The following is a 288,358-nucleotide window of genomic DNA, read 5'->3' on the forward strand; positions in this document are numbered from 1 at the left end:
CATTCAAAGACCTCTGGCTCTGCCACTCTGTCCGGTAACACAAGCAGGCGCCCACTTCCGGGGCGCTTGGAGGAAACTCTCACTCACTGGCTGCGCGCGCAGACCAGGATATCTGGCCAGCAGTCTCACGCTCTGAGTGAAACCCCCAACCGCAGGGAAAAGTTGCAGCGTTGGAATTGAGTCTCGCTCCGTCCCCGTGCGTGGCTTTTGCAAGGCGCTGGGGCGGCCCGAGATTCCGCTTTGGCCCACACAAAGGCCCCTGACTCTGCCCCTCTGTGTGATAACACGGGTGCGCACTGCCGAGGCACTCGGAGGAATCGCTCACTCCTTATCTGCGTGCGCAAACCCGGATATGAGGCCGGCCGCGTTTCCCTCTGAGTGAAACTCCCTCCAGCACGGAAAATCTCCACCGTTGGAATTAGTTCTCACTCCCTCCCGTGCGTGGCTTTCCCAGGGCGCTGGGGCTGCCCAGAGACTCTGCCCTCGGCCCACAGAAAGGCCTCTGACCCTGCCTCTCCGTGGGGCAACACGGGCACCCACTTCCGGGGCCTAGGAAGAAATTCTCGCCCACTAACTGCGCACCAACCAGGAGACCGGGTAAAATGTCCGCGCCGCTTGTCTTTCTTTGTTTGGGGTTGGCGCGAGTGTTAGCTTGTATTGCCCGGGTTGCCACAGGATCAGATTTTCCTTGGCTTGGATCTCCGTGCCACAGCCTGGTTCGGCCGTTTGTGTCGCGGCCTGGATGTATTCACCCCCTTTGCCCGCCTCAGTTTCTATATTCACAGTTACCAGAGAAAGCCGCCCTGTTTAGGTTAGTGAGGAAGGCGGAGCATTTCTTACTCCCTATTTCCTTCAGGGTTTGGTTATATATTTAGCCAATTTTTCACTCAATCATACCTTTGGGTGTATTGCAAAGCATCTGGAAGCTCCAAGTATAGGTTTTTCTGTTTCTGGTTGAAGATCTTGTTGAGTTTTGGGGGAGATTTATCGGTATCGCTTCCTACCCCGCCATTACTCTGACGTCATCTCTGCCTTCACTTTTATTGCCTATCTAATGTAATAGTTTCTAAAGCAGGTTGCATAAGAAATACCAGGGGAAGAAGTATAAATATGCAAATTCCCAGGTACCATTCCTCAGATTCTTATTCATTCATCCATTGGGCTTAATAACCTATTTTTTACCTTAAAATTTTTTTATTGTTGTAAAATATGCACAACATAAAATTGACAATTTTAATCATTTTTTAAGTGTACAGTACAATGAAGTACATTCACATGGTTGTTCAACCATCACTGTTATCCATCTCCGGAATTTCAAAACCTACTTTATAAACAACACCCATGGTGATTCTGAGGCAAAGAAATCCCACAGTATTTTGTGACACATTGATATAAAGCATACAAAGCAATAATAGTGCACAAAAGATTTTTTACACGATCAGGCCCAATGTTTAGAAAACAAATCAATTCTAAGCCTTGAAACCAGTGATCTCAGGCAAAATTAGGTCCTAGAACCCAGGTTGCTATTGCCAGAAAGTATACCAATGATGCAGGCAGATCTTTGTTTCAGCTTCATCAGGATGCTGATCATTGGGTACCAACTTTTAAAATACTTGGTTGGGATAAATCTAGCAATTCTGGCCCTACCGCATTATGTAGACATATAGCTTATCTCAGGCCTGGTGTTTGAGGCATCGCTGCTTTCTTACAAAATACAAAATAAAGACATTTGCCATGGTGGCTGTCACAATCTCCTGATATTGTTGGAGTGACCCTTCTTTTCTTGCTTTGAATTCAGCAAATTTAAATATTTATTTCCTGTGTCGACCACTCCAGTACTAAATTGTGTGCAGAATCTACCTAGTGAGGAGGGATCTTTAGCTTTACACTACAGAATTTCTTAGGCCTAAAGAAACTTGTCTACTAAGAAGTGTTTTCTTGTGTAAGTGAATTAAGTCAGTAGGGCCAAATTAGAGGCCATGTGGTGGCAAAATGACTCTTCTTCTTGGACTAACATGAATTGGTAGGTTATCCCCCAGAATGAAGTTTTGTGTAGGTGAACGAGTACTGCTGACTCAGTGTCGGCACTAATAATGCACAGTTTGGACCCTCTCGGTTCTCTGCAGTGCGGGCTTGCTCAGCCTGGGGATGACCGACATTTTGGACTGGATGGTTCTCTGTTGTGGGAGCTGTCCTGTAACTTGTAGCATAGTTTGCAGCATCCCTGGCTCTACATCCTAGATTCTAGTAGCACTCTCGCACTCTGCTTGTGACAACCCAGAATGTCTCCAGACATTGCCAGATGTCCCTAGGCAGGCAAAACCATCCCCAGTGTTAGGACCATGGCTATAGGACATTCAGAACTCTGCTGCCTTTCACTTGTAAAAACAGAAAACTTGTTTTTTCCATCTAAATCTGAAAAGATCTAACCTCACTTTTGCTAATGACCTGCAATGCCGGGCCAACCTATTGTCACATTGTTCTTTTTTCTTCTTCTTCTTTTTTAGATGAGAGGAGGGAAGATAGTGAGGCAGACTTCCACATGCACCCTGAGTAGGATTCACCCAGCAACCTCATCTAGGGCCAATGCTCGAGTACCAAGCTATTTTTAGTGCCTGAGGCTGATGCACTTTAATTGAACCATTCTCTGCCTGAGGCCACACTTGAAGCAATTGAGGCACTGGCTGCAGGAGAAGAGGGAGAGAGGGGGAAGAGGGAGGGCGGGTAGAAGCATATGGTCACTTCTACTGTGTGCCCTGACCAGGAATCAAACCTGGGACATCCATACACTAGGCTAATGTCCTATCCACTGAGCCACAATCCAGGGCCAATGTCACCTTATTCTATGTAAAGCCACAGTGGCCTCCAGCTGTGAACAGTTGACACCATGTTTTTCCAAATAGCCTGTATGGAAGCAGCCCTTCTATGCACCGTCACCTGCAAATTAAAAATATCTTTGTGTCAAACATTTGAAGCACCTTTCCTGTCCAGGACACTAGTCACAGCAGTTCAAGGCTGCTTACGACAGATTTTTTACAGATAGATTTCCACACGACTATCCCCAGGGAAACCTGATGTCTGGTACAGAAATCCCCTGCTTTTCAAAAGTTCATGTTATGCCACTTTGCTTTTGTGAAAGACCACATTACAAACTGTTTTTACTATTGGAATTCCAAAGAAGGATTTCACTTTTATGGAAAAAATATGAAAAGGGAAAATAGCGTTCGGCATTGTGCAGGCAGCACGCCCTGAGCAGGAAGAGGGCGCGGCTCCTTTCCAGAAACTACACTCAGCGTCTCAGCATCAAGCGGCCAGAGCTCTGAACTGTGTCTGTGGCATCATGCTTTATCTCGATTTATTTTGTGCGTCTGTTAGCGACATGTGTCCAAAGGTATCAAGAAAGCCTAAGAGAGCTTATGAGGGTGTTACACTTAGTGTTAAACTGGATATAATTAAGCATATTTGATATGATTTGTTAGGTTATTTTTTGGGTTTTGGAATGCTCATTTTCTCCTAAGGATGAATGGTAATTGCTTCTTTGCTTTATGCCATTTTGGAGAACAAAACTTCGTAGGAACGCTCTACTTTTGGATAATGGTAGAAACTGACTCTTGGTCGAGTTAAGGACAGGTGGGCCAGTTAGTAATCTGTAACGCACCAGCACTAACTTGTTTAGGTTGGCTAGAGATGTGTAGATCGATGGGCTTGCATATGGAGTGGTTGCTTCAACAGCCTGGCTGGATTACGTGACTAGTGGGGCATGAAGGACTCTCCTGGAAACCGAAGCCAGCTCTTCCGGACCCAGGAGTCCTCTCTGATAACCTGGAGGACCACAATCCGGAGAGAGTGAAGAAAAGGATCCCCGGGAGCTGGACTGGCAACCTCGCGGCCCTCAGTGCTTGCCCGTACTCCCTCCATCTTCTTTGCCCCAGTAGAGCCTTGTATGAGTCTGCTCTGCAGTCTTGTGCGCCCCTTTCATCACCAGACTTCTGTAATCTTTGCAACAAGCATCCGCACAACTGTTAGTACGCGTGTGGCCTAATGTAGGTGTCCTAAAAACGGAACTCTATGCCTCGCTAAGTGTTCATTTTCTTCCCTTGGATTCTTTAAAACACATTTTCCTTTTTATAACTGCTTTAATGAGATGTAATTTATATATCATAAAAATCTTTTTTAAAGTGCACAATTCAGTGGTTTTTAGTATATTTACAAAGTTGTGCAGTAGACCCCACTATTCCCAGAGCATTCTCATTACTTGCCCCTCCCCTCCCCAGTCTCTATATCCACTGCAGTCATTCCCCATTCTCTTCTTCCCAACCCCGGGAACGACTTTCTGTGTCTCTGAATATGCCTGTTCCAGACATTTCATATAAATGCAATCATGCAATGTGGGGACTTTTGTAATTGGCTTCTCTCGGTTAGCATAATGTTTTCAAGTCCCATCTATTCATAGTATAAGCCTACCTCATTCCTTTTTATGGCTGAAAACTATTCAATTATATAACTATACAAAATTTTATTTACTCATTCATCAAGTGGAGGACTTTTGGATTGTTTATACTTTTTGGCTATTATTTGACATTTTTTCCCCCTGACTAGACTGGATTGACAGGTTCTTTTTCTTTTTCTAATATGCCAGGGAGGTGAAGTCCTTTCTCACATTGTGTCAGGAGATGCATGATATTCACATGAAATCACCAGGAGTGATAACCTTGGTTGGTTAGGGTGACATTTGTCAGATTTCTCCACTGTGAAGTTGCTATTTTTCCCTTTCCACATTCTGCTCTCTGAGAGTGAATCACAAGGCCCAGTCCACACTCAAGCCTGGGGTCTCTGCTCGAATTATTGGGAATTCCTGTGTAGGGAAGATTTTCCACTTCTCCCCCATTTATTTATTTATTTATTTATTTATTTATTTATTTATTTATCCATTCATTTATTCATATCAGTATGAACTCATATCTTCGTTTCATACTTTGCATTACAAACCAGTACTGTGTTATTTATTTCATTCCTCAGATTGTTCCAGCTTTGTCTGTTGGGAGATCTTTCTGGTTAGCTCTGTGTCCCTTTGCCATAACACCGATCTTTTTGGTCTTCATTTGAGCACTTTTTTGATTTCTCACTACAAGATTTTCTAGGATCATTTTATATGTTCACTGTCCCAGCCCTGGAAACAGCCGTTTCTCCAAGAAAGTGGTTTACTTTTTTTTTTTTTTTTTTTTTTTAGAGAATGACATTTAGAAGCTCAGATCCAGGTGGATTCATTGCTCCCGGGGTGTTATTACCTCTAGGCTGTTTCCCCAGATAACCAGCTAAGATTGTCAGCTAATGACTGGTCATAATGATGTCAGTCAGAGGACTTCTATTTTACTTGAAAACAGCTATTTCCTAAATCCTTAAAATAGGGTTAATGTTCTTTCCTTCATATAAATGATTTGAGTATTAAGGGGAATAATGTTCATGTAGTGGGACATCTACTGATTATTGTTTGTTTATTTGTTTGTTTTCCTGGAAACATGGCAATGGTGTGAAAGGAGAGTAAAAGCTGTTAGTTAGCCTGCGTCCTCAATTCAGGGAGGACTCGGCGCCGGGATCGGCCCTTCTTCACAGAGCTTATGGGGGGGCTTCACCTGGCGCCCCCCTAAAGGTCAGATCTGGGGGTGTGAGGGAAGGAGTGGAAGACCAGAGGGTGCCCTGTAGGTGGTGAAGCCTTTGGACATGTGACAAACAGCATCCCCCAGAGAGTAGGGACAGAGGGAGGGCATGCCACCACACTGTGTGGCCACCAGAGGGAGACCTGCCTCCTTTTTCCCTCCTCCCCACCACACCCCACTCCACCCCACGGGGCAAAGCACAGGGAAGAGGGAAGAGCAAGAGTAGGTTGTGGGGGGGGGGGGGGCGGGGATGACAGGCCAGGCCCCCCACCTTCAGCTGTGGAAACTTCATATCCAGCCTGCAGAGCAGGGAGCTTTGGTTTTAAAGTGAGTCTACAATTTTAAAATGAAAAGGATTCGGTCTTTGAGAACCAGCATGAGACTGATTTCTGTTAAGAAGGTTTGTGATCATGGTAAGATTCTTTACCACCCCATAGAACATAATGGGAACAGTTATAACAGAAAAATCAAATACGTTCCCCTGGCCCCAAACAGAACAGAACAAAACAAAATACAACAAGCATGGATTCTTCAAAAATCTCTTTTTTATATAGAGCATCTAGCATGGGACCTGGTGCATGTTGAATACACAACAGATATTAGCTTTTATTACTATTGATGCTATGAATTTGTTGAGTTTGGGTTTCTGATCATTTTGTATATCTAAGCAACACCAGAATTCTTTCTTCCAGCTTGCCTGTCAGTTATCTATTATATGCAAAAGAAAACAATGTAATGGCTTTTCCCCCTTCAATGCGTGGATTGGTGTGTTGGAGGTAGGACAACCAGCCCCAGATAGGTGTGTTCTGGGAGACCTCCCGACGGGGCCGCTCCCTCTTGTGTTAGGGGAGATTTTCCTGGAGAGAGATGAGCTCCTAACTTGAGTGGCAAACTTACTGCCTCATATTACACCAAGTCTGAAGGGTGGTAAAGCTTGAAGCTGGCTTCCCATTTTAAGCAGAATGCTGATGTAAGTAAAAAAAAAAAAAAGACAGAAACTACAAAAGTTCAGCACATGCATTTGGTTAACATGTTGTAATAAGCTGGTGTTCAGTTCAGTAGGCCGTCAGTCCTGAGCGATACAGGGAATGAATGTTATCAGCCAACAGCTAAACAGAATAGAAACAAAAAAATGTTAGAACCTGTTTATCCTTGTCCGAGAGGGGACCATGATAGGGCTTTAGCCTCCCAGAATAGTTTTTGGTCTCACTGCATTTTTCCCAGCTTCTTAAAATGTTAATAGTTTCTGGGAATGCTGACAAGAAATAAAACAAAACAATTCTCAGAAAGAATAAGCTAAAATATAAATCCAAATTGCCTGAGACAATGCCGAATTCAACTCCACGGATTAAGAACATGAGAATTGGTGGTACTTCCAATATTGCAAGTCTGACTCCTCAGAAGAACATTTTAGAGTATCCTTCCCCTCCTCTGGTAATTAACCCCTTCAGCGTGTACATACAAGTATCCACGGACCACAAGTCCTGCCCTGGGTTGGTTGCTGTGGGACATATGGTCCCTACACTCAAAAGGCTTCTTGGGAAGGAAAGAAGCTAAAGATTGAGTTAGAGCTGGAGTTTTGGGTATTAGCTATAAGAATGTCTAGTAATTCAGAGGTGGACAATATCAGCATAACAGGTAAAAGCAAAGTGAAAAATACATGTATTGAATGGACAGCTAGCAAGCAGATTTTTCTGAATGCAAGGAACAAGATATATTAGTTAATTAGATATTTTGTATAATGGAGGTATCGGAAAAATTGGGCCTTGGAATAGTAAGAAGAGAATTCTTTATTGCTGAGCAAGTGTCTTATAATAGATGTTGAGAATGGAGAGGAAATGCCTCCCCTTTACCAGGCTGTGTCTCTCTCTTCTGGGTCCTCTCCTCTAAATGCACATTCCCTTCTGCCATTTCAGTCATTAACGTTTTAGCTGAAATCACTCTCAATCACGTAACGGCTTCCTTGGGGGATAATCCGAGTTTGCCTCTAACTTGGAACTAGGTGGGCCTGTTCTCATGTCGAGGCTCTCAGACTGTGTTTGCATTATTGTTCTAACAGTGGTCTCATCTGAACTGCAGCCATTACTTCTCACGGCCCCTCAGTCCCTCAGATCACTGTACTTCCAACAAAGCTCCAAGAACTTCACTGTATACCATTTAAATGAGAGCATGGGTAAAGGTACATGCTCAACCGATTTGAGGTTCATGACTTCTTTTTGCTTTCTGGAGTGTTTGCTGTTTTATTATTACTGTTTTTTAGATGGCTATTACAGCTCTGTTATGAGTTGGGGGCTTAGTCGGTGGTTCCTGGCGGCTGGGTGCGGAGATTACCTGCGGTTGACCAAGACAAGCCTTGTAAATGCCTTTGCTTATTAAACTGCTGCCTCCCAAGCTGGAGTGGTTTGCCTGTTTCATCAGTGTCCTTGCCCCCCATGTGTGGGGTCTACTGGATAACTCAACGCAAGTCCCTAGACACTGCAGATCCTGGAGGTGGAAGATGGTGCCAGGGACCCAGGCAGATGGAAGTTAGATAGAGCTTTCCTCCCTTGCTTCCCAGGCACACGAGGGCTCTAAATCTCTGAGGGAACCATGTATCAGGCAGAGATTTGGGGATCATTTCTAATGGACCTGGGGGTCTGGCTCCCCTGGGCTCAGGACCCAGATATGATGGAGTCTGAAGGTGGCTGGTTCTTTTTGGGTAGCTTTGTTTGAGCCACATAACATATTATCAACTAGACATTAGAACAAGTGATAGCAAGACTTTAGAATGAGGCACCAGGGTTAGTGTTTGGAGTCAGAGAAGCGTTAGGAGTAAAGCTCTAAAAGGGAAGATGGTGGTGATGATAGGGCAGGAATAGGACAGGGTAGACCAGTTGTTCTCCAGGTGCAGGTCCCGGATCAGCCACGGTAGGATCACCTGGGAACCTGTAAGATTTTCAGGCACACCCATACTTGCTAAGCCAGGAACTCTGGGAAGAGGGCCCAGCAATGTGTGTTTTATAACACTCTTCAGGTGATTCTGATGAACATCCAGGTTTGAGGATCTCTGCTGTAGATGAACTATCTACCTGTTAATTAACCTGAAATTACTTTGGTGGCATTTATGTAAGAACAAGTGAAATCGGAGTAAAAAGAAACCTAGACAAATTATTTCTAAATTTCTTCCAAACTTCTGCTGTTGAAGAAAAGCTTACATTTTCCTCTATTACTTAAAAAATAACATTAGTTGAGAAGTGCCTACATGCTTGGCAATGTGCTTAGTATTTCAACCAAATTATTTCCCCATCCTTGAATTTTCCCATCTTTTCTATTAATTAGGTGCTGTTTTTATTTTCATTTTACAGAAGAATAATGGAAAAGAATGGGAATCTCATTAAAGGTTTTGGAGGTAATGAATGACAGCGCTGAAATTTGAACCCAGGGAATTTCACACACACACAGAAAAAATGAGCTTGGCCTTCTTAACTGCTAAACTGCTCCAAGATATAGATTCTTCATTTCCCATCATACTCTCCCTGTGTGAAGAACTGTGGACCATGCACAGTTTGGTAATGTGTATTGATTACTGTTTTCTTGCTATGGGTGTGATGTGGAAATGCCATCTTGCCTGTCATTGCTAACTCATTGCTCTTGAACCTCTATAGAGTCAACAATTCTAACATATTTGTGTGTCATTGAGCTCAGAGTTTAATGCTAAGTGGACTTCATAATACTGTTTTAATCTAGCACTTGCTAAATTTATGTTTTTCATTACACCTGTAAATCTTTTGTTGTCCTAATATGAATGATTTACCATTTTCCTCTCAAGGACTTTCTTGTCTTTTATTGGCACCTTCTATTATATTTTAGGTCAAGGGTAAAAATATTGTTTTGGGATAAACATTCAATTATTCTTTTTTTTTCTTGTGATAAGTTTCCTGTAATTGGAAAAGCTGAGATAATGCTATTTTAAATTCCAAGTGTGAAAATATTCCAGAGCATGAAAGTCTTCTCTTTTGTGTGTATGAGTGATGGGGTGTGGGTCGAAGAGACTTGTCACATTAATTTTAATTCAGAGGTGGTTCAGGAGAGACAAGTTAATTTTCTAAATCAGCCTGGTGAGAGTGGGAGCTGGGAAAGTGCATTCAAGGAAAAATGTCTTACTCTGCTAGAACAATGATGAGATAATAGGCTCAGGAGTAAACTGGCCACCAAGGTTTAGTGATATTTCTGAAGTTATGGCTGTTGTGCCTGAAAATCTCAAATACTACAGCTTGCTCATTCTAAGACAAATCACTTTTTCACTTTTGAATATTTATGAAATTAGAATATACCTTGTAGTTGATGAATATATGGTAGGATATGAACATGAAGGTTTTGGCTGAGGTTAAAATAGAAATTATATTTTTAAAGTAGATGGTAGTAGAAGGAATCAGGATGGTTTTTATTTTTAAATTGTCATTGTGGCAATATATATATATATATATAATTTACCATTCAAACCATTTTAAGTGTACAATTCAGTGAAATTAAGTACATTCTCATTGTTGTGCAACCACTACCACCATCCATCTCCAGAATTTTTCATCTTCTCAAAGAGAAAATCTGTACTCACTATCCACTAACTCCCAGTAATTCCCTCCCTCTACCCCTGGCAACAATTCTATTTTCCATCTCTGAAGTTGTCTATTCTGGGTAACTCGTATAAGTGGACTCATACAATATTTGTCTTCTTGTGCTGGCTTATTTAATTTTATATAATGTCCTTAGGATTCCTCTATGTTGCAGCATGTGCCAGAATTTCCTTCCTTTTTCAGGCTGATACTCCTTTGTGTGTATAGACAATGGACTCCGCATTTATTTATCCTTTCATCTGTTGATGGACACTTGTGTTGCTTCTACTTTTTGGCTATTGTGAATAATGCTGCTATGAACATGGGTGTATAAAAATGTTTAGGGACTTGCTTTTGATTCTTTTGGGTATACACCCAGAAGTGGAATCACTACTTCTGTCTTTAATTTTTTGACAAAGCATCACACTGTTTTCCATAATGGTTTCACCATTTTGCACTCTCACTAACTGTGCACAGGGTTCTAATTTCTCCACATCCTCACCAACACTTGTTATTTTCTTGGTATTTTGATAGTAGGCATAAAAATGGGTGTGAGGTGAAGGAATCATGACTCTTAATGACTTTACTCGCATAGAGGGATATAATAAATGGGAAGGGATTAGATATTTGGGGATGGCTTTGGGAGATAGAATTTGATTCCATGGGAAGAACAAGTCAAAGTAAAACCTATGGAGAGGTATAAGGTGTGCTTTCTGTAGTCAAAGAAGATCCCCCCCCTTTTGTCTAGGGAGAGCACTTGGAGATCTAAAGAGAGCATGTGGAGATCTAACACATGTATATGCCAGTTGGCCTTGGATACTGTTGATAACAGCTCATGATGTCATTAGGCAAGTTGGAACTTTCCTGATCCGTTTTCTCCCCTCGCTCTCCTCCCTGTAACTCTGGAGGGAGTTGTGTGCATGAGTGGAAGCCTAGGTTGGAAAAGAAAGAAGCAGCTGCCCACACCCCATTGCCTGCTCACTTTCCACTGCAGCAGACACAGATTAAAGAGGCAGGAAGCTTTAACTTTATATCAAGACCAAGTTTTGATTATGATATAGCACTTAACATTCTAGTTACCAAGTTGAAACTGCCTTTGTCACTTAAAGTGATAGTTGGACTTTTTAAATGACCTAAGAGAAACCAGAGAATTAACGGAGTCAACTTCCATTTTCATCCAGGGTAAAAAGTAGTCCCATGGAGCACACTTTAAGAACAGAGAAAGAAAAAAATAAAATTGCTTGATAATTATATACTGTGGATTGGGCATATTTAGTGGAATGGTTATGTGCATATCTTAATGTGGTAGTGTCTTTCCCAGCCCAGACCTTTGCTCAGTTGTAATTAAAATGATGATGACTTTTTTTCTTGGAAGATTGAGAGGGTGGAAAGACTTTACCTGAGAATTGTTAAGACATTTAAAAAGAGAGAACAGTCCAAAGTTATGATGTTCAGCTGTGGCATGTTCAGTCTTGGGGAAAAGTGAGCTCTTTTAGTGGGAGACATCTACGTAGGAGAAATGGGATAATCCATTATGGTATGATCATGGCAGAGGGTCAGACATTGCGAATTGAAGAAGAGATTGGACAGGGATCTGCTCATGATCTCTTCAAGACAATGGGATTCTTTGGTTCTGAAATGTCTGGCTTTTGAGTTTGACCTCAAGGACTCTACTGTTTCTTAGCCACATGTTAACAATTTCTCTCTCTCTCTCTCTCTTTTGCTTGGTCTTAGTTTTGAAATGAGGATTTTTCTCTTGTTCTGTATCGAGGATTTAAATGTAAGGAAATGTAAGCTTTGCCATTTATTCAAGACTTAGAGACTATTATATTATATATGTTTGTCATGTTAAAATAGCTACTGACAAGAACATTTTTTTTTTTGTAACAGAGAGACAGAGAGAGCGACAGATATACAGGAAGGGAGAGAAATGAGAAGCATCAACTCTTTGTTGCAGCACCTCAGTTGTTCATTGATTGCTTTCTCATATGTACCTTGACCGGGGGGTTACAGCAGACTGAGTGACCCCTTGCTCAAGCCAGTAACCTTGGGCTCAAGCTGGTGAGCCTTGCTCAAACCAGATGAGCCACACTTGAGCTGGAAACCTCGGGGTTTCAAACCTGGGTCCTCCGCGTCCCAGTCTGACACTCTATCCACTGCGCCACTGCCTGGTCAAGCTTTTTGTTTGTTTGTTTCTGTTGTAATAAAAGAATATTCCCAAATTATTTTTGAGTGAAATTGTCAAATCAGTCAGCATCCACTAGATAGCAGTAGTCATGTTGTACTGGGAGAGAAGTTTATTTTTGGAAAACAGAACTCTCCTGTTTGGTTACTATTAATTTTGGAAGTAATCTCTCCATAATCCCAGTTATCCTTAACCCACCAGACCTGCATTTAGCTCAACTCCATATTCCACCAGTATATCAGTTGGATTTTCTGAGTAGTTAATGAGAATAAATAAAATTGGCCTCAAGAGAAACAATAAGTTTCCTTTAAATTAAGAAAAAAACACCAAAACTTAGAGGCAAGGTCAGCTTCAGAGCCAGGCCTCCGCACTGCCCTTCTCCTGGGCTGGCGTCACCCTCAGGCTATTGGCGAGGTGACAGCGGGAGTTCGAACAATTGTTCAGTAATGACAGCTGCTAGAAACAGAAGCGAGTTCCGGTTTCTTCTTTTAAATTAAGCAAACTTTTCTTGAAGTGCTTCCTTCCTTCCTCTGCCACAGCAAACTTCCTCATCCATCTCATTGGCTGGAATTTGTGACGTATCCTAAATTGGTAACTGGCAAAGGGCCAGGAATTGCCATGATTGACTTGGAAAGTCAGGGTCCACTCCGCTGATGGGTCCGATTTCCTGAAGCGCAGGCCCAGTGGAAGGAAGGGCCAGCACCAGCCAGGGCTCTGTTATGAAGGAGGGTGAGTGGATGGATTCCAAAAAACGGCTTGCAATAAAGTCCTGTGACCGTCAGTGGTTTTATTGAATACATTTCATTCAATGATAAAAAATTTTTTTAGTTGGATCACAAAAAGCTAAGCAGAGTAAAGCTGGAAGCAACCTTAGACAGTGTCTAGCCTTAACTCTTTATTGGGAACTGAGGCGCAGAGAAGGCAGGTGACTTTCCCCAAATCCCAGTTAGTAGATACTATGTCACAAAGTCATGGACAGTTCTAGTACAATAATAAAGCAATGACTACTACATCATTACTCAAAAGTCACCCTTCTCTTGATCATGGCAGAGGGTCAGACATTGTGAATTGAAGTTCATGGACAGACCAGGAGAGTTTCAGAGGCAACTATGTCTCCATTGGGCTGCTGCCAGCTTTTTCTCTGAAGGATCAGACAGTAAATATTTTAGGCCTTGCTGGCCAGACAGTTTCTGCTGCAATTATACTGCTCACAAAAATTAGGGGATATTGCAAAATGAATATGAAGCGATAAAATATCCCCTAACTTATGTGAACAGCGTATTTAACACGGGCGTTGCAGTGGGAAAGCAGCTGTAAACCTTATGTAATAAGTGGGTGTGGTGGTCTCAATAAAATTTTACACAAGAAGTGTGGAATTTGATCTTCTGTTACATTAGTTTGCCCATCCCTAGATACTTGCTTCCAAAAGATTGACCTCCTCGTTGCAATTCCAGTAGAAAAATGGTTTTGAGGTGGCCCAAAATGAATTTTTGACCAGTCTCAAGGATTTGTCCTCCCCCAAACCCGAAATCAAAGTCATGGCCTTCCATTTTGCATACCTGACCAGCCAGGGCAAATACTCTATCTCCAGTCAATTTAGCGTGACAATGGGCACATTCAGTATACTAAGCAGAGTCAGTTAATTTCACTGAATGGAATAGGTCACGCAGTCAAAATAGTGTGCTTTTGCCAAGGCATAACCTTGATGTAATTTAGACAGCTAACCCTCCGGGAACTAATCTACCTGAAAGTTAGTTTATCGGAAATCTACATTTCTCACTGGGCCTAGAATGAGAACAGCTAATTAAATTACACCCCGAATGAGGGCACAGCTTGCCTTGGAATTAATTTAACCAAATAATTAGGAAACTTCTAAAGGTGTTTTGAAAATTGGTAGCAGGAAGTCATTTGCAAATTGCCTAAACCTTTCTATTCTAGAAGACACAGGTCAACTATTTTTGGCTGGGAAGTCACCTGATAGGTGCCTGGCAGTGAGGTCGCAAGGAGAGGGGTGGCGATTTGTATTCAGGGGGACTGCTTTTTAAAACTCAAAAGTGAAAGCCAGATCTCTGTGCCATTTTTTGGAGCAAGTGCTTAATCATTTTGATTGATCGGTTTCAACTTGTCAGATGCGACGACTTTTATCTTTCCAACCTCGGATTTGTGTCAGTTGAGCTTCTCCTTCTTGCTGGGAAGCTGACATACTTAATGACAATTTGGGCTGATTCCCTAATTTTTCAGTCACCGTTTGGAAATTAAAATAGTCTCACTCCAGTTCTTAAAAAACGTTTCTTGTTCTCTCAAAAATCCGCAAGCACATACTCATTTCAGGGCTCCCCCCCACTTCCCCCCAAGTCTAGCAAAGACTGCATGTCCGTCTGGAAATGAGTATGTGTGAGGATGTATCTGTTTTCTCACCACCCCCTTCCCCAGGCTTCTCCCTCTGGTGTCTGGGTGATGAGGCGTTGCAAGGAAGAGCACCATGTTCTCATATAACTGCTGGTGGAGAATTGGTTGTCCTCAACATGGCGTTTGTAATTACTGCTCCATGATAGGAACAATTTCGTATGGAAGGTGACATGGTTACTTCCCCCATCTGGTTCCTGTAGCTCCATCTCTGGTATCTGCCTGACTCTGGCTTCCCTGGGTGAGCACCCACAGGCTGGCTCTTCCAGGGGGACGTCCTTCGGCTCTTAGGGCTCTCAAGGCAGTCTTCCCCGGGGAAGCCACCTGGTGTGACAGGTCTTCCTTCCTTTCTCCCAGTCTCCGTTCCTGCTGTGGACACCCGCCTTGCCACCTGTTGCTGCCGGGTTCCGGTTCCTCTTGCCCAGCAGGAAGGACCTGCTTCATGGACATGTGACCAGTGCAGCTGGACAGGGCCTGTGCTCAGACCTGCCCTACAAGTGGAGTTTAATGCTCTGAGGGCACCATCTTGAAATTCTTAATGATTTTATCTCGGAATTTGTGTTTTGGAAGTGAAATCAGATGCATGGAGCATGTGCTTGGAGCCTTGGCCCCTGATGGACTGACATCTTGCTGCTTCCTCACCTCCCTAAGATGACCTTTGTCACTCGCACCCCGGGCCCTGCCAGGCCCTTCATCCCCATCCTTGTCCTGCAACTTCTGTTACACCCTGACTCTGTGTGTGTGCGTGGTCGGGAGGGGCCTGCGTGAAACCCAGGCATGGCAGGCTTGGGTTGGTGCATGTCCCGGGGCAGAGGGCACAGAGGCATCTGTCTCTTCCCAGAGCTGGTGGGGCCGCAATGTACTCAGTGGGCAGCTTGGTGGGGCCCCTTCCCCACCCTCCGTGCAAGTGCTCTGCTCACCCTGGCAGGAAGACTGCGATGCTTTGGGACTCACCCCTCTATCATGACTTGGTGTGGTGATAGGTTTCAATCTCTGCCCCGGAAAGCAGGGATTTTCCATCTCTGGCACCAGTTATTTAGCTAGAGCTCCCAGTAGGTGGTCCTCGTGGGGAGTGTTGGCCAAACAGCTTAGGTTACTTCAGTAGTGACCACTTCCCACATAGCCAGAGCATACCTTGTCCTGGTGAGACTGAAGGTGTCCCCTGGTTTCCTTTCCCAGTTCTTCCACATTGTCCCTGGAACCTTCCTCTCTACTCGGGTTGCTCAGTGACTCACCAACCTCCAAGTAACCACCAGCCCTAACTCAATGGGGAGGTCTTTAGAGGACCCCACCCCCATAATCTTATAAGAGGGGTAGGGAGGCATTCGGAAGCCCACTCACTTCTTAGGTGGGAGGTTGTCCCACAATGCTTCCCTCCTAGACCCTTTTTCCTTTCTCAGTGACGAAGGCTGGGAAGCCATGCCAGCCATTTTGGATTCTGAGGGAACCTCATGACTCATCTTACCCTTGGGCCCTCTTTTAACTCCTCCCTGGAGAACTTTGAGATTTTCTTTTCATCCATGCACTGACTGCCTCTGTTTTAATTTCTGTCCTTTTCAGACACCCCCTGGAGCAGAAAAACTTCTTCATCAGGGCCTCTCCCTGTTCTGTTAACAAGTGTCCACATGGACCCTCAATGTTAAAGGAAGTCATCATGGCCCGAGTTGACAGGCCATCTGCTGAAATGATGGCCTCACCGAACAACCGCTGTGTACACTCTTGCACGCGAGGTCACCCTTCCTGCTGGGGAACTTCCTCCCCCTCCACTGTGTTTGGCTTAAATTTTCTTCTCATTTTCTCTTGATATTTTGTGTGCTGGCAACAGCCATAACGATTTTTTTCTATGAGTTTCTAAAACTTTCACTAATGCTTAAACTAAGCCTCCAGGTTTCTTGTTGGTAAGTTGAAAATAATAAAAACCAGACCCATTTCCTTTACGTGGTGGCTGTGAGAAATCAATAGGATAATTTGAAACCTCCTTGTAAAACTCTCAGAGCTCTGTACATTTGAAATATCCATAAGCTAAATTGAGGTAAAGGCAAGCCCTACGTGATTATGGCTTTTCTCTGGGCAACAGCTGTTTGATGATGGGGTGTGTGTGTTGGGGGGGAGGGGAGGCAAGCAAAACAGAACCCAGAAAACCCATTCGGTGCAAGTTTCTAAAGTGGAGTTTGATTAAAATGATCAGGTCTTGGTGACACGGTAGTTGGCGGGAGAGCTGAGTTTGGTGTTACATGCTTTGCGGCTGGCTGCCCGTGAGGTTGGGATAACTTACCAGGAAGTGATGAATCTGGCTTATGCTTCTAAGGGAAATAAATGTGTTTGAGAAAATAGAATTGGGTGCTTTTATGTTCTGAGCAACTTGGTGCGATATAAATTTGGCACTTTTGAAGTCTACCTGATGTTTCCACCGCTTTGATCTCCCGCGGGTCGCTTCTCTAAGGGGTTCACTCATGCTCCTTTCTTCTCTAATTATTCTTCTGTTTTATTTCTCCATGTGTAAAAATAAAAAGAAAACATCCTTCTCTAGATCTAAACTATCTCCCCGCCCCCCACGAGTGCGGTTGTTCCTGGACTCGGGATGTCCGTGGCTTGGACGACTGCCCAGTCTTCGGCTGTCCAGTGTCTGGATGGCACACGATGACAGCACGGGCTGACTTCTAGGGACCCCGCTCCCCTGCTGTTGTTTACTGGCCTGGAAGTCCAGCTGGTCTTGTGACGGGAACCTTGACACGATCTGCAAACTGAGAAGGAAGCCATCTGAATTTGAAGGAAAGGAAAACAGCCCGTTGAAGCCCATTTGGGAAACGTCATGAGCACTGTTTCAAAAGGAGAAAATGGACGGAGACGTGTTAATAGAGGCTCATGTATTTGGGGAGCATCCCGGGGGGACCCAGCTGTGGGTACCACCTTTGAGCGGACTGACTCTTTTTCTTCAGTTGCATTAACAGACAAGAGGGAATCCACACGGTGTGACTGGTATGCCCGCACTCCGGGATGGGCATGATGGTGAACCAACACAAGGTTGTGGTTGAGGCCACCTGCCCCCATTGCACAACAGGGGTGTCTGAGGTTTGCTTGTGTGTGTATGTGGCATGCAAACATTAGGGTTGTGTGCTTTTCTTCTTACTCAGAGGATTCTCTTATGTGTGATGTAAACTTCTACAAATTCTGATAATGCCACCCTGGTACAAGGAATAATAATAATGTAATAATGGCAGCTAAAATTCATACACCCGAGTGCCCACACTGCTCTGACTACTCAAATGTTCCCTCACTTACCATGGCAGCCTGAGAGGGTGAGCCGTTGTCCCAGTGTTCCGGATGAGGAGACTGTAGCACAGAGAAGATAAACAGCGTCAAGGGCGCCCAGCCAGTAAGTGGCAGGGCAGGATTTGAAAGGAGGCGTTTTCTTCAGTCAGTAGGGTTAGAACGAGTCACTATGCTATAGGCAGTGGCTATGAAATATGTTTTCTGTTCAGCCCTCATTTAGGACCATGTGCTGGCTATTCTCCATTTGCTACACCAGGTATAGTCTCCTCCCTTCTGGGTCCTGCGCGAGCTCAGAAGGGCTTACCTCTCCCGATCTGCATCCTTGCCTCCAATTTCCATTCGGGTCTGGCCAATGGGAGGCTCCAGAAAGCGCTGGGAGGCTGACATGTAGAGTTGTGGGTCCGCTTTATCCCTGGTGGCTGTGTCCGTGGTGGGTGGGCTCACTGTTCCAGGTCTGGTAACACCCCTCTCTACACCTTTATCTAGACTGAGGGGGAAAAGCCTTCCAGTCCGTGCCAGTCCTAGTGCCCTGCCAACTCTGGGGGTTCGCTGAGCCCTGCCCACACCTTTGTAAGAAGCCCTGCATGAAAATGTGACATTTTGAGTGCGTTGCCGATTCCAGCAGGAACTCTGACAGATACTGGCTTCTTCTGAGAGTTGACCTACTCCAGTCTGTTGTGCTCAGAAACACCTGATATTTTTAAAATGAGTTAGAGAAAGCTAACTGAAAATGAAAAATGTTAAAATTTAAGGTAAGATCAGGCAGGACCTATCATCTTGGCTTAGACAATAGTAACAATCCCATACTTGCAAAAAGTCTTCTTTCCCAGGTGCTTGCAGACGCATTTGTTACTCACCACTGTAGCGAACACTTGTAAGTACTGTGTTCCACACACCCTGCTGAGGACTTTACCTCAATTATCTTATTTAGTCCTCAGAACAATCCTAGGAGGTCGGACACTTGTCAGGTTTCTGTATAACAGCAGATGAGGAAATGGACATCTAGAGAGCGAACCACCTGTTCAGGCTGGGGCAGATGAGAAGTCGTGCACGTGGGCTCGCTCCCCTCGGGCTGCTGATGCCGGAGGCTGCGCTCCGAAGTCTCCAGTAATCTGATTTTGCTCTTAGAGTGCTTGTAAAGTAGACCAGACAGGCATCATTTTCTCCCTTTATCACAGCTGAGTAAACGGAAGCACGGTGGCTGAGGTGACTTCTCTTAAGCTCACAGAGCCAATCAGCCTGCTCTGTACATGGCCGACTGGTGATGATCGGGAAATTGCGCTGTGAAAATCGAGCTGCCTTCAAGGCGCTTTGGTGTGTGCTCAAAGCAATGGGTTTATTTATTCATTTTTTTTTATAGAGGAGAAAGAAAGAGAGAGAGAGAGAGAGAGAGAGAGAGAGAGAGAGAGAAGGAAGGGAGGAGCAGGAAGCATCAACTCCACTATGTGCCTTGACCAGGTAAGTGCAGGGTTTTAAACCAACTACCTCAATGTTCCAGGTTGACGCTTTATCCACTGTGCCACCACAGATCAGGCGCAGCAATGGGTTTAAATGCTGACTTAGGCATTGGTTATCCCTTTGTAACATGGGAGAAACATGAGGATGATGCAATCCTATTACATAAAAGTCCTCATCACAGTAGTGGTTATATGTTACATATGTGTATGTATGTTATATCTATATATGTGCATATATGCTATATGTGTGCATGCATGTAACATGTGTATACAGTATATGCTACACACATGTCTGTTATATGTGTTATATATGTGTACATATGGCATATATGTTAGTATGTGTGTTTAAAAAATATTTTTTTCCAAGTGGAAGGAGAGATAGAGAGACAGACTCCCTCATGTGCCCTGACTGGCATCCACCGGCAACCTTGTCTGTGGTTGATGCTCTGCCCATCTGTGACCATGCCCACAATCGAGCTATTTTTAGCACTTGAGGCAGAGGCTCCAGGGAGCCATCCTCAAGCGCCTGGGCCAGTGAGCTCGAATCTTTAGAGCCATGGCTGCAGGAGGGGGAAGAAAGAAAGAGAGAAAGAGACCAAGAGAGAGGGAAGGGGAAGGGGGAGAGGTGAAGAAGCAGATGGTCACTTCTCCTGTGTGCCCTGACCAGGAATCAAACCTGGGACTTTCACATGCCAGTCAACGCTCTACCACTGAGCCAACTGCCAGGGTGACATTTGCTTTTAAAAATTTTTTTATATAAACTAGCAAAGGGAAGAGTCATAAATTGAGGAATACACACGGAAACAAAGGATGTTTGGCTCCTGACAACTTACCTGGCTCGAGGAGACGGATCCCACAGGGTGTAATAACTTCCAGGGAGTCTGCAGTAGGCATGGGAGGAGACGGATCCCACAGGGTGTAATAACTTCCAGGGAGTCTGCAGTAGGCATGGGAGGAGATGGATCCCACAGGGTGTAATAACTTCCAGGGAGTCTGCAGTAGGCATGGGAGGAGATGGATCCCACAGGGTGTAACAACTTCCAGGAAGTCTGCAGTAGGCATGGGAGGAGATGGATCCCACAGGGTGTAATAACTTCCAGGGAAGTCTGCAGTAGGCATGGGAGGAGATGGATCCCACAGGGTGTAATAACTTCCAGGGAGTCTGCAGTAGGCATGGGAGGAGATGGATCCCACAGGTGTAATAACTTCCAGGGAGTCTGCAGTAGGCATGGGAGGAGATGGATCCCACAGGGTGTAATAACTTCCAGGGAGTCTGCAGTAGGCATGGGAGGAGACGGATCCCACAGGGTGTAATAACTTCCAGGGAGTCTGCAGTAGGCATGGGAGGAGATGGATCCCACAGGTGTAATAACTTCCAGGGAGTCTGCAGTAGGCATGGGAGGAGACGGATCCCACAGGGTGTAACAACTTCCAGGGAGTCTGCAGTAGGCATGGGAGGAGACGGATCCCACAGGGTGTAATAACTTCCAGGGAGTCTGCAGTAGGCATGGGAGGAGACGGATCCCACAGGGTGTAATAACTTCCAGGGAGTCTGCAGTAGGCATGGGAGGAGATGGATCCCACAGGGGTGTAATAACTTCCAGGGAGTCTGCAGTAGGCATGGCACGGCTTCCTCGATCCCTGAGCGTGGACTGAACTCCTGTGTTATGTGACTGAGGAATTTGAACTTGGTATCAATGTGAGGTCTTTATTTTTATGACGTGCTTTATAGTAGACTCTACCCATTTTAACAATACATGGCCGAGGTACAGCTTGAGGCTCAGCGTTCTGTGGTCGTATGTATGGTACGTTTATGTGAGGACAGTAATTTTATAAACTGAATAATTGCATCTGTTACAGTGATGCCTGGCTCACTGTGGTTTTAGAGTCTATTCTTAAGTAAATTTGAAAGGTGAGGCCTTCTTTAGTCATCCCAGCAGGAAGTAATTTCTCACCGCTCTGAACCGTGGCAGAATTTATCATCTGTACAATTTCTCTGAATGCAAATTTCCAGATGGGGAGCTTAAATATTTTAAAAAGTACTGTATTCTTTACTACTGGATAAGAATGTCTTATGAGTAAGTTCAGTGAATTTCTGGTCCATGTTATGCCATGGGGCATCTGCCATGCTTTCAAAACATCACTTCACTTATCACCTGCGTGTCAGGGACTCAGCTGGGCTTCAGTACCCGACACAGGGGCACTTAATTACAACGTGATGTACTAAGTCCTAGAGAGTTAGGTACAATCAGTTCTTTGGCAGTGACATTAAAAACAAATGTGTTGTTCAAAGAACGTTTTGGTAAATGATCCACACAGGTTATCTTCCTTGTGAAAACCCAGAATAAATGAATACAGTAAAGACTCCCACGGCCAGAACTCTTGGGGAATGGAGTGTTTCGGTTCCTGGGATTTTGCAGCCAAATGAAAAGTTAACTCACACGGTGTCTGTGGTTGTGAAAATGCAACGTAAATGTTGTCATCTCTGAAAATACTCCAAAGCTCCAGTAGATGGCGATCTGTCTCCAGGAAAGCAGAGCTTTCACATCCAGTCCAATTTGAGTTCAGGGCATTCTTGCAATCAAGAAATTTCCCTCACTTTTTAGGGAAGGAATTGTCTGGAACGTATTAGTCACTCAATTCACATTAATTGAATAAATGTCAAATGAAAAGTTTTGTTTTTAAGGGTTCAGTTGAAAATGAGAGATCACCAGAAATTCAACCAGAATACAAAGGAGGATTTTTACAATGCTTAACTTGTTTTCAGGAAAACAAATAAAGAAAAGCAAAAAATAATAGGAGGCTTAGCGACTAAGTATACTGTTTTGTCAAATGAATTTTGGGGACATCAGAGGAGGCAATGTGACTTGCAAACACTGTCTTCTTGATTGTACACTTTGTTTTAATTTTTCTAAATTAAAAGCAATAAAAGCTTATTATAAAATATAGACCCTATATATATTTAGAATAAAAGGGAGTTCCTCTTCACCTCTTACCTCCAGGTATTGTCCATTCATCCAGTTATTTGCTATGCTTTTACCAGCAAATTTCCTTTTATAGTAAAAGACTGAATATACAAATAGACAATGGCCAATAGCTTCAAACAGCCAGGACAGTTTCCCTAATTTATATCTCAGCTTCCAATTTAGGACCAACCACAGAAAGCCAAATCTGCTCTGCTAACCCATCACGTGGGATGCCTCACTGCCTAGTTGGTCCACCTCCCACTTCTCCATGCTAACATTCTCTAACCAGGGCATTCCTGAAGCTTCCTTTCTTTTCCTTTTTTTCCCACTCTGTAAAGATTTCCCACTCCTCTGCCTACCTCTGCGTCTTCGCCACACATCTGTGATGGAGCCCGACTCTTTTGCTATGACAACTCTGAAAAATAAAACCCCACACAAAAAAGAGCCTTTGCTTGTTTTCATTTGGTTGTTCTGCATTTATTTTCACACTAGCTATAGATTCATTTATTTAACAACATATATTTGAATGCCTACTGTTCAACAGGCTAGAGATACTCAGTTTCTGTCCACATGATCCTTACATTTTGTTGGAAGAGAAAAAATTGTTTTAAAATAATGTAATTAATCTTCAGCAATAATGCCAAATTCAATGGAGAAAAGGTCTTTTCAATAATTGAATATTTATAAACAAAAATTAGACTCATATGTATTCAAAAGTTAACTCTGAATGCATCACAGACTAAAAGTAAAACCTAAAATTACAAAATGTTTAGAAGAAATTATAGGAGAAAAACCTTTTTGACTTCAAGGTTAGGGGAAGATTTCTTAGATATGACAACAGAAATATGATCCATATAAGAAAGAGTTGGTAAATTATGTTTCTCAAAATTAAAAATTTTTGCTGTTTAAGAGAATGTATAACCAATTCATAAAGTGGAAGAAAGCATTTGTAAATTACATATCTGATAAAAGAGTTGTATCCTGGACAGATGATGAACTCTCAAAACTTAAGAAAAACTACCTAATTTGAAAAATGGATACAAGATTAGAACAGATACTTTACTACCAAAGAAGTTATATAATGGCAACAAAGCACAAGAAGAGATATTATTGTATGTACTAGGGAAGTGAAATATAAAACCACATTGAGTTACCACCAAACACCTATTAAAATGTTTGACATTTAAAAGACTGACAAGACCATGTGTTTTTTAAGGAGGGGAGCCACTGGAAACTCTTCTACATTGCTGGCAGAGATGTAAAATGATACTATCACTTTGGAAAAAGTTTTGAGATTTTTTCCCCTTTTTTTATTTTGGGATTTTTTGAAAAGTAAAAACATACGTCTGCCATATGTCCCAGACATTTCACTCCTAGATATTTTCCCAAGAGTTTTGAAAGCATGGTATTTACAAAGACTTGTAGATGAATGTTTGAAACAGCTCAATTTGTAATATCCTCCAATCTGGAGACAACTCAACTGTCCATCAGCAGGTGTGTAGATAAACAAATTGTGGTATGTCCAAAGTGAAATACCACTCCGCAATAAAAAGGAATGAATGGATCTTAAATGGATGGATCTTAAAATAATTATGCTGAGTGATGTGATAGAAAAATAAGAGTACATATCATAGGACTCCTTTGACATAAAACTCTGAAAATGCAAATTAATCCAAAGCAATAGAAAATAAACAGCTGGCTGTTCTGGTTGAGAGGAAGAAATTACTATGAGACAGAAGAATAGTTTTGTGAGTACTGGATATGTTCATTATCTTGCTCATGGTGATAGTTTCAGGGGGTGTATACCTATATTAAAACTTACCAAATTGCACATTTTATACATATGAAATTGATTGCATGTCAATTATGTTTTAATAAACTTGTTAAAATAAATGTGTCAAAAATGCTATGATATCTGAGATCTGCTCTAAATTATTTCTTGGTGGAGAGAGAAAGTAGGTGGGATGAGAGAAAAATTGATTGGCCATTAGTTGATACTAGCTAAGGGATGGGTAAAGAAGGATTCGTTATTCTATTCTGCCCACTTTAATATTTAAAATTCTTCATAGTAGGCAAAATGTTGTAACTAATGCTTTGTACCTAATATATTTGTGCCTCTTTGCAGATATGTCTTCTAGAACAAGGACTGAAACTGGAATATTGGCTGTCAGATTTTGCATACCTTATTTTCATGAGAACTATCAACTTGTGTTTTTAAAAGTTTCTTTGTCTTTTGAGAAGAAAGGAATGTGATCTCTTGGGATTTGCTGTTTTCTTTTCTAGTATTTTTTTTTAGTTGGAATTGAGATAAAATTCAAGTGAATTTGATGCTGAAAAAGCTCTAGTTCTTCAAAGTAATGACCTTAATATCTGATTAACTGAAACGAGTCAAAGAGCATTCTGAAACTTTTCATTCCTTTTGTTAGAAGTCTTGATGCAGCTTTGGAAGGCAGAATTTATGTCTTTTGCTCATTGTTCCTTCCATTTGTGCTTTTCTATTGGAAAAATCAGATCACTCAAGTTTTGATAGTCTTGAGTTGTGTTTCTAAATAAGAACTAACATTTATCGAACAGTGTTTCAAACTCTTGACATGGATATAGTTAATTTCTCTGAATATTTTGGTATATATTATTCTATTTACCATTGATTAAAATAAGACGATTAGAATTTAAACTAAGTTGCCCAAAGTAATGCATCCAGGAAAAGTGAGAGGTGGAATGCAGACTCAGCGTCTCCGGCTTCGAGCCCATGCCTTCAATCACTGGCTTTTACTTCTTCAGTACTTCATTCTTATTGAGTAAAACCAAAGATAGAAAACTTTTGAATTGCCTCTTAATGCTTTGTTACTGTGTAAACGTATGTAGTATGTTTTCCCCAGTGAAACATTTTTTTCTTATTATTTTACACACAACAAGCATTATTAAGGAAAAAGTTACCAGTGAAATGAAATGGACTCTTTTTCGATCCACATTATTGTTTAGAAGTGGGTTTATCAGTACAATGCCTTTTCATGAATTAGGAAAAGATTAGTTGGGGTCAATGAATTAGGAAAAGGCATCATCTTTGGATGGATACAACCTAATGGGCACACAATGGTTTGCAGTCTTTTTGGGTCTTTGTCCTGCAGAGGGTGGCAGAGAAGTGAGCTTTTGCTGGGACTTAGCACTTGGACAGGACAACACATTGGCCAACAGATTGCTGGCTGCATTTCAATCTCTACTTTTCCTCTTGGCAAGGGACTTTTATGGAATCATTAGGCTTCTCTAAGGAGCTTTTCACAAGTGTTCTAGCTAAATGACAACCTTAATTGTAATTTTTTGTGTGGCAGAAATGCCAATTGTCCCTTGATATACAATTTTCCCTTTCTTTGTGTTGAAAGAGGCTCTTCTTTTTGACCAGACACATAAATAGAATGAAGATCTGAGCATCTCTTGCAGCTAGGTGTGGCCATGCAACTAATGGGGTCATATAGCATTGTTTTGTGAAAGTGTTGAATAAATTTCTTAAAACATTGCTGGTATATGTCCTTTGACTCCCCACTCCCCGCTTTTTGATTCTATTGCTTGCAACATGATATGGGACTAAATCACGAATAAGAGCCATATTCTAGGAAGTAGCATCCTGGTGTTTGATGCTTCTCAGGCCACCATACAAGCAAGTGCTGGGTTCCCTATATTTATTCAAGAGAGACAAGGTTCTGTTTAGTTTAAACCATTTTTCTGAACTTTATTATAATATTTTATAGTTTTAAAAACAAATTTATGTCAGTTATTTTTGTTCTTTAGAACTGATCTCGTTTTTCTTTCCTAAGTCTCATGGAATTTCTGTGATGTGGTCAAGGTGATCTTATTGCGCTCTTAGTTAGGTGATTACAGGGCTGAGGTGTGTTGCTACACATTCACTCATATTGCTGGCTGTTCTGTTATTTAAGTTGCTCTGTAGAAATCTGTGGCAGCTGGTTATTTCAACTGCAAAATTACTAAGTCAACTTTTTAATGATGGTTGATTGGTATTGTTTATTCATTCATTCATTCATTCATTCATTCATTTAATAAACACGTCAATCTGAATTCTAAAAACAAATCTATTGCAGAATATATTATAACTTTACTTAATTGTGCTTTTACTTTATTCTTTCAGTTCTTGTCTTTCTTCCAGTTAGCTTTTCACATGTATTTATGATCCGAGCTTATAAGCAGCCACGTCATAAAAACTTACAGTATCTGTTCTTCCCTAGCTTTATTTAGCTCTGAAGTCTCCAACATCTATCTCAACTGCAAGGAGAAATATTATAGATTTTGGTGAATAATACTTTCAGAGTGGAAGGGAAAATGCCTTAGAAGGCAGGAAATAGTGTGGACAGAGAAATTCTATGGGCGAGACCGATTTTCTTATGTCCATCTGCTTCTCTCCTCCAAAGCCATCATCCTTCCTAAACTGCTATAATGGTATAGCCTCCTTACTTACTTCTCTTCTGATTCTCTCTAGTCCAGTTTATATTGAACAATTGCGGAATCCTGGTATCCTAGGCAGCATTTTTTACTTGGGTCTTAAAGAGGCTGATTAAAAAAATAGCTAAAACCCAAACTAAAAATGCTAGATAACATTATTGTTGAACTGATGGTCTGAGACTTCTCTTGCTGACCAGAGAGTATTCTAATGTCTACTTTCCTCCACATGCATGGCTGCAGCTTGCACTGTGCAGTTTTTGCCATTCACAAAGGCACCACCTCTAAGGCCGTGAGTATCCTAGATATTACCTGTACATAATAAATTAAAACAGGCTGATGTCCTAACAACATCAATTGGCTATAATTTTCCTATAGCTGGAGATAAAGTCATGTGTGAGGGACTTGTTTTTTCTTAATTGCACAAAGTCACCATGTGGTTAGGTGGTGGCCATGTGATCAACGAATGTTGCATTTTATGCATATGAGTGTAATTCACATTCTCAGGGTTGTACTCAATGATCTTGGAATGCGCCAAACCACCATATGATCACCATGTCGAAAAAAGAGAAGTCTACCAATCTACATTATTCTAAAAAACAAACAAAACAAACAAACAAACAACCTCCCATCAGATTAGCATAGGGTTAGGACTAAGGTTAGGTGTTTGTAACTACCAATTTAAATTTCTAATTGATTCCAAATATAAATTTACAATTTTCCTTTTATTTATTCCTCTTATAGCCTGAGTTTTCTAGTCGGAAAATTCAGACATTAAGTAGTGTAGTGTTTGCTTCATTTCCCTTATGTTTCCCCCACAGGATTCCTCTGTATTTCAAAGGGCTGGTTCCCAGTTGACCTTTTAGGATCAGTGTGCTTCTCTTGAGTTTGGGATCTGTCTGTGCACCTGCTTTTCCCTGCCATATTGCAGAATTCTTGATGGCATATCTATGATGAAAACTTTATACATCCGAGTGGAACCTAGCAGAGTGCCTTACACATAACCTTCAGATATGTGTCAAGTTGTATTAGATTCTTCTATTGCTCAGGATTTGAAAGGTCATTGTTAAGTAGGAGAGTCAATGATTTTTTTTTGCCCTTCTTTAGAAAAGCGACTTTTTCAGTTAAAAGTTCTAATTGTTTTTTCCCCCTATTCATTGTTTCTTCCCTTTCTGGTATTTATTTTTTATTTATTTTTATTTTTTTTTATTAATAATTTTATTTTTTTAAATGGGGTGGCATCAATAAATCAGGATACATATATTCAAAGATAACATGTCTAGGTTATCTTGTCGTTCAATTATGTTGCATACCCATCACCCAAAGTCAGATTGTCCTCTGTCACCTTCTATCTAGTTTTCTTTGTGCCCCTCCCCCTCCCCCTTTCCCTCTCCCTCTCTCCCCTCCCCCCGTAACCACCACACTCTATTAATGTCTCTTAGTCTCACTTTTATGTCCCACCTACGTATGGAATAATGCAGTTCCTGTTTTTTTCTGATTTACTTATTTCACTTCGTATAATGTTATCAAGATCCCACCATTTTGCTGTAAATGATCCGATGTCATTATTTCTTATGGCTGAGTAGTATTCCATAGTGTATATGTGCCAAATCTTCTTTATCCAGTCATCTATTGACGGGATTTTTGGTTGTTTCCATGTCCTGGCCACTGTGAACAATGCTGCAATAAACATGGGGCTGCATGTGTCTTTACGTATTAATGTTTCTGAGTTTTTGGGGTATATACCCAGTAGAGGGATTGCTGGTCATAAGGTAGTTCTATTTTCAGTTTTTTGAGGAACCACCATACTTTCTTCCCTAATGGTTTTACTACTTTACATTCCCACCAACAGTGTATCCTCTCTGGTATTTATTTACAGGTACTGAGCACATTCACATTTTCTATCATGCTTCTTCCTTTTCCACATATGCACATTTATCCCCCAGTTTCTATTTAAAAGTTTCCTCCCTGAAACCTCCAATGTTAATATCGGAACCGGTCAGTCACCGAGGCTGCCATTTTATCAGAGTAATATCTGCCCAGCGGAAGCCCACAGGCCTGACGGCAGCCCCCTTCAGCTACTGCATTTTCTTGGATTAATTTGGTATTAATTAACAGGGTGGTTTAGATAACACAGGATGACTTAGGAAAAGTCACCAAAGGCGAATAAAGTTCTTTCTGTTCCTACTTTCAGTTTTGTCACCTTGCAATTATTCCCCCACCCCCACTGAGGTTTATTAATAGTTTGAACATTCAGCTAGGTTGCTATAACCTACCCAAATCTGAGGTTTTCCAAATATTAGGTAGAGGGTTTTCTGGCCGACTCCCACCCTTTTTCTGCTGCGGCGCCCCCTGGGCCATAATCTTCCCTTTCTGCAAGTGGCTGTTGTTCTTTCTCGTAGAGAACACATCTGTTTGTCAATGCAGCCTCTTACTAGGATCTGTTAAAGTCTGTTAGTCAGACTTTCCCACGTTATTTCACTCCTCTTCCTCCTGTTCACTGTCTCCCAAATGTATGAGTGTGCTGGCTGGCATGCACACAGACACACAGACACACAGACATGCAGACACAGCCCCCCACCCACCCTCTCATACTCCCTGATGATTTTAGGCCTTTGAGGAAATGTATTCTTCTGGTTTCCAGTTAACTGGAGACTATACACAAGAATGCATGCAGACGAATGAAAGAGACCAGAGGTCAGCAAATATGGGTAGACAGCTGCTAATAGAATTGGTGATTCTCTTCCTCATGTGTGTTTAATTTATGTATATATAATTCCCTTTGGAAGTTCCCACCTCTGATCCAGGTGTTATAAACACCTAGTTTTCCTTTGAGACTTCAGTCTGTGACGTGTAGGGCGAGTGTAGTGTCCGAGCAGGTTTTACGATGTGGCTCTACTCCATGTACCTTCTTGTGTCGGTGCATACGTCAGACATTTGTCCTGGCTCATTCAGTAAGGTTAGTGGCAACTCCCCAAAAGCCATTGCCTCAGAGCCTGTTTTCTGTGTTTTTATTTTAGAAGGATTTGCGCATTCAGATTTTGCTATTTGGGTTTTTCACCTAATTTAAAGGTATCTGTTATGAGTAATTTTATCCCTGTGCCTGAAATTGTGAATTAATGTCAACCAATAGACTAATTTATTGGAAATAGCCCAGTAATGTCACTCCTTTGGTTTTACTGAAGTCAATTTGTTAAGCTCCACTAGGCTCCCAGAGTCCCTCTGGGGCATAATATTAGCCTAAGTGTAAATTCAGAAGTATACCCACTGAGCCGTAGTGCACTAGCTTATCATTCTGGTGTAGGAACAATGGTGAAAATGAGTGTTTCTTCAACTATCTGACATTTAACAGAGATTTCTATTGTCAAGGAGCAAAATACCATGCCTAAGTTTTGGGTAAGCCCTTTGTTTCTTTGAGGCTTCAATATAGCATCCTATATAATGTTATTATATGAAGTTACATTGATGGGTATTAATTTTTCATCCATTGTGATGTCTACTAAGAAGCATGTAAGTAAACTCCATCAAGATGGGGATTGTCTTTCTCTAGTGTCCGGAACATGCTGGATACATACCAGGCTCTCAATAACAAATAGTGTTGAATAAATGGATGAAGTATATTATTTTGGTTCAGCAAGGTTATGGAGTGCTCCTGACCTGAATGTTTAAAGGAATTTTACCACCGTTCTGCAGGAGCTGAGATGAGAGCAGGCAGCAGGGTCGGAGTGGAGGAAGCTGGGGGCTGTTGCTTCCGGTAATCATGGGTGCAGGATTTACGGACATGGTTCTGGGGTGTCCTGGGAGCTGGGAGTAGATTGAGAGTGAGGTTGAGAGTTGGGACGATGTCTAGGATGGAGCTTTAGCCCTGCAGGTCAAAGAGAGCTTCAGAATGCAGATGCCAGAATTTCAGAACTGAAGAACTGCCTCAGGCGCTGAGCGCCCTCTACAGTCTGACAGCAGACTGGGCGCTGCTCTTGGAACCGGCGCAGAGGGGAATTTATTTCTTCATAGGCAGATAATTCCATTTTTGTTTCAGTTGGTTGGCTCAGTGGTAGAGCGTTGGCCTGGCGTGTAGGAGTCCCGGGTTCAATTCCCTGCCAGGGCACACAGGAGAAGCGCCCATCTGCTTCTCCACCTCTCCCCCTCTCCTTTCTCTCTGTCTCTCTCTTCCCTTCCCGCAGCCAAGGCTCCATTGGAGCAAGGATGGCCCGGGCGCTGGGGATGGCTCCATGGCCTCTGCCTCAGGCGCTAGAATGGCTCTGGTTGCAACAGAGCAACGCCCCAGATGGGCAGAGCATCGCTCCCTGGTGGGCATGCCAGGTGTATCCCGGTCGGGCACATGTGGGAGTCTGTTTGACTGCCTCCCCATTTCCAACTTCAGAAAAATAAAAAAAAAAAATTTTTTTTTCTTTTTAGTCCTAATTGTACTCCCTAAAAAGTACTCTTTTTCTATTGTGGAATGGTATCATTTTTAACATAAATGTTTCATTCTATTTCCCTTTGCCTGGACTTCTTGCTGCTAAAATAAAGGTTTATAAATAGTATTTTCTGGATCGAATGTTTTAAATAGGTCATGACTTTTGGATCCTTTACTGTATATTTGCTTATTCAGTCTTTAGTTTGTATGCATTATTTTTTCTTTGAATTAAGATATTATTTCCTTATTATAAAGTGCCTCGATCTTAAGCATACAGTGAGCTTTGGTATGCACATCTCTGTAACCACTATTCTAATCAGGATATACTGGCATTTTCTTTATTTCTTTTCTTTTTTTATTAAGTGAGAGGCAGAAGGCAGGAGGCAGAGAGACAGACTCCCGCATGCATCTGATCCACTTGGCAAGCCCTCTACCAGGCTATGTTCTGCCCATCTGGGGATGCTGCTTTATTGCTTGGCAACCAAGCTATTTAAGCGCTTGAGGCAAGCCATGGTGCCATCCTCAGTGTCTGGGGCCAATTTGCTCGAACCATTTGAGTCATGGCTGCAGGAGGGGAAGAGAGAGAGAGAGAGAGAGAAGGGAGAAGGGGAGAGGTGGAGAAGCAAATGGTCGCTTCTCTTGTATGCCCTGACCAGGAATTGAATATGGGACTTCCACTTGCAGGGTGGATGCTCTACTGCTGAGCCAACTGGCCAGGGCCTAAAGCACTTTCTTGAACTTCATATTAGTATGCACTCTGTTCCTTTACTAAGGTTTGGCTTCCTTTACTCAATATGATGCCTTTTGCAATTCACCAATGTTGTTACATATAGCAATAGTTTATCAATGCCCTGTAGTATTCCATTGTGTGAATACACCCCTTTTATTTTTATCTTCTTTTGATGGATGTTGAGTGTGTACATTACTCTTTACTTGAGATTTCCATCAATGATCGGGCCAGTGCATACTAGGACTACTACTTCCTTTGCTCTGACATTGTACTTTTGTTAATCTAATGTAAGCTTGTATTAGTTATTGCAGTGTATTTATGGTACTGTGGACACTGTGATGAGTGGGCAAAAGCAAGGCTTTGCCACAAGATGGCTATCGACCCAAGCCCCAGATCTGCTTTTTGTAGTGTATAGGGCATAGGGTAAAGGATGTTATGTCTCTATACCTCTGTAAAATGTGAATAATAATAATAATAATGCCTATGTCTCTTTGATGTCCATGGTTAGGACCTTAAATCACTCAATAATCATTAGCTCATATTCATTCTGTCCACCTGCTTTCGTACTGAAATTATAATCTATGAGGGCATATATAGCTTTGTCACACAATCTTCCTACTATGCTCATGAATTTTCATAAACTCATGTGCCAGACTTTCATATTTATCCTATTTATTTTCATGTAAATCCAATCCATCATTCCATTCCATTGAGAACAACTGGCTCTTTCCATGCTCAACCAGAAGAGTTGCTGTCTGCCTCAACACTGTCATCTATGGATTTGATAAGCAGATCATCCATGTCCTCATCCAAGTCCCTCTTAATATTTGAACAGAACAGAAACAAGGACAGACTCTCCTGGCATAAAATTAACAACCGTTCTTTAGTTTGAAATTGATCTACTAGATCAATACTCTGTGGTCCCTGTTGTGCAGGCAGTTTCAACTCCAGTGAACTCTATTATTTTCCAGTTATCTTTTCACAGGATGTCAAGAAATATAATCCTACAAGTTGATAAGATTCAAAGGCCTTGATAATTCTACAAATATAGAAAGTAAGATATAATAACTTTCTTTGAATATGTCTTTAATTAATTAAAAGTTCCTGGAATAATTCTTTAATAGTTGACTTTGTAATTTCAAAAAAAAATTATTCTTGATCTACTGTACAAAGAAAGTTACATATATCTTTCAAAATGCTTTTTCAAGAAAAAGTAGAAATATAATATTTAATATTCTATAATTTAACCATATTTTACATTTTGTGTGCTTTTTGTCTTTTATTTGTAATATTAATAGCATTCTTAAGATTCATTTAGTGAATAAAATTGCATCAGATTCTTTTTTTGCATAACAACCTTTAGAATAATTTAATAATACTTTTCAGATCTAACCAAGAGTAAACAAAATCATAATTTCTTCAAAGTATATTAATCTGGCTTGATTTTTAAAAGAATCAATTTAGTTGATCTAGATCTCACACACAGGTATAAATTTACCTAAGAAAATTGTGGTTTGTTTTTAATGGTTAACACTTTCTCATTCTTGAACATGAGAACTGATTGTGTTTGAGAGTTGAACAAAGCCTGAATATACAAAGTAGTGTTAAAAATTTCTTTCAACTTCGAAAATTAAAGACCATTTAGTTTATGTAAAAAAAAAAAAGGTAAGTTGATTTGGACAATTCTTGAGCATGGGGGACATGTCATATATTTTTTTTTACCTTTTTATGATGTAGCATGTGCTTTTTACAATATAGGTACACAAAAAAGCTTTACTAAGTTGTATTTAAGGAGAATTAAATTATTCATATTGGCTGTCCACACATATAACATGAATTTCATATCTGGAAATATATTTTCAGCAGTTATAATCAGTCTTTTTCTTTCTTTCTGGCTGTTTTGAAAATAAAGGTTTACTGAAAAACAGTCACACCCATTTATTTATTTCCATATTGACAGTGGCTGCTTTCAAATCCCTCTGTTGAATATTGGCAACAGATGCCAGGAAGCCTAAAATATTTACTTTCTAGCCCTTTCTAGAAAAAAAGCTTTCTGACCACTGCACTACATAATATGTAAAGAAAAGAACCACCATCAGTGGCTTTTCTCATGTATTTGTCTATTGAATTTCTTTCATAATCAGTTCAATGACTATAGACTTCTTTTTTAAAAAAAATTTCAATTTTTAAAAAAAATTAATTTATTGGGGTGACACCGGTTAACAAAATTAAATAGGTTTCAGGTACTCAATTCAACAACACATCTCTGTACACTGTATTGGGTGTTCACCCCCAAGTCAAGTCTTTATCCATCACCGTTTATTGTCCCATACCTTTCTCTGTCTCCACCATCTGCAATCACCACACTGACTATAGACTTTCTGATTTTTTGGGTATATGGTGTCATCAAATAGTAGGTACTTGTGTGGAACTCTGTCCACAGTCTTAAATATGATGTCATTTGTCCAACTGAAAATCAAACTAAAACAAGAAATATGTTCTAAATCTTCCTCCTCTGCTGGGGATTGTTATTTCACTTATCTTCTCCAAATATTTGTTTCTAACAGTGCACTGTGTCATCTTGATTCTCCCATGATCCACTGCTCATTGGGAAGCTCCATGATCCACTGCTCTAGTCTTTCTTAAAACCTTTAGTCACTGTTGAGTGCTACCAATGATCTGTGGTTTTTAATAATTTTCTTATCCTAATACTTATAAAAGACTATGATCAGCTAGTAAGTCAGTCTATTTTTTTTTGTAGTAAAATGTGTCTCAAATTTTATTAGCAACTTGATTAGTCACATTTTAAAAAAAATTATATTTATTGGGGTAACATTGGTTAATAAAATGAAAGTGTACAATTTTATGATACATCTATATATTACATTGCATGCCCACCACCCAAAGTAAAATCTTCTTCCATTACCATATATTCGATACCACCTGCTTAAGTATTTTAGTATTTAGAAAATGTTGGAGGAGGAAAATGTTACTTCTGTAACTTTTTAGTTGGCAAGATTTTGGTACACAAGAGCACAAGGAGAACAACTATAAGCTGACACCTTTGAAAAAGTTTGGAATAACATTCATCCTCTCAAAAGATAACTGAATGATTAAAATAAAAATTTTCTCTATACTAATTCCTACCAGAACAATTCTATGTAGTATTTAAAAAAATCATAACAAACTCATATAGAAATTTTAAAATGTTTGTAGTTTTTGGAGAGGTAAGAACTTATAAGCAAGAACGTCTTTGGGATGAGTCTTTTATCTGCATGCATCAGATAACCGTTTTTTACCTCCTTGTTTATTGGATGTCATAGTCATTTCATGTTATTTTAGTCTTTCATTTAAAGATTCCTGTAGTCACTAGAAAATTCACACTTGTCTTTGAAAGGCTCCAAAGTTGCAATTTTATGATCTCTATCTTTGTTTCATTTTTGTGTAATGGAAAGTCAACACAATGAGGAAAGAACTAAACAAAAACATCCTCATCATCCTCATCATCTTTATCTTTACCATTGTCAATAATATAATTGCAACGAACCTGAAGGCTAGAACTTTAGCATGAATTTCTTTTTTTTAGATTTTATTTATTGATGATTTTGGAGAGGGGGGAGGGGAACAGAGAGAGAGAAAGAGAGGGAGAATGAGAAAGAGGGGGGAGAAGCAGGAAGCATCTACTCATAATAGTTGCTTCCTGTATGTACCTTGACCGGGCAAGCCCAGGGATTTGAACCAGTGACCTCAGCTTTCCAGGTCTATGCTTTATCCACTGCGCCACCACAGGTCAAAGCAACATGAATTAATATTATCTTTCGAAGTGTTTGAATTAGAAGTAGAGAGTTTTAAGAGAGATGGCAGCTTACATGTGAGTCAGCCTGTCAGATAAATCAGAGATCCCAATACCAGATTTAATATCTAGGAGTATTATAGGGATTTGTGATGCTTTCTAGAGGACCAGGGTCTATAATCCAGTGAATACTACACAATGAGAGGTAAATATAGCACATAAAACATTCAGCCTTCCCATAGTGGAAAATCTTGATGTGTTTGAAGTTTGGCAGTGATGAAAGAAAAAATATTGTTTTTACAAATTTTATATGAAGATGGCTTTATTTTTCAAATGTGTATAAGCAAAACATTTACAACCTCAACTGAGCCAAAGGTATTACCTAGAAGGGAGGCAGCAAATGAGGACCACCGAGACTCCTTGAAAGGAAAACCTTGTGGATTCCTGCTTAAGATCTACCTCCTTCCCTGGAAATTGTCTGTGTTTGGAAATGATGGGACCAGGGAGAAATTCACTTAAGAAACGACCAGGAGAGTGTTCTGAAATAAAATGGAAACACCCCCAAATGTATAATGTATGACTGAATCTCATCCTGCATGCTCATTTTCTTAAGGAACATGTGAGTCACCTGTCAGGGACCAGCCACTCTTCTGCAGGTGTCAATCTCAGCGTGTGTTGACATGACAGAAGCATTTGTAAGCCCAATGCATTTTTCAAGCTCCACTTTATTCATTCATTTTCGTGAAGATCTGCGTAACAAGCCATAGCTGATTTGCTCAGCAAGAGAAATGCTTTACACATGCCCTTCTCTCCCAAGAGCCTTGACCTGAGCTGAGCCACCTCAATGACAGCTTCTTACCTGACCTGTGGTGGCACAGTGGATAAAGTATCCACCATCAAATGCTGAGGTCACCGGTTCAAAACCACGGGCTTCCCCAGTCAAGGCACATGCGAGAAGCAAGAAGCAACTGCTATGAGTTAATGCTTCCCACTCCCCCTTTTTCTCCCTTAAAAAAAAAGATAGCTTCTTCACAAGGCCTCCGAATCTCAGTATGTGCCTGTGATTGCCACAGATTGTAGTCCACTACCTGTGAGCTCTCCTCCAAGTTCGTCACTGGAGTTCATATTGGTGGAAATGCCTGGCCGCGACTGTCCCCTTCCTGAGGTTCTGAAGCTTCATCTAGGTGAGTGCGAGGGGGTGCTGGGCAACAGAGGCCGTGCCATGCTTTTTGCTAGAATCAGGAAATCACTCTCTAGTTGAAAGAATCGCCAACTAGCAGGTGTTAGTCTAAGTCTGGCTTTTTGCGCTGATGTTTCTGGGTTGCCTTAAAAATGCAGAGAAGTGATGGAATGATCCCAGGGCACAGCGCTGGTTTCTCTGGGTCGCCTCCCACTGAAAGTAGGGACAAGGGACAGGTGAGGGGTCTCTACACCTGTGCAGCTGAGGACAGAGTGGTTATGAGTTATATTTTTTCTGATCTACCAGAATACAACAAATACCTCCGCCTTAGGCTCTAGTCAGACGCTTTGTGACCATAGTTACTTTCCAGATAGCTTTTTGTTCTCCACAATGAGACGTATGTGCAGTGGTTAGCTGGAAATTTTGTGAGAAGTTGGGCAAAATAACATGAAAGAATGCACATACTATGAGAAATTTCAGCTTAAAAACCCAGCACTTTGAAACTCACTTCTTTCCTGTAACATTTCTAGGGAGCCACAGCAGCCCCGCCGAGGCGCTCTCCTCTTACTTTTTCGATCCTAAACAACATTCCTCGTTTCACTGCGTGCAGGTGTGAGAACCGTATTCTCAAAATCACCTGGACTCATGCTGGGAACTCTGCCCTGCATGAGGTCAAGAACAATGAGCAACGTTATGCTTTGTTACCAGGGATGCAAAGTAGAGAAAGCTATTAATTCTCCGTTAAAACTTAATTCCACTCACTTCCTCTCTCTTACCCCCTTATTCTCCACTCCCTGCCCCAGCCTGTCCCTAATTACCTCAAACAGGACATGTCTCAGCCTATCCTGAGTGAGAACTCTTTGCAGACAAATTTCCAGTTTTCTTTTATATTCATCTGGGGGTCTAGTTTCTAATAAAACATGTGCACATAGTGGGTTTACTAAATGTTGAAATTTAAAAAAATAAAATGAAAAACATGTAAGTAGATATGCCCAAGGATGTTTATTGCAGCATTGTTTGTAATGACATATAACCTGAAATAACCTGATTGTTAACCAACAGAAGACTGATACATACAAGATTGAATATTACACAGGCATTTAAAGAGAGAGAGAGCTATCCATATTGATCTGGAAGGACACTAGTGATATATTGCTAGTTGAAATAAAAAAGTATGTTGTAGTATTGTATCATATCATTCCATTAAAGAATCCTCTGTGTGTGTGAAGGCATGAGGATGGAAAATGTAGGAAAAGACATGCCCCTAAATGCTACCATCATTACCCAAAAGGCATGAGATTGCGGAGACAAAAGGCAAAGTGTTAGTTAACTGTTTCTGTTACTAAAACCAGAAGAGTGAAATCAACCATGGCCGTCTGCTATTCTGGCTTGGCTGTTCCTTTCTTGTGAAATGCCACATTTTACTGTATTCTCAGTTCTGGTCCAATAAAGTGGCTCAGGGGTCGTTTAAATTGATGGGCCAATATCTCCCTTCTGGGCTGCGAAAGTCATTTCATATGATTCCTGGCTACATCAGTGTCTAGGAGGTGACAGTGTTGTTTTCTTTACCCAACAACTCAAGCCCTTGCAAGTCTTTGGATAAAGAGGGTCATTTTAAACAAGACAAAGGAAGAGTCTTCAAATGAAACACAGGATTTTTCTAACTGTTCCTTCTAATAGTGTTTATCACAACAGTTTTGACATGCAGGTGGTCCCAGTTCTAATTTACAGCAGAGGCACGGGGAAACAAATAGTTTTAATGGATTACTGCTGAGCTAGCCTCCAGTACAGGCGTACCTTGGGCATTGCCCTGCACCTTACTGCACGGCACAGTGTGGTGGGTTTTACAAATAGAAAGCAAGACTCTCCACCACACAGAGTGCTGCCTGCTTTATTGCACCACTCGCTTTACCACGGTGGTCTGGAACAGAACCCGCAGTATCTCCGAGGTATGTCTGTACGGTTGTGTGGCTTTGCTTTCAATAGACTTTAAATCAGGGAATAGAGAATGGATGTGACAGTTTGAAAGGTGTGCTGAAACGCATAGGTGGGTAGATCGTGAAAATGAGTATAACTATATGTTGGGAAAACAGCTGTGTTAGGCTTGTTTGTACTTTGCATGATTAGTGCATGAGCACATGGCAGAACCATATGTGTACAGTCTATGTAAGGCTACGGTGCTTGCCCTCTGCAGGGTTTGTGGATCGTGGGGCCGTCTCTGTGAGGAACTGTTTATTTGCTTGGGGCCCTGAGAGCACTGAATCCTAACCACTAGACCGGTGGTCCCCAACCTCCAGGCCGTGGACCGGTACCGGTCCGTGGGCCATTTGGTACTGGTCCGCAGAGAAAGAATAAATAACTTACATTATTTCCGTTTTATTTCTATTTAAGTCTGAATGATGTTTTATTTTTTAAAAATGACCAGATTTCCTCTGTTCCATCCATCTAAGACTCACTCTTGGTCACATGATACATTTATCCGTCCCACCCTAAAGGCCAGTCCCTGAAAATATTTTGACACTAAACTGGTCCGTGGCCCAAAAAAGGTTGGGGACCACTGCAGTAGACCACCAGGGAACTCTGACCTGGGGCCCTGGGAAGTGGTTTCCCCTGCCGGTTGGCTCGCCCACCCTTGGGGGACTTGATTAAACAGGAATGGCCCAACTCTTCCAGGCTGCAGTTACCCTACCGTCTGCCCGAATTCAGTGTGGACCTGCCTGGCCACGGCCACTGGCATTACACTATATTTCGCATGTCTAACAATATTATGTTTATGGTGTTTTTTTCTGAGGACAACTTTAATTTGTTTTTATTATTTTTACTTCCAGGCACTTCTGAACTGTTTGAATTGAGTAGGCATTGAGAGTACAGAGTTTAATTTTCTCTTAAATCCTGGAGTTAGGGCATTTTTGATTCCCAGTGATCAATTTGCAGCTTGTATTTTGTGGCTGATTAACTCCAAATGGGTGAAGTATTAGAGCCAAGATGAACACCTCAGGAGGATTTGGGCAACTGTTGAAGACTCTCACTGCAGGAGGGAAAAGATAAAGACTGCCTGTTTAGGATTATGGTTGATTTATCTAGTGGAGTAGCTAACCTGTCCTTAAGATCACAGTCTTGCTAATTAGGTCCTTACCTTATTACTACGAGGAGTCAGGCCCTGACCTAGGGTATGATACTTGGGTTATAGTGCTCTCGCATCTCACATGAGGTTTAGATGGATAAACAATCTTTTTATTGGTTGCAGTGTGGGATTAGAAAAAGCTTCACTGTTTCTTCTGTTTCAGCTCTCACTGTACAGATGGATAATCTGTGTCAAGTCTTCAGCTGGTATTTGAATGGTAATGGGGTGTGGCCCTGACCCCTTGGCTCAGTGGTAGAGCCTTGGCCTAGCATGTGGAATTCCTGGGTTTGATTCCCGGCCAGGGCACACAGGAGAAGTGCCCATCTGCTTCTCCACCTTTCCCCTTCTCCTTTCTCTCTGTCTCTCTCTTCCCCTCCTGCAGCCAAGGCTCCACTGGAGCAAAGTTGACCCCGGGCGCTGAGGATGGCTCCATGGCCTCTGCCTCAGGTGCTAGAATGGCTCCGGTTGCAGTGGAGCATCGCCCCCTGGTGGGCATGCCCGGTGGATCCCAGTTAGGTGCATGTGGGAGTCTGTCTGTCTGCCTCTTCTTCTACTCTCACTTTGGAAAAATACAAAAAGAGAAAAAAGAAAAAAAATGGTAATGGGGCACATACTTATATTGTTCCTATTGAGGACATGCATAAAATGGCAAACTACATGTAAATGTATGCCATAAAGAAGCTGCTGTTGTAGAGCTGAGTGGAAAGTTCACTATAGCTTAATACTTGTCATTTTCCTGACTTTTGTAGGTTTTGTAAGTTTTAAAAATTTTTAAAGAAAATTTTTATATATTGATTTTAGAGAGAGAGGAAGGAAGAGAGAGAGGAGAGAAACATTGATTTGTAGTTCCCCTTATTGATGTGTACTTATGAAATCAATGAATTCAGGCAAATAAGTGATTATTTTCAAGACAAACTTAGTTATTTTTAGAAATAATAGAGTTAAACTTTTCCATCAAAAGGTTTTTGTGTTGTAATGCAAACTTTATCCTGATGACAGGCAAAATGTTTCTTTAGATGGGTCACTGGGAAGACTGAAAACATCAGTCTCAGTAAGAAGAGATTTACTTTTGGTTTCTCTCCATTGACTAATCTCCCATACATTAGCATAGATATTAACAAACGTACAAACAATCTGAGAATTTATCCTACGCTAAACATTTCAGCTTAGGGACATTCCCCAGTAAAATCTCCTCTGCCTCTCTTTCAGCTTAGGGACATTCCCCAGTAAAATCTCCTCTGCCTCTCTTTCAGCTTAGGGACATTCCCCAGTAAAATCTCCTCTGCCTCTCTTTCAGTTTAGGGACATTCCCCAGTAAAATCTCCTCTGCCTCTCCTCTGCCTCTCGAGAGTGCCATGTTCTTTTAGTTTCCTACCTTGTGCTTTTTTTTTTTCCAGAAAGATTTATAGTTCTATTAAAGATTAATAATACAGAGAAAAAATACTTTAGTCTAACAAAATAGTATGCAAAGAACATGACTCTTTTAGTACAATAATGTATAAGCGACAAAGACCCAAGAGAAATAGTTACTCTGATTGTATAGTGGAAAAGGACTTTGTTGCCTTGTCTGAATGAAAACTAGAGTGTATCTCTCACAAAAGCTGGGCTCCAGAGAGCCAGCATTCTGTCTGTTTCACTCATTACTTTGTTCTATAACTTACAACAGGGAACTAGTAGCCTCTTAAGAAATGTTTGCTGAGCGATTGAGTGAACGAATGAATAACAATAATGTGATAGAATTCTAATACCTAAGTTACGTATCAAGTGAAGAAAGATGTTGTGGACTCACATTTAGAAAATAGCCACAAGCATCCTTACTGTCTTGCTTTGGAAGTCAGCCCATACTTTATAGTGGAATGCAAAAGACAGTTATAATATTTAATCTACTAGAAGGCAGATCCTTTTAAAAAGATGTCTCATTTTTTGTTTAAATCTCTCCCTTTTAAATGACATTTTTATTTTGAGGTAATTGTAGATTACATGCAGTTCTAAGAAATGATACAGAGATGCCATGTACCCTTCATCCAGTTTTCCCCAGTGGAAAACTTTTGCTAAAAATAAAGTACAGTATTCCAATCAAGATATTGATATTGAAACAGTCAAGACACAGAGCATTTCCAAAACCACAAGGATCCCTCATGTTGCTTATTGATGGCCACAGCTGCATTCTACTCCCCAGCCCTTCTCCCCAATCCCTCAACTTTGGCTGGTGTGTTCTCCATTTGGATAATTTTGTCATTATAATTATGTTACATAAATAGAATTACACAGGTGGTAACCTTTTGTGGTATACTTTTTTCACTCAGCATCATTTCCTGACAATTCATCAAGGTTGTGCTGCCTGGCAGAGGTGGAGGCTCAGCTCTGGCGGAGGATATCAGAGCCTCACTGCCTCCCGCTGGCAGAGATGGAGGGTCAGCTCCCTGCTCAGCCCCACCGCCACTACCCTGGCAGGGGAATCAACCACCACCCAGTTTTGGTGGATGCGGAATGAAAGACTAGCTCTCTGCTTAGTCATGCCAAGACCATCCATAGAGGGACTGGGGGATTGGATTACTTCTGCCGGAATCTGTGGAAAGGGCTGGAGTGTGTGTGGGTGTGCGTGCATGCGTGTGTTGTGTTGAAAGTCAATTGGTCAATTGCTTGGCCCTGCTTAAACTGCCGCCTCCTGGCCAGCATAGATAGGGCACCATACAGAAACCCAGGGAACTCACTACCCCGAATCACAGGCAGTCCACCTTTTTCTTTCTGCTTTTCAGAGTCTTTCTATGCTTGTTGGGATATTTCCAGGGTTTTTTAGTTATAAGAGGGAACACCTGAAAGAAATGGAGCTCCTGCATCTTAGTAGATCCAGAAGTCTCTGAATCTTCTTTGTCAAGAGAATTCTATACATTTTTTCAGTGCACTTCTAAATTGTTAACTTTGACATTTTTATACTGTCTCTTAGAATGTCTAATTTTTATTGTCATTCAGTATATTCTATATTCAAGACTAGTATTTGCATTACAATCTTTAAGGTAAGACTTTTATCAGAGTAAGTATTTGAGGATGACTTGATAGGTCAACTTAGGGGAAAAAAGATTAAGTATATAGTTCTTTCTGAAATTGTGTCATAATTCACAAGTTTTTCTTTACATTTAGTTTTCAAAATATCACTCTCAGACAGTTTGTTACAAATTATGCATTACTTTGACATTCTGGAAGACTTGGAAGAGAATTACTTATGATTGTAGACTGATTTTCTGATACGTCTATGTGGAAGGCGCTAAGAAATTTTATGATCTAAAATAATTCATCTAAACATGTTTCTGGTATTCAGGCTGTGTATTATTGACCATGCATTATTTTACTTCTTGTTCTTATTCATTGACTTTCTTCTTTCTCCTGGTATTGTCTTCTTCCCATCAGGGCACAGTAACTGTCCTACTTATTTGTAGAATTTGAGTAAGTTCCAGTGCATTTGCCTATTAGAGACAGAGATTAGGTAAGGAGCCAATACAATTATATTAAGGAACTTAATTAGCTTCAGTCATAAAACTTTTCAAGTGGAGCTGTAGATCAAATGACCTCTCCCAAGACAAATCTTTCTAAGGACAATATCTAATGGTCCAAAGTCCTAGAGACAACGAAAGCATGTCCTTGTTAATTCAAAGCAAAGAATTCTAAGGAAGCATTTAGGTAGTGACTGTAGAAGAACTGAAATTGTCCAGTGGTTCTGATATATTTTGGGCAGTCAATTTAAATCAAATTTATAGTTTTAGTCTCTAACATTCAAATGGTCTTGGTAATTATTTGCACATATGAACATTAATCACAAATATAAGACCCAGAGTTGTGCAATTATTACTAAAATTAATTTTAGAACATTGCCATCATCTTAAAAAGAAACCTTGTATCTATTAGTTATTGCTCCCCAATTCCTACCAATTTTCCAGTCTCTGTTTCTATAGAGTTGCCTCTTCTGTAAAGTTCATATATGTATAAATAGGACCATACAGTATGTGGGCTTTTGTGACTGGCCTCTTTCACTTAGCATATTTTTAAGGTTTACCCACGTTGTATTATGGATTAGTGCTTCTGTACTTTTTTATGGACAAATAACATTCCATTGTATGGCTATACCACATTTTATTTGTCCACTTATCACTTAATATATCTTTGTTTTTTCCCCAATATTTTGGCTATTACGAAAAATGCTGCTAGAAATGTTTATGTTTAAGTTTTTGTGGAAATATATTTTCATGTCTCTTGTGTGTATACCTAGGAGTGAAATCGCTGGGTCATGTGGCAACTCTATGTTTAACTTTTTTTTTTTTATTTCATTATTTAAATTTATTCATTTTAGAGAAGAGAGAGAGAGAAAGAAAGGGTGGGGGAGGAGCAGGAAGCATCAACTCCCACATGTGCCTTGACTAGACAAGTGCAGAATTTCGAACTGGTGACCTCAGTGTTCCAGGTTGACGCTTTATCCACTGTGCCACCACAGGTCAGGCTATGTTTAACTTTTTAAGGAACTGCACTTATTTTACATTCCTGTCAGCAGTGTACTACATCTCCAATTTTCTACATCCTCACTGACATTTATCATTGTCTGTCTTTTTGAATTTTAGCCATCTTAGTGGTTGTGGAGTAGTATCTCACTGTAGTTTTGATTTGTATTTCTCTGATGGCTGATGATGAACATTTTTTTTTTCATTTTTCATTTTTCTGAAGCTGGAAACAGGGAGACAGTCAGACAGACTCCCGCATGCGCCCGACCGGGATCCACCCGGCACGCCCACCATGGGGGCACGCCCACCATGGGGCGACGCTCTGCCCATCCTGGGCGTCGCCATGTTGCGACCAGAGCCACTCTAGCGCCTGAGGCAGAGGCCACAGAGCCATCCCCAGCGCCCGGGCCATCTTTGCTCCAATGGAGCCTTGGCTGCGGGAGGGGAAGAGAGAGACAGAGAGGAAGGCACGGCGGAGGGATGGAGAAGCAAATGGGCGCTTCTCCTGTGTGCCCTGGCCGGGAATCGAACCCAGGTCCTCTGCACGCTAGGCCGATGCTCTACCGCTGAGCCAACTGGCCAGGGCCTGATGAACATTTTTTCATGTGCTTATTAGCCATTTGTAGATATTCTTTGGATAAATGTCTATTTGAAGTTTTTGTCCATATTTTAATTGGGTTGAGGACTTTGGCTTTTACCTAAGAAGAACTGAGAGCCACCAAAGTTTTGAACACATGAAAGGAATAGTCTGATTTTTTATTTTAAACAGGATCACTATATGGTGTTGAGACTAGACTGCTGGGAAGTAAGTATGTCATGTCACCAGTTAAGAACATATTGCAACAATCCAGTAGAGATACTGTTATGAATGGGATTGGGATAGTAATGGCAGAACTAGGAAGAAATATTTGAATTCTAAAAATATTATGAAGGTAGAGCCGGCAGGATTCATTGACAAATTTGATGTAAAGAAAAGAAAAAGAGATGGGTCAAGGATGACTCCACAACTGTGGCCAAAGAATCTGAAAATAGAGATTTGCCAATATAGAAGGGTTTAGGTGGGACAGATCTGGAGAGAAATTTAATATCTACATTTTTTTAATTTTAATTTTTTTATTACTAGCATTTCAAGCTCTGCACTTCAAGGTACTTGAGGTTGGGGATCATATTAGTCATATCTTCATGGCATCCCCAGCTTGGAGAAGGCTCCTGATATGTATACATACATACATACATACATGGTGACTATATAATGACAAGCACCATGCAGCCTTTAATAATTGAATTCAGTATATTTTTTTTTGGCAAACTAATACAATAATTTTATACATTTCCCATTTTCTTCTAGCTCCTGTTTTAAATTATTTTATCCATTATAACATCATGCTCAAGAGCGTGAACTTTTTAGCCAGACAGTCCTGGGTTTTTACTTTTATATTACTACTGTGACATTGGGCACATTACCTAACTGCCTTGAATCCCAGTTTTCTTTGTACATTAGAGGTATTGATACACATCTCAAAAGAGTTCTCTGAGTATTAAATTAGAATAATTGCAAAGCTCATAACATATGGAAAGAGCTCTCCAAATGACTTCATTCTCTCATCTATATATACACATGTAGAGTTGTATGCACATCTATACATCCACACACACATTTAAAATGAATATTAAATGCAATGTACACTTAACATTTGAGATAATGTGTCAAAGCTGTACATTTCACATAATGCTAAAATTCTTTGTTGCATCATACACTATTTTATTGTATTTTTACATCAAATGAAGAGGAAAACTATGAGATTTGGAGCCGGAAGCCTGGAGTTTGAACCCCAGAGCTATTATTTTATTACTGATGAGGCTATTCTCTTTGAGATTTCATTTTCTCATCTGAAAAATGATGGTGATGATAATGTCACCCTATATACCCAACAGGGTTAAGGGGAGGATAAAAATGGGATGTGCATAATAGTGCTGTTAATGTTATATGAGTCTTTATCAGCCTAATGTTATATACTCAAATATTTAAGTGGGTTTTATTACTCTTCACAACCTATCTATTTTTTCTTTCTGGGAGATGGTATCATTAAAGAAGATATTTCTCAAGTGAATCCAGAAATAAATAGGAAAAGCACAAAGAAAACTTTTACTGGAAACACAATGTTCAGTAATCTGTTAAAATGTCTATAGCGACAAAATAATAAAACTCCATGAAATGATGTTAATGGAGGCAGTAGCGTGAAGCCCACAGCATTTTTCCTGGGCTTCATTCAGTGACATGTCAGACTCATTAGGTTTGATTCATTGGGTTTCTGTGTCTTAAGCTGAGGACTGCACTTTCTACAACCAGTTGTGACAGAACAAATGATGCTACAAACAGACAGCTCAGCATCTTCACTGCATTGAAGTGCAGGTCACTGAGGACATGTTAGTGTTGGAAAATATTGGGGACTGAGTGTTCTGGCTTTGAATCTCATCTGTTTGTATATGAGATGTATAGCACATAGTAGGTATTCAGCAATAGACATTTGTTGATAGACGTCAATCATTACTTCCTTGATATTTGACCTGGGCCGTTGTTTATCATGTAGGAAGTGTGAGAATGAGAAAATAATGAAGCAGACTTAATACACTAATATCGGCAACTTACTTTGAAGTGAATCAAAAAGTAAAAGACAAATTGATAGAAGGAGAGAGGGATGGATAGATGAATAGAAGATATGTAGTAGAGAATGATTACAAAATGTTAATATGGAATCTAAGTGGTGGGTATATGTGTGTTAACTGTACAATTTTGTAAACTTTTCTTCTTGTTTGACTATCTTTGTAATAAAAATGTTTAAAGAAGTGAAGCTGGAGCTTGAATTCTGTCACTGAGCAGGTTGATACTGAACAGGAAGAGGGGTTGGACAGAGTCCCTCAGGGAAAGGGAAGTGTACGCATAAAGTTACAGAGACCTGAACAAGCAAATGATGTGGAAGGACAGGAAGGAGACTGATCTCAATACAGCTTGAGGTCTGGGAGGGAAAGGGGTTGGATAAGTCAGGTATGACCAGATAGGGGAGACCTTGAAAATCATGGAAAGACTCCGTTTTTCTGGGTTTTGTTTTGTTTTTTAATTTTTGAAAGCTTTTCGGTTTGTCCATGAAAATGACAAGGGCCCAGATTGAAATATAACGTAAAACATGATAATATCGTAAATTGGGTCTGCAACAAGAGAAAAGACAGAAGGACAGATGGAGAACAATGAAGCAGTGGTGTAAAGAGACTCCACCCTTGCTGGACTTTTATTAAGCATGGGAGGCAAACAGTAGTAAACACAGTCAAACTGTGCCTTTGTATGAGGAATTTAGGCCAACTACGAAGTTTACAAGGCCCAATCCCAAAGATTGCCCTCATTTCTGACACCAAGTGTTATATTTGAGAGGTTTACAAACCAACCTTCAATTCAATAATTTGGCAGAAAGAATCACAGAGCTCACTGAAAGCTGTTCTAGTTGTGGTTATGGTTTATTAAAGAGAACGATAGACTAAGATCAACCAAAGGAAGGGTGTAGGGCAGAGCCCAGATTTGGAACTTCTGTTGTCCTCTACACATGGAGTCAGGACAGTTACTCTCCAAGAATTAACCTGTGACAATACATGTGGAGTTTACCAACCAGGAGCGCCCCATGCCTCAGGGTTCAGACTTTTTATTGAACTCTATTATATATGCATTATTGGTTGATTGCCCATGTGATTGACCTCAGCCTCTAAGTTGATACTATGTGATACAGAGCCCCCACCCGAGGTTACATTTTTGTTTTTTGTGGCATAGCCAGAGCATGGCCAGTCTCCTGTCCCCACCTTCACTCCTCCACCATATGCTCGTGGTGGTTCCGTGGTTGCCTTGGGTCTGCACAGAGGGTGATGGTGAATGACGTTGACAGGGTTTTTGAGGTGCAGATGTGGCCAGAGTGACACTTGTAAGGCAGGACATGAACAGACACAGGCTGCCACTGGGACTTTGACTGCAGCTGGAGATCAGCACTAGGTTGCCTGGAATAGGGATGTCCAGTGGTGCCTGTAATTCAGGTTTGGATATGGAACAGTATAGAAGAGCTGGCACCTATTGAGTTATCGGGAGCCAGGGCCAGAGCAGCAAAGGAGGCACATCTCACACTGAGTTGCAGGGAGCATTGGTGGCTCAGTAGTGCACAGTGGCACGTTGCTGCTTTCCTGCCCCACTGAGAACTTGCTCGTCTATTTATTTATTTATTTATTTATTTATTTATTTATTTATTTATTTATTTTAAATAAATTTTTATTAATGGTAATGGGATGACATTAATAAATCAGGGTACATATATTCAAAGAAAACATGTCTAGGTTATTTTGTCATTAAATTATGTTGCATACCCCTCACCCAAAGTCAGATTGTCCTTCGCCACCCTCTATCTAGTTCTCTGTGCCCCTCCCCCTCCCCCTAACTCTCCCCCTGTCCTCCCTCCCCCCACCCCTGGTAACCACCACACTCTTGTCCATGTCTCTTAGTCTCATTTTTATGTTCCACCAATGTATGGAATCATGTAGTTCTTGTTTTTTTCTGATTTACTTATTTCACTCCTTATAATGTTATCAAGATCCCACCATTTTGCTGTAAATGATCTGATGTCATCATTTCTTATGGCTGAGTAGTATTCCATAGTGTATATGTGCCACATCTTCTTTATCCAGTCTTCTATTGAAGGGCTTTTTGGTTGTTTCCATGTCTTGGCCACTGTGAACAGTGCTGCAATGAACATGGGGCTACATGTGTCTTCACGTATCAATGTTTCTGAGGTTTTGGGGTATATACCCAGTAGAGGGATTGCTGGGTCATAAGGTAGTTCTATTTGCAGTTTTTTGAGGAACCACCATACTTTCCTCCATAATGGTTGTACTACTTTACAGTCCCACCAACAGTGAATGAGGGTTCCTTTTTCTCCACAGCCTCTCCAACATTTGCTATTACCCGTCTTGTTGATCATAGCTAATCTAACAGGGGTGAGGTGGTATCTCATTGTAGTTTTGATTTGCATTTCTCTAATAACTAATGAAGCTGAGCATTTTTTCATATATCTGTTGGCCATTTGTATCTCTTCCTGGGAGAAGTGTCTATTCATGTCTTCTTCCCATTTTTTTATTGGATTGTTTGTTTGTTTGTTGTTGAGTTTTATGAGTTCTTTGTAAATTTTGGAAATTAGGCCCTTATCTGAGCTGTTGTTTGAAAATATCATTTCCCATTTAGTTGGCTGTCTGTTTATTTTGATATCAGTTTCTCTTGCTGAGCAAAAACTTTTTATTCTGATGTAGTCCCATTCATTTATCTTTGCCTTCACTTCTCTTGCCATTGGAGTCAAGTTCATAAAATGTTCTTTAAAACCCAGGTCCATGAGTTTAGTACCTATGTCTTCTTCTATGTACTTTATTGTTTCAGGTCTTATATTTAGGTCTTTGATCCATTTTGAATTAATTTTAGTACACGGGGACAGGCTGTAGTCGAGTTTCATTCTTTTGCATGTGGCTTTCCAGTTTTCCCAACACCATTTGTTGAAGAGGCTTTCTTTTCTCCATTGTGTGTTGTTGGCCCCTTTATCAAAGATTATTTGACCATATATATGTGGTTTTATTTCTGGGCTTTCTATTCTGTTCCATTGGTCTGAGTGTCTATTTTTCTGCCAATACCATGCTGTTTTGATTATTGTGGCCCTATAATATAGTTTAAAGTCAGGTATTGTAATGCCCCCAGCTTCATTCTTTTTCTTTAGGATTGTTTTGGCTATTCGGGGTTTTTTATAGTTCCATATAAATCTGATGATTTTTTGTTCCATTTCTTTAAAAAATCTCATAGGAATTTTGATGGGAATTGCATTAAATTTGTATATTGCTTTGGGTAATATGGCCATTTTGATTATATTTATTCTTCCTATCCAAGAACAAGGAATATTTTTCCATCTCATTGTATCTTTTTCGATTTCCCTTAACAATGCTTTGTAATTTTCATTATATAGGTCCTTTACATTCTTTGTTATGTTTATTCCTAGGTATTTTATTTTTTTTGTTGCAATCGTGAAGGGGATTATTTTTTTGAGTTCGTTTTCTAATATTTCATTGTTGGCATAGAGAAAGGCTATGGACTTCTGTATGTTAATTTTGTATCCTGCGACCTTACTGTATTGGTTTATTGTTTCTAATAATCTTTTTGTGGAGTCCTTCGGGTTTTCGATGTATAGGATCATATCATCAGCAAAAAGTGATACCTTTACTTCTTCTTTTCCAATATGGATGCCTTTTATTTCTTTGTCTTGTCTGATTGCTCTGGCCAGAACTTCTAGCACCACGTTAAATAAGAGTGGAGAGAGTGGACAACCCTGTCTTGTTCCTGATTTAAGGGGGAAAGCCTTCAGTTTAGTGCCATTTAATATGATGTTAGCTGATGGTTTATCATATATGGCCTTTATCATGTTGAGATATTTTCCTTCTATACCCATTTTGTTGAGAGTCTTAAACATAAAATTGTGTTGTATTTTATCAAAAGCCTTTTCTGCATCTATTGATAAGATCATGTGGTTTTTGTTCTTTGTTTTGTTGATATGGTGTATTATGTTAACCGTTTTGCGTATGTTGAACCATCCTTGAGATTCTGGGATGAATCCCACTTGATCATGATGTATTATTTTTTTAATATGTTGTTGTATTCGGTTTGCCAGTATTTTGTTTAGAATTTTAGCATCTGTATTCATTAGAGATATTGGTCTGTAGTTTTCTTTCTTTGTGCCATCCTTGCCAGGTTTTGGTATGAGGGTTATGTTGGCCTCATAAAATGTGTTCGGAAGTATTGCTTCTTCTTCAATTTTTTGGAAGACTTTGAGTAGAATAGGAACCAAGTCTTCTTTGAATGTTTGATAGAATTCACTAGTATAACCGTCTGGGCCTGGACTTTTATTTTTGGGTAGGTTTTTAATAGTTTTTTCTATTTCCTCCCTGCTGATTGGTCTGTTTAGGCTTTCTGCTTCTTCATGACTCAGTCTAGGAAGGTTGTATTGTTCTAGGAATTTATCCATTTCTTCTAGATTGTTGTATTTGGTGGCATATAATTTTTCATAGTATTCTACAATAATTCTTTGTATATCTATGATGTCTGTGGTGATCTCTCCTCTTTCATTTTGGATTTTATTTATTTGAGTCCTGTGCCTTTTTTCCTTGGTGAGTCTTGCCAAGGGTTTGTCAATTTTGTTGACCTTTTCAAAGAACCAGCTCCTTGTTTTATTGATTTTTTCTATAGTTTTTCTGTTCTCTATTTCATTTATTTCTGCTCTGATTTTTATTATCTCCTTTCTTCGGCTGGTTTTGGGTTGTCTTTGTTCTTCTTTTTCTAGTTCCTTAAGGTGTGAAGTTAAGTGGTTTACTTCAGCTCTCTCTTGTTTGTTCATATAGGCCTGAAGTGATATGAACTTTCCTCTTATTACTGCTTTTGCTGCATCCCAGAGATTCTGATATGTCGTATTTTCATTTTCATTTGTCTGTATGTATCTTTTGATCTCTGCGCTTATTTCTTCTTTGACCCATTCATTTTTTAGAAGTATGTTGTTTAGTTTCCACATTTTTGTGGGTTTTTCCCCCTCTTTTTTGCAGTTGAATTCTAGTTTCAAGGCTTTATGATCAGAAAATATGCTTGGTACAATTTCAATTTTTCTAAATTTGCTGATATTGTCTTTGTGGCCCAACATATGGTCAATTCTTGAGAATGTTCCATGTACACTAGAGAAAAATGTATACTCTGTCGCTTTGGGATGAAGTGTCCTGTAGATGTCTATCATATCCAGGTGTTCTAGTATTTCGTTCAAGTCCACTATATCTTTATTGATTCTCTGTTTGGATGACCGATCTAGAGCCGTCAGCGGAGTATTGAGGTCTCCAAGTATGATTGTATTTCTGTTAGTTTTTGTTTTAAGGTCAATAAGTAGCTGTCTTATATATTTTGGTGCTCCTTGGTTTGGTGCATATATATTAAGGATTGTTATGTCTTCTTGATTCAGTGTCCCCTTAATCATTATGAAGTGACCATTTTTGTCTCTGAGTACTTTTTCTGTCTTGTAGTCAGCATTATCAGATATGAGTATTGCTACACCTGCTTTTTTTTGGGTGTTGTTTGCTTGGAGTATTGTTTTCCAGCCTTTCACTTTGAATTTGTTTTTATCCTTGTTGCTTAGATGTGTTTCTTGTAGGCAGCATATAGTTGGATTTTCTTTTTTAATCCATTCTGCTACTCTGTGTCTTTTTATTGGTAAGTTTAATCCATTTACATTTAGTGTAATTATTGACACTTGTGGGTTCCCTACTGCCATTTTATAAATTGCTTTCTGTTAGTTTTGTATCTAGTTTGATTCTTCTCTTTTGTTTTTCTATCATTTGTTTCTGTTTGTTTGTGTTCCATACTTCTTTCCTCTGTTGCTACCTTTTTTAAGTCATGTGTTTTTGTGGTGGTTTTTTCTAGGGTGGTTACCATTAAGTAATGAAAAGGGTACCTACCATATTCATTGTAGTACCCTATCTTATAAGTATTTCTGCACTTCATCGTCTTTTGCTACTGTTAATCTCCATTCTCTCCCCCCCTTTTTTTTTTCCTTTGTTGTCACAGTTTAAGTTTGGTTTTATTGTGTTCTTGGTGGAGCTGTTACTTGTGGTGTTGTTTTCTTTTGTTCTTTGAATCTGGTTGGAAAACCCCCTTTAGTATTTCCTGGAGTGGGGGCTTTCTCGTGATAAATTCTCTCATCTTTTCTGTATTTGTGAATGTTTTTATATCTCCTTCATACTTGAAGGATAGCTTTGATGGGTATAGTATTCTTGGCTGAAAGTTCCTCTCTTTCAGGGCTTTAAATATTGGGGTCCACTCTCTTCTAGCTTGTAGAGTTTCTGCTGAGAAATCTGATGATAATCTAATAGGCCTTCCTTTATATGTTGTACTCTTCTTTTCCCTGGCTGCCTTGAGAATTTTTTCTTTGTCATTGGTTTGTGTCATCTTTATTATGATGTGCCTTGGAGTGGGTTTGTTGGGGTTAAGAAAACTCGGTGTTCTGTTTGCTTCTTGAATTTGAGGCTTTAGTTCTTTCCACAGGCTTGGGAAGTTCTCGTCTATTATTTGTTTGAGTATATTCTCCATTCCATTTTCTTTCTCTTCTCCCTCTGATATACCTATTATTCTTATGTTATTCTTTCTGATGGAGTCAGATAATTCCTGTAGGGCTTTCTCGTTTTTTATTATTTTTGAGTCTCTTTCTTCTTCTCTCTGTTGTGCCTCAAGTTGTTTGTCTTCTATTTCACTAATCCTATCTTCAATCTGGGTTGTTCTGCTAGCTAAGCTTGTTACCTCGTTTTTCAGTTCGTGAATTGAGTTTTTCATTTCTGTTTGATTTGTTTTTATAGTTTCAATTTCCTTGGTAATATATTCTTTGTGTTCATTGAGTTGTTTTCTGATCTCCCTATATTGCCTTTCCGTGTTTTCTTGTATATCTCTGAGTATTTTTAAGATTTCTATTTTAAATTCTCTGTCATTTAGCTCCAAGGCTTCCAATATGTTAAGTCTTTTCTCCATAGATTTTTCCACATCTATTTGTGTTACCTCTCTTTCTTTTGTATCCATAATATTCGATTTCCTCTTTCTTATTGGCATCTGAGGGTGGTCTTGTTGATAGCACTAATTAGAATTAATAAAGAGTAAAAAGTAAAAAACAAAAAAAACAAAAACAAAAAAAAACAACAAAAAAAAAAACAAAAAAAACAACAACAACAACAACAACAAAAAAAAACAAAGGGTAAAACACTCCACAAAAAAAAGCAGTAATAATTTATTATTTCCCCCTTTTTTTTTTCTTTGTTCTCCTTCCCTCCTCTCCCCTCCTCAGGGAAATATCGTGCCTATAATGGAGGGCCTGGTTTGTGGTGAAGAGTTCAAGGGGGCAAAAAATAAAAAAATAAATAAAAAATAAATAAATAAAAAAAAAAAAGGAAGAAAATCTTAGACAAGCATAAGTTGATCTGCCTGCGGGTGACGGTCAATCAAGAGATATAATGAGAGGGACAAGAGGGAACCAGAAAAAAGGACAAAAAAAGGAATAATCAAGAAGAAAAAATAAAAATAATAAGTAAAAATACGTTGTATTAAGTGGAGCAAAGACCAAATACAATGGAGACCTTGGGTTGGGAGGACCCAAAATGCCACAAAAACAAACCAACCAGAAAAAAACAAAAACAAAACCGAAAAAGAAAAACAAAGCCAAAAAAAACCTTGAGTCCCAAATTAACTAATTTGTTCGTGATTGAGGATTAAATGGGAGGAAAGTAAAACGAGAAAAGAAAAAACGAATAGAAAGGAAAAAATAAGAAAAAGAGAAAAACGAAGGAAGAAATAAAAAAGGAAGAGAAAAAGACAAAATAAGGCAAAAAAAAAACAAAAGAGGAGAGAGTGAGAATTAAGTGTCCTGGAGTATAACCCCAAAGGAGGGTGAGGATGAAGAAGAGAAATAAAATGTAACACTTATGGGTAGTGTAGTTCAAGAAAAGGGAAGCATAAGATGGGCAGAGAATAGAAGGACTGAGGTGGAGGAAATAAAGGCAATAAGATAGAAGGAACAAACAACAACAACAACAAAAAAACAAACAAACAAACAAAAAAAACCAACAAACAGTGGAACAAGCTGCAAAGTCTGTGGATTTTTCCTGATTTTGAGATGTCAACCTCTTCCTCCTTCTCCTCTCTCCCTCTTCCCGGTTGGCGACTCTGCACCCCAGGCCCTGCCCCTGCGCCACACCCAGGCAGGGACTTGCAGTTGATGGGGTTCTATGGCAATGTCACACAATTGGCTTTAGTCTTGTTGGTAGTCAAGGCCTGCCGGCGTCTGCTGGGTCTAACGACGAGAGAGTTCGCCTTCGTGGATTCTCTCTCCCAGTCCCCCCCTCCCGAACCAGCAGCCTGGCGATCCAGCCACAAGGCTGCCACTGCTTCTGCCTGGGGAGTAAGAGACTCAAAGAGCTGGGAAATCCCCACTCTATCCCCACTCAGTGCAAGGCTCTGGGAAGGGCTCTGACAGTCAGGGCCTCCAGTGTAATCAGGCGGGGGTGGGAGTCAATTGTTGTCAAGGTGATTGTTCAGCGCCTAGCATTCCGTTGGACCTCTCAACCCAGGCTTTCCACTCTTTGTAGCCTGTTTTGGCCGGTAAGAAGAGGCACTAGTCTCTGCTTGCGACTAGTGTGGTATAGATCTTATTATCTGCCAAGTCCTTCTTGTTAGCGTTTATCCCTGAATATGGAGGCTCTATCAATCAGAAGTTGCCCCCGCCCCTTTAGCGAGAGGCACCAAAAAATATCACGCCTCTTGTCTTGGGTCGGTGAACTGAGAGAGATCTTATCAATTAGAACCGAGGGTGCGCAGATTTCACGGGTTAAGTTAATTTTAGTAATTGGGTCGCAGCTGTGCTCCCAAAGGTATTTCAGGCTGCCTGCGCGCGCCCCTCCCCCAACGCTTGATTGTTAGCTTGAATGGCTGGGTGAGGTGCCCCGCCCGCGGAGAGAATCTCCCAAGTAGGGAATACCGCCCTGGGGCCTCTCCCGCTCCCCGTGCGCGGGCCGCTGGGAACGTTAGCGGTGCTCGGTCTGCAATGCTCGGTCTGCAACCAGACCGGGAGCGCGCCAGCGGCTGCTTGCTGCTCGCCCTGCAACCGACCCGGGCGCTGCTCGCGGCGGCTGGCGGCGGCGGCGGCTTCCGAGTGCGGGATGACTTACCACAGGCGCACTTTCTTGCGGCTTGAATGAACGTCCCTGCGGTAGCTTCCTCCACACCCTTGTCTCTCAGATTCGAGTGATAACAGTCCTTTTGCTTTCAGTTTGCTCCGAAGATAAATTTTCCTGTTTCTAGTTGATAAATTTGTTGTGATTTTGGGGAGATCTGTCGGACGCGCTGCTCACGGCGCCATTTCCGTGACGTCCGTCTCGTCTATTTAGATAGCCACTCAAAGTGAGGGTTTTGGTATCAGGCTATCTGGAAGCAAGTCATGGCTCTGCCCATTGCTAATTACGTGATTTGGGCAAGTTACTTCTCCTCTCTGCGTCTCAGTTTTTATATCTGTTGAATCAAGATAATATTCATTTTCTCTAGCGTTAATTTCCATTCTTATTTTTATTGTTTTCCTTCTTTGTTTGGGTTTTATTCACTTTTTTTTCTAACTTTTTAAGATGGAAGCTTAACCTGCAAAAAAATGAAACTAGACCACCAACTTACACCATTCACAAAAATAAACTCAAAATGGATAAAAGACTTAAATGTAAGCTGTGAAACCATAAGCATCTTAGAAGAAAACTTAGGCAGTAAGCTCTCCGACATCTCTCGCAGCAATATATTTGCTGATTTATCTCCACAGGCAAGTGAAATAAAAGACAGGATAAACAAATAGGACTATACTAAACTAAAAAGCTTTTGCACAGCCAAAGACAATAAGAACAGAATAAAAAGACAAACTACACAATAGAACATATTTGACAGTACATCTGATAAGGGGTTAATAACCAAAATTTATAAAGAACTTGTAAATCTCAACACCAGAAAGACAAACAATCCAATCAAAAATAGGCAAAAGAAATGAATAGACACTTCTCCAAAGAGGACATACAAATGGCCAATAGGCATATGAAAAAATGCTCAACATCACTAATCATTAGAGAAATGCAAATTAAAACCACAATGAGATATCACCTCACACCAGTCAGAATGGCGCTCATCAACAAAACAACACAGAATAAGTGCTGGCGAGGATGTGGAGAAAAGGGAACCCTCCTGCACTGCTGATGGGAATGCAGACTGGTGCAGCCTCTGTGGAAAACAGTATGGAGATTACTCAAGAAATTAAAAATCAAACTGCCTTTTGACCCAGCTATCCCACTTTTAGGAATATACCCCAAGAACACCATAGAACTGTTCCAGAAGGAGAAATGCACCCCCATGTTTATGGCAGCATTGTTCACAATAGCAAAGATCTGGAAACAGCCCAAGTGTCCATCAGAGGACGAGTGGATTAAAAAGCTTTGGTACATATATACTATGGAATACTACTCAGCCATAAGAAATGATGACATCGGATCATTTACAATAACATGGATGGACCTTGATAACATTATACGGAGTGAAATAAGTAAATCAGAAAAACTAAGAACTATATGATTCTATACATAGGTGGGACATAAAAATGAGACTCAGAGACATGGACAAGAATGTGATGGTAACAGGGGGTAGGGTGGGGGCTGGGGGGTGGGGAGGGGGCGAGGAAGGAGAGAGAGGGGGTGGGGAGGGGAGGGGCACAAAGAAAACCAGATAGAAGGTGACGGAAGACAATTTGACTTTTGGTGAGGGGTATGCAACATAATCAAATGTCAAAATAATCTGGAGATGTTTTCTTGGATCATATGTACCCTGATCTATCAATGTCACTGCATTAAAAATAATAAAAATAAGATAAAAAAGATGGAAGCTTAGATTTTAATTTTCAGTATCCTCTATTTTTTTTTTTTTTTTTTTTTTTTTTTTTCATTTTTCTGAAGCTGGAAACAGGGAGAGACAGTCAGACAGACTCCCGCATGTGCCCGACCGGGATCCACCCGGCACGCCCACCATGGGGCGACGCTCTGCCCACCAGGGGGCAATGCTCTACCCATCCTGGGCGTCGCCATGTTGCGACCAGAGCCACTCTAGTGCCTGGGGCAGAGGCCACAGAGCCATTCCCAGCGCCCGGGCCATCTTTGCTCCAATGGAGCCTTGGCTGAGGGAGGGGAAGAGAGAGACAGAGAGGAAGGCGCGGTGGAGGGGTGGAGAAGCAAATGGGTGCTTCTCCTGTGTGCCCTGGCCGGGAATCGAACCCGGGTCCTCCGCACGCTAGGCCGACGCTCTACTGCTGAGCCAACCGGCCAGGGCCAGTATCCTCTATTTTAATATGTTTATTTAAATCTATACCTTTCCCTAGAATTAGAACTTTTGTTACAGCCCACAAATTTTTGTATCTTCATTAAGGTTCAGTTCAACATATTATACAACTTCCACTGTGATTTCCACAGATCATTTAGGAGTGTGTTATTTCATTTATAGTAGTTAGCTTTCTGTAATGTACTACTAGTGATCTGAGAACAGACTGTATGATTTCAGTCCTTTGAAATTTGTTGAGACTTGCTTTATGGACTGGCATATTGATTATTTTTGTCACAGTTCTGTAGGATCTCTAAGGAAATTATTACAGTTATTCTGTAGCTGTTGGATATAGTCTGGCATAGTTGCCAGTTATGTTGTTGCTTTATAGGTTGTTCAAGTTTTCAATGGCCTTACTGACTTTACAGTTTGCTGTTGCTTCTGGTTACTGAGTAAGGTGTGTTAAATTCTCCACCTATGACTGAAGATTTGTCTCTTTTTCCTTTAAGTTCTTTTAGAACTTGAGAATTTAAGAACTTTAGAGACCTCTTTGCTTTATATATTTTGTGGCTATATTTTCCTACTAAAATGACTTCATTCATAGTAATATTCTTGCCTTGAAGTCCACTGTGCTTGATACTAGTATTAGCATACTAGCTTTCTTTGGTTTCAGTCTGTAGAGAAAGTTTATCCTTTCAAATTATCTGTTTTCTTACATTTGAGTATGAGTGCTCTCTTGTTTTATTTTTTTTTAAATAAGCCTGAAAGCTTTTGTCTTTTAATTGAAGCCTTAGCCTATTATTATTTGTTAGATGTATGTCTATAATTTTATTATTTGTTTTATTTTTAATTCCATCTTTGCTTCTTTTTTTCTTTCTTTCCTGTCTTTAAAAAATATCTTAACCTACTTTGTTCCATTTTGTCTTCTCTATTAGCTTTTGACTTGTTCATTCTTTTTTTGTGTGTGTGACAGAGAGGCAGAGAGAAGGATAGATAGGGACAGACAGGAAGAGAGAGAGATGAGACACATCAATTCTTATTGTGGCACCTTAGTTGTTCGTTGATTGCTTTCTCTTATGTGCCTTGACTGGGGGGCTACAGCAGACTGAGTATCCCCTTGCTCAAGCCAGTGACCTTGGGCTCAAGCTGGTGAGCCTTGCTCAAACCAGATGAGCCCACGCTCAAGACAGCAACCTTGGGGTCTCGAACCTGGGTCCTCTGCATCCCACTCCAACGCTCTATCTGCTACGATAATTCCTGGTCAGGCTGTTCATTTTTTTTTAAAGTTGTTACTTTACATAGGGGTATGTCAATTTTTTTTCCTGGAAAGGGGCATATAATAAATATTTTTAGCTTTCAAGACCATATGGTCTTTGTGGAAACTGCTCACCCCTGCAGCTGTAATGTGAAAGCTGCCATAGAACAAATAACCAGGCATGGCTATGGGCCAATAAAGCTATTTACAAAAATAAATTACTAGGCAGATTTGGCCCATGGGCCATGATTGGCAGACTCCTGTTTCAGAGATTAAAGTATGTTTGACTAACAGTAGTTTACCCTGTTAGTATTTTACCACTTGTCCCCCAAAATCAAGAACCTTACAACAGTTTAACTAGAGTTACTTTTTTGTATGCTTTGTGCTGTTATTATCATATATTTTTATTATCTTTGTTAAAAACACCATCAGAAATCATTCATATTCCTGATTTGAAGAGCAATGTTCCTTATGTTTACCCACACATTTATCCTTTTTAGTATTATTAATGCTTTTCTGTGTTATTGGACTTTTCATCTGGATTCATTTTATTTTAGCATGAAAAATTTCTTTGTGTATGCATTTCAGAGTATGTCTACTGAATATGACTTCACTGCCTTTTTTTTTTTTTTGGTCTGGAAATGTCTTTATTTCATTCTGACATTTGATGGATATTTACACTGGAGATAGAATTCTAAGTTGGTGGAGTTTTCTTCCTCGCATCTTATAAGTATTGTTTCATTGTCTTCTTGTTTTCATGTTTATGTTGAAAATCAGTTGCAAAGTTATTTTGTTATTTGAGTATATACATTTTTTTAATGAGTGTTCTGAAATTTATCTTTGGTTATCTTCAATTATACTATGATGTGTCTATGTGTAAGTTTCTTTATATTATCTTACTTAGTGTTCCTAGCACATATAAAATCTATTATTTTTTTTAACCTGTTATGAATAATTTCAGCCATTATTTCTTTACATATTACTTCAGACTCATTTTCTTCTCTTCAATCACATGTCATCATTTGACTATATTCTGCATGTCTCTGTTATTCTTTTTTGTATTATTTCCTTTTTTCTGTTTGTGTTTCAATTTGAATATTGTTTGTTGACTTGTCTTTGAGTTCACTAATCCTGTTTTCTGCTTTGTCAAATCTACTTTGAGCATTTAAAAGTTTTATGTATTGTATTTCTTAGTTTTAGAATGTATATTTGGTTCTTTTTATAGATTCCAATTATCTATCACAATTATCTTTTCATTAATTTTGTCATCTTTTCTGTTTTCTTTAACATATTGCTAATATGTATTTTAAAATATTTTTCTTATAACTGATGTATGTATCACGGGGGGGGTCTGCTTGTTATGTTTATTTTTTTCTCTTGAATATAAGAGACATTCTATACCTTTTCCCATTGTCTCGTGGTTTTTTTTTTTAAATTATGTGAAAAACATTGTATATAAAAGAATAAATGCTAATATCTATGTTATATTTTTCCCCAGTGAAAGTAATGGTGAATGAATTTAATCCAATCTCATGTGTGTTAAGGGTGTTTGGAAGCTTTATTTAGACTCTGTTCTCTTTTGGTTCCAAATGTATCACGGATAAGCCCTGTTGAATGTTTGTTGTAGGTTCCTCCTAGTAAATCTTTGTCTTTTTTTTTTAACTTTTAAGTTTTATTACATTTATTGGGGTGACATTGGTTAATAGGATCATATAGGCTTTAAGTATGCATTTTATTGATACATAATCCGTATATTGCATTGTGTATCTACCACCCAAAGTCAAACCATCTCCCTCACTATATATTTGAACCCCTTTATCCCCAACATCCATACCTCCTTTCCTCTGGTAACCACCAGACTGTTTTTTGTGTCTATGAGTTTCAGTTTTATATCCCACATATGAATGAAATCATATGTTCTTTGTCTCCTAAGCATCATATATGGTAGGTGATTTTACTTTACCTTTTCTTCCCAACCCTCCTGCCTCCCATGATGCCTGAAGACTCAGCACATTTCTCATTAGGAAAAATGAAACATGGTCTTAGGAATTCTCTAGATTTCACTTCAAATGCCAGTCCATGTGATGTCATTAAAATTCCACTTCTTTTTTTTTTTTTTTTTCTTCTTCTTCTTGCCAAAAGACTCTCCTACAGCAATCCCAATCTGCAATCAATACTTAATCTCATCAGGTATCCCAAGGCAGGAAACCGCCATCAGTACCAGTTCGGCTGAGGAAGACTCTATCCTTGGGCATATTGAATTAATTTAGCCCTCTTTACTCCAATAGGTATCAATAGGATTTTTTTTCCCTGTGGGAAGGATGATCTGCTTTTATCTATTTTTTGCTTAGTTTTTGCACTGGGTCTACTTCTACCTACCACATTCTACTCAGATCAAAAAGTTGGAAAAAAAAAGTAAAGATAAAACAGGAGACTTAAAGGGTAATTTTTACCTTTCTAGAGTGCTGTGCATTTTGTTCCCAGAACCTAGGGATTCATTTTTCTTAGATATTTAGGGATTTTTTAGTCATAAAATTTTGAGAAAAATGGCCTCATTTAATCACTCAGCCTCAATTTCTTATACAGTGTATATATAAGGTCTACCGGAAAGTTCTGTTTGTTTTTGGAATAAAACAAAATACAAATCTTTCTTATCGTCAATAAACTTTATTAAATAATATAATTGCCATTATTATTAATGATTTCTTGCCAGCATGAGGGCAATTTGTATAAGCCATTTTTGAAAAATGTTTTATCTTTTGATGCAAAAAATTGAACCAGTGCTTGTTTGAATCTTCTTCATTTTTGAATTTTTTGCCCTTCAAAAAATTTTGTAAGGACAAAAACAAGTGATAGTCGGTATTATTCCTTCAACAAACACTTTCAATAAATTTCTACATGCTTCTGTAGCATTTCTTCCTTGTTGAAATTTGTAAAAATAACAGTGGCGTAAATGAACTTTATCAGTAGCCATGAGTACACTATCGCTTCACACATAAGACTAACATGAATCAACTTTGTTTTACTTAATTTGCTACGTCAGTATGTATACATTAAGTGATAAAAATAGAGAGGCACACATGCGCCAAATAAACATGTGCTTACATGTCGAAACTTGTTGTGATAGAAACGGACAGAACTTTCCGGTAGACCTTAATATTTTGGGAATAATCAGTCCCATTGTGGTGTATTGTTGTACAAAACTAGTAAATAAAAACATAATGAAAGATGAGAAATTATAATAGAAAACAATTTATAAGTTATAAAGCATTATCAAGATGTTCAGTGTAATAATTATGTTTGAACATGGAAATCAGCTACCACACTTTATATTTTCCTTTTTATAAAAACTTCTACACAAGTATAGTTCACTGGGTGAGGACTGAGATTAGATATATTTTGATTGAGACTTGTAGAAGCTTAGAAAAACCACCAGAGTTTTCCTAAATATGAGTTAAATAATCTCATAGCCTCTCTCATGCCTATTATATGTTTTCTAAGTGATCAAAGTAGAATTTGTTTTAACATTACATCTCTGGCAACAACATGACTTTACATTACTGAGAGTGATAAAGCTTTCCTAACTTTGCTAGAACATTGATTGCCTGGGGAGAGCAAACTCTGACAAAGTTTTGATTGCAATATACATACACAAGTAATTCTTGAGGACTTGTTATAATTCCACCACTGTTCTGGGCCTCTCAGGTGCCCAGATACTCTAATACACCTTAAGCCATCATTTTAGTCTATTTCTGTTTCTTTAACTGCTACCTTTCCAATTATTCTTTTTCAGTGTCTCATAGACTATCTATTCAACTTTATAAAGTTTAGCTGATCCATTTAGTCAAATATTTTAATTTTTGTTTTTTAGGTCAAATAGAAGGATCTGAGTCGTCTTTGTAACTTAACTCCAATGTCCACCTCTAGGGCTTCTTAACCCCTTTAACCTTAACTCTCTTCGTTCATTTCTGTACATTTTCTACTTTGTGTATCTCCTCTCAACAAAGTGTATGTGTGCGCACACATTTGTATGTTTCTGTTTAATAGAGGGGTTGATAAAATAGATTCTCACGAACCTTTGGCTGAATATATAATAATAATCTCTTGCATTTTAAGTAGCATATTCTAGGCTCCATAGTTCTGTCTCATATTATTATCTCAGTCCATCCTCACAGAAGTTCCCTGTACAAAATTGGTTAGAAATACAGACAAACTTTTTGATATTAATTATTTGCTTATTAATGACTAAAATGAAGAAAAATTTCAAGAAAATAATTTTCTATTTTCATTGTCCAAGTGAATTGGTTTAGACACTGTCAATATTGTCTTTTACTGATGCTAATATGCAAGAAACTATGTTGCAGAGGCTAATTTTTTTGTGCTCAGTTCAACAAATGATAGTAGCTAAGTAGATGTAAACTGCTGAAAATAAAATGATAATTAAACTAAAATAATATCTGATTGTTTCATGAATTCAAATTGTAAAATGAGCTGTTATGTTCATCAGTAGTTCCATTCCCCAATCACTCCCAAGAAACTTACACTCTAAGTTAAACAGTGTGGTGCTATGCAAATGTCAGAATTGAAATAAATTCCCATGTGTATTCTGCCACCCAGCTGTGGCCTCTAAGCTATTCCTATTTAGACATTCTTGATCCGTTTATTGCATTGTTAACTAGCATCTGCATGGTGTCCTTCATTTTTACATTGTCCTTTAGTTTATATTTCTCAGTTAATCTTTTCAGCAATTCTGTATAACATGTATTAATCTTTCCATTTCATAATAGAATCAAAGCTTATGAAAGCAAAGTGCCTTTCTTAAGATTACATGTTGGCATGGAATTTCAAATTTAAACTTGGGTAAATATTCCATAGGAACACAAAAAAATGCATATTCTGCTGCTGTTGAATGTAGTCTTCCATAATTGTCAATTAGGTCTAGTTGTTTTATGTGTTGTGGAAGTCTTTTAATATCCTTGGGGATTTGTTGTCTGCTTAGTCTCTCTCAGTTACTGAGCACAGTGTGGTAAGTTCTGTAACTATGACTGAACAAGTGTCTGCTTCTGCTTTGAGTTCAGACTTATTATTTTTTTCTTTGATTTACACATTTTGGGGTTATACTAATAGATGTAAATTTAGGAATGTTGTGTCTTTCTGTTGAAATGACTATCTCTAGTGAGACTTTAGTCTTGAAGTGTATTCTGTCCAATATTGTATCTGATTGTGTACTTGTGCAATTGACATTACAACATTGCTCTCCAGAGACTATTGAGAGAGGACAGACCTACAAATGGCAAATCAAATCAACTTTTGATAACATGTGGATGAATCATTTACAGAAAATTATTAATTCCAGGTCATATTTCTCCTGGCTGCTAGCACACCACTATCTGGCTTTCAAAACAATCAAGTTGAGAATACAAACTCATCTTGAAAAGCCAAGTCATAATTAGAAAGTGAATTTTCTCACTTTAAAAATCACATAGTAAATATCAAAGCCAAATATAAATTAACTTTGTATTATTCTTTTAAAAAGATGTTTATTAATTGAATTTATTGGGATGTCATTGGTTCACAAAACCACACTGTCTTCAAATGTACAACCCAGCATAACACCATCTGCACACTATGTCGTGCACCCTCTGCCCCAAGCAAAGTCTCTTTCTGTTCCCATTTTCCTGACCTTTGCTCACCTCTACATTGCTCCCACCCCCTTTCCCTCTGGCTATTGCCATCTTGTATTATTCATTATTTTGAACTATTCATTCCCTTAATTCCTGTATTAATAGGGAAATTAAGAGTTGAGTATATACAAATGGTAAAGTGATCTTAATCTTTATTTTTATGAAAGAGAGCCATTTATTGGCACACATTTTTAAGACAGCACCCATCCTGTATTTAGAGTTAGACATCTCTGGGAAATGTACTAAGCATTTGCAACAGGTAGGATTGGACCACCTTTGAGGGCAAAGCCACTTCTCAAGGTAGGAGAAGTGATAAAAAGAGTACTGTCTGGGTGCTGAGAGTTTGCATCATGCTTCCTATTTGCTATTAATTCTCATCAAAGAGTGGATGGGTGTTCCCAGCCCACCTAAAGGCCAAGCTACTGCCCAAACAGATAACAAAATAGTTAGCTCAGGAAATCTTCAACTAGTAAGTCGATGCACATCAAAGTTTTACTTAGTACAATTTGAAGCCCATTGCTTAGTCCATCAGTGATCAAGAAAAGATGGCAGAAAAATCAACAGCGTTTTTCCTTTCCTTGATTTGTTCACAGACAAATGCCTTGCATTCATATTTATTCAGAGATTTTTCTATATTTCTTCTCCAGCCACATAGTTACCAAGTCATGATTATCTCATAATCATAGGACCTTTGGGAAATTCAAAAGAACACCTATTCACAGAAATGGTAAGGAAAACTCTCATAGGCAATGATGAGGGAAAAGCTGCTTGCAATGTGTATTTCTCACCCTAATATGCGCTACCACCTCTCTGTTAAAATGTTCAGTGAAGGCTGAATCCCCAATTCCACTATTATGTCTCCACTTATGAAAAATTCAGAGGCTTTTTAGTACCTCTAGGTTTATTGATGGGACTGTCTTTAAGCCTGTAATCTTCATTAAACAGCAGCTTCAGTCTGAAAGCTCTATTGGGAGAATGAAGTCTGTGTATAATCCTTCCACATCTAAAAATTTGAAATGTGGGTTTCAAAATACATAGCGAATGTAGCCGTTAATTTAACTTTTCATCTAAGAGCAAAAGTCAAAGGTAATAAAGATCTAGCTTGTTCAATGCATATGGAATCTAGATGTGGGAATGAATCTCCCTTACATATGCATTCATTTGCATTCTTATTAACTGAAGGGGATATTATGGGAATTTTATATATGGTCAGAAATAGAAACAGATCTTGTCCTGTTCATCATACATGTGCTATTTGCATGCAGTGGAATCATGGTGAATGATTTGGGTCAAGAAAGGACTAAGTGATTTCCTTAACATTTTCAAGGTTGGACTTTAGTAGCCATGGCTGTGTCAGAGACATGAAATTCCAGAGTTTTTATTCCTGCATTGTTATTCATGTTCTAACGTAGTTTGAGTGTGGATATTTCCACACAATAAAGCATTTTTGTGATGTTTGAAAAGAAAGAATTTACCAAATTGAGTGATTTAGGGACTCTTGAGAAGTGCACAGCTTGTTAAAGTGGTGTTTGTATTCTAGAAAATTTCCCTCCCAAATCATTATCATTTTTTTTGTGTCCTGAGAAAATGACAGTGATTACTAGTGGGAAAAGGGGGCAAAGGGAGGTAGAAGAAGGGATGGGGGGAATTGGTGAGGAAGGAGACTTGACTTGGGGTGGTGAACACACAATACAGTGTACAGATGATGTATTATAGAATTGTATACCTGAAACCTATATAATTTTATTAACCAATATCACCCCAATAAATTCAATAAAAAAGAAAAACACATCTCTCTCCTTGTTCTATAAGCCTCCTGGTTCCAGTAATTTATTCACTCGCTTTCATTTTATAGAACCAGTATAAGTCAAACCAGCCCTTCAGTCTCATCTGCACCACATCTTCTTTATCCATTCGGCTACCGATGGGCACTTGGGCTGCTTCCCTATCTTTGCTGTTGTAAATAACGCTGCAGTAAATATATGGGAACATATATTTTTTCAAATTAGTGTTTGGATTTCTTCAGATAAATACCTGGAATTGCTAGGTCATGTGGTAGTTCTATTTTTAATTTTTTTGTGGAACCTCCACACTTTTCCACAGTGGCTGCACCAGTCTGCATTCCCACCAACAGTGTACGAGGGTTCCCTTTTCTCCACATCCTCACCAGCTCTTGTTTGTTGATTTATTGATGATAGCTATTCTGACAGGTGTGAGGTGAAAACTCTTCATGGTTTTAATATGCATTTCTCTCAAGTATATTATTCTACTTCTGTATATGTTTAAAATTCTTTATAGTAAATTAGAAAATAAAAAGGCTGCATGAAATAAGGGAGACTTTGAGTTGCCCCTAAAGAATAGGATGTACAGACCCTAGTTTTCATTCTCTGTTCTTCTAGAAAAATTTTAACTTATGTTGTTAACTTGTCATATCGTTCTTTCCCAAGTCTGAATTCTGTAAAGTTTCCCTTTTTGTAATTTCAGTGAATCAATTTGCTTTCTCATGAAAAAGACCCAAAGCAACTTGACAGACTCTTTCTAGTCTTTTCCCAACTCCTGCACAGCCTCAGCATGAGGAAGTTCATGTAGTATCCTACTGGTTTTTGTATTCCCCACCAACAGGTTCTTTTAGTTCAAGACACACATTCATAATTGCTTCATGCATGGCCCACTTTCTTTAGTTTTTTAAAAAATAGTATAACAGATGCCCACAAAGCTATCACCTGAAATGAAAGCCAGGTCCTGGAAGATATTCAACAACTAGTCATGTTTCTTCTTATCTTAAAATTGTGTCTCCCAACACCTACCTAATATAACCATTATCCTAAATTCCATGCCCATAATTCCCTCTTTTTTAAAATGCGGTTTACTTGCATTCATTTTAGTTGATTTTAAGTTAATAAAATGGGTATCATATGACAATATGTTGGATCCTACTTTTTTTTCCTCTTAATTGTACATCATCAAGATCCATTCATCTTTATTGGGTCACCCTGTAATTTATTTGGACTGTCATATAATATGTCATTGTATGAATAGTCTCCATGTATTCACCCAGTCTCTGATTGATGAGCATTTGGATTGTTTCTGGGGTTTCACTGTGATCAAAGATACTATGAACCATTCTGTATGTATCTTCAGTTTTACAAACTGGAGAGTTTCATTTGGGTATATTCTGAAGAATGAGTTATAACTGAGTTAAAAGGGATGAAAATGCTTTCCCTTCACTTTCCATCTGAAACATCTTTCTTGCAGGAATGCAACTCTATGCCTGAATTAGGAAGGTGACAATATGATGCTTCGTCCTTGTTTGTCACTGGTTCTTTCCCCCAGCTCTCATTTTTTCTAGCCCTGAGGTAATCTAAGAGATTTGTTTTCACATTTAGTGCTTTGGAATAATTGAAGAAAAAGTACTAGCAGAATTATTCTGAGTTTAGAGAGCTTCAGGCATCTTTAATTGGCACAACTTTTGCAGTCAAAGTGATGGCAATTTGCTAACTATCTGCATTTCTTTTGGGTGTTGTAATCAAGAAAAAAATATAACCTTCCTCTCCATATTCACAGGCATCAAATACATCCCAACTTTCATTTTAAAACATAATAGTGAAACAAATTTATCTTGGTCTTTTTTAATGTTGTGTTTATTGTCCCCCCGTCTACTTTTTCTTTTGAGAGGAACAAGATTTTAAAATCAGTAACACTTGGGGAGCTACTGACATTTGTGAATCTCTTAAAGCTAAACTCTTCTCATATTTTATGACATGAACAAAACTACTTGAGGAAATTAATAATTTTCCCTAACTTGAATGAGAAATTGAGTAAGGGATGTAGGCTATTCCCTCCATTTGCAAAATATCTTTACCATATGCTCACCTAACGTTAACCATTACCTCCACAGGTGCTGGCTGGCTGAGGTGTGGGAAGTTTTTTCTTTTTATTTTAATCAGGGGAAGAGAACATGAGTACTTGAAATTTCATTATATTAACAGTCTAATTAGAGTTTCATAAATGCTGTTTTAAATTAGGATAATTTTAAATTATTGGATGTGACAGTTCTATAAACATAAAGTGCTTTAATTAGAGACTTATTTGTGTGAGAAAAATATAATCCACTTAAAGCATCAATCTGTCTTGCTGGATTAACTTCCAACAGTCATGAATTTTCAACAAACAACAAAATCTTAGCAATAAGTCTAAATCTAGCATTCTCTCTCAGCAATTTGATCCTTACCTGTTTGTGGCCAAGTCTCTGCCCTTTAAGAAAAAAAAAAGCTGGGCAACAAATTCAAGTTGAATTCTCATTCAAATTCATAGCAACTCGTAGTGTTTCTGAATTTGCTTAATGTTATACCTGAGCATAGTCCTTTGGAGTCTTCATAAATACCATTCCATGTTACTGATGAAATAAAGGTCGTATGAGTAGTTCAGTCTTAAAGGGTGATAAAATAAACAACAACAACAAAATTTCAAAGTCTTCCTCAAGTATCTATTAACCTTTTAATATCACTTTCTCCTTTTAGAATCTGATGAAATTTGACTTTCTTGTCACACACACACACACACACACACACACACACACTCTGACAATCTGTAATCACAAAAAGTTTGCACACATTAGAAGACTTGTGTAGCTCCTGATGGTCACACCTATCTGCCCTCTTTGAATCCAAATGCTCAACATCTTAAGAAGCTCCTTAAGATTCAAGTTCTGTCTCTTGTGAGATAAAATATTTATCAATCTGTGCTAGACACTGGGAGGACAGCAGAGAACACAGTGGGACCTGGTTCCTGCTGTTGAGGCTCATCATCTAATGGAGGGAGCAGATTTTTCCTAATTGACCATGCCAACAACATAGAGTAGGAATTTTGGGAGGAGTACAAAAAGAGAATTGACTGCTATGAGAGCCAACAAGTGGGGATTTGACCTGATCAGGCAGGTGTTAGAAGACTTTATGACAGTGGAGCTGAGGTATGGAGATCACATTATCTGATCAGCTACCAGCCTGGTCATTATATATACATTTTTGTTTTTCTTTTTTTGTCATTCATTTCCTCAATAATATTGGTTTCTATGGGTTCTTCTAGTGAACCATTGAACCTGAAGGCAGGCAGTGTTGGGGACCCCTGATATGCCTGCTGTCTGGGAAATTTGAGTCCAGTTGAGAAGGTAAACCAGTGGAGAAGCCTGGCTAATTAATGCTGACTCAGTTGCTGTCTATGGACAAGAATAGTTTTTTTGGGAAATGTCATGTGACCCTGCCTTGTTTTGAAGGCCAAGGGAGGCTCCTAGAAAAAAGTAATATATAAGCTAAGACCAAAAGGATGAGTAAGAATTAATGGGGTAAATAGAGTTTCAGGTAAAGAAAATGGCATGTAAGACTCAGAAAAATAGAGTATGGCTTACTCAGGGGACTGCACCTTAAGTTTCTTTCCTTTTGACCCTTGTCTTTAATTAGAAATTGCTAATGACTATCTGTTGGGTTTAAGACAGGACATTCTAACTAATTGGACCCTCATTTTTTAAAGGATAAATTAGAAGTTAGAAAATTTGATTTCTAGGGCCATGTTAGCACTTGATTATATATATCTGAAAAAAAATTTTATTGACTTTATTGGGGTGCATTGGATAATAAAATTATTTAGGTTTCAGGTGTACAATTCTATAATACATAATCTATGTTATATTGTGTGTTCACCACCCCAAGTCAAGTCTCTCTCCGTCAACCGCACCCTGTTGTCCATGTCTATAAGTTTTTTCTTTTCTCAATCTCTCCACCTTTTTCACCCAGCAATTACTTATTTGATGGTAGATAATATGTCTGACATTTTTAGTATTCCTTATATTAATACTTCTAGGTATTCATAGAACAATTCTGAACACCTACTTGTAGGAAAAATGAATTTATTGATTAAAATATATTTTGTAGAATGATTGTTCTGGACAGAAATTAGAAACATTTATCAATAGGATATAGCTCCTTTATTTTTTAAAATAACAGCTTTAGTGATATATAGTTTATAGGCCATAAAATTTGCTATTTTAATGAGTACAATTCAGTTGTTTTTAGTTCACTCAAGACGTTGTACAACCATCACCCCTTCTCATATTAGAACCCCATCTCATATTACTTCCATAGTTACTTCCTATCCTTCCCTCCTCTAATCCCTGGGATCGACCACTAACATAATCTACTTTCTGTCTTTATGAATTTGCCTTACTGGACATTTCTTTTAAATAAATGATGCCTATATGAGCATTTGTATACAAGTTTTTTTGTTGTTGTTGACACATATTCTTAATTTTTAGGGTATATATTTAGAAATAGATTCTTTACTGTTTTATCCCCATCATTTATTTATTTCCAAATATAGCAGTTTTCATTATTTTTTAAAAATCAAGCAATAGGGAATTACACACAGTGAAGAGTGAAGTGTCTTTTCACCAGACCCCTGAACTACTTGCTTTTGGGTAACCGTTACTCTTTATCAGTCTGAAACATTTTTTGTTTAGTTTTTAAATACATAAAATCATACTTGACATTTCAGTTTATAATCTTTTTGTTTTCTTGTTTACATATATGAGACAATAGCTTCCTATTTTGGTACGAAGAACTACCTGCTCCTTTGTGACGGCTGTCTAGCTCTCCATAGTCTAGATTAGGAATCACTGAATGACTGTCTGTGGGCTGAATCCTACCTTCCACCTGTTTTTGCAGGTAAAGTCTTATTTGAACACAGCCAGACACATCTGTTTACATATTATCTATAGTTGTTTTTATGATGCAATAGCAGATTATTAAGTAGTTACAACAGACAACATACGGCTCACAAAACCTGAAATAGTGACCATCGGGCCTTTTATATAAAATGTTTTTTGACCCCTCAAGAACCATAGTTAATTTAAACATTCTACTTAAGCATTTTAGATGTTTTAGTGAACATATCTGCACATATTTGATCGCATCCATGGTCAGGTATTTCTGTCATATTCCTGGGAATAGAATTGTTGTGTCAAAAACTATGTACTTTTAACGATTTAATAAACACTGATTTTCTCTTGGAAAGGTTCACTGATTTCATTTCTAACAACGTTGTATAAAAATGTGTCTTTCCATTCTCCTCAACAATAGAAATTACAGACTTTCAGTCAGTTGCCAAACTGAAGAGTGACGTATTTTCTATGGCTTGACTTCTTGTATCTATTGCCCATTTGGATCTGTTGAATTATCAGGTGTTGCAAATATTTTCTTTTAGTTCTTTTCTGTGGCTTTTAATGATTTTTTTAAAAATTGCTATATAGATGTTTAAAAATTTAAATGGCCAATTTGTCAATATTTTTCTTTATAAATTTTGAATATTTTGAATGGATTAGATGATAAAATATCTAGTTTATATCATAATATTTATATTATTTGTGTTTATATTTTTAAGTGATTTATTTCAAGATTATCAAAGTAATTATATTTTTAACATTTTAGATATTTAATTATTTATAATTCCTTTTTATGTCAGGTGTGAGAAAGGGACCCAATAAAGATTTTCTAAATAGAAAAGAGTCATCTGCAAAGATAATTTTATCTCTTTTATAAAGTATTCATATCTCTTATTTTCTTTACATGTCTTATAGCATTGGCTCTATCTTTAAGAACAATGCTGAATAATTCTGGCAATTCTGATCATTCTTGTTTTGTTCTGACTTTAATGGAAATGCTTCTAATATTTCAGTATATAAAATTTAATGTAGATTGATAGCTGTTATTTAAAAAGTTGTCTTCTCTTTTTTAATACTTTTTTAAAATTAGAAATATTGAATTTTATCAAGTATTTTTATATCATTTGTTGAGAAGATGATCCAGTTTTTCTTCTTAATTTTGTGTTAGCAATAACATCAATTCTTTAATATAGAACTATTCTTATATTTCTGGAATAAAATACACTTGCTTAAGTGTTATTATTTTATTAATATGGTCAATTTATTATCTGATTTATGACTGGTCATCTATATTATTACATAAAATGGCTCTATACTCTTTAGTTCTGCTATTCTTTGATTTTGGTTTCAGAAAACTGTTACCTTTGAGAATTCCTTGGAAAAATATCTTTTTTTTCAGGTGCTGAAAAAAAACTGAGTAGCATATATCTCATCCTTAAAATCATCTGGGCCTAGTGTCGTTTTGGAGGTCAAAGTATGTCCCAGGTATGTGAGTGAACTAACTGTTCAAACACGTTGCTTTTTTTCTACTTGTAATTTTTCCTAAGACAAGTACTCTGAGAATGAAGTTCACGTTTAGCAAATCCTCCACGTAACAGGATCCGCCTTCCTTAGAAGGCAGTGGGGAACAGTTATAAATAAGAAATACTCTTTTGCCTGTAACATGCTGAAACTTAAGCCAGTGCATTTATTTCTGTTTTGAACAAGAGTGAGCATATGTTTGGGTGTATTTACCTTTAGCATATACAAAGACACATCTGGAATCTGGAGTTAAATACTACCATGTTTCAGGCTCATTTTAGTGAACTGTGAGCCTCGCTTTAGAGATTAGTGCTTTAGCCAATTTCCCAGCTAAAAACCTCATTCATTTGTTTCTGTTGAGAGTAGATCTTTATCTCTATATATTTATCCAGTTTCTTACCTCTTCTAAGAGATGAAATACTTTCTTTTATTTTCAGTTTGGTTGGAGAATGTTGCCATAGGGATTTTCTTTCTTTTTTTTTTTTCATTTTGGACTAATCTATATACTAATTTTATTATTATTCTATGGGTATTTGAAACATGAAAAAAACTTATTTACACTAGCCAGCTTTGTATGTATAACCTACCATCATGTTTTCAGTGACTCTAAGGGAGAGTCTGGTGACCAAAAAAGCAACATCTTATTCCAGAAGGGCATTTGCTTAGGGAGCCATAGCCCTCAGGATGGAATTGTCCTACTTTTCCTCCTGTCCCTATCATCCAGCTTCCCGCTGGGCCCTGCTTCTTTCTCTGACTCCCACCTCCATTAGCCTCCATTAGCACCAAATGAATCTGTATTCTTTAGAATTGATATCACTGATTGAACTGTCAAGTTTTTTGTTTGTGTACCTATGAGTTATCTGTCTCTCCACTATAATGAGAGCACTATGAGACCGGGACTCTCTCAATCTTATACTCCATTATATGACCAATGCCCAGATCAATGGAGCACTTGATAAATGACTATAGGGCTAATGGAAGGCTCTGGATGCCTGGTATCAGCTCTCTCCCAGAGGGACCCTCATATGGCAGGAGGGTCCCTGAGAGCTATCCCTGGGCAAGGCAGCTCATAACTCCCCAAGACTGGCAGGTGATGGTGGTGTGAGACTTCCCAGGCAGGATGGGGGGGGGGAGGGCTCCCTGTCAATGTTCTTGAGGGTGAGTGGGAGCTTCCCTAAGGAGTTTACTTTAAAGAGGAAGAACAACATCTGCAGTCAGCCCAGGAGTCCTGGAAAGGTGGCCTGTCTGTCTTCACCTATGTCCTCATTTGATATGCTGAGCTTTTTGGGTATTTAAGGGTAGCTTATGCGTGCAGGAATAGTTGCTGGTGTCATAATCAGAGGCATGATGATGACGGGGAACATTCCATACCAGTCTTTGATTACTTGGGTTAGCTTAACCTCAATTAAGGAAATGGAACATTCACCTGATGAATTCAAGGTGGGCAGATGGAGCTGCCACAGCTGTCTGGGATGCCAGGTGGAGGGAGGAAATTTAGACCCAGGTGAGAGCAACACCTTCTCAGTTAGCAAATGTGCCATCTGCTCCTCCGTGGTTGTGTTGAAAAGGAGTCCCTTTAACTCCTTCAGGGAACAGCTTTCTAGTACAGCCATTAGTAGTCAAGTTACCTGCAGGAGTGTGAACAAATTTAAAGGGAACAGTTTATTGTCTTTCCATTGACGAGCAGGAAATGCACACGGCATAGTTCGTGCATACAGAACATGATTCAGCCTCATTAGACACCTGTGAAGAGGCCTGTGTCAGCAAGTAAGAGTTGTCTCACTGTCAGATGGGAAGCTAGGGCTCCTAAGTCAAAGGTGGGGGGTCTATGTGATATAAAACAACGTTGGGGAGGAAGGGAAAACAACCAGGTGGTTTTACTTAACCCTGGAGAATATGAATGAACAAATGGCAGTTCAGTGCTCATTTTGCTCTGTTGCTGTGTTGTTGCTCAGACATTTGGAGTGAAATTTTCCACCTGAACCAATAGATCCACACATGTTTATTCAGCTAATCCATTTTACCATTCTGTGTCACCTGCTATTCCATTTAGCAAACTGAGTATTTAAATAAAGCTTTGTGCTGGGCCCTAGGAAGTCTACAAGGACAAAGAAGACAAAGTTCCTGTTATCACAGGGTTGGCCTAGTGGAGGAGTTAGACACATGCATAAATAATTCTAATACACAGTCAGATTTTGGCAAATTCTCTGAGAGGTCCCTCCCTTTGCAGGCTTCGGGTTGTCTGAATCTGGGCTGAAGAGTGAGGTGCAAATTCCATCCTTTTGTGATTTAACTTATTCATGCTGTTACACATTAAATTTTTTAACAAACTTCAACTTATCTATCTCCCAAGTTCTCTCTGCTTTAGCAGCGGTAATAGGCAACAGGGAAGTTCTGGGGGAAGGGAGCAGGGCTGGCTTTGTCGGCAGGGCAGGGAGGGGCAAATTGAGAACAGGGATAGAGAGGGCTGCTTATACAGAGAGATCAGCTAGTACACGTTGAGAAAAGGAAGCTTAAAGCCGTTAGTGCTCAGGTGGATTCTGGGGAAACAAAGATGGTTGTAGTGTGGAGGAGACAAGTGGGGTGGACCAGAAGGCCTGTGAGGGGTTGTGATTACAGGACAGGAGGGTGGGGCTCTGATGAGTTCTGGCTCGGGACCAGGCTTGGGTCACATTAATCTCTCTCTCTCCTGGTTCACAAACTGGTGTGGAACTGAATAAACATGTGTCGATCTATTGGTTCAGGTGGAAAATTTCACTCCAAATGTCTGAGCAACAACACAGCAACAGAGCAAAATGAGCACTGAACTGCCATTTGTTCATGCACGCAAGTCTGCTGAGCCCTGTTTGGAAATTTTGGAATCTTGTGGCAAGCTGGTGATGGGTGGGCAGGTGGTCCTCTTCCTTGGGGAGCCCTGCCTGTGGGAAGCCTGGCAACACGGTACACCATAAAAGTTCTGTCCCCAGCCTTCCTTCCTTGGGAGTGGTTTCCTGGTCTGTTTGTATAAGCCTCACATTCTGTCTTTGTTCGCTGTCTTTGCTTTCTGCTGCTGGGTGTGTTATTTCCTGTACTTTGGTCACGGGGGTAGTTTTTGAACACTTGTTCCTGTTGTCAGACTGAAGTCTGAGCTGAAAACAAATCTCCCTTTAGGCTGAAATGTGGGTGCCGTGTTCCCTTCTATGCAGCACTTTTTGGTCATTCTCTTATCAACAATGGCTCCAGAGTTAGTTGACTATGTGTCCTGTTTTCTTCCTACTTTTATCTGAGCCACACTGGAAAAGTCCAAAGGTTTATAGAGACGGGAGAAAGGCAATAGTAGCAGAGGCCACACTTTTTCCCCAGCTGCTAGCCTTCTGCTTTGTACTCAGTTCCCTGATGTGGGAAGAGTCAGGGAACACAGACACTGGAACGGGACCCAGGTGACCGGCTGAGCTGCAGTGTGCTCGAGTGTACTAGCGTCTCTAGTTCACAGAAGTGGTTCTCAAACATCAGTGTGTGTCAGAATCACCTACAGGCTTACTGAAACAGGACTTGCTGGGCCCCAGCCCGAGTTTCATTTTCAGTTTGGAATGAGGTGAGGTTTGAGAATTTGCATTTCTAATAAGTTTCCAAATGACGCTGCTGCTGCTGCTCCAGCACCGCCCTTTGAGAACCATGTGTTTGACCATGAAATTTTGCATCATCTTGAATTATTTGCTTTAAAAAATTTTTACAGTCCAATCAATACGTTTTGAGTACCTACTGTGTGCAGGACTTTATGCAACCCGGTGTTAGAGGTCATTAGTTATATTTCAAATGCACAGATTTAATTTATTTATTTATACTGCTCACCAAAATTAGTGGATATTTTATAGCTTCATATTCATTTTGAAATTTCCCTAATTTTGGCGAGCAGTATATTTTTTGTATCTTTGTTGTGTTAGAAGGTCATCAGTTCAGAATTATTAATAATTGCTGTGAACCAATACAGCTGGCTCCTGTCACATCTCTCCTTAAAACCGTACATGAGTGTTCACATGAGCACAGACTCGTGCAATCATGGCGACCGGGCTCATTCTCAAACTTGGGATGTAGTCTTTTGACCTCACTGATTGTCTTGTGGGAACAGCCGGTCTTACTCTGTTATGCTCACACCATGCTCAAGCCATTTAATAAACACGGCATATAAATTGTTCAATTTAATGTCCTTGTACATCCTCAGTCTAAGGTATTGCACGAGCATTGTAGGTAATTACACTTGGCTCTTAATTTAAAAGACATTTTGACTTTACATAGATAGTAATGGAAGTGAACTGCAAATCCTTCAGACCACATTTAAACTGGATAAAGAGACTTTGATACTTTTATTCTGCCCTAATACTCCTTGCTCAAAGGTGAATTTTATGTGGGAGTATTGATCCTATTTTATTTTATTGTTCAGCATGTCTGCCATGGGATATTCTCGCTCCATGAAGGACCCATGTGTTGGAAGTCATGTAATGTTCTATAACAACGTCATCTACCTAGAAACAATTATCTGCTAACATTTAAAGTTTGGGCTCACTTTCTTGAAACATTTTACAACTATTTTCTCTTATAATACACAATTTGAGGTTAACTTCACCTCAGTGTTAAAAATTGAATCTTATTTACAGTATGGGTGGAAGTTGTATAAATATATATAATATGAATTTGATCAAAAAATTATTTTAGTTTCTTGAAAACGTCTTTGAAGGTGACGCATAGAAGTTTTTATATTTACAAAATAAAATCATTCTGCTCTTACTCCAGAGGAGAGGCCACGCTCTTGCTGTCCTTTTCCCTCCCACTGAATTTTTTTTCATGTTTAACATGATCAAACACATTTCTGGTTTAAGTTGAAAGAGTGTCCAAAGTTGTTGGGAGCATGCCACGAGAAGAAACTTTCCATTTAATTTTACTTTTCGTTTTCAGCTGTATGGGGGAAACGCCTCTGGCTCTTGCTTTGGTGCTGAAACTCCCCCACCTCCATCCTGCCTCCAATTGGGACTGCTCTTTGATCTTCTAGAATTCTACAGGGAATAAATATGCATGTAGATAAAAGAGAACATATGGATAAAATACATTTAGTCTTCCTAAAATTCTTGACAGTATTTGTGTGAAAACCTTATTAAAAGTTGGGTTGTTTTCACATTGCCTCTACTATTTTGTCAGTGATGTTCATTGGTTTTAAGTTTAGGAGGGAGGCTGAGTAATTGGGGTATTTCTCTGAGAGGAAGAATGAATTCATAACAACCAATTTTAGGATAGGATAGTGAGAATGATCTCTAAAGTAAGTGTGGAAGCTTTGGATGTAACACTTTGCACTACCAGATTCCAAGCTGGTTTGGGTATTTTGAAGCTACATAAAGGCTAAGAAAATTGACGTTGAGTATGCATGGGTACTTATAAGGGCATATGTTTGGGGATAAATTGTCACATCTTATTCTGAGAAAGTCCTTGGTCAAACAGTATTAAACGGTGGTCTCTGTATTGTATAGCCTTATGAATATACGAGGTCAGATAGAGTATGTAGTGCTTCCCAAATTATTTGATCAGGAAATTTGCCTCTGAGCACTCCTAACAATTCATGAGACAGTAGCAATCTACAAGTCGCCAAGTTGGAAATGCAGATCTATGTTTCTGTTATCAGGTGATCATGAGTCCTAGGAGTTGTTACAGTGTGTTAGCAAAAGCAACTGTCCTGAGCATTTAATGACCACCTAGCATTGAGGATTATCAAAAAGGGTATAAAAACAAAGTAGTATTGTGATACATTATTTATAACTAAAACTCATGATTCTCTGTACCTCCTATATCAGGCAAAGAGGTCTATCTAATGGCAGTTTCTTCCCTAGATTTAAGCACCCCCCAAGAACTTTGGTTCTTCAGTTTTCTCCTTTCTCCCCATCATCAATCTTGGGCTTCCTAGATGACTCTTCTCATCTTCGCATACCTGAAACAGACCTCATCCGTTTGGAGAGCCCCTTCCATTGCATATCATGACAAGCGCCATTTGCAATGACAAATCTTTCCTTCTGCCATCAAATTTTATTCTTTTTGCACCTATTAGAATGTCAGAAATAGGAGTTTTGAGGAGAAAATAATTTTCCATTTTGTCTATTTCATTATGTCTACTTTTTTAAAAAATATATTTTATTTATTGATTTTTTAGAGAGAGAGGAGTGAGAGAGAGAGAAAAGGGGGAGGAGCAGGAAGCATCAACTCCCATATGTGCCTTGACCAGGCAAGCCCAAGGTTTCGAACCGGCGACCTCAGTGTTCCAGGTCAACGCTTTATCCCACTGCGCCACCACAGGTCAGGCATTATGTCTACTTTTTAGTTGTTTTTAAAAATGTTAGGTCAATTAAGATAAACACCATTCTTTTTCTTTTATTTTTATTTAAAATTTTTTTTCCACTGATTTGAGAGAGGGTGAAGGGAAGGGAGAGAAAGAGAGAAAATGGAAGGGAGGGAGCTGTTCCATTTAGTTGTGCATTCATTGATTGCTTTTCATATGTGCCTTGACTGGGGATCAAACCTACAACCTCAGCAAAGTGGGATGATGCTTTATCCACTGGGCAACCCAGCCAAGGTGTTTTCCTATAAAACTCAAATCCAATAGGAAATAAGGCTCATTCTGCACTTATGTCCCCAAAGATTATATTCATTAAAGTCTCATTGTGAATGATTAAACAATTAAATAACTTAAAACCTGACAGGGAAGATCATTTTGTGCTTATGTGATTTGCCCCCCCCCCCCAAAAAAAAAAAAATTATCCCCAGACCATCCTTTGGCAATCGTGGAGAAGGAAAGTTTTTAGGCCTTTATTTTCCACTGGTTTCACCTCTATGATAATCATTCTCAGGAAATGATTTCATGAAACCTAATTTATGCTAAGCAGTCATTTGTGTAAATGACTGTTAAACCTAATGGGTACCTCTTAGTTTTCTCTCCCTGATTCTGTCCTTAAAGGACCATATCATGTTATGAGGGTCCATCGTTTGTTCGTGCCAGTGTGGCTTTGGGAGGTAACTCACATCTGAGTGGAGAGAGAACGGGCAGTGTTGCCTGTAGGTACTGAAAGGTGTGAGCTCAGCGTGCTGGACAGGTAACTGAATAGCTCTGATTTAAAAAATGCTTATACTATATCTACTATTGTTTGTATTAATGCATTCTATTTCTACTTTATAGAGGAAGAAACCAAGTCTCAGTGGGCTTAGAAAACTTGCTCCAGGCCACTGTGTTTGACAACATAATGGCCTCTTAAAGAGGTCCACATCCTAATCCCTGAAACCTGTGTCTATGTTATATGACATGGCAGAGGACAATCCAGGTTGCAGATGGGATTAAGGTTGCCAATCAGTGGACTTTAAAATAGAAAGCTTATCTTGGGTTATCTGGGTGGACACACTGTAGTGTGAGGGTCCTTTAAAGAGGAAGAGGAAGGCAAAGAGGGGTCAGAGTAACGAAGATTTGAAGATGCTCTGCTGTTGTATCTCCCCCTCACTTTGATTTTCACTCAGTGAGACCGTCTAGGACTTTTATTATTTTATTTTTATTATTAATTTTAATGGGGTGACATTGATAAATCAGGATACATATGTTCAGAGAAAACATCTCTAGGTCCGTCTAGGACTTTTAATCTCTAAAACTTAAAGTTAGTAGAATGGTGCTGTTTTCAGCCACTCATGTGTGATAATTTGTTATAGTAGCATTTGGACATTCATAAAGCTACACGACAATTAAATGGTGACACCAGGATGCAAAGTCCAAATCCTAACTTCTTCCAATGTAGTTCACAGGCTAATATCTGAAAGCCACAGTTAAAAGAGGCTCCGGTTAAGTTAAGAAGTCAGTACAAAAGAGGCCAAGAACAAGGTGAAGATGATTTTAAAAGGTAGAAAATATAAATCATACTGAGAGTATCTGGTATTATTAGAAGATGGTGTTAAAAGATATTTGGCCGAAGCCTGGGCTAATGAAACCTGCCTTTGACCTCTCTACCCAGGGAGTGAACGAAGGCAAAGCAAACGGACATGCACTGCTGTGAGTAAGAGTGTAAGCTCTCCAAGGGCAGGACTGCTGCATTCACTATTACACCTGAAGAGCCACTAGTGGAACAGAACAGATGCACAATAAACATGTGCAATTGATGAATAAGTGGATGGTGCTCTGGCTTGAAGCCCTCATATCCAGTGATTTAGTCTGGAACCTCAGAAAGCCCTATGCAGTTTTGAATCCTATTGGGCCAGAAGGCTTGTCTCTTTCCATTCAAAAGAACCAAGCCTGAATTTCCCATCTTATAATAATATTACTAGCTAATGCTTAAATAGCATTAGATGCATATTGGCATGGTTTAATGTGATTTATACTTATTAACTCATATATTATGTATTCATATTTTGATTCATAGTAATCATACCATTTAACTACTACATTATCCTTGTTCTGCAGAGGAAGGAAATTTAGGCATGGAACATTTAGGAGAGTTGCCCGTGGTTACACAGGTTGATAGTGGTGGTGCTGGCTTTGAATCCAGCCAGTCTGGCTCCAGCTCCGCGCTCTGAACTACATACTTTGGAATGAGAGAGGAGAGAGCTGGCTGGCCACTGGGCTCAGGTGGGTGTGGGCTGAGCTCTCCCATGCCTCCTGGCCATGTTATCTGGCTGTGGGGTGCAAAAGCATGCGGTGGGGTGGTACTCCCTAGGATTGTGCAACGACTGTCCTCCTACTATTTGGCCAATGGTAGTGAGAGCAGAGGGATGATGCTAGAGTAGAGGCAGAGTGCAGGTCACACCCGTCCTGGTGTGTGTGAGTGTGTGTGTGTGTGTGTGTGTGTGTGTGTGTGTATGCAGCAAGGGAGTACAAACAAGGGCCTAAAAAAAGGAGAGAGAGCCAGCTGTGCAGAGATGGGCTGGAGAGAGAGTCCCCATGACTGAAACTGTGTCCACCTGCTTCTTCAACACTCCTGGCCTCAGGCAAGCAGGAGAGACCAGGTGACTAAAACCTTAGGATACTGACCTTTCATCATACAGTGAAAGCTCCAAAGACATCCCCCAACTTGGCACTCACTGGGGAGTCCGATGAAAGATGGGAACCACACACACCTTTCTCCTGGCGGGCAAACCACAGGAACAAGCAGGCTTCACCGGCAGCCCTGGGCGAGGGTATGGGTGGGAGCTTCCTCGCTTCTCTTGCCCCCTTTCAGCCCCATCTTGATCTATGGCTGGCTCCCACCTCTGCACGTGGCCAGGGCGACTCCCAAGTCTTGTTTCACTCTCACCTTCTCAAAGAGCTACCCCATGGTCATCCTTCTAATGGCCTACAGCCTCAGAAGGATGGACTGAGAAGTCTCTGCAGGGGCTGGAAGCGGACCCTTTTGGGCCCCTTTGAATTTGCTCAGTCCCAGTTGTGGGCATGGGTCCTAGGAGCTTGCCCTAGAAGGGGGACACAGGCTCCAGATGAGCACTTCCCCTGACCCTGTGGACTTGGTATTTTATGAGGAGGAACATGGTTGCCGTGGAGCCAGGGCCGCTGCCCCTAAAGCAATGCTTTCCGAACTTAAGTATGCATGTATATTACTGGACGCTTGTTAAAACAAGATTCCTGGGCTTAAGCATCCATGTAGCCATCTGAGTTATATTCAGCAGGCACTTATAATGAGCACCCAGGTGATGCTGACGCTGCAGGTGGAGAACGCTCATAGTTTAAAGGGGAAAGCCAAGGACTGGAGCCCTGGGTGCCCTGGTCTTTCACCTGATGTCAGGATTTTAGCCACAATTTCAGCAAAGAATCTGGAGTACTTGATGGACTATGGAAAAAACCCTTGAGATAGGCACCTAGCTCTATGTACTGAGAAAAGGTCACATGGGGACTAGCAGCACAGGTGACTTGCTGCTGAATCACAGAGTAAAGAGGCCAGGCTAATGAAACCTGCCTCTTGAGGGTCACTGATGCATTGGGAATGGGAGGCGAGCAAGATGGAGACCAGAGTCGGCTGTTTGGGTGGAAGAAATGATAGAGAAATCTAGAGCAAGGCTGGGCCTGGTATTTAGAGCTACGTGTAGACTGCAATAAAAAACACTGATGCTGAACTAAAGCCAGCAGAACAAAGCATTCAGTGTTAACTTTGTAGGTTCATCAGGAGGGGAAGAGAGACATTTGGGAGAAATTGAGGGGAGTGCAGTGTACCCCTAAACGGCTATCATCAACTTCCATATCATTAAGTCTAGTTCTGAACACCTTAAGAAGTTGCTAAATAGATTTGTTTGCCAAACAAGAGGCCTGTCACTAAAGCTACCACGTGGAAGAACTCATATCTGCAATTACATGTTTTATTCTCTTTAGAAAAATATGAAGAACAAGCAACTCTTTCTTCCCCAAGGAACCTGCACTTATGCTCTGGGTGAAATGGGTTTCCTAGGAAACAGATCGCATGGATAATTCTACAGCTCCATCACTCACATCCTGAAAATGAATCAATGAAGCTTTTGTCAAACCCTCCATCCATCCCATTCTCAACTGAGCATGTGCTTGAATTTGAAAGAAACATTTACTAGTTTATCACAACTTAGAAAACCTTTCCTTCTGAGGAATCTGGCCATTGTTGTGAGTCTGGGAGAATTTTTCTTCCCCTAAGTTCCTTTGATCTTACTAGGTAGTAATTTTTAAAACATATTGATCCACTTCTAGGAGATATTAAATCTATTGATCATGATTTCCCCAGATCTTTTACACTTTAAACATAGTCTGATGAAAATAATTTCATTATGATATAATACATATGTTTTAAAAAGTCACACTAAAATTAATTTTGCTGTGGGGATACTTGGAGGATTTTGGACATTTCTTAACAAATGGACAACCAGATTTTCTTTTTAATACCTCTCTTTAAAATTTTTATAATGAATAAACCACCAATGTACATATTAACAAGTTGTTGTAAAATAAACATCTGTGTATCTGCCGTACAAATCAACACAGAACCTCAGAAGCCTGTTTATCACCAGTTATAACCATTATACTAACTCTTATAGCCTCATTTCACTTTTATATTTTTGGTTTGGGTCAGCATTAATACATAATTTACATAAAATAAAATTGGCTCATTTTAGGTGTATCATTCAATGAGTTTTGATAAGTGTACTCAGTGGGGGGTAACCACACCACAATCATGATGTGAAACATATCTACCATTGCAAAATGTTCCCTCCAATTCCTGGAGCACATTTTCAGTAGATATAAAATTCTGATATAGAGTTCCATTTAATGCATATCCTAATTTTACAGATGAGGAAATTGAGATCCCAAAAGAGGCCCCAGAATCGGTCCCAGAGCAGAACTAGAAGCTTTAAATTACCTACTTTATATAATACTTTCTTTTTAAAAAAATCTTCTGAAAAAAAAATTGTGTGTGTGTGTGTGTGTGTGTGTGTGTGTGTGTGTGTGTGTGTGTGTATGGGTTTGCCAAGTATCTCTGGAACTTTCAGTACTTTCTTCCTCTGGGTAACAATAGCAACAACAAAATTTAGAAATCACTTCTTCCTTTCCATTTTCCCCTAAATGGGATGTCTCCTTTCCTTTCCCTTTTCAAAACCACACTAACAATTATTAACATGATAGTATTGATCACACTTTCAGGGTATTTACAAATAGAAGAGATTTCATTACCATCTGGTATAGTTGCTCATAAACTAGAAAACTAGCTGAATAAACATTATTTATAGGACTTAAAAATCCCAATGATGCACACATATGATGATGTTTACATATGTGATTAAAACAACCACAAATTTGAAAACAGCTTATCATTTTTTTCCCTTCAAAGAGATATGCTGTCTTGTAGTATGGTGCCATGGTCATTCGAAAGGAAGAATATGGGAAATTACCACCAGATTCGGCCATGTAGCCAGGCTCTTCAATGATAGCATCATCCTGGGATCCAATTAAGGTGTCTTGAACTCAGTCTAGTTAGTTGGGCTCTTAATACAGTAATACAAAGGAGCCTGTGGGCTGGGGTTAGATTCAAGGTCAGGGTCAAGGTCGGGTCAGGGTTTACAGTTGTGGTTTAGGGTCAGGGTAGGGGTAAGGGTCCATGTCCAAGTTGGGATCCAAATCACGGTGCAGGGTCAGGACCCGGACAGGGCTCAGGATCTGAGTAGGAGTTTCGAGTTGGAACCCAGGTCAGGATATGTGTTAGGATCGAGGTCAGGGTCCAAGTTGAGGTCTGGGATTAGGACCTGGGTCAGGGTCAAATCATGGTTCAAAGTATGGTCCTGGGTCTGAATCTGGGTAGGGATCTGGGTCAGGGTCTTTGTCAAAGTTCAAAGGTCAAGGGTAAGTGTCAAAGGCCAAAGGTCAAATTGGGGTTGGGGTCTGGGTGGAGTACAGTGTCAGAAATAGTGGTCTGGGTCAAGCTTTAGGTTGTTATTTTAAATAGAGTGTGGGCCCAGGGTTGGGGTCTGGTTCAGGGTACAGGTTTGAGCTGGACTTTGGGGTCAGGACCCTGGGTCTGCATTGGGGTTGAAGTTTGGGTCAGGATTCAGGAGGGTTCTGGGTTGGAGGTTGGTGGCCGGGGGCCAGGGTGGGGACTAGGATTGGGGTTGAGGTCGGAATCCATGTGAAGGGTAAAAGATATGTATCTATCCCTTCTTTACCCACTATTCTAAATCTTAACTTATCATCATAGATCAAAAAGGCTTACACATTTTTAACGCACTTTTAAATCAAATGTTTATTTAAATAGGGACCCCCTAAAAATAATTGCATGTGGTCACATGCCATTGGGGTGGCCGTGATGGGTAGTTATTAGACCTGGTTTCTGCTTATAGGTAGTTTTGTACCAGGCTGTACATATGTAATACAAATGTTTGCAATTATTCCATCTTCCTCAGGGAAGCCTTCCCTCTTTTAAAAATGAAATATTAGCCTAGTTAATCATTCTCTTTGTTCTATCATACAATTAAAGTGTAAGAAATGTTACAAATTACAATCCTATTGTCTCATTGCATCTAACTCAGTGTTACTATTTGTGAATTAATACTATTTCATACACTAGTATTTATTTATAAATTATTTCATAGGTATTTACTTGCTCTAGATAAATGATAAAATCCTTAAGATCAGATATTATGTTTTAAACCTTTGTTTCTTACTGTGCACACACATCAGATGCTTATATAAGGAGTTTATAATTGTCAGACTAAGAATATAAATAATAAATTAATGTAAATAATGATGCATGTGAATATGTTTTGAGCCACTTTAATTTTACTGAAATACAAAGTCAAATTTTAAACATTTTGGTTTGGTTAGAATGTGCTATTGGAAAACATTGGTGTAAAAGTGGGTCATTATATGTTTATGCTAGTGGAAACGATGACAAGTCCCCTTGCATTGAAGGATATTAATTTTATCCTCTGATTCTACTGGCTTTGAAAGGTCTTGAGAGAGAGGGTAGAAAGATCCCTGCTCCTTCCAGTTTGAAGAAGCCATCGTCAATTATTAGGCAGATGATTTCTATTCTGGTGCAATCAATCTAGTTAATGTCAAGTACCACTGACAAGAGTGTTTGTGACTCAGTCACCTGGAGGCATTCGAAGAGTTGGTGCAATGACTTGGATTGGAAAATAAACAGAAATAAAAGTCCTCTAGTCTGAGCTTTCCTGTAAGTGAGATGGCCACTTGGGGCTGAGAGTCAGTGACACAGAAAGTGAAGCCCTTTTCATTTGAAGATGACATCACAGACAGACCTATAAGGAGTGGATAGGAGCGACCCATGCCTGGCTGGAGAGGAACGTGTGCTTTAGGGTTTAGCACCGGAATGGTAGACTTGACCTTCCAGGGCTGGTTAGTTGTTCATTTTCTACCTCCACTCTCCCCTCTCGTCGCTCCTGACTCACTGGACTGAACTTCCCACGGGGGTGGGACTGTGTCTGGCTTCTTCATTGACAGTTCCCTCTCACCTAGCACATGAATGGCTTTCTTGCTAGTAGAGGACCTCAGTATACACTTGAAAGTTTGTCATCAAACTTTATGGCATTAAAAAGGCCTCTAAAGATATTGTGATCCCCGGGACTAAATGTGATACATCACCTGCACGTTTATGACTCACTGGAAGGAAGTGAGGAAGATCATTTGTAACTATTCCCTGGCTTCAGATAGTAACCGAAGAGTGTGCAAAAAAACCAAAACAAAACATGAGGGGTACAAGAATATGTTTCTCTTTTACTTTATTGTTTCTGTTTTACACTGCCTCTCAACCTTCCATGTCTCCCATCTTACTCTTCATGCTGGCTGTGAGGTCCCTTCCACATGCCTTGTCCAGCTTGTTGTGATTCCTAGAACACAACCCACACCCCAGTGTGAGAAGCGACAATCACAGGGGCATATGTAGATAGCTCAGGATTTAGTTTAGCATTCTCTCTGTCCCTGTCTCACTCTCTCATTCTATCCCTGCATATTTGTGTCTCTGACAGGAGGGCAAAACCTTCATCCTGGCATCTTTAACCTCATTCTAATTCCCATGAATGCTCCCTGAATAAATGAAGGGATGCATGCTTTAAGCAAAGTGAAGTATTTCCTTTGATACCTTTGGTTTCACATTTCCTTTCTATTCTATGAAGAATTTTTAGTAACAAATCCATTGTTGTGTGAAATGACATTTGGGGAGATCTCTCTACTTGAAAGACTGTGTATCTGACACTTTTCTGACCAATTACCGAGGCGTCTCTTCACTGGGCTGTGCTAGGAAGCTGTTGGACAGCGCATCCTGTAATAAGTATCATAAATTTGGGTTGATTTGTCTGAAAGTAACCTAATGAATGACACTCTGCTCATCATGGTGAAATCTCCTTTAAGAACGAGGAGGCAGAGGCTTGTATTTACTTGTCCTGCTAATCAGAAACTGTACAGACATGCTTAATTTGACCTTTAAGCAGACATAGCTCAGGCTCAACTTAGATAATTATTTGACAAACTCTGTTTTCACCAGTACTGATTCCTGATTCCTGACGAGCCTCATTGAAAAATGGGGAAATCTTAAGCCGGTCAAAACCAGCTAGCACCAACCATGTGGAAAAAATAGATCAATCAGAGCTCTAACTCCAGGTGGATTTTGCCATGGTGAGCCCCGTGTGATTTCATCATCTCGCGAGAGCCCTGATTTAGCTCCTTTGCAAGACCCCTTTTCCAGCTGGCTGCCGATGAAATCTCATTTCAGCTATCGACAGGAGTATCCCTGGGAAGGAACATGCAAAGGCATTCTTAAATTTTGCTCTCTTCTTAAGGAGGTGATATCCATATGTTCGGAGGTTGATATCTAAACTTTTGCACAGGACATTGTAGTAGGCTTTGCTTATTTGGACTCTCCTTAGCTCCCTTTTCTTCCCTGAGTTTTTTTTTATCTTATTTTTATTAATTTTAATGCTGTGACATTGATAAATCAGGGTACATATGTTCTGAGAAAACATCTCCAGATTATTTTGACATTTGATTATGTTGCATACCCCTCACCCTAAGTCAAATTGTCTTCTATCACCTTCTATCTGGTTTTCTTTGTGCCCCTCCCCTCCCCACCCCTTCTCTCTCCTTCCTTGACCCCTCCCCACCTCCTCACCCCACCCCCTGTTACCATCACATTCTTGTCCATGTCTCTGAGTCTCATTTTTATGTCCCATCTATGTATAGGTTCATATAGTTCTTAGTTTTTTCTGATTTACTTATTTCACTCCGTATAATGTTATCAAGGTCCATCCATGTTATTGTAAATGATCCGATGTCATCATTTCTTATGGCTGAGTAGTATTCCATAGTATATATGTACCAAAGCTTTTCGCTAGCAATTTAAAACTCCTTGTACTATTCTCTACACTCCATGCTGCTTTTGCATCTGCTCTCTTGCGCTTACTTTTATTTCTTCTCAAAATGATAAATTCTCTCCACCTCTGATCTTCTGTGACCAAATGCCTGACTAAATCTACTTAGAGTTGAAGACTCAAGGGGCCAATTATGGGCTTTTTTCTAGAATTTGTAGGAAGCAAGCTGGGTGAGGATATGAGAAAAAAACTTCTTAAAAATTCTCTATTATTTTGTTATGTACGTCTTTATCCTGGACTCTGTATCTGGGAGCATCTTAAGAAATCAAAGGTGGAAGTGTCTCGCGATATTTGAGAGGCATCCGTGAGCGGGCAGCTGTTGGATCAGAGCGGTGAGAATTGCCTGGCTATCCCGCACATTTAGGCAGGGATTGCTTCTGGTGGTGGTGGTGGGTAGTCAGGAGGATGGGATGTGGGGGGACCACATGGTAAACTGTTATTTGTTGTGATTATTTTAACTTTGGTTTTGCGTTGTGAAGATTTTTTGCATTATTAAAAATAAATAACAAAGTAAATAAAGGTCATTCATACATGGGAATGAGAATGTTTCATGAAGAAAGGATTTTACCTTGTTCCGTGCCCTTGAAAGTCAAACGACAATAAAAGTTCAAGTAATGTACTATAAAAACATAGTGATTTTTTTTTATATTGGATTAGGGAAAATTTAAAATATGTAAAAATAGAAATATAGGAAAAGGTTAATAAAGTTAACTAAATAAAAACAAAAAGGTTTTGTTCAGCAAAATTATACTATATATAACATCAGGGGTCGGGAACCTTTTTGGCTGAGAGAGCCATGAATGCCACATATTTTAAAATGTAATTCCATGAGAGCCATACAACGACCTGTGTACATTATGCATTATCCAATAAAAATTTGGTGTTGTCCCGGAGGACAGCTGTGATTGGCTCTAGCCACCCACAACCATGAACATGAGTGGTAGGAAATGAATGGATTGTAATACATGAGAATGTTTTATATTTTTAACATTATTATTTTTTTTATTAAAGATTTATCTGCAAGCCAGATGCAGCCATCAAAAGAGCCACATCTGGCTCACGAGCCATAGGTTCCCGACCCCTGTATAACATCAAAAGACCTAACAGAAACTAGAGGAAATGTTTACAACCTATTTGGTAGAGAAAAGACAAATTTTCTTAATATTAAAAAGTGATTGAAAAACCAAAAGAGCAGTGATGCAGTGAATAAATGGACTAAAGACATGAGCAGGCAGTTCACAAAATACACATGGCTTCTATCTGCAAAGGTGGTCATTTCCTTGGACATCTTGGATTTAATTTAAGTACCATATTTTGGGTTATACAATTGGTTGAGGTTGAAAACTTTGAAAATAAAGGGTAGAACATAAACATTCCACCTTTGGAAGGTAATTTGGCACCAAAAATAAAAAAAATTAGGTATATATACTCTTAGACCAAATAATTCACAAAAATTTGTATACTCACACTTGTAAGAAATGATGTATTCTAAAGGACATTATAGTAAAAGATGGAAAGTCATGTCTTCATTTGCTGATACTGAAATCTTTGGAATAATTGAAAAAGGGAGGGTACAGAATGACGTGTAGAATTTGTTACCATGTGTATAAAAATCAAGCAGAGAAAACACCTAGAACTCCTCTTATATAATATAGTAGCCAATAACAACATCTGATCATTAAGTCCTTAAAAATGTGGTTCATCTGAATTGAAATATCCTATAACATAAAATCCACACTGGATGTAGAAATACATCATTAATGGTATGATAATGATTATATATTAAGATGTAAAATTTTATATATATTGGGTTAAATAGAATGTTATTAAAATTTATTTTATCTGTATCTTTTATTTAATGTTTCTACTAAGACACTTAAAATGCAAATGTGGCTGGCTGGCTTGCATGGTATTTCAATTTAAATAGTAGTGATCTAACCCAGTGGTCCCCAAACCCTGGGCCACAGACCAGTACCGGTCCGTGGGCCATTTGGTACCAGTCCACAGAGGAAGAATAAATAACTTACATTATTTCCGTTTTATTTATATTTAAGTCTAAACAATGTTTTATTTTTTAAAAATGACCAGATTCCCTCTGTTACATTCGTCTAAGACTCACTCTTGACGTTTGTCTCATAAGTTTGACAATTATATTTAAAAATACCACAGTTTTTACGCCTGTCACATAATTTTATTTAGTGCATTTATCCTTCCTACCCTAAAGGCCGGTCCGTGAAAATATTTTCTGACATTAAACCGGTCCGTGGCCCAAAAAAGGTTGGGGACCCCTGATCTAACCTATACACAGGAGACTTAAAATCAGTTACATCTGAGTAATGGAATTGGGAGATTTAGGATGAGATAAAGATTGACGTTCTATTTTTTGCCCTTTCATACCTTGCAATTATTTAACTCAATAAATGAACAATTTTTATAATAAACAGATGTATAAAACGTATTTGTTAAATAATAGGACAAAAGAAATAGTTGCCGCCTAGGTCATGAGTTGGTTTCCATGGGTTACGTTAGGTAGTCCCTGGTTTTGCTAGTCCCTAGATTATTTGCACAAATGAGTGTAAATAATGGCAGCTTTTAAAATGGTTATCCTGGCAGCTTGGCGTCTTCAGTGGGGCTTGCAGCAGTGGTCCTTAGGATTGGTCTGCGAGAGAACTGATGCTTTTCCCCTTGAACTAGTCTTACACTTTCATTCGTTCTTGCCCAGACTGACCACAAGAGAAATGAGGAAGATAGAGGGATGGGAAAGGACTGTAAAAAAAAATGAGCACATGTACTATTTTTGACACTTTGAGCAGGTTAATAACCTAAGAGATGTATTTCTGATCTCACAAAAAATAAAGGTTAAGCAGACTTCCATGTCTATTTTCAATACCCCTAAAATCTGGATGTAAGTTTATCCCTCAGAGTCTGTGTTTCTCTGAGAAAGGACCAAGGAAGTCTGAAAGTCTGAAAAACTATCTTTTCCCCTGGTCCCGCATGGACCACAGAACAGATGTTTCGGAAGATTTGAAAAATGCCATGCGCCTGTCATTTAAGTCACATGTGATGTACTTGGTACCTTCTAGGTAATCTTTTCTTTTTAATTGTAATATTATTTATGAGTTTCCACTCACTAGGAATTCTGTGTCACTTTAAAAGCGATGGTACGAAACACAATACATCAAGAGAAAGACATGTGCTGATGAAATATGGTCTTGAATGTCATCATCCCGGTGATGTATATCAGAATAGGGATGGAAGAGTGAAGTTGAGGGATGAGTCTGTGTGCTGTGCATTCTTGAATAATCCCCATGAAAACTGTGATTGAATTATTATCCATGCTCAACATTGTATAATCAGAAAGTATTTGCCTGCAGAGGGAATGAACCATTTTGCAAGGGTACTAGGTGTACACCACTGTCGTACTGGTTACATCCATTTGAAGGTCTAAAATAAGAAAAGCATGAGAAAAAAGTCAAATAGATAGCATTTGAGTAAAAATAATCCAAATCCCATCATCATCACTTCTAACTACTTAGATTTGATGGGCTGGTCAAGATCGGCTGTGTACATGGTAATTATTGTTTAGAGAGTTCTGTAGATGAAGTTAAGTTCTTTTTAGCTCGGAGAGGGCTGGCTATAGGTTTCTGTAATTATGTAGTAGAATTTTCACATGTCTTTATTATCATTTGTTATTTAACTTTCAACAGTGATATTATTGAATCTTAGGTGACAGCCCTTCCCTTGTGACATTTAATTTACTTTTCAATTTTCCTTCTCTTCTTGGTCCTTTAAATGGTTCTTAAAGGCAAACAACTGAGGAGGTGCTGTCAATCCCGCAGGACATCAGGCATGATGACTTTTCTCGATAAAAGTCTTCAAAATAACTGTCCAAATCCAAGTTTCAGTTAATGCTTTCTCGGGCAGTATACAGTACTGTTATTTTGAAGTAGTGTCCTCTACACACAAAATAGCAGTGATCAGATGCTGAATATCCTTTTATGAGTTTAAAAGAGAGCGCTTTAGGATACTCTCGCTGTTAGTAATGCCAAAGGCCATTGTTTACACAGCAAATCTCCTTGCTGTCTGCTCTTTTGTGTTGGTAAACTCACAAAGGGTTACCTTTTTACAGGAAGGTGAGCTGAAGAACACATCTGATTTATTTACTTTCCCACAGATTAAAATCTTTTCTTCCAGTTTTTCCTCACACTTCAGAATTAAAAATAATAACAAGCATGGCTTTGTACTTTAGAATTGAGAAGAATACCCACAATTACTTTTCACTTCAGAATCAAAAAGACTCCTTATGATTATTTTTCAATTAATGAAGAAAATATTTTTGAAAGAACCGTGTAAACTGCGCAATGGAACATAGTTTATGGGGCTTTGGGACCTTCAAATTGGGGAATCTTATTGGGAAAGTCGTTAAATTCCAGGGAAATCAAAACTTTATATATAAACCAATAAGCACATTCTCATGATTTTATAAAATGTTTACTACAGTCAGTGGTCAACATTCTTAATAATTGCGCTTCTAGTGTCTTTTGCATGAACACTAGTCCTCCACTAAGCAGTGTAAAAATTAAGCTTTCTTTTTGCCACCATTATAAATGTTATAAATGTCTGTGCAGTTGGCACCATTCCTCTAATTAACATATTGCTCAATTGGTCTTTATAAGCCACTTATCTCCTATTGTACAGAATTCATTCTGCAAGTGGAAGAAGGAAAATGTTACTTTGGGGACTCAATACAAATAACACTGTATTTTTCTGCTGGTTAATAAATAAAAATATTCCTGTTGAAAGGACAATTAGAGAGCATGTTTCTAATATCACATCTAATGCTGGGAGCCATTTTGCATTAACTCATAATTCACTTGGCTTCCAGGATCTCACCTTCTCTTTGTGTTTTCCCCATCTTCCTGACCGGTCCTGTGATGGAGGCTGCTGCCCCGCTTGCACGCCATCAGTCTGTGTGCTCTAGTCTAGCCTACTTCCAATGTCAACAGGAGAGTTTTCTCTGGCTGCAGGTGCCCACTCGGCCTGCAAACGTGGGAAGCTAAATATCAAGGAATGAAATGCCTCCTTGGAGCAGCTCCCAACTGCAGACTGATGGCAGTGGTATCTAAATCCCTAGTTTTCTTCTTTTTTGGAGGAATTAACTTTAAAGCATGCATTTTATATCGGTTTGCAGAGTTTTCCAGAGTAATTAAGCTCCAATTGTGAACAGTGAGGAACGTTAATTGCTGCCTTCCCTTGACACGTCTCTAATTTTTTCTTGATCCCTAGTCCTTGTGAGACAGGACAGTAAGAATCTAGGAAAATTTCTTGGCAAGTGGAATGGGGAAACTGAGACACCTAGCTGGATAAATGGACCAAGCGTGTAGAGCCAGATGCTGAGTGTTACCTCCTTAGAGAAAACATCCAGACCTCAGCTGTGTTTGGCCTCCAGACCCAGGTGGACGGACCTTGCTCTGGGGCTGGCAGGTCAGTGGAGCCCATGCCCCCACCCCCACTCCTGAAAAAGCTGATGAATATTCTGTTGAGATCTTCCCCTAAACTTCAGTCTTTAAAAACTCTCAAAACCAAGGACCAGCATGCTCTTCCTCCTGGGAGCATGTGGCACCTTTCCCTTCCGCCTCCCCTCTTTTTCTTCCTTCCCTTCTCTTCCTCACCCCAGCAGGTTTGCATCTCCTAAATTCTAAGGTCCTCCCAGACTGGCAAGCCGGGAGCAGTGGGCAGCGGCAGCTCCTCCCGGGCTAGCCCCCTGCACCTGTTCCAGGTCCCCTCTTCTCCTTTCGGTTCTTTCCCACAAGGTTTCTAGAGAGCCGAGCAGCCCCGCCCAGGCTCCCTCCGGGTGCTGCTTCTGTCCTAGGCCCTCCCTTCTTTCACTGTCCCCACCTGTAATGAACTTACTCTCAAGATCATCAGCACTTGTGAAATTTTTCCTGCATGAAGTCAAGGACTTACACACTACCGACTGGCCCTGGGCAGGCCCCAAGGGCCAGGTGCCCTGTCTGGTCACACTCGGATGACTTTTCTTCACTAATTTCCTAGGTGAAATCACTCAAACCTAAGATTTCAAATATCCAACATTATGCCTCAAGTTATGCCTTTTTTTAAATTTGTTTTTTGGGGTTTATTTTGGTATTTTTCTGAAGTTGGAAATGGGGAGGCAGTCAGACAGACTCCCGCATGCGCCCGACCGGGATCCACCCGGCATGCCCACCAGGGGGCGATGCTCTGCCCATCTGGGGCGTTGCTCTGCTGCAATTGAGCCACTCTAGCGCCTGGGGCAGAGGCTATGAAGCCATCCTCAGTGCCCGTGCCAACCTTGCTCCAATGGAGCCTTGGCTGCAGGAGGGGAAGAGAGAGACAGAGAGGAAGGAGAGGGGGAGGGGTGGAGAAGCAGATGGGCGCTTCTCCTGTGTGCCCTGGTCAGGAATCAAACCCAGGACTTCCACACACCAGGCTGATGCTCTACCGCTGAGCTGGCCAGCCAGGTCTAAGTTATGCCTTCTTTTTAGAACCTTGAGTATTTAATTGATATCTCCACTTCGATGTCCCCAATCACATTTCCCAAACCAAGCTCTTGAATTTCTCCCCCAACTGTGTGGGAACTAAATGTCGCACATGGTGTTGAGGTTTTTATGTTGGTTACCTTGGTCCTGTCACATCATGCAAAACATGTCTCCTTTCCCTCTAGGTTTCTCTAGGATCCAGGTTCAATAAAGCTACTTCACTCAAATGTCTTCATGTAACAACACTCATAGATTTATCACATCCTTTCTGTAAATAATCCGGTTTTTATTGTTCTCGTAATATGAGAATTATAATTATATCTTATATATCTGGTATGGTTTAACCAATGTGGGATCTCTCTCTCTCTCTCTCTCTCTCTCTCTCTCTCTCTCTCTTTCTCTGTAACACACACACATACACACACAGATACATTTTATTATGATATATGCATTGCTTGCAAGTACTTGCTCTGAACTTCTTAGTATATGTCAGCAGTATTATTGTTTTATTGCTTTTTAAATAAAACTGTACAATTGTAACTAGAGAAAAACTAATACAGCTTAGAAAGATGATCACAGATGGTCTTGTTTTTTAAATGTAATTTTAAGGTATTTTCTACATTCGTGAAAGGGCCTCGTGAGAGGATCATAAACTAATATAAATTTGTATAAAAGATCAAGAATGCTATAGTGTTTATTTGAGTGGTTTCTCTTTGTGACATTTATCTCAGTGGTCCATCAGCCTGTTTGTCCCTTCTCTTGAGGAATCTGCAAGTCTGGGGGCAGTAAGAAATTGGAAAGAAAACAGAGACTACTTTTATTTGTTAGAATGGAAAAGCTTTTGATTCCCCTGTCAACTAGAGCTGGGTAAGCAACAATTGTTCTTTTTGCTTAAGAAGATGGATTTGCTTTGACTTAGGAATTGTCAGACCTAACAGGGGAGAGTTAATTCAGTCCTACTGAGAGAGCCAGCAGGAGCAGGAGGAGGACATAATCTAAGTGCAACTGATCATGTAGTAAGATCAGCCACTGGTGCTGATGAAAACAACAATAATATTGGGTCTTGTATAATGCATGGCATTGACAGTTTTCTTTCTTCTTTTTTAGGGAGGGAGAGTGAGAGAGAGAGAGAGAGAGAGAAAGAGAGAGAGAGAGGGAGAGAGAGAGAAGAGAAACAGACAGAAAGGGAGAGAGATGAGAAGCATCAACTCATAGTTGTGGCACTTAGCTGTTCGTTGATGGCTTTCTCATATGAGCCTTGACGGGGGCTGGGGGGAGGGTCCGGTAGAGCCAGTGTTCTCTTGCTCAAGCCAGAGACCTTGGGCTTAAGCCAGCAGCCTTTGGACTCAAGCCAGCGACCATGGAGTCATATCTATGATCCCATGCTTAAGCCGAGGACCTCAGGGTTTTGAACCTGGATCCTCAGTGTCCCAGGCTGACATTCTACCATTATACCACCACCTGGTCAGGCTAGCATTCACTGTTTTCAAAGCACTTTTGCAAACTGTCTCCAACCTCTCTCTGCCCAACCTTCCTTTTCCTCCCTCCCTCCCTCTCTCTCTCCCTCCCTTCTTATTAAGTATGTGTAGGAATTGTTCTTGATACAAAATAAGATAAGACATCGTCCCTATCGGGAGGAGAAAATCAAAATTACACGGCCTGCTTTATTACTGCCCTGCTTGCGTGGTCATCTAACCATCAGTTCCTTTCTACGGCGACTGCTGTAACCCCAGGAGAACTCACCCCATTTGCACAAGGCCGTTGTCTTGAAACCTCCCTGCAAGTCAGTAGGTAGACAGACAACTTAGTGTGTATTTTAGACAAGCCACTTAGTCTTCCTTTGTGTAATAGAAGATGACCTAAATAATGATTCTTATCGAAATGAAAATTAGAAACGCAATATAACTAAATTCAAAACACACACACTGCAGAAGCTTACCTTAGTGTTCCAGAGATTGACATTGATGTTTTAGACTAAATTCAATTTCTCAGTGGGAATTCAGCTAAAAAAGGCTTTTATCTCAATACTTAACATGAAAATATTACTCAATATAGTATCTGACTAGCAGTGCGATTTTTTTGTAAAATAGCTTTGTAATGCAGGTTTCTTTTAAAATTCTTTCATTGATTTGAGAGCAAGAAAAGCATCAGCTCGTTGTTTCACTTAGTTCCATTTAGTTGTGTAGTCATTGATTCCTTCTCGTATGTGCCCTGACTGGGGATCGAACCTGCAGCCTCAGTAAATGGGGACATTTTATCCACTGAGTCACCCAACCAGCTCCTAGAGCAAAGAGTTTTAATATGATGATATTGACAGAATATGTATGTTGGTTTTAAGTTCAAAGGGAGCTAAAATTACTAATGATGCCTGAACTTCTTAAAGTCAGTGCAATTCACTGGCTTTAATTCTATGAAAATTGGACTTCATCATTATTAATTTTTAAACACTGCTGAAGAATAAGATAATAACTTTTTCATGTATATTTGAGAACTTTAACATTGAGATGGCAAGAGCTAATATAACTTAATTTCAAAATTAATGAATGAAACTACATTTAAATGAGCCTTTTTGATGGAGTTGTGAAGCCAGCTGTCTCAGGGCACTGTTATTCCTATCTCAGCCTGACAAAGGATGGTGGGGTAACATCAATGACCCGGTGCCCCGGAGGGAGCCCCCTGTCACTAGTATGTACCGGGACTTGCATTTATTTGGGCTTTATGGGTCACTTATTGAGAAAAGAGGCCATTATTGTCAAATTCTAAGACCAGTGGAGTCTTTGAGTTTCTAAGACTCATTTTGTGGCATGAACGTTTGTAACTTTTAACTGCAGAGATATGGGACTTTGCAGGAGCAGCAGCATTTTAAGGAAATCATAGCTAAGCATTAGTGACCCGATTTATTTTCCACATCTAATGATGTAAGAATCTAATGGATTTTAATATCCTATTTTCAGTGTTAACATGCTGCATTACCTGATTCAGTGGGAGGTGTAGCAGAGCACGCCACGTCTATTTGATATATGATCAGCATCGAGCAGCGTGGCTTATTAATGACTTGAGGGTGAAGGTGTAGAGATAATTGAAATGTGTTGGGCTGTGATGCTCTTTCGGTGGGCGATCCCCACCAAATCAGGCTTCCTCAGGCTGGAAGCCTTAAGAGAAACAGGAAGGTTTTTTTTTTCCTGTTTTAAACGTTGTTTCAAAATAATCAGCCAGTTTGGATTTGTGTAAACAGTTGTTGAAAGCATTCAATATAATTCAACAAATACTTCCTAAGCTGCACTCTGGGCCACTTCCTGTATCAGCTGCTTAGAATTGTGTAAACAAAAGCCTTGAGTATCTACTTACATTGTCCATTGACTTGAATTGACAATGTGAACATAGTAAAAAAATAATCAAAATAAAATAAAAGCTTGCTAACAAAATCAAAATGTAGGAAGTGTTTTATGCAAGTAAAGGTGTCATCAGAGAAGAATCTATATAATATGACCACTGCCCATGTACAGTCTGGTGTAGTTATTAGAGCCCAGGCACCTGGATTCTGATCATTTGAATTTAAATCCCCCATCGGCCTTCTCGCTCTTTGCCAACTACCTACTGGTTGGATCACAACATTGGGTGGTTATGTGGATTCAATAGGTGAATTCGTTTACATAGAGCAGTGTTGTGTTAGCGATTATTTTTATTATATTCCATTCCATGATGTCACCATTAGAATGACTTGGTATTCTTTATGTACTCTTCTTTGGCAAAACATATCAAACGGACACGTCTAGCAGACGATATAAGAAATCAAGTTTTGCTTTTTTTAGTTTTGGAGGCTGAGGGTGGGGTAGACACAATATCGTATTTAATCAATGAGCAGCTTTCAAAGATAATATTTATATATGTTCTTATACATTTTTCTAGACGTCAAAGTAATACATGTTGGTGAGAATTATTCACACAGGAATGCCCTAAGGCAGAGCCTTCTTTGTGGAAATGGAGATGCTTCTGTGTATGCACACACAGTTATACTGGTCAGTGTTTCGTTTATTTTTTCAAAGCAGCTTTACTGGAGTATAGTTTACATACCATGAAATTCACAAAATGAATTTATAGATTTTGAGTTAATTGTCAGAGTTCGCCGTACAACCATCACCCAAGTCCAGTTTTAGAATTTTCCGGTCAGCTCAGCATCCTCCTGTCCCTAATCAGACAACCTCTGTTCCCACTCTCGCTCCAGGTAACCACTGACCTGCGCCTGTCTATGGAGTGGCTTTGTCCAGGACACTTCATGTAAGGTGAATCATACAATGTGTATTTTCTTTGTAGCTATTTTTTAAAACTTTGTATAATGTTTTTGAAGTTCAAACATGTAGTATGTATTACAAATTTGCATCTATAACTTGATATGACATTGATATCTGGTTGTCTGGAAGTTTTGCATCTTTTTCTATCCTTCTACATTTATTTTAAAAAACAGATTTTAAGGCTTAGAGATAATTTTAGTTTTTTACGCAACTCTCCCCAAATAAGATAAAACGTTTTGCTTTATTTTACTTTGCTTCTCTCTGCTTTGATCATCCAACCTAACCTTATCCCAGGTTTTGTTCAAATCACTTGTAATTTTAGTGCTCCACTAGCTTGCTTACACTATTTTCTGATTGTTGAATCTCTCTTTTTCTTGAGATTGGTTATCGTTAGTCTGGTTTATTTTTATTTTGGCTGGAGGTCTTCCATGTGTATTTTTTCTGCAGGAATTATTCTATATCTTATTGTTTTTTAGTATTTTTATGCTTCAAAATACATTCTTATCCTCTTGCATGGGAATCAGCAAGTCTGAAGTTCTTAGGTTGAAAACTTGCTGGTCCAGAGGACTGAGAAGTTTGACAGGATGGGTGTGTAGTGAGGGGGTCATGGGGTAGAGGCAGGTGTGGCCAATTGTGTTTAAACACAGGACCCTTTCAATAGAGTTTGGGCTATATTCTCTTAGCTCTGGAGCCATTTACAGCAGGGCATGTGAGTGTTCTCCATCCCAATTCCCCAGACTTCCTTACCGTGGTGCTCTCTTTCAATTCCAAGACCCAGTGTCTTTGTCTGTGGTCCAGGGCTGTGCTCCTGGTCAGAGCCTGCTAGGACTGCTTGCTCTTAGAGCGGGGGGAGGGGGAGAGCTGGGAATCTTTGTCTCCCTGGAGCAGCTCTGAACCAATGACAGGTGCGGGAGTGTAAACACCCCACTTCCTGTCCTAATGGGGTGACTAATATGAGTAATAGGGTCTCCAGCTCCCCTGAGGAGTTGAGAGAAAGTTACTATTTGCAGAACTTGATATTGAGCCCTTGTTTGACTTCCTAAACCCCTTCCTCACCCCCTCGGCCCCACTGTCCAGCTCTCTCTGCTTTTCCTGGGAATACTTTCAGTTAAATCTATTTCAGGGCTGGCTACCTCTGTAAGGGAGAGATATAGGCTTTTATTTTATGTGAATCAATGTATTTTTGGCTCTATAATGGCAGTTTGAATGTACTCTAAGAAATATACAAGTAAATTTAGAAATCCCTGTGTCATTATTTTTAGTAAGTGAAGAAATTGAGACCTAAAATTAATAAATGACTTGCTCACAGTTACAGTTAATAAAATTGCAGCTAAAACCCCCAGTTGATTCCTTCCTCCCTGTTCTTCACATTGAACTTGACCTGTATTACCAGATATTACTGAATGTGTGCACACATGCGTGCAACTATGGGAGGTCAGGGTATTATATTATGATAAGTACATAAACAAAATACTTTTCAATAAAGAAGTATTTGAAAGAAAAATATGCCATTCTCATGCCCCAGGCTGCTTTTGCTAAGGAAACAAATAACAACCATAACAAATTGCGTTTATTGAGCACCCATCTCTTAGAAAGCACCAGCAATCTCTGCCCCAGGCTGCTTCGTATTAAAGAAGAATTGTTCTGCTCCATACAGATTTATGGAAATGTCAGAGGACCATCCTAAACAGCTACTTCTAACAACTGGAATTGAGGGTTCTCTTTGAGAATTTTCTTCTGTGTGAGAAGGGAAAATGATAGCGTGTGTGTGTGTGGGAGGGAGGGAGATTTACCTTTGGTAGATTTCGAATTTATTGTCAGTTGAGCACCATAAAACACAGAGTTTTCTCCTGTTCCTTGTTGGAGGAACAAAGCTGCAAGACGGAGATTTATTAGCTAACCGTCAGATTGTGAGGGGCTAGAAGAGTTTTGAATTTCCAAGAGACAGAGATTTCTTTGCCCTAAACATGCCCTCTGTGCTTTATATTTGGTAGTAAAATATGTGAGCAGTGTGCTGTGGAAGACACCCAATTTCCTGTCCATCTGTGCTGTGCTAGCAATCATCGCCCACAAGCTCAGAGAATGTCATCCTCAAAGAATATAGTGCTTCATCTGGGAGAGGCTGCTACCGCATGCACTGTAGCATGTGCTTATTTGAATAGAACAGAGAGATAAAATCGTAATTGGGAAAAGAAGCAGAAATCAGTTTTATAGACTTCAGAGGTAGAAAACAGAAGCGAACTCTCTGGGATGCCTACATAATTTTCACCAGCAGCCCAATTTAATGTATTGATCCCTCAGAATTACCTACGAATCACCCAGCCTCCTATATTTTTCTGGCAGTCTTCTTTGCCATTGGTAAGACCGTGTGTATGCTGATACTATGTGGCCCAAGTTTTTGTAGTTTCCAAGAGGGAAAGGGGGCACTGCTATCTTGTAACATATTGAAGAATGGTAGCCCATCGGAGCTATAAGCGCACTGATACAATTGAGGAATATTAATTTATCATAAAATTAAAGGTTGGTGGGAATGTCATATTGGGATTATAAAACCATGGGTTTGAATAAAGGCAATTTAGGTTTCTTGGGCTGCAGAACTTGCCTTTGGTAACCTTCAGAGTGATCATATCTGTTTCTGTTTTTCACACACTCATCCTCACCCTTTCACACGCTTGGAGGTCATGGGTCTAGGTTAGGAGCCACCAGGGATGGTGCGTTCTAGCTTACCAAACATATGTACTTCCTTTCCCAGTAGGGGTTCATAACACGCTGGGATCAGGAGGACAGTCCTTTTTCCTGGTGCCTTTGCCTTCTCAGAACCAGCTCCCTGGATTGCAACTGAAGGGTTAAGGCACTCTCAGAAGGGATTTATAAAAATGTTATAATTTGCAACTTGTTACAGTGAAGTAATTTATACTTTAACACATGTGGTGGTTGAAATTTCAGTTAACCTGGGTTTCTGATAAAAGTGAAGCTTCTTCAAGACTAGGAGGGTCTTTGTGGATGCCCCTCCACTAGGAAAATAACTTCCCAAACCATATTTTCCACCTGCACCGTCTTATTCAAGTCACTCAAATATCACTTCTCCCTCTCTAGAGAAGTCCATCTGCACACAGATGGAGTTTCTAGGCTTCTCTCTAAATTTTCATGTCAAGTTGTAGCCTGGGATTTTCATCAGATAAGCTCCGAGGTCCTTCTAAATACATTGAAAGGCTCTCAATAGAAAATGGAATTCCATCTAGGAGTGAAGGGACAATTGGGTCCTCAGATTTTTTTCAATTCTTCCTAACAGCTGTGGGGGTGAGACTGCTGTTTATCTTTCTAGTGTACCCGACAAGTAACCAGGTCATTGGAAAACGTGAATTATTCTCAAAAGCTACACAATACAATACAATATTATTGAAAGGTTTTTCCTGGTAACAGGGCTATGACACTGTCTTTACAGGATGATGAATTTTCATTGTTGCAATAAGAACAGTTGGTTTGTTTCTGCTCCAGTTGAGGTCTGATGGCCCCAGGAAAAAAAACCTCACTGTCATTTTTTATCCGTGTCTCAAGTCATGACTCCAACTCCTGTCTGCTTGTTTGGCTTCAGTGTCCCTCTGGAGAGAGCTTCAATCAGTAGCACTTCCAAACGGTCTTCTTTTCTGAACAATCCACTGTCTGCCAAGTACTCATTGTGCCATTTCTCTGTTGGAGGCAATCTTTTTATTTTCCTCCCGCCCCCCGGAACCCCCACACTCTTGTCCATGTCTCTGAGTCTCATTTTTATGTCCCACCTACGTATGGAATCATATAGTTTTAGTTTTTTCTGATTTACTTATTTTGCTCAGTATAATGTTATCAAGGTCCATCCATGTTATTGTAAATGATCCGATGTCATCATTTCTTATGGCTGAGTAGTATTCCATAGTATATATGTACAAAGCTTTTTAATCCACTCGTCCTCTGACGGACACTTGGGCTGTTTCCAGATCTTCGCTATTGTGAACAATGCTGCCATAAACATGAGGGTGCATTTCTTCTTTTCAAACAGTGCTATGGTGTTCTTGGGGTATATTCCTAAAAGTGGGATAGCTGGGTCAAAAGGCAGTTCGATTTTTAATTTTTTGAGGAATCTCCATACTGTTTTCCACAGTGGCTGCACCAGTCTGCATTCCCACAAGCAGTGCAGGAGGGTTCCTTTTTCTCCACATCCTTGCCAGCACTTATTCTGTGTTGTTTTGTTGATGAGCGCCATTCTGACTGGTGTGAGGTGATATCTCAATGTGGTTTTAATTTGCACTTCTCTAATGATTAGTGATGTTGAGCATTTTTTCATATGCCTATTGCCCATCTGTGTGCCCTCTCTGGAGAAGTGTCTATTAATTTCTTTTGCCCATTTTTGGATTGGATTGTTTGTCTTCCTGGTATTGAATTTTACAAGTTTTTTATGAATTTTGGTTATTAACCCCTTATCAGACGTACTGTCAAATATGTTCTCCCATTGTGTAGTTTGTCTTTTTATTTTGTTCTTATTGTCTTTAGCTGTGCAAAAGCTTTTTAGTTTGATATAGCCCCATTTGTTTATCCTGTCTTTTACTTAACTTGCCCATGGAGATAAATTGGCAAATTTATTGCTGCGAGAGATGTCCGAGAGCTTACTGCCTATGTTTTCTTCTAAGATGCTTATGGTTTCACGGCTTACATTTATGTCTTTTATCCATTTTGAGTTTATTTTTGTGAATGGTATAAGTTGGTGGTCTAGTTTCATTTTTTTGCAGGTAGCTATCCAATTTTTCCAGCACCATTTGTTGAAGAGGCTGTCTTTACTCCATTGTATGCTTTACCTCTTTTGTCAAATATCAGTTGTCCATAAAGGTGTGGGTTTATTTCTGGGTTCTCTATTCTGTTCCACTGATCTATATGCCTGTTCTTATGCCAGTACCAGGCTGTTTTGAGTACAATGGCCTTGTAGTATAACTTGATATCTGGAAGTGTGATACCTCCCACTTTATTCTTCCTTTTCAAGATTGCTGAGGCTATTTGTGTTCTCTTTTGGTTCCATATAAATTTTTGGAATATGTGTTCTATATCTTTGAAGTAAGTCATTGGTATTTTAATCGATATTGCATTGAATTTATAAATTGCTTTGGGTAATATAGACATTTTAATGATGTTTATTCTTCCTAACCATGAGCATAGTATATATTTTCACTTGTTTGTATCTTCCTTGATTTCTTTTATCAATGTTTTATAATTTTCTGAGTACAAGTCTTTAGTCTCCTTTGTTAAATTTATTCCAATGGTATTTTATTTTTTGGTTGCAATGGTGAAGGAGATTGCTTCCTTAATTTCTCTTTCTGACAGTTCATTGTTAATGTATAAAAATGCCTCTGATTTCTGAGTATTAATTTTATATCCTGCCACCTTGCTGAATTCATTTATCAGGTCCAGTAGTTTTTTGACTGAGACTTTAGGGTTTTCTATATACAATATCATATCATCTGCAAATAATGATAGTTTTACTTCTTCTTTTCCAATATGGATGCCTTTTATTTCTTCTTCTTGTCTGATTGCTGTGGCTAGGACTTCCAGAACTATGCTGAATAAGAGTGGTGAAAGGGGGCACCCCTGCCTTGTTCCTGATCTTAAGGGGATTGCTTTTAATTTTTGCCCATTGAGTATGATGTTGGCTGTGGGTTTGTCATAGATGGCCTTTATCATGTTGAGGTATGTTCCCTGTATTCCCACTTTGCTGAGAGTTTTGATCATGAATGGGTGCTAGATTTTATCAAATGCTTTTTCTGCATCTATTGAAATTATCATGTGGTTTTTGTCCTTCCTTTTGTTTATGTGATGAATCACATTGATTGATTTGCAAATATTGTACCAGCCTTGCCTCCCCAGAATAAATCCCACCTCAACATGGTGTATGATTTTTTTCATATAGTGCTGGATCCGGTTTGCTAATATTTTGTTGAGGATTTTAGCATCTAAATTCATCAGGAATATTGGCCTATAATTTTCTTTTTTTGTGTTGTCTTTGCCTGGTTTTGGAATCAGAATTATGCTCACCTCATAAAAGGAGCTTGGAAGTCTTCCTTCCTTTTGAATTTTTTGAAATAGCTTTAGAAGGATAGGAGTTAGTTCTTTGAATATTTGGTAGAATTCACTTGTGAAGTCACCAGGCCTCGGACTTTTCTTTTTTGGGAGTTTTTTGATAGCTGTTTTTATCTCATTTGTTGTAAAAGGTTTGTTCAGGTTTTCTGATTCTTCCAGATTAATTTTTGGAAGATTATATGTTTCAAGGAATTTGTTCATTTCATCTAGGTTGTCTAGTTTTTTGGCATACAGTTCTTCATAGTATTTTCTTACAATATTTTGTATTTCTGTTGTGTCAGTTGTTATTTCTCCACTCTCATTTCTAATTTTATTTATTTGAGACCTCTCTCTTTTTTTCTTGGTGAGTCTGGTTAAATGTTCATCGATCTTGTTTACCTTTTCAAAGAACCAGCTCCTGGTTTTATTGATTCTCTGTATTGTTTCTTTAGCCTCTATGTCATTTATTTCTGCTCTGATCTTTATTATTTCCTTCCTTCTACTAGCTCTGGGGTTTCCTTGCTGTTCTTTTTCTAGTTCTTTTAGATGCAGGGTCAAGTTGTTTATTTGAGCTTTTTCTAGCTCCTTAAGGTATGCATGTAATGCTATAAACTTCCCTCTCAGGACTGCTTTTGCTGTGTCTCATAAATTTTGAGTTGATGTATGCTTGTTATCGTTCATTTCTAGGATTTTTTTTATTTCTTCTTTGATATAATTGTTAACCCATTCATTATTAAATGACATGCTATTTAGTTTCCAAGTGTTTGAGTATTTTTCAGTTTTTCTGTTGTGGTTGATTTCTAGTTTCATGCTATTGTGATCAGAGAAAGTGCTCAATATGACTTCAATCTTCTTAAATTTATTGAGACTGCTTTTGTGCCCTAACATGTGGTCTATCCTAGAGAATGTACCATGAGCACTTGAAAAGAATGTATATTCTGCTTCTTTAGAGTGAGAGGTTCTGAAGATATCTATTAAATCGAGTTGATCTAGTGTGTCCTTTAAATCTGCTGTTTCTTTGTTAATTTTCTTTCTTGAGGATCTATCTAGTGATGTTAGTGGGGTATTGAAATCCCCTCTATTATAATATTGCTGTTGATCTCACCCTTTAAATTCATCAGAGCCTGTTTTATATATTTAGGTGCTCCTATATTAGGTACATAGATACTTATAACAGTTATATCTTCCTGTTGGATTGCTCCCTTTGTCATTATGTAGTGACCTTCTTTATTCTTTGTTTTAAAGTCCATTTTGTCTGATATAAGTATTGCTACCTCAGCTATTTTTTCATTTCCATTTGCGTGAAATATTTTATTCTATCCTTTTACCTTCAGTGTATGTGCATCTTTTGTTTTAAGGTGTGTTTCTTGTAGACAGCATATGTATGGGTCCTGTTTTCTTATTCATGCAGCTACCCTGTCTTTTGATTGGATCATTTAATCCATTTACATTTAAGGTTATTATTGATATGTAGTTGTATATTGCCATTTTATTTTTTAAAACTATATTACTCTTTTGCTATATTCTTTTTCTCCTTTGATCTGTTTACAACGGGCCCCTTAGCATTTCTTGCAGCATTGGTTTGGTTGTAGTGAATTCCTTGAGTTTTTTTTTGTCTGGGAAGCTTTTTATTTCTCCTTCAATTTTAAATGATAGCCTTGCTGGATAAAGTAGTCTTGGTTGTTGGCTCTTGTTCTGCATTACTTTGAATATTTCTTGCCTTTCCCTTCTGGCCTCGTTTCTGTTGAGAAGTCGGAATTCATCCTTATGGGGGCTTCTTTGTAGGTGATAGCCTTTTTTTCTCTAGCAGCTTTTAATATTTTTTCTTTATCACTAATTTTTGGTATTTTAATTATGATGTGTCTTGGTGTAGATTTCTTTGGGTTTCTCTTTAATGGAGTTCTCTGTGCTTCCTGAACATGTGAGATGTTTTCCTGACTTAATTGAGGGAAGTTTTCAGCTATGATATGTTTGAACAAAGTCTCTATCCCTTGTTCTTTCTCTTCATCTTCAGGAACCCCTATGATGCGGATGTTATTTCTCTTCATGTTGTCACAGAGCTCTCTTAGAACTTCCTCAGACTTTTTGAGTCTCTTTTCTTTTTTCTGCTCTGCTTCCATGCCTTCATTTATCTTGTCCTCTAACTCGCTGATTTGATTCTCAGCTTCATCCATCCTGCTTTTAATTCCTTCCATTGTGGTCTTCATTTCTGATATTGTATTTGTCATTTCTGACTGATTCTTTGTTATTTCAATGTCCTTTTTTATATTTGCTATCTCTTTATTTAGGTGTTCATAATGACCATCTCTTGTTGTTCTAAGATCTTTGAGCATCCTACCAATCGTTATTTTAAACTCTGCATCTGGTAATTTGGTTATATGTGACTCATTCAGGTTCTTTTCTGGGGATTTCTCTTGATTCATTAGTGTTGCATTTCTATGCTTTCTCATTTTGTTGTGTAAAAGAAGGTTTTGGCCACTGGGGTCCACTGGATGTGGCCTCTGTGTTCCCTAGGTGTGGTCTGTCTGCAGGCCCACCACCTTATCTGCTGTTGCTGCCTAGGGCATTTGGGTATGGGCTGGAGGCAATCTTTTAAAGAGATTGCCTTTAAGAGATGTAACACTTTCTTGAAGTTTTAGAGACTTCCTGAGATAATATCTCATTCTACCAGTTGAAGGGGACCCTAGCCTTTGAACTTTAAGTGGAAGACCTGAAAGAACTGCTTTGATGGCCTCCCCTCCAATGGGTCTAAAGCCTGCCCCTCAGAGGCCAAGTGGCAACTGTGATAATGGTGTTCTCAATGCTTAGGCTTTTGAGTTTAAAAATAAGTTTATGCTGTCACAGTGACTTGTGTGCTGCCACAGCAACTTTCATGCTATGCTATGGGTGACAAGAGACCCATTCTTCTAAGCAGGCTGGTCTTGGAAAGAGATCAGCTTCCTCTTGCCTTCACCTTCTCCAGACACAGCAGCCCCACCACGGACAGCTCTGAGAAGTCAATCCGTAGCCTCGAGCCCAGCTGCCAATTTCTGAAGACCTTAAATCTCCCTCTAGTATTAGGCAAGATGTGAATGTGGGAATACTGCCTCTCACTTTTAGTTGCATTCCAGGGCTGAATGCTCCTTACATTCCAAAATGAGATGCTAGAGGACCCCCTGTGTGAGACTTGATCTTTGTCCCCTCATCCACTTATGACTATAAATTGATTAATCCTGTGGAGGCAAAGTGGCTGATGATGGGAGAATTTTTGGCCTATGTGCTTTGCCTTCACCACAAGGCTAATTAGAGGGGCATCAATGATACACTGAATAGGCCCTGGCTGTTTGGCTCCATGGTAGAATGCCAACCATGCATGTGGATGTCCCAGGTTTGATTCCCAGTCATGGCACACAGGAGAAGCGACCATCTGCTTCTCTACCATCCCCCTTTCTCTCTCTCTTCCCCTCCCAAAGCCATGGGTTGAATGGTTAGAGCAAGTTGGCCCTGGGAACTGAGGATGGCTCCATAGCCTTGTCTCAGGCACTAAAATAGCTTGGTTGCTTCAGCAACAGAACAGTGGCCCCAGATGGGCTGAGCATTGTCCTTAGGGGGCTTGCCAGGTGGATCCTGGTTGGGGTGCATGTGTGAATCTGTCTCTCTGTCTCTCTGCCTCTCGCTTAATAATAATTAAAAAAAGGGATACACTTGGAGGGGCTTCAAGGAGTACACCTGTAGAACTTCTGTGAAACCTCTGTATTGGGGGGTGATAAACTGTGGTCTGCCTCTGGCCCGAGAAACCTAAAGGGCAAAGTGGGCTGGAACCACCCTGCCTTCCCCCCAATGCATGTTTCCCAGGAACCAGCGGTGGCCACGGGGAACCAGCCTGCCAGGGTCTAGAGTGGTCAGGCAGAGGCTCTTACAATAAAGCTCCCAGGAGGGGAGTAAAACCCCAAAGAAATAATCTGTGAAGAGGACGACCACAGAGAACCAGGAACCAAAAAGTGGCAAGCAAGGCCATTGGGCATTACATCCCTGCAGTGGGGACGGCAGGTGAGAGACCAGAGCGGTGAGCGCTCAGCAGAAACAGCAAAGACACCCACGAGAAAGACAGCTTTCATGTCACAGCCAGACAGGTTCAAGTTCAGATGATTCCAACTAGGAAAGATGTTTTTCATACTCTTATCCAGCACCTTCTTCTCCATTCTGGTAGAGGCGTTTTCACAAAGGTTCATTAGAAAGAGCTCGAACTCCCTTCTTGTTGCTTCCTGCTGTAGCAGTCTTCAGAGAGCCTTGAACTCACATCTGAGGTTTGATGGTATTACACCAGAATATTTAGTATTCAGCTGTGACTGTTTTAGGATCCAAAGTAAAGAACAACATTGAACTGTCAGAATGCATGCGTGTCAGTTGCGGAAATTGGGCAGGTTCCCATGCAGGGGGAGAGGAAGGGCAAGCCCAGTGGATTGAGTCTGAAGGGCTCACGAGGGAAAAGAATGAAGGAGTTTCTGTTGTCCTATAAGCCTAACTTGTCCCGTGTAGTGATTACATAAGGGTATGATCTAAGTGAAACTGTGAGCTTCCTATTCAACTGTAGCTTCTGCCCCGCCCCCTCAGATGCGACTTTAGTCTACACTCCACCTAAGTGTGAAGACCAGATCTGTGTCAGTTCAGCCCAACATTCCAGACCATTTTCATTTCTCAACGACAGTATATGTTTAAATGGTCCCTAAAGATGATCTTGTGGCTGCAAGTGAGGCTGAACTGTTAAGCACGTTTCATTTGCTGGTAGTAAAACAGCCATTCCTTTTTAAATGGCTACCATGCTCCAGATAGTTTGCTGATGCTCTGCGTATATTACTTCTCAGGTAGCTGCAAAAAAGCACATTTTATTATCTGCTTTTTCACAGATGAGGTGACTGTGCATCCTCAGCAGGCTGATTCCAAACCCATGGCCTCACCCTCACCGGTGGCCCTACTCTATCACACTGATTCTTAGGAGCTGCGTAGCCCAAGGGCATTGCTTCATTTAGAACCAGCTGGTTTTGTTTAAAGCAGTGGTTCCTAACCAGTGGGTGGTTTTTATCCACTAGAGGCCATTTGGCTGTGCTGCCTTTGGGGAGGGTGCTACTGCCAACTAGCATTCAGAAGCCAGTCACCCTGTGAACAGCCAGCACAGCACAGGACAGCACCCCACCACTAAGAATTATCCAGCCCCAGGAATAGTAGTGCCCAGGGGCAGAAACTCCGGTTTAAAGCAATTTTAAAAAGCAGTTTATATGACTGACTAGAACAGATATGCATTTCTAGCTGAATACATTATTCTATCCATGAGGGGCTGTGATAGGGTTTCATACGAGAAAATATGAACTCAATCTTTTGGGTTACATATTTTAAAATGTTGATAGATAAGGGATGCTTGAGCAGGAAAGGTCCTCCAGGGGCCCCCTGCCTGGAAAGGATCTAGGGAAGAGTGGGCATTCCAGGTGGACTGGCACGCTCCCGGCCTTGTGCAGAATGCTGGTGATGAAGGCCCTGTTAGGAGGGGCCTCCCGGATGACAAAGCAGAGTAACCAAACCCTTATCCAGATGTGTTGTCGTCAGGGGCCCATGTATTATCTTCCATAATTTTAACTTTTTGCCTTCATGTCTTCAAAAATCCCAAACACGCCTCACATTAGAGTTCCAAAAGGCCAGGTGAGCCTCTTATTTCATTTCATTCATAATAAGAAAGTCATGCAAGTTTGCTCAGCAGAACAAATTACCCACTTATTGAATCAGGAAAGTAGTACCGTATTACCTGCACACTCTTCTCATTCGTTCCTCACAGCAGAAGAAAGATGGTCCTAGCATAATGTAATGGCATCCCAAATATTATAGCGTTAATTCAAGCAACCAGACAGCAAGAGGAAAACCCCAGCAGACCCAGAACAGCAGTAACGTTCTGTTTCCGGAGCCGAGTAGCTACTTAAAATACAAAACAGAGAAACCTAGGGACCAGAATGTAAAAGCAAATGCAATAATAGCTTAGGAAGAGAGCTCAGAAGGGGAGAGGTAGTCACCTGTTGGCCAACTTAATTCTTGACTTCTAAAATGAATCGGAAATGGGAAGAAACAAATTTCCTTTAATGTAACTAAGCGACGCCAAGTGTAATTCTTAATGATACTATCCAAACCGTGTTCATATTGTGGCTGCTGCCCGGAGAAGAATAAATGAATGCAAACATCTGTGCGTACCCCATGCATTCGTGCACAACATGCTTGTGCTGTAAAGATCTCCATAAAACAAGGCAGCCTGCACATTACTCAGGCTTATTTTATAATGCTGCCTGGATTTGAAAATGGATAGAGAGGGTTATTATGTACTCGTAAATTCAGGCCAATTAGGCAGAGAAACATTCCAAGCACAATGCCTCATGTTCCTGCATTCGATCACCTCATTTAGGTGCTATTCTGCTGGAAGACGAAGCCTCGGAACTTTGCATGTAACTTGTTTCCCTGGTAGAGAACACACCTTCGTGGGATGTTGGCTGCTATAAACCCACTCTTTCCTATGGGATGATGTCCATTAGTTCCTGGGCTAGCTGCGTTTCAGAAAGATGGGAAGGTAATCACAGCTTGAGGAAAAGTGTTATGGAGACAGGATGAAACAATGAGCTAAGGGGCCGATGACTCAAATGTACAAAAGAACACCTATTAAGATGGAATCAATGCGGATATCCCGTTATACCAGAATTTTAAACTCTGTCCTTGAAGATCGCCTTAAAGAGTTTATTTTAGGCAGTATCAATTTACAAGGAAGTTAGTAAATATTAGTTCATCACTGTTTAATTACTAAGAGAGGAACTCAATTTACTGAGTGCCTATTATTTGTCACGTTTAATGCTTGCTGCTCAAGACATAAAAAGACACAGCCCTTGATTTTATGGGACTTCAATTTAAAAGGAGTAAAACAAGCCAACTTATAAACAAACATCATGATGCAAGATGATAAATACAAGTGTGGGAAGGACATGGAGATTAGAGAGGTATTTAGACAGTGATTGACTCGGTTAAGGACTGGTTCAGGGTGGGGATGAAGGAGAGTATGCCTACTAGTCCTCCATTGCAGAGAACTAGAATCAGGGGTCCCCAGACTATGGCCTGCGCTGCATGTGGCCCCCTGAGGCCATTTATCCAGCCCACGCCGCACTTCCAGAAGGGGCACCTCTTTCACTGGTGGTCAGTGAGAGGAGCACTGTATGTGGCGGCCCTCCAACGGTCTGAGGGATAGTGAACTGGCCCCCTGTGTAAAACGTTTGGGGACCCCTGAAGATGGATAGAGGTACATGGATCAAGATGATGTTGGTGCAGGAAAGAAGCCACTTTTAACAGGAAGTTGAAGTTTTTGTGTCTTTTTGTTGTTGTTTTTTTTTTTTGTATTTTTCTGAAGTGAGAAACGAGGGTGGGGTTGGGGCGGGGAGGCAGATGGACAGACTCTTGCATGCACCCCACCTGGCATGCCCACCAGGGGGCGATGCTCGGACTATCTGGGCCATTGCTCTGCTGCAATAGGAGCCATCCTTAACACCCGGGCCAATTTTGCTTCCATGGAGCCTGGGCTGCAGGAGGAGAAGAGAGAGACAGAGAGGAAGGAGAGGGGGAGGGGTGGAGAAGCAGATGGGTGCTGCTCCTGTGTACCCTGACTGGGAATTGAACCCGTGACTTCCACAAGCTGGGCTGATGCTCTACTGTTGAGCCAACAGGCCCTGGCTGGAGTTAATTTTTTAAGAGATTGAATTTAAGGTTTCTGAATAGGCTGGTAGAAATTTCCAGTAGCCAGGCAGAAGTATGAGTTTGGCTATGAGGGGAGAGCTCTGAGTTGGAAAAATAGGTTCAGGATACTTTTAGGTTAAATAAAGCCACCACATTTTACTGCTTTTTTATGGACACAGAGATGGCTTCTGATTTTGTGTCATTTTTCCTACTGGCCTATAAGCTTCTTGGACAGCACTATGTCCAATGCCTAGACAAGTCTTTTCTTATTGTTAACTTAAAAAATACTTATGGCTAAAAATCAATTGATGAGGGAGTGAATGTGTGATATGTAAATATAGCTCAATACAGCTATTATAAAAAATAGTAAAATTCAGTTGATGTAATTTTTTTCCTCCCTCACAGTATTTTTTATAGGAAAGAAGAAATGTTTCCTCAAAAGCAGAAGTAGGTAATTGAATCAAATGCTCTCAGTTGCGTTTAGTTCCTTCAGTCCATGAATTTTATGACTGTTTTCCTATCTTCCTTCCTTCCTTCCTTCCTTCCTTCCTTCCTTCCTTCCTTCCTTCCTTCCTTCCTTCCTTCCTTCCTTCCTTCTTTTCTTCCCTCCCTCCTTCCCTCCCTCCCTTGCTCCCTCCCTCCCTCTCTCCCTCCCTCCTTCCTTCCTTCTTTCCCTGCCTCCCTTCCTCCCTCCCTTCCTTCCTTCCTTCCTTCCTTCCTTCCTTCCTTCCTTCCTTCCTTCCTTCCTTCCTTCTTTTCTTCCCTCCCTCCTTCCCTCCCTCCCTTGCTCCCTCCCTCCCTCTCTCCCTCCCTCCTTCCTTCCTTCTTTCCCTGCCTCCCTTCCTCCCTCCCTCTCCTCCTCCCTCTCCCCCTCCTTCCTTCCCTCCCTCCCCCTTCCCTCCCTCCCTCCATCTCCCTCCCTCTTCCTCTATCCCTCTCTCTCTCCCTCCATCCCTCTCTCTCTTCTTAAGAGAGTATAAATGTGTTTATTTAGAGTCACACACTCAGTTATCTCTAACCCTCAAAATTATTTCTCTATTTTCTTATTTGTTTGTTTTTTGAAGGTATTGTCAGTGAAAGCAAAAGAATACAGGAGCGAGCCTTCCAGGAGAGACTCAGCAGGAGACCTGAGGAAGGGATAGGCTTGCCTGGGCTGCGGGGAATCCTTTCTTCGTGAGACTGATTTCCTCTATTTTTCTTTTCAATAAAACAAGTTCTGACAGCAAGTATTCCACCAGTCCACTGCGTATTTGTCAAACACTTAAGGTACTGAACTAATTAAACATCCTGTCTTTTTGCATGTGATGTTGTAATTAACTAGAAACCTTCCTGGCCAAATTATTGAGTCTGAAATAAAATTTTTTTATGATTCAACATTTCAAAATGAAGACTAATGCATTTTCAGTAGAGAGCCAGCCAGATAGCTTTTTAAAGGAGACCAATTATCAACCAAGAGTTTCAAGAGTAACTTGTTTATGAAATCTACAATGGAGTAAAAATTTGAAGTGGTGGAGGAGTTTAGTGGAGGAGCCTATAAAATTCACATGTGCTACTGGAATTTCATTTTGTTTTACAGAATAAGTACATTTCCTGTCTTCAAGCTCAATTCTTCTGTGTGCATTCTACTGCAGTTATATCACTGCCGGGTGTTTTAATGAGACTTTGTCCTCGGTCTCTGGGGATAAGGTTAGCTCTGAGGATTGAAGTGGCAGACCGTTGGTGAACTGAAGAACTAACAGACTTGTTTCCACTCTTTCACCCCCTCCCTTTTTCACTGAAGTGCACTCTTTTGAGTTGACCTTATCTAAATATTTACCCCTTTGAAGTCACCATTTCTTTTCCTTAGTATATGTTCACTGAGCTATATGATTTCAGGGGAATAATTCTGGGTCTCCACCTTTTCTTAGCTTAGGATATAATGTCTATTAGAGGTAATATTAGCCATAGTGTGTGGTACATAATAGTTGGTTCAATAAATATTCAATGAATAAATGAACACATGTAGATAAAAGGATTTTTTTTAAACTTCAGGCTACATGACTGTTTTTTTTTCTTCTTCTTAGACTTGATATAGTGCCTAGAAAAGATATTGTGGTCATTTGTTGGCCCATGTGGTACTATCATGGGTGAATCAATCTATTGGGAAGGGGCAGCGGTGATCAGCTGCATGTGTGACTACGAAGTGTTCCATGCCTTTTACAAATCTATGCCTTTGAAGGATAGGGCAAGACAGTTTTACTGTGTTACATTGGGCAGGAAATGGTTAAAGAGTAATAAAATCTTCATCTTTACAACCAGAGAAAATGTCTCACAATATTATGTATGCAGTAAAATTTTGGCGATACTTCTTGTTCAACTGAAGGGTTGCTTTTGAAGTTTGGACTTCAGTTGAGAAACTACTTTTTCTGCCAAAATAAGAGGAGGTTAGAAAATAGATCACGGTAAATCAAGTAATGAATGCAGAGACGTGCAGAGCAGGTGAGGTCTGGCTGGAGGAGAGAGCACCTGAATACAATGGAAACATCTTCAGGAAGAAAAACTGGGATCAGTATGGAGGCTCAGGGAACCCTAATTGCGGCAGTTGAGGGAGAACGGGGAGGCAGGGTGATCAGCAGACACGGCACCACAACCAGACAATTGAACCTGCAGGAGCATGAAAAGCCAAAAAGAAACCCTTCTCCCAGGAGAAATAGAGGCAGCCTTTTTTGCAGTAACTCTGAAGGAAAGTTCTCTCTTCTTATCGATAAAATGGATCAAGATCCTATCTAAAGACAGCTTTGTGCATATACAGTGACTTTTCTAGCGTATGGGATGAAAAAATATGGGGGGAGTCTAGAAACAGTACCTAGATAAAGAGACAGATGGACTGAACACAATTTCTTTCCTTAGGCATATCTCCTTTTTTGGTGAAGAGTTATAAATGACTACACTTTAGTTCCAGTGTGTTTTACACAAATATGCATAAATTAACTACATCATAACTTGTAGTTCCCATGGTGTGGGTTTAGCTATTTCTAACCTGTTGGAGACAGGCTGTCTTTTTCAATCCCCAAGTTAAAGAGCTATGGACAGTACGGAGATAGTAAAAGATTTTAACTGGGCAGAGAGTCACTGAGTTGCACCTAAGATACCAGTGCAGAAGTGGGCAACCCTGGGTAGGAGTGTTACCATAGGAAGACTTGCTTTTCCTTGGGTGTCCTGCATCTGTCCCTTCATACTTAAAAATAACCCAGTGCACATGTTCTCTTAATGATGTTCAGGCCAGAACCTTACCCACAGATGACCCTGAGGCCCCACTCCGGTCTTGAGAATATTATGAGTTTATTCAGTTGGCACAGTGACACTCTGACTAGATCAAGACTAGAATTCAGGACTTTGAAAAATCCCTCTATGAGGCTTAGCCTCTTTTATCGATGCTTTTGTTCATTATTTCCATACTTACTAACATACATTATTTCACACTGTCATGGTACCAAGCCTAAACTAACTGAGGGGTTTCCATGACCCTCCCTAATCTGATGCCATCTGTGTCCTGAAGCTGTCCCCATTACACGCAGACGTTGTCTCCTGCAGGAGACTGCGCTGCTCTGCACGCGTCTGCACGTGTCCCTGGATTTACACCAGTCCTCCTACCAGGAGGCCCTCTTGCTGATCTCCACTGTGCAGACCATTTTCTCCCACACCTTCGAGTCCTGCTGCACCCACAAGTCTCCCTGTTCTGATTTCTGTAGTATGAGTTTGAATACCGCAGAGTTGATCACACAATTATATAAATATATTACCTTCCATATATACCATAGTTTTCTCGTTTTTGTTGTTCTTCTCTTTCCAGGTAGGATCACATTTCTTGAAGGAAAGGACTTTCCTCGTAGCTCTATGGCACCCAGGTCAGTGATGAACAAACAACAGACCTCCAACTATTTTCAACTTACCTTTTCTGAAGTTCTATTGAAAAAGTCTCCCTGATGGACGCCCCCTTCTGTAGTGCGGTGACTCTCTATTGTTTTGAGATCTTTTTGAGATCCTGATGCCCTAACATTTGTTTTATAGCAACCCCTTTGCATTCCCTGCACTGCCATGAGAGGCCTGTGATAGCATACAGATGAGTTTTGAAAATTAAGATTAATTTTGTTTTGAGAACTTTGCAGCACCCCTCGGAATACAATTAGCTTTTCTCCATGTTAATTCACAGCTTGATTTGAGAAACATTCTTGAAGTTATAAGCACAGTTGGGGGATACATTAGCATCCACCAATACTGACTAAGCTCAGTGGTTAATATGGTCATGAAGTGCCCTATATAAGGAGCACATGGTCAGAGTTCAGGAAAACAAAGAGACAGTGGATAAGTAGTGGTTTGAAGCACCTGGAGAAGCTGGAATGAAAGAGATTTGATGATGGTGAGGTACCACACAAATGTAAGGTAACGTTATATCATTAATATTATTTTAATAGTCTTTTCATCGCAGTGTTAGGCACTCAGCACTATTAAAGACACACCATTTGTCAACTTTGAAAGCAATCTTTCTTATATTTTATTGCTTTTCACGAATGTGGCTTGGGAGTGGGCAAAATTTTGCTAAATTTAATTACTTCATGTTTAAAAATTGTCTTATTTTCTCATATTGTCCTTTATCATTTTTTTTCCTGTGGTGAGAACATTTAGAATGAGATTTTCCCTCTGGACAATTTTTTAAGTGCACAATGATATTGTTAACTCTAGACTCAAACAGGGTTGTGTAGCAGAGCTCTCGAGTTGTTAACCTTGCGTAACTGAAACTTTAGACCCATCAACTAGCAGCTCTATTTCCCCCACAAAGTGTATTTTATTATGATCCAACTATCCCCCAGTGTTATTTTATATTAGAATAACAATATCAGTTTTATTTATGTTTTCTACTCATTCAAGAAGTTTTATGTTGCTAAATTATTCATTGCCTTAAAATTTCATTCATCTAAAATTTAAGTTAATAACCTAATCTCATTATTTGAGAAAATCTCTTTCCAAATTCTGACTCATTAAACCCTAATCCCTCCCCCTTTTTATGATGGCCACTTACATATTTTGAACAGTTATATTGGTCACCAATCACAGTTCCCACAGGCAGAATCTTACAACCTTTATTAAACTTTCTTCCTTCAAAGGTTTTTTAATTCAAATACTTAAGAAAAACATGGCTTACCTGGTCTTGGCCAGGTGGCTCAGTGGATAAAACATCATCTCATTATGCTGAGGTCCCAGGTTCAATCCCCAGTCAGGGCACGTATGAGAAGCAGCCAATAAGTGTGCAACCAGATGGGACAACTAAGTGGAAAAATGAGTCGATGCTTCTCTCTCTCTCTATCTCTATCTCTCTCTCTCTGTTCCTTACTCTTCCCCTTCTGTCACCCTTACTCTTTCCCCTTTTCTCTCTCTCTCTCTTTCAAATCAATGGAAAAGTTACAAAGAAAAAGTTCTACCTATCCTGAATGCCCTTCCATTCTTGTTTTCTTTTCATTTCTTTCTTTCATATTGTTTTGAAAACAGAGTATACAATCTCAAAATAATTATTATGTATGTGGAGCCAGTACTATTCCATGTGATTGTTCATTTTGTATCTTTGTTCTGTATTCTTTCAATCTTATTTGATATTTATTGTATTGATTTCAGACTATGCCTTCAATGTATCAACATAATATTATATTACAAAATAATCTTTTGTAGCTCTCTGAAACCTTTCCAAGCCATGAAATGCCTGCATACTATAATGTTGCATTAAAGCAGTATTTAGGAAAACACCACCTCAGAGTGTAGGTGGTCGTTTCTCTTTCAGTTTAATACTATATGATTCACAATTATATTTTAATTTCAAATATTTTATTGGGAGTCAATTTTAATATTCCTTGTTTATCCTACTTTACTTCCTATTTGAGTATGTCACATGTAACTTGCATTCTTCTTACAATACATGACACTTAAAAATAATGACTTGAAACAATCAACTCTCTAGGGAGGCAATTTTCTTCTAACACATTGTTAGAATATCTTATGGAGAAACAATTGTTTGTTGGGATAACTGGGAATATTCTTTGTTCTAAAATATGTCTACTCATGCAGATTTGAGTTTTCTATTTAGCAAATCACTCTGGGAGGGTTAATGCTCAAGCCTTTTTATCTGCTTGCACTTAAGGATCAACTAAGGAGCAGAATTTTGCTCTGAAGAACTTTTTGGTGGAAGGCAGAGTTTATGAGGGTATGTGGCACTCAGTGGGTCAAGAAGACAAGGAACAACTAGGACAAAGGGGAAAGGGATGCAAGGAGACCCTGACAGTGAATGTCACCTCTGTTTTCATGCCAGAGCGATATTTTGATAGTAAGCCAGGCATTTTTCCAACTCTTTATTTCATCCACACTCTGGTCAAGTGGCACAGAGGGCCCCTATTCACGGCAGAACATTACTACAGAAAATGCCAAGTGCGAGGAGCAAGGAATGTCTACCTTTTTTATTGTAAGGCAGAAGCAGCTGTCTTGGGTGCTGAAGTGTCTGATTTGTACAAGTTGGGTATTTTAAGAAAGCTTTGTAGTTTTCAGGCTTGGTTTGGAGTTTCAAAAGCAAAGCCCTGAGGGACTCTATTCACAAAATATGCATAGTGTCAGCGTTAGGAAGAAAACACAAGGATGATAGTAGCAATTTCCCTCACCTTTGACTCAATCAAGACTCTGTGGGACGAGAAGAGGAGGCGGAATGGTGAGAACAGTGGACATGCAGGCGTGTAACCTGAGCCAGAAAACAACCCTTTGAGATTGAAGATGAATTCCTCTCCTCTTTTTCCTCCTCCTCCTCTTCTTTGTAGCAGCAGTAGCATTATTTTTGCATCAGCAGCCTAACCTAGCTGATATGAATGATGATTATTTTAAATAAAAAATAACTAAATATATTTTTAAGGGTGGTAGGAGGGTGGTGAGTGTATGTATTTCGGGTGTAGGGAGCATGAATCTACCATTCAGCCCAGTCTTTCGAAATCTAAGAATAATAGAGACTTCCTTGTCTAAAATCTGGGTGACATTAGAACTCTCCAGTGGCATTTTGGAGTGAAGACAGAGAGGAGGTGGCCACAGAGAATGTGGAGTCCTAAGGGAAGGGAGAATTGGAATCAACTCATCGGGTCTCCCTCAACACCAAGTGAGCAATGCAGCGAGAGTTTTCTATTGCTCCCATGAGGATTTTGCAGAGAGAAAGTTTCCATAGCTGGAGCTTTGCAGGAAAGGGGAGGCAATTTCCATGAGCACAATGGGATAACCGGAATGACCGTGTTTTGATACCAAGTCCATCCACAAGAAGGAACATGGAGCTGGGCAAAGCATCTTGGCCACTCCACTGGACTGAGATCATTCTCAGGTGGTGGGACACCCTTCAGCAGCTTCGAGGTACTTCTACGATTGTTTTCATAGTACAACTGCAGAATCACAATTTGTCCTGTCCTTCTGAAAATACCTTTAACAATATACTTCAATATCACGATCGAGTCCCTTGTGGAGAATTAGGTGCTGGTGGAGAAATCTGAAGTATTTGTATTTGGTTCCAGGAAGTATTCAGTTTGTACACTACTTCAGTCTCTCTAGCATTAGTACACATGAAAAGATTTGTTTGTTATTAAGAAGATTAAATGAGATAGTAGAGTTCTGTGGGAGGCAGGGGGAGAAGGGCCATTCTAAAGTCATCTGTAAGTGCAATATATTTAGAATGTGACCCCATTCTGTTGCCTTGTTTTAGCTGTATTTGCATACAGACAGTATATCTATCCTTTCCCAACTGCTCACGGGTACAGAGCCGTAACTCACACAATGATGCCTCATAACCCTCCTGGTTCTTGTAAATTTCTCTGCCTGTGAGAAAGTGTTCAGTTTGGGGCTCGGATTGTCTCTCTCAAAGATGACATTAATAGCGGGATTTCTACTTTAGTAGACAGGCTGGTCCGGAGGCAGTGGTGTGGAACTTCCCACGATCTCAGCATGTCTAAGCTCAAATCTGCCCTTGCTCACATTCCTTTACCCTCGTGTTCTTGATCACATTTCATCCTTCCTCCTCATCCTCATTTCCTTATTGGCGATAACAATGAATTCAAATAGTTTGACAAATCTTGTGAGGATTGGCATAGTAGGGATGGAAGAAATCTTCGGATGGTAATAACATTATTCAAAGAAGAAAGATAGAACATGGTTTGAATTTTGACTAAACACTAATCAGGCAAAGTGTATTGTGCTTTAAAAAAAAAGCAGTGGTGTTGGTCAAATAAGTTTGTAAATATGATATATAGGTTTGCTCGCTTATAGTTTGCATTGGGTGTGAGGACAGGCTGTAAGCAGGCTGGGTCATTATAGCCTAAGGCTTAGTTTTAAGACTAAGCTTTTCCCCAAACCCTTGACTGATTGCATGATGTAGGGTGGTGCACTCTTATGAGGAATCTCGTTATGCCTCAGATAAGTGACTTTGTATCAGAGACTTCCTTGTTTGTATATTGGATTAAAGGTTTTGATTTCTACACTATAAAATGGGGCAGACCGGGAGCTTGCTCTCTCTCCATTCCTGAGATTAGCATTAGAGAGGAGAGCAGAGAAAGGCCACGTAGAGGAGAGGAGAAGCAGGCAAGATGGTGGAGTGCTGAGGAGAAGCCAATTTGTGCAGAATTTGTGCAGAGAGAAGGAGATGGGGAACAGAGGTGAATAAGGCTGGTGAGGTACAAACCTTTGATTCTAGAAACTCGGATAAGTCAGTGGCTTTGGGAGCCCTGAATGGAAAGGGAAGTGTTTTCCCACTGTGTTTATTTCTTTCCCGCTGGGTGCAAGCTAGGATTAAAGCTAATGGCCCACCAGTTCTTGGCTCCATTTTTTCATTACCATCTGTCCAAATCAAATGTGAACCTGTATGGGCCAGGTGGCTGTGATGGCGGCCATGGCTACTGGTTTTATAAGTAGGTTAGAGGTATTCTGTTCCTTGCTCTGCCCCCAGCTTCCTGGGGAGACCTTGGGAAAGTTACCCCCTTCATTTACCTTAGTTTTCTTTTTTTTCACTATTCTAATTATTTCTTTATTTTTTAGGATTAAATTTATTGGGGTGATATTGGTTAATAAGATCATATATTTAATCATTTTACAGTAGAACATTTAGTGGGATTTAGTACTGTATAATGTTGTGCAACCATCACCACTATCTAGTTCCATAACATTTTTGTTTTCATAACATTTCCACAAAAGGAGATACTTTACTTATAAGGCAGTCTGTCCATTCCCTTTCTCCTCATTCCCTGGCAACCAAAGGTCTGCTTTTAGTCTATGTAAATGGCCTATTCTAGATTCTCATATAGATAAAATCATAAAATATGTGGCCTTTTATGTGTAGCTTCTTTCTCTTAGCATGTTTTTGGGGTTCATCACGTCATAACATATAGTGGTACTCCATTTCTTTTTGTGACTGAATAATATCCATCGTGGGAACAGACCACACATTGCTTATCTATTCATTCACTGATGGACATTTAGAAAGTCCCTACCTTCTGGCTATTGTGAGTTGTGCTGCTATAAACATGTATGTACATGTATTTTTGTAAGATTACCTGTTTTCAGTTCTTTTGAGCATATAGATAGTAAAATTGCTGGGTCATATGGTAATTCTAGCTTAATTTGTTGAGGAACTGTCAAACTGCTGTTCATAGCAGCTGCACCATTTTACATTCCCATCAGTAATGTATGGGGGCTTCCATTTCTCCATGTTTATTTTTTGTTTTCTTGATTATGGCCATTCTAGTGGATGTGAAGTGGAATCTCATTGTGTTTTTTTTTTATTTAAATTTGAATTTTTATTTATTTATTAAATTTATTGGGGTGACTTTGGTTCACAAAATCAGATGGATTTCAAGTGCACAACTCAACAGAACAGCATCTGGATACCTCATCCTGTGCTCATTGCCCAAAGCAAAGTGCTCATCAGATGTGTAGATAAAAAAGCTGTGGTACATTTACATAACAAATACTAAGCAGTTTAAAGGAAGGGAATCTTACCTTTTGTGACAGCATGGATGGACCTGGAGATCATTATGCTAAATGAAATAAACCAGTCAGAGAAAGACAGATACCATATGATTTCACTTTTATGTGGAAACTATTGAACAATACAAACTGATGAACAAAATAGAAATAGAGGTATGGATAAAAGAAAGAGACTGACAGCTATCAAAGCAGAGGTGTGGTTGGGGAAATGGATGAATAAAGGTGAAGGGATTAAGCAAAAAAACAGATAACACACAGACACAGATAAACAGAGGGAATGGGGTAGGTGGAGGTGGGCGAAGGGGGATAAATGGGGATGGAAAGAGACTTCACCTTCCATTTTCTTATCTTTAACCAAGGAATTAAGTGCTTTCCAAGGCTCCTTCCCATTGTTATGTTCTGTGATGGCAACACATTCCTTACTAAGTGCAGAGGATAGTAGTATGTACTATTTCCACACCTCACCTTCAGAGAATTATCAGCATTGTTTCTGTTGGAGAAAACAATGGGAGAGGATGCCGGGTCCACAGATGCCTTTTTTAGACCATTGAAATGTCTATATTCCAGTGTTGGCAAAACTGATGATATAGTATACATCTAATGCCCCATGAGGGAGTTATATATGTGACCAATCTTGTAAGTATAAGCACAACCCGAGTGTGAGTGTGTGTATAAAATGAACTTCTGGGTTTTGAACCATCCCTCTCAAGCATTCAGCCAAGGAAGATTGGCCTGATTGTCATAGCTTTAGTTCATCCAAAGCACACTGAACACAGTCAGACCAGAGCAAGAGAATTCTGCTCATGTCCTTGGCTCTGGGCTGAAAACAATGCTATGAGAAAGGGTAAAATAACCATTGTCAGTATATCTTTGAGTATCTGAATGAAGTCTTTCTTTTGTTGTTGTTCAATATAAACAGTGCTTTTTTCTCAAACTCATAGGTGTCTTTTTTGAGTTGAATTCAAGAAATAAAGAAAAAGAAAAGAGAATAAGAATATGGAAAGCCCAGAGCTGATATCCTGACAGAAATTTCATTTACAAACAAAACAAAACAAAACATTCAGTAAATGGAAAAAATAGTATCAGATGTTCTACCTTGTGTCTACAAGGTAGAACATGACTATCAATCTGAAGGAGTATGTGAGTAAAATAGAATTTTATATTTAATATTAAAGAGTTTTCATGGTCAGGGAGAGTGTCAGAATTTTAAGAAACTTTATACTTAATTTGTACAGTATTTTTAAAGTGATAAATAAGGAGGGAAGTATTTTATAACTATATGTATACAGTGTGTCCGTAAAGTCATGGTGCACTTTTGACCCGTCACAGGAAAGCAACAAAAGACGATAGAAATGTGAAATCTGCACCAAATAAAAGGAAAACCCTCCCAGTTTCTGTAGGATGATGTGGCAGCATGTGCAGATGGTGACATAACACCATGTATACAGCGGAGCAGCCCACGGCCATGCCAGTCGAGATGTGGACGGTACAGAGGAAAGTTCAGTGTGTTCTGTGGCTGGCTAAATTCGAATCCGTGACCAAAGTGCAACGTGAATATCGGCGTGTTTATAATGAAGCGCCACCACATAGGAATAACATTACTCCTGGGATAAGCAGTTGAAGGAAACCGGCAGTTTGGTGGAGAAACCCTGTTCTGGTAGGCCATTAGTCAGTGACGAGTCTGTAGAGGCTATACAGGATAGCTACCTAAGGAGCCCTAAAAAATCTGTGTGTGAGCCCACATTGAACTGCACTGAATAGATATGAAACTGGGAGCGTTTTCTTTTTATTTGGTGCAGATTTCATATTTCTATCGTCTTTTGTTGCTTTCCTGTGACCGGTCAAAAGTGAACCATGACTTTATGAACATACTGTGTGTGTGTGTGTGTGTGTGTATACACACACACACACACACACACACACACACACACACACACACACACACATATATATATATTTTTTAGACTAAAGTCCTTCAGCTGAAGTTTAAATATCTTACATTATAACCTGAAAATACAAAGAAAAACAGAGATCTAAAGGTAACAAAAAGTAATTTTTAAAAATGAGGGTTGGATGGTAATTCACCTGAGTTAATTCTTTCATTCTCTTTAAAGCCATGAATTGTTCATTGTATTTTTGATTTGGAAATGAAAATCATTTCCTTATTTTCACATGTATTGTATTTTCAATGTTAAAAAAATAGAACCTTTAAAATGCCAAACCGTACAAGGAAATAAGGCACCAAAATAATTAGAAAGTGTGTGTGAGATATTAAAACATCTGGATAAGAATATTGAAACATTACATCGACTGCTTGAAAACTATTTAGTTTCTCCAGTGTTAAATATCTCTGTGTGTGTGTGTGTGTGTGTGTGTGTGTGTGTTTAAACACCTGTATATTTATTGTCATGCTGAAAAGCCTTTCTAGGGGTGGAAGGATCTTTTACATTGTATCTGAATGCATCAAGATGATTTCTGTCTAGGATCAGGATTGAAAGACATTGACAGTTCTGATAACGAGGTTCATTTCCTGGAAGAGAAGTTGAGAATGACTTTCCAGTTGGCTTATGATCATTAGAAACACCTTGCAGACAATCATGCACAGATATCTCTTCATTAACTACTTGTTTCCCCCAGCCAACCCATTCTGCTTCTTATCCTCCAACGACAGCCCAAACATGCACTTTGAACTTTGCTCTCATTGGTCAGCCTTAACTGAGAAAGCTGGCTGATAGGTCTATCAGATTTCCCCTACTGGTATGAATCCTGAAGAATGCAAAGCTTTTGGTCTCTTGCCAGCTCTATTCTCATTAGATCAGTCAAAGCCCAGTCAGGAGATAGAAACTTCACAGTACTATGAACTGAGAGGGGTTACGATAAAGAATTATTAACTATCTACAGAAGATTAAGAAGAAATAAAAGAGAATTTAAAATGACTGCAGGGAGGCCCTGGCCGGTTGGCTCAGCGGTAGAGCGTCGGCCTAGCATGCGGAGGACCCGGGTTTGATTCCCGGCCAGGGCACACAGGAGAAGCGCCCATTTGCTTCTCCACCCCTCCCCCGCGCCTTCCTCTCTGTCTCTCTCCTCCCCTCCCGCAGCCAAGGCTCCATTGGAGCAAAAATGGCCCGGGCGCTGGGGATGGCTCTGTGGTCTCTGCCTCAGGCGCTAGAGTGGCTCTGGTCGCAACATGGCGACGCCCAGGATGGGCAGAGCATCGCCCCCTGGTGGGCAGAGCGTCGCCCCATGGTGGGCGTGCCAGGTGGATCCCGGTCGGGCGCATGCGGGAGTCTGTCTGACTATCTCTCCCTGTTTCCAGCTTCAGAAAAAAAAATATAAAAAAAAATAAATAAATAAAATGACTGCAGGGGAAAGAAGGATCAAAATCAGAAGGGAAGAATCCATTCCAAGGCAAGGATTCAGACTTCACTGAAGAGTCTTGTTTGCTGAGTTGCTCAGGCCAGAGCTTACCCAGAGTCATGGCCAAGGCCAGCGGTGAGAGAATGCACCTTCAGAAAGCCAGCAAGGGCAGATGGAACCTTCTTGGTAGCCACCTGCAGGAATGTTGCTGACCTCACTAGGGGTGAGTTTCACCAGGCATCCTACCAGCCCAGAGCAGTGGGAACAGAAAAAATTAAAGACCAGCACCAAAGCCAGGAGGGGAAACACTTCCTTCTTCAGGTCCCTCCTGTATCTCTCCTGAGCAAAATTCATTTCGCAAGGAGAAATGTTTGAGTATCCTAGCAGGCAATGAAGGGTGACTTTGGAGGTGAAAAGCAATAAACTGATAACTGGCACATTCCTTCTTCTCACAGAGGGCAAAATCAGGTTGTGTTATCATTAAAAAAAGTAAATCACAGACCAGGATCATATAGCCTTATAGTGTAATTCCAAGGATCAGTCCAATCTTCATACTTTTTCTGTGACTTAGGTTACAAGATGATTATACATCCTGCATATCTTCGGATACAAGATGCCATCAATCAAAGGAGACACCATGGAGGACCATGATGGTGTATGATCATGATTTAAAAAATCAGTACCAATTAGGCTAAATCTAACTTCTGAAAGAAACATTAGTGTGTGAAAAAGGTCTTCTACGTTTTGAGTCTTTATTGTCTTATCAATAAGATAAAAATAAAATAAAATAGAATAACAAAGGATCATAACTGGTTAGCAAGTGGTCTCTCTTCTCCTTTTTTCCTTGCCTTCTACTTATTCCAACCTTAACAAGCTTTCCATGTGTTGTAGATCTCTCACCTCCATGACGATGTTGACACTTGACTTTCCCTTTTCCTCATTCCCCGTAAAGTTGTCATCTGGCTGGACTTGATTATATACATTCATATTATTCCCTAATTGTTTCATGTGTGTTGCACTTGTCTCTCTTCTTCACTGTAGATTCCTTAAGGAATATTATTTGCAACTTTTACTCATTTGTGTAAAAAGTTTGGTTGATTCAATCAATGCTCTGGTGTGCAAGGTAAAGTCATTATTAATCTGTGAAAATCCTTATTCCTATTTGGCTTCATATATTAAACATGGTTAGTTGAGAATTTTGGCAATCATAAATATTTACATTTAATTTGCATAGGAGTAGAACATTAGTTCATATATTAAAGTAAAAGCTGGAGCGTGATAATGTGAGGTGAACATAACATTTGATTTTGGGCTGAAGTGAGTGGCTCTCTTAGTTCTTTTTTTTTTTTTTTTTTTTTTTTTTCATTTCTCTGAAGCTGGAAACGGGGAGAGACAGTCAGACAGACTCCCGCATGCGCCTGACCGGGATCCACCCGGCACGCCCACCAGGGGCGACGCTCTGCCCACCAGGGGGCGATGCTCTGCCCATCCTGGGCGTCGCCATGTTGCGACCAGAGCCACTCTAGCGCCTGAGGCAGAGGCCACAGAGCCATCCCCAGCGCCCGGGCCATCTTTGCTCCAATGGAGCCTTGGCTGCGGGAGGGGAAGAGAGAGACAGAGAGGAAAGCGCGGCGGAGGGGTGGAGAAGCAAATGGGCGCTTCTCCTGTGTGCCCTGGCCGGGAATCGAACCCGGGTCCTCCGCACGCTAGGCCGACGCTCTACCGCTGAGCCAACCGGCCAGGGCACTCTTAGTTCTTGCATGAGCACATTAGCTCAAGTCTCCAGAATGTATCGAAATCAATAGGCGTATTGCATCTTCCTTTTCCTGAGAGCCAGGTCAAAGGTAACCCTTATCAGCCAGTGGGTGTACGTGGCACCAAGGTCATTTCAAGGATCTCTATTAGCAAAGACATTTCAACAAGCAGGGAAAGGAATCGATATGTGGGTTTTCTCATTAGAAAAAGTGCTTGCAACAAGTCACATCGGAGGAAGATATATTTGAAAAAACATCCCTTCAGAAGAACAGATGTTAAACATTTGCAGTAGTGACAGAGGGGAAGGTTGTCTTGCAATTTAATTTCCGACTAGAAGAGTGCAGCTTAAAATCTGACAACGATACATAAAGCTCAGAAAGGGTCTTTTGGACAGCAAAGGGTAGGAAAGGAGAGAAAGGGAGAAAAAAAATCAAGTTTTCGCCTCGGCAGTGAATTAATCTCTTGAATTACTTTCTTGCCGAGGCGGACCATAACTCTGGGGGGAGGCTGGCGTGGCTCTGTGCTCTCCTGTTTGCCCCATTAAAGCTTGTGAATGCGAATGGCGGATCTGAAGAACTGGGACCAGCCCTGTGTTGCACCCGTTTATTCCAGCAAGCCTTCCCTCTGCCCCTCATGCTGTTGGCAGCCTCTTCTATATCCTGAGAAAAGAGGGGTAGGAAATACAAATATTTCTAACTCAATTTTGATCCCCTTAGCCTGGGGGTGTTTCCTTTTTTAAAGAAATATTATGAACAAGCTTTGTTTGAGTTTTGTTTTCGGGAAATAGGAGGTGGAAGCTGGGAAGGGGCTACCAAAGCTTTGATCACTGTTGTTTCATTCATACTCGCATGATGTAAAAACCGTGACTTTGAACGAGTAAGACCATGTTGGAACAGGGCTTTTGGATTGTAATAGAAGGCTGATTTCTTTAAAAAAAATTCCAGCCTGACCTGTGGTGGCACAGTGGATAAAGCATCGACCTGGAAATGCTGAGGTCGCCGGTTCGAAACCCTGGGCTTGCCTGGTCAAGGTACATATGGGAGTTGATGCTTCCAGCTCCTCCCCCCTTCTCTTTCTCTCTCTCTCCCTCTCTCTCTCTCCTCTCTAAAATTAATAAAATAAAAAATTTTTTTTAAAAATTCCAGCTTGTTTATTTTAGGTCATCAAAATTTTATTCTTTTATTTGTGGTCAGATCTTAAGCCATAGAGGTGAAGTGAGGGCTACCTTGAGAAATGAGAGAGGCCTTTGAGTCAGTTTTACAATCCTTGCTAGTATCATGACACAAGGACCAGCCTCACCATGTGTGCCTGAGGCGGCTAGAATCTGACACCAATGTGATATTTTAATCATGATGTCTTCACATAATAGAGTTATTGTTATTTTCCCTGGGAGCCTGGGTCCAGTCTTGGAATCATTCCTAACACAGACCCCAGAAAGCCGCCGCTGAGTGACTTTTGATTAACTAGAACAAGTTAGCAAAACACTTACTAGTATATCCAGATCTTTGTACTATATAGTAGGAGATCTTGGGGATGAGGGAGATGGTGTGATGCTAGCAATGGTAATTATAAGCACTTTAAAGTTGTAATGTGCTCTCGCAGATACTATGACATTTAATGAAACCTTTCCCCACAAAAGCATCAAATGGAATGCTGAAATGTACAAGCTCTGCTTACATTTGCTCAAACGTAGAGGAGATTGATTTATTTTCAGATTTTCACACATTTCTCAGATACTTCTGGAAGTTGAGGGAGGGGGAGCAGGTCTTTTCCGGAACTGTATTTTCAGGTCCTCCCATAGTAGAACAGGAAATGAATGGGAGATTCCAGAAAAAATAATATCACCGTGTCTCTGCACCCTGCCCCTCAGCGTGTGTCTAACAATGACTGAGCCGACATTATTTAAAGATACTACACAGCCCTTCAAAAAGATACTGAGAACATTGCTAGGATGTAAAAATGCCAGGACATGATGGGGACCTTCAAAAGTTGAAAGTCAACAAGTATTTGTGTCATTCGGCATGACCGAGGACACTGAGGCAGCCCCTGTGTCCAGCAGCGGGAGGAAGGAGCCAGTATCAGATCTACCTCCATTCCTCCCTGAAGCTCTCTCAGAGACAGTAAATTACAAGTGGCTGTATTTTCTAATTGACATCATTTAGGCAGACACGATTTGGCACATAAAAACTTCTTTGAAAGCTCTAAAATTGCTCTGAAAATGTTAATGATCATTATTACCTTGTGGTCTGTTTAGCAGCATCAGTAAATAATCCTCTCTTTTATACTCCGTCTCTTAAATAATTCTCAAAACGTAATAAAAATACTAATCCTATTGCCGCAAGATCTAGCTTCACTTTAAATACAGCGCTATCTAAATTTATATGAGAAAAAAGGTTGTTTTCCTATCAATTTCTCATTTTAAAAGACACAAATGATTCCTTTTCCAGCCTATCTTTCCCTCTCAAAAAATTGTTTCTTAATACAACAATTTATGCTGACTGATGTATCAAGCAATGGCCCTAAAACATCTGCATTTAGATTAATGGTGCCTGCAGTGTTTTTAGATCACTTGCTTGGATAAGAATCCATACTTCTAGGGGGCTCAGCACAAACTAACAGTGAGTCTCAGAGAAATCTCCATTTTACAATGTGGAAAACTTGCTGCTTCAAATGACAGGCTATTTAAGTTTCTCCAGATTAAATTTTCATACCGTGGTTATTTCATTTTCAAGTAGAATAACGTTTTAGCTCATATCTTTCTTGTGCTTTTCATATCATCCCCTCCACAATGTTAAAAATATTAACCTTAATTTACACATATTTATAGAAACAAACCCCAGCGTATTCTAAGCATAAGGCTTAGCATAAAAACCCCCAGACTGAAAGCTCAGCTTTCTTATTTACGAGTTTATTGAAAGAAGTGAATAGGCCGTGTGACCAGGTTTTCTTCAAATGTTAAAACTCCTTGTAACTCTTAGATATTATTTGTGACAGGTAGGTAGGTGATTAAGTTAACTTTAGGAGAAAAATTCAAAGTACTTGTATAGAAAGTACATATAAGCTTTCCCCTACCCATTACAGGAAATGCAATCCCAAGATTGTAAGGGCAGCTGTTAAGGTGAGTGATTTTTGCACTCGACCTTTAAAAATGTAGTACATTCTCACAGAAACTCTGGGGCATAAAATATCCAACCTAGAGACAGGAAAATTATCTGGATGATGAGGCTCAAGTAGATCTATGTCAAGTTCAAAACGATGCAATAGATGTGGTGTGCATTGGCAGCCTCTACGAGCCAGGTTTATTTTCACCCTTTCTGAAGCCTCCTGGAGTATTTGGGCTTGTTTGCTCTTTGTAAGGCTATATTGCTCCAGGGGTAAATAGGGAAGTACTATGAAGCTATGCTAAACGTTCTTTTTCTTCTTTTTTTCCTTTTTAATTTTGTTGTTGTTGTTATTTGCAATCATGGAACAGTAGTAGAATCTGCTATGCAGAATGTAAGGAAGGTCAACCCACTGAGAGTGCTGCCAAAGTGCTGTCTAGGATCATAGGATACAAAGACAGTGGCATGCAAAATTGTGAACGGGCATCGGATTAATCTCCCCCCTGATGAGACCAAATGAGGTGACAGCAACAGAGTGACCCATAGGTTTAGGACTGGAAAGAAAAACAACGGTAGCTTCACAATGAACATGCCTTTGAAAGCTATCTTTAGAAAGATTTTTTTCAAATCAGGAAACATATCCAAGTTTATATATGTATGTGTGTGTGTGTCACGTCTTCCTTATCCATTCATTTGTTCGCCGGCACTTCGGTTGTTCCTGTGTCTTGGCTATTATGAATAACGCTGTGAAAGACATGGGAGTGGAGATACCTCTGATACTGTGCTTTCATTTCCTTTGGTTATACCCCCGGAAGTGGATGGCTGGAGCACATGGTAGTTATGTGTTTACTTTACGAGGGGTCTCCACATGGTAGTTACGTGTTTACTTTACGAGGGGTCTCCATACTGTTTTCCACAGTGCCTGCACCCGTTTACATTCCCATCAACAGGGCACGAGGGTTCCCTTTTCTCCACATCCTCACCAGCACTTGCTGTTTGTTGATTTATTGATGATAGCCATGCTGACTGGGGTGGCATGATATCTTGTCGTGGTTTTCACATGCATTTCCCTGATAATTAATGATGCTGAGCATATTTTCATGTATCTGTTGGCCATTTTTATATCTTCTATGGAAAAATATCTATTCAGTTCCTCTGTCCATTTTAAAATCAGGTTTTTTTTCTCTTGGGTTGTAGATCCTTTATGTATTTTGGGGGTATTAAATCCTTGTCAGATATAAAGTTTGCAAGTATTTTCTTCCATTCTCCCATATTTTTCCATTTTGTTGATGGACTCCTTTGCTGTGTAGAAGTCTTTGAGATTGATGCAGTCCTCCTTGTTTGTTGTTGCTCTTGTTGCATTTCTTTTGGTGACAAATCCAAAAAACCATCACCAAGGCCAATGTCAAGGAGCTCACCCCTATGTTTTCTTCTAGGAGTTTTATGGTTTACGGGTTTTTTTTTTAATTATGCAATTTTTTTAAAAGATTTTATTTATCTATTTTTATTGGAGAGAGAGAGAGGGAAAAGAACAGGGGGAGGAGCAGGAAGCATCAACTCCCATATGTGCCTTGACCAGGCAAGCCCAGGGTTTTGAACCGGCAACCTCAGCATTTCCAGGTCAGCACTTTATCCACTGCACCACTACAGGTCAGGCTATGGTTTACATTTTTAGGTTCAAGTCTTTAATCCATTTAGAGTTGATTTCTGTGCATGGTGTAAGATAGGGATATAGTTTCTTTCTTTTTTTTCTTTTCTTTTTTTTTGCATATGGCTCCCCAGTTTTCCCAACTCTGTTTATTAAAGAGACTATTCTTTCCCTATGGTACATTCTTAGCTCTTCTGTCAAGAATTAGTAGACTGTATATATGGGCATAATTTGATGCTGTCCATTCTGTTTCATTGATCTTTGTGCCTGTTTTTATGCCAGTACCATACAATTTTGATTACTATAGTTTTAGGATATAGCTTGAAATCAAGACCTATTGATGCCTCCTGTTTTGTTCTTTTTTCTGAGGACTGCTTTGGCTATTTGGGGTATTTTGTGATTCCATACAAATTTTAGGATTTCGTTTTTCTATTTCTGTGAAAATTGCCATTGGAATTGTAATAGGGATTGTATAGATAGATTTTGGTACTATGCACATTTTAACAATATTCACCTTTCTAATACATGAACACAGGATATCTCTCCATTTCTTCTTCAATCTCCCTTATTAAAGTCTCACAGTTCTCAGTGTACAGTTCTTTTACCTCCTTGGTTAGATGTATTCCTAAGCATTCTATTGTTTTCGATGCTATTGTGAATGGGATTGTATTATTTATTCCTCTTTGAGATATTTCACTGTAGCTAGAGATGCATAAGCTCTGGGGATTTAATACAGAGCGCTGGGATCATAGTTAACAGTAATGTATTATATACTTGAAAGTTAAGAGAGTATATCTTAAATATTCTCACCACAAAAAAATAGTAATTATGTGATGGGATGGAAGTATAAACAACTTCTGTGGTGGTAATTACTTTGCAATATATAAATGTATCCCATCGTGTTTTACAACTTAAATGTACACAATGTTATATGTCAATGAACCTGGAAAAAAGAGGTTATTGTGGCTGTTTTGAAGTGATAAACCATTTGAGGGGAAAGAGACAAGTAAGGAGTCTGCTCTTGTATTCCACATGGGACATGAGCAGAATCGGGTTGAGTTCTAGTCACAGAGCTGATGTGACACGGTTGGATCCCTAATAATGGTCGGAGGTCATGCTGGCAGAATATGCCGATTATGTAAAAGTGGAAAATAGGAGAAAGGTGGGAATCGAGGATGACTCTTAAGTTTTTTGGAATGGAGCAGCTGGGTGATGGCAATGCCATTTACTGAGACTGGAAGGGCATTCTGGAGAATGAGGCATTGGGTGGCATACACAGTTGTTCTATTTAGTGACATTAAATATCAGATGCTTGTTAGATATCCAAATAGAGACGGCAGTAAACAGTTGCATATTTTGTTTTAGTGTCTCTTTGAGTTCTCCATATTTCACGCACTGTGTGATGACAAATAACCTATTCATTAATTTGGAATCTGGCAAATAGAAGGTGGCTCACAGCTAGGAACGATTCAAGCTCCTTAGATTAGCATTCAAGATGTCTCTTTGCCTACTTAGCCTCATCAGTCTCTAGTCATCTTTCACAATATGTACTACAGCCATATCAAGCCATTTTTTAGTTCCTTAAGGACATTGTAATAACACGTGCCCCCATGACTTTGCTTGTACGCCAGCTATTTATAAATTCTCCCCCCCCCCTTTCTATCTGGCTAATTTCTACTCATCCTTTAAGACTCAATTTTGGTGCCATGTCATCCTTGAACACTTCCATAATCCTCCTAGTGGTTGATAGGTTCTTTCACTTCAGATTGGCACCCAAGGTCTCCTTCAACTATAACATTTGTCACATAGTACTACACTCACTCAAATGCTGCCTTCTTGACAAAACTGAGAACTCTTTAAATTCAAAACCTGTTTTGTAGCCCTAGAATGAGTGGAATTAGTAGATGATCAAACTAGTTATTGAGTGAATGAACAATTCTTTTAAGATTTTTGAGGAACCTGTACTGTAGAAAAATCTACATAGTTCAGATCCTTTCTGATTCAACAGGACCAAGGAAGGACTGATAGGAAGACTACCTCTCACTGAGGATGATTTAAAACTGTCTGAAATGTCTTCTTGTACAACCTTTAGGGATTCAGTTATTGGGGATTATACATTTCCCCCTTACATGGGTTCTCTTAAAAATATGAAATTTGAAGGAGAGTAATACAGTAAATCATTACATAAAAGGTAAGATTTTACACTGAATTCTAGGTTATACATACTCTCAGATCTCTTTCTAACCTAACATAGAAACTTAGTCCTAAGAACTAGGCTATGGCAAACACTGTGCCTCTGTAGTTTCAACAACAACAAGGCATGTGATTAGTGGTAAAATTATAAAATATTCTTAAAAGTCTTGGGGTAATAGTAAAAGGACATGCAAAAATAGGATGAGAAGAAGCCATTGCAATTTAAAGGGGGTTAAGGAGTACAAATGATTTCACTGCAGAATTATATTTGAAGAAAATAACAGCCTGCATTGTTATCCACCAGTGATAGGGGACATTATGCCACAAAAAAGGCAATCCAGTTTTTGAGAACTTTCCATGTTCCATGCTCCTTGGTTTTCAAATGAAACCTAGCCAGCCGCGAGGTGGTTTCTAATCCCCATTCTTAATCAATAGCCTTGACACAGACTGTGTTCTGAGTTTCCTAATTGTCTCAGCAAGGATTTGTTCAAATTATTCAAATTTCCATGCCCGACCTGATTTCCAAATGCTGAAAGCTTATAGCTAACACCTTCCATGTGCAATGTTGAGACAAAGTTGAGTATTATCATTAGCAATACCACATAATGAAACCATTAAGAATCTTGGCACCAACCTCTCATTCATTTTCATTGTCATGGAGAGAGATTTGTTTGAAGTCCTACAGAGCTGTCTAAGCCCTGCCTCTTTCACTTGGAGGTGGAAATGGTTGCTCTAATGCTGTACTCTCTAGTGGGCATCTTAGAGGCAAGACCTCAGCACCACCTTTTGGTCTTGACACATGAGCCTCTGTTATAAGACTATTTGTATTTCCTAGTTCTAGTAGCACTGAGTAGCTTATATGTATTAAAATTTACTCAGGAGAGCCTTATTCCCAAGAAAATGTAGAAGGGGTTAATTTAAGCTCTTTCTGGGATACAAAGGCTGAAAGGAGGAAGGTAAGAGCTTGTTTGTCTAGCCTGGTACCCAAGGTTCTATATTCCAATTCCCATCTTCTTTTATAGCTTTCTCTCCTATTGATTTCCTACATGAATTTTCTGCTCCAGCCAGGTTGGCCCACCCACTGTCACTCAAATGTGAATTTTCTCTTCTCACATTATTAAATTTCCAAATGTTGTCCCACTTACCTGAATGCACTTCTTTCCCCTCTATTGATTTAAAATCACCAAACCATCCAAGGCTGGCTCTCATTCCATCTTCTATGGGAAGTCTTCTCTGTTTAACAAGTCCACATAGCCTCTCCTCTGCCATCTGGAATCTTTCATTTACATAGTGTTTACTGAGGTCTCACCCTGTGCTGGGCACTGGGCCTGGTGTCAGTGATAAAATCTTGAGCAAGTTAGACAAGCCTTTCTCTGTCCTTCAGGAACCTTCAATCTAATGGGGTGGAAATATATAAATGAGTTGTCAAATTATAGCTAATATTTATAGTGTTTACTATGTTTCAAGAGGTTCATTTGCTATGATTTTGTTAATCCTTATTATAGCTTTATGGGACCTTGTGTTATGCTGTATGAGGCAGGCTCTGCTATTTTCCTTACTTAAGAGAGGAGAAAATGGAGGCTTAAATGAATAAATAATATACACCAAGGCCATCCAAGAAACTGATCAAGAAACTGCTTGATCAGTTTCTTAATGCAGGCAGTTTAGCCACCAAGCATATTTCACCAAGCCTTCTGGTATTTCACGTTTACCTATACCTGTACTGACTGCCTTGTGTTATAACTCACTCATATGAACACATATACTGTATTCTCAAACTAGCCCAGAGTGTGGGATCCATGAGGAAACTGACCATGTCTTGAGGAACAGTTAGGACCACAGGCTTTAGGAACAGACAGACCTGTGTATTTGAACTCCTGATCCCCTGGCTGTGAGACAAGGCAAAAGTTAAACTCCCGGACCTCCTGTTTCCTTACACATAAAATGAGCAAAATAATAACCACAGGAAGGTGATTGAGGATTAACCAAAATAATCTATGTAGAGCCTCTGCCCAGTGCCTTGAACGTGTCTAGTGCCCATTAATGTTATTCTTTGGTGACTCCACCCCTCACCTGCCAGGACAATGATTAGCACCACAGTGCAAACATTTTTCTTGAATAGCTGATTATAGTGAAAACCTAAAAATATTCAAAAATAATCCTCAAGTAAGCCCCTTTGACAGTTAACTTTTAGTAAAGGTTATCTTTATAAAACACAAAGTTCTATTATTTTAAGTTATATATAAAATGACACAGACTACAAAATACAGGACATTAAAAAAGTGTAAAATATATAAAAAATACTTGGTTAATTCCAAGTTGAAAGTTTGAGAATGTACTTTGATATAAATTTAATGAATCGTAACCTTTTATTCTCAGCATGTACATACTTGTGAGTACAATGCATGCAAAAAATGTAGTAATTTTTTAGTTTGCATTTTATTAATACAAATGATTTAATGAGGACATAGTATATACAATATATTTGAGAAAATTACAATTACACATATTTCCCCAGTAGTTTTAATATTTCTCAGATTATTAAATTCTTATTTAATTGATTATAAAAGGGTCAGCCCAGTTGTCTAAATTATTATAAATTTTTAAACAACACTTTTGTTTGTTGTCTACAACTCCACTAACACATTGATCATTTTTGTTTTATTAAGAAATTTATTTACTGACTGATTTGAGAGAAAGAGAGAGAGAAACATTAATTTATTTTTTCATTTATTTATGCATTTGTTGGTTGATTCTTGTATGTACCCTGACCGGGGACCAAACCAGCAACCTTTGTGTGTCAGGAAGACACTCTAACCAACTGAGCTACCTGGCTAGGGCTTAATCATTTTTATTTTAAATTTCCTGCTTGTTTCAATATCTGGTTCATTTTTAAATCTGCTTATGTTGATTATTTTTTCCTTGACCATGAGCTCTTTCTTTTTCTTATTTTTCTGTGTATCTCACAATTTTTGCTGGAAAGTAGTCATCCTGAGTGTGATAGTAGAGACTGAGTTAAACAATATTTAGGCCTGCAAATGGGAACACCTTCTATTCTGCTAGGTTCACGTACTGAGGTGTTAAGTTAATCTCATCAAGAGTTGTGCTGGCCTGAACAGGTGGTGACGCAGTGGATAGAGCATTGGACTGGGATGCAAAGGACCCAGGTTCAAAGCCCTGAGGTTGCTGGCTTGAGTGCGGGCTCATCCAACTTGAGCGCGGGCTCATCTAGCTTGAGTGCGAGGTTGCTGGCTTGAGCGTGGGACTACAAACATAACCCTATGGTCACCAGCTTGAGCCCAAAGGTTGCTGGCTTGAAGCCCAAGGGCGCTGGCTTACACCCAAGGTTGCTGGCTTGAATAAGGGGTCACTCACTCTGCTAGAGCACCCCAGGTCCCATTCCCTGTGAAGGCACATATGAGAAAGCAATCAATGAACAACTAAGGTGCCGCAACGAAGAATTGATGCTTCTCATCTCTCTCCCTTCCTGTCTGTCCCTCCTCTGTCTCTCCTCTCTCTCTCTCTCTCTCTCTCTCTCTCTCTCTCTCTCTCTCTCTCACACACACACACACACACACACACACACACACACACACACACACACAGAGTTTGGATTTTGCTGTGACTCAGGTTACCTTCAGTGCACCTCCAACTTCAAATTTCTGTATTGCTACCTTATGTGCCTGGGACCAGTTTGCTGGGGAATTTTTTTATAAGGTCTGTTTTCACCCTCAGCTTTAGGCCTTCCCATTATACCTATACCTCTGAGAGTTCTTTCTTCATCATCTTGAACCTTTCTCAGCAACAGTCTGCTGCTGTGTGTTACTCAGCACTTGATAACCTGGGAGGGGAGGTTGGGGCAAGCAGTGTTTCCAATCCCCTCATCTAACCTCAGCGTTGGGCAGGCCCTGCATCCCTGGGACCTGGGGCTTTTCAGTGATCGTTAATGGGGAAAGACCCGGATGGAACTTTGTGTATTTTCTAGAGAGAACGCCACTGCCCAGCTTCAGGCCTGACCCACAGTGGAGGCTTCTCTTGTTTTCCTCCAGGCCTGAGTTTTCTTGTGAACAGTGAAGGTCCCGCCAGTGGACGTGCAGCTTCCAGAGGGTCTATAATCACGGCCCAGGTCACGTCCAGTCCTTAGTCACTAGTTATAGGGTCCTTCTTATCCACGTAGAGGAAACTCCTGCTGTCCTTACATGCTGAGCGTGTGTCCTGTTTTTTCCATGGAGGGGCCTGTCTTTCATTAGATTTCAGGTGTTGACTTACCTACCTGATGCGTTCAAGAAAAGTTAAAATTTTGTAGTTTCTGTATCTCTTGTTGATAGAGTAAGAGTTCTGCTCTTCAAATGCCCTACATCCCAAGTGGAATGTAGAATCACTGAATTATATGAAAAATAAAATTATGCAGCCTTGTGTGAAGCTTGCCAGGTTACTAAGTTCTATGGGAGAGAGAGATGTATATCTTTGAATTGAAGTAAAGGGGGAATTCAGTTGTAAAATCTATAAAGGGAATGACAAGGAATGAAGTTGTATGCTCGGAAGATGAACCAAATAATAAGAAGCAAGCAGGAGGGGACGTGAGAGGGAAGGCTTGGGGTTGTGCTGTACGGTATCCTCTTGTCCCAGTGAGACAGCAGTGATGAATAGGGAGAGAAAAGAGCAGAAGTATTTTTAAACGTCACATCCGTGCATTTAGGTTCATTGATGCCCACAAGGGAAAAACATTACGTTTTAACTGTGCAGAGACTACCAATGAGAGATTTAAGAGACATCCAGGAGGTAAATAGGTATGCTATCCTTGTGCTGGTCAGACTTAGTAGTTAGCATGTGTAGGCATGAAGCAGAAAACAAAATCAAACAAAGAATAGCCACCAACTAGTTCAAAAAAGAATCAAATAGCTACTGATAGCATGCATGAATTACAAAACTGCCTCTTATCATAACAACTTATAGTTAATACTATTATTATATCAAATGAGATAATGCACATAAAACTACCTTGTCAAACATGGAGTGGAACAAAAATGTGGAAGTATTAGAATTATAAATATTGCTTTGTTTCAGAATAACTATAACCTGATGTATGTCTCCGAATGTCCCTATGCAAACAGATATTGATAATATGGTCTTTGTGAAAATCTTGGTAACGGTGATTCTATTTTTGATTATTTAAATAGCTCATGATTGATGTCGTGCCTCCTCCATGAAGCTTCCCCTGACTCCTTTGGCTACAGCGATGGTCTTCGATTTCTCTGCATCCTTTTTAAGCCTGCATACCATGTGGCAGGACAAGATTTTGAAAGCTCTGTTTTTCTTCTCTCTACTCCTTATTGCATTTATTTTTCCTGTCCAGACAGATAGACATTAGTTACCCACTGCTTTGGCGAAAGTCTGTCAATGTGGAAAATAAGAAATGCTATAGCTGCATGGCTCAGTTTGTTAGAGCAGTGGTCCCAACCCCCGGGCCATTTGGTACCGGTCCGTGGGCCATTTGGTACTGGTCTGCAGAGAAGAATAAATAACTTACATTATTTCCATTTTAATTATATTTTAAGTCTGAACAATGTTTTATTTTTAAAAAATGACCTGTTTTATTTTTAAAAAAATGACCAGATTTCCTCTGTTACATCCGTCTAAAAGACTCACTCTTGACGCTTGTCTCAGTCACATGATACATTTATCCGTCCCACCCTAAAGGCCGGTCCATGAAAATATTTTCTGCCATTAAACCAGTCCGTGGCCCAAAAAAGGTTGGAGACCACTCTGTTAGAGCATCATCCCGAGGTTCATAGGTTGCTGGTTTGATTCCTGGTAGGGGCCATATAGGAACAGATTAAGGCTCCTGTCTCTATCTCTCTCTTTCCCTTCCTCTCTCTCTCAAATCAATAAAATAAACATTAAAACTGAGAAGAGAAGTTCTTTGAGTTCTAAAGTTGATTTCAGAAAATATTTGGACTAATACTTGGTCTAGTTATGTGTCTCTGTGAGGGAGATTGGTCCCACTCTGGAGATGATCTATTCTCTGTCTGGATGAACCAGGCTTTCCTTGAATGAACACTGTCACATCAGCTATGCTTATGAGCTATATTGTCATTCTTACTGCTGACTAATGATGACTACTGGCAGGTCCAGTGATTATCCAACGAAAAGAACGCACATACTGGCCTCAGGACTGCTCAGCCTACTTTCTAAATCTCCCCATGTGGACAACCACCCTTTCAAGTGCCAAGCATCTATGGCAAGCCCAGAAAGGAGAATGGGCTTTGGACATCTACCATGGTAATGCCGTTATGAGAACTCGTGGTCTGCGCCTCACCTCCATGCCCTACTTCCTGACCCATATACCTGCGCAAATTAGAGCTGGAGAGAATTCAATGTCAGAGGGTCAAAAGAGTAAGAAACAACAGTAAGTTATGCTTTCATTCTTACTTCCTGAGGTTATAGTACAGTCCTAATAACTTCAATGTTAAGGCTTAAATGCATTTCTCTAACAGCTATTGGAGTAATAAATTCAAGACTATAGTATTTTACTGGAATAGTCTTCTAAAATCACTGAGGATAAGCCAGTGTTCTAATCAGTTTTCTTCCAAAAGGCATCCTATTAGCAAATTCCCAGAGTTTTGATGTTTAAGGCAGTAGGCTCTAACACATCCAGTGCTAGTGCTATAGTTACCTGCCAGCTTTTATGAAAGCAATTCTCTGTAAAACGTGCCATTTTTTAGGAGACTAGAATACTCATTTATTTTGATGATGAGAAATGGAGATGCAGAAGATGGTACAAACATGGGGCTGCTTTGTAGTTACAACTATAATCAGAACTCTCTCAGTGAGACACTAAACAAAGTAAAACAATGACAAACTTGGCTTCGCCAGAGTAATGAGGATCTAAAAACTACTGAGAGCCAGTGAGCAGCGCCATGCACTGAATTAAACAGAATTCAGAGCTGCTCAAACCTGGCGTGCTTGGAGGTCCAGGTCGGCAGTGAAAGGTATGAATTTGTGGCCAACCCTTTATTTGTCAGTTTGACACACGAGGTACCAAAATGAGACCCATTGATTTTTGTGTGTGTCACAAGAAATAGTTATTAATGGGGGAAAAAAGGATGCTTTCAGGAAAGACATTTTCTTGGCTCAGATATTTACAAGGAAGTTAATGGCTGAGTAGTAATCATTTTCGAGGAGGGTTAACCTTGTTTGAAATTAGCTGAATTTTTGGTCTTCGGGGATGGCAGTGAATATGCCACAGTACCAGTTTCAAAACCACAATGTTATTTGGAGTGGAGAGAAGCTCATTTGTCATCTGAATATCTTAGGGAAGCATTTATTTTTCTGGATTGGAGGAGGTAAGCCCTTTATAAAATAGGTCCTGGAATTCAAATTGAAGGTTGTTTGCTTCTAAGTACTCACACCCTGTTATATAAGGCTTTATTCAGATTTTCTATTCTGGACAACTTGAATAGACCATATTTATTGACATTTAATTGAGGGACTTGTTACCTATGCACCAGACAGGATTGTTCTAAACCCAATTGGTTGAGTGGAATCAGTTTTACATGGTCTATATCGGCACAGAAGATGAAGAGTTGAGGAGAAAATCTAAATTATTACTCCTCCACAAACTATCTCATCACCCACTCTCTTCATGCTATTACCAATGGCAATAAATTTAATGTCTATCTCAATTGAACTAATTGGTTACATGTGTTGTTTTAAATCATATCATTGACTCCCAATCCCTTACTTCCTTGATCACAGAGAATCACATTCAATATTGATGCTATTAGGCTAAGGTTATTTTCCAGTTCTTTTCACAGAAGAGATATCAAGAAGCCATAGTGATTATCTAGACTAACACTCTTCATTTGACAGGCAAAGGCTTGCTGAAAACTATTGAAATTCAATATTTTATTCAAAGTTACACAGCCACTTAGCAGCAGAACTTAGAAAAGTTCTATTCTGGCACCCTTCCCACTACTTCATGATGTTATTTTAAATCACATTCCATCATTTTACTCTGCTTGCCTTTCAGTGGTCAGCCATCCTCACTGGAGGAAGTTTTTCATACATCTCTGTTTGAATTAAATTCACTCCCACACTTCTTTGGTTTCTTTCCAAGGTGACCTTGAGAGCCCAAACCTAAAACCAAACACCAGAAAATCATGACCTTCATTGAAATATCTAAACTTCATGCCATCATTTAGTTCTTCAATTTCCTTTAAGAAATTATCCTATTTCTCGATGTTTTCTAGTCAGGTCCACCTGCAATAAGTTACATCTCCTGCCCCTTAAAGAATGCTTGTTGGTATATTGCTGTAGTAAAGCCTATTTCTACATTCTGCTAAATGAAAAGGGGAAGACAGAGAAAGTCAATCAACATTTGCAATTGATTCATTAGCTTATTGATTTAATGAATATTTAATATTTACTACATGCCAGATAGTCATATGGAAATATAGTAGTAGAAAAAAAAAATTCAGAAAACAGTTCTGCTCATCAAGATAATATTCTAAGATGGAAGATGAAACTAAACCAATATTTAAATATATGCCAAGTGGTGGCAAGGGTTATGAAGACCGAGAAAACAGGATAAAGACACTGATCATAGCACAAAGGTACTAATTATATAGGACAGTCAGAGCAAGTCTCCTTAAGGATTGTGAGCAGTGATACAAAAACAGCGAGGTAGTAATTCATGCAAACATCTGGGGAAAAGGTAGGAATAGAAAATGCTATAGCTACTTTGGAAAACAGCCTGGAAGTTCTTCCAATAGTTAAACATAGAATTGCAATATGACTCAGCAGATCCACTCCTAGGTATATACTACCTAAGAGAAATGAAAACATGTCCACACGGAAAGTTCTACTCACATGTTTATGGCAATATTGTTCATAATAGCCCACAGGTAAAAAGAACTCACATGAATGGATGAATAGATCAATACTATGTATATCTATTCAATGACTTATTATATGCTCATAAAAAGGAATGAAGTACTGATACATGCTAAAACATGTATAAAATTTGAAAATATTGCATTAAAAAAACCAATAACAAGAAACACATATGATATGACATGCCCAGAAAGGCAGTTCTATAGAGACAGAAAGTAAATGAATCATTGTGTAAGGTTGGGATGGATGGTAGTACTTAGGGAGGGACCTAAAAGCTATATGGGGTTTCTTTTAGAGGTGATGAAATTTTCTAAAATTCATTGTGATGATGGTTGCATATGTTTGTGAGTATGTTAAATCCATGTAAATCTATGAGGTTTTTGTCCTTAGTTTCTTGTGCTGAACTCCTAAAACCCTTGGAGTTTCCTGAATGATAGGAGTGACATTCATAAGAAGTCCTTTTCATCACCCCTGTGTATAGGTGACTCAAGGCGGGGCCTCTGGATAGCCTCAAGTGGCATTGGTCCCCAGAAACACCAGGTGGTTAGAGCACTGAAATGTTAAGTTCAATGTCACTCGGGGACTTCCCCGACTTTGCCCTACATGCCTCTTCATCTGGCTGCTCGTGGGTATCCTCTATAATATCCTTTATGAGAGACCAGTAGTAACCAAATGTTTTCCAGAGTTTTATGAACCACTCTAGCAAATTATCAAACCCAAGGAAGGAATTGTGGAAACCTTCGATTTATTCAGAAGTACAGTGATAATCTAGACTTGCATTGGCATCTGAAGGTGGAGAGCAGTCTCATGGGACTCTGCCCTTTAACATGTGAGAGCTGGTGCCTCTCCAGATAGACAGTGTCAGAATTGAATTGGTGAATACTAAGTTGTCGTTTAGAGACCCGAGATTGGTTAGTGATGTTGTAAAACACCCAATGTAAAACATTGGGTACTTAAATGAGTTAAATGTACTTTATGTGAATTACATCCTGATAAAGCTAACAGTAAAAAGAAAATTAAAAAAAATATAAACTATAGAGAAGTTTGGTGCCATTGTCTCCATTCATGCTCAGGAAGTAAGGGTTTTTACACCATTGGTAGAAATGTCAACACAGTCAAAATAATTAATAATTTGATATTTTTAAGAAAATAAACACCTAGAAAGGTCTCGGGCTCTGCCAGGCATCTAGAGACAAATGGTTTAAGAAAATAAAGCTGTTATAGAGCAACATCCACATCATACCATACCACGCTTCTCCTGGGGAGCAAGGTTTCACTTACATCTCTTTCAAGGGTTTTGAATCTCTCACAAAGCCAAAGGCCATCTTTATCAATTGTTTGCACCTATAGTATAATACAGGTTTCAAGAGAGGAAACAAACAAACCTCTGGTGCATTTAATTTCCTGGGTGGAATTGCACCAGTAACAATAATATTTATTGTGAATAAATCTATAACCCCTTACAAATGACTCTTTGGTTGCGTTGCTGATTGCTTTGTTACAGGCAATAAACCCTGCCAGACAGAAGCCCTCTGATGCTTTCTAATCAAATAACAGAATCCTAAAAAAGGTCAGAACTGTAACTTATAAAAGCACTTTCTACTGGCTGTCTCAAAAGAAATGAAAGATCACAATGTGACTGATTCTCAAGCAGAAAGGCCATCCACACACAAAAATAAAAACCTCATCACTTCCAAGTAGATCAGCATTGACAATGAGTTGGAAAAAAAGACAAATTTCTCCTGGGTCCTGTACCACCATTTTACATGTTCATTCTTTCTTTTAGGTTTGAAAAATAAAATTATATTCATGGGTATGAGAAATCTGATCCCTGTATCAACAAATGGAAGGAACCATCAGTTTACTGATTGCTATCAATCAGTTTAATAAAACAATTTGGCCCATGTCATATGGAATTCATTTGCTTTTGACAGTAATTTCCCCCAGGATAGCTGTTACTCTCCGACCATTCATTGCCTGCAGTTTTATCTGGGGGGAGAATCAAAGACAGCACACTACATCTGGAGCAGCTGCCCAGTATCTGGTTTCACTGATGCTCTTGTTGCCTTATCAACCATCTTCCCTATTGAAATGCAATTTGTCACTTGGATTATTATACATCATTTGAACACTGATTGTCCAGGAATAAATATACATAGAGAAGAGAAGTTTGAAAACTAAATAAAAATGTTCAGGAATTTAATGGCCACAGTGGAATGAATTAAGATATTTTAAAGTCTCGCCCTGGCAGGTTGGCTCAGCAGTAGAGCATTGGCCCAATGTGTGGAAGTCCCACATTTGATTCCCAGCCAGGGCACACAGGAGAAGCGCCCGTCTGCTTCTCCACCCCTCCCCCTCTCCTTCCTCTCTATATCTGTCTTCCCCTCCTGCAGCCAAGGCTCCACTGGAGCAACGTTGGCCCTGGCGCTCCATGGCCTTCACCTCAGGCTCTAGAATGGCTCTGATTGCAATGAAGCAACGTCCCAGATGGGCAGAGCATCGCCCCCTAGTGGGCTTGCCAGGTGGATCCTGTCCAGGTGCATGCAGGAGTCTGTCTCTCTACCTCTCTGCTTCTCACTTCAGAAAAAAAAAAAGATATTTGAAAGTCTCATTTGCCACGCTAGCAGAAATAGCTAGAAAAAAAGAAAAAAATAGAAGAAATAGTAAAAACTAGAAAGATGGAATATATATACAATATGAATTTCCAAAGATAACTAATTTTGTTTGTCCATTCCAGGCCCCTGATGTTTGGATGTTGAGCCTCTTGAACTGGTCCCTGAATTTTTCTATTATGATTCCTTTCTGGAATATTTCTTTGACTTTACCTTCCAATTCTCCTATTGAGTTTCTTTTTTCTTTTTTTAAAATTATTTTTAAATATTTATTTATTTTAGAGAAGATAGAGAGAGAAGGGGGCGAGGAGCAGGAAGCATCAACTCCCACATGTGCCTTGATTGGGCAAGCCCAGGGTTTTGAACCAGCGACCTCAGCATTCCAGGTCGATGCTTTATCCACTGCACCACCACAGGTCAGGCCAAATTTCTTATTTCTTAACACAATATTTATCAGAACATTTCTCTTTTCAAATGGAACTCTGTTCTTTTATCTCTGAGGATAGTGATGATTTTATTTTCTATGTTTTCTCTCTCTCCATATCCATTATAACTCTCACAAATTGATATTTATCTGTTATTTTGCTTTGGTCCCTGACTTCCACATAATTTCCTGAAATGCCTGGTGTTCCTTGATATCTGATCATATTTAAGAGCAAATATTGGAAGACAATTTAAAAATTTTGTGTATATGAATGCCATCAACTAAAGTAAGACCTGGGTTTTGAGCAGCTGTTGGCCTTTCCTTCCTACTTCATGGAGCCCTGAATTACCTTGTAAAAAAAGATGGCTACCATGTTAGAGAGACAGAGAGCAAGAGGGAGAGGGAGAGAGAGAAGAAAAAGGAAGAGGAGGAGAAAAAAGAGAAGAAGAGCAGAGAGAGATGCCCAGCTAGACCCCGACTGTGTCAGCCTTCCAGCGGTGAGATCAGATATATGCCTGAAGGGCACCATGGGGGTCCAGCGCCAGTCAAGCCCCCAGACGACTGCAGGGGCATGAGTGACTGCGGGTGATGCCTGTGGGAAAATCGCCCCATCAAACCCAGCCCAGATGGCAAAATCATGAGCAAAGAAATAAAGCTACGGAGTGTTGGAGTGATTTGCATGCTGAACGGAAACATCCAACAGAAAGGGGAAGAGTGTGTGAGACAGTGAAGTCCCTGATAGTCAACAATGGGGCGTATCAGAAACTTGCAGAAAAAGGAGAAATATGAAATAGTTTTCTAACAAAGATGCTCCTAAAATGCTTCCTGGAGAAAATCTGGAGGTCTGAACCATGGCAACAGTGCTGGCACAGGGAGTTAGAGAGTCATTGTGAGGGGTGCTATGCAGGGACATGTGGGAGGATTCAGAGGTAAAGGAAGAGGGCAGAATCCGAATGGTGGACACGTTTTAGACTTGGGTAACTGGGTGAAGGTATTCTTATTCTCTGGGATGGAGCAGAAAAGCTCATGCATCCATTTTATAAAATTTTAAATTCCAGGTGTATTTTTTTCTTGTTAGTGTTCTCATATCTGATATTTAGAGTACCAAATATTATCTACAATTGACTGACTTTGTGAAAAATAATTTAGCTTTAACTTCCTAGGGATGGAGCTTGGTCCTTCCTTTCACAGGGACTGCTCAGACCTGCTCCTCTCGGAAACACAGAAAGCAAGAAAGGCAAGAGGAGGAGCCCGGCCTTTCAGGCGTGGGGGTGGGTGGGGGCGGGGTTAAAAGAAAAGCTCTCCCGCCAAGGCTCCATTGGAGCAAAGATGGCCCAAGGCGCTGGGGATGGCTCCTTGGCCTCTGCCCCAGGCGCTAGAGTGGCTCTGGTCGTGGCAGAGCGACGCCCCGGAGGGGCAGAGCATCGCCCCCTGGTGGGCAGAGCGTAGCCCCTGGTGGGCGTGCCGGGTGGATCCCGGTCCGGCGCATGCGGGAGTCTGTCTGACTGTCTCCCCGTTTCCAGCTTCAGAAAAGTACAAAAATACAAAAAAAAAAAAAAAAAAGAAAAGCTCTCCCAATCTGGGTGGTTCATCATTGCTGGGAGCACTTTCTCAACTTGAGCCCCCTTTTTCTTGACAGGAAAAGAAATTTTGAAATAATGACAAATCAAAATGTTAATCAGTAAAGCATCGTTTATTATAATAACACATAAGACTTTTAGGATTTTACTTAATTGACTTTAGCCATATATTTTTCATTTGATCCATGCCTGCATCATAAATAACATTTAGATAAAAATTTTCTGTTCTGCTGTTTGCATTATCCTTCTGTAAATGTCTTTTCTTTTCTTCAAGCCGGAGAGCTGGCAGCACAGCTGTCCCTCTGCGGGTGCCAGGATCCCTCGCCTGCAGTGTGGGGTGTACCCTAGATAGGGCTGCTGCTTCCCACTCCCTGGAAAGAGCTGCTCATCTCACAGCTGTCCTGAGCTGGTGCCAGGCTCCATGCGCCTCCAGAGAGGTGATACACCTCTAAGGTTTCCTCTAAGTCTAGCTGTCGCTGAGGAGAGAGGGGCAATTTGTTTCAGTTTGTACACGTTCCTGTGATTTGGAAACTTGGATCACCACATGGAGACTTGCAGGATTAGTAGAAACAAAAACAAAGCCCTCTTCATAATTCTAGGTTTAAAAATAATGTTACCAATGAATTTGGGTTTATTGGGAAAATGTTTAGATGACTACGGCCACCAAGCTTCTCTGTGGACACGTTGACAGCTCTCTCAACGACAGATGGACTGTTCTACAACTTTGATTCCGCACTGACAGCTCAGTCCACCCGGTAACAGCAGTGTGCCCTGTTAGAAGCAAAAATACAAAGCTTAGAAAACACACACCACTGGTACCTCTTTCTTGCTGTTAAGTGTTGCTATTTTTTGCCCCCACTTTTTATTGGCAAATGTTATAATGATGTAACTGATTTTCAAATCAGTCAGATGTATGAATGGCCTGATGCTTTGCCAAGATTGTTGGAGGAACATTGACTCCATCTGCATGGTCAGAAAAAAGATGATAGATGAATAAATGTAAATTCACATACAAAAAAGTTAGAAACAGGTTAAAAATTTGGTCATGCCAAAGATGCACACAGATTCATCTTTTTATTGGCAGGATCACCTGCTCAATATTTTCCATCTTATGGGATTTTTCCCCCTCTCGGTCTGACGATATTACCATGTGGCACGGATACTGAGATAATTATATTTGTAACATCTTTTGGTCTATTCAGGATGCCAAGTTATTTTCTCTGTTGTATTCCATAATCTTATCCTGGGCCAAATTCATCAAGACAAATAAAGGGTAGGGATGTTTCTCCTTCTTTAGTGTTATCCAACAGACATAATTTCTATTTACTACCAGATGAAAGGAGCTAAAATAAAGGACAGTCCCAGTGATGAATTGTTTAGTTTCAATATTTATAATAGCTGGCCCAGAATTCATGGAGAGAATAGCACTGTTTATTATTTGTGAAGTTTTAATTTTCTGTAAGTATTAATATTTTGTTATTTTAAATAACTATCCACTCCAGTTTGGAAGCCATGGCTTCTATTCCACCTAATTACTTTCCTTTGCAGCTTCAAATTAAGGATAACTTGAGAACTCTGGCAGCTTCTTTTATGACCTGCATGGTTAAGGCTCAGCTATAAGTGGAGGATGCTCTTTATCTGAATTTGAATTTTAATGAGCAAGAATACCATTTACTTGTGAACACTTGAATAATAAGAAACATCTTAGCATTATCTCTTTGATTAATCTTGCTCATCACTTGTAAGCATGCTGCATGTACAATATGCCTGCAAGCACGTTGCATTTTAGCTTAATTGAGATTTACTCAAAGAAGCCCTTCTTCTAGATGATCTTAAATGTACCATTTGAACCTTCTATTACTAGCGTCTTGGTTTTCAGATCATGGGCTCGGGCCTGAGCAATTGTTCTTTCATATTCCTGGAAACTGATGGAAGAAGTTGGTGGGAATGGTAAGCCATTTTGGGGGAGAGAGAAAAAGCTATAAAATGAAATAGAAATAAGAAAGGAATTGAATTATGTTCTCACACCCAAGTTAGGTATCAATGACACAGAAGCCACAGGTCTTGAGAATGAAACATGAGCTAAGAAGGTTGTGGGATTATTGTGGTCATGGCTTGCTGGAGACAGAAAGTGACAAGATGCAGGGACCACCAGGAGCTGTGGGCAGAGATAGCGATTCCTTTCATCCTGAGGTTTCCTGGCTGTGCTTGCTTGTGTGTGAGGGCTCATTCTAGGTGGGATAAACTCTGTCTTAGTAGCTTGGTGATGTATTCCAAACTGATTTCGTTGAATATGATTTCGTTCTGGGCTACTGTAAACAGCAAGCCCAGAGAAATAGTCTCTCTGCACAGGGAAAATTGTGCTTCAAAAAGACTTACATCCCAGCCAAAGGAAGGGACCAAGCTGCAGAGGTGTGGCCGGGAAGGGTATTGGTTTCTAGACTGGTGTCCACAGGGATCTTCAGGGGCTCTTTGCACTTTGTTCACTTAATGTTTGATATAATAGTTTTATGTTAGTTAAATTCTTAATAAAATGGAGTCAGAAATGCTTGTCTGGTATAAATAATTGAGACCATCACCAGGGAGGTTTCTGTTAGTGTTGTTGAGGATGACAATGGTTAAGTTTTGCCCTTTAGGGGAAGGGATTTCCTGTGTTGGATCCATACCTATGTTTTCCCTCTTTTCTCTTCTCTTCTCTTCTCTTCTCTTCTCTTCTCTTCTCTTCTCTTCTCTTCTCTTCTCTTCTCTTCTCTTCTCTTCTCTTCTCTTCTCTTCTCTTCTCTTCTCTTCTCTTCCTCTCCTCTCCTCTCCTCTCCTCTCCTCTCCTCTCCTCTCCTCTCCTCTCCTCTCCTCTCCTCTCCTCTCCTCTCCTCTCCTCTCCTCTCCTCTCCTCTCCTCTCCTCTCCCCTCCCCTCCCCTCCCCTCCCCTCCCCTCCCCTCCCCTCCCCTCCTCTCCTCTCCTCCCCCTCTTCTTCCTTGCTTTTCTCTCTCTCCCTCCTTTCTTCCTTCCTTCCTTCCTTCCTTCCTTCCTTCCTTCCTTCCTTCCTTCCTTCCTTCCTTCCTTCCTTCCTCCCTCCCTCCCTCCCTCCCTCCCTCCCTTCCTTCCTTCCTCCCTTTCTTCCTTCCTTTTTTACAATTGCAGTCATTTGAAATGAAAGTGTGAAATCTGTTGAATGCTGAGAATTAGACTTGCCTTACCCTGGTTGCTTCCCATTATTTATATTCTATAAAAAGTACTACTGGATGAGTAATATGCAGTGTATAATATTTATGATCCCACTTTGACTTTGGGGTTGGTGTTCATCATTGTCTCCTACTGAGTAAATCTAAATTTTAAGTGAAACCTTCCTGCTTTTCATATATCTTATGTGTCTATGTATGTCCCATATAGAACTAACTCTCTGTCTTCTCTCTCTCACACACACACATACATTCATGTATTTCTAATTAAGTATGAACAATTATGATTATGCTTTTATTCTAGATTTCAATACACCATAAAATTACTAATCATGCACATTATAAAACGCTTCAAATTACTGATATATCATCTGAATTTCATTTAATTTGGATGTTCTTGAAAGGGCTCACTTACTGTATTCTTTTGTCTTCATCTTCACTATTTAGATACTTCAATAATTTGTGGGCTTGCTTTTCTTCTGTTGTTGACCTTTATTTCAGAGTTCCTTCCCTACATGGGTGACAATGAAAGGTGTAGAACTGGAAAGTTTACACTCCAATTCTCCTATCCTACCTGCATTTTTGTGGGTTTGATAAAATTAAATTCACTAATACACATGTTACACATTTCACTTTTTATGCTTTCTCAAGCATGATTTTTCTCATGATTCTTATTGAGTTTCTTCTTTAAACTGTGATATATATATATATATATATATATATATATATATATATCAATAAAAGTTGATTCAGATAAAGATTTGGATAGAGCAGATCATGGAGGGACAAGCAAGGCTGGAAATTTAAGATAACCAATAGCTCTGGCCACATAGCTCAGTTGGTTAGAGTGTCATCCTGACACACCAAGGTTTAATCCCCAGTCAGGACACATACAAAAATCAACCAATGAATGCATAAATAAGTGGAACAACAAATTGATGTTTCTCTTTCTCTCTTCCTTCCTCTAAAGAAATCAGTCAATAAAATAATAATTAAAAGAAAGATAACCAACAGAGTTAGGTAGAATCTTGGAAAAAAGAGGGATCTAAAAATAAGTTCACATTCAGGATATTTTTGGATGGATAAACTAATTCATGGGTCTAGACAGCAGATCTAAGGTCAACAGGTCAGTGCAAAAGAAAAGGACAAGTTGGAGGGTGCTGAAACAGCTAAATGTCTACCAAAATTTGTGCCTTCCTTTCTTAGTAGAGAATTATTGGTAAGAAACAGCAGCCCAGCCAGGGACTGTACGTCCCAGCTTTCGTGCATATGCCTTAATTTTCACCCATGGCATATGATCAGAAGTAAGGCATGTCTCTTCCATGCCAACAAGCTTTAGAAGTTGGGCTTTCTTCACTCTGTTCTTTTTGTAGAATTGATGCAGATAAGCATAGCATACTTGGGAGGCAAATGTTGAAAATGGTGGATCCACAAGATAGAAGAAGCTTGGGTCCAAATCTCTCTTTAGAGAAGCACTGTGCACTGATTACAAAGATCTGTTGTGAAATTTACGTAGGTGAAAAATAACATTCTTTCATTGTTCAATTGTTTTATATATATATAAATATATATGTGTATATATATATTACAATACCTAATATTACTAAATAATATAATGAATGTATAAACTATATGATGGTAGAAGTCTAACTAATAGCTACTTTGTTCCAAGTGGTTAGGAGAAAAAATTAGAAGTATCTGGGGAGGACATGACAGGGACTAGAGGTCAAGGGCTAGTCCCCAAGATTCTGTGAAAGCAAGACAAAGACACGATCAAATGAAAAGTTGAATTCATCCATATCATCAGAACTTTCACTTGATGCTGAAGTGGAAAATTTCCAAAGTCTTTAAAACATTTTTATACTAAATGAAGGATTGACTCCAGAGATTGGTGTGGGGTAAACACAGGGTGGAACAAAAGTAGGTTTACAGTAGTTTATATGAAAATAAGACAATAATTAATAAATAATACCAAAATAAACTCTGTTCACGTACTCACAACTGTAAACCTACTTTTGAAGAGATTAAATTACCACAGTTAGATGAATTAGTAGGGAAAATCAGACAGATATCATTTCAATATACAGTTAAATTTCTCCTGAGAAAGCAACATGTAAAGCAGTCTATTTGGCTGTAAATGTCATGGTCCATTTAGTTGCTGAAATGTTATGTAAAGAGTGAAAATGTGATCATGGTGAAGAGGAAAAACAATCTCCAGTTAGGCCTTTCAATAAATTATGATGTGGAACATTTTGTGAGAGATGGTACACTTGTCTCCATGGATTATATGCCTTAGTAATCCCAAGAAATTGAGCCATATTGTAAGAGATAAAAAGTCAATTTTCCTTAATTAATTAGACTTTATGAATTCTCTTACGTTTTAATGACTAAATCAAGCTGAATCCCCAAGGAGCCATTGGACCTCACATTAGACTTATACTCTCTCAGCCCTTCTCTAGGGAATCCCAAGGAACCTTAGTCCCACCACTGACCTTGCTAGAGAGAAATTATCATTGTTACTGGGAACGTAGGTTTGACTTCTGAAATATTTTATTGTAGTTATATTAGAAATAAGTCTTATATTGTGAAGTTTACATTTGCATTAGAAATGACTTTGTTCCTTGGTTATATAAGATGATTACATAAGTAGAAAGTGATATTGCAGGCAAGTTTGAAGAGACATGACAGAAATGAAACAAAGCCACACAGTCTGAGGTCAGGGTAGTTATTATCTCTTTAAGTACAAAGACATCGTCTCCTACTGAATATCCTGTGTATAGAAATTAACATCTAATATCCTAATGAGGTTACAGATAAAGAGATAATTATCCAGAGATGAATAGAGAGTGATTATGTCTATATTATGTTACATAATGAATCTGCATAGGTAATACTTACCTGGTGACTAATATGTGATAAGTTGAACTGTCCACTAAAGCTTAGATAATATGCCCATGCCATTTGACTTCAGAGGTGACTTGAAGTTATTGTTTTCAGATTATCTGAAACAAAAGATGCATTTACCTAAAATTCCCAGATCACTGAAGCAGAGATTTTTTTTTTTCTGATCTGAAAAGTTATTTATCACACAGATAGCAGTAGAGATATGGTAAGGCATTATGTGTTTAATATTCAAGAAAGCAGTAAACACTATGATGAATTCCAAAGAGAGAAGGCTACTGTGGTTCAGGAAGATTTCATAAATAAAAAAGAATTTATGCTAGAAGTTATAATTCAAGGCAAAGGGGTACAGGGTAGGCAGGCAAAACGAAGGACCAGTGTTCAACATAAGAAAACAATATGAGAAAAAAGTAGGCTACTTTAAGGTATGTCTGGGTGGGAGTGAGCAGAGAGATTATAAAGTTTTAATGGAAAATGAGGTTGGGAATATAAATGGGAAGGTGGCTATGGAAGACCTTCATTATCAGTTTAGGAAGTTTTGGATTTTATTCTCAGGGCCATTAGATTTTGAAGCAGAAAATGATCTTTGTAAAAGGCATATAGGAATTGTTTGTGGAAGTGGCTAGAAGCAGGGGAAGTTTGAAGAGACAAATGTAAGATAGTACAAGAGCATGAGTGAGGAAATCAGTAGATGATTTTAAAAAAAGACAAGATAAAGTGGGCTAGATATCACATCGAGGCCCATGTCAGGGGGCTTGGGGCAGAACATGAGCATTCCCAGGAACTGGCACAGACAAGGGCCAGCCATGTCCATAAGCTTTGGTGAGGCAGGGGAGGCAACTATGCAAGTGACAATATCCTGAGAAGAAAGTGAAGAAGAAAACCTAAAAGACTTCCCTATGCAATATTAGAAAGAACTTCGCAGTGAGAACAAATCTGTAAATGAGACAAAAGACGGGAAACCTGGGAAACATTCAAGAATGGAGTTCTGAATTTGTAGTGAAAGGAGGAAATGTGGAGAAATCCCTTTATAACAAGTGGAGAATTTATACCGAAGCCCAGGGTCATGAGGGAGCTATTGTGGGTATAGAGCCTGCTACGATGTAATAGAAATCAGAAAGATGCCCTGTTTCTGGGAACAGTAATCGGCAAGAATATGATGACAGGCAATTAAAACCAAGACTGGTTCTTAGCCCAGGTGGGAATTACAATGAAAACTGGGAACTAGCAACCTAGACTGAATGGACATGTGGTAGAGACTTGTTAAAGAGCATGCAGACTAGTGTTCACAGTGCTTTAACTCAGCTTATTCCAGGCAAAGCAGCAGGCAACGTTCCCATCCCAGGTTTGGACCAGGCTTAATGAGCCTGTGACGACTAAATGTGGGGTGTGAGGGCCAAGAGGACTGTTGACTACTTCTTTTGGGGAGATCTGCTTCTATGACAATTTATAATAATAGACATGGAGGCCTCATTTTGTCTAAATTCATGGGCAGTCGTTTTAGAAATGCATTTATTTGCCTTTGTTAACAGTTGGCTTGACTTTGCTGTTTTTCTGGGCATGTAGTCCAGTTTGATTAAATCCTTATTTCCTGTCACACACAGCACCTACATCCCTCAATCACTTTTTCTTCTCACTTAACTTCTTTTAGCATTGGCTTCTTTGTTTGGGATTTTTATTAAATAAAATCGAAACTGCAGGTAATTAGTACGTGGCTATGACACTGACAAAGGAGGCAGAAATGGGCCATTCCGAGGCAGCAAGCTGCGATAATTCCATTTATAGGTTTTGCTTCAGTGGGGCCTTGTATCCAAGGACATAATGAGACAGTAGGGGGTCTGCAGTTTTATGGACTGAAGGTTTCTCTATGATGTGCCCCACTTAGTGAATTAGATTTGAGACCCATCATTTTATTAGTAACATTTTATCAGAGTAAATTAGTGCCCAGACACCCAGTTCTCCAGGAGAAATCGATGAGCTCACCGCAGTGGCTCTACCATTCCTAATTAGCGGTACTTCTCCACAGAGTTCTAATGCACTTGAATAAATGCTGTGTTCCTGGTAACTTCTCTCTCCTGTTACCTCCCTTTCTCCCAGCTGCATTACAAACAGACAAGATTATAAAGATAGACGAAGATGCAAAGTGAACTACGTCAACTTAATGTAAATCAGTGATTGCTGTTTCTCCTTATAGGGATACAGACATAATTACCACACTTCCCACCCTGTGGTCAAGTCCTCAGTGAATGTGGCAGCTTGGACACACAGGAGCCAAGGAGTAGAAAGTTCCCTAGGGTTACAACGACAAGCTGTAAAAAAAAAAGAAAAGACGATTTTCAGAGAATTTCATTATCAACAAATGCACTAGCTTAACCAGTGACTGTTTGTAAACTGCTTCTGTGGTATGCTCAGCACTATGCAGGCGTGTTCTTCCACCTGAAGGAATATTTGGATTTGGTCTGGAAGCGCTTGGAAGTGAACTTTCCCCTTGGAGACCATGGCTGTTGTTCTGCCGGAGGATTGAAAGAAAATTCGTGTTGCTCATTTCATCTGAAGAGCAGCAAACACTCTCTCTCTAGTGCCCCAGCTTAGCCCAAGGCTGTGTTTATAACAAGAATGTAAGAGGCAGCACCAGGAGTCCCATGTGGGAGCAGATGGAAATATTGGAAGACAATTAATTAGAGAAGGGCCAGGGTACTATCCAAAAAGGTTTGATGAGGCAGGGGACAGCCGGTAGATATTACTCACATAGAGAGTCAGCTTCATAAGAATTTCTTGGTCTTTCATCTCGGAGACCTTGAGAGGCAATAAGGTCCAATGAAAGGGTGGAGGCTGAGACTGAGGCATTTGTCTGGTTAACATTAGTATAGAATAGAACATACATCACATAAAACATGCAAATTTGAAAGGCTCTGCTTGATGAATTTTCACCCGATGATTACATCTGTCAACCCACTATCCAAATGAAAATATGGAGTAGGGACGGCAGGCCAAGGCTCCCTTCCCCTGCCTGCCAATCAACATCCCTCTAAAATAGCCACTGTCCTAACCCTCATCTGCACAGAATCATTTAGCCTGATTTTGAACATTACATAAACAGAGTCATGTTTTATGTTGTCTTCTGTGTCTGGCTTCTTTTCCAGTCACTGATATTCATAGGTCCTGTTCCGTGTTGTAGTATCATATTCCATTGAATAATTCCCCTATAATTCTCTTGTCTTCTGTTGATTAACATCGGGGTGGTAAACAGTTTGGACTATCCCAAATCATGCTGCTATGGGCATTCTTGGTGCAGAAATATATTTGTTTCTGAGAAGGATATGCCTAGGAGAGAAATTGCTGTCAGAGGGGTTGCATATGTTCATCTTCTGCAGATACTACTACCCAGCCCTTTTCCACCAAAAGTGTATGAATGTTCCCGTTGATTCATAACTAAGTTGATATTTGATATTATGTTTTTATTTTACCTTTTTTAAAGCTATTTTAGTTGCATAATGGTATCTCATTATGGTTTTAATTAGCATTCCCCTGAAGACTAATGATGTTGAGACTATTTTAATATTCTAGATGGCCATTTAAATATTCTTTTTTTGTGATGTGCCAAGGCAAGTGTTAGACACAATTTTAATGAGATTGTCTGATTTTTTTATTGCTTTGTTAAATCTTATACATATGTAAGATTTACATATTTTATACATTATTTTCCACTCTAGGGTCTTCTTTTTTATTCTCCTCCTCCTGCATTTTGGTGAACAGAGTTCTTAAGTTTAAGAAAGTTTAATTTTCTATATTTTTTCTGTATGGTAGTATTTTGTTATGCCTTACATATATTTTTCTTACCTAAAATTTATAAAAGCATTTTCTTACATTTTCTTCTATATATTTTATTGTTTTACCTTATAAATCTGGAGATGTGTTTGTGAGAATAGGATACATAGAGATCAAATTCTTTTTTTCCCATTGGATATTGATTTGATCTGGCACCAGTTATTGAAAAAATCATTTTCCCCTTTCTATTAGAGTGGCATCTTTGTTTTAAATTTCATGACATTGCTTCTGATCTCTCTATTTTGTTTTACTGGTCTATTTATACTGGTGATAATATACACTAATTAATGTTTGTGGCTTTATAATGAGCATTGATGTATTATGGGTTGTTATTTTAACTTGTTCTTCAAAATTGTTTTTTTTTGTTGTTGTTGTATTTTTCTGAAGTTGGAAACGGGGAGGCAGTCAGACAGACTCCCGCATGCACCCGACCGGGATCCACCCGGCATGCCCAAGAGGGGGCGATGCTCTGCCCATCTGGGGCGTTGCTCTGTTGCAACCAGAGCCATTCTAGCACCTGAGGCAGAGGCCATAGAGCCATCCTCAGCTCCCGGGCCAACTTTGCTCCAATGGAGCCTTGGCTGCGGGAGGGGAAGAGAGAGACAGAGAGGAAGGAGAGGGGGAGGGGTGGAGAAGCAGATGGGCGCTTTTCCTGTGTGCCCTAGCTGGGAATTGAACCCGGGACTCCTGCACGCCAGGCTGATGCCCTACCACTGAGCCAACCGGCCAGGGCCAAAGTTGTTTTTGATCTTATTGGACCTTGATATTGCCATATATTTTTAGATTCGACTTGTTAATTAACGAACATACTCTCTCACACACACAAGAGAACACCTTGCCACTATATTGATTTGAATTTTAATCTATGTATAAATCAATTTCAAGATATTTGAAATTATTACAGTATTGAATGTTATAATCTATGAATATGGTATATCCTTATATTAATCTGAGTGTTTTTAAAAGTTTAAGTTTATTTCATACCTTACCAGGTGGTGGTGCAGTGGATAGTGTCAGACTGAGATGCAGATAACCCAGGTTTGAAACTCCAAGGTCACGGCTTGAGCGAGGGATCATCGGCTTGAGCGTGGGGTCACTAGCTTGAGCATAGGATCATAGACATGGCCCCATGGTCACTGACTTGAAGCCCAAGGTCGCTGGCTTGAGCACCCCAGTCAAGACACATATGAGAAAGCAATCAATGAAAAACTAAGGAGACTAAGGAGCCGCAGTGAAGAACTGAGAACATCTCTCTCCCTTCCTGCCTGTCTGTCCCAATCTGTCCTCTCTCAGTCTCTGTCACAATAAAAAGTTTATTTCAGTATTCTTTATGTATATTCCTCCATTTATTTGTGTGTTTTAAGAAATTTCTTTCAGTACTGTTTATGGTTTTTTCAATAGATATCTTGTACATCTTTCATTAGATATTTCTAGATATGTAGGGTCTTTTTAAATTGCTCTTATAAATGCTATTTTTTTTAAAAAATATTTTCTTTCTTTTAAAAATATTTTTTATTCAGTGAGAGGAGGGAAGGCAGAGAGACAGACTACTGCATGCACCTACCCAGGAACCACCTGGCAAGCCTGCGAAGGGGCAATGCTGAGCCCATCAGGGTGTTGCTCCATTGCTCAGCAACCAAGTTCTTCTTAGAGCCTGAGGCAGAGGCCATGGAGCCATCCTCAGCACCCAGGGCTAACTCGCTCCAATCAAGGCATGGCTGCAAGAGGGGAAGAGAGAGAGAGAGAGAGAGAGAGAGAGAGAGAGAGAGAGAGAAAGGGGAAGAGTGAAGAAGCAGAAGGTTGCTTCTCCTGTGTGTCCGGCTGGGAATTGAACCCAGCACTTCCACACTCTGGGCTGATGTTCTACCGCTGAGGCAACTGGCCAGGGCCCATTTATTGAATTCTTAATTTTAGGGTTTTTTTTTTCAGTTTTAGTTTTAGAATATCTGTTGATTTAAAAAAATATGTATTTCAATTCTTTACAATTCCTATCACATCTGTTTTCTTTAGCATATATAGCACTGTTATCTCCATGTCTCTGTAAGATAGGCTGTGAATCACTGAGATTTCTTTCTGCACTTTCTCTGTGTTTTTCTCTCATACTTTGCTCATTTGGTGTTATTTCCTGGCCTGCCAACTGAAATTCTGGCCACATGTCTGAAGTGGGTATAGAAACTTGTAGAGGATCAGGGTGATATTACTTCTACCAGAAAGGATTTAATCTTGTTCTGGCAGGAAGAGTTTAGGCAGGTCACCCTGATCCAGTCAAGATGTGTTTATTTCAGGCTCCCCTTTATTCCTTGAGAGTGCCCTTTTAGTGTTTTCACTGAAAAGCTGGGGCTGTTTTTTAGTGTCCTTTATTTTTGGGCAAGTTCTGTATTCTGATTTTGTCTCCAGGCACTGGGAACTGGGAAATACCTCCATAATTCTACAGCCTCTTCGCAGCCTTGTTTTATTTAGTGTCTGTATGTCCTGTCAGATACATTACCAGCCGTGAGCTGGCTGATGCCTCACGGGGAAATTGTACACAGAATGTCAAGCTTACTTCCCTGGCGTTTTCTTTGCTCAAGAGGCTGGGCCCTTAAATTCTGGCTGCCTTGTGATTCTGAATTCCACTTTTTTTTTTTTTTTTTTTTTTTTTTGCTTTCTCAGCCCAGTGAGACTATCAGAAACTCTTAGCTTCTATTCTCTGCTGTGATTTTGGTGTAAGTCTTAAGGGGTAAAAAGTAACAGCATATTTGTGGTTTGTTTTGCAGTGAGAACACAAGATTTATTCTCTTAGAAAGTTTCAAGTCTACAATACAGCATTGTTTACTGTACTCACCATGGTATACCTTAGAACCTTGAACTGTTCATCTTATAACTGAATGTTAGTACCCTTTGACCCATATCTCCCCATTTTTCCCAACTCCCAGACCTTGAAAATCAATGCCCTACTCTCTAAACAAACAGCATATTTGAACCAATTTCAATGTCTGGATGTCTTGGTGGCCCTTCAGTGCCTTTATTGAGCTGTTCCAAATTTCACTCAGCTTTTACAATTGTTTTGGGCAGAAATTTTTATATAATACCAGGTACTCCCTAGTACCCAGAAGTAGAAGTCTGGAGGAGAGATATGTCTCTTCCACTCACTGGCTCTGATACCGGGCAACTTGCGAAGCTTTATGAACCTGAGTTTGTTCATTTCTGAAGTGGATCCGATGCAAACTGCCTTGTTAGAAGGAACAAATAAGATTTGCATATAAAGCAGTTAGCACAGTTTCTGACATTTAATAAACTGAATATTTTTATACTCATTCAATAATGAAACATTCCAGAAATAATTATCCTTCTTTCACATTTGTTCCAGATAGTCCCACATATCCTCAACCAATTGAGTTCTCTGTGGTGAAAGTGGTGTTCAATAAACCTATTTTTTCCTCTGGCTGAAATCAGTATCTTTTACATCTTCACTGCACTTTCTCAGCTCCTCCGAGGCAAATTCTTGACAAATAAAAGGCAGCTCACCCTTTTAATGAGTGTATGAATTAAGAGGGAGGGGAATCATTCCTTGCAGTGATGACTGCTGTCAATCTGAGGCCATCCCTATTACATTTTCATTAGAAATACTTCCGCTGAAAATTAGTAACCTGCTGAGGTAGAGGCAAGACTAGTGGGGTGTGGAAGTATGTATATTTTACAATTTTGCTATTGAACGAGGTTGACATCATCAGAACATTAACTTTTTCTCTTAATATATTAATCATCAAATGACGGACCGCCAGACATTGGAATACAATTTTACCTTTTCAGGAAAAAATGTGACAGAATTGAAAAGGATGACTTTTTATTTCTGAACTAAGAAAAAAAAAAGATAAAACAGATGAAATAGAATAAATTATTGAAGGCTCCCAGCCCAACAATTAAGACTATTAACTAGATAAAGTCTTTAATAAATTAGATAGTAAGAATGTAATATGAAACATGATGAATATAGTTAACATTGACATATGGTTTCATTTGGAAGTTGCTAAGTGAGTAGATCCTAAAATGTTTCATCAGAAAGAAAATAATGTAACTATGTGAGGTGATAAACTTTAACTTGTGGTAATCATTTCTCAATATATGTACATAGGTCATTATGCTGTACACCTTAAATGTATTGAGTACTGTAGGTTAATTGTATCTCAATAACACTCAATAATGCCTTTAACAAATTAGAGAACTTAATTATAGTTCATAATGCCCTGAAAGATTCAGAATTCCTGTTGTGGGCTGTTTTGTGTAGCTTTTAATTGGATTGTTGTTGTATCTTCAAGAAGATACAAAAACTATTAATTATATATTTGTTCCTAACGTGGTTTATAAAACTGTTATAATAGACAATATTAATCTATAAAACTTAATGAGAGAGATGTATTTTCCTTTTCCGTAGCAATTGCGATTGTAATCTTAGTTCTCAAAAACAATTTTTTATGGCTGGAATATGGATCAATTTGCAACTTGTGCAGTGCCTTCTGCTGTAACAGACTCCCATTCCTCTTGATTGATAATGGGCAAATTTGGGTAGCAATCAAATAATCTAAACATAAAGCAAATGACTAGTGCACAACAATAATGATAATAAAAAGGTTATATTCTTTACTAAGGTTCATTACATAAATGCAGCACATTACAGAAAGAAAGATTTGCAATAGCATTCTTCTTCCCAAAGTAGTTTGATTATTGGATGAGGGGAAAATGGTCAAGATAAGAATATGTTGCATTGATCTCTGGTGACTTTCTTCTGAAATTGTCCACTAAGCTATGATTATTGATTATAAATTTCTCATCAAATTTTATGTTAAATTGAAAGGAAGGTTATTATTTCACAAGAAAGAGTATGGAAATGGGTATCTTTCCTGGCTTTTGTATTTGATTTAAAGCACCACCAGTTTCCAGGCTTATAAAACTTTGATTTGTTGTTTGAATTTTCTATTGCTACCATAACAGATTATCACAAATTTAAGGCTGGCTCAAAACAACACCTGTTCATTATCTCACAGTTGCCAGAGATCAGCAGTCTGGCACAAAGCGGCTCAGTGGGTTTCTCTGCTATGGTCTCAGGAGGCCAAAATCCAGGTGTTGGCAGAGCTGCGCTGCAAAGCTCAAACAGGGTGTTGTCAGAAGTCAGTACTTTCTCATGCTTCCCACGTGGCCACCTCCATCTTTAAGCCAACAGGAGTGAGACAAGAACTTTCCATCCCTCAAATATCTGACCTCCCTCCCTGCAATATCAATCTGCTTGTAAGGGCTTATGTGATATTTTTGGGTCCAAATAGGTAATGCAGGATAATCTCCCTATTTTAAGTCAACCATAATTACATCTTCAAAATCCCTTTTGACACATAGTATAATATAACCACAAGTGGGAAGGGTGAACTTCACCCACAAAGGGGTGAAGTTCATAGGAGTCCAAATTCTGCCTATTGAACTTATGTTGAGGTAAGGAGGAAGTCAAAATCAATGAAAGAATTCCCACAACACTTTGTAGCTCTAGTACCTAAGGTTGGAAATTTTTGAATGTCACAAAATAAGCAAATTAAATCAACAAAATGATATGTGCATTTTCCATAAAACAAAGAAATTGATATCCTCAATACATTGTGAGCTCACAGAACTGATAAAAGAAGCCAAAAGAAAAAGAGGGTTCTTTGACCGCCACTCCAGTGTATCCTTCCCTGAGATGCTGACTGAAAAATAATCCCTCAGGATATAATTTTAAACGAATATATTTATTCCTTGACCAATAACTCTGGCAAGAGAGATGGGATATGGTGTAAGCTTAAGCTAATATTTCATCTCCTTCTTAAAAACATATAAGGTAGCACTTCTGGTACAAATGGCAGAGTAATGTAGATCATAGACCACTCTTCTAAACCGTGGTTATAACACCCAGTCACAACAGAGAACGGAAAACCATAAACCATCAGGAAATGAGGGTTATAAAGGTCTTCTATTCATGGAACAAATTTCAAAAGGTATCAGCCAAGGAAAGAAATAAAAATATAGGAATCTTAATTCTGACTGAGACCCAAGTTTCATCCCTATCATTACTGTGTCAACCCATCTATACTGATGAAAACAGGTAAATTGAAAAAGAATTTAAAAATAACTTGTCTTAGTTGTAGCCCTGTTGAGAGGAGAAACTGAGGTAAATATTAATGTGAATGTGTTGATTTTTTTGTAGGCACAAGTCTAGGGCAGTGGGGGTAAGGGGGGTGAGAAGGAGAACTAAGGTAGGAGAGATGCAGGTCAATGCTGGGTAATGCGTTAATCTTGTGCTAAGGCTACAGCTTTGTAGACCTGCAGAGAGACAAAGTGTTCAACAAGAGGAATGTCCCCTCAAGTATTGCAAGGCCTGCTGAGTCACCCGCAGGCTCGCTGAGTCACCTGCTGCGTGTGCATCTTTGACCGTGGGAAGTGGTGGCCTGTGCAAGGCATCCCATCGCATGGATTTGATCTTCTCATGATTTCTTTCCTTTTCTGTCTCACTTGCCAAAGGCTTGCACCTTACAAATAAAATGTTGCCAGTTTAATTCTTGCTTTAGGTTATGTTTTCAAGAAAAAACCAGCCTAAGATAATTGATACCAAGCATGGGGTTATAAAGACTAATCCTCGGGATACAATTTCAAGTGAATATATTTATCCCTGAACCTGTAACTCTGGCTGGTGGAATGGAATATGCTGCAGGCTTTCATGAACTAATGCCCATTCCTGGAGCTGGGGTAGGTCAATTCAGCCTACACCACCTGGCGGGAGAATCCAGAGCCTGACAGGAATGGGAATCAGAGATGGGCATGGCAATTAGCAAATATCTTCTACTAAGAATTGGCAAATAACTTGAGAAAAAAGAGAAAGGGAAAAAATATACTACTCCACCATTCCAGCAAAACCACTCTTAATGTTTAGGTTTGTTTACTCTGATTTATGTCTTTTCTTCATAGATAGGTGCTTTTTAAACATAACTGTAAACATAGTATATGTATAATTCTATGTCATACCTTTTCATGTGATATTATTTCATATCTTTAGTAAATTCTAATAACTACGTAATATTCCGTTGAGTATATCATACCATATTCACTTGACCAATTTTCTACCACTGAACATTTAGTTTGCTCCTTCCCCATTATCATTTGCTTCTTTTGTTTGTTGTGGTTTAGTATTTATTTATTTGCTATAAAGGAAAGCTTCATGCATGCTACTTCAAGTTTATGTTTAAACATGCCTAAGTAATAATCTAGTCCCAATGTATTTATTCATATTTATCAGCAAGATAAGAGATGGGATTTGCGTGTTATGTACTTCTCTTAGTGATGTCAGTATCTTTTTCTATGTGCCAAATGATTTAAGTCAATCAAATTAATTGCTTATTGTTCATACTTGAGAACATGCTGTGGCCTTCCCTAAGAATTTAGAGCTAAAAGCTTAAACTAGTGACATCTCTATGCATAATTTATTCAATTATATATTGATGCCCAGTGTATGCCAAGCCCAGTTCCAAGCACTGGGAACTGAGTGATAGATAGAACTTCCTTAGATCATTGTTTTTCAAATTGTGGGTTAGGATCTTTTAATAGGGAATGAAATGAAGTACATGTCTTGTGAATAACATATTTTTAAAGATATGAAATAGGACAGAGTAGAAAAATATCAGTATGTTGCACTCTTAACAGTAAAGCATTGTGATAATCATGGGCTAGCCTTCCCTGTCAACACTCTGGTTTTCTCCTTTTATTTGAATTTGTAACACTCATCAGTCAATAAACTAGTTAGTTAAAAATGATCAAGGCAGTTTTGTGCATGACTTGTTAATGAATATGTCATTAATTTTTCAAACTAGCTATACGTGGGTATCAGCCAGAGTACTTTTTAAAATCCAGACTTCTTGCATCCACCCTTGGGTATTCCAATTTCATCATTTTGGAGTGGGATCTGGGTCTCTGTTTTTAAAACAGGTGCCAGACGGCTTTGATGTAACTAATCAAATAAGTGCTGGGTTTGGAAACCACGGATTGGATGACAAAGTCATCACAGGAGAAACTTTTTTGTTTACTTATTAGAAGCACTGGGACATTTCCACTGTCAATACTTAGGTGTGTTAGGTATACCGGCAAAGCTACTGCAAGGTAAGTGGAAGAGTGTATGAAATTTCTCAGGGACACAGGACAAAACACTATACTGTGGAAAGAAAGATCTTTCCCTGGGATAATACAATACCAGAGTGGTTTTTCTCAGGACTCAACATGGATAGCATTATGCTGTGTCATCGTTTTTATCAACAGCAACCTGGGAGCTTACTAGCAAAGGTGGACGTGTAGGTTGGTAATAGCTGAAAGGCTAAGCTCTATGGAACTGTTATAGAACAGGCATCACTATATAATAAAAAAATTATTTTTCTACTGATGTGATCAAGTTGCCATGGGAACATAAAGACTCATTTACTACATACAACTGCACGATGCTATTAATTTTTAAATGAACACCAAAAACTTGTTAATGATTCATTCAGCTCACTCTACCTGAAGAAGGATAGTTCTTTTAAAAACTAACAAATTATTTCATTGTAGATGTGCCAATGTAAAGTTTGGATAAAACTGCAAACACGCAAATGACTTTTGGTTTTAAAAACTTTAGACAGAATATGAGGCAATCTTGGTTCATGTGAATGTTTTTCTCTGAAAATCTAGATGCTGCTCTATATAATCTTTTAGAGAGGGGTGACATTTAAAACATGTAACAATGTGATAAATCTGAATGGTCACAGATGATAACTTTTCAGGGTCTTGTGCTGGGGCTGGCATGAACCTGTTTTTACTAAATTCTGGGGAGGTTTTGTGGATTGAGAACAGTTAATGTGTGCAGGATGGGTGGGTGGGAGACCAGGAAATTCCAACAGTGGACATTTTCCATCTAGTATAAAAGAACTTCAGTATTTTAATATATGTGCATCCAATGTGAACTGTCTGACTTTCAGCCCTGCTTCCAAGTGTTTTTTGAGTGTTTGATTTCAGGTTGAAGCTTAGGCTAGTGAGATAGTGATTAGACATATCTAGAAAAACTATAGATGCAGTTTAGAATGAGAATTTATAGAAATACACAAAATAATTAGGCTGATTTTCAAATAAGCCAAAAAATTGAGTTACATTGAACAAAAGAATGGTTTATTCATTTAGGACATCACTAATACATGCAAAGAAACACATATAGGTACAGAAGCAGAGTTTCACACATTTATACATATATAGTTATGTAAATATATTTGTGCATAGGCAAAAAGTTGGAGGAGTCTCAAATCAGAATAAATGAGAAAGGTTTCCTTTATTATTATTATTTTTAAATAAATATGTCCAACTTGGCTTTGTCAAAATTTCTTCGTCATCACATAGATCTTAGCGTTATCTCAGTTCAATGTTATGACTTCCCAGCCATTTTTGGTAACTGCAGCCTCGGGTCTCACTGTGACCTACCTCCCTTAGAATAGGCTTGACTTTCTCAGTCCCTAGGAGCTGCATGTAGAGGTGAAGGGCCAGCCAGGCACTGTGTTTGCATTTTCTAATCGGTGGCTACAGGCCATGGTCCTGTAGTAAACAGCCAGCCAGGGATGAGGATCCCAATCACCCCTTCTGGCTGCAATTCACACAATGAAAATGACAAGATGGGCCTCCCCTCCTGCTCCCCTGCTTCTCCGAGGAGAGAGATTGCTGTCTGTGCACCCCCAAAAGTGAACCCCTTGCCCCATCACTAGGCCTTTTTATTTCAAGTAGGAGGAGGATGCTGCAGTGATTGTTTTTACTAAATTTGAACAGGCAGCTGATAAAAAGACGGGCTTTTCCCAAAATGCAATTTAAAAATTGCAAGTTATAACAAGGAGATAGCATTTTATACCTGTTATACTGACAAAATGATACCAATTATATATGACCTAGTATGGGGTATCAGACACATTGATTCACTTTTCTGTCAGTGAAAATTGGTTTAATCTCTTTGGAGGATCTTTTGATAATATCTTTTAAAATTAATTTAAAAACATACATACATCTTGGACCCTAGAATTTTATTGCTAGGAATTTACTATGAATACATGTTGCACAAATTCAAGGGTGATTATTTCAGCATTGGGTTAATAGAGAAAAAAACAACCAAAATCTAAGTACCCTCAGTAGAGCACCCTTTGAATAAATGCTGCATATAGCAAAATATGGCAGAGTTTAAACTGATAAAGATCAACTTGTACACCCTGATACAGACAGATCTTATATGGAGAACATGTTATGAGAAACTCAAAGGCTCAGAAGTAAATAATGTATTATGATGGCATTTTTGTAAGTGAAAACTACACATACAATTGTTTCTCTCTATATATGCTTTATTAAAAATATTTATTTCTTGTATATGCATAAAGATTCTGAAAGTATGTATAAAAACATAAATAATGGTTATCCCTGTGGATGGCGTTGAGAATGGCTGGGAGTGGAGATGCTTTTATTACACAACTTACATATTCTCTTTGAATGTTTTTGAACCATTTGTGTGCCTCACTATTATAATGCCAATAAATTAGTAGAAAACTAAAATAATTCCACTGTGAAGAAGGAAGGTTATAATTCAAGAATTATTTTCCTTGCTCTAGTTCATTTTATTTGAGGGAAAAATTAAACACTTATGTTTAAATTGTGAGATTCTCTGCTACTGTCGGTGAAACCTAATTCTAAGAACGTGAATCCAGCCAACCTTCCTAAGCTTGAGTCGTTCAGCAGTGAACACCGTGGTTAATTTGGGCAGACTGACCACTGAAGAAATGGGCCATGGGCCTGTGTTGGATTCCAATTCCTGCTGAAGAGCAGAGGGGGGAAACGATGTGGTTCCCCTTGAATTCTATCTTCTGCAATGTGTTAGAGACACACTATTTTCTGAATTACTCAAGTGTAACTAAAAAAATTTGTATGGCTATTGTCTTACGGAATGCTTCTGGGTTGAGTGCACTTTGCTAGTATTGACTCAGTTAATCCCAGAACAGGTCTATGAATAACTCTCACAATAGAGACAGTGTTTCTGCGGTTTATGAAGAGGACTACTAGTTCCTTTTATCTGTGATTCTTCCTCCCTGCTTTACAAATTGTACAACTCAGGCATTGTTCATATTATATAATAAGCCCAATCCTGACCCAAGACCACATGATAACTCCCTAGACCCAGTGATAAAATTACTTTTAAAAGAGTTTGTTTTAATTCCTGGGCTTGTCTGTCTCTGAGGGTGGTGAGGTAGGGAGAGTGAACGGGTCCCATACTTTTAGTTACAGATACAAGAAGAAAAATTTCAAGAACAGGCGAATTGTCTGTCTTTGTCTTTTTCAAGCACATACAGATATAAAATGTGTGTGACAAATATCCAAGGCCCCCTTCATGCATCCAGTGAAGAGGCAGTTCCCTAGGAATGTAGGGACTTCTCTGTCTTGGAGTGTTTCCATCTGTACCCTGTTACCTGAGATTTTCAAAGGACACATTAATATGAGTCAGTTAGAGCTTTGGGGACCTCTATAGTACTTACATGTTATATGAAAGGTATTAAAATGTTAAATAATTTATATATATATAATTTATATTGAAAATTGAGCTATTTTTTTTTCTGTATTTCAAGTTTTTTTAAAATTAATTTTAATGGGATGACATAAATCAATCAGAGTACAGAGGTTCAGAGAAAACATCTCCAGGTTATTTTGACACTTGATTATGTTGCATACCCATCACCCAAAGTCATATAGTCTTCCGTCACATTCTATCTTGTTTTCTTTGTGCCCCTCCCCTTCTCCCATCTTCTCCTTTCCCCTCCCCACCCCTGGTTAACCACCACACTCTTGTCCATGTCCCTGAGTCTCATTTTTATGTCCCACCTCTGTATGGAATCATATAGTTCTTAGTTTTTTCTGATTTACTTATTTCACTCAGTATAATGTTATCAAGTTCCATCCATGTTGTTGTAAATGATCTGATGTCATCATTTCTTATGGCTGAGTAGTATTCCATAGTGTATATGTGCCACATCTTCTTTATCCAGTCATCTATTGAAGGGCTTTTTGGTTGTTTTCATGTCTTGGCCACTGTGAACAATGCTGCAATGAACATGGGGCTACATGTGTCTTTACATACCAGTGTTTTTGAGTTTTGGGGGTATATTCCCAGTAGAGGGATTACTGGGTCATATGGTAGTTCTATTTTTAATTTTTTGAGGAACCACCATACTTTCTTCCATAATGGTTGCACTACTTTACATTCCCACTAACAGTGGATGAGGATTCCTTTTTCTCCACAGCCTCTCCAACAGATGCTCATCTTCATTAGCTATTAGAGAAATGCAAATCAAAACTACAATGAGATACCACCTCACACCTGTTAGATTAGCTATTATCAACAAGACATGTAATAACAAGAGCTATTATTTTTTTTTAAGCAAACAAGTGTCAATGGGGATGAGCAGGCAAACTTTTATTTTAGTGGTAAGAAATAGAAACTTACTCAAGCCTAGCATTCTGGGCATGTGGAAGTAAGCAGGAGCAGTGAGAAGGTACTTGGTATTTACAATAGGTCTCAAGTGCAGTAGAATATAAAAGCCATGACTTAACTAGAAGTTGGCCCTCTCTACACTTACGTAGACTATGTTCAGTTGATTTAAATCCTATGTTGCTTTTGACCCCAAGCTAGATTATGTGGTTATGTAAATTAACCTAGAAAATATTTTAGTAATTATTTCAGAATGCATGCCCACTGATTCCTATTCCTTAACATTCTTTTATTTCCTCTCATATAAGAAATTATTTACAAAAAGCCTAAAGATCCAAATATAGAAAGAAATATTTTTGAAAAAAACATTTAAGCTATTATTTCCCCTTACTATGCAGGATAAATGAACCTTTTCAGGTTTACTTTACATGCTTAATGTTTTTGAATGCATACAATTTCATCTTGAGTTACTTGTTGGGACAATATTTCTGGATAAAAGATAGATTTAAAATTGGATGTTACAGGTCGCAGATCTGTATTTATGCATCAATTTCATGCTTCAGAAAAGTAGCTTCTACACTACTTAATTATCAAATTATGTTTTGTGCAAAAATATAAGTGTGAGTGCTAGTGTTGTTTCAGTGCTGGGAGAAAAGAAATCAGACGGTCTAGAAATGAGACATGAAAAGCAAAATCAGTACTAATTATTTAAAAGGAATCCATTTGCCTACTTTAAACCATATTGATAGCTTAGCCAAAAAATGAACCTTCTAAATTATGAGTCACAAAATAGCCACGGGGAGAGTTGATTTCTCTGATCCTAACCCTTTTAATAAGCGAATTGTAAAATAATTGCTAGAGGAAGGAGGCCACCCTGTGCATAGCTGGTACCTACATGGGTGGGATGCTGCAGAAGTCTTTTGTGGATGTAAGTTTCAGAGTTAAAAGATATCTAGCAGAGAACAAAGGGACCACAGATGAGAAAGAAACTGAAAACAACAGGAGACTAAAATAAAATTGCTTCCTGATTTCAGTTCGCCATTGGAAAATTGTTGGGTATAGCTAGTTGCACCAAATGTGGAATAAAATAACTTGGTTTTCCTGATGAAGAATGTCTTACGCTTCTGGGGACCGTGTTGGACAATTCAGGGGCATGTTAAAATATAGCTAAATGCACCTTCCATCTCAAATTTGGTTATATATATTTGCTTGCATGATGCTTGATACTTCTGGTGTCAGAATCAGGAGAATAAAATAAATTTAATGAGTGTCATAGAGAAAAACAAACAAGGACACGCATATGCATATCAAATTCAATAGCATGAAATGTCCAGTGCCCCCATTTGCCCCGGCAGTTCCTCTAGGTTTTATGACAAGCTGTAGTAGAGAGCTGTAAAATGGTTTTCTCAGTGGTCATTTTGGGAAATTGGGTGAAAGAGCAATGGAAACAGAGAACCAAAGAACAGAGGGAAATAGTTTCAAAATTGAGCAAAGAGTAAAGAGCTGGAATAATTTGAAGAGAGTGTTTTGGGAGTATGTTTGTTTTTGAAAACAGAGCCAAAGGCAAGTTTGGAAAATCCTTGGGAATGTGGTGACTGCTGAGCACAGGCTAGTATCAGAAAGACTGCTGGCCTCTTCCTGTGAGATTGGTGTTTACATGAGTCTTCCCCTAATCAACGGAGGGCTCTCTTTATACCGCTGTTGTATTCTTTCTGAAAGGGAGATTGGTTTCACCTAGTGAACTAGGTTGAATAGTTTCCATCTTTTTAAAGGCTGAGTGACATTTCATGATATGTATCTAACACGTTTTCTTTATCTGTGTATCCATTATGGATATTAGGTAGCTACCATGTCTTGGCTATTGTGACTCATGCTGAAATAAATGTGGGAATGAGGATAATCTCTTTGAGATCCTAATTTTAATTCCTTTGGACATACATATACTCAAAAGTGGAAGTGCTGAATCAATTGGCAGTTCTAATTTTAATTTTTAAAGACATCTCCATATAGTTTTCCATAGTGGCTGCACTAATTTACATCTCCACCAATACCATATGAGGGTTTCTTTTTCTCAGTATCCTTGTCAACACTTACATTAAAAAAAAAATAGCCATCCTAAAAAGTGTGAGGTATTGTATCATTATGGTTTTAACTTGCATTTCTCTGATGATTCGTGATGTGTGAGCACATTTTTTACACCTCTTGGCCATTTTTTATGTCTTCTTTGGAAGAATGTCTGCTCAGTCCCTTTGTTTATTTTTTAATTGAATTCTTTTGCTATTGATTTATTTGAGTTACTTGATTATTGACCGTTTATCATATATATGGTTTGCAACTATTTTTTCTGATTCTGTGGGTTGCATTTTCATTTGGTTGATTGTTTCCTTTACTGTGCAGAAGGTTTTCAGTTTGATGAAATCACTCTTACTTATTTTCGCTTTTGTTGTCTGGGCTTTTGTTGTTATTTCCAAGGAATTATTGCCCAGGCCAATGTCAAGAGATTGTATCCAACACTTTCTTTTAGAAATTTTACTGTTTCTGTTCTCAATTGAAGGCAGAGATTCCTTATAAGCCAAAGAATGCCATGAATTTCTGGCCACCACTGAAAGCTGGGCGAGGTTGCATGGAACTCGTGTTCCCTCAGGGCCTCCAGAAATGAGGGTGCTCTTTTGTGGCAGCCCTGGGAAATGAATACAGCTAGTTTACACAAAGAATAGTATATCCAAGTTAAGTTTAAAAGTCTATTATAATAGTTCTAGTTATTTTATATAAGGATTATCTAATGAGATATGATAAGAAACAAGGGGGAGGAGGAGGAGTACATTCTTAATTTTTACAGTCATTATGTTGAGATTAAGATTCCCCATTGTTTTGCAAATATACTTCTGGAAGAAGGCTCTGGCTCTGATGGGACTTTCTCTCATTACAAGACTTTATAGGAATTCTAAAAACTGGAAGAGACAGATAGGGTTACAGTAAAAGCTCAAAGACCTAGTAGGTGAGCCTGTAAAATTTATCAAAATAAATCCAGTGTATCTCTTTTATATGAGGATTTATATATTATTCTCAGAATGTTTTAATGATCTGATCCTAATGTTAATAAAAGTGGTAAAGAGGAAAAGGGACTAAGTAGAGCTTTGATCTAAGAAGTACAGTATTCATGATAAAGGTATTTAGATTGCCTTTGTACTCTTTAACCCTCAGATGGAAACATTGAAAATATTACCATAGTATAATTTTTCTTAGCTTCACTTCCATTCAGAGGAGAAAATAACTAACAACACAGCTCTCATTAATATAAGTAATATAATATAGGCAACTGACTCATCCAATTGATGTCCTGACACTTTCCTGGGTATACTTTTCTACTGGGGTGCATGGGAAACATCAACATGTGTTTTGTTTTCTGCTTTTCATTAAGAATTGATGTTTGGTCTTGGGTCCCTGTGTTCAAAATGCTAGTGTAGAACACTGCAGAGTTGCAGAAGACTTGGAAATGGTTCAGTCTTCGAGGGAAGAATTTAATCTTGGGGTACCAGGACAGAAAAAACAAACTGGGGATAGTTTTCAGGCATAGACTAGGCAATGTCTATTAAATGACGTTTATTTTGGAAGCAGAAATGAAGTATTTAATGAGCTGGCTTTCTGGGGCATCAGTTTCATAGGAATGATCAACATGCTTCCAGAGCCTGTCAGACCTCATGGTGAGCCAAGTTTGAGGCGTACTGAGCTCCGTTCATCCAGCTCTGTGTGCTCAGTTTGGTCTGACAAAGCTTAGACTTATCTTTTGCCTAGTCTATAAACCTAACCTCAGATGGCAATTTATATCCATTTTTAAAATACCATTACCTTATGCAAGGTAAGTGACTTGGCCCTTCAAGATGAGCCAGTGTGCACCAACACACCAGTTCAGGCAGGTACAGCCCTGCTCGCCAATGCTGTTCATGTTCACCTTCAGGAATCCTGAAGGCCAGGTAATCTTCTCTCCCCCATTCCATTGTTATGTTACTAGGTTTCAAATTTTGACCAGAAAAGGTAAAAGTTTTGGTCCCAGATGTCTACATGTCATGTGGTCCCGCTTCTTCTCTGTCTTGTCGCCTATAGGAGGACGTATATACCTCTAATTTGCAGGGACCTGCAGCCATTAGAGATTCTACCTCAACAATGTCCTTTACAGAAGTTATAGAAGGGTCCTGAGTAACTTAGGAATGGAAGACCATGGATTTGAATAAAGACATACCTCTGGCTCAGATAGGATGCTATTTCTGGTACCTAAAAAGAGAGCAAGAATGGACAATGTAAAGGGACTTCCTTTCTCAATAAATGAATCTGGCATTTTGATCAAGAATGGCATGGCAGGGGGTATTATAAACACAACCACTTTAAACCATTTCTGCTGCTTTCTAGTTTATTTATGAGTTGAACCGCATCTTAATAGTCTTAATAAGTTACATAATTTGAGTGTTTCCTCTGGACCAAATTACCTTAACCAAACACTTGACTTGCTGGTCATGACTGATGCTGTTGCTGGCATTGGGTGTAGTTTTAGTATTAAAATGGAATGTTTTTCTGCCTTTTTTGCAGAATATTAGCTGGAGCACAGATGAGTCAATTAATTTTAATAGCCAAAAGGATACCTGTCTCACATAATTTAGTGGTTTCACAAACATAGACTGATACTTTTAAATTCTCCAGCCTACAGTTATTGAGTGAATAAATCAATGAATGAGTGATTCAATGAATCAATGGATGAAGAAGTTAAGAAGATTTTAAGGATATGTCAATTCCAAAAGGATTTTAGGACACATTAGAAGAAACATTGTAAAAGACATAAAACTAGACCTTTGGAAGTTTTATGCCCTGAAAATGAGATGAGAACAGGATGTTTCATGAATATTTACCACATGAAATCATTAAGGGGAAGATAAGTATAGTCTCAAAAGATTTAGTTTAATTAATTGGTGAAAGAGTTACTATCCAAAAATATCTTTATGATGGCAAGACAGGAAAAATTTTTTTAAAGATACAAACTTACTAATTTTGGTTGATATTTTATCCTCCCAATAGAATAAAGATAAAATCCAGCAACTGACAATTTTTGGCAAACCAGTCCCTGGTTAAGAACCTCTATTATCTTGACTGGAGTGTATACATGTTTTCTAAGTAGAAAGAATTCTTAGGAATATCTCCCAGCTCACAATTAATTTCCACATGTATATTGATGATTAGTAGTTTATTTGGGGTAGCAAGCTACTCTCAAACTCCATAAAAGCCCACCTCTAGAGAGGTTATAATAGTGATACTCAACAGCCATTGTCACTTTAGTATGAATTAAAGTAGCAAGATAATCAATCAACTGAAGATAGGAACTAGAATGAAAGGAAAGGGACATTGTACTTTCATAAATGATTGAGGTACTCCATAGTCTTTCATTTAGCCTATCTGGCTGACTGCTCCAGGGAGATGAGTCTCTGGTTGGCAAATAGAAGGTCTGCTTCACTATAGAGCAGATGCAGCTTCTTATAGAAGCTCACACTTTATGTGGACACATGTATCTTACCCATCCCAATACTGTCCAAAGGGTTCTGAACCTAATGGGCTTATATCATTCTCATACTCTCCCTTCCTTCCCCCCACTTCTTTTTTCTTTCTTTTTTTTTAAATTAAATGAGAGGTGGGAAGACAGAGAGACAGACTCTAACATGCACCCTGAATGGATCCACTTGGCAAGTCCCCTACAGGTTGATGCTCTGCCCATCTGGGGCTGCTGCTCCATTGCTTGGCAACCAAGCTATTTTTAGCCCCTGAGGCAAGGTTATGGAGCCATCTGAGGGCCTGTGGCCAACCATTTGAGCCATGGCTGCAGGAAGGGATGAATAAGTGAAGGGGGAGGAGTGGAGTAGCAGATGATCACTTCTCCTGTGTATCCTGACCAGGAATCGAACCCAGGACTTCTACATGCCAGGCCAACCTCTACTGCTGAGCCAACGGCCAGAGACACACTTCAGTTTCAGTAGCTGGTTTGTCTCTTGAGGGCACCTGACCAATTTACTATCTTACTCCTTCACCTAAGTAACCACAGGAAAAGATTTTTGTGTTTGTCAGATAAACAGGAAGTGAATTTGTGCTACTAACAAGGCTGGGACCGAGTTAACCTGACGTGGACCTGGAATTTGGAGTTACAGGATGTTTTCTTTGATACTGTTGTGGGCAGGAGAAAACGTTAAGCTTCTAGAAATGCCACAGGGAGGTGTAGGGACAGTGTAAAACTGCTGACTCACTTGGTAGTTGCAGAGGACCCATTATTTTTACTGTAGATAATATTAATGACCTGATTTATAAATTGTTGCTTTATAGAATGTAACCCCCCTTTTTTTTTAGTGAGAGGAGGGGAGATAGACAGACTTCCTCATGTTCCCTAACCAGGATCCCCCCAGAACCCTGTATGGGGCCGATGATCTGCCCATCTGAGTCATGCTCACAACTGAGCTATTTTAATGCCTGAGGCAGAGGCTTTACAGAGCCATCCTCAGCGCCTGGGGTGATGTGCTGGAACCAGGCGATCCATGGCTGTGGGAGGGGAAGAGAGAGAGAAGGGAAGAGAGAGGGAGGGGGGAGAAGCAGATGGTCACTTCTCCTGTGTGCACTGACCAGGAATTGAACCCAGGAATTCCATGTGCCTGGTTGATGCTCTACCACTGAGCCAACTGGCTAGGGCAGGACACAACTTTTGTTACTATGCTTAATCCTGGATATCATGATTTAAAGTGTAACACATGTAAGTTTAATATACCATATTACAGTTATAAATGTAATATATGTTATATACAGATAAGTGTATGTCTGTGTGTGTGACTCCCTGTAAGATAGACAGATGTACAGATATGCATATAGATAGATATAGGTACAGATATATCTCCTTCGGCAGGATCAGGAGAGATAGATTCTCTTTGCCAGGTGTGTCTAAGGTTTTGTTGGGCATGGTTTTCTGGTGGAACTGAGAAATGTTCAGTGATTGTGTGTAGCCTCAAACAAGATTTTGTCAGCTTTTCTAGGATTCCCTAAAACTATTCGCTCTGCTTTGAATGCTTATTGGAGTTTTAGAGGACCAGAATCCCCTTTTCACTAGTAGGATTTTTTTGGTTTCTAAGGTGACATTAAGGAAGACAAAGTCTGGCTTATCCCAGAATCTTAGAAGAATGCATTTATAGCATCTAGTTTGTGGGAATATGATGGTTATTAAAGTATGAACATTTGTAACTTACAAACAAACTTCAAAATGGGCCTTGGAGCCTATTGGCAGGACTTGTGATGAGACTTCAAAATGCCTGGGTAGCCGATCCTTGTTCTTCTCCCGCGGTACAAGGCTGAGAGATGTGCTTGCAGTCAACTGTGTTGGCCTCATCAGGCCGAGGGTGATGAATGTGAGCTTTGATTATGCTGAGTGAATTGTATTGTGCTCCTAATCCATTCTTGTATTGATTGCATAACTCCAAGATCAATACAGTGTGCCACCTCGTGGGACTGATTCTTGGCTCACATCCAGACCAGTCTTTGTGTATTTTTTGAAAATCTGGGCCTAAGAAAAATGGTTGGGCCCCTGAAAACTTAACATGGACCATATTCACATAGACAATGACCTTCATAGATGTGCACGGCAGTGAAAATTGGGGGTTGAATAATCTCTTGATCCTAGAAATATGCTTAAATGTCTCTTCCACGTGTGCTGATTAGGTTGACCTTCTTCCATACTTTTATATATGTAAATTCTATTTAATTTTCCCTATTCAATCTATTTGGGGTCTGGGTCTGGTCATTCCATCAATCTAAGTCCAGTATTGTTATTTATATGGTGCTCATGTGACAACATTATAAATAGGGCTTACGTGAGAAAGAACAGAACTCCACATTTTCCCACTGTACAATCCCTTTCTAATTTCAGCTCCTTCCTAAATAACAATCCATCTCATAAATATGAGGGAATATAATATCGGGAAAAATGGAAAAATCAACTAATCACTGGGGTCTTTGGGTATTTTGTGTGTGAGGCTCTTTGATTGGCTTCTCCCCTTCTTTTCTTTTTGAGAACTTTCAGCACCTAGTTCTTCTTGGAATAACTGGTCACCGGAGGTGCCCACCACGCTGGAACTGCACTCTCCTCCAGCACCGCAGGGTACTTCAACAGCCCCTCTCCTCCAGAACCTTCCCGTGCTAGACCTAGAGGGGATTTTCTCCCACTTTCTGATAACTCTAGAATTAAAGAGATCATAGTCTTAAGGATTGTAGTCTTTAAATATCCACATAATTGAGCCATAAAGTTTTGGCTCTAAAATAAATTTAGAGCTCTTAGATGTGCATTTCTTTCACTCCTCTTGAAACTGCATATTCATCTCATAACCCCTCTAGATGGTGGACGGGAGTGAGGGGAGCCCTTCTGAGAGGTGAAGGAGGAAATAGGAAAGAACATCCACCATGATGCCTCCAACCCAAGCACAGCCCCAGGCCTGTCAGTTCGAAAAGAGAAAATATTTGGATATTGTGCATCTGGAAGGTGCACAGTGGTACTTTTAAAACTCAATAACTGCATTCTCTTCTTCTTACCTAAGTTTGCAAACACTGGTCTAAGGTGGTTATCAGTCTTTTTAGCCATTTTAAAAAATACACCAATAGTTAGGCTCCATTTCAGACCAATCAGATAAAAATGTCAGAGGATGGGACCCTGGCACCCATATTTTTTCAAATCTCCCTGATTATTCTAATGCATGCAGCCATGATCAGGAATCCTTGTCTAGGACTTACTTTGGGCAACCCACATTTACTTTGAAGAGAAGCTGGCAAGAATTCATTTCTGCTTCCTGAATTTTGTAGAAAAGAAAAAATAAAGAAAATCAACAATATTCATCTGATGGCTTGGATATTTTGTCTTCAAATAAAGAAAAAGAAAAATATGAAAAGGAAAGAAAAGAAAAAGCGATTGTCTCATCTATTTCTATAACTTAAAAAAATACATAAAATAACCATAATCCACGAACATTTTATAAAAATCCAGACCATTTTATAAAAACCTTTGTTTTGCTTTTCATTTCCATAGATTTGAAAATTAGAAAACAACTCTACTCTAGCATGGTCAAAGATCAAGCAAGGTAATGCATACTCTTATACAACATATTCCTTTTTCAATTAATTTCTTACCAAAATACGAGACTCATGTCCAAATAAATGGTTTAAAATTGTCTCCATTTACTGTTTTATTTTCTATTCCCATTTATCAATTTAAGCATTTAAAAATATTTAACCTATTTTTGTCTAAAAGTGTTACTAGCAAAATTTGTGACTTAACTTTGCTATTAATATCTGTGCCAGAATTTACACTTCTTAGTACCCATAGTTTATGCCATTGTAGTTATTTGTATGCTTTGCTGGAGCTCCCCTATAATTTGTATTGTAAAGTCATCATTGGTAGCAAATTCTAACTTTAAGACCCCAGAATTTACAGGTGGAAATGTTTCTGGGATGTTAAAGCAGATTTCTCCAGTTGGATGGATTTGTTCCCATGATTTGATGCAGCCTCCCAATGAGCACATGTTGAATGTTAGAGAGAAGGGATTGTTTCATGTGAAGCTGTAGCTCTCTTTGAACATAATAATGCAAAGATCAAGAGTCCCATCATCTGTAACAATACAGGCAAGCTATGGTCTGTGCCACTTAGCAATTGTATTCCACCAATGAAATTTTTCTGTCAAACAAAAAATAAAAATAATGTGTTGTAGACCTGGTTTGATAAGTATATTACCCATCTTTTAATCTATCTATGCATCTATCCACATTAAAAAATATCTGTGTAGACTATCAATACTCTACCCATTTTCAATATCAGTTAAATTTATCTATTTGTATGTAATTGTCTCCTATCATCTATTAATTTATTTTTCTTCTTTTCTTTGAATTTGCTGCCTAAACTCTTATTTGACTTTTTTTTAAGTGAGAGGAGGGGAGACAGAGAGACAGACTCTCACATGCACCCTAACAGTATCCCCCCAGCAAGCCCCCTACCAGGTGATGCTCTGCCCATCTGGAGATGTTGCTTAGCAACCGAACTATTTTTATCACCCGAGGCAGAGGCTCCACAGAGTCATTCACAGTGCTCAGGCTAACTAGCTCAAACCATTGAGCCATGGCTGCAGGAGGAGAAGAGAGAAAGAGAAAGGGCGGAGGGGTGAAGAAGCAGATGAGTGTTTCTCCTATGTGCCCTGACTGATAATCGAACCCAGAAAATCCACATGCTGGACTGATGCTCTACCACTGAGTCAACCGGCCAGGGCCTGAATTCTTCATGCATGTAAAATATTTAAATTATTCTCCCCTTTCCATCCCTTCCCTTCTATAAGTACCTCCCGTGTTTGGCTTAGAAATAAATAGCAATGCTACATTGTCAAAACTGCTAACTTGCTTATTCCAACATCCTTTATTTATCTCCTCCAATCAAAGTTTGTAATCCTCAAAATATTATATGTATCTATTCACCTTTTATCAAGTCTACTTTTCTACCAGACTACCAATGTAATTAAAATTTCCTTATTGTAGGTCATAACAGGAAGTCACTTCATAATATTCTGAATATCCTATATCTTACGTTGAGTAGACCAGGAGAACTGGGTCATTTGTTTTTCTGTTCTCCCATTTATCACATGCAAGGGACATCCAGAAAAGGCTTACTACTGAGTGTAGATGAGATAAGTGTCCTGTCTTCAAGATCCCATGCTAGTATGGGGAGGTTAGCCCACATAGTCTCAAAGAACAGATACTTTGGTACCATCTATGATTCTTATCTTTTCTTCAGTCTCTCTATCTGATATTTGATACCATCTATAAATTTTGAAATTTATTTTTTGAAACATCTATTAAATGTAATTTTGTTCCTTAGTTATGCTGCTACATTTTGAATTCAGATACACTATTCATGCTTTGTGCATGAAAATGCCCAACAAGCCTGACCAGGTGGTGGCGCAGTGGATAGAGCATTGGACTGGGATGCTGAGGATCCAGGTTTGAAACCCCAAAGTCATTGGCTAGAGCAAGGGTTCACTAGCTTAAGTGCAGAGTTGCTGCCTTGAGCGTGGGATCATAGACATGACCCCATGGTCGCTGGCTTGAGTTTAAAGGTTGCTAAATTGAAGCCCAAGGTTGTTGGCTTGAGCCCAAGGTCACTGGTTTAAGGGATCACTGGCTCAGCTGGACTCCTCTCCCCGCTGTCAAGCCCCATATGAGAAAGCAATCAATGAACAATTAAGGTGTTGCAACTATGAGTTGATGCTTCTCATCTCTCTCCCTGTCTGTCTGTCCCCCTTTCTCTCTCTTTCTCTGTTTCACTAAAAAAAAGAAAATGCCCCAACAAATGCTTGTAAAAATAATACACTGTTATGTATATATACAATACATTATTGTATAATCATTTGGTAATTGTATAACTTGTATTTGCATCATATACATATTTACACCTGTAGTTTCATGAACAAGTATAACCAAGTAAAATGAACATTTTATCCTAATATTTAGTGATGATAAATCTATAGTAATTAAGCCGTATATTATTGCAATTATTATAGTATCATTGCAAGTAGTATAATATTACTTTTACATGGACACAGAACAAATTTTGAGTTTTCCATCTTACTACGTAATTCTTATAGTAGGGGGTTTAAGGATGGCATCCTGGAGGCAATGATGTTTTCACTGAGACCTGAAGTGCATGGTCAAGCTATCCAGCGGAGGGTCTGTAATAGGGATGGTGTGGGAAAGAAGCATGATTGAAGTACAGTTAAGAGCATGTGCCGGGACCCAGATGTTCAGACAGGGCATGAACAGAAGGGGAGAGGCTATATACTGCACTGTTGCCATCATCTTCTTCTCCCAGGCTTTCTTCCTTCCCTGAAAACACATCACAGATCATATTTCTGCTGGTACTGCTTGACTGTGCTAAAACAATAGATAAGTTATTATGAGATAAAAGTTTTTAAAATGCAAATATCTTGGAGAATTTGTGTTGGCTTGACTAAATTTTGGCCGAAGTATAAATTATAATATAATGTAACAAACAGGAACTCACCTGATATTCAAGTTCAGACAGAAACAGTAGTGACTAGAGGAGAGCCACATACATTCAGATCATTCTTGGACAGAAATGACTCTCATAAGCCTCTTAAAAACAAAAGGGAAATACTCTGTCTTGTTCTTTTTCTAGGATAGGAGATATTAGTGGGTGTGAAATAAGCTCAGATATTTGGTTCTATAGACACATGACTTTTCAAATGCTAGAATTAAAAGAGGAGAAAGTGGGGAAGGAGGTGAAGGGAGAAGATAGAGGTAGAGAGGTAGAGAAGCCATAGTGTTTTCAAAGTCTTAGTGCGACAAAAGCTTTATGAATCTCTCAGTGGGGATGATTGGACCCCCTTTGCCAACCTTGTTTGATGAGTAGCCCTTTTATTATGGAATTTCCATTAATTTCTCACTGAAATAATGTTCTGCAACATTCTGAAGAAGCACTATGTGTTTGGATTTTTCTCTCAATGCTATATTGTATTGGGAATTACTGTATTTTTAAATATTTTAAAATTGTGCTAATTGGGGTGACATTGCTTAGCAAAACTATACAGGTTTCAGGTGTACAACTCAATCAGACACCATCTGTACCCTGCATCGTGTGCCCATTGCCCCAAACAAAGGCTCTTTCTGTTCCTGTTCCCCCAACCCTTTGTCCAGTGCTACCCGTCCACCTCCCCACTTTGCCTCTGTCAGCACACTGTCATCTGTATCTATGTGTTACATATGTGTTTTGTTTTTTGCTTAATCCCTTTACCTTTTCTTTCTTTCTTTCGTTTCTTTCTTTTTTTTTTTAGCAAGAAACAGAGGGACAAAGAGAAGGACAGACAGACAGACAGAAAGGGAGAGAGATGAGAAGCATAAAATCTTCGTTGCGGCTCCTTAGTTGTTCATTGATTGCTTTCTCACATGTGCCTGACCGAGGGGCTCCAGTTGAGCCAGTGACCCCTTGGACTTCAAGTCAATGACCTTGGGCTCAAGCCAGTGACCTTGGGCTTCAGCTATAACCATGGAGTCATATCTATGATCCCATGCTCAAGCTGGCCGCCTCAGGATTTTGAACCTGGGTCCTCTGCATCCCAGGCTGATGCTCTATTCACTGTGCCACCACCTGGTCAGGCAATTCCTTCACCTGTTTGAAGTTAACATTTGGTCGATATGTGTATTTCTGTAAAATTTTGCCATTCTTTCAAATGCAAATGTTTTTGTTGTGTAACTGTTCTAGGAACAGAGAATGAGCTACTTTTAGTCTTGGTCCTGTTAAGACTGTGGGTTACTTTTTTTTTTTTTTTTTTAAGAAAATTCAGAATGAGACTGTGTTCTGAAGTCCACATATGTTTTGAGTAATTTTATAAACATGAGAAGTGTCCAAATATGAAATCTTTTCTCTTAAACATTTTTCTTTATAGCTACATGTATTTATTTATTTTTTTGTTTCCCATCAGCATACTAAGTATAATCCAAAAGCCTTTAGAATATTATATTCTTAACTTGTACCTAAAGGCTCAGCAAATAGAGTGCCTAGTGAGGATTTCTTTATGAAGACAAGTTTTTTGTTTTTGTTTTGTGAGTGCCAAGACATCAATGTAACATCTGTTTGGTGTAAAGAAAGCCTACCAGGAAGGTAGTTAGGAGTTTCTCATAATGCCTTATCTGTCCATTAGTAGAGAATAGTAAGCAAACTTGGAATTAATCATGTTGGACTAGTTTAATGAGAAAGACAATTGTGAGTTGCTTCCTTCAAATTCTGGCACAAACTATTTTAGGCACTGAGATAATTATGTTTGCAAAGCTCTTAATGAGAAAACTGTCCCAGCTGAAGACATAGTTTCAGAAAAGGGACCATTCTGAAGGTCTAGACACAGTAATAATACAGATCTCAGCTCCTGGAGTCTTAAACAAATGTGAAAGAGCCATCAGCTCATCAGGACAGCTCAGATGTTGTGTTAATGCTCCTCCTCTTCTCCCTGATTAAATAGCAAAGAGGCTAACATATATACACCAACTACTACTAAAAGGGAAGCATTTGTGACCAAATAAACTGATGAATAAAATAGAGAGGCATGGACACACAGAACAGAGTGACGGCTGACGGGGAGGGGTGTGGGTACTGGGTAGAAGGTGAGAGGATTAGCCCAAATAACTTTTATACAGAGCACATAGGCACAGCCAGCAGTGTGGTGATGGCCAGAGGGAAAGGGGTTGGGGGCTAGGTGGAAGCAGGCAAAGGTGGGGGCAATGAGGGACAGAAAGAGATGTTGGTAGGGGCAGAGGCTACATGTTGTGGTGGACACATAATGTTTGTAGAGTTGTGCACTTGAAACCTGTGTGGTTTTGCAAACCAGTGTCATTTCAATACCTTCAATTTCAAAACATCTGTGCATACTACATTCTCAAATGATATTTCTGATAATGTTTCACATTTAAATATAGTTTTGCATATTTCAAAGAAGAAAAACCATCTTTATTAGAAGGCAGCCTCTCAAAAAAAAAAAAAAAATCCTAATCCCCAGTAGACCTGAATGTAACTTATTTGGAGATAAGATCTGTATAGAGGCAATTAAGTTCTTTAGGTTGGGTCCTAATCCAATTTGACTGTTGTTCTTATAAAAAAGAGGAATTTTAGACACAGACACAAACATGAACATTGAAGGATGGTGTGAAGACACAGAGGGAGAAGTTGGTCATTTGGTGGTCATTTGTGGAGTGATGCATCCACAAGCCAAGGAATGCCAGGCATTGCTGGGAAACATCAGAAGCTAGAAGAGACAAGCACAGATTTTCCCCTCAGAGATAGCCTTCAGAGCCCTCAGAGACAGCATGGTCCTGCAGACACCTTGATATCAGATCTCTGGCCACTAGAACTGTGTGATGATACATTTGTGTTGTTTTAAGCCCCCCAGTTTTTGGTACTTTGTTACAGAAGCCTTGGAAAATGAATATAACAGCCCTGGGGTTGAAGGCACAGGCTTTAGGATGTTAGATTCCTAAAATTATGCTGAAGAAACTAACAAAGGATAAGTTCCAAAAATATATTATGGCTGTTTTAGTGGGATGAAGGTTTCCAGCCATTCAGTATAACTCAGATGAAAAAACTAATACTGTTTTATACAATTTTATGTATGCTGTACTCATATTGTGTATGTGTGTGTATGTGTGTATACACTCTTCTCTAACTTTTCAATAAAGCATCAACCCCAATATGGAACTCAGGAGAAAAGATGAGGAAGGGATTGAGAAAAGAAAGGAGCTGATAATACCTTATGAGAAAATAAATTTATTTCAAAGTGAAAATACTAAAATTTTTGGAAATTATTCATTTAATCATCTCTTTAAAAAAGTTATTCATTTTAAAAATTTATTCATTTTAGAGAGGAGACTGAGAGAGAGAGAGAGAGAGAGAGAGAGAGAGAGAGAGAGAAGGGGGGAGGAGCAGGAAGCATCAACTCCCATATATGCCTTGACCAGGCCGACCCACGGTTTCAAACCGGCAACCTCAGCATTTCCAGGTCGACACTTTATCTACTGTGCCACCACAGGTCAGGCCAAAAGTTACTCATTTTTAAAAATACAGTAACAGCCCTGGCTGGCTGGCTCAGGGGTAGAGCATCAGCCCAGCATGTGGAAGTCCCAGATTTAATTCCCAGCCAGGGCACACAGCAGGAGTGCCCATCTGCTCTCCACCCTTCCCCTTCTCCTTTCTATCTTTCTCTTCCCCTCCTACAGCCAAGGCTCCAGTGGAGCAAAGTTGTCCCAGATGCTGAGGATGGCTCCATGGCCTCCGCCTCAGGTGCTAGAATGGCTCTGGTTATAACAGAACGATACCCCAGATGGGCAGAGCATCGCCCCTGGTGGGCATGCTGGGTGGATCCTGGCTGGGCATATGCAAGAGTCTCTCTCTCAGCCTCCCTGCTTCTCACTTCAGAAAAAAATATAAAGAAAAGAAAACAGTTTAGAGTTATGTGGCATATCCTGTCTCTATGAAATCAGTTATTTCTCCAGGGAACTCTGGTTCCCTTCATTAGAGACCCATATCTTTATATATATTGGGTATATTCGTTTCCAAGGGTCTGAAGGAGGGACAAATGGGATGCTATTGATCAATGGTTTCAGTTACGCAAGATAAGTTATGGAGATTTAAAGCATAACATGATGAATATAGTTAACGACATTTTATTGTATAGTTGAAATTTTTATGGAATTTGTTGATTATCAATTTCCAATTAATAGAATTTATTGAATCCTCTTGACTCACACATACACAAAATGGTAATCATGTAGAAATAATGGATGTTATTTAGCTTGATTGTAGTGATCTTTCCACAATGTATGCATATATCAAAATATCAGATTGTATACTTTAAATATATACAGTATTTATATGTCAAAAATGCTACCTATAAGCCAAATAAATACTGCACAATTAATGATCAATTTTACTTTTAAGTGGTGATCTACAACCTATAAAAGTAAATGGGAGCTTCCTTTGACAGCTACAACTATTTTTTTGTTAAATTATTTCTTATTGTTTCATTTATCACCAAACCAAATTGCTTAAAAAAATAGTAATATCACCACTCATTTTTGTTTTTAATTTACTTATTTATTCATTCACCCATTCATTCACAGAAGAAATTCTTACTGAGTGACTGTCCTGTGCCAGCACAGTACTATAGACTGGGGATTTATTACTCTCAAAGCCCTTGCCCTCATATAGAGTATTCACTGCATAATTAATGTAGAGACAGACAACAAACAGCAAACCTATTAAATAATTGTATTATTTGTTATATTAAAAGCAGATACATGCTCTGGAGAAAATACAGCAAAATCAGGCAAGTTGGGAATATTGTAGAACAGGTTGAAAATTTTCATGGTGTGGTCAGGTTAGATCTTTATTGAATAGTACCATTTGAGGAACAAACTTAAAGAGGAGGACAAGATAGATAAACTATATCTGGTTGAGAATCGTACCAGATAGAAGAAACAGTGAGAAGAAAAGGAATGTTATCTCTATGAAAATATCTTGTCAATTCCTCATCAATTAAAAATATTGATGTGGAACATTTCAGTAGATGTTGTTTAAATTGCTCTTTATGGCTGAAAGCTCTCTACTATTCATAGAACATTCAGTAGACTTCTTTCTTCTGAGAAGAAGAAAGCAATAAGCAATAAAGATGATACACTCTCATCCTCAAGCAGGTCTGCCAGAGATCTGAGTGACTGCTCTGGAAAAGATAACTTTTACAGTGTTGAAACAAGCAAAGTTATAAAATGTCTGCAAAGTTCCATTGAGAAATCTATATGCAAATTCTGTGCCAAATTAGTGTTTAATTGTGCAGCTGGAGAACGGCCTGGCTGTTAAATCCTCCTCTGAGAAGGCAATGGAGTCACAATTGAAAGTCATCATCATAGTCATTCCTGCCCTGGACGGTCAGAAGAGGCATCTGGAAGCTACACCCTGTTGAAGCAGAGTGCCCGATGGGGGCTGTCGAGAACTCCAGTGTCTGCCTCGGGAATTGGTGGATGGGGTCCGGTCTGGATCCTACACGCAAACAAACAACAACCAAAACCCCTCAAACACCAACAAAGAGCTGAAACCATATCAGACACGTGATGAATATAAAGGTGGTTCGCCAAACAAAATGTTGTATGATCTTTGGTGTAAGAAAAAAAAAAATAAGGGTATCAAAAGAAACGGTTTTGACTAGCACAGAAATTTTCAACTAGTATTCCACAAGAATTAAGATGTACAATACCTGGCACTTTAGTCAGAACCATTGGCCTCTTTTCCCTTAGATTGCCAAATTAAAAAAATATTAACCACAGCTAACACAATAGTCATCGGTACAAATGAATCAAAATTATGCCTTTTTTTTTTGGTCAGGTCAGCAAAAAATATATTTTTGGCGTGCTACAGAATTTTAGTAGTTAGTGTATGTGTACCATATAATGCAAAAGGTTGAACACTGCTGAACTAGAGGTATCCTGATATTATGCATTTTGTCAATTAAAAAACTGATAATTGAAAAGTAAATCAAGCCTTGACTATTTTAACTAAGCCAGCATTCAATAATACTCAGAATAATTTTTCTTTCCTTAATCAGCTTTGTCTCCTATTTATCAATTGAGAGAAAAAGAGATCTAGCTACTTCTTTTTTTTTCTTAAGTGAAAAGTGGGAGGCAGAGAGACATGTGCCCATCCTCCTGGCATGCCCACCAGGGGGCGAGGCTCTGCCCATCTGGGGCGTTGCTTCATTGTAACTGGAGCCATTCTAGTGCTTGAGGCGGAGACCACGGAGCCTTCCTCAGCACCCGGGGCCAACTTTGCTCCAATGGAGCCTTGGCTGCTGGAGGGGAAGAGAGAGGTAGAGAGAAAGGAGAGGGGGAAGGATGGAGAGCATATAGGCACTTCTCCTGTGTGCCCTGGCCAGGAATCAAACCTGAGACTTCCACACGCCAGGCCGACACTCTACTGCTGAGCCAATGGGCCAGGGCTAGCTACTTCTTGATTATACTGTTATGTATATGTAGTGTATTGGTTCCCTAATGGTAATGGTTAGCTGCCTTTCTTCCTTACATTCCTGATCAGATTGAGGACAGCTTCAGGAAAATATGGTTTCTCCTACAGAACAAAGTCTGGTCAATTACTTAGTAGAATTTTGAAAGGCCACACAGTGAATTAGGTGGAGAGCCAACCAAATTTCCCAGCTGCTGGGCAAGTTCTCTTTGTTCTAGTGCATGCTACCTTTTCTTTCTTTCTTCTTTTTTTTTTTTTTTTTGTATTTTTCTGAAGTTGGAAACGGGGAGGCAGTCAGACAGACTCCTGCATGCACCCAACCGGGATCCACCTGGCACACCCACCAGGGGGCGATGCTCTGCCCATCTGGGGTGTCACTCTGTTGCAACCAGAGCCATTCTAGCACCTGAGGCAGAGGCCACAGAGCCATCCTCAGTGCCCGGACCAACTTTGCTCCAATGGAGCCTTGGCTGCGGGAGGGGAAGAGAGAGACAGAGAGGAAGGAGAGGGGGAGGGGTGGAGAAGCAGATGGGTACTTCTCCTGTGTGCCCTGGCCGGGAATCGAACCAGGGACTCCTGCGCGCCAGGCCGATGCTCTACCACTGAGCCAACCGGCCAGGGCCGCATGTACCTTTTTTTATTTTTTAATATTTTACTTTTAATTTATTGGTTGATTTTGGAGAGAGAGGAAGGGAGAAAAAGAGAGAGAAAAACATCAATTGGTTGTTCCACTTACTTATGCATTCAGTGGTTGATTCATTTATGTGCCCTAACTGGGGCTTGAACCCGCAACCTTGGCATATCAGGATCTGCTCTAACCAGCTAAGCTACACAGCTTACTTTTAACATTATTGCTTTCTCTCTCATATTTAAGGATTATTCATACTGTAGTTGGCAGGTGTTACTTTATGATTCCCATCAATCATTTCTACTGTTTCTGGAGACTGCTTCATTTTTTATGTAACTGTGCTGCCTCTATTCACAGAGGTGAATAGGTGGGAATCCCATCCCAAGGCCGAGGGTAGAAAGAACTTAATGTTGGTCTAAGTCTTCGTATGTATTCCACCTCACAGGTCAGAGTGCTGTGCCTCTCCCTGGGACAGTGAAACAGAGGGAATGTGAGGACTTGTGAAGGAGCTTCCAGAAAAAAATGGCTGTCTTCCACTGGCGCTGTTGAGATACCGTGAGCCTGAAGATAATAGGTAGGTGATAATCCAGCCAGCCCAGGGGACACAAAACCAAGAAACACCTTCACGCATTCCCAACATGCTGTTTTAGTTCCTTCTCAAATATAATGTGCCCAGTGAAGCGGCAGGGCAGAAAACCAAGGGAACCGTAGTAACATGACCTGGTTCATGCATGTAAGTGTGGTAAGGATGGCTCAGCACCTCTGAACTTCATCTATTTCAGAGAATTAAAGTCCATTCAGTGGGTCACTTGCAGTTTCACTTTGATCTCATTCCTACCAAAATGCTTTGTTTAAGGGAAGCTGTGTCTAAGCTGGCCCAGACCTAAAACCTGGCCTGTTTAGACCTGGCTCTGCGAACTTATTGATACAGCTCCCGGGCTTTGGTTACCGCTGCTCAGAGACAGAGATGATAAATAGCATTGTTGTTGCTGGCTGTATGTTTCTTGTGGAGAATAGAAATTGAAGGTTAGGAATGCACTATTGAGAGACATTTTATTTTTAAAAATAACTAAACTATGTTTTGTTTTCAGGGTGCCTGAGGCCAAAAGACTGTCTCTGGCATCAAATACACTATAGATGGAAATACATCTAGCTAATGCTTTCTGGTAAAGAAATAAAGCAACACTGGACTATCCCAGGGTGTGCTCAGGGAAGAGTCCCTCATTTTCTACCCGAGTTTTTATTTCACCTGTTGACTCACAAATTTCTCCCATTCTACTTGAGAATTCTGGGATGAAGTTTATGGCTGTGGTGACAGATGAAAAGTGCTTTGTTGTTCTGAACACTAAACTCCATTGTATGTAAGAATGCTTCCACTCCTGATCCTTGAGGCATACTTGTTAATAGCAATGGCTAATAGTTCCATGGAATAAACTGGCTGATAATAGCTAATAATTGCATAGAATAAGCTGGTTGATTGATTTCTTCTTATTTTTTAAGCAATGAAAGGCTTTTGGAGGTGAATCAAATTTCTAATTGGTGATACGTGGGCAAGATAACATTTGTAATTGTGAAGGGTGGGAAAAATGAAGGTTCTAACCAGAGGTGGCATTAAAGAAAACTCACAACTGAAAGTCTCTTCCTTTTTATTTTATTTTTTAGACTCCTCTTTGTTTCAACATATACTTAAACAACCAAGACTAGCCCGCTGCCTCTTAGCTCATCAGGATGCTATGCTGAGGACTCTCCTTTTCAGACTGCCTTTTGCTGTGATCATTCTTCTCCGCCTTCTTTGGAATCTTTCCCATTTCAACAATGCCATCCATTCTTGTCCTAGATCCCATCTGTCATAGTGTTTCTAGGTGTCCAAAATTAATCTCAGAAACTAAGGTGTTGATGGATAGTTACTATATTTTACCCATCATAAAGGTATTTACATCTTAAAGGAGGAATTCCGGAAGGGGAATGCCCTACTCAAAATTATAATATTCAATAATGGACTATTAGGCAGCATGGAAGGTGAAGTGGAGAGGTTTTGCTGATAGAGAAAGGTTTTTATGGTCCTTTGATAACCTTACCTGGGTAGTGACTTACTTTGCTTATGTTGCTTGTATATAAATGGAAATGGAACATGTAGTTATAAATGTTGAGTCATTGAACCAAGAGTGAAAGCATAGCTATACCGAAAGTAATGCAGATAACAAACTTTCCAATAGTGCATAAACGTCTTTATATGGCCCTCAACCTTGAAGACCAAAGGTTGGAGAAAACCGTATAATTGCAACAGCAACAACAATAAAATCTACACAGGGCTTTCCAACTTTTTGTTGTTGTTGTTGTTGCTGTGAATGGATTATAGATATTCCCTAAAATATTGATTAAAAACATCCCATTGATTCTCAAATTTGAGTATGAATCAGAAAGCACGGGGCAAGAGGCTTGTTAATGCACACAATGCTGGATCACACACTTGAAATTTCTATTTGTAAGTCTTGAGCAGGACTTGAGAATTTGCATTTTAATAAGCTTTTAGGTTCTGCTGCTGCTGCTTGGTGGAGGAACCACATATTGAGAACTACTGTTTTAGCCTTTGGGGCACAAAGATTGGGTCATCGAGCAGGAACTCCCAGAGCCTCACCTATCAGTCCTCACTTTCAAATGCCTGCTGAATGCTAGGAGGATGTTCTCCCTCGTGGAAACCTACCTTAGCATCCAGCCAGAGGAGCCCAGATTGCTGTAGGAGCAGTTTGTATGCAGAACCTAGAACACGTTCAAGTTGGATTGGGCAGACATGAGGGTGAGAGTTCAGGACAGAGGTCCTGCAGGGTGTTGCTTTAAGGCAGGGGTCTCAAACTCAACTCAGCATGTGGGCCGCAGAGCAACACTAGGTCTACAAAAGGCAACTGTTACGCAACACTTTTCTCACTGCAGTTGAAAACAAACAAAAAAAAAAATCAGTACAACAAGCACAATCGTACATGCAGTTTACTCAGTGTCACAAAACGACCAGAAACTGTAGTTCGCATCACAACTGCTGTTAACTAAGCTGATATCTAGCTAGGATGCTAGAGAAATGAAAAATACAAGTAGGCCCCTAGGCTTACTTAATTTTATCCAAAATATTTTGAACTTCGTGGATTAGTCTGCGGGCCGCACAAAATTGTTCAGCGGGCCTGAGACCCCTGCTTTAAGGAATGGATTCCTGAATGTGTCTGCTTGTGGCATACATGTTGTCAATGCATACAAACTAGCTGAAGCATGACTATTCCAAATGTGAAGGCATATTCCACAAATTAGATACTCTTGTTATTTTGAAATATCTCATTTAGAAATGTTTATTTGGGGTTAAAATTCATTTGTGTTACAGTAAGAAATTTTAACATTACACTAGGAAGCAAGAGAAAGAAAATGCTTTCAGATTGTTAAAATATCATTTCAATTTGCTAGTTTTTAAGCAGCTGTAAAGAGGGAAAATTGTTTAACAAGATTTTATTATCTATATGGGAACAAATTTTTTTTTGATGTGACTCTCAAGAATTTGAAGAAATGCCCTGGCCGGTTGGCTCAGCGGTAGAGCGTCAGCCTAGCGTGCGGAGGACCCGGGTTCGATTCCCGGCCAGGGCACATAGGAGAAGCGCCCATTTGCTTCTCCACCCCTCCGCCGCGCTTTCCACTCTGTCTCTCTCTTCCCCTCCCGCAGCCGAGGCTCCATTGGAGCAAGGATGGCCCGGGCGCTGGGGATGGCTCTGTGGCCTCTGCCTCAGGCGCTAGAGTGGCTCTGGTCGCAATATGGCGACGCCCAGGATGGGCAGAGCATCGCCCCCTGGTGGGCAGAGCGTCGCCCCTGGTGGGCGTGCCGGGTGGATCCCGGTCGGGCACATGCGGGAGTCTGTCTGACTGTCTCTCCCCATTTCCAGCTTCAGAAAAATGGAAAAAAATACATAAATAAATAAAAAAAAAAAAAAAAAAAAGAATTTGAAGAAATATTATCATTAAAAAAATCACAATTAGTCATTGCCTATAGCCAGCTCAATCATAAAATCAAACATAAAATTCCATTTTTATGAAAGTAATCTTGTTTCTTATTAAAGAAAAAAATTGAAAACCCTTTATAAGTTTAATATTCACTTGTTAAAACCATTTCTTCATTTTTATTCTATTTTTCTAATATTATGTTGCAAATGTAACTTTTTTTCACCAAGCCCTGATAGTCCCCCACCCCCAAATTCATTCTAGTTTATCCCGTGTGTCATACAGGCATAATCATTTTTTATGTGTACTATAACCTGAGTATGGTCAGGAGGCACAGCATTGGTTATCATTGGAGGTTGATTAGTAAGGCAGAATTTAAAATTATGATATTTTGCTTTTATGTCTGGAGCAGCAGACAGTAAACAACATTAGACTGGATTTTTGCTATTATTGGAAAAATTGATTGTATTATTCCTCTTGAAAATAATTTTAAGATAAGCAGGTACCCAAGGCTTTAGGGGAAATAGATAACAGCATCCTTCTGTGTTTTGACAAAAATTGCTTCCTTCGATTTTCCTTGGTATATAGAAGTATATATATGGGCATGAGGAAGAAGTAGATACATTTGCACAAAGGATAAGTTTCCTTATGGGAAGAATACAATCAAGACCACAACAAGTTTTCTTTTGAGATTCACTGTTATCATGATGAACCTCTGTGCCAGATTAAGGTGGCTCTAATAAAGGTCCCCATTGATCCCCAGAAGGCATTCATCTTATAAGAAGTAGAAATCCTGATTGGTGCCTGGGATTCAGGACCCTCGAGAGTTACTTAGGCACAGCTTTTCTCAAAGGTGGGACCTCCCTCTGATCTAGAATAACAAATACATTGGTAAATATAAAGTAAGTATGAGTTCTTACTTAGGAGTTAAAGGTTTGGGAACCCAAGAAGATGACTTTCTTAACTAAATGTAACATTACACAATGCAGCCCGTTATTTCTTGAAATAAAACACACACCCTGGGTTCAGACAGAATATCTTCATATCTTTATATTAGTTTTCAGTGGCAACAATGGCAGCCTCAAATGGGGCCCAATGTTGATGAACAGGTTCTTCACTTGTGTTTGTTTTGCATCTGGGAACATGGATGAGTCCCTTGTTCTAAGTAAGGTTCTTTGGTTCTTAAAGTATGACTGTTGCATAACGAAGTTGATCAGATGTTTTCTTAAAAAATGAATAAGAAGATTTGACCATAAGGTGGTAAAGGTAACAAAGCAGCAAGTAGATAATACCAACTAAATAATATAATGTATAGATGGCCTTTCAAGAGTTAGCATTTTGGAGAAGAAAGAATATTTTGATAGTTCTTCATTACAGGAATGTCTATCTGGCAGGCAAATTAGAAAATTAAAAACTAGAACTTCATAAAAAAAGTTGAAGGACAACTTAAATAAGGAAATAAAGTATGAACTTTAAACACTTTTAGATAGTCCTAGATGGTTAGCTCAGTTGATTAGAGCATCTTCCTGAAACAACAAAGTTGTGGGTTTGATCCCCCAGTCAAAGCACTTAACGGGAAGCAACCAGTGATGTCCAATTAAGTCAAACAACAAATGAATGCTTCTCTCCCCCCCTTCCTTCTCCCTGTCTCTCCAAAAATCAATCAATAAAAAGTTGAACAGTACTAGACAAAAAAGGTTTAGGATTGATATTTTCATAATACAGTTTAATGTGTGTAAGTGAACATTTAGATGTAGGAAAAGAGATAGGGGAGTTGAAATATTTAATGCAAAATGTGGATGAAGTATAATCCTAAAAACAAAAACAAAAAAATCAAGCAAGAAAGAAAATTCTTGGGAAATTCAGTCTAGAACAGAGGTATTTCCTTTAACCATGCCTATCGAATTAATTTGAATTAACCCTTTGAGTAGTGAGTTTTTTGTTAACCCTTTGAGTGAGGATGTACATGAACATTTGTACTACTCAAAGGGTTAAGAGTCTAACTACCAGCTTAATTTTTGTTGTTGTTTCAAATGTTTATCTTTCTCTCTGTATATACACACATGTGCATATCGACATACATAAATATGTGTTTATATCTTCTTACATGTACTTGGTGTATAGATATATATATATGTATATTTATTATTATTATTATTATTATTATTATTATTCAGTGAGAGGCGGGGAGGCAGAGATACAGACTCCTGTATGTACCCTGACTGGGTTCCACCTGGCAAGCCCACTAGAGGGTGATTCTTTGTTCATCTGGGGCATTGCTCTGTTGCTCAGCAACTGAGCTCTTCTTAGCACCTGAGGCAGATGCCATGGAGCAATCCTGAGCACCCAGGGCCAACTCACTCCAATCAAGTCATGGCTGCAGGAGGGCAAGAGAGAGAGAAAGAGAGATAGAGAGAGAGAGAGAAAGAAAAGTGAGGTGGAGGGGTGGAGAAGCAGCAGATGGGCACTTTTCCTGTGTACCTTGAGCAGGAATCAAACCTGGGACTTTCACGCACCAGGCTGACGCTTTACCTCTGAGCCAACCAGCCAGGGCCTGGCATATCTATTTGCACTTAATTTGTTTGGTAAATAGAATGTGGCTTATTCTATAATAGGTGAATAAAAATTAATAAATTTTTGTTTGCTCATGTCATATAATATTGAAGAACACCTCTTACTAGATCCACAGTTTGGATAACCAGCATCATTTAAATAGTGTTGACTTAGCAAGGCTTCTTTCTATTGGTGGGCCATATCTATATTTACACCAAAGGCAATCCCAAATGCCATGCTTGACCACACTTTCCTTATTTCTGTGTACTTTAGAGAGAAAAAAGTTAGAAATGTTTGTATAGAAAATTTGCATTTGGGTTGTGAACAGCAAACTCTTTTCTATGAGGAGTTCTGAAAGCTGCAAGTGTCAGTGATACATAGCTCACTTACTGCACTCAAGGGAACATTGGAAGGGTGTGAGTGCATTACAGTGTAGACTTGTGTATGAAGCCTCCACCATCATATCCACAGTTTTGGCTCAAAGCTACAAACTCTGTGAAAATACTCTTGACATTCTTAATCAAGGTTAACCCTGTGACTATGATTGTACAATGAAAGTGAAATCAAAATTTTAGTACCTATTTTATAATTTAATCAATATTAGCAATGGCTCTAAATAGTTTAGAAACGGGCCTTTTCTTTTTGCTTCAAAAGCACATTTTTAAACAATATTATGAGTATTTAGCAATTATTTTAGTTTGGATTTGGAATTAATAATCAATAAAGGGCTAGCCATTTTTTAGTTGGTTTTTCTTTATGTTTTCCTAACTGTATTCATCCTATGTTCATTTTGAAATGGAAAAGCCCAGCCTTAAGCTACACAGTATGCCAGTGGTTGGCAAACTCATTAGTCAATAGCCAAATATCAACAGTACAACGATTGAAATTTCTTTTGAGAGTCAAATTTTTTAAATTTAAACTATATAGGTAGGTACATTCCTTATTGAGGTAGCGCCTGTACATGGTATTTTGTGAAAGAGCCACACTCAATGGGCCAAAGAGCCACATGTGGCTCATGAGCCACAGTTTGCCGACCAGACAAACTTACATCAAGCTGACACACAAGAATGCTTGGACTTTCACCAACAAGTCTTCCTGTATAAACAAAAATTATTTAGATTTTTTAAGAAGAATGCAGAGGGTTGACAATTTATTGGTTGAGCCCAGCCAATGTGAACTGTTAATGCCATAATTTAGTCTAAAGTGATCCTTTTTTCTTGATTGCTATCATTTCCCTCAGCTTTATAAGAAATTGCAGATGTGTTTACTTTGCATGATGAATAGGAAACGATGTATATAGTTGTGCCAAACTTTCAGTGGCGGGTAATGCAGATGTTTTCTGAGTTCTAATGTGAGGTGGAATGGTGAGGGGTCTTCTTCTGACTCATACTTGGAATCTCTATTCCTGCTAGGTCTACATTTGCAGACTACAGGGTTTTTTCCCAGAATGAGAATCATCCAAACACTTTAGCAAACATATACGGCAAAATTCTGCTCTCTCAGATATTCTGGCTCAGATTTATCAACTTATTTTGTTTTCTCCTCATCTGCCATAATCATAGTAGGGGAGGAGCATAACGGGAGTTAGAGTCATTGTTATTTTTGTTTAGTCTTAGAGTCGTGAATAATTGTGCCTCTGGGTCTCTAACTATGAACTCAAGCCCTGGTATTTTGATAATATAACCAATATTTGAAACAAAACTTGGAAATGAAAGAAAAATCCCCAAAATGAGCTAATCTTTAAATGGGATTATTTATAAATCCACAAAATATAATTAGTATGTATTAGATGATCTCATTCTAACTAATAAATTCCAAATTAAATATTATGTACCAGGAGAGATCATGTCTAGAGTTTATTTAAAAAAAAATGTAGGCTTGAAATTACTTCATCATTCTTTGCATATTTTCTTCTACATCATTTCCTCTAACATATTATACTTAATAATAGGGATAATTCAGATATTATTGTTATATATATTTATATATTTTTGGAAATATATATATATATCAATTCTAACAACTTTAGTCAACTGTTCAAGTTTTATTTTTGTTTAATTTTTATCATTTAAACTCTTTAGTTTAAATTCTAACTATCAAACTGTTTCACTCTGGAAACAGTAGAGACATTATTACACTTGACAGTATTGTGCTGGTTATTATCCTTAGCAGCCATTAGCTCCCATAGGAAGGGAGGAAGTTATGAGTTTTTTTTCTTGTACATTTCCAATAGGAGAAAAATGGAATATAACTCTAAAAGAGGAATAAAAATATAATTATGAAATGGTAACTTGCTTCATTATTTTCATGCACCAGAGCTGAGGGAACATGGGGAAAACCCAAGTGACAAGCAATTTTGCTGTTTTATGGCTGGAGGAGAGAAAGTTTTGCCAACTTTATTAGAATACTATGTGTAAACAAGTACATCTAATGAATAATATCCAGGAAGAAATTACATTAATATCAATGTATATTAAATAATTAAAAAACCAGGTAGACAGATAGAAGGAAAGACACACACACTCACACATACTCAAAACACACACACACATTTCCCCCCTTTTTAAAATCTGACAGAAGCCATAAAACTACAGTGTTTTCTGTAAATGGACTTGAAAACCATAAGGACCAAATACTTTCTATTGCACTCAAGAAAACATAATTGCAGCCAAAGGGTTGGGAACTCTCAAAACACTTCTGAAACTTGATACTCCTGGAGATTGTACTTGCCTAAAGTTTATGTGACCTAACGAAGGATTGCGACAAAGCCTTGGATGGCTGAGCCATGACCAGTCATTTCAAGATAATTAGAAATGTAGGCCCTGGCCAGTTGGTTCAGTGATAGAGCATCAACCGGCATATGGAAGTCCCCAGTTCGATTCCCATTCAGGGCACACAAGAGAAGCTACCATCTGCTTCTTCCCCTTTCCCTTCCCCCTTCTCTCTCTCTCTTTCCATCCACAGCTGTGGCTCAATTGGTTGGAGTGCATCCACCCTGGAGCTGAGGATGGCTCCATGCAGCCTTGCCTCAGGAGCTAAAAATAGTTCGTTTGTGAGCATGGCCCCAGACAGGCAGAGCATCAGCCCCAGATGGGGGTCGCCAGATGAATCCCCGTGGGGATGATGTGAGAGTTTTTCTTTCTAGCTCCCCTCTCTCAAATAAATAATAATAATAATAATAATAATAATAATAATAATAAATCGCCCTGGCCGGTTGGCTCAGCGGTAGAGCGTCAGCCTGGCGTGCGGGGGACCCGGGTTCGATTCCCGGCCAGGGCACATAGGAGAAACGCCCATTTGCTTCTCCACCCCACCCCTTCCTCTCTGTCTCTCTTCCCCTCCCGCAGCCAAGACTCCATTGGAGCAAAGATGGCCCGGGCGCTGGGGATGGCTCCTTGGCCTCTGCCCCAGGCGCTAGAGTGGCTCTGGTCAGCAGAGCGACGCCCCGGAGGGGCAGAGCCTCGCCCCTGGTGGGCATGCCGGGTGGATCCCGGTCGGGCGCATGCAGGAGTCTGTCTGACTGTCTCTCCCCGTTTCCAGCTTCAGAAAAATACAAAAAAAAAAAAAATAATAATAAATAAAAAAATAAAGGTAATTAGAAATCTAGAGCTAGACGTCTTGTGAAGGTAATGTCACAGCAAAGGAAAAGGTCCCTTTAGGACACTTTAAGAGCAAGGATTCTGCCCAATTCTTTCACTTTATTCTTAAACAGAAGTTCTAGATACCTTCCTACTCTGGGACTTTATCTATATTTGAGTTTTTGGCATGGTACCCAGGAAACACAGAATCCAGTTTAGGCTGAACCTCAGGCGGCACTAGATAATCTCATTGTAACTGATGAATTCCAAATTAAATATGATGTACTAGGAAAGAAGGAAGATCACTACTAGAGTTTATTCTGCTAGAATAGAAATGTAGGATTGGGATGACTTCTTTGTCCTCCTTTGCCTGCTGCCTTGTACATAATTTCCTCTAATACTCTAATTATAGGGATAATTCAGATATAATTACATTGTGTAAGAATAAAGGGGCGAAGTTATGTAACATGACTGAAAATGAATAATTTTGACTCCTTCTTATATCTGTTACATTGCAGGTAGGAAAAGATTTGAGTATCTGATAGACTGCAAACTGGCCCCATGTTCTTCATCTTGCCCTCTAGTTATATTCTTTGCAACAGGCGCTCCATTTTCCCAACTTTTATTTAGATCAGGCTTGTTATTAGCTTTGGTCAATAGTATTTCTTAATTGAAATAATTTTTTTTATTTTCTATTCCAGTTGATGTAAATATGCTGTTAGTTTCAAGCATTCAATCCAGTGATTAGACGTTATATAAGTTGCCAAGTGATCACCCAAAGAATCTAGTACTCATCTGAGACCATATATAGTTATTGCAATATTACTGACTAAATTTTCTGTGCTGTATTTTACATCCCTTGAACTATTTTGTAACTTCCCATTTGGAATTCTGAATCTCTTCATCTTTCTCACCCATTTCTCAACTTCCCATCTATCTGGCAACTGTCAAAATGTTCTTTATATCTACAAGTCTGCTTTTGTTCTACCTGTTCATTTATTTTGCTTTTTTTAGATTGCACATATAAGTGAAATCATATTTATAGTAATAAATATATTAATTAGAAGAAAGGTATAAAATCAATAATCTAAAATTATACCTTGGGAACTAGATAAAAGGGAACAAATTAAATCCAAAGTAAGCAGAAAAATAAATAAGAATTGGAGCAGAAATCAATGAAATTGAAAACAGGAAATCATTTTAAAAATCAATAAAACCAAAAGTTAGTTTTTTGAAATGATTAATAAAATTGATACACCTCTAGCTAGACTAATAAAAGAGAGAGAGGACATAAATTGCTATATAAAAATAAAAGATGAAATATCATTACAGATCTCATGTACCTTAAAATAATAATAAAGAAATACTATGAGCTACTATGATAACCTTCAACAAAAATTCTAAAACTGTGGTGGTTCTAAAAGCCAACATAGAAGAATATCTCATAAACTTGAAATAGGCAAATATTTATCAGATTTGTTTAAAATGCACTAAACATATAAAACTTTGTGTATTTTTCATGGAATTCACCACGTGTGCCCTTTGTCAGACATTCTTTAAAAAATGAAGAGGCTAGGCCTGACCTGTGGTGGCGCAGTGGATAAAGCGTCGACCTGGAAATGCTGAGGTCGCCGGTTCGAAACCCTGGGCTTGCCTGGTCAAGGCACATATGGGAGTTGATGCTTCCAGCTCCTCCCCATTCTCTCTCTCTGTCTCTCTCTCCTCTCTCTCCCTCTCTGTCTCTCTCCTCTCTAAAAATGAATAAATAAAATATTAAAAAAAATGAAGAGGCTAGCTCAGAACTCAGAGGAATATTTGCAGCAAAAATCATCTGATAAATTCTAACAATATGAAGTTCTTCACTTATATTCCATGCAGTCTTCTGTGTGAGAATTAAACTTCTCAGTTAAAGGTGAAATAAATAAAAAAAAAGGAAAAAAAACCCCAACAACAACAACCTTCCAAGTTTCAAGCATCATGATTAGAGAAATTCTTAAAGAGTGCTTCTGGGATGGCACGCAGATATCTTTCCACACAATTGCTACCTTTTTACCTTTTTGTACTGGGTTACTCAGCAGTTTTCCTACCTGCTTACTGTATAAGCCCAGTCTCCCTTTACTAAAAGATCAGCAGAATGAAATAAAAATTTCCCCATGAAACAATTGAGGGAGCAACTTAGAACTGCATAGTTATGCATATACATACTTATAGACATATAGATTTTTTTAAAACTCCAGTGTTTATGTTACCCTTTATTTAGATGCTGTGCTAGTACCTCTCAGAACATGATAAAGCTAGTAGACATCCTTGTATCTGGGAAGTTTTAGCCAGCAACCATACTGGGCATACTATACATGAAGTTTTTTTTTTTTTTAATCTTTTTTACTTCAAAAAGTTGTGCTGACTGCTATTGATGAAACTGAGGCTGTTTCCACCATGGAAAACCCTGTTGCTTCTACCTTCATTGATTTTTGGCTTGTACAGCTCACTGGGGAGTAATTGTTAGAACTTCTTGTGGAACAGGGAAAGCGTGCAACCCCAGTGTTCAGACAGTTTTTATTGCCAAGTAACTTACAGAACCTTTCCATAAGCTAATTGTACCCATACTCAAGGAAAGAGGATGTTTAATTTGTCTAGACAGAAAATAAAATTTGCCAAAAAAAAGCTCCAAATTTGCAACACCGCAATGTTTATATATTCTTTTGGTGTAGTGTTTCTTTAATTGAAAAGTACTTTAGTGATATGGTAAACAATTCAAACAATATCAGAGTATATACAATAAAAGTCAAGATTCCTTTTCACCTTGGGACCTTTAATCTTTACACTTAGGGCCAATCACACTGAACAGTTTCTTGCACCCTGCTAGAAATGGTTTATATGTATGTATGGCATACATCACTGTGTGAATTTAATGTATATATTACAGATCTGTCTCTCTAATCTACACACACACACAACACAAAAAGAAGACTGTAAGAGTATGTACTTTGATGTGAATGTTTTAGATTTATTTTTAATTTGAACATGGTAAAAAAAATTAACCTCTTTTGATCTGCAGCTCTGAGTTTGACCAATGCATCGAGTCATGGAAACAACATTCTATCACTCTTCTTCCTAAAAGATATTTCCACATATTATTTCTTGTGGTCAAGTCTTCCCTCAATCTTTAACTTCTGGTGCTCACTTAGTTTTTCTCCCTGTAGTCTTGCCTATTCCAGAATGTCATAGGTAGACAGTAAAGTCATATTACCCTAACCCAGGTATGTGGGTCTTCTGTGGCCACTGTAACAAATTACTGCAAACTTGGTGGGTTAAAACAACAGAGGTTCCTTCTCTCACGATTCTGGAGGCCAGAAGTCCAGAATCAGTTTGACATGTCAGGAGGGCCACACTCACTCTGTAGGTTCTCATTGAGAATCAGTACATCTTTCCCTTTTGTCTTCTGGTGGCTGCTGGCACTCCTTGGCTTGTGTCTCATCATTTCAGTCTCTGCTCTCACTTGACATTGTCCTCTTTTGTATTTGTGCCAAATCTTCTTCTTCTTCTAAGTATACCTGTGATTGGACCCAGGGCCCATTTGGATAATCCAGGAGAATCTCCCCGGATCATGATCCTTACTTGAATCACATCTGCAAAGATTCTTTCTCCTTGTTAGATAACATCGATAGGTTTTAGGGAGGAGGACCTGAAAATGTTGGGTGACTATTATCCAGGTAAGAAAAGAAAACAGCAAAAACTAATGAAAAAAAAAAAAAAAAAGAAAAGATGAAATCATTGATGATCAGCCTCAACTTCCAGTCTTTATCTTAATTTCCTATTTTCAACATTTTGTTTTCATCATCATCATGATTTCAGTCCTCTCCACTTCATCTAGTTTTATCATTCCAGGAAATGTTCTCCACAATTACTATGTATAAGAATCACCTGGCTAGCTTTATACACCTGTGAATGTTCAGGCCCTACTCCAAACCAATTAAGTCAGAAACTCTGGAAATAGGGCTTGTGTATCAACATTTTTACAAGCTTCTCAGGGTTAAGAACCACTGCAGAAATGACATGTAAATTATGCTTGACTGATGGAACTATGTTGTTGAATGAAAACCACTGACTTTGAAAACTGAGTTTGAATCTTGTCTCAGACTTTTATTAGCTATTGGGCCTCACAAGATATTCTAGTGCCTAGATTTATTGTAACTATTACATTAAAATATAGATGTATATATGTATATGTACATCTAAATCGGTATACACAAATATGTATATTTATTATTTGTCATGTTCATTTATAATAAAAATATTAAAAATATTTGTTCAATAAGTGCAGGAATGTCAGAAACTATGCTAACTGCTGTAACACTATGTTAAATGATGGCGATAAAATAGAGAGAATAACAGATAAGATTGCTGCCCATGTGAGACTTATACTATAATGGAGAAAAGAGACATTAAGCAAATAAAGTCTCCCAAAGATGCGATATTGAGGAGAAATAGTGCTATAAAACCCTATAATGGTATTGGTAGTGCTTTTACTCAGTCAAAATGGTCATGAAAAGCTTCTCTAAAGAAGTGATATTTGAGCTGAGATTTGAAGAATCAGGAGGAGTTATTTCAGCAAAGTAGAAAAGGGACAAGTGTATACAAAGCCCAGATAATCAGTGAGCTGGCTGAGCACATGGGCTGAACGTAAGTCAGGGACCAGTGGAGACAGTGCAGTGACATGTAGGCAAGACCAGATAGGGCGGGGAGCAAAGTTATGGGGCAGTTCATGAAGGGACTCATAAGTCATGTTAAAGAATCCTGCCCCCATCCTGAGTGCAGTGGAAAGCCATGTGAGAGTGTTAACCAGCAAATGAGGATGGTAATGCTACTCTGGGACTTAGATGCAAACAAATGAGTGTGCTAGAGAACAGTCAAGTAAAATATGGTGGTAGCTTAGACCAGCACGATGATGAAAAGATGGAGAGGGATGGGTAGATTAAAGAAATATATGGGAAAAGAAACTCACAGGACTTGGTGAGGAAGGATGTGTGAGAAACCAGTGAGGACTCCTCAACTTGTAGTGTGACTAATGGCGAGCGATTGACTGTGATGCAAATTAGAGGAGAGTCAGGTCCGCGAAGGTGATAAGGAGATTTGGTTTTGACCTTATCTATTTTGACATTGCTATGAGTTCTTAAAAAAGAATCAGCACTTGGATATGCAAGTCTGTAGCTAAGAAAGAAAGCTTAGGATGGAAACAGGTATGTGTGAGTCTTCTGAAAACGAGCAGTAAATAAAGCTATAGCCACCAATAAGATTTTCCAGGGAAAGAGCATTGAGTGAGATGATATAAGAACTTTAGGCTGAATCTTGGAGAACTCTGGTATTTTTTGGCCAAGGCAGAAGAGGACAAACTGGAAGATCTGGCAAAGACACTCAGAGAGGTAGGAAAAATCTGGACAGCATTTTTAATGAATCCCCAAAGATAATTTTATTTATAAGAGAGTACTCCAGAAATTTGAATATTGATTATAAGTGAGGTAAAATGAAGACTGGGAAACATCCATAGGCTTGAATGACATGAAGATCAAAGGTGATCCCTGGATAAACCAGTACTGGGGAGATAGCTAAACAATGAGCCAAGCTGAAAATTATTGGACAGTGCATGGAAAGTGAGAAATTGAAACACAGAGTATAGATGAGTGTTTTGAAAAACATGGTTGTGAAAAGCAAGGACAGTACATTATTGAACAGTGTTGAAATGTTGAGAAATTTTGCTTTATTGTTTATTTATATTAATAAGACAGACTGAAAGCACTTAAAACAGTGAGAAGTTGAAGTATAAGCGTGGCAATGTGTGTTCCCGAGAAATGACTAGATTGTGGATAGGAACAAGTTTTCCTTGTTCAAAACAGGAGAAAGAACAGAACAGATACAGATGAAATACATTTGTAAGCTTGGTTTCAGGGAAATGGCCGTGCTCCTAGCAGAAAGCTTCTATTTTTATTCCAAATTAATCTGTTGAATAGATATTACAATGAGGATTTTAAGAAGAAGGTAAGATTTGCAAGAGACACGTGGAGAGTTTAGTGGGAGAGACTGATTTGTCCAGACAAACATAATAAGATGTCTAGGTAAAAGGATTGCTTCAATTAAGGATACTATTATTCCCCCCCGAGAAGTTCTAATTTTGTACTGTGTAATTTTTTCAAAATTTAGCTGTTTAGGACAGAGAGTTGAACCCACCTAGGGCTGGAGGGGAAAAGGAAGTTAGGAATGTGCAAGAATATTAGTAACACAACAGAGCAGATGCTCTATAAAACCAACAATCTTAACACCCATCCCCCCCATAATGCCTATTTTACATTTTCCCTCTCCCCTCAATTCTCCTCTTCCTCCCATTACTTTCTCAGAATCAAAGCCACTCCTACTTTGTAAAGAAAACAGAAGTGATCTGACAGTAATTTACCCATTTCCGGAGACCAAACTGTCAAATTTGTGATCACCACGGAACCTGAACTTCACACAGAGGACTGTGAGGAAATGACAGGGGTTGATGAACTGGAGGTCTCTTTCTCCACTTAATTTTTACATAAATATTTATAACCTCATCAGGTTTCTAAAAGTCCTTCTAGTATGAATATTCTATTGCTTCAGATAATTAGAAAATCCTCCCACTTAAATTTCTACTTGTTTTATTTGATCTTTCACTTTCTTATTTTAATGAGTTTTCATGGTAGAAAAAAATGCTTTCAAATAGCTGGTACAGATATGAGGTTCAGAGCCCCTCTCATGTCCTCGAGTCGTGACGGTGACTGCTTGGCTCAGATGGTTAACGGACAGTGCTAATGAGGCCAGGCCCACATAGTGTCACTCTGCTCCCTGGCTTCAGACTGACCTCTCTCCTTCTCTCACACAAACAGATCGCCAGTCTCTCAACGCCTGTGGGGAGAGGAGGTACATCAGCTCCCTGGAAAGGAAATGCAGCTCCCCTGATGGGCTGTTCTTCCTGAAAGAATAAAAGATCTTCATAAGCAGATTTAGTGTTTACAACGTTCGTTCACATCTGTTATCTGCAAATTCTGAGGTAGAGAAATAATGTTATCTTCTCCGTCGTTCAGATGTGAAATCCGAGGTTCAGTGATGTTCAGGGGCTTACCGTCAGAGTAGTTGTATTCTCTATGTCTTGTACTTTCTGTGTTTCTGATGCTTTGGCATCTAGGGCCTCCCTGACCCTGGAAAGACTGCCCTTCCCCCCCATTCTCTCCTGAGGAAAGCACCACAAAGGCTCTTGCCCACAGCTTCTTCCTCTCCCTCTGCCTCCTCACCAACCCTGAAGCTTCTCCATGTGGCTCTAAGTCCCATTATGCTCTCCTCTTGGGAATGATGAAGAATAAGCTCTTTGACAGTCATCTACTGATCTGTTGGCTTTGCACTACCTCGCATTTTCTATTAATACACCATACTTTAAAGTGGTTGTATGAACTGAAAGTGGTGAGGCCAGAATTAGAATCCAGGTTTGAGCTTCTTTACATTTTTACCATTCTATTAAAGCTGGAGGGGTGGAGTTGGGGAGGGACCACATCTGCTATTTATGGGATTCACTCATACATTCAATATTTATGTTGGGAGAACTCATAACATGCTAGGCAGTAGTAAATACTGATTATATATGGATAAAATAGTGGAGATATATTTTTTACTTATATATGAAAATGAATATAAAAAGTGGAGAGAGACAGAAAACATACAAGTAGATCAGTGTATGAATATATAAGATATAATTATGTACTATCACGAGTATTACGGGTAGAAAGGAATACTTGAATGCAGCGGTTCTCAACCTGTGGGTCGCGACCCCTGTCTTTTGGTCATTCGACCCCCGCCGGGGTCGCGACCCACAGGTTGAGAACTGCTGCGGTTGTCTGCTTTAGGTGGGAGGTCAGAGATTTTTGGGGGTAGGTAATATTTCATCTATGACCTGCAGTGGTTGGCAAACTCATTAGTCAACAGAGCCAATTATCAACAGTACAACGATTCAAATTTCTTTTGAGAGTCAAGTTTTTTAAACTTAAACTATATAGGTAGGTACATTCCTTATTGAGGTAGCTCCCACATGTGGTATTTTGTGGAAGAGCCACACTCAAGGGGCCAAATAACTGCATGTGGCTCACGAGCCGCAGTTTGCCAACTAGGGATAGTGGAAATGCAGAGTCCGGACAAGCATACAGAGGGTAATACAAAAGCTCAAAGGCCCTTAGAAATGATCTCGGCTACTGAGAGAATGAAAGAAAACCAGGGTAGACATAGCACAGGGGGAAGGACAGAACATGAAATGGAAGGAAAGAGAAGTTGGATGATTTCAGGGTCCTGGGGGATGTGAAGTTTGAATTGTTTTGCCTGGACAAGGGGAGTTATGGGAGGGTTTTAAGCAAGGGAGTGACATGATTCCTTTATGAAGAAAACGTTCCCTTTGGCAGCTGGGGAGAATGGACACAAGGAGAAGAGTAAAGAGGGAGACTAGTTTGGAGGCTATTTTAATATCAGAAAAGTTGTGTTGGTGGTGACTAGGTCTGATGTGATGGCTGTAGAGATGGAGAGGAGCAGACAGATTGAAGCTATACTTTGGGGATGGAGTGCTTGTGTGCGTAAAAGCGAAGTCAGGAAATCAGAAGGACCAGGAGCAACTCAGGCGCTTTGGCTTCAGTAATTAGTCCGAGGATGACGATGCACATGCTCACATGGAGAGGACTGAAGGAGCAAAGTGTGTGTGTGTGTGTGTGTGTGTGTGTGTGTGTGTGCGTGTTTCTAAGCAATAGGGGTGGGTAAAGTAGAAATAGAAAATTCTTTTTCAAAAACACGTGTCACTTTGGACACGTCTCTGGGCTCCCTCAGCAGAATAGTAATAGTTGCCTGTGACTCTGCATCTCAGATATTGGAAGGCTGAGCTAATACATTTGGGAAATCAAAATCCAGTGCTAGCATTTTGCATTGTAGGGAAGGATGTTTACCTGGGGCCATGTATATAGAAAGAAGTAAAACTAATACATAAGTGACACCTGAGAAGCTATAACATTTTTAGGTAAAGTTAAGGGGAAAGAAGAGGAAAGAATAAACAGAGGTTGCCAGGAAGAAATGAGGAAACCAAAGCATTGGACTGCTTTGTATGGTAGGAATTAGTGCTGTTTAATTGACTCAGAAGCTGATCACCAGTAAGTGGTAGAATCAGGATACAAACTCGATCTCTCTAACTTCAAAGTTTCTATTCTGATTGTTCTATCAAGCCCTCTTTCTGAAAATGAAGATAATAATTGAAGATGACATATTCTTAGTGTTATATAAACTGCTAGGTGATAAGTATCTCCTGGAGTTATTTTTTTTTTAAGTGAAAGGAGGAGAGATAAAGAGACAAACTCCCACATGAGCCCTGGGATCCACCTCACAAAACCCGTCTGTGATTGATGCTCAAATTAACCAAGGTATCCACAGTGCCTGAGGCCAATGCTTGGACCACTCGAGCCACTGGCTGCAGGAGGAGAAGAGAGAGAGAAGGAGAATAGTAGCAGATGGCCACTTCTCATGTGTGCCTGACCAGGTGTTAAGCCTGGGATGTCCACATGCTGAGCCAGGACTTCCTGGAGTTCTTATTAAACAAGTTTCTAATCTCTCTTTCTGAGTAAGGAAAATTCTCCCTTTTAAAAAATTTCCTGAGGATATAGGTAAATATAAGCTAATATGAAGAGTAAAGAAGTTAATGTACTTTTGTTCAAACTTACTAAAATCCAAAAGGTAAAATGACCTGCCCAAGGTCACATAGGTAGGAATAGTTGAATTCAGATTCCCCTAATGAATAATAAATAAATTATTCTCATTAATACTTCAATAATATGTTGATATTAATGTATTTATATATTTGGAATTTATTAGTGCTTAAGGCTTTGAAACAAACCAAAACAGATCTTAAATTATGAGCTATTTCTTACAGCAAGAATAATGTTTTTGTAAAGCAATTAAAGGGAAAAATAAAATTAAACTATAGAATCAACAACCAAGAAAAAATAGACTTTCATGTTCCAGTGACATTACATAAGGAAATAATTAGACTAAGATAGAGAAATGCATTGAAGTATATACTTTTGTCATTTTTCTTTGAATTACAAACTGTGTTAAATTAATAGGGAAGAAGATAAAAGAAGGATAAACAAGTTTTTTTCTGTTACTGATCAAGTAAAACTTGATTTAACCAAAAGAGTGATCATTTTGATTTGTATTATATGTTGTGTTATGAGGGTAGTAGACAATCAAGTTGACTGCTAGCGCTTAATGTGACTGGTAAACACAGGGTTGGGCAAAAGTAGCCTTGCAGTTGTGAGTGCACAAAACACAGAATTCTTTCTTGTGTTATTTATTAATTTTCATTATTATTTTCCATATGAACAATTGTAAACCTACTTTTGCCCCACCAAGTATTTCATCCTATGTGTAATTTTTCAGAGCTCAGAAAGTAGTTAAAGAAAGAGGAATCCAAAGATTCTTCTCTCTATTCCCATACAATTCTGCTCTATTGCTTCTTCTGAGGCAGGTGTCTCCTGGGAGCTATGGGTGATTGGGTGCAAGTGGGATCTTGGACTCTTGAGGGAAGTCCCAGACAAAAGATCTGGCTCACGGTCTTCTTTTCTGAAGGCTGGAGGAGTACCTGTATCCTTTTGTCAAGAACCCCATGTTAGGACCAAAGGTGGCTGGATCCTAGGAACAGCTTGACCCACATAGAACTCAGGACAGACATGTGATTTTAATGCCTGTATTTTCACTTGTATCTACGATTCGGATAAAACTTTTAATTGATTAATTTGTCATCATTTGCCAGTAAAAATATTAGAGGGGTACATCTAATAATATTTAATGATTCATGAAGTGAATTCCATATAGAAAAGGTTTTGCAATAAACTGAATAGGAAATATATATTTTTTAATTTTAAATAATCCATCAAATGTAAAACATACACTAGACATGAAAAACCCAAATTATTCTGTATAAATTCTCATTCAATACAGCAGTCACATTGTAAATGGTGATATAGATACAGTAAAGCATTGTATATAACATTAAATTATTGTCATTCACTTAATTTTTATTAGGTTTTTAGTTCTATTTGTTTCTAATTTATAATTTTTAAATTTATCATTGCATAAAAATTAAAAAAAGAAGTTTTATTTTATGTTTGTGCATATTTAACCAATCAATGCCAACATTAGAAGTCTATTGTGTTTCCTCATTAAAAGGTGCCTATACACTCTGATTTGAGAAATATTGCTGTGTATATATCTTTTTTTTTTTTTTTTTGTATTTTTCTGAAGTTGGAAATGGGGAGGCAGTCAGACAGACTCCCGCATGCGCCCGAATGGGATCCACCCAGCATGCCCACCAGGGGGTGATACTCTGCCCATCTGGGGCATTGCTCCGTTGCAACCAGAGCCATTCTAGCACCTGAGGCAGAGGCCATGGAGCCATCCTCAGCGCCCGGGCCAACTTTGCTCCAGTGGAGCCTTGGCTGCGGGAGGGGAAGAGAGAAACAGAGAGGAAGGAGAGGGGGAGGGGTGGAGAAGCAGATGGGTGCTTCTCCTGTGTGCCCTGGCCGGGAATCGAACCTGGGACTCCTGCATGCCAGGCCAACGCTCTACCACTGAACCAACCGGCCAGGGCATTGTGTATATATCTTTTTAATGTGTTTTTGTGTCACATTATTAGTTCAAAATATCTTGCTTTCCATTTTATATTCATAAATTATTTTACTCAAGATATTTTCTATAATAAATTTTAAGACACATAATCTAACATAAACTGTTATTGAGATCACCTGGGAGGGAAAGGAAAGCATATCTGACCAATTCAATTAGCATGATTCCAGGATTATATCCTAACATCTTGGTCATCAAATATTGGCCCACAGAATGTTACATTAACAGGAAGTATTATGTGCTCTCTTTAAGAAATACTTTTGAAGCCTGGCTGGTTGGCTCAACAGTAGAGCATTGGCCCAACATGTGGAAATCCTGGCTTCTATTCCTGGTCAGGGCACACAGGAGAAGCAACCATCTGTGTCTCCACCCCTCCTACCTCTCCTGCAGCCATGGCTCCAATTGTTCGAGCAGGTTGGCCTTGGGCACAGAGGATGGCTCCATGGCCTCACCTCAGGTGCTAAATAGCTCAATTGCTGAGCAACAGAGCAACAGTCCCAGATGGGCAGAGAATCGCCCCATAGGGGGCTTGCGGGGTGGATCCAGGTCAGGGGTGACTGTGGAAGTCTATCTCTCTGCCTCTCCACCTCTAACTTAAATTTTAAAAAAAGTACTTCTGGGTGGCTTCCATAATAGGCTTGAGAATGGCTTCCTAAAAACAACAGAAAAAAAATCATCTCAAGGAATAAATCTGAGCTGTCACTTCGATCTCCAAAGCTTGATTGTCTGTTGACCACATTCAATTAGGCCATTTGTAACTTGTTCCTATCTTTTCAGTCTATCTGGCCAGTTAATATGTCTTGGGTCTGATGCTTCAAGTCTTTTGTATCTATAAAAATGTTGACACATATGATTGAGTTGATGAAACATAAGATTGCCCTTATAGGTACAGCGCAAGTTTTCAAAAAAATTTATGGAACTTCAACAGAATGAATGACATTACAAATTTTATACAATGAATGAAACATGTTTTCTCAATTCTTTTCATTCAGTAGAAAATTATGTATAACCCATTTCAGATGGTGCCCACACACTATGCCCATTTATTTGATATCTGGTTTCATTTAGCTATTGGGGAAGAATAGAGAAGAAATTCTGCTCATTTACTCATCTTCAGGAAGAAAATTTGGGACACAAAAAGCAATTCAGTTTCTTTTTAATATGAAGTTTTTGACTTGTGACTTTCAGTAAGGACCCAATCAAAACCAAACATTTCAAAGGAACTTGTCCTTAGGCACTTTTTGATTGCTACCTACTTAAAGTAAATAAGTGGACACTTCCAGTAAATCTATTTTCTTTTAGTGCTATAGGACTTGCATTACATTATGAGAGAAAGAGAATTTTGTAAGAAATATAAACTGCAATGACAAAGAAGATTGGTTGAACTTAATAGAGAAAAAAATTCTTCTTCAAAAATATAAAAGTAGAAACTACACTGTATGGATTCAATTTCATTTATATACAGCTTTCAAAAGGAATTGTTTCAAAAATAATTAAAATATGAGGCTCTTCTCTCATATCTTGAATGAGCAGGTTCTGCATTCTTTCCCTGCAGGGACTTTTCTTATTTAGCCCTTCAGGACTTGGCTCAATTTCCTGCTCACAATACTGATCAAGATTATGATCATTGACTTTTGTTGGGTCCCTGCTGAATGAGTTACCTGCTTTGCTAAGATTTTGGCTTAATTACTTCCTCAAGATTGGCAGGTCTTTAAAGATCAATGTGCTGTTTTCTGGTTCTCATTACTCAGCTCCTTTTTATATGCCCAAAAGCTCTGAAAATGCTAGGCACGATGGTCACTTGAGTGGTCTTTAGAGGTAGCCTTCAGTGTGTTCTGCATATCACTGCTACTCAAAGCGCCTCCAGTGCGTGGGTCTGCTGTTAAGCATATAGGGTAACCTTGGGCAAATCTCCTCCTGAAGCTGAGCCTCTTGGGCAAGCAGTCATCTAGGGGTCCCTTCCAGGACAGTTGTAAATGATTGACTACTTAGAGCCGTGATGGCGAACCTTTTTATAAAAACCGCCCACTTTTGCAGTGTAGGTCAACCTGGCCCCTCCTGCCCACTAGTGGGCATTCCAGCTTTCATGGTGGGCCAATTGCGGCGCCGTTTGGTTGCTCTGCTACCGCCCACCATGAAAGCTGGAACGCCCTCTAGTGGGCAGGAGGGACCAGGTTGACCAGCACTGCAAAAGTGGGCGGTTTTTATAAAAAGGTTCGCCATCACAGACTTAGAGTAATCTTGGCAGGTTGGTGGTATCATCTCCATTTTATGGATGCAGAAAACGGACACTCAGAGAGAGTAAGCAACTTACAACTTGTTCAAGTACTTCCACTCTTTCCCGATTTCTTTTCCCTCACAGTCTAGTCCTGCTTAATTTCTGCCCTCCACAAAGGCATATCCTCTATTCTGCCAGCAGTGGATTTATTGTACTTTTGAACTCTACTCCTTCTTTTCAAAACTTACGCTGATCTTCAGGTGACCTCTAGGCTCTCAATGCTTCCTTTCTATGGTATGTAGGGTTGGTCTAATAGCAGACAAAATTAAAAGAAATTAGAGAATGAGTTAAAATCCTTTAATTTCAGACATTAAGAATAGATAGCTGAGACATAAGAGGCTTTCCAAGGTCCCTAACCGAGCACCTACTGAAGACGTTTCTTTCCTAAAGTAAGCTAAGCAGGGGACCCTTGCTTTTCCCCTTCCCAGTCCAGAGACTCCTGGCTCTATATTCCATGGAAATACAGATCTACCATACCTTACCCGAAACCTTGGAAGCTGATCTGTTTCAGAATTTATATTTTTAAAAGAGGTAATACAAGAAATAGGAGGATCACAGAGGAGTTTTAAGGTAGTGAAACTTCTCTGTATGAGACTCTCATGGTGGATACATGTCATTATACATTTGTCCAAACACATAGATTTTACAACACCAAGAGGGAAACCTATGAAACTGTGGACTTTGGGCCATAATGTCGGGTCAGTGTAAGTTCATTTGTTGTAAAAATTGTACTGCTCTGTGCTCTGGGGCTGGAGGTTGATAATGAGGGAGGCTATGCATGTGTGAACCTAAAACTGTTCTAAAAAGTAAAGTCTACTTTTTAAAAAAAGTAATATAATATATAAGCCATGTATATGAAAACATCACTAATGGGTCTGAAGTAATACCCAGTAATCAATATAATATCTTTGCAGTGAAAATTATGCCTATTTATGCTAAGTAGGATAAAAATAGCTTGCAAGTAGCCTCAAGTCAATTCAGGTCAGAATTTTGCCTCCAAATGGATTTGCATAAAACTTGCAAAAAATGTAGCAAAAATAATTGAGTTTCTGAGGTCTGGATTTTATTTTTATACTCTCACTTCTAAGCTCTGATCTATTTTTTTGTGAAAGGGACAGCTTACAAATGTACCTCCCTTTTTGAATTAGTTAGTGTGTTATATTAAGAGTAATTTATTAAAATGTAAATATAGCTGAGGAGAATGCTGTACACATAAATCTCTCAGTGAGTCTTTTTTTAATAACTGATCTCAATTTAACATTTATGTGGACTGTGGAGAAAAAAATGTTAGACTGGGAATCCGGGGGCAGGTCTGACTTCTAGTCACATTTCTACTAATAACTATTCTTTTCATCTGAGACAGGTGTCTCTTTATGCATGAGATAATGATGTTGAATTCAAGTATCTCTCTAAAGTTTGTGCTCATAACCTGGGCTTCATATTGGCTTCGGGAAGTCTGTGAAACCATTGCTAAGTAAAAGTGTGTGAATAAGTATGTGTGTGTGTGTGTGGGGTATGCATATGAACTTCGTGGCAGGTGGAAGCATCATAGCCTTTAGGAAATTCTAAAAAGTACACATTCATCTTTTTTGTAAAATTTTTATGATTTGATAAGTCTGAATTTTCATATATCTGATTTGCTTAAAACTACTTATATTTTCAGATTCATGGCAGCCTTAGATGGATGTTTGATTATTGTGTAAGCAAGTTCCTAGTGAGAAAGATATGCTCTGTGTTGTGATGGATCTTGAAAAAACAGCAAAGAAAGAGGACATACTCAAGGTAGTTTGAGGGATGTTTAACTAGGAACTATTTACAAATGTCCATAAAAACATTTATAACATAATTTGTAACACATTATAAAAGAAAAAGAGATAATGCAGAATTCAGGCACTCGTAATGGGGGAGGAGGAGTCATTACTACCCTTAGGCCTGTAGGGGCAAGGAAGGGGGCCATATGACATTCCAATGAGTGTCATGATATGGAAAGGAACAAAGACTTTTGGTTTCAGCTGTTATTATGTGACCCCTCAGAAAGAAAGCTGGGAAAATAAATGTTCCAACCATCATCCTTTCCCTCCCTTAGGTTTCTCTCCAGGCCTCTGCAGTAGCCAAACTCCAATGTAAGATGGAGGGAAAAGAATTGTTGAGGTAGGTCAGAGGAGAGTGGATCTGGATACACAACTGGAAGCTATCCAGCCAAGCAGTGTAGAGCAGATTAGATGGAAACAGCAGGAGCCTGGAGACAGAATCGGTCTTGTCCCTGCTGTGTGACCCAGACCTTCCACATGGCTCTGTTTCTCCATCCATCATCTAAGGGTGATGGTACCAATGTATCTTGGAGAGTTGTTTCCAGTAATAACCAATAAAAATGAATATGAAAGATCATGCAGAGAAAAAGTGCCATATGGATGCTCCACATTGCAGTCATCGGTTTTAAGTTCTGTAGGAGGAATGCCAGAAGGAGGGGTGGTAAGTACACTGATCTGAATGGCCCTGAGGCTGCAGCTGGGACTGAGCCAGCGGCAGAGAAAAACACATCAGCCATCTCATGAACATTCCTGCAGGGTGAGATCTGTCCTTTATGGGCAATCCATGATATGGCTATGGGATATTAGAAGAACACTAAATGATCCAATGGTAATATCAATAAGGAACTGGTGAGATCAGCTGTTTACTTCTTCCAATTTTAAAATAATCATAAAAAAGATTGTGTGTAATACTAGTGATTGCCACACCAAAATACAGATTGCTAAACCATAGTCTTGGAGATTCTGACTCTGTGACTCTGTGGCATAGATCCTAGTGTTGCTACAATAAGCTCCCCTGGCTGATTTTTATGACCAGGATGGTTTGGGGACACTTTATGAAGACAAAGTTGGGTGCCCTTACTCTATCCATTCATTCCTCTCCCACTGAAGGGAATGATCTGAAGAGAAGAACTAACGAGTGGGTAGTTGGTTTATTCCTTGCTGAGCTGATGCCATGTCCTAATCCAGGCTATTGACGGAGTTGGTGACCATGGGCTGGATATCATTTGAAGGCGCTGAAAAACTCGTTTGAAAATGCCTCTCTCACGTCTGTTCAAAGCCCCAAATTTCATGTGATGTATTCTTCTGCATTAGGTCATGAAAGACTCTTGTTTGAATGCGCTCATTAACTATGAACCGACATGTTAGATTGGAAAGGTCCCTGACCTGGGAGTAAGAACACCTGGTTCTGTGATTTACTGTGTTTCTCACCTCTTATGGTTTATCCTGTGGCTTCTGGGGCTTCAGGTTCTTTTTTTTATAAAAGAAAGAAACAGATGAGATTTGTGGCTTTTTGCCTATTCATTTAGTGAAAGCCTCTTGTCAGATTAAAGCTTGCAAAAGACTAAGACAGGACAAATAAGTAAAAGTTCAGTTGTCTTAACTATAAAGAGGACAGAGGACTTAGAAAGAAGCCTGTTCTCCTTTTTTCTCTCACCCCATTTATATTGTGATGCTTTCCCAGGACCCGAGGATTCTACCCCCACAATAAGAAAATCTCTGCAAAAATGAAATCTAAATTCTGTTCATGTTTAATTTTTAAAGGCTCATTTGGATACATAGTAAACTATCAACAGCAATCTTACTTTGAGCCATCAGTTCAAAGTAGTTTCTCAGACAACTTAGTCAATTTAGAATCCACACAGAAACTAGACATTTGATGAGTAGGTTTTAATGAAGCATGAGAAAGGAAAGACAGGGTCTGCAGAGAAAGACCTGAGCCAGGAGCTGATGGAAGAGGCTGAGGAATCCTAGAAAGAGTGGACTATAAAGGTCTCGGGTCCTTTGCCAGAGGGAAGGGATCTTAAGGGGAAATAGATACAAATAATTCAGTAAAAATAACATCTTCAACTGTGTAAGTCTATGGATTTCTAAAGCATTCACACCCTTTCCCTTTTATCTTCAAAACAACTCCTTAATATAGTCAAGGCAGGTTAAACATCTTCAACCTCTACATCAATGGCTCCGACTCAGCACTATTGACATTTGGGGTAGAATTCTGTTTTTGTGGGCGCAGTCCTGTGCATTGAAAATTGGCAGGTGGTTAGTAGCATCCCTCGTCTCTACCCACTAGATGCCAGTAGTAACCTCTCTTCCAAACTGTGATGACAAAATTCCCTCTAGACATTGTCAAATGTCCTCTTTGGGCAAAACTACTTCCAGATGAGAAGCACTGGTCTACATAAAACAATTCAGACACAAAGAAGCTACAAGACTTGACTAAAACGTTATGGCTGGTTAATTAGGCTGTTTGTTCCCTATCTTTGTTTATTTCCTGTGCAATGTTGTTTGAATAGAACCATTTCTCTTTTTATATTTTTATTACTCTTATATATGATCTTGACACTTACATCTCTACAACTTTCTTACCCCTTCCAGAAAGTAATACACTTTAGAGGTCTATTTTTTTTCTGAAAAGAGAAAGCCCTGAATGCAGGGGCAAATTTAGGGCAAGGGTAGAGTCAGGCACGTGGTATGCACACCTAGCACTTCTCGCTTGAAGGAATATTTGCTGTAAAATTCAGCCCAGGGTTTCTGGGGATGCTGGTCCTGACAGTTGATATATTTATATAAAACATTCTTTACTCAGTTCACTATTAATATAGCTGTCTTGATGCCTCCTGTATGTTCCCTCTTTAATATTTTCTGTTGAATCTTTAACAGCCATTTAGAGAAATTAGCCATTAGTTCCAAAAGCTCATCATGGTAATGAATTTCTAGACCCAGAAACTGATACCATGGTCTATAATTTTGAACCTTGACTGGACTAGTATTGGAAAAGGAATTTATTGCTTTGAAGAGCTATAGGATCAATACACTTGGAACAATGTGTTGGGTAACCATGCCAACACAACTTACAGACAAGGCTGGAGGGTAAAGTGGTTTTAAAATAATTGACAGAAAGATAATTAAGTGTAGTTGTGACAAGATATAAGATAAATGATGATTCACTTGAAGCCTTCTGGTATTTCTTAAGCTGAGAGAAAAAAATAAGGCTAGCACAGCAAACATTAAATCTAGTAAGTGATTCTCTAAGAGTTTCATAGAGCATTTCCCTAAGAGGAGAATTTCCCCTTTTTAAATATTTCCTCTTTTATATTTGAGGTCAATTCATCCAGTCTTTTCTCCTGGAATGCAAGGAACTCATTTATTTCCTGATTAAGAGAACAAAGTAAATGGAAATGCAGGAAAGTGGCAAAGGCAGTGAAACTGTGATGTTGAGCTTTCCTTTGTCAGACCTTCCTCTTGCTCAACACCTCCTTCCTTTCTGAATCATTTTGTATTTAACATGGTCTTCAACTAGTATCAACCACTTTCAGCAAACAATCTCTAGACTGCTTTCCTAGGTTTTACCCTACGCAAGCAGTTCAAGCTGAAGGACTCTGATTCCTGAAAGTATATGAAAACCCTCTTGGGGTACCCTTGCATGGATAATATGATACTAAGTGAATCAATTTTCATATGTGCTCTTTCATAAAATTGATTTGCCTACAGTATCTGCAATTGAAGTGTCCATCAATTCTTTTTCACATTTCTTTTTCCATTCCATCTCAACCATCCAGAATCTTACCATGCAAAAATAAAATAAAAAACAAACAAATAAAAGGATATCTCCTTTAGTTGAGATATCATAATTTCTATTTCCACCAATATCATTAAGAAAAACATTTCCAGAAGACAAGATGGCGCTGGAGTAGGCAGACATACCAACTTCCACCTCCCAGAACCAAAGTGGATTACAAACTAATTTAAAGAACCATCATTTGGAAAAATCAACTTTGGACTAAACTAAGAGGAAATACTAAAGAAGCCACACTGAACTGATAGGAAAAGAAGAAATGGGGAGAGGACTGCCCAGCTCCTGGAGCGAATGGCAGCTGGGAGAGACTTGCGTGGCAGGAAGCGGGTTTAGCAGAGGGGAGGGTCATGAATCCCAGGAACAAGGCCCCAGCCTGCAGCCCCAGAGCCTAGAAGAGGCATATGGACAGTATTTAGCTGGAAACAAGACAGGATACTGTTTGTGAGAAAGAGACTGATTTCTCAGACCCAGGATTCTTCTTAAAGGGACCGTGCAGAAAACCTCTCTCACAAACACTCACCCGGGACTCCAGGGGACAGGGAGAGAGGAGAGGACCGGAGTAGCAGGAAGAGAGTGTAATCCAGGAGGCACAGGGAGAAACATTTTGAGAGACAGCCACCCTAACCTCTGGGATGAGTCACTCCCTAAATGGGAAGTGAATATTTCCGCTGGAAACAGCAATACCAGCAAAGGGAAGCAGGACCCAGCTAAACAAGCTTTCCCATGGCACTCAGAGCAAAGTCGCTTAGAAGGAGGGAGTTTTCGGGACTACAGTAGTGAGTGTTAGGGTCTGAGCTGCAGCGCCGCCATCCACACGGCTGAGAGCTCGCCTGAGGATGGGTGGTGGCGGGACGCGGATGCGCAGTTCTGTCGGCAAGGGCGGAAGCTGGCTGGCCACCACTGAGGCCCTGCTGTGAGCTCAGTCTTGCCCGGCTGGGGAGGAGGGGACGTGCAAAAGTGGTCAAGCCCAGCTGCAGGCCGTCGGCAATCCAGCCTGCAGGGGAAGGGCAGGAGCCCCGGAAGGGGTGGAGATCCACCCTTGAGCAAGGGCACAGGAGCACAACCTTGCCCCGCCAGCAGAATTGAGGCTTGTGGCCTGACTTGGGAGCCGGCTCCTCCCGCAGGGTGGAGCCAAAAGCCCCAGAACAGGCGGAGTTTCGCTACTGAGCGTGGGCACCAGGTCCCGCCCAGTCTGTGGAGCCAAGGCTTGCAGCCGTCCCATGAGCGGGCTCCTCCTGCAAGGGTGGGGTGAAAGCCCAGAAACAGGTGGAGACACACAGCTGAGCAAAGGTGCACACCCCTGCCCTCAGGGCCAAGCATAACGCCACCTGCGGGGGTGGGGCAAAGGCCAAAGCCATCGAGGCTTGCACACTCGAGCATGTGATCAGAGCCACTCTCAAGAAGGAGAGACAGAAACCACAACAACAGCCCCAGTGGGAAGGCACCAGAAACGCCCATAACCAAACTCCCTAGGCAGCAACAGCAGAGGGGGTGGTGGGCCTGCAGACAGACCACACCTAGGCAACACAGAGGCCACACCCAGTGGACTCCAGTGGCCAAAACCTTCTTTTACATAGACAAAATGAGAAGGCAGAGAAATGTAACACAAATGAATCAAGAAAAATCCCCAGAAAAGGACCTGAATGAGTCACATATAACCAAATTGCCAGATGCAGAGTTTAAAATAACTATTGTTAGGATGCTCAAAGATATTAGAACAACAATAGATGGTCATTACGAACACCTAAATAAAGAGATAGCAAATATAAAAAAGGACATTGAAATAATAAAAAAGGATCAGTCAGAAATGACAAATTTCAGAAATGAAGAATACAATGGAAGGAATTAAAAGCAGGATGGATGAAGCTGAGAATCGAATCAGCGAGTTAGAGGACAAGATAAATGAAGGCACAGAAGCAGAGCAAAAAAAGAAAAGAGACTCAAAAAGTCTGAGGAAACTCTAAGAGAGCTGTAACAACATGAAGAGAAATAACATCCACATCATAGGAGTTCCTGAAGACGAAGAGAAGAACAAGGGATAGAGACTTTGTTTAAACATATCATAGCTGAAAACTTCCCTCAGTTAAGGCAGGAAACATCTCACATGTTCAAGAAGCACAGAGAACTCCATTAAAGAGAAACCCAAAGAAATCTACACCAAGACACATCATAATTAAAATACCAAAGCTAAGTGGTAAAGAGAAAAAATTAAAAGCTGCTAGAGAAAAAAAGGCTATCACCTACAAAGAAGCCCCCATAGGGATGACTTCCCACTTCTCAACAGAAACACTTGAGGCCAGAAGGGAACAGCAAAAAATATTCAAGGTAATGCAGAACAAGAGCCTACAACCAAGACTACTTTATCCAGCAAGGCCATCATTTAAAATTGAAGGAGAAATAAAAAGCTTTCCAGACAAAAAAAAAACAACTCAAGGAATTCGCTACAACCAAACCAAGGCTGCAAGAAATGCTAAGGGGACTGTTTTAAACAGATCAAAGGAGAAAATAATATAGCAAAAGAGGAATACAGTTTTAACGAATAAAATGGCAATAAACAACTATATATCAGTAATAACCTTAAATGTAACTGGATTAAATGATCCGATCAAAAGACATAGGGTACCTGCAAGGACAAGAAAACAGGACCCATACATATGCTGTCTACAAAAGACATATCTTAAAACAAAAGATGCACGTAGACTGAAGATAAAAGGATGGAAAAAAATATTTCATGCAAATCGAAATTAAAAAAAAGCTGGAGTAGCAATACTTATATCAGACAAAATGGACTTTAAAACAAAGGCTATATAGTAAGAGATAAAGAAGGTCACTACATAATGATAAAAGGAGCAATCCAACAGGATGATATAACCATTATAAATATCTACACAGCTAATAGAGGAGCACCTAAATATATAAAGCAGAATTTGATGTATTTAAAGGGCGAGATCAACAGCAATACTATAATAGTAGGGGATTTCAATACCCCACTAACATCACTAGATAGATCCTCAAGAAATAAAATTAACAAAGAAACAGCAGACTTAAAGGACATACTAGATCAACTCGATTTAATAGATATCTTCAGAACCTTTCACCCTAAAGCAGCAGAATTTACATTCTTTTCAAGTGCCCATGATACATTCTCTAGGATAGACCACATGTTAGGGCACAAAAGCAGTCTCAACAAATTTAAGAAGATTGAAATCCTATTGAGCACTTTCTCTGATCACAATGGCATGAATCTAGAAATCAACCACAACAGAAAAACTGAAAAATACTCAAACACTTGGAAACTAAATAGCATGTTATTAAATAACAAATGGGTTAACAATGAGATCAAAGAAGAAATAAAAAAATTTCTAGAAACAAACAATAATGAACATACATCAACTCAAAATTTATGGGACACAGCAAAAGCAGTCCAGAGAGGGAAGTTCATAGCATTATAGGCATACCTTAAGAAGCTAGAAAAAGCTCAAATAAACAACTTGACCCTGCATCTAAAAGAACTAGAAAAAGAACAGCAAGTAAATCCCAGAGCTAGTAGAAGGAAGGAAATAATAAAGATCAGAGTGGAAATAAATGATATAGAGGCTAAAGAAACAATACAGAGGATCAATGAAACCAGGAGCTAGTTCTTTGGAAAGGTAAACAAGATCAATGAACCTTTAACCAGACTCACCAAGAAAAAAAGAGAGAGAGGACTGAAATAAATAAAATTAGAAATGAGAGTGGAGAAATAACAACTGACACAACAGAAATACAAAACATTATAAGAAAATACTATGAAGAACTGAAAGCCAAAAAATTAGACAACCTAGATGAAATGGACAAATTCCTTGAAACATATAATCTTCCAAAAATTAATCTGGAAGAATCAGGAAACCTAAACAGGCCAATTACAACAAATGAGATTGAAACAGTTATCAAAGAACTCTCCAAAAAGAAAAGTCCTGGGCCTGATGGCTTTACAAGTAAATTCTACCAAATATTCAAAGAAGTACTAACTCCTATTCTTCTCAAGCTATTTCAAAAAGTCAAGAGGAAGGAAGACGTCCAAGCTCCTTTTATGAGGCAAGTATACTTCTGATACCAAAAGCAGGCAAAGACAACACAAAGAAAGAAAATTATAGGCCAATATCCCTGATGAATTTAGATGCTAAAATCCTCAACAAAATATTAGCAAACCGGATCCAGCAATATATGAAAAAAATCATACACCATGTTGAAGTGGGTTTTATTCTGGGGAGGCAAGGCTGGTACAATATTCGCAAATCAATCAATGTGATTCATCACATAAACAAAAGGAAGAAGAAAAACCACATGATAATTTCAATAGATGCAGAAAAAGCATTTGATAAAATCCAGCATCCATTCATGATCAAAACTCTCAACAAAGTCGGAATACAGGGAACATACCTCAACATAATAAAGGCCATCTCTGACAAACTCACAGCTAACATCATACTCAATGGGCAAAAATTTAAAGCAATCCCCTTAAGATCAGGAACAAGGCAGGGGTGCCCCCTTTCACCACTCTTTTTTTTTTTTTTTTTTTTTTTTTTCATTTTTCTGAAGCTGGAAGCGGGGAGAGACAGTCAGACAGACTCCCACATGCGCCCGACCGGGATCCACCCGGCACGCCCACCAGGGGCGACGCTCTGCCCACCAGGGGGCGATGCTCTGCCCATCTTGGGCGTCGCCATGTTGCGACCAGAGCCACTCTAGCGCCTGAGGCAGAGGCCACAGAGCCATCCCCAGCGCCCGGGCCATCTTTGCTCCAATGGAGCCTTGGCTGCGGGAGGGGAAGAGAGAGACAGAGAGGAAAGCGCGGCGGAGGGGTGGAGAAGCAAATGGGCGCTTCTCCTGTGTGCCCTGGCCGGGAATCGAACCCGGGTCCTCCGCACGCTAGGCCGACGCTCTACCGCTGAGCCAACCGGCCAGGGCCTCACCACTCTTATTCAACATAGTTCTGGAAGTCCTAGCCACAGCAATCAGACAAGAAAAAGAAATAAAAGGCATCCAAATTGGAAAAGAAGAGGTAAAACTATCATTATTTGCAGATGATATGATATTGTATATAGAAAACCCCAAAGTCTCAGTCAAAAAACTACTGGACCTGATAAATGAATTCAGCAAGGTGGCAGGATATAAAATTAATACTAAAAAATCACAGGCATTTTTATACATTAACAATGAACTGTCAGAAAGACAAATTAAGGAAGCAATCCCCTTCACCATTGCAACCAAAAAAATGTATTACCTAGGAATAAATTTAACCAGGGAAATTAACGACTTGTACTCAGAAGATTATAAAACATTGATAAAAGAAATTAGGGAAGATACAAAGAAGTGGAAGCCTATACCTTGCTCATGGTTAAGAAGAATAAACATCATTAAAATGTCTATATTACCCAAAGCAATTTATAAATTCAATGCAATACCAATTAAAATATCAATGCCTTACTTCAAAGATATAGAACACATATTCCAAAAATTTATATGGCACCAAAAGAGAACACGAATAGCTTCAGCAATCTTGAAAAGGAAGAATAAAGCCGGAGGTATCACACTTCCGGATATCAAGTTATGTTATAAGGCCATTGTACTCAAAACAGCCTGGTACTGGCATAAGAACAGACATATAGATCAATGGAACAGAACTGAGAACTCAGAAATAATCCCACATGTTTATGGACAACTAATTTTTGACAAAGGAGGTAAGAGCACACATTGGAGTAAAGACAGCCTCTTTAATAAATGGTGTTGGGAAAATTAGACAGCTACCTGCAAAAAAATGAAACTAGACCACCAACTTACACCATTCACAAAAATAAACTCAAAATGGATAAAAGACTTAAAACCATAAGCATCTTAGAAGAAAACATAGGCAGTAAGCTCTCTGACATCTCTCACAGCAATATATTTGCTGATTTATCTCCACGGGCAAGTGAAATAAAAGACAGGATAAACAAATGGGACTATATCAAACTAAAAAGTTTTGCACAGCTAAAGACAATAAGAACAGAATAAAAAGACAAACTACACAATGGGAGAACATATTTGACAGTACGTCTGATAAGGGGTTAATAACCAAAATATATAAAGAACTTGTAAAATACAATACCAGGAAGACAAACAATCCAATCAAAAAATGGGCAAAAGAAATGAATAGACACTCTCCAAAGAGGACATGCAGATGGCCAATAGGCATATGAAAAAATGCTCAACATCACTAATCATTAGAGAAATGCAAATGAAAACCACAATGAGATATCACCTCACACTAGTCAGAATGGCACTCATCAACAAAACAACACAGAATAAGTGCTGGTGAGGATGTAGAGAAAAGGGAACCCTCCTGCACTGCTGGTGGGAATGCATACTGGTGCAGCCACTGTGGAAAACAGTATGGAGATTCCTCAAAAAATTAAAAATCGAACTGCCTTTTGACCCAGCTAGACCACTTTTAGGAATATACCCCAAGAACACCATAGCACTGTTTGAAAAGAAGAAATGCACCCCCATGTTTATGGCAGCATTGTTCACAATAGCGAAGATCTGGAAACAGCCCAAGTATTCATCAGTGGACGAGTGGATTAAAAAGCTTTGGTACATAAATACTATGGAATACTACTCAGCCATAAGAAATGATGACATCAGATCATTTACAACAACATGGATGGACCTTGATAACATTATACTGAGCGAAATAAGTAAATCAGAAAAAACTAAGAATTATATGATTCCATATATAGGTGGAACATAAAAATGAAACTCAGAAACATGAACAAGAGTGTGGGGGTTACGGGGTGGGGGGGAGGAGAGAGAGGGGGTTAGTGGAGGGGATGGCACAAAGAAAACCAGTTGGAAGATTGCGGAAGACAATTGGACTTTGGGTGTTGGGAATGCAGCATAATCAAATGTCAAAATAACCTAGAGCCTGACCAGGAGGTGGTGCAGTGGATAGAGCTTCAGAATGGGATGCTGAGGACCCAGGTTTAAGACCCCGAAGTCACCAGCTTGAGCACGGGCTCATCTGGTTTGAGCAAAAGCTCTGCAGCTTGGACACAAGGTCACTGGCTCTAGCAAGGGGTTCCTTAGTCTGCTGAAGGCCCGCGGTCAAGGCACATATGAGAAAGCAATCAATAATAACTAAGGTGTTGCAATGCGCAATGAAAAACTAATGATTGATGCTTCTCATCTCTCTGTTCCTATCTGTCTGTCCCTGTCTATCCCTGTCTCTGACTCTCTCTGTCTCTGTAAAAACAAAACAAAACAAAACAAAAAACCTAGAGATGTTTTCTCTGAACATATGTACCCTGATTTATCAATGTCACCCCATTAAAATTAATAAAAAAAGAAAAAGAAAAAAGAAAAACATTTCAATTTCAGTTTTGGGTTTAAAATATTTATAATATATATGCATTTATTTGCTTAGAGGAATTGTATACTAGCAATACTGATAATACTCTATTCAAATGAAATTCGTATAACATCATTAATTAAGTCTTAGTATCAGAGGGAAAATATCTACACATAGTTATTGCAAAGAAATATAATATGATAGGTGCCCAATAAAACTCAAATATAAATACATACTACATTATAATAAAATTTTGTGGATGAAGATGAAAATATGATTTTTGGATCTATGGTGGCACAGTGGATAAATGTTGACCTGGAATGCTGATGTCACTGGTTCAAAACCCAGAGCCCGTCTTGTCAAGGCATGTACAGGAAGCAACTACTATGAGTTGATGCTTCCTGCTTCTCTCTCTCTCTCTCTCTCTCTCTCTCTCTCTCCCCTCTTCTGCTCTCTCTCTTCTCTCTCCATGTCAATTAAAAAATAGGATTTTGAGGTCTACAAATAAAATGTACAATTTTTAATGAGTTTATTTAAAATGGTTGGTGGTATTCAAATGATTATGCTATTTACATTTTCTTGAATACATTTAAAAACGTGATTTGATTACTTCAAAACATTAATACTTACAATATGCTGAAAATTACATCTTTATAATAATGTATTTGAGCAAAATGTTTCAAGACTGTTACTCTATGCCACGGACCACTTCTTTCAAAACCTGCCTAGTACCTCATGGGATATACATAACTGTTTTCTTACTATTAACTATAGATGAAATGTAACATACATTTGTCTTATAACAGTGCTTTAACCTGAACCTTGGAAAAATTATGACACCTTTTGGCTAGTGGGTAGGGTGGACATTTTGCTATTATTCACGTTACATCAACTTAGCTTACTGCACTGCCAACCCTTGAAATTGTCTGTGATCAATCAAGCAACTCTAGAAAATGTGTCTTCCTCACTTTTATTTTTAATTTTAGCTTTTAATTTTTCAGTTTTAAAGCATTACATTTGTTTTCATTTTTAGGATTTCATGTACCTCTAGATTTTATTATTTGCGTGAAGGCAAAGATGGCACCCTCTAATAGGAATTCTTCAAAATAAAAACAGTGCGTGATTATGAATTAAAACAGTTTTGGAAACCAAATATTAAATTTCAAGTGTCCTACATGTGGCCAAGCAACATGGAAAAAAATTGATCCTTTCCAAACATAACTGGGAGTTCTTACTCACTCCTTAAAAATAGCTAGAGCTTCATTTATTTAATGGCACAAATTACTGATATAATGAAGATGGCAATAAACATTTTTTTTCTCTCCCCTCAAGATGTTTTATCTCTGTGTGGAAATGAATAGATGTCTTTATTTGTATGTGCAGCAATAAATCTTTTCTCTTTTCTTTAATCCATGGCCACAAACAATTAAAATTGTTACTAGACCGTGTTTAAATTACATTTTTCTATGAGTTCTCTAAGCAGTTACTCTTGGGTATTTATGATATATGGAATGGAGGTCTTAGATAATAATCCAGTAGACTCTGAGCTACCCAAAGAAAGGCACCATCTTATAAATCTTTGTATTCCTACTGCTTTACTCAGTGGAAGTATCATAGTAGGCAATAAATAAAATTGTGTTCAGTTTCTTAAAACAACATCTTTACTCCCATGACAAATTTTAATATACCAAATACATGGCTACCAATAAATAAACTACCCAAATAACTGATGAAAACTATCAGAATCATTCACATAATTGCTCCAGGATCCATTGTCTGTTTTACTATATAGACCAATCCCTAAATTCAAGAAGATTGGCAAGGTCAAGTTACAGCTGCTTTGAAAAAAAAAAAGAGTGTTTGGTGACATATGTAACTCAGCTAGTTAAAAATATTCTATTAATCCTAACTGGCAAATAATTCACAGCCAAGGACAATAAAAAGAATCAAAAAGATTTTAAGCCTCACCATTCTCCCTGGCACCATTTAAAATGAGTCTGTGGTCCCTAGAAAGTTTGAGGCAAAAATATATACTATATGTCTTAGTCCCTGCCGGTTCCTAGTAAAGACAAATGCCATCTACTCTGACCAAGCCTAAACTTGGAGATGGTTGGGAAAGTGGAGGAAATGTTATAAAGATTTGCATTCTTCTAAGGAGAGAGATCCTCTTTAGATCTGCTTTCCTTTCCCCCTAAAGACTTTTGTTTGTCAAAACATATTTTCTTGAGTTGTCATAAATTATACTGTATAATGGTTTTGGTCCCAAATTCAATCTGTAAGCAATATGCTCACAGCTGGCAAATCTGTTACATTTTGATTTGGCACGCAGTGTTTCGTTTTATTTAAGAATACCATCAGCTCCGAGCTGGCACTGAAGCACAGACTTGAGAAATGTGGTATACAAAGTCCTTCCACCTGCAACATGGACTTGCTAACTAGGTGTGTTGAGTTCTGAGTTCTGTTATACGCCCCCCCTCCCAACACACTATTTCTTTCTCTCAAATGGCCATGTGATGGGCAGAGTTGACTTGATATTAGTTAATAACACTCAAAATCCAAGCTTGATTTATATTCTTATTATTTAAAAAACACACTGCGTTTTGTAAAGTGTTTATGTTGTAAGGAATGATGGCAACCACAACAAAAAAATCACATATTAGGATGTTCTCTTTTGCTGTGAAGGAATCAAAATGAGAGGTCTGGAGGTCAGTCAGTCCCTAAGAACTAGGATCCAGAAGCTCAAAGTCGTTATCAGGAGCCAGGATGAGCTTGTGCTCTGAAAACAATGGGGCTGCGAATTTAGTTCTCAAATGATACGAAATTTACTTAGTACTGTATCAAATGAAATTTAAATTCTTTTAGAGTTCCAAAAGATGGTGGTAATTTAAGACCTACCTTTTGGGGTGGTCAGATTAGCCAGGTCGATTAGTGAATACCTGGTTGGAACACAACCAGAGTGGTGTCTTCTCTTCTGGCAGCTGAATTTAATGAGTCTCTGCTCAAGGATCTCCCCCACAGTGGACTGCTGGAGGGTATCAGGTGTGGCCATCCTATGAGCACTGAATGAGAATAGTGAAAGGATAGAAATCCTTACATAAAGCCCAAAGGGGCTACAGTAGGTAAGCAAGCGAGTACACACTTTTGTGATATCTTAGGGTGAGAACTAAATCATTAGTTGATAATTCAAATATTTCTTAACTAAGCCCTGTGATAGCTACCTGGACAGAAATATAAAATTTGATCTACTTATTATATTTAGTATAATATGTATATTCAATCCTCTAAATCCAAATAATCTGGTTTCAATTCTATAGAACCTACCAGGTTACAACATGCTTGTATTTGTATTTACAGTGAAGCAAACAGTGAAATAGTTTTTATTCCCCTTTTATCTGTGGAGTCACTGAGGCACAGAGACTAAATGATGTGCCTAAAGCCACACATTTCTAATCAGTAGGGAAGCTGAGACTTGGGTGAAATCTGCAAGTCAACCCTCTTTTTCTTCCAGGTTGCTTTTCTCAATGACTGAATGCCATCAACTCAGTTGTCTTTATAGATGCTGACCAGGGCTCGGTGTAACTGGTGGTGAAGTTAAGAATGACACTTGAAAGTAATGAATTTTCTTCACCTAGTGTGCTTTTCAGGATAAGACATGGCCAAGTGTTATTTTTCTGGTTGCAAAGGGCTGTTTGATCATACAGATCTATTTTGGGTTGCTTTTTATTTTAGTAATCGCTGATCATTCATGTTCTTTTCATTTCACACATGAGGAGTAGTGATATTTTCCTGTTGACTTCAGTTGAATATAAAACACCCTAATGAGCTCTGGCGCTGAGAGGGCATAGATGCCTCGGTTTGCTTCTGAACCTTCCTGGAATCCTTTGCCCCAGTGGAGCTTTCTAGTTTCATTGCTCTTTTTAAGGAACTGTTAGTGGAGCCTGAGGGCTCTTGAACTTTTGATGCCCATGGGTAGTGAGACAGTTTCTCAGTTTAATAGATTCTTTCCACAATTGCTAGACTGTATTTGTTTTTCAATGCATGCCGGCTGGGATATCCAGCGGGGATCTTTGTGTATAATTCAGGGGAGTTTTTTACTTGTTTTTCTACTTGTAGTCCTTTGCCTTTTTATTTTTTTCCCCTTATTTCAATTTGCAGCTATCTGTGCATAAAATACTTGGTGTGTTTAGCTAATGTCTCAGAATGGAAACTAAATGAATGTCTTCAATCTTTTTTTTCCTTAACAGACCATGGTTTTCCAGACCAAGAATTCTACAATGGGGGTGTGTGTGGGGGAGACAGGAACTCAGCTTTGAATCTCCTTTACTTAAAAGGACTGAACACATTCACTCCATTCTAATAACCACCTATGACTTGCACCCTGTGTGTGTGTGTGTTTGTGTGTGTGTATGCACGCACGTGCTATTCTCTGTTTTCTCAGCCTAAGAGCATAGATTTGTTTATAGTTTTTAGCTTCAAAACAGTAGCTGCTCAACTGAATAAATTTTCTTTTTTAAAATTAAATCAATTAAGTTTAAAAGTCATTAACTGTATCAGTATATGCAAATTACTTTTTGCAAAAGAGGTCATTTCTTCTGTGCTGTTCTGCGACACAGTGTAAAGAACAGAGTACTCATATATGAAAAGTATCTGACAAGAATCGCGTGTTTGTGTGTAAAGGGAAACTTTTTTGGGATAATTTTTGTTTTAAATCACAGTGTCTATACTAATGAAGTGAAATGGAGAGGACAGGAAGTAAGGAGGGGGGAGGATAGGAGAGAAGAAATGTTTTAAAACATAGGGTATTAATAAAAATTTGAGGGATAGTAAATGCAACAGGTCAGAAAAGGACTGCCATTGAAGAGAAAGGCTGTTGTTCAGCATTTCTGAGAGGTAAGGACTGATCGAGCCATGAGGCGGGGCACATGGGGAAGTATCCAGGGTGATTGGGAGGTGCAGAAGGAAGGTAAAGTGTTGGCAAAAAGCCTTTGTCATGGGTGAGCAGGGTAGGCAGGTGTAGGATTGACTAGTCTGGATAATTTCTGTGGGCTCTTGGGCATAGGAACTGTCCCTACTTGTTTGGTCTGGCCCTGGGGTGATTAAGGTAGGTGTATAGTGGCCCTGAGTGTGACAGATAGGTCAGCTGGGGTGCAGGCTCTGGATTAGTTAATTTGTATTTGAAAAATACAGTCTTGAGTGAGTTGTTTCCTATCTCCAGGAATTGGCAAACCCTGGAAGGGGCCATCCCTTTAGGGTCAGCAAGGCCTTCGATTCAAATCATTAGAATATGGACAAGAAAAGACAAGGTTAATATAGGGAGGATGAGGAGGAGGGCTGAGGGTAAGTTAAGAGAAAAACAGAAAATTCCCTCCATGATGTTTTTAGAATTTCATATCATAGTGCTGATGAAGAAATCAAGGTTTTCCTTAACATATCCAAGAAGTGTTTCTACTCTAAAAACATTTATCAAAGGGCTTTATTTCTAGTTAGTTCTTGATATCTGTGTTCTCCACGGGACTAAAAAGCCCTGAAAATAGGTACTTTATCATCTCCCCTATGTAGCAATTCTAGCACTTTCCGCATCCTTTTAAATGTTTTCAGAAGGAAGCGAAAAGGAAATGAGAGAAATGAAAAGGAAGAAGGGAATCTTAGGGCTCCAAGGATGGCTAATGTAGGAAGGGGCTTGAGCCTAAGTCTCTAGGGCAACATAAGGGAAGAAAGAGGCTAGTGACATGAATATTGTCCAAGTAAGTATTGATACATCATTTAAATCACTGACTCCATCCAGCTTGGATGATACTTGTGCCTCTAACCTTACCCTATGATTGGTCCTCAAGTGAAAAATGAAGATGAAAAGCTCATCGTGAATCCAAGTGATCATCATTATGTATAATATGGAGGAATAATGATATTTAGGAGTGAAAAATGAGAATCAAAAGCATGGATACCAAATGAATCAAGATAGAGATCTATGTTGCTCCCAGTTTAGGAGATAATCAGTGATGTGCTGTGCTAAAGAGAGAATTTATCAGCAGAGTGGTTACATACAACAGGTTGACTGCACGTGGCCATGTCTGCCAACATCAGACACAGTCTGACTGCAGTTTGAATGAAAGACATATGATGGGAAAGCACAGAATCTGAAATTGAGTGGTTTTTTCTTATACCAAGTTACCTGCCTTCCCCCTGTTCTTTCTCTGCGTAGGTTATGGAGAAAGAAGTAATTAAAAACAAACTGGGGACATGGAAGTAGCGATAAAAGTGAAAATAAGGAGTAGACCACGAAAACATCAGTACCTTTTATTTTGTTTGGCATTTTTAGAGAATATACATAAAATGAGTGACATATAGTATACCACACCTTCCTGTAGTAATCACTGGGACTCACGGGCACTCTGTGCTTTTCTTCCTCGACGTTCTCTACATTCTGCAGTGGCAGGAAGTACTGCAGAACTTCTGTGAGTATGTACTAATAGAAAACTGCACTGTCTGCAGCATTCTCTTCCACACTACTAATTCTAGCCCTGTTTTTTGTCTGTGAACTACTTTGCATTTTTTTTATCAGTTATAGGTAACTAATGGATATGTAAATGCTGTCCTGTTTGGTAGGGATTTTAATTGATTTCCTCCTGGAAAATCTAGTTTTGTCCTCATTTCCAATTTATCTTGACATTCCTCCTACTCCATTAAATTTTGTGCTCTTTTTTTTTTCTTTCAGCCAATAATAACACATACTTGGTTTCCTTATAACAAATGACTAAACTAAAATCTTTGACACATCTTCAATTTTATATCTGCTTGAGAGTCATGATTTGTCATTTTCTGAAAACTATCTTTTAACATTTGGAGAAATAAAAGAACCTTCTAATTTTGTTTTGTTTTTTGGGGGGTTTTTTTGGTCAACTATTAATAAAGGTGAAAATTATTCCAGAGATGACAAGTCATTTAAAAATAGTTTAGAATTTTGAAATTTATTTTAAATAGATTACCACTTCTCCTCTTTCTCATCCTCCTTCTCATTCTTCTTCCTCTTTATTAACAAAATCAATTAAGTTGGACATATGCTTTTGTAATGTTAGAATCACAGAGAATGCTTTGTTGTAAGTTAAAGCACTATAAATATTCATAAAATGTTAGCTCTCTGCTATTTACTGTAGTAAACAAGGATTTTTACATTGTAAAGTTAACCATAATCTCCATGAAAAGGTGCTAAATTATCTTGACAGATGAATAGTCTGCCAGCTTTGCATGGTGGGTCCCTTTCTGGTCTTCCAGTGCCTGTCCATCTCTCTTGGGAGAAACTAAACAGAGATTTCTCAAAAGGGAGAGGGAAAATAAATTCTGAATTCAATTTTAAAACAACACTATGGAAAAAAGCAAAAAACAAAAAAATTGCCTATATGGCAGTTGAGAATAGACAGAAAGACATTATTTAACATATCAAAAATCTCTACACAGAAAAGAAAGATCATGCCACCTTCTTTCTGTCCCACTTCCTTACGGAAAAAATACAGAATCATATTTGCCATTTTATTTTCCCAGTGCGGTGCCACGGTGAGAAAACAGTAGTGAGGTTTATTTGATCTTTGTTTCTTTCCAATCTTTGCTATTTCTCCTCCTCGTACCCCTCCCCTGTAAGTATTAGGGATGCAGGTAGTTCTAATTTATTTTAATTTTCAGATTAAATATGGGTTAATGTGGGTTTCCATAGTGACTTTACATTAAACTCACTATATTTATCTCCCCAATCCCGTGAGCCCAAATATGATAATTGGCCATGACTTAGGTTGATTTAATAGACCAATTATTTTTTCCCCCAAAGTTGTGTGTAGTCAGAAAACTACTTATAAAGTTGATATTCACGATTAAATTTACGAAGCATTTATTGAACAGATGTTATAAACTGTTTTGGGCCCAAGAACACAGCAGTGAAAGTTACCGGGCCCTTGAAGAGGCATAGTTCAATAGTCAAGATTTCAACAAAAGGATTGGAGCCACATAGAACTTGAGACTTTCTTTTTTTGTTTCTAACTGTACGCCAAATTTTTTGAATGTGTAACCCTGTACTCACAAAGTAATATCTTCTTTAAGATAATGTTTTGATAAAAGGAATGATTAGATTACTGTAAACATGACCCAAGTACAAAGAGAGCTCAGGTAAGTGATACTGGTGGCAGCGTAATGTTCAAAAAAAAATTACAACTTATACAGACATAAAATTATTTTAACTCCTATGATATGGTATTTTACTCTTGATATGAGAGAACCAAGAAAATGTTTAAACTGTTCAAAAGACAAGTCAAAGGAGCACACATTTAGGGAGAATAGGGAATGTGGTGATGAATTTGTAATTGGAGACAAAACTGGATTTCCACAGATTTGGAGAAAGTCTGTTAAAATTATTAACAGCTAGGATCTGGCTGGATAGTGTTGGCTCAGCATATGGATATCCTGGGTTTGATCCCGGGTCAGGGCCCACATGAGAAGCAACCATCTGCTTCTCTTCCCCTCCCTCTCCTTCTTCTCTCCCGCTTTCCCTCCCACAACCAGTGGCTTTGTTGGTCCTAGCATGGCAGCCTCAGGTACTAAAAATAGCTTGGTTGATTTGAGGATTGGCCCTAGATGGGGGTTGCCAGGTGGATCCCACTCAGGTTGCATGCGAGAGTTTGTCTCTCTATCACCCCTCCTCTTACGTAAAAACAAAACAAAACAAAAAAACAAACATAAAAACCCACAAGCAGGGAAGTAGGACCACTAAGAAAGTCTCCCCCTCCAGATCCAGGGATTCAGTGCCAACAAAGATGGGGATAGATTTCAGTTACATTGAGCTCTGTGAAAGAATCCAGACTCAAAAGGCTAAATAAGCTATAGGGATAAATCAATGGATGCAGGGAACTGGGGTGAGGAAATGAGGACACTACAAATATGTGAGCTACTGATGAAATCAAGCCAAATTGACTTTCTAGTGTAAGACGACTTGCAAACTCTTATCTGTATGTAAGAGTTCAGGAAAATCATGTTCTTCTAGCTTTTACTAGAATGTAAGCTTCAAACAAAATGACCAGAGCTTTTGGCATCAAGACTTGAGGTGAATATTAATTATATATTTGCTCATACAATACTAAGTAAAGACTATAAAGGAAAGAGTATGTCTATATGCTCTGATCATATAAATATTCAGAAATTGAGAAAGCATGGGGAAAACTTAAACAAAAATATATAACTGCTTTCAGTAATCACTTTGATGGAGGATGCTAATATTGATATTGTTATTTGGAGGTGGTTGTGAGGTCAATGTGGGGATTGAGCAAATATATAATTATGTGACAGTTCAATTAATTCTCTTTCTGGTGGTCTTGTAAACCAGCTTCTCAGGGAAGAGACATGAAACACAGATATTGAATAGATAAGCTGCAGTCAATACCCTGCCATTCTCAAACTGAATTCAAAGCATTATTATGAAGGGGGGTGTTTTTTCTCTAAAGCATATGTGTGTGTGTGTTCCTTTTTTGCCTACTAAAGAGACAAAAATAATGACTAACCTAATATCAATGACCAACCCTGGAGCCAACGTTGCATTTAGTAAATATAATTTTCCTTTTACAACAAATAAATAAATAAAGGCATCTTGGAGTAATGTCTGCTTCCAAGGGTTAGAGTCCAAAGTGTTCAAGATAATCCTGGGACATTTTGTCCCTGCAGATGCCAATGAATAGTAGAGTAAGTGATGTCTATATGCTCTGATCATATAAATATTCAGAAATTGAGAAGGCATGGGGAAAACTTAAACAAAAATATATAACTGCTTTCAGTAATCACTTTGATGGAGGATGCTAATATTGATATTGTTATTCGGAGATGGTTGTCATTTCAATGTGGGGTTATCAGAGACCACAGGGTCAGAACTAAAGAACTCAATGAACCTGCTTAAAGAGGCTTCCAGTATCTAAAGTTGTGGCAATATTTATGCCAATAAGCATAATAACTATAGTGGTTTTTAAAACATCAAATATATTTAAATAGATGAATTCAAAATGATATGATAGAAAATCAATTCAGTATTTTGAAGCTTCATAAATAAAGGACAAGCTGTAAGCTTAATCCTTTAAGAAATGTTTGCTGGGTAACTACATAGATGTAGAGAAAGGTTTCTACAGATGTATTCAGCCAGTAATTATGGAAGCAATGACTGAGTTAGAATATCACCATTTGGCAACTTCTAACAGGCTTTGAGAATCTATTGCTGGTAAACTTAAAAAATGAAAGGCAACTCTATATGTCCACTATGGAAGAACATAACAACTACTATGAAGTACTTCCTAAAAAATAATCATCAAATCAGAACACAACCAATTCTTTAAATGTAACTTACAATGTTTAGGAAATACAGCCACAGTGCAACAGACGAAACAACATTACAGAGATACAATCAGCAAAACACATACTGTGGGAACTCTACATGCTAAAGAAGACACTTAAGATAGGGAAAGGAGGGAAGAGAAAGAGACAAAGAGAAATAGAAATAGGATTGAGCATAAATAGAGAGAGAAAGAGAGAGAGAACATGGTGTAGACACAGAGATCAAATTGTAACCTTGTATACCTGAAAATGATGTTTATTAACCAATGTTACCCTAATAAATTTAATTAAAACAAAAAAAATTAAAAAGTGAACTATACTATTTAGAGATGTGTATTCCAATAATAAAACTATAAAGAAATGGGAAGAAGCAATTAAAAGTCTAATTAGTGGTGACTTCTAAGGAGGAGGAAAGGATGCTGATTAGCTTCTAGGATATATGGTAAGTTCTATTTTTTATCCTGCGTAGTGATTACAAAGGTTAGCCTTATGATATTTCATTAAGCTGTGATTCCATGTTCATTTCTCTGAATCTGTGTTACATTTTATAGTGGAAAATGTTCAAGAAGATATTGCATGGTTCACAGAATTTGAGGCAGAGCACTAACGTGAAGTTAGATTTCCAAAAAAATTATGTTCAAACCACACCTGAGAACTATCCAATAAGGAAACTGCTGGTGCCCTTGCTTCTTACCCAACCGAAGGCCAGATGCAGTAGTTTGTTCAGCGGCTGGTGGCCTTAGTTTATGGCAGCTATAAATCCTGCCTGTCCCAGTGCCCTGTCTGCGTTAGGAACCTGGCCTGACAGACCACTTCCTGCTGCCAACAGGAAAGACGGCCGGTAAGTTCTGTACTGGTTCTCCTAATGCAGGCGGCTCCCTTTCATGTTCAAGTCTCACATGGTGAGAATAATAGTGGAACCTGAGCTTGGAGGGGTGGGCACAGCCCTTGAGACATGATTGATGTGTTATGTGAGAAAATACATTTCACTCTTAGTTTCAAAAAGGGAAAAGGTTATGCTCTGTTTATTTTCCTATTTATTGATATTATCAAGCTTCCCAAATACTACTGTGCACAGGGAACACAGCCTGATGCTCTCCACCCAGAGTTCATGCATGTTAATATTTTATCTCCAAATATTTTACACACAAAAGATGTCAAATATCGTAGAATTGATGTCTCCCTTATTTTCTTCTCGATCTCAAAGTTCCCTCTCCCTCCCAGAGACACCATTATGACAGAACTTACACATATTTTCCTAGTTCATGTGGCCTGTACCCGAGCAGGAGTTTTGCTAGGAGGAGAAATTCTACAATTAAAGGGAGTATTTTGGGGTTACATGGAAGCACAGTGCCAACTAATACGTATATATACTGCTCATAAAAATTAGGAGATATTTCAAAATTAATATGAAGTGATAAAAAAGGTCACATTTGATTTTTTTATTAAACAAGAACATCAGAAAAGCAAACAAGTCCAAGAAAGTTGATCAGTTATGCAAATGAGATACAAAACAAACTTATTTCATTGGTGAAAATGTACTATATGAAAGGCTGAAGGTACTGGAGAATCTGCACGTTCCCTGTAGATACAGCCAAATTCCTCACTAATGTGGATGAACTGGCACTTAAAATTTTCCCATCTACATGCCTGCATGATATTTTGTGACTTTTCAATTTTGGCCAATTTGACGATTGTTAATAGCACTTTAAATTGCCTTTTCCCCCCTGATTTTTATTATAGCACCGTACTTATAATAGTGAAACGTTGGGTTTTTATTTCACTTTTCAAGAGCAGACTGTACTTGGGTGTAAGTTGATACACAGATGCTAAAACCAAGCTGTGGACCAGAAGGGATGCACACTGTTCATTCATCAAAGAGCGAAGCAATGACTCTGATCATTAGACTGGATGCATGCTAGGTCAGTTTCAGAAATCTGATGTGTGATTCTCTGGATTTCTCTCTCCTCGAAGTTGAGAATTTGAACAGGACAAGTGGGAGTCCCTTATTTGAGAACAGTGGACTCATAAGTTGATGTGGGGATTCAAGTTGCATTTGGATGGACATTTTAAGAGTGATGGGCAAGTGACACAGAGTGACATGGAACCTGAAAAATGGAGCATCCTGTGACCTCAGAGGCAGAGTCAGGACAAGGGACTTCAAGTTGCCTTCTGGCTTTCCAATTCCAGCTCCAGGTCAAAGCTGGGGCAACTACAGTGCTCCCCTTTAGGCTCTGGAAAAATCTCCCCTGAGAGCTCATAGTAAATCACTCTTTATTTTTGGCTCTTAGCTGCACCCAGTCATCCCCTCTTATTTTATCTGTTCAGATATAGCAACCACTCTTGTCACTGGAGACATTTTCTTTCCTGACAAATAAATGGTTGACACTACGGAACAGAAACCTGTATCCTCTGGGAAATGCTGAACAAAGACTAACTCAGCATATGTTACCGTCAGCAGAGTGGAAAATAAAGCAGATTTGGAGCTAAAAGATTCAAAGTAGATTCTCTGTCACTTCCTAACTGCTTGAATTCAGGCAAGAAACTCTTCTGAATATAAATCACTCATCTATGGATAAAGACAATAAAATCTACCTCAGAATTGTGGTAAAGACTTCATGAAATTAATTGACTTAATAAATTTGAATGTGCTTTAGAAATCATAAGTCACCAACAAATAAAGAGAAAAATCAGAGTTAAAAGTCAGTCGAATAGCCCAATGTTCCTATATTTTTTTCCTTGTATCTTCTCTGGGTTACAAACACAGAGCTTCGTTTCCTGCAGCCCTTTAAACTCTGGGGAGAAACTCTTTTAATGAGAGCTTTATTTCTCGGATAAGCCTAAGACTAGGAAGAAGAGAAGGACAACTGAGGCCCAAGCCATGCTTTTTGGCTGTTTATTAAGTCTCTTCTCCCCATCTCCTTTTTCATTGCTACTTCTTTTTCTTTCCCAGCAATGAGCCTGCATCTTCTCATAAAGCAGTAAGAAATTCCTAAAGAAAGAAGTGTTCTTCACTGATCTAGATGAAAAGTAGTTTGTGCTGGATTGCTGGGCAACCTAGCAGTGTCAGTTCAATAGTTCATTCTGTAGAAGATTGGGAATGAAAAGTGGAGATGACTTTCAAGGTTAAGGAAAGGAATATACTAGCAATAGACTTGGCCTTGATAGGCTCACAAGACCACTTGTGTACATGGAGGGGGGGAGGGGCATATTCGGTACTTAATTAAACTAGTAGCTATTATTCCATTCCAATTATTTTATTTTTAGTTATGGAAAAATATACAAATTCTAAAATTTCCTACTTATTTGGGTGTACAGTTCAGTTTAAGTACATAACATTGTTGTATAAACGCCAATCTCATGAACTATTTTCTTTTTGTAACTGAAACTATACCAATTCTAATTATTTTATAACTTTATTATCTTGTACTGCTTGACAATGTACATCAGAAACAGTATACTCTGAGCCTGTGTTCATGTAAATCTGTCATTCTTAGATTACAAAGACATAGATAGCTGGGTGGCACCCGGTTCAAAGTGTTTGTACACAATTTGACACAACATACTCAGTAATAAAAAGGATTCTGATGAAAACAGCAATGTGCATACGAATAACAAAACCTGATTTCAGATTTGATCTAAGGACCAAATTTAAGTTGACTTAGTTCACTTTGCTGGTTGATGAATTTTTTTAAATGATTAAATAGTAATAATAATAATTAAGACTATGATTTCATGAAGCAACTGGTTTGGAGAGGTGCCCCTTACTTGGCTAAGGTTCACGAGCACTGAACTCCCTCATACTTTGGGTGGTAGGTACTCTCAGATTCATCAAGAATATTATTGATTGTATTATGCACGAGACTCTGGCTGACATTTCCCACCATGACGATGATTGCATGGCAATAGAAAAAATTTTAAGTTCATTTCTTGCCTACTTCAAGCAACTGTCAAAAAATATCTCCTTTTCTACTGCCTTTCCAACCTTAATACTCAAAATAACTTGGGGTTAAATCAATTTCACAAACCAGCAACTTGTTGGGAAGAAAATCGACCAGAATAGCAAATGGCAAAGGCTTTTTGCTGTCATTTTTCTTAGACCTAGAAAAGCAATGGAAATAGTAAAATTAAGCATACTTGATCATATAATCTTTCTTATCCTTCATCAACTCATGAGATCCTGAAGTTTTCATAGAGGTAAACAAAGTCTGGTATTATCTGCAAGATGAAAATACATTTCTGATAAGTGATGTATATATCCTGCTAGAATGGCAGAAAAACTGGAGGGGTTGTAACAGATGCTCCTTCTCCTGGTGTGACATGGGTTATTATTCCTATTATCATTTCCTCTTCCATCAGAGGACAACAGGCAGCACTATCACAGCAGGAGAAAAAGAAGGAAGCAATAAAAATGAATGTTCTTCCTCAGATGGCAAGAATTTATCTTGCAAAGTTGGAAATACTATTTAGGAAGAGGGAAAAAAATTTAAAACAGAATAGATCTGAAAATGTTCAAGCACTTTCTTGAGATTGTCATGCATGAGTTACATTGCTCCATGGACACCTTTATGGAAAACAGTTGAATGTCAACTATTTGGGGGTTTAATAGGAATGATTTAAACTAGCATTTATTCTTTATTAAATCATATTAATGTGCTGAAAATAAGGTGGCATAATGTTACATGCATTTCACTGGAAAATGCACAGTTAAGAATGAATCAAAGAGAAGTTGTGCCAAACATTTATCGAAAACAAACAGTTAGATGGCAGTAAATATTTGAAATAAGAAAATCAAAGAAATTAGCAACTGGTTCCAACTTCCAATCACATTTGTTAATCCACTCACTTTATATATTTAAATAGCATGTATTAACATAAGGATGCTTGAGCAAAGTATATGCAAAAGAGCAGGAGCAACTGCTTCACCACTCATGGGAAGCTGTAGTAAAAGAATTGTGATACCACTCAGGCTGTGTGATATTATTATTCATGGCCAGGGGTTTAGAAATTAGACAGTAGAATTCTGTCCAACTATGGAAATAAAAAAAACCCAACCAGATGAAAGTAAGCAAAGACTATTTATTCCGCTTTGACTATACAAGAAGAGTCAGCCACAGTTACTTGTGTTTGGGCAGAGACTCCAAGGCAGGCCCAGGAGTGGGAAGTTTTTCCCGTGGGAAAAGCTTCAGGTGCACCCTGATTGGAAGCTGTTGGCCTAGGGAGAGTGGGCCAGGTCACTGGAAGCAGGTCATCTTGTGTGATTAAAGATGCTTATTTGGCTTTCCTTGTTGGTCCTTAGTTGGAAGCAGGACAAAATGCTGAAAGGAAGCTGTCTGTTAATCAAGTTCCGGTCATCTGGGGGCAGTTGCTACGGGGTTATTGTTTGGCTTCCTGAATTGTCTGTAGCAGCAACAGCAGGCTGGCTTCCTCTGAGTCTGACTTAACAGCAGTCTGCTTTCTGGATTGGTTATTATACATAATGAGTTGGTTTCTGGGGCAGGTTGTTGCAGTTTGTGGTTTAGATTTCTGTTTCTATGTAGCGTCTGTTCATTGTCCATTTGTACATTCAGTTGCAAAACAAATTTATATGAAAGACAAAATGCCCAGGACAAATAAAGAGATGACTTTATTTAGGCTGTTACAATAGGGGACACATTCATTAGTGAGAAATGTCTCAGAGAAGAGAGAGAGACCCAGAAGTTTATAAAGGCAATAAACAAGAAGGTCATTAAGAAGTGTGGAGCTGGGTCTCGTCTGAGTTACTGATGATGTGTTAGGGTTAAGATTTGAAAAATGTTCTTCAGATTTACTATTTTGGAACTGATCGATGATCTTAAAAGAGTAGTATTACCACAATACTGAGGATAAAAGTCAGCTGGCAGTGAGTTAAAGAGTAAAAATGTGGCAAAGAAGTAGCAATGGCAAGAGTAAACTAGTCCTTTGAGAATAAAGCTTGGAATATTAACATTGTAGTTTTAGGGGGATGAAGGGTTTGTATATGTATTAGGAACTAGAGGTAACTTTAATAGGGGCCATGGAAAGAACAGAAAATTAATTTCTTGCTACATGCTCATGCTTGGCCTTAGAGGTGGTACCTTAAAATATGTAAACAGTGGCAGTATCAGACTGCATTATGGCTAATCACAGATGGTGTCTATAATAACCTTTGATATTGGTGCTAGAGAAGAAGTTTCATTAATATTAATACATAGTTGTGTATTGTATCATGAAAATTTTATTTGCTCTATGATTGTCTCGAGCATTTGGCTTTCTAATCTAAATAAGAAATGTTTGTTTCCTACTTAAATGTTCTCAACTACTTCCTGCAACCTCCTGTAGGCTGGGAAAGAAGAATGTGTAGATCAGACCGACATAAAAGCATACCTAAAGCACAACTATGTATTATTTTCTTCTTTCTAGAGCAAGGAAGAACATGATCCAAAGATAGAATAGGTTGTCTTAGGAAATCCTAAATTCCACATTACTGGGATTATTCAAGCTCCTGAGAGTCCTTCAGACTGATGATTAGTATAGATGAACTTTAAAGGCTCTACCATCCACAACAGTTTATACATTTCACTTTTCTAAATGACTTTAGAACTTGCATGCAAGCTACACTCCAAGTTAAGAGTAAATAGATATGAGCTGTTAACAACATGAGCAGTGAAGTGGAATATTGTTTTTGCTGGAAAGATTTGCCAAGGATAATCTGTTTCAAGAGGACTGAGAGTTGATTCTATTAATGTTCACTGTTGCTCTTTTCAGACTAGATTTCCATTTGGTGCTTAACTTCTGAGTTACATTTTCAAGAAGAATAAGAAGATAGGATGAGAGCCTAGTGATATGATGTCTGTCTAGAATCTGAATGGTAAATAAAGCTTTGCATTCATGGCATGTTCTAAAGAGATTGAATGGGTTCACTTTCCTCTCTCTGTATGTTAACCCAGGCTAGCATCTCTCCCCATCAGTTCTTTGTCCCTTTTGTCATCCATCCCTTTTTAGTTGAGGAAACTGAGTTAGAGCAGTTGTGAATGGTCCAAGGTTGTACAGAGATTCACTGGAGAGAAATAACCATATGCATCGGGAGAAACCATCAATAACAGTATGATCAATGATGATTCATCAAGATGCAGTCTTGACGCTGACATTTGGCCTTATGCTTGTTTCTGGGTATGCAGAAACAAGCATAAGGCAGTTCAGACATATTCTCTGCTCAGTACAAATTGAATTGCCATTGATTCCCATATATTATTACTTATAGAACAACTAAACAAACATCAGAATTAGTAAAAGTCAAGTTTGTATTAGAAGGCTCTTTTCTTCTTGTAAAAAAATTAGAACATGGCTTTTACCAATAATGAATTCCTTAACATTTTTGTTATACTGAAGAAAAGTCTGACAAAAAAGATAGGACCATGAATTTGAAAAAAAAAAGCCTCAATTATTTTCTGAGCTTTGTGACTCATTAAAGTTGGCTAAAGGAGACACAGCAGAGATATATAATCAGTGAGGTTTATGCGTCTGACAGAAAAATGATCAACAAAACTATTCAACAATTTATTTCATGAATGCAAATGTTGGAAAATCTCATCTGATCTGACTTAGGTTTTATGCAGCTTATTCTATTTTCACTTCCTTTTCTGAAGAAAGGATATTTTAAAATTTTTACTCTATGCAACTAAGTTCATTTTAAAATGAGATACTTGAACATAATCAAATGCTTAATTAGATATAATGTGTTTGTCTCAAGTAAACAAGCGTGCTAGAGTAGAAAGTCCTTTTCTGTTTCCCATCCCTGACCTGAGGTTAATTCAATGGAATTTAACTCAACAAATATGTATTGAATGCCTACACTAGTTGCAAACACTAGACATTTGATTCAGACATGGCGATATTGTTGCTAAGGACAACTGTCCCAGGAAGGAATTCACAGTCTAATGAGAGAGTGTTTCTTAAAACTCTGATTCCCATAGACTCTCATTTTAAAAACAATTTATTTTTTAACATTGCGTTAATGGTTTTCATCTTGGTTGGAGGATCTTGCCAGTTCTGCACTCTCAGTTTTCATTGAATAACATAAAGGGTGGGATCTGAAAATGTCTTCATGAGAAACCGTGGCAACAGTTTCCGTAAATACACAGTATTTATGCTACACTTCAAACTTCTCAGTGGAACAGCCATTTTCCCAGTCTTTCTTAACTTGCTTAATGTATTTGCAGAATTCTGATGAGAATCTCATTTCAGTTTATTACAAGTAATATACAACAGAACATCAGAATGATCCACAGGAAGATGAGAACAAAGATTTCAAATTTAGAGTTTCTAGTATATATATTTTTTTACCAATCCTTGTGAGAATAGGCTATAGATCTAGGAACAAAAGAAAGAACTGATTCATTTGTAGAAAATGAACGAAAATTAGAAATTTTCTAGAAAACCAAGCTGGCAAGTTTTCCCTACTATTAGGAGAGATAATATCAGGTAACTGGATACTACTTTTCTCCCAAGGTCCAGACATCAGTATTTTACCCTATTATGAATCAATGAAGTGGTTTGTACTGCACAACATAAAACCAAAGGTAAATAATTGAATAGGTTAGGTAGTGCTTCTCAAACTTTGAACTTATCTGTCAACTGAGAAATTTTGTTGAAAAGCAAATTCTGGTTCAGGGTCAGGATTGTGAACTGTCTATATCTGCTCTGCCTCCACTGTTACTGGGGCCACCAGAGACTTGTGGCTGTTGAGCACTTGTGTACTCAATGTTTAATTTAATTTAATTTAAATACCATAAGTGTTTAGTGGCTTTTATATTGTGAGGTGCATGATTAGTTTATCAAGGAAAGTCAGATGATTGGCAGATTAAAACCATAATTAGATATCACCTCACACCTGTCAGATGGCTATCATCAACAAGTCAACTAACAAGTGTTGGCAAGGGTGTGGAGAAAAGGGAACCCTCGTGTGCTGTTGGTACAGATGCAGATTGGTGTAGCCACTATGGAAAAAGCAGTATGGAGTTACCTCAAAAAATTAGAAGTGGATCTGCCTTATGACCCAGTGATTCCACTTCTGGAAATTTATTCGAAGAAACCCAAACACTAATTTGAAAGAGTATATGCATAATAGACAAGATCTGAAAACTTCCCAAGTTCTCATCAGTAGATGAATGGATAAAAAAGCTATGGTACATCTACATAATGGAATACTACTTGGCCATAAAAGAAGGAAGTTTTACCTTCTGCAACAGCATGGATGAACCTGGAAAACATATGCTAAGTAAAATAAGCCAGTTAGAGAAATATAAGTATCATATAATTTTACTTATATATGGAATCTAATGAACAAAATGAATTAACAAGCAAAATTGAGACAGACTCGATCATAGAGAGCAGGCTGACAGCTGTCATGGGGGTGGGGACAGGGTAGTGAGGTGGAAGGAGAGAACAAAAAAAGGACAAAAAAAGGAGAAAAACTCATAATAAAGGATGTTGCCTACATTTTCTTTTTGTTTCTGTTTTATTTTTCCTATTTCCTAGACAGTAGTCTATTTTGCTCATTGGACAAGCTTGAATTTTCTGGTGCAATCTTTGGAAAGCTATGGTACATTTTTGGGTAACCTATAGCTACAACATCTTGTCTTTTCCATCACTGGTGCATTCAACAAAGCACAGGCTCAATGGCATGTTAAAATGGTCCATGACAGCTAAGCACTACAATCACTCAGGAACAAATCAGTTCAGATACCAGATGTTAGAATAAGTAGATTTATTTCCAAATATATTTTATTTCTTTATTTAAATTTAAAAAAGTCTTTATGTCTTGTGTCTTCTGTTAAAATGAGAGTGTAAAGTACTTTAAAAAAACTAATGATAGCAAGTATAATCAGTGGGTAAATTATCTAATTATTATTTACTCTGAATAAACATCATCCCTTTCTTTGAGTGATTTGTCCTGAAAAAATAAACCTTCTCTAGGGACTAAAACAAAATCTGTCAATTTAGTACATTAAATGGGTCCTGGTTGAGTAGACTATACTCCTATAGATTTTTAAGATTATGTATTAGTGATACATATTATACTTACATAGTATTGCTAATGCATATTTATATTATTTGGCAAAAACTATTCTAAGTAATTTTAGCCAATATATATATATATTTAATCCTCACAACAATTCTCTTAGGTATTAGTATCTTCCCATTTATAGATGAGGAAACTGGAACAAAGGTAAGTCAGTAATTTGCCAAAGGTCAAATGACTAACAAATAGAAAATAGGTGTGAAAATTGGAAGAGCTCAAGCTCTGTGTTATTCTGTGTGACTAGCTCAATATTGGCTTAGTAATAAAAGATAGGTTTATTTGTGTTAGACTCTGTATCTTTAGAATATTTGATCAATCACTAACTCATTAGCAATCTTTAAAGTGAGAAGAAATTACAACCATTCTTACTTTTGTTTTTTCTAATGGTCAAGCAATTGAATTTTGAAGTGGAGTATGTGGAAAGGCTTTGGAATTGGAATTTGACTCTCAACTCTGATGGTACTTGGGTCACTTGGGGCAAAAATTCTTCATCACCAATCCTTGACTGTCTCATTTTTCCATGTGGTTAATCACAGAGTCTACCTCAATGTTTTTTGTTAGAATAAAGTAAGAAATACTTATGGAAGGGAAAGGGGGGATACATTGTGATGGAAGGAGACTTGACATAGGGTGGCAATTGCGTGGTGCAGTGTACAGACTATGTATTTATAGAATAGTACACCTGAAACCTGTGTAATTTTATCAACCAATGTCATCCCAATAAATCCAACTGAAAAAAAAGAGTGAGAAATTTGTAATCCATAGAAAACACTTAGCCCAAGGCCCTTAAAATGTTAAGCAAGTCTCCTAAAAATGTTAAAGCAAATAGAAGTGCAAACAAAATGCATGTCAGGTGGTGAAAATGTTGACTGAGGCTTGTTCCATGTAATAAAATATAATTTTAAAATTGCCTTAAGTTTGATAAAAATGTAAACATTTAAATTGCATCTGTTCACTAAGATAGAGCATTTTACTGAAACTGTCTATTTGAAAAATAGAAACGGAATGATTGACTTATTTCTCTATTTCTTATATGAATATTATATGTTGTATAAGATGTAGTCTTCATTTTCATTTTTGTTTAATAATTTGAGATTTGGGTAAAAGTGGGGGTAATATAATACAGGTTTATCATTCATTTCTTTTTAAAAATGTCTAACGCACTTGACATCAAAGCATTACTATAATAGCTATGCCTACAAACTAAATCACGTGGTTGCAGGAGAGTTGGGGCAAATATTTCAATATAGTTAATTTTCTTTTTTTTATAAATAAATTTTTATTAATTTTAATGGGGTGAAATCAATAAATCAGGGTACATATATTCAAAGAAAACATGTCCAGGTTATCTTTTCATTCAATTATGTTGCATACCCATCACCCAAAGTCAGATTGTCCTCCATCACCTTCTATCTAGTTTTCTCTGTGCCCCTCCCCCTCCACGTTTCCCACTCCCTCCTTCCCCCCTCCTCCCCCGGTAACCATCACACTCTTGTTCATGTCTCTTAGTCTTGTTTTTATGTCCCACCAATGTATGGAATCATGCAGTTCTTGTTTTTTTCTGATTTACTTATTTTACTCCATATAATGTTATCAAGATCCCACCATTTTGTTGTAAATGATCCGATGTCATCCTTTCCTATGGCTGAGTAGTATTCCATAGTGTATATGTGCCACATCTTCTTTATCCAGTCTTCTATTGAAGGGCTTTTTGGTTGTTTCCATGTCTTGTCCACTGTGAACAATGCTGCAATGAACATGGGGCTACATGTGTCTTTACGTATCATTGCTTCTGAGTTTTTGGGGTATATACCCAGTAGAGGGATTGCTGGGTCATAAGGTAGTTCTATTTTCAGTTTTTTGAGGAACCACCATACTTTCTTCCATAATGGTTGTACTACTTTAAATTCCCACCAACAGTGAATGAGGGTTCCTTTTTCTCCACAGCCTCTCCAACATTTGCTGTTACCTGTCTTGTTGATAACAGCTAATCTAACAGGTGTGAGGTGGTATCTCATTGTAGTTTTGATTTGCATTTCTCTAATAACTAATGAAGATGAGCATCTTTTCATATATCTGTTGGCCATTTGTATTTCTTCCTGGGAGAAGTGTCTGTTCATGTCCTCTTTCCATTTTTTTATTGGATTGTTTGTTTGTTTGTTGTTGAGTTTTATAAGTTCTTTGTATATTTTGGATATTAGGCCCTTATCTGAGCTGTTGTTTGAAAATATCATTTCCCATTTAGTTGGCTGTCTGTTTATTTTGTTGTCAGTTTCTGTTGCTGAAAAAACTTCTTAGTCTGATGTAGTCCCATTCATTTATCTTTGCCTTCACTTCTCTTGCCTTTGGAGTCAAATTCATAAAATGCTCTTTAAAACCCAGGTCCATGAGTTTAGTACCTATGTCTTCTTCTATATACTTTATTGTTTCAGGTCTTATATTTAGGTCTTTGATCCATTTTGAATTAATTTTAGTACAAGGGGACAAGCTGTAGTCGAGTGTCATTCTTTTGCATGTGCCTTTCCAGTTTTCCCAGCACCATTTGTTGAAGAGGCTTTCTTTTCTCCATTGTGTGTTGTTGGCCCCTTTATCAAAAATTATTTGACCATATATATGTGGTTTTATTTCTGGACTTTCTATTCTGTTCCATTGGTCTGGGTGTCTATTTTTCTGTCAATACCATGCTGTTTTGATTGTTGTGGCCCTATAATATAGTTTGAAGTCAGGTATTGTAATGCCCCCAACTTCATTCTTTATCCTTAGGATTGCTTTGGCTATTCGGTGTTTTTTATAGTTCCATATAAATCTGATGATTTTTTGTTCCATTTCTTTAAAAAATGTCATCAGAATTTTGATAGGAATTGCATTAAATTTGTATATTGCTTTGGGTAATATGGCCATTTTGATTATATTTATTCTTCCTATCCAAGAACAAGGAATATTTTTCCATCTCATTTTATCTTTTTTGATTTCCCTTAACAATGCTTTGTAGTTTTCGTTATATAGGTCCTTTACATTCTTTGTTATGTTTATTCCTAGGTATTTTGTTGTTGTTGTTGCAATCGTGAAGGGGATTATTTTTTTGAGTTCGTTTTCTAATATTTCATTGTTGGCATATAGAAAGGCTATGGACTTTTGTATATTATATCCTGCAACCTTACTGTACTGGTTTATTGTTTCTAGTAATCTTTTTGTGGAGTCTTTGGGGTTTTTGATGTATAGGATCATATCATCTGCAAAAAGTGATACCTTTACTTCTTCTTTTTCGATATGGATGCCTTTTATTTCTTTCTCTTGTCTTATTGCTCTGGCCAGAACTTCTAGCACTACATTAAATAAGAGTGGAGAGAGTGGACAACCTTGTCTTGTTCCTGATTTAAGGAGAAAAAGTCTTCAGTTTTTTGCCATTTAATATGATGTTGGCTGATGGTTTATCATATATGGCCTTTATCATGTTGAGATATTTTCCTTCTATACCCATTTTGTTGAGTGTCTTAAACATAAAGTTGTGTTGTATTTTATCGAATGCCTTTTCTGCATCTATTGATAAGATCATGTGGTTTTTGTTCTTTGTTTTGTTGATATGGTGTATTATGTTAACCGTTTTACGTATATTGAACCATCCTTGAGATTCTGGGATGAATCCCACTTGATCATTATGTATTATTTTTTTTAATATGTTGTTGTATTCGATTTGCTAGTATTTTGTTTAGAATTTTAGCATCTGTATTTATTAGAGGTATTGGGCTGTAGTTTTCTTTTTTTGTGCCGTCCTTGCCAGGTTTCAGTATGAGGGTTATGTTGGCCTCATAAAATGTGTTTGGAAGTATTGCTTCTTCTTCAATTTTTTGGAAGACTTTGAGTAGAATAGGAACCAAGTCTTCTTTAAATGTTTGATAGAATTCACTAGTATAACCGTCTGGGCCTGGACTTTTATTTTTGGGGAGGTTTTTAATAGTTTTTTTCTATTTCCTCCCTGCTAATTGGTCTGTTTAGGCTTTCTGCTTCTTCATGACTCAGTTTAGGAAGGTTGTATTGTTCTAGGAATTTATCCATTTCTTCTAGATTGTTGAATTTAGTGGCATATAGTTTTTCACAGTATTCTACAATAATTCTTTGTATATCTATGATGTCTGTGGTGATTTCTCCTCTTTCATTTTGGATTTTGTTTATGAGTCCTTTCTCTTTTTTCCCTGGTGAGTTTTGCCAAGTGTTGTCAATATTGTTGATCTTTTCAAAGAACCAGCTCCTTGTTTTATTAATTTTTTCTATAGTTTTTCTGTTCTCTATTTCATTTATTTCTGCTCTGATTTTTATTATTTCCTTTCTTCGGCTGGTTTTGGATTGTCTTTGTTCTTCTTTTTCTAGTTCCTTATGGTGTGAAATTAAGTGGTTTACTTGGGCTCTCTCTTGTTTGTTCATATAGGCCTGAAGTGATATGAACTTCCCTCTTATTACTGCTTTTGCTGCATCCCATAGATTCTGATATGTTGTATTGTCATTTTCATTTGTCTGTATATATCTTTTGATTTCTGTGCTTATTTCTTCTTTGACCCATTCATTTTTTAGAAGTATGTTGTTTAGTTTCCACATTTTTATGGGTTTTTTTCCCTCTTTTTTGCAGTTGAATTCTAGTTTCAAGGCTTTATGGTCAGAAAATATGCTTGGTACAATTTCCATTTTTCTGAATTTGCTGATGTTATTTTTGTGGCCCAACATATGGTTAATTCTTGAGAATGTTCCATGTACACTAGAGAAAAATGTATACTCTGTCGCTTTGGGATGAAGTATCCTGTAGATGTCTATTATATCCAGGTGATCTAGTATTTTGTTTAAGGCTAATATATCTTTATTGATTTTCTGTTTGGATGAATAATCTAGAGCCATCAGCGGTGTATTGAGGTCTTCAAGTATGATTGTATTTTTTGTCAGTTTTTGTTTTTAGGTCAATAAGTAGCTGTCTTATATATTTTGGTGCTTCTTGGTTTGGTGCATATATATTAAGAATTGTTATGTCTTCTTGATTCAATGTCCCCTTAATCATTATGAAATGACCATTTTTGTCTCTGAGTACTTTTGCTGTCTTGTAGCCAGCATTATTAGATATGAGTATTGCTACACCTGCTTTTTTTTGGATGTTATTTGCTTGGAGTATTGTTTTCCAGCCTTTCACTTTGAATTTGTTTTTATCCTGTTGCTTAGATGTGTTTATTGTAGGCAGCATACAGTTGGATTTTCTTTTTTAATCCATTCTGCTACTCTGTGTCTTTTTCTTGGTGAGTTTAATTCATTTACATTTAGTGTAATTATTGACACTTGTGGGTTCCCTATTGCCATTTTATAAATTGCTTTCTGTTAGTTTTATATCTTGTTTGATTCTTCTCTTTTGTTTTTCTATCATTTGTTTTTGTTTGTTTGTATTCTATACTTCTTTCCTCTATTGCTACCTTTTTTAAGTCATGTCCTTCTGTGGTAGTTTTTTTAAGAGTGGTTACCATTAAGTAATGAAAAGGGTACCTACCATATTCATTATAGTACCCTATCTTATGGGTGTTTCTGCACTGCATCATCCTTTGCTACTGTTAGTCTCCATCCTCTCCCCTCTTTTTTTGTTTTCGTTGTCACAGTTTAAATTTTGTTTAATTGTGTCCTTGGTAGAGCTTTTACTTGTGGTTTTGTTTTGTTTTTGTTCTTTGAATCTGGTTGGAAAACCCCCTTTAGTATTTCCTGGAGTGGGGGTTTTCTGATGATAAATTCCCTCATCTTTTCTGTATTTGTGAATGTTCTTATTTCTCCTTCATATTTAAAGGATAGCTTTGATGGGTATAGTATTCTTGACTGAAAGTTCCTCTCTTTCAGGACTTTAAATATTGGGGTCCACTCTCTTCTAGCTTGTAGAGTTTCTGCTGAGAAATCTGATGATAATCTAATAGGCCTTCCTTTATATGTTGTATTCTTCTTTTCCCTGGCTGCCTTGAGAATTTTTTTCTTTGTCATTGGTTTGTGCCAATTTCATTATGATGTGCCTTGGAGTAGGTTTGTTGTGGTTAAGAAAACTTGGTGTTCTGTTTGCTTCTTGAATTTGAGGCTTTACTTCTTTCCACAGGCTTGGGAAGTTCTTGTCTATTATTTGTTTGAATATATTCTCCATTCCATTTTTCTCTCTCTTCTCCCTCTGATATACCTATTATTCTTATGTTATTCTTTTTGATGGAGTCAGACAATTCCTGTAGGGCTTTCTCATTTTTTTTAAAGTTTTGAGTCTGTCTCTTCTTATTTCTGTTGTGCCTTAAGTTGCTTTTCTTCTATATCACTAATCCTACCTTCTATCTGTCCTGTTCTATTAGCTTAGCTTGTTACCTCAATTTTCAGTTCATGAATTGAGTTTTTCTACTCTGTTTGATTTGTTTCTATAGTTTCAATTTCCTTGGTAATATATTTTTTGTGTTTGTTAAGTTGTTTTCTGAGCTCCCTAAATTCCCTTTCTTTGTTTTCTTGTATATCTCTGAGTATTTTTATGATTTCTATTTTAAATTCTCTGTCATTTAGCTCCAAAGTTTCCAATATATTAAATTTTTTTCTCCAAAGATTTTTCCACATCTATCTTGCTACTTCTCTATCTTTTGTATCCATGATATTCGATTTCCTTTTTCTTAATGGCATCTGAGGGTGGTCTTGTTGATAGCACTTTGTTTTCAGTGTGTGGGACTCCCAGATGCTCCAAGGATAGATTTTTCTGTCTCTGGTTGATGAACTTGTTAAAGTTTTGGGGAGATTTGTCGGTCGCTTTCCTCACGGTGCCATTTCTCTGATGTCACCAATATAGTTAATTTTCAATGTAAGCCTATTTCTTTTCCTTAAAAGCTTATTGATTAGGGTTGAAGTATAGCTGAAAGGCAATAGGATTCATTTTACTTTTTAAAATATTATTTCACATATGAAATATTTTTTTGTTTTTTATAAGTAGGACAAAAGTAGGAGCTTATATTTATTGCAATAATGCTGCCACAACCCAAAATATTTTTGAACTCTTCTTTGAAACTTTCTTCATTTTATTTGACTCATACATAAAAATTTAGCAATGATGTTCATTCTTTACATATTTCAAAGTAGATGTGAGTTTTAAAGAGCACTCAAAGTCATTCAGAATCAAATCCATGATATACAATAGATGATTAAAAATTACTTATTGCCTTTTAATCATCCATTGTATTTCATGGTGGTAGCACAATGGATAGAGCGTTCGCTTGGGACGCAGAGGACCCAGGTTCAACCCCCCCCCCACACCCCCCCCCCCACCAGGTTGCCTGCTTGAGCACGGGCTCATCTGGCTTGAACATGAGGTTGCTGGCTTGAGCATGGAATCATAGACGTGACCCCATGGTCTCTGGCTTGGGCCTAGGTCACTGACTTGAGCAAGGGTTCACTCATACTGCTGTAGCCCTCTTCCCCCTTTCCCCATCAAGGCACATATGACAGAGCAATCAATAAACAGTGAAGGAGCCACAACAAAGAATTGATGTTTCTCATCTCTCTCCTTTTCTGTCTGTCTGTCCCTATCTGTCCCTCTCTCTGACTCTCTCTGTCAAAAAAAAATTACTTATTATTTTGATAATAAGCAATAGGGCCAACATATACAACTATGATACATATTTACAAATAAATGAAGTGTTGTCAACCACCCCTAGCCTACCAATACTAGTATCAACAAGAAGTTGCTAAGGTTGTAGTACTTTCCAGGCATTGTATTAGGTAATCAATTCATACTACATATTTTATTCAATCTTTACTGTAACTCAGTATTACTTTTATTTTTCCATCATTCAGAAAATAATAAGGCTCAAAGGCTTTTGGTAACATTCTCAAGGTCCCATAGCAAAGCAATATAGGACTCCAAATTTAGTATTGTATAAATCCAAAACTCACGTTCTCTTCACTACTAATGGTTTTCTAAAGTAATGTCTCCCAAAGGTTTTAATCATCATTAGCAAGGGCAACATTAATAGAGCAAACACATATTTATCTAGGTAATGAAATTAAAGGTAATGTTTATTTGGATGATATATTTGTAAAAAGAAGTCCCATTACTGTTAGAATATACTTCTTATAGTCTGGTAATTTTACAAACTCAAGTACAAATCACAAAGTACTGATTTTATTCAATATTATGTCGAGTTGAATATTTGTTCATTTATGTGGAACTGAACTATGAGCTATTGAATTTGAGAGACTATAACATGCATTTTAATATATATGGTTCCTGCAATTATTAAGTTCGTGAAAATCTTTTTAGAAGTTTTAATGTTTAATATTTTGTTTATAATTTCTATGACTAAAGAAAACAGGTCTTGGCCTGACCTGTGGTGGTGCAGTGGGATAAAGTGTCTACCTGGAACACTGAGGTCGCCGGTTCGAAACCCTGGGCTTGCCTGGTCAAGGTACATATGGGAGTTGATGCTTCCAGCTCCTCCCCCTTCTCTCTCTCTCTGTCTCTCTCTCTCTCTCTCACTCCTCTCTCTCTAAAAAATCAGTAAATAAAATATTTTTTAAAAAAAAAAGAAAAAAAGAAAACAGGTCTTCTAAATACATTTGTCCCACCCTATATACTTGATTAAGTATGCATTTATTTTTACCATGATCTTTTCTCTAAAATTCCTAACTACTTTTGCTTAATGATACTAAATCTCATTGATTTTCCTCCGCTTTTCTTAATACTTGTTCTCTAATTCCTTGGCTAACCTTTTTTTACTCAGTCTGGCTCTTTGCAATGGGTAGTGCTTGGGTCTAGACACTAGATCGAATAAGAAAAGTCCTTTCCTTATTCTTCCTGCTGTTGTATTCACCCCTGGACCCACGGGAGAAAGTCAGCCTGCCAAACTCGAAGCTCCTCCCTTCTTCAAACCTGTACCAGGACTTGCCTTCTCGATGAACGGTATTACCATGCACTAAATAACTCGGACTAAAAAGCAAACAAACAAAATAAACGGGAAAAACCCAAACCCAGTCACCTTTGATCTCTGAGTTGGAAATCACTTTGCAGCTCTCTCCAGCTCCATGTTTATCATTACCATGGCAACATTTCTTACCGGCATTGCTTAGGTGGGTAGACGTTCTCCAGGTATTACTCTGTTGCTGTCAGTGCGCAAAGAACAAGGGGAAACAACCTGATAAACCAACCCTTGCTAAGCTATAATAATAATAACAATAATAATAATAATAATAATAATAAATTATAGCTATCATTTTTTGAAGTGGCTACCATGTATTCTAGTGATTTGCTGAGCACAGCAGTGTATATAATCTTTAACATTTTTTTTTTGTATTTATCCAAAGTGAAAAGAGGGGAGAGTTGGGGAGGCATACAGACAGACTCCCACATGTGCCTGACAGGGATCCACCTGGCATGCCCACCAGGGGGCGATGCTCTGCCCATCTGGGGCGTTGCTTCACTGTAATCAGAGCCATTCTAGCACCTGAGGTGGAGGCCATGGAGCCATCTCAGTGCCTGGCCAACTTTGCTCCAATGGAGCCTTGGCTGCGGGAGCAGAAGAGAGAGACAGAGAGAAAGGAGAAGGGGAGGGATGGAGAAGCAGATGGGCGCTTCTCCTGTTTGCCCTGGTTGGGAATCGAACTTGGGACTTCCACATGTCAGGCTGATGCTCTACTGCTGAGCCAACTGGCCAGGGTCTATAATCTTTAGCTTTATATCAACATCTCTGCAAAGCCAGTATCAAGACCTGATTGAGATCAGGAGATTGAGGCTCCGAGCAGCACAGGGACATGCCAAGGCCACACAAATAAGGAAAGGCTAAGGCAGACCTTAGCCCCATGTCAGAAATATTCCAAACCCAGGGCTCTTGTCACTGTTTCATTTTTTTAAATTATTTTTATTTTTATTTTTTTGTATTTTTCTGAAGTTGGAAATGGGGAGGCAGTCAGACAGACTCCTGCATGCGCCCTACCGGGATCCACCCAGCATACCCACCAGGGGGCGATGCTTTGCCCATCTGGGGTGTTGCTCTGTTGCGACCAGAGCCATTCTAGTGCCTGAGGCAGAGGCCATCCTCAGCGCTCGGGCCAACTTTGCTCTGATGGAGCCTCAGCTGCGGGAGGGGAAGAGAGAGACAGAGAGGAAGGAGAGGAGGAGGAGTGGAGAAGCAGATGGGTGCTTCTCCTATGTGCCCTGGCCGGGAATCGAACCCGGGACTCCTGCACGCCAGGCCGATGCTCTACTACTGAGCCAACCAGCCAGGGCCGAACACTGTTCCATTTTGCTCTGGCTTAATGCCTTATCCCTTTCAGAATTATTTTGGTTTAAACAGAGAGCTCATGAAAGCAATGTCTCCTACCAGATGAGAATATCTCTAAGGATAGCCTTTCAGACTACAGATTTTATTTACATTGCCTGCATTTGTCCATCCTCTCAGCCAGATTTTACCTATTCCAAGAGCCCTGAGAAGGTTTGTCCTTGACGACAAGAGGCCTAATGACAGGACTCCTTAGAAACCTCCAGATCATCACTACAGTAAAAATCATCATGCTCACATGATCTAACTTGCAATCACATTGACTTGTTATGAACTCTTTACGGTGCAATTATCAGAAGAATCTATTTGCAGTTAGTTTAAACAAATTTTAATATAAAAAATGTCTGAGTATAGGCAGCAATTTGGTTGGTTCGCAGGTTTATTGCTGTATTAAGGACCCAGGCTGTGTCTAATTTTGGACTCCACAATTCTTAGTGAATTGGATTTTCAACTCATGGTCAAAAAAAGCTAATGCAGCATTCGACATCAAGCCTTCACCCAACTTACGAAGAAAGAAGATGGAAGGGCTCTGGCTAGATCTATACTGTTTTAGTGAAAACACAGCTTCCCTAGAAATCCAAAGCAGACCTTTATGTACATTTCTTTGGTCAGATCTGTGTCACGTGACACTGGTAGCTGTAAGAGATGCTAGGAAAGCAGAGTGTTCTCCATCTGGCTGCTGGACTTGATCCCCCAGGAAGAGGGGGTCATGGGTGTGAGATAGATAACTCACTGCATCGGCCACACTTTGTAAAGTATACACATCACCCACTCATCACCCGCAGCCTTGAGTTAGAACCTACACATTCCCTCTCACAGTGGCGGAACCTTCCTCATCTCTATTTCTATTACCTCTCGCAACACCTCGTCTATTATAAGTGCTTAGAAATTTTTTGTTTGTTGAATGAAAATGTAAACTTAAAAAAGCTTTCACATATTCTTCCCAAATTGGCCTTAAAATCTAGCCTCAAAGGAGAGTTGAAAAGAAAGAAAGAATGAAAGGAGGTAGAAGGAAAGGAGAAGGAGGGAACATCAGGAGAAGAAATGAAGTACTTTAATTGGCTAGTCATCCCAGAAAGGAAGAAATTAAACCTCTGGGCTGAAGTGCTCTAATCTGGTTCAAGGAGAGAGAGGGGCTCTTGATTTGGCAGTCCCTGGGTCTTTGCTGTGACTGCGTGGGGACATGAGTGCGCGACTGCCCTTGCACAGTCTCTTCTGCACTGGGGCAGTGGCAGCACCTGCAGACACGATCAGTGTCAGGAGGGGCACGGGTGAGTGCCATGGATCCTTTCAGGGGCCCTTTCTGAACTTTGTTTTAGAAGCATGCAAGGGATGTGAAGCTTCAGGTCACAAGAACTTCTCTAACGAGGATGTGCACCAGGAAGGTATCTGCTGTGCTTTCTTCCCCCAGGTTCCGTATGTTTGCCTGTGTCCTTCTCAATTTAATTTGTGGCATACCATTTAGGAGAAAACTATTTAATGTGGTGCCTTTAAGAAAAAATTAACTGCTGGATGGAACTATTGCAGCATAATTATCCTAAGGGAAGATTATTTTGACTTTGCAGCTTAAATGTTCTTCCCCTTTGTTTTCTTGCTTATCAACACATGGTCATTGTGGTGCCCTGTATGGTCCAGCAGAGTGTGTCAAGGACCGAGGCAGCCAGTGGCTGGGGGACAGAGAGCAGTGCTTGTGTCTGTGTGTCCTCAGAGCTAGGCTGCTGCCAGCTATCCCGGACAGTCTCCTGGCCTGGCAGGACCTTAGGCTCCTTGCTGTGCCACCGAGTGACCTCTGGGCCAGTGACTCTCTTGCCACTATGCTAAGATGGGCCCCCAGGCTTTCCTCAATAAGCAATAAGCCCTTTAGAGTATAAATGGCAATATGACAAGTTTCCATTCAATTTGTAATGTTTTCTTTGCGGGCTGTGGCAGCCAAGGATTTATCTCAGGTGGAATTCCCTAATGACTGCTCCCAGCTCCAATGTGTGGCCAATTTCAAGCCAGTGTTTACAAACTGCAGAATACTTGAAAACAAAATCAAGAAAGATTGAATTTAGTTAGATCTTACCCACTAAATGTATGGATTTTTTAAATAGCCATATGGCGTAAACAAAATAAAGCAAGAAAATCCTCTCCCCGCAAATCACATAGAAGAGAAGTGCCTTGGCTTGGAATATCTCCCTAAGGGCTTATTCGAATAGTAAGTTTCCTAGTCTGTTGTTTTTCAATAACAGTCTTTCCCTGCAAACTTCTATTTGAAATCTGCCAATGCTCTAGTGGTTTCTTTAATGGGGTTTCAACTTTGAAAAGTGGGGAGTGAGCACTGCTGATAATGTCTGGGTTTGTGAGCTATGGTCTCTGAGCAAAAGTCAGTTAATTTACTGTGTACTCATTCTTCCTGGAGAATTCCTGCTCCTCCTAGGACCAGCTGTGGCAAAGCATACCTGTAGCCAGGCAACACTAGTTCCATCTTCAGGGGCCACTGGAGGAAGAGTTGCCACTAAGCCGTGACTCAGAAAAATAAAAAGGCATTATTATTGAGTCACCGTTAAGGTTCTTGCATTGATGTGCACCTAAGAGTTAGGGGACCTTAGAGTTTCAGGGCTGGAAAAAAACCAAGTAGCACATGAAATCACAAAATTTCCTCTTGAAAGAGAGAATCTTGGGGAGAACTTAGGATCAATCTGCATTATGGGAAAAAAATATTCATGGACTGAGATGTCTGACCTCAAGGGCAAAAGATCTGTTCAACTTGATGAGGCAGAATTAACCTGTCAATCATTGGATTCTAGCTTGTGCTGTTCATAGGTCAGTTGCTATCTGGAGGCCGCATTGGACGTTTGCATTTTAAAGTTAAAACAAGCTAAACTAGTCAATTATTAGAATGTTACTCTCTAGAAATGCCTGTGGTCTCACAGGAACAATGAGCTTTTCCCTAGATTTTGCTTAGTAAGAGATTCTTGCAGGTGTGGAGCAAGCCTTACTTAGGTTTTAACCTTGGCATTCAACACAGTTATTGTTCAATCAATGTTACTAAATTCCTGTTATGTGCTAAGTCTGTTCTAGTCATTGGGGAGACAGCAGGTGACAGAAGAGACAGCGATTCCTGTCCCCTGCGACTTTTATTATAGTAAGAGGACACGGATGAGTAACAAAATAAATAGTTAAGTAATGCATTGTATTAGAAGATGAAGCATACCAGGTCTAAAGAAAAAAGAAAATCACAGCAGGAAAGGTAAAAAGGCAGTTGTTTATAAAGGTGGCCCAGAAGTCTCCCTGAGTAGGTGACATTTAAGCAAGGCTTGAAGGAAGTAAGGAAGTGTGATATCTGAGGGAAGACTATTCCTGCGACAGTATGCCTGACCCCTTGAAGGAAGGAAGAGCAGGGATGCCGATGTTCCTGGGGCAGGGTTAGGGACAGAGAATGGGGGGGAAATCCAGGGTGCTACAGAGGTGGAATCACAGGAAACCCCCTGGGTTTACTGTCAGGTCTCCACCTGTCTTCTCAGTGAGGAGAGTGGGGAAGGTTTGATGCACAGGAAAGTCCTGGCTTGACTTTTATTTAAGAGGTTACTCTGATTCTGTGAGAACAGGCTGGAAGGAGACAAGAATAAAGGCAAGGAGACCAGTTAGGAGGTCATTGTAATAATACAGGTGACAGGAGGGGATAGCTTGGTCAATGATGAGAAATTGTGAAATTTGGATATATTTTAAGGTAAAATGAAGAAAAGTTGCTGATGCAATGGATGTTGGGAACGATCAAAAAAGAAGAGTCAAAGATGATTCCAAGATTTTGGGCTTGCCAATTAATTGTACACATTTTTCCCCCTATGTAATTCCAAAACAATGATGGAAAGACGGCAGGTAGATCAGGTTTTGTGGAAGAGCCACTGAAAAGCCATGAAGTGTATATCTATGTATTTCTATTAATGTATCTGGTTACTTCACTCAATTGCTAATGTTTAGTTCAGGTTTTAATGTCCATGCAGCGGTAATTCTGAGTATCTGCAAAAGTCAAACTCATGCTTATTCCAAACACTGAGAAATCAGTCCTCTGCTGTTTCAGATAGCTGTAAAATTTGAAGAAACAAATAGATCTAAAAACTGAATGGTAGAGATATAGGCATTATATACAAATGGAATATGAAGATGAAATAGGGTTTAAAAATTCCAGACAGCTTCGGTTCCTACCACGTTAGTAGCAATTATTAGAACACAGAGTCAAGTTGATCATCCAGTAACTTAATGGCCATTTATGATACCTCACGGATTCTTTGCCAGAAATGTGTTGAATGAAGTCACTTGAGAGGCCAACAAGTGGGATGAATGAGAAGACATGACAGATAATAAAGCCATGGAAATGCAGATGTTAATACCACATCTGTTGTCAAGAGAGAAGGTCAATAGACAGCATTTACTCTAAGATCAAGAAAGTGAAATTTGCTCTCAGAAGCAATCTGGCCTGAGAAAAGAGGTTGCCAAGGTGAAGTTAAATAGTTTAGACTACCTTTCAAACTAAATTTGGCAGGACCCCTTTATACTCTGTCCTGGACATAGGCAAATGTCATACACAGTGACAAGCTACTAATGTCCTTGTAGATAACTAGAGGTTTCAAGATAATTTGTATGAAAATAAAATTTAATGAATAAAATTTTGTCCTTCCAAAATTCACTAACATTGTATTATTGTAAGAACAAAACCAACTTTAGGTTAAAAAAAATGGCATAATCTCATTCAATCTAAGAGTGAGATTCCTTCTCAATATTAAGATAGCTTATATATCAACATACAATTTTTATGTATGTAACATTAAAGTATATTAACATTAAAGTAAATAGCCCTAGCTGGATAGCTTGGTTGGTTAAAGAATCGGCCCTACACAGAGAGGTTGATCCCCTGTCAGGGCACATAGGAACAGATCGATGTTTCTGTCTCTGTTTCTCTCTCTCTCCCCCTTCCTCTCTAGCTAAAATTAAAAAGAATTAAAGTGCATAAATGGCATTACAGAGCAATTAAGCAATTCACTCATTCCATGTACACTACTTGTTCTGTCTTCTAAGTTTTAGTGCTGTATCTTTACATTAGTTTCTGTTGCACGGTTTAACCAATGGTCTCAAGAGAGTTGCAGGGGAATTTAAGGAAGTAATAAACTAAAATGACAGTTCTTTTCTGTGGGTCACAATGGTCTGGGATTTGTAATTTCCCATGAAAATTGTGAAGTTTTTCTGCCAAGGCCAAAGAGGCCAAAAATATCCATTTATCTAAAAGGATCAAAATAGCTATCTAATAAGGAAATAGCACATGAAATTTGGGTAGCCTTACATTTAAAGAGAAATGTTTTTGTGTGTTTTTTTATCCTTTGGATTCCCAAATTGACAAAGAATATTAGATATTAGTCAACTGAGCCATAGGAAGGAGAGCTAATGTCAGACCTCTCTAATTTTCTTTTATGAAAGAGTTACCAGCTTCATAGCTTGGAAAAGGCAATAGGTGTAATATATCTTTCCTTCAGGAAGGCTTTGAATTTTCTCCCTAGGATATGCTCATAAAGAAGCCAGAAAAAAACACAACATTGTTCTTTATTGATGTTATTTATGTCAGATGTCAGATGTGTGGAGGTCCAAGAGACTACTCATCAAGAATTCAGTGAACACACCAGAGCCCATTGAGAGGCTCAGCTCCCTAAATTTGGCTAAAGTTCAAAATGGAAAACAAATAACACAGCATACTGCCTTAGAATTCAGGACAATTTACTGAATACTTAGCAAAATGATTGACCCGAAACTCAACAGAAGAAGTTTGAGTAGGATGAATTCAATTATTTTTAGAATAATAGCTTTACAAAGCTAAAGAAGGTCAGTCAGTTATTTTAGGAAGGAGAATAGAGAGAAATAGATTACTCTTGTGAGTAGAATTGTGTAATCACGTTAAGATAATCAGAGTAGACACTAATCCAGAATGACTTGTATGAAAAGGGAAATGCATGTGACACAAAGGGAGAAAGCCATGTGTGACAGATGGAGAGACTGGAACAATATAGCTGCAAGCTAAGGAATACCAAAGATTGATGGCCACCACCAGAAGCTAGTTTGAAGAAAGGAAGGATTCTACCCAGAGTCTCCAAGAGAGTATGGCCCTGCCACTACTTTGAGTTCAGACTTCTAACCTCTAGAATTGTAGAAGAATAATTTTTGTTTTCAGTGACTCAGCACATGGTGCTTTATCACAGCAGTCCTAAGAAATGAATACAGTGACCACAGCAGATGCTCCACCCAAGGCAGTTGTGGATATTCAGATACCAGAGTGCCAGCTGGACAACAGAGCTCTAGGGATAATTCAGGGGCAGTTACTCATTAGCTATGACAACAGGCAAATCATGTCACTAATTTGGGGCTTAGTTTCCCAAATTTTGCAAAGGAGAAATGCTGGTGTAGAAGGAAATTAAATCAAATTTTTCTAAATAGTATTCTGCTAGACACATTGTTTAAGGGGGCAGAGAGGTATGTTTTTATAAAATTTCACCTTTCATTTTCAGGATTTCTTAGACCTTTCACATCCCAGCACATTGTCCCTAGTTTAGATCCCCCAATTTAAATAATTTTGTCCCTCTAAATGTAAGCCACTTTTTTTCCTACCCAAACCATCTTATGTATTGAGATTATTTATTACAAAAATAAGATTATCTCAACTCTAAATTTTCCCGTTAGTTGGTCATGTATATCTTACTTTATATTTTGAATACACTTCATGGGCTTTCTTTTCTTCCAATTTACCTTGGAAAAGGCAGATTTTTTAAGTTGCTTTTTATTTTTTTAAATTTTATGGAAATTTATGCAAGCCACTTTAAAATGATACCTGCCATCACCATATCATGGTAGTGATGACAATTTCAATCAGCCAGTGGTCTAAAGGGGAAGAAGCAGAGTCTTTAATGTATTTGATTGTTTTCCCTCTGCTATCAATTACGTACTCATTCTGCTCGTTCTCCAAGTTCCTGATTAGGATCCATGTCCTCCACAGAGCTCCTCCTTGACCACACACTCCCCTCTGTCTATCCCCAGCAGCTCTCTTCAGAGCTTTATGCTGTAACACTTGATCACTTGCATTTTCAGTGACTATTTAATGTTTTTCATGCCTTTGCAAGTAGAATGTAAAATATTGCTCCTGTGTTTGGAAAGGACAAAAAGAAAGTAGTGAGATAGCCATTCACCATGGCAACCACTGCTGAGGATTTTAATTCCAGCCTCAGTTTTTCTATCTATAACCCCGGGAAGGCAGTGGTGAGTATTACCTTCCTTCCATACTCTGGAATGAGAAGTCAAGTGTAGCGAGAAGGATGAAGAAAAGAAAGGAGGCAAAGAAAGAGAAAAGTGAGCTTGTTGTAGATTGTGATCAGTAATTATTTGCAACTTTCAAAACAAGAAGAAGAAATGGTCAAATGCCATTAGGAAAACAGGAAGGTCATAAATATCAGCCTCACCATGGTTGGTTTAATATGTTTAAGTAAACTTCTTGCTGGATATCACACCTGAGATTTAACAACATGTTTGATAACTGTTAGTATGGATGATAAGGGCACATCCATGCTTGCCCCTGAATTCCTTCCAAACCACCACTGTCTATAAAAAATCACTACAGCCTCTGTTGGGCAAATAAGTTTGTAAAATGTGATTTTTACATTTGCTCGCTTTTATTGTCAAAAATGGCCACTGCCCATGTGAATGGTGCTGCCAGGTGAAACTGCTAATTACCTTCTTGCTAGGGAAGGGGCTTTGTAATGCTAAGGTTGCTGGAAGAGGGGCTGTTTGTGGGCCCAGGTAGTTTTCTAGAAGGAGGAAGAAGGAAAAAAGAAGCCAAGATGGAAGGGAAGAAGAGAGACGCCAGTTTGTGCAGAGAGTAAGAAGCCATGTTGGCAGATAGAGAACCAGAGGTGACTGAGCTGCTGGGGCCTTTTATTCTAGGAAAACCTGGATGTGTCAGTAGCTTTGTGAGCACTGAATGAGTGGGTTTTGGAGCCCTGTGTGTTTTTACTCTCCTGCCGGGTGTGAGGCTAGAATAAAGGAATGGTCCACCAGTTTTTGGCTCCGCAGTTTCCTTACTGTCTGTCTGAATCTAATGGGAACCTGCATGAGCCTGGCTGTGATGGCGCGACGATTGGCCGTACAGCCTTACAAGTCGTACAGCCAAACAAGAGCCTCAAGGTTAAGCAGATATTTGGAGTACCTTTCCTAGTTAATCAATTGCCTTCCACATGAGGTTTACTCCTTTGTCAGATATTAATAGTCCTAATACCAAAAGTTCACTGAACAACCATTGATACAGTAACATAAAGCAGTTTTATACATTCAGCTTGTCTAATACTCTATTGGGAAGAGAAGGCATTGCTCAACCTAATAGTCTTTTTTCTTAAGAGATATTCATTTGAAAATGCTGTTTTATAAATACAACATGGGTTGAGACTTGTTTGCTCTAAATATTTTAAGGGATTTATGTTTGCATTAACTGTCCTTTTAATCAAACTCACGAGCACTGCAGAGGTTTCAGAGAGAAAAATGCTACTTGCTGTTTCAAGTTAAAAGTTTCCTAGTGGAAAGAAAATCTGAAAAATTCTTAAAAGGGCATATTGGGCACAGATTGTCAGTCTCCTTGTTATTGATGGAAAATATTCCGCCTGACCTGTGGTGGCGCAGTGGATAAAGCGTCGACCTGGAAATGCTGAGGTCGCTGGTTCGAAACCCTGGGCTTGCCTGGTCAAGGCACATATGGGAGTTGCTGCTTCCAGCTCCTCCCCCTGTCTCTCTCTCCTCTCTCTCTCTCTCTCTCTCCTCTCTAAAATGAATAAATAAAATAAAAATTAAAAAAGAAAATATTCCTACATTAATTCATAGTTGTAAATTTAAAAAAATTTCATTACCTCTTTATCATGAATACATTATGAAAATTCACCAAAGTTTTATGTCCACATTTCTGTGGTGTTAAAAAATATGTAATTTCTCTTACCCACTCAGTCTGTATATGCACAACTTTTCTTTTGAATTTGGTGTATTTCAGTTTCTAAAACATCAGCAGTGTCTTCAAGGACAAGAACCTCTGGAATTCATTGAAGTTGGACCTTGCTCTGTTGATCGTTTCCCCTTTTGTAGCCACACTTCTTTCCATTCATTTCACTTTCCCTCTAATTTAGAAGCGCATTCTTCTGTGTCTGCAAAATAACACCAGCCTTACCCCGTACCCCTTTCTCTTTGTCTTTACCTCTAAACCTCTTGAAGGAACAGCTGAAACATTTTGGCTCCTCTTTCTCAGCATCCTTGCTTCCTTCAACCCCTTGCAATATGAGCCCAGTCCTCAACCGCTGCCTGAAACCACTCTTCCTAGATTTGTAGTGACAACATATATTAATGGCTTTTTGTTAATTTTTTAAGTTGACTTTGTCAAATCATTAGGTCCTGAATAAGCAAATTTAGAAGAACCTTTGGTATTACTTTATGTGGTGTTTTAAAAACTTTTTGTTTTTGAAAGAGAGAGGAAGGAAGGAAGAAAAAGAAAGGAAGGTAGAGTGTGAGAGAGAATTATCAACTCATTGTTCCACTTAGTTGTGCACCCACTGATTGCTTTTCATAGGGCCCTGACCGGGACTCTAACTGGCACTTTCCGAAGTCCAGGATGATGCTCTATCCACTGTATCACCAGCTGGGGCTAAAAAATTATGAGCACTGAGATTGTCTTAGATACAATGTTGTTCAGAAACCCAATATAGATATGGTACTGATGTGGTTCAATTAAGATAAGATGCATAGTATTAATTAGAAATAACATTTGGATGCCAGTTAAAGAAAATCCTGACATATGTGGGCTTGAAAATAGGAAAAATGTTTTTCTTCTAAAGCAGGGGTCCCCAAACTATGGCCCGCGGGCCACATGTGGCCCCCTGAGGCCATTTATCTGGCCCCTGCTGCACTTCCGGAAGGGGCACCTCTTCCATTGGTGGTCAGTGAGAGGAGCATAGTTCCCATTGGAATACTGGTCAGTTTGTTGATTTAAATTTACTTGTTCTTTATTTTAAATATTGTATTTGTTCCCATTTTGTTTTTTTACTTTAAAATAAGATATGTGCAGTGTGCATAGGGATTTTTTCATAGTTTTTTTATAGTCCGGCCCTCCAACGGTCTGAGGGACAGTGAACTGGCCCCTTGTGTAAAAAGTTTGGGGAACCCTGTTCTAAAGATATAATTGACAAATGAAATTATAAGATATTTAAAGTGTACAATATATTATGAAAAGATTTCCCCCGTTTAGCCCATTAATATATCCATTACCTTATATATTGTCTCTTCATCAGTTGGTGAACACATAGGTTGTTTCTTTACTTTGGCTATTGTGAATAATGCCACAACCAACATGGGACTACAAATACCTCTATGAGAAACACTTCCTTTGGCTATACCTAAACACAGGCGGGATTGCTGGATTATATGAGAGTTCTATTTTTAATTTATTGAGGAGCCTTTATACCATAGTGGGTACCAATTTACATTCACATCAACAATCCTTTTCTCCACATTTTTACCAGTATTTGTTACTGTGACATCTTAGGACAAGCAGTGCAGGCCACCAGCCATGAAAACTGAGTACATCCAGTACATGGTTGGAGGAAAAAAGATAAACAACCATTAGAAATGTAGCAATATTTTCCACTGAACTCTATGTACCCAGATCAAGGAAACCCCTACCCTAGAGACTTAGCCAAGAATGAGGTCAGCTAACCGCACCCCTCCCGCCCTTGTAAACGCTGCTTGCTTGCTCAGCCTAGATAGCCACCCTATAAAAAGGAGCCATTTTAGAAGCTCAGGGGTGCAGTGTTCTCTTGCGTGGGTTGCCTGCAGTCCGTGCACAGGTTTGCAATAAAACTTATAAAATTCACTTTGGGTTTGCTGTGGTCTGTCTCCTGGGATGTAACATATGGAGGCCCCAGCGAGATTGGCCGTGTAAGACCCCTCCTCACGGAGTGGGCTGCAGCAGATGTTGGTAGCTGGCCAGCCTCTGGCAGTTGCCATTTGGAAACTGAATTTGGCTGATTCGAAACATTTGAAGTTTCGAGACTGTTTGGTAAGGAAGCTTCCTCTTTGAATATTTGGAAACAGAGCTCTGGTTAGAAAAGGGTGTAGTGGAGCAGGTGGGATACCACCTGATTTCTCCCCACCCGGTCGGTTGGGGAACGCAGGACGCTGCTTTCCCTTCTTTTGGTTTTGGTTTAGAAGTTTTGTTTGTTTTGTGTGCATATTTGGTTTGTTTGTCTGCTTCGTCCGTTGCTTCCTCACAGGATTCCTTCGAGAGTCAAGGACCATGGGTCAGGGGCAATCTACTGCCCTAATGCCTCTTCAATGCTTGCTTGATAACTTTTCTGATTTCTCTCACAGGGCACGAGACTATGGGACTCCTGTTGATTCCGCCACGTTGCAGACTCTTTGTGAACTAGAATGGCCAACCTTTGGTGTAGGGTGGCCCTCGGAGGGCACTTTCAATTTACCCACACTCTTTGCTGTCAGGGCAAATGTCTATCAGGTCCCGCACCCTGACCAGATGCCATATATAGATGTGTGGATTGACATAGCCACGGGAAGACCAGGTTATGTTAAGAAATTTTTTAAGAACTATATTAAGGGAAATTTGTAAACAAGCCCACAAATTATAGGAACTAACTAAAGACCTAAGAGAGTGCTGGAGGAAGTATAGAGTAGAAACTAGTTTCAGATATTCAGATATTCACCTACTGACCCAAAGCAATTTTACCCATTTAGAAAATAAAGGGTAAGAATTAATATTACATTGAGAACTCTCTGTAAATTAAGAGCAGACTGGCCAAACCAAGGATTGCTAGACCCATAGAAAACATAGAGTCTAGCGTACTATGCACCCACCCGCAGGCAGGTGGCACAGTCAGTATGCAGCCCAGTATGGCAGCAGAGGTAGGGAAAGAAAAGGCAGCCAGGCTGCAGCTGGCTGCAGGAGAAGCAGCATAAAAAAAGGAAAAAAAAAAAAAAGAAGAAGAAGCTGCAGGCTCCCCTCACTGAACTTCTGGAAGGGGCACCTCTTTCATTGGTGGTCAGTGAGAGGACCACTGTATTTGGCAGCCCTCCAATGGTCTCAGGGACAGTGAACTGGCCCCCTGTGTAAAAAGTTTGGAGACCCCTGCAGTGTATATAACAAAGAAACCTCTTTCTTAGCTCAAGGGCTGAGCCACTCCTTGGTCAGGTAAAAGATAACAGTGCAGTAAGCTAGAGGCTATCATCACCTTGCTACAGCCCCCTGCCCTCCTCTGCTTTGGCTCTGGGGAATCCCCACCTCCTACCTGGAGCCAGACTCGAGGAGAAGATTTAGGGAATACGGCCCTTTCTAAACCCACTGCTTTAGCCGTAATAGTCAAGAATTATAAGAAAAGGGTCCTCAGGGAATTATAGGGTTACTATGTCCCTGAGGAAATTGAGGACCTTAAGTAAACTAGAATAATACCCCACTGTTAAGAAAATAAGTTTAGACATGAGCAGCAAAGTATAGAATAGTGACAACAATTCCAGTGCCATGCGGACTTTTCCTGTGGGGAACTTTCCTGGACTCCTGCTCCCTGTGACAGCTCCTAACAGACTGAACTGTGGTTGGGTTGCATTTTTCAGGGATTTGGCATGGTGATGGGGCCAACTTGGACTTGGTGAACATGTTAAGGACACTACTCTTTTATGGATTCTTGCTGTATTGGCCAAGAGTTTGCTTAAAGGCTTTTAATCACTGTAAAAAAAAAAAAAAATAGAGGACTGGATGAAGAAGAAAAAAAAAAAAAAAAGAAAAGTTTATAAAATTGTGGTTTTTTAGTTTACTACCCCGACCCTTATAATAACTTAATATTGTAAAGCTCTATAGGTCAAAAAGAGGGTTAGCATCTCTTTGCCAGCTGGGAAGCCACAAAATAGTAACTATATTTTGACCATTCCTTATTTTTCTCTGAAAATCACTAGTTCATTAGGGATAGTAGTTTATAATCTCTTATTGTGAATCGTACTAAATTTGTACTAATAATAAAGCATATAGAATTGTATAGTCTGTCAAATACAAAGACTTCCTTTTTGTACCAAGGATCTGTTGTTGTAAAAAACATTTTCTATGTTAGAAATGTATATGTTATTTCAACAGTCTTTTGTTAATTCTCCTTTTCATTTGCTATTTCATAGCCTGTAATGTTAAAATTTTAGTTTAAATATTAGGGAATATGTAATAATTCAGTAATTAATTGTTCAATGTTAGGTCACAAAACCCAGAGTGACAAATATTACTATTGATTAGCTTAATAAAAGAATTCTTAACATAATAGGTAGAAAAGAGAACTCTAGAGACATAATCCTGAACCTCCACCTGATTTACCACCCTATCAAACAGCAATTGTTAAAAAATAAAATAAAATAAAAAGAAAAAAAAATCAGCTAAGTAAATAGGTACATTAGGAAAAGTACAGAGGTGAAACTGCTTGGGTTTTACTTAATATTTCCTATGGAAATGTCATAGATTAGAGCCCTCATAGTTCCAACCGAGTTAAAGGGCAGGGTGCTGATTTAAGGTAGCATAAGGACAATAGTTCATTTACAACTGATAGTCAAGGAAGGAGAAAATAAGAAATAGTTTAAATTCTTTTTACCAAGTAGCCTACAGAATTAGAAAGCTCAGAACCCCCTTTTCTCAGAGGAGCCTCAAGCCTGAACAGGACTGTTAGAAATCTGTACTGTACATAGGCTGCCCCACTTACAACAACTGAGACCACCTTGAGAAAATGTTTCTAATTGCCTAGCCTAAGTGGGACCCCACCACCCAAGCAAGTGAAGAAATTTTTAGACACTTTCCACCAGTTTCTGTTAGCCTGGATCAGAGAAGATACTCAGAAAAACAACCACAAGTTTATCTAAGGTGTCAGAAGTTATTCAGGATCCTCAAAAGCCCCCCACAGCTTTTTTAGACTATAGAAGGCTTACAGAGTCTATACACCCCTAGACTTAGAGGAGCCAGAAGATACTAAGGCAGTCAACTTAGCTTTTACATAGCATTCAGCTCTACGAATTAGAAAAGAAATGTATTATAAGTTTTTCATTAGGTAGAAACATTGACTGCTAAAACTAAGCATTTTGGAAGGGACGTTGCTCCTCCCTCACTCTCATGGCCATAAATAACTCTGGCCCCTAAGCTGGCTGGTTAGCCAAAGACGGGTAAGATTCCTAAAGGCAGGAACAACCTAAGACAGGCACAGTCGAAGAGGGGCCATCAGGAGAAGGCTTAAGAACCAGCAAAGCCCTGGCCGGTTGGCTCAGTGGTAGAGCGTTGGCCTGGCGTGCAGAAGTCCCGGGTTTGATTCCCGGCCAGGGCACACAGGAGAAGTGCCCATCTGCTCCTCCTCCTCTCCTTCCTCTCTGTCTCTTCCCCTCCCGCAGCAAGGCTCCATTGGAGCAAAGATGGCCCGGGCGCTGGGGATGGCTCCTTGGCCTCTGCCCCAGGCGCTAGAGTGGCTCTGGTCGCCACAGAGCGACGCCCCAGAGGGGCAGAGCATCGCCCCCTGGTGGGCGTGTGGGGTGGATCCCGGTCGGGTGCATGCGGGAGTCTGTCTGACTGTCTATCCCTGTTTCCAACTTCAGAAAAATACAAAAAAAAAAAAAAAAAAGAACCAGCAAAGGTGAGGCTCAAACTCTCACCCTGGAGAATGCAGGAGACTGCTCTACTGAAGTAGTGGTCATCATCCACTGTCCAGGCCATCTAGAGAGGAGGACTCCATAGAAACTCTCAAGAAAAACCAAGCAAGCAGCTGATGATGCTACCAATAAGGAAATTTTAGTAACTTTTCTAGAACCCAGGTTGCCAAAGGTTTTTTTTTACAACCAATTAAAAAAGTCAGACTTAGAATCTAATAGAGAAAGCATAATTTCTAAGTGTTTAGTCTGTACCCAAATAAATATTAAGCAAAGTAAAGAAATTATAAAGAGAAACAGAGAGAGAACTTTCCCAGGTGAACGTTTAGAAATAGATTTTACTAAAGTAATTGACAGGTAGAAAACATGAATTGGATCTTAAAGGAAACTTTAAACTTGTTTTAAACCGGTAGAAATTAGCCCACCTTACTCCCCTTAGCCCTCCTTAGGGCGAGGTACACCCCCTACAGGGAAGAATTCACTCCTTTTAAGATAATATTTAAGAGACTCCCTCCCTTCCTACCGAAACTCAGAGAGGAAATAAAACAACTAAATTAAATAACCATTCCTTCCTTAAGTACTTACATCAGGTGTCTCCAAACTACAGCCCCCTGAGGCCATTTATCTGGCCCCTGCCACACTTCCAGAAGGGGCACCTCTTTCATTAGTAGTCAGTGTACTAGAGTACTATATGTGGCGGCCCTCCAACAGTCTAAGGGACAGTGAACTAGACCCCTGTGTTAAAAGCTTAGGGACCCCTGAGTCTTACAAGGTCTACAGATTATTCAGCAGGCTGTCCAAAAGACTGTCCGAGAGGTGATTCCAGCACTGCCAGAAGACCTAATACATCCCTTCCAGCCTACAGACTCAGTCTAGGTAAAGAAGTACACCACCCAAGGACTGACTCCCACATAGACAGGTCCACACACACCATGATCCTGACCACTCCCACTACTGCCAAGGTAGAAGGCATACCCACCTGGGTCCACCGCAGCCAGCTGAAGCTTGCAGTCCCAGCAGAGACACCTTTGTAGACAGCAGAGACTGACCCCGCCAACCCTTGTAAGCTGACCCTGAGAAGGACATCATGCCCTGCTTCAGCCACAAACCAGAAGTTGACTAGTCCACGCATGGCTAATGCCTAGAGAAACTCACTAAGGACCTCCTTTTAATTAGACTTTAGGGAGGGAGGGGAACTAAGGTCAAAGGAAAGCCAGACAAGTTGTCTTAAAAGTTAATATATGTACTACTATAAGTCCCTTAGTTAGAAGGGAAGCTACAAGGTAATGAAAAATATGTGTACTTACACTTAACCTATAAATACTAGCTACTTAGAGGGAGGACACCCCCAAGAGGAAGTATACTTTAAAGAAAATTACTTATTAACAGCTTAGTTGTCACTAAAGGTAAAGGTTAAGATTTTTAAAATTAAGAGTTCTGACTGAAAGGAAACTGTAGTTTCGGTAATAAAAAGTATAAGGTATAGAAATACTTTAGAACGAAAAAGGGAGAAAGTAAGTTATTATAAAGCCAGTTATTTCTGAATAGATAAGAAATTTCATAAAAATTAAAGGTTTATGTAAGTTGCAGAAGGTTTGTGCAAGATGTAAGAAGTTAGTACAGAAAAGAAAAATGCAAGGCAGAAAGAAATCAGTATGAGAATTTATTCTCTTCATCCCCTTGGCTCACTACATTAGTTACTGCTCTTACCGGACCCCTCGTTTTGCTTATAGTAGGGGGGTAACCATTGGTTCATGTATTATCAACTGCCTCACGCAGTATGTACAAAAGAGAATTCAAGCCGTAAAGCTTGTAGTACTAAGGGCACACTATCAGCGTGCCAGCACATACTAGGGAGGACCCCTGACCCAATTAGCTTATAGCTACAGCTAAAGTAGAAAATTCTCATGAGCCTCAGCAAATTTAATCTTGCTAGCAAAGGCAGGATGCATTCCTTGTGTATCAGCCCTGCAGATATTGCAAGAAGGTAGTTTATTATCTTAGAACAGTGTGTGCGTGTATACTTTTGCAAAGATATTATACAAACGTGCTGAAAACATTGTAACCTTGTAGGTTTTGCCTACAAATACCCCTCTCCCCCTGAGCTTATCGCTGACCATTGTGAGAGGCGTAGTAGGCTGATCACTGGCCAGTGTATAAAACCCAAATTGATTGCATCAGTTTAGGGTCCAGTTCCAGTTTGTTGCGGTTGCACCACAGCATTTGTTCGAGAAAGAATAGATACTGTAAGATTTATGGTCTTAGCTCAGCCCTACCAGATTATACCCAGTTCGGATGAGCAATACCAAAGTTCAATGATTTGAACTAGTAAGAAGAAAACAGGGGAATGTGACATCTTAGGACAAGCGGTGCAGGCCACCAGCCATGAAAACTGAGTGCATCCAGTACATGGCTGGAGGAAAAAAGATAAACAACCGTTAGAAATGTAGCAATATTTTCCACTGAACTCTATGTACCCAGATCAAGGAAGCCCCTACCCTAGAGACTTAGCCAAGAATGAGGTCAGCTAACCGCACCCCTCCCGCCCTTGTAAATGCTGCTTGCTTGCTCAGCCTAGATAGCCACCCTATAAAAAGGAGCCATTTTAGAAGCTCGGGGCTGCAGTGTTCTCTTGCGTGGGTTGCCTGCAGTCCGTGCACAGGTTTACAATAAAATTTATAAAATTCACTTTGGGTTTGCTGTCTTCTGTCTCCTGGGATGTAACAGTTACCTTTGTCTTTTGCTAATAGCCATCCTAACAGGTCTGAGGTGTTATCTCATTGTGGCTTTGATTTGCATTTCCCTAATGATTAGTAATGTTGAGCATCTTTCATGTACACGTTGGTCATTCTTATGTCTTATTTGGAAAAATTTCTATTCAGGTCCTTTGCCCATTATTTAGTTGCATTGCTATTAAGTTGCACAAATTCTTTTTATATTTTGGATATTAACTTCTTTATTGAGTATGTGATTTTCAAATATTTGCTATCATTCCATAGGCTGCCTTTTTATTTTGGTGATGATTTTCTTTGCTGAGCATAGATGTTTAATTTTATGTTGTCCTACTTTTAAAATATTTTGCCCTTGTTGACTGCTTTTGGTGTATGTTGGGCAAATAAGTTTAATGTGATTTTCATGCTCGCTCTTATTGTTAAAAATGGCTGCTGCTCAGGTGATGATGCTCTCATATGATACAGCTAATTGCCTTTCATGCTTGGGAAGGGGCTTGGTTATGCTAATGTGTGCTAAGAAGGAGCTAGGAAGCCATTTTGGGAGAAAGACCACGTTGTTGTAGAGAGGAGAGAACACATTGTTGCAGAGAAGGAGAGACCACATGGAGGAGGCAGCCTAAATGCAGGTGAATAGAGGTGGGAGCCTTTGATTCCAAAAACCAGAAAGAATGGATTTTGGTGCACATGTATTTGTTTTTACTCATTGGCCAGGACAAGTCTAGAATAAAAGAAAATGGCCCACCAGTCTTGGCTTCACAGTTTCATTATTGTCTGTCCGGATTAAATGTAAACCTGCAAAAGCCAGGTGGCTGTGATGGTGGCTGTAGCTACTGGCCCTACAGTGTAAAAACCAAAAAATTATTGCAAAGACTGATTTCAAGGAGCATAACCCCTATCTTTTCTTCCGGAGGCTTTACAATCTCAGGTCTTAAATTCAAGCCTTTGATCTATTGTAAATTGATGTTTGTGCATGATGTAAAATAGGAATCCAGTTTTACTCTTTTGCATGTGACAGTCCAGTTTTTCCAATACCATTAATTGAAGAGAACCAATTAATAGTATCTGCAATTATCTACTCCTTGTTCACCCTTTTTTTTTTTACTTTTGGTTTTGGACATTGATGGAAGAGATTTTTTGGTGAATACAATTGTCTATTTAAAATCAATTTTTGGCTACCAGCAATCCTTGAACCCATTCCTAATACTTCATTAAGAAGAAGTCATTAACATCTTTTCTCCTTCTTTACTGCTCCTTTTCCCACCCCCATTGGAATTGACTGCAAACTTCAAAACTCCATTCAGAGAATCAATAATCCTTTCTACACAGTGGCCTTGGTGATCTTGAAATGTTAAGAACATTTAAAATATTCCAGTGCTTTCTCCAAAAACTGGTGACACCCTGCTGCTGAGCAACTGAAAGTCTGAGTAAAGATTTGAAAGGTTAAAATTAGTTTGTGTTTATTTGAATATCTAAAGGGTAAACTCCAGGCTATTTTTCTGAAAACAAATATTTTCTGAGACTTGCAGAGTAAAGTATAAACTGACTTTTTTTTTTCTTTTTTGCTGCAAGAGAAAGAAAGTAAATAATGACTTTCAAGCCTTCAAAGAGTAAAAGACTTGTGACCACAATAAAGTATAGTGGCTGAATTTAAAATTTTCAGAGTATTTTAATAATTTAAATATTATTTTTATGCATATATGAAAAAGAAAAACCAGATATATTAGAATATGAAAGCAGTAAGATTCAAATTAAGTGGAAGAGCACATAATAAACAACACATTTCTTAAAAAAAAAAAATACCCTTATTGTTACAGGAGAGCCAGGAGACCTTGATTCTTGTCTTGCTTGAGAGAAAGAATTCAATCAACAATCAAAATGCAGCAAGTGAATGAGAATTTATTGGCCGTGCAGGAAGAAAGTTAACGAAAAGGGGACCTGGGAGACAGGTTCAGAGGGTTAGCCTTGGACAAACTGCTGCTGTCCACTGCTCCCCTGATTGCAAGTTTTGTGGGGTCTCTTACAACTTAGAAGAAAAAAAGGGGGCAAGGAAAACACCCCTGATGGAAGAGAAGGATGAGGAAGGGAAGAGAAAGGCACAGGAGTACTCTGGGAAAGGAGAGTGGGCTGGAACCTCAGTCCTAGGGGCCTTCATGGTGAAGAGTTTAGGCAAGGATTTCAATAGAATATTTATTAGCTTTTCAGATATGTTCTGTTAAGATTGTGCTCTGCATTAATTAGTCAATGCCAAGGTAGGGGGTCATTAGTCAATGCAGCTGGTCCTGAAGCCAGCATTGGTTTTCTTTTGTCTGGTTTTGCTGCTTTTCTGGGCCTGGAGCTAAAACAGGACTGAGGCCTAGATGTTATTTCTAGGAGTTAATGCTCATGTGCTCTTCTCTGGCTCTTTTGTTTGTTCCTCCTTTAAGCGGGCCTAAAATCATGTGACTAGTGATATGCCAGGGAGGAAAGGTCAGGGGAGAGTCCGAATTTCATGACCAGCTATCACTTTGAAAGCAGGGTATCTGAAACACATGACCAGTGAAGAAAGGAATGGAATGGTGAAGTTGGAAGACAAGGTCCTTGTCTTCCTAGTTTTTCCTGTCACTAAGTGCCTGGGCTTTCTGCCTTGGTGGCCTTCTGTCCTATAGTCCTTGCTCTGCTCATGTCTGTCTAACTGCCTACCACACTATTATGCCTGTTTGTATTATTTTTTATTTTTTTTTTGCATTTTTCCGAAGCTGGAAATGGGGAGGCAGTCAGACAGACTCCCGCATGTGCCCGACCGGGATCCACCTGGCACGCCCACCAGGGGGCGATGCTCTGCTGCATCCAGAACCATCCTAGTGCCTGAGGCAGAGGCCACAGAGCCATCCTCAGCGCCCGGGCCAACTTTGCTCCAATGGAGCCTTGGCTGCAGGAGGGGAAGAGAGAGACAGAGAAGAAGGAGAGGGGGAGGGGTGGAGAAGCAGATGGGCGCTTCTCCTGTGTGCCCTGGCCGGGAATCGAACCCGGGACTCCTGCACGCCAGGCTGACGCTCTACCACTGAGCCAACCGGCCAGGACCGCCTGTTTGTATTATTATTTTATGTTTCGAGCAGTATAATAGTTCACTAAAATAATAAAGCACACTACCCTCTTAGGAATAATACATATTTGCTAAATAGTTCATGAAATTTTAAGTGCAAGTTTAGAAAGGTTTATGTTCTCTTAAAAAATAAAACAGGCCTGACCTGTGGTGGCGCAGTGGATAAAGCATCGACCTGGAATGCTGAGGTCGCCGGTTCAAAACCCTGGGCTTGCCTGGTCAAGGCATATATGGGAGTTGATGCTTCCTGCTCCTCCCTCCCCCTTCTCTCTCTCTCTCTCTCTCTCTCTCTCCTCTCTAAAAATGAATAAAATTAAAAAAAATAAAACAAACAAGCACTTCTTACTCTTAATACCATGTGGCCGGCTGCATACTTGAGTAGCCATCCCAGTGCTGTTAAGACAAATGTCAGGGTTGGCTTTAAGAAAGAAATTTGAGGACCAGGAAACCTATGTAGAGGCCAGAAAATCAGTAAGTGTCTACATGCTAAAGCCTGTTTTCTGGAATAAGAACTAGGAGGAGATCAACAAAACAAGTAAGAAAGCTTATATGTTATCCCAGTGGGGCAGTACAAAGAAATTGTACTTTCAGTTCATTCAGCTCTAACTTCTGGAGTGTTTTCTTCCACTCCTTAAACTCTTCAACCAACTGCAGTCCTGCTCCGATTGGGCAGGCAATAAGGCTGCATTATGACCAACATGGAACTCATCTTCTACAAAAAATAAATAAATAAAAATTGTATTTCATGAACGTGTGGGATGCAAAAGATAATTTTTCCTCCTGCCTTCGGGACTAATAATCAAAGTAATATGACACAGATTAACAAGAGAAAATGTCCAAAATTCATGATGGATGTACATAAGGGAGAATAAGAAAGCAAAAGTCAATTTAAAGAGACAGGAGCTAAAATGTCGCAGAACTCACATAATGACATCAAATCACAAATTTCAGAATCACTAGATAATCTGAATAGTTTCAAAGCAAAACCAAAACAGAACAAGACAAAAGCTTAGGAAAGTCACAGTGAAATTGCAGAAATCCAGTGGGGAGGAGATCTAAATGCAGCTAAAAAATGCAAAACAAAAACAAAATAACTTTCCTTAAGAGAAATTGCAGTAAGGTTAATAGCTGCTTCTGAAAGAATACTAAGCTTAAAGACAGTAGAACAGTATCTTAAAAGTGTTTTTCCCCCCAAACAATTGACCCTAAAATATAATGCCACATTGAGTAAGTATGTAATTTTAACAAAGGAGTCTGTAAACTATGGCTCACAAGCAAAAAAAAAAAAAAAAAAAAAAAAAAAAAAAAAAAAAAAAAAAACTAGCTTATTATTTGCTTTTGCAGACAAAGGTCCCCCCCCCCCTTTTTTAAACAAAGAGCTGTACTCATTTCTGACTCATTAGTTAATCTATTATCTAGGAATGCTTCCAAACTATAGAAGAAGAGTTGAATAGATGGGATATTATGACTCAAAAACCTAAAAGAACACTATTTGGCTCTTTACAGAAGAATACTGATCTTCTAAAATAAAGATGAAATGAGCCATTATTTGTTAAAACAAACAGTAAAAGATTTTTTCCCCCTGTTAAAAAAAGAAGTACGAAGCTTATAAACAGAAGAAAAATGAGCAACAGAAAAAGCAAATAAGTTAATAGCATGAAATGAATATTGATGTTTTAAAATCATCATAATGGCCCTGGCTGGTTGGCTCAGTGGTAAAGCGTCGGCCTGGCGTGCAGGAGTCCCGGGTTGGATTGCCAGCCAGGGCACACAGGAGAAGCGCCCATCTGCTTCTCCACCCCTCCCCCTCTCCTTCTTCTCTGTCTCTCTCTTCCCCTCCCGCAGCCAAGGCTCCATTGGAGCAAAAGTTTGCCCAGGAGCTGAGGATGGCTCTGTGGCCTCTGCCTCAGGCGCGAGAATGGCTCTGATTGTGGCAGAGTGACTCCCCAGAGGGGCAGAGCATCGCCCCCTGGTGGGCATACTGGGGTGGATCCCAGTCAGGCACATGCGGGAGTCTGTCTGACTGCCTCCCTATTTCGAACTTCAGAAAAATACCAAAAAAAAAAAAAAATCATAATAATATTTAATGGGTGGAAAATGTGTTTAGAATTGAAATATACAACAACAAAACCATAACTCAGAATGGGGATATTTGGAGTTAAATGTTCTAACATCTCTGTATTGTTTGATAAGTGGTAAAAGTTCCAATTTGTATCACGCCTGATACATCAAAATTACATTTGGCGAAGTCCACAGAAAATACTAAAGGGAGAGATTTAAAAAGCATAACTACCAAACTAATAAAATGGGAAAACGAGAAATAAAACAGAAACGAAATCCGAAAGGGAACAAGAAAAGAAGAGAGCAAAAAACAGAATTATCAAGAAAATGAGGAGCAAATAGTGAGATGGAAGGCTTTTTTTTTTAATTTAGAAATGAAGTTTAATAGGGTGATATTGATCAAAATGGGTACATAGGTTTCGGGTGAACATCTCTGTAGCGTTTTGTTCAGTAAACAAGTGTGTTTAGTTTTGCACGCTTGTATTTTGCCTTGGCTCGGGCAGTGTCCTGTGTGTGGTCTGTGTAAGGCTGCAGGTGTTTGCCCTCAGGACGGAAGATTGCAAATGGCGGATTGCCTGCCTCCATGAGAGGGGCTATTGTTTGCTACTATTTGCTGGAGAAGGGGTATTTCCTCCCAGTCTGTTTTGCTGGAGGGTGCTGAGGTTGGTGGGGGACCTGTGAGTCTGGGAGAGTTGGGAGAATGAGTCTGGTGAGTCTGGAGTGCTGAGGGGCTTGGGAGCCCTGTTGAGGCTGTTGGGGGCCAGTGAGTCTAGGGCTAGGGGCTGGGAGCCCTGAGTGAGAGAGAAGCAGTCTTCCCTGCCTGTTCCTCGTTGCTGTTATGAGACTTTTTTTTTTTTTTTGTATTTTTCTGAAGCTGGAAACGGGGAGAGACAGTCAGACAGACTCCCGCATGCGCCTGACCGGGACGCCCACCAGGGGCGATGCTCTGCCCACCAGGGGACGATGCTCTGCCCCGACCAGAGCCACTCTAGCCCCTGGGGCAGAGGCCAGGGAGCCATCCCTAGCGCCTGAGCCATCTTTGCTCCAATGGAGCCTCGACTGCGGGAGGGGAAGAGAGAGACAGAGAGGAAGGAGGGGGAGGGGTGGAGAAGCAAATGGGCGCTTCTCCTATGTGCCCTGGCCGGCAATCGAACCCAGGACTTCTGCATGCCAGGCCGACGCTCTACCGCTGAGCCAACCGGCCAAGGCCTTATGAGACTTTAATCAGCGGAATGTCCCACCTTTTTCTGGCTGCACAGTTCCTTCACCATCTGCCTGAATCCAATGGGAACCTGCATCTGCATGGCCACGGTGACAGCCGCCCGCTTTACACATTTGAACTGTTGGTTGTGTTGTGTCCATCACCTAAAGTCAAATCATTTTCCATCACCGTATATTTGTTCCTCTTTACTCCCCTCCCCCAGAGATGGAAGTCTTATTCCCCAAAATATTTTTAGCTACATTACTCTGCATATGAACAGAGAAAATACCCCAATAAAAAGTTTGAGTGCTAGACAAGACTAAAAAATAAAAAAGACCCCACTATGTTCTGACTCTGAGAGCCACACTTTAAATATAAACCTACAGAAAACTTAAAATAAGCACATAAAAAATTATATTATACAAACGATATCCAAAATAAAGCTGCAGTAGATGAAGGAGATTTGAGATAAAAAAATTTTTTTTTGAAGTATAGAGGTGTAAAGCCAGTATCCACAGTCACTAGCACAGCCGCCCGGCCCATGCAGGTTCGCATTGGATTCGGACAGTCCGGTAAAGAAACAACGGAGCCAAGAACTGGTGGGCCATTACCTTTAATCCTAGTTTGCACCTGGCGGGCAAGTAAAAACACACACTGGGCTCCAAAACCCACTCACATTCAGTGCTCACAAAGCTACTGACTTATCCGAGTTCCTTAGAATCAAAGGTTTCTAGCTCACCAGACTTATTCACCTCTGTTCCCCATCTCCTTCCTTCTCCCTGCACAATCTGGCCTCTCACTCAACACTCTGCCATCTTGGTGCTTCTCCTGGCCTACTCCACATGGCCTCCTTCTGCTCTCTGCTCTGCTCTCTCCTCTAATGATAATCTCAGGAACCAAGAGCCCAAGCTCCTGTTCTGCCCCTATTTTATAGTGTAGAAATCCAAACCTTTAATCCAATACACAAAATAGGGAAGTCTCTAATACAAAGTCACTTATCAGAGACATGATGGGATTGTACCACCCCACATCAAAAAGGGTGGGAAAGGCTTAATCCCAAAACCAAGCCCCAGGCTACAAGGATTCTGCCTGCCCACAGCCCACAGAGACACACATTAATATCACCTGGGCAACGGCCTCCATGTGAGCAGCGCCATCTTTAACAAAGTGAGCATAATATATTTTATTTGCCCAACAAGAGGAATAGTTCATAATGATAAAATGTATATTTCACCAGGAAAGTGTAACACCACCACAAAGACAAAGAACTAAGAGGAGAAATAGTGGAGAATTTGAACTCATCTTAGGGCATGAATGAACAAAATAATTCCTACAGATGTGAATTAGGACAGTAGCGTTAAGCATTTGGCCTAAGTGACATATATATATATATATATATGACATATTATATATATTATATATAAATGACATATATAGAACACTGCACACAGTAACTGAAGAATATGTATTAGAGTCACGGTAAGTGCTCTGGAAACTTTACCCAAATTGAACAGATGCTGGGCCATATTGACTGTCTCTCCTGGTTTCAAAGTATTAAAACCATACAGAGTATACTATATGAATTTAGTGCAAGTAAGGTGGACATTAATAACAAAAAGGTAACTATAAAAACTTTATATGTTTGAAATTTAGGAAGTTTACATTTAGATAATTCATGGGTGAATGAAGAAATAAAATTTAGAAAAGACTTGGTATTGAATTGTAATAAAAAATACTATATTGAAACTTGCAGATTGTAGCAAAAGCCAGGTATACAGGGAATTTATAATGAAAATGAAGATATTAAAGAAAGAAAAGAGCTGGAGATCAATAATATAATTTTTCATTTTAATTAATAGGAAAAATAACAAAACTGGTAGAAAAGACAAGATAATAATTAAATAAAAGATGTTAGTAACATAGAAAACAGACCGGTAATAAACAGAGCTGAAAATTAATTCTTGGTAGGAAAAAACACTAATAAGATTCATAAACCCTTAATGAGAGGCAAAAAAAGATAAAAATACAAAAATCAGTAGCACTAATGGAAAAGTTGATATAATACCAACCCTATAGATATTGAAAAAGTGATAAAATACTTTATAGTATTTCATAAAATTTGAAAATTTAGAGGATGTAAACAAATTTCTGAAAAAAAACCCCACTACTTACCAAAACTAAAACTGGAAGAAATAAAAATTTATGTACTCTTATAATTATTAAAGAAATTGAATCTGTAGATTTAAAAAATAACATGAATTAGCTTACTCATTAACATTGAACTAATAAAAACTGTCAAGGACTAGAAAAGTAGGGGCAACATTCTTAACTCCTTTTAACCTAGTGCGAATAGGAACACAAGAGCTGAAAAATATTGCACTAAAGAAGATATCAAACTGGCTAATATGAAAAAGTCCTCATATCATTAATAATGAAGAAAATATAAATCAAAGCCACAATAGTATAATAACAGTTAATGACGAATTTGTTGAGGAAAACTTAGAACTGTTATTAGGTTATAATTTAAATTATATGCAATTCACATAGATCTCTAGAATCATTTTTCAGGCCCCTAATAGATATGTAAAATGATATAAATGAATTATGAATAAGTTAATGCATCAGGTATGGGATTGATATGCTAGGTATTCTACCAGGATGCTTATGAGTACTTTTTAAAGAAATTGTTTTTACAAAGCCCTCCAGAGCAGTGGGGGGAAAGCATAGAGACTTATGTTGCACATAGGAATATTTAAATTAGTTATGTAGACAACTGTCTAGATAAAAGAATGGTTTCACACAAAATAGGGATTTTTAAGAAGCCATCTTTTCAAGAGATTGTAAATGATGCTATTACAGAGGCTAGAGATTTCCTTATTCTGTTTCTCACTCTCTAACCCACCCTTTTGTGTCCTTCAGAAATTAACCCAACCCGTTTACTTCTGTTCTGAGTGCTATCACTGTACCCTCTGCAATCAGTTTATATTAATGAAGGGCTCAGAACTCTGGCGTACCTTGCTGGGGAGAGGACTCTGCTTGAGAGTCTTCCTAACAATTTGAAGTCAAAGTCTGACAATTACTTGAACAGCCAGGGTCTTAGGGTCCCTCCTACCCAGGCAATCCCAGACCAAGATTTCTGTTAATTGGTTTTGTTTTTTTATCTTAATGGGAAAGAAAAGCACTCCAAAGAAAGAAGTACTTTTGTTGACTAGACTGAAGCAATTTTGTCATTTTGCCATCTGGTGGTTTTCTCCCATAATTGCACCAATTAGACAAATTTATTATTTGAGAAATACTATTTTACCAGAATCTGACAGAGAAAATTTTGTGATTTTGATGAAAGGGAGGCACACATATATAGTTACCTCTTCCTGCTTTATATACCTGCTTTCCTATATGAGAGACTTAAAAAAAAAACCACCCAAGGAGAATCCTAAAGTTGACAGCTTATATTTATGATTCCAAGAGTCCTAAAAGAAATCTAAAAAACTGAAGTAGATGGATGTTGTCATATCACTAGAAATCGTATAGACATTCTCTTTGATGGTGTGTGTGTATGCGTGTGCACATGTGTATGTGCAATGGATATTTTTGCATCAAGAAAACCTAGCATGGGAAACTGTTCTGACCTACCCTAGAAAGAAATGAATAATAAGTATAAATATATATGAATATATATGAATAATAAGTATATATATGAATATATATGAATAAGTATAAATATATGTATATACAAATCAAAGCACTTCAAACTAGAGTCGGAAATGCCATCCCACAGGATCTAACTGCCCTAGATCTCGCTCCTTAAATCCTTAGAATGTTAAAACTGGGCAAAATAAGGTCTTGAGCAGTTGAGGCAGCATTGTATTCCAAACAACTGTTTGCAAAGTCAGCAAGAAAGCAGACATTATGACTACTGGACTGAAAATTAAAGACATTCTGTAGAATTAGCATCACTATGTTAGTTAGTTTATCTGCACCTGTAAAGAGTCCTTGTTGAGCTTATTAACATAGACAAAAATTTCTTCCTTCTAGTCATGGAAGTATTCTCCTACCCTTTCTCATAAATACCCCTTGACTTTAACTCCTAATGGCAACACTGTTTGGATTTCTACCTGAATCAGTGCTTCCACAATATCCATTCTTTTGGATCTCAAATAAATGCTTACTGCCTCTCACTTTAGCCTCTTATTTTTGGGTTAACATGAGCATAATGAGGCCTATATCTTTGTGAATCCAAAAGTGAAGATTCATGTCAAAATGCTTACTAACTGAGCTATGACTCTGTGATATTTAGTAAGACCCAGTCATTATGAAAAGCCTAAATTATGGATAAAAAGGAGGCTCAGCTAACTAAGGGCCTCCATGCCTTAGAATTTCATGAATTAAGCCCTCTTTTCTCACTTATTACTTTTAGTTTAATGTGGAAATAGCCTAGGCAGTTTGAACTCAGTAAATTAGAAATCCCCATTATACTGTATCTTGATTTCTTTAATTTTAAGATTGTAGTCACGGGGCCCAATGACTTTACACAAAGGGAAAAGTGCTTTGATGCCTGTGACTCCTCTGAGTTTCTACAAAATCATTCCTTCATTTTGAGAGGCCACCCTTCAATATTTGAAAGAGATTGATTATATAGCACCCAGAGTGCCTAAAATTCCACTGTTTGCAACTCAAAACATTCAGTTTGTCAGGGATGAGTACTGTGTACCTGTGAAATGCCTGTGTGTGTGCACGTGTTCGTATGTGTGGTGGAGATGTGAAGTGGAGAGGCAAATATTGCAGGAACGAAAGCGATAACCATTAAAGAGAAATTTGCTAATTTGTTCAGAAATCTGCAAATGACTGGTTCTGTTCAGAAATGCCTTGGTAGGCTGACCATAGATCCTCTCAAGTATTGGTACCTAGAGAGGCTGCAATCAATTTGTATGTCTGAAAAATAATTTTTGCCTGAATTACATTTGTCCTTGTTGATGTTTTCTTCAAAGAAATACATATTTCATTGTTCCCGAGAATGATTTTGATAGAAGCCATGGCAGAATGTGTGTGCTCACAGTGTCTGTTGTTTTTTTTAATGTTGTCTGTGGCCTAGACAATCTTGAGAACCTCTGAAT

This window comes from Saccopteryx leptura, chromosome 11 (genome assembly GCF_036850995.1).
Source record: "Saccopteryx leptura isolate mSacLep1 chromosome 11, mSacLep1_pri_phased_curated, whole genome shotgun sequence".
NCBI lineage: Eukaryota > Metazoa > Chordata > Mammalia > Chiroptera > Emballonuridae > Saccopteryx > Saccopteryx leptura.